Genomic DNA, 288,358 nt, shown 5'->3' on the forward strand with positions numbered 1-288,358 from the left:
CTCAGACATGGAAATCACAGGAAAACGCAACACGCAAACAGCACGGGATATGAAACAACATACACCACAGTCGCCACAGAAACATGAAGGCACGCAATTCTCACAAACCGCAGTTAACCATGTACACACCACAAAGACAATGAGGCACACGACACAAGCAAAGAAACATACAGATAACACATCTCCCCTGACACACATAACGAACAGTTATACACACCTTTCAAACACAGTCAAACACGTATCGCAATCAAACACGCAAAACACACATGACACATACAAAACTACACGTGAAACACACAACCTACGATAAACGCACGTAGCACACATTTCACCCGCTGCACTCCCCGCACACCACCGCACGCAGACACCCCCGCACGCATACAGAAACACGGGCACGCACACGCAATGCACGCACACACAAAGCACAAAATGTAACAACCCAACAGTCACGGGGCACACACCAGACACAGCAAGAGCACATGTTTATCACAAAACACACGGATCGCATTTGCGAGAGTACTTGCAAGGACACACAATGAGGCACACTAAACAAGCACAACCACACATGGACAACACATCTCACATCACACACGTAACCACCACACACACGCACAGCCACTCAAACACAACCCTCGGACACAACACAGAAATCACAACCCCACACACACAAAACTGACACAACACATACAAATCCACACACAACTGACGAAAACACATGCACCACACCTGTAACGCACAACACACACAACCACAAGCATACAGTACTGAGCGCACGCAGACCCGCACGCAGGCACCGCGAACCAGAACCCACACACACACACACACACACACAACAAACACATGCACACAACACGTCTGACACAAGGCTAAATCAACATCACACGCGATGCGCAAATTACACAGACCACCCAACGTCTACCCAGTATGTAACACCCAGAAAGTGTATAGACAGCACCCACAAAACCCAGAACACAGTACATAGCACGACAGACAACAGAAGACCAGACACATTTCACAGTAAACATTAGACTGGGAGAGCCACACACCAAACAAACAACATAGACAGCCGCCAACAGACAACTCATCAGAAAAAGCAAAATATGCAATGCTCAAAGAACCGCTCAACCCACACAACACGACTCACAAATACCAGCATCACACATCAGACACCACACAGTGAGAAATACAGAGAACGGTGTACTCAACAAGCAGTAAGGAACGTACACTACACACATTACACGTACTAAGTACACACAACACGGACAACACGCAACACACGGAAAACAAGCGGCATCCACAGACCATGGACAACACAACGCAAAACACACGAGACCAACGGCACGCACAGCGGACCACCACAGAGTACACACACCGGATCACCAAGAAGCAGCACAAGTCCCTCACTACCATACATGCCAACAACACATACAGCACACTACGCACACAGCAAACAAACCCGAAAAACACCAAAGAGATCAAGTGTACAGCCTTCTAGGGCAATGTTCACTAAGTTTTCTATTTCACATAGGAGCAAGTTGCATGCAAGGGGAAATCAGCGTAGTATTCTCTCAGGGAGGGTCTCCTCAGTGCACGGTGGATGGTTTCCCCAGGAGAGTTTGGCAGAAGGCTCTTCTGCACAGTGTTTGACACTTTACTACTAAGGCATCTTCATGGCATTGCTGTTACTCACCGGGACGCTCCACTTCTGTGCATCCCCTTCTAGCACCCCCAGGAAACAAGGACCTCCTGTGGAGAAAACAGCCAAGCACGAAAGACTTTCTTCCTCAGTGTGCTTGAATGCAGAAGTCTTAGGACTGCCCTTAAGCAGTTTAGCTTTAGAATCCTAGCAAAGGATTCTTTCCCCCCTGCAGATCGCAAAGAGAGAGCTGTGCTGCACACGGTTAGTTCAGCTTGATGGAGTTCTGGCCCAGAGAAGAGCTTTGTTCTGATGACAGGATGATCAGCTGAAGGAGTCCCAACAGCACCTTCCCTTAAACCTAGTTGCAAGTCCTATTCGCAGCACCCGTATCTCTTGGACTTAAGGTGCATTCAGAGAGGACACCACGCACACCTACGTTTGGCCATTTCACTCTGTACGAGTGAGGAGAGTGTCACTGGAAGTGTCAGGTCGTGAAGTTAGAGCTCAGTTACCTACCCCAGGACAATTTCCATTGCCGGTTTGAATTAAGCCTCACTAGCCATAAAGAGGAGCTTCCCTGACAGAGGCTCCTGGTGCTGCCTGCTTTTCGCCTGTTGAACAGAACGCCCATGCGTCCTGCATCCAATGCTGTGCAGAAAGCGACTTGCTCTGCCTCTTCCCCTGAGGCTGGGCGGAAGACCTCTTCACAGTGTCCTTGTGTCTGGGAGCACAACTGTATGTAAGAAGCTCACCTTGCCACAGCAGTGTTTAGCTGTCAGTCTGGATATGTCTGAGGAGCCAATCACTTGGACGGAGACAGCCTCAGCGCCGACAGCTCTGAGGCTTAGGGCCCATCGGCCACCAGGCCTTGGAGAAGCTTGCACACACCTCTTGCTGACCTGATGCTGGGGGACTGAAGCCAATGTACACTTCGTTTTCAAAGCTCAGACTGTGGCACGGTAGACCGGTGTGCATACCCCACAGACCAACCTGGGCCTCTCTGCAGCAGCCAGGAAGTAGCAGAGAAAAGCGACTTTTTTAAACTTCCAAGCCAAATTCGCTGTATGCGGGCATGTTTTCTGACAGCCAGGCACCCTCAGCAAGGAAGGCCTCATGTTAATGGCCACACAAGCGAGCATCTGCCGCTCAGCAGAAGAGAGCTCTACACAGCAGACCTCACTCAGGTGCTTAGAGTGCAGGCACACAGGGCAGACACGGAAAGCACATTGCAGGCTCAGTTTCAGCGTCCACTGCAACGGTGTCAATGATTCCCTGAATGGGGCATCCTGCACTGCTTTCTTTCACCCACGTAAGCTGAATCCAACGCTGACTTGCGTCCCCTGCTGTTATTTCAGAGCCTCTTGTTCTGCAACTTCCCGTGTGGCTAGTGCTAAGGCCTATTGGAAGCCCACTTACGTCTTTGAGATAGCACAGGGCGTACAGAGAAGACCGCCTTCTACTACAGTGTTTACTGTTTCCCATATCACGGAGGAGCAAATTGCACGCAAGGCGAAAGCAACCTAGTATTCTCCCACGGAGGGTCCCCTCAGTGCACGGTGGACTGTTTCCCCAGCAAGGTCTGGCATAAGGCTCTCTCCTGCAGCAGTGTCTGACTCTTTACTGCAAAGGCATCATCAGGGCATTGCCACTAAAGGGCTTGAGGGGGCTCCTTGCGTCCTCTCCTAGCGCTCTCAGGAAACAGGGCCCTCCCGGAGGGTTGCAAACCTGTGGAGAAAACGGACAAGCACGAGAGGCCGTCCGTCTTCAGTGTGCTTGAATGCAGAAGTCTCTCAACGCACAAACAGCACATCACCCAAAGCATCAAACCCCACACACACCGAGAACATAACTGCACACAAGACACATGAACCACGGTTCCCCGAGTAAGCACAAACAAACACAGTGGGGCTCACTGGCCAAGCATGACCACACCACAGCACACACAGCACAAATTTCACGCATTACTCAAACAGCCAACCACACACACAAACTGTCAAACACAAGCCACACAGAAATCACGATCACACATGCAAAACGCACCCCACGGATACAACACGTGCAAACCACACACAATCCCCAACAAAAAGAACCCCGAATTTATGAAACACGCATTTCGCACACTACACACCCCACACAAAACACACGCGAAAGCATACGTCACACAGGGCCTCACAGATGGCACAATGCAAAGTACACAACATACATTCAAAGCATACGACACAGCACACAATTAATACCCCACACAACACGTACAGCACACAGATGACACAACACACGCACAATTCGCAAAACAGATAAGAAGACAGACACACAGCACACACGCAACTGAGAACACAGTACGTTGCACATCGTGAAACACACGTGCGGTAACACCACACTAAACATGGAAAAGAAACCCACTCACAGACCACATAACAGTCCCAACCACGAACACAACACGCTACACAAAAGACGCCAAACACACAACACACAAAGACACATTCCAAGCACACAACACCCAACACAGACCCACCCACAAACGCACCAGTCACACAGCACTCCACAGAGAAATACACACAGAACATACACCGCACACAACAAAGTACCCAAACTGCACACGTCACACACACATAACCCTCACGACACACAGGAAACACACACACGACCACATAAACTCCGCCACGCACATTAAACCAACAGATCACAGACCTCACAGCAGAAAACACAAAACAACACAGCACACAAAATGGAACACAGCACAGAATACACACACCATCACACAACAAACACCACGAGACACGCCCTACCGTATGCGCAGAAGGCAAGCACTGCAGTTCACACATAACACAAAACCCAACAAACACAAAACGTATCACAGAGAAGGTGCACAGCATAAACATCGCACACACCACACACACACACATTAGAAGAAACACACCAATACATTACCACAACACACAAAATAGTACACGGATCAGAGAACCCATACATCACACAACACACACAAACAGCACACACCAATTAAATAAACATCACAACTCATAACACACACAACACCCTGCATTGACAGCACAACACACAGACCGACACAACCACTACATACCACACATAAAGCCACACGCAACACACACGCAAGGAATAACCACAAGAAACACCAGTAAACACCCACAAACTCAGACATGGAAATCACAGGAAAACGCAACACGCAAACAGCACGGGATATGAAACAACATACACCACAGACGCCACAGAAACATGAAGGCACGCAATTCTCACAAACCGCAGTTAACCATGTACACACCACAAAGACAATGAGGCACACGACACAAGCAAAGAAACATACAGATAACACATCTCCCCTGACACACATAACGAACAGTTATACACACCTTTCAAACACAGTCAAACACGTATCGCAATCAAACACGCAAAACACACACGACACATACAAAACTACACGTGAAACACACAACCTACGATAAATGCACGTAGCACACATTTCACCCGCTGCACTCCCCGCACACCACCGCACGCAGACACCCCCGCACGCATACAGAAACACGAGCACGCACACGCAATGCACGCACACACAAAGCACAAAATGTAACAACCCAACAGTCACGGGGCACACACCAGACACAGCAAGAGCACATGTTTCTCACAAAACACACGGATCGCATTTGCGAGAGTACTTGCAAGGACACACAATGAGGCACACTAAACAAGCACAACCACACATGGACAACACATCTCACATCACACACGTAACCACCACACACACGCACAGCCACTCAAACACAACCCTCGGACACAACACAGAAATCACAACCCCACACACACAAAACTGACACAACACATACAAATCCACACACAACTGACGAAAACACATGCACCACACCTGTAACGCACAACACACACAACCACAAGCATACAGTACAGAGCGCACGCAGACCCACACGCAGGCACCGCGAACCAGAACCCACACACACACACACACACACACAACAAACACATGCACACAACACGTCTGACACAAGGCTAAATCAACATCACACGCGATGCGCAAATTACACAGACGACCCAACGTCTACCCGGTATGTAACACCCAGAAAGTGTATAGACAGCACCCACAAAACCCAGAACACAGTACGTAGCACGACAGACAACAGAAGACCAGACACATTTCACAGTAAACATTAGACTGGGAGAGCCACACACCAAACAAACAACATAGACAGCCGCCAACAGATAACTCATCAGAAAAAGCAAAATATACAATGCACAAAGAACCGCTCAACCCACACAACACGACTCACAAATACCAGCATCACACATCACACACCACACAGTGAGAAATACAGAGAACGGTGTACTCAACAAGCAGTAAGGAACGTACACTACACACATTACACGTACTAAGTACACACAGCACGGACAACACGCAACACACGGAAAACAAGCGGCATCCACAGACCATGGACAACACAACGCAAAACACACGAGACCAACGGCACGCACAGCGGACCACCACAGAGTACACACACCGGATCACCAAGAAGCAGCACAAGTCCCTCACTACCATACATGCCAACAACACATACAGCACACTACGCACACAGCAAACAAACCCGAAAAACACCAAAGAGATCAAGTGTACAGCCTTCTAGGGCAATGTTCACTAAGTTTTCTATTTCACATAGGAGCAAGTTGCATGCAAGGGGAAATCAGCGTAGTATTCTCTCAGGGAGGGTCTCCTCAGTGCACGGTGGATGGTTTCCCCAGCAGAGTTTGGCAGAAGGCTCTTCTGCACAGTGTTTGACACTTTACTACTAAGGCATCTTCATGGCATTGCTGTTACTCACCGGGACGCTCCACTTCTGTGCATCCCCTTCTAGCACCCCCAGGAAACAAGGACCTCCTGTGGAGAAAACAGCCAAGCACGAAAGACTTTCTTCCTCAGTGTGCTTGAATGCAGAAGTCTTAGGACTGCCCTTAAGCAGTTTAGCTTTAGAATCCTAGCAAAGGGTTCTTTCCCCCCTGCAGATCGCAAAGAGAGAGCTGTGCTGCACACGGTTAGTTCAGCTTGATGGAGTTCTGGCCCAGAGAAGAGCTTTGTTCTGATGACAGGATGATCAGCTGAAGGAGTCCCAACAGCACCTTCCCTTAAACCTAGTTGCAAGTCCTATTCGCAGCACCCGTATCTCTTGGACTTAAGGTGCATTCAGAGAGGACACCACGCACACCTACGTTTGGCCATTTCACTCTGTACGAGTGAGGAGAGTGTCACTGGAAGTGTCAGGTCGTGAAGTTAGAGCTCAGTTACCTACCCCAGGACAATTTCCATTGCCGGTTTGAATTAAGCCTCACTAGCCATAAAGAGGAGCTTCCCTGACAGAGGCTCCTGGTGCTGCCTGCTTTTCGCCTGTTGAACAGAACGCCCATGCGTCCTGCATCCAATGCTGTGCAGAAAGCGACTTGCTCTGCCTCTTCCCCTGAGGCTGGGCGGAAGACCTCTTCACAGTGTCCTTGTGTCTGGGAGCACAACTGTATGTAAGAAGCTCACCTTGCCACAGCAGTGTTTAGCTGTCAGTCTGGATATGTCTGAGGAGCCAATCACTTGGACGGAGACAGCCTCAGCGCCGACAGCTCTGAGGCTTAGGGCCCATCGGCCACCAGGCCTTGGAGAAGCTTGCACACACCTCTTGCTGACCTGATGCTGGGGGACTGAAGCCAATGTACACTTCGTTTTCAAAGCTCAGACTGTGGCACGGTAGACCGGTGTGCATACCCCACAGACCAACCTGGGCCTCTCTGCAGCAGCCAGGAAGTAGCAGAGAAAAGCGACTTTTTTAAACTTCCAAGCCAAATTCGCTGTATGCGGGCATGTTTTCTGACAGCCAGGCACCCTCAGCAAGGAAGGCCTCATGTTAATGGCCACACAAGCGAGCATCTGCCGCTCAGCAGAAGAGAGCTCTACACAGCAGACCTCACTCAGGTGCTTAGAGTGCAGGCACACAGGGCAGACACGGAAAGCACATTGCAGGCTCAGTTTCAGCGTCCACTGCAACGGTGTCAATGATTCCCTGAATGGGGCATCCTGCACTGCTTTCTTTCACCCACGTAAGCTGAATCCAACGCTGACTTGCGTCCCCTGCTGTTATTTCAGAGCCTCTTGTTCTGCAACTTCCCGTGTGGCTAGTGCTAAGGCCTATTGGAAGCCCACTTACGTCTTTGAGATAGCACAGGGCGTACAGAGAAGACCGCCTTCTACTACAGTGTTTACTGTTTCCCATATCACGGAGGAGCAAATTGCACGCAAGGCGAAAGCAACCTAGTATTCTCCCACGGAGGGTCCCCTCAGTGCACGGTGGACTGTTTCCCCAGCAAGGTCTGGCATAAGGCTCTCTCCTGCAGCAGTGTCTGACTCTTTACTGCAAAGGCATCATCAGGGCATTGCCACTAAAGGGCTTGAGGGGGCTCCTTGCGTCCTCTCCTAGCGCTCTCAGGAAACAGGGCCCTCCCGGAGGGTTGCAAACCTGTGGAGAAAACGGACAAGCACGAGAGGCCGTCCGTCTTCAGTGTGCTTGAATGCAGAAGTCTCTCAACGCACAAACAGCACATCACCCAAAGCATCAAACCCCACACACACCGAGAACATAACTGCACACAAGACACATGAACCACGGTTCCCCGAGTAAGCACAAACACACACAGTGGGGCTCACTGGCCAAGCATGACCACACCACAGCACACACAGCACAAATTTCACGCATTACTCAAACAGCCAACCACACACACAAACTGTCAAACACAAGCCACACAGAAATCACGATCACACATGCAAAACGCACCCCACGGATACAACACGTGCAAACCACACACAATCCCCAACAAAAAGAACCCCGAATTTATGAAACACGCATTTCGCACACTACACACCCCACACAAAACACACGCGAAAGCATACGTCACACAGGGCCTCACAGATGGCACAATGCAAAGTACACAACATACATTCAAAGCATACGACACAGCACACAATTAATACCCCACACAACACGTACAGCACACAGATGACACAACACACGCACAATTCGCAAAACAGATAAGAAGACAGACACACAGCACACACGCAACTGAGAACACAGTACGTTGCACATCGTGAAACACACGTGCGGTAACACCACACTAAACATGGAAAAGAAACCCACTCACAGACCACATAACAGTCCCAACCACGAACACAACACGCTACACAAAAGACGCCAAACACACAACACACAAAGACACATTCCAAGCACACAACACCCAACACAGACCCACCCACAAACGCACCAGTCACACAGCACTCCACAGAGAAATACACACAGAACATACACCGCACACAACAAAGTACCCAAACTGCACACGTCACACACACATAACCCTCACGACACACAGGAAACACACACACGACCACATAAACTCCGCCACGCACATTAAACCAACAGATCACAGACCTCACAGCAGAAAACACAAAACAACACAGCACACAAAATGGAACACAGCACAGAATACACACACCATCACACAACAAACACCACGAGACACGCCCTACCGTATGCGCAGAAGGCAAGCACTGCAGTTCACACATAACACAAAACCCAACAAACACAAAACGTATCACAGAGAAGGTGCACAGCATAAACATCGCACACACCACACACACACACATTAGAAGAAACACACCAATACATTACCACAACACACAAAATAGTACACGGATCAGAGAACCCATACATCACACAACACACACAAACAGCACACACCAATTAAATAAACATCACAACTCATAACACACACAACACCCTGCATTGACAGCACAACACACAGACCGACACAACCACTACATACCACACATAAAGCCACACGCAACACACACGCAAGGAATAACCACAAGAAACACCAGTAAACACCCACAAACTCAGACATGGAAATCACAGGAAAACGCAACACGCAAACAGCACGGGATATGAAACAACATACACCACAGACGCCACAGAAACATGAAGGCACGCAATTCTCACAAACCGCAGTTAACCATGTACACACCACAAAGACAATGAGGCACACGACACAAGCAAAGAAACATACAGATAACACATCTCCCCTGACACACATAACGAACAGTTATACACACCTTTCAAACACAGTCAAACACGTATCGCAATCAAACACGCAAAACACACACGACACATACAAAACTACACGTGAAACACACAACCTACGATAAATGCACGTAGCACACATTTCACCCGCTGCACTCCCCGCACACCACCGCACGCAGACACCCCCGCACGCATACAGAAACACGAGCACGCACACGCAATGCACGCACACACAAAGCACAAAATGTAACAACCCAACAGTCACGGGGCACACACCAGACACAGCAAGAGCACATGTTTCTCACAAAACACACGGATCGCATTTGCGAGAGTACTTGCAAGGACACACAATGAGGCACACTAAACAAGCACAACCACACATGGACAACACATCTCACATCACACACGTAACCACCACACACACGCACAGCCACTCAAACACAACCCTCGGACACAACACAGAAATCACAACCCCACACACACAAAACTGACACAACACATACAAATCCACACACAACTGACGAAAACACATGCACCACACCTGTAACGCACAACACACACAACCACAAGCATACAGTACAGAGCGCACGCAGACCCACACGCAGGCACCGCGAACCAGAACCCACACACACACACACACACACACAACAAACACATGCACACAACACGTCTGACACAAGGCTAAATCAACATCACACGCGATGCGCAAATTACACAGACGACCCAACGTCTACCCGGTATGTAACACCCAGAAAGTGTATAGACAGCACCCACAAAACCCAGAACACAGTACGTAGCACGACAGACAACAGAAGACCAGACACATTTCACAGTAAACATTAGACTGGGAGAGCCACACACCAAACAAAACAACATAGACAGCCGCCAACAGATAACTCATCAGAAAAAGCAAAATATACAATGCACAAAGAACCGCTCAACCCACACAACACGACTCACAAATACCAGCATCACACATCACACACCACACAGTGAGAAATACAGAGAACGGTGTACTCAACAAGCAGTAAGGAACGTACACTACACACATTACACGTACTAAGTACGCACAGCACGGACAACACGCAACACACGGAAAACAAGCGGCATCCACAGACCATGGACAACACAACGCAAAACACACGAGACCAACGGCACGCACAGCGGACCACCACAGAGTACACACACCGGATCACCAAGAAGCAGCACAAGTCCCTCACTACCATACATGCCAACAACACATACAGCACACTACGCACACAGCAAACAAACCCGAAAAACACCAAAGAGATCAAGTGTACAGCCTTCTAGGGCAATGTTCACTAAGTTTTCTATTTCACATAGGAGCAAGTTGCATGCAAGGGGAAATCAGCGTAGTATTCTCTCAGGGAGGGTCTCCTCAGTGCACGGTGGATGGTTTCCCCAGCAGAGTTTGGCAGAAGGCTCTTCTGCACAGTGTTTGACACTTTACTACTAAGGCATCTTCATGGCATTGCTGTTACTCACCGGGACGCTCCACTTCTGTGCATCCCCTTCTAGCACCCCCAGGAAACAAGGACCTCCTGTGGAGAAAACAGCCAAGCATGAAAGACTTTCTTCCTCAGTGTGCTTGAATGCAGAAGTCTTAGGACTGCCCTTAAGCAGTTTAGCTTTAGAATCCTAGCAAAGGGTTCTTTCCCCCCTGCAGATCGCAAAGAGAGAGCTGTGCTGCACACGGTTAGTTCAGCTTGATGGAGTTCTGGCCCAGAGAAGAGCTTTGTTCTGATGACAGGATGATCAGCTGAAGGAGTCCCAACAGCACCTTCCCTTAAACCTAGTTGCAAGTCCTATTCGCAGCACCCGTATCTCTTGGACTTAAGGTGCATTCAGAGAGGACACCACGCACACCTACGTTTGGCCATTTCACTCTGTACGAGTGAGGAGAGTGTCACTGGAAGTGTCAGGTCGTGAAGTTAGAGCTCAGTTACCTACCCCAGGACAATTTCCATTGCCGGTTTGAATTAAGCCTCACTAGCCATAAAGAGGAGCTTCCCTGACAGAGGCTCCTGGTGCTGCCTGCTTTTCGCCTGTTGAACAGAACGCCCATGCGTCCTGCATCCAATGCTGTGCAGAAAGCGACTTGCTCTGCCTCTTCCCCTGAGGCTGGGCGGAAGACCTCTTCACAGTGTCCTTGTGTCTGGGAGCACAACTGTATGTAAGAAGCTCACCTTGCCACAGCAGTGTTTAGCTGTCAGTCTGGATATGTCTGAGGAGCCAATCACTTGGACGGAGACAGCCTCAGCGCCGACAGCTCTGAGGCTTAGGGCCAATCGGCCACCAGGGCCTTGGAGAAGCTTGCACACACCTCTTGCTGACATGATGCTGGGGGACTGAAGCCAATGTACACTTCGTTTTCAAAGCTCAGACTGTGGCACGGTAGACCGGTGTGCATACCCCACAGACCAACCTGGGCCTCTCTGCAGCAGCCAGGAAGTAGCAGAGAAAAGCGACTTTTTTAAACTTCCAAGCCAAATTCGCTGTATGCGGGCATGTTTTCTGACAGCCAGGCACCCTCAGCAAGGAAGGCCTCATGTTAATGGCCACACAAGCGAGCATCTGCCGCTCAGCAGAAGAGAGCTCTACACAGCAGACCTCACTCAGGTGCTTAGAGTGCAGGCACACAGGGCAGACACGGAAAGCACATTGCAGGCTCAGTTTCAGCGTCCACTGCAACGGTGTCAATGATTCCCTGAATGGGGCATCCTGCACTGCTTTCTTTCACCCACGTAAGCTGAATCCAACGCTGACTTGCGTCCACTGCTGTTATTTCAGAGCCTCTTGTTCTGCAACTTACCGTGTGGCTAGTGCTAAGGCCTATTCGAAGCCCACTTACGTCTTTGAGATAGCACAGGGCGTACAGAGAAGACCGCCTTCTACTACAGTGTTTACTGTTTCCCATATCACGGAGGAGCAAATTGCACGCAAGGCGAAAGCAACCTAGTATTCTCCCACGGAGGGTCCCCTCAGTGCACGGTGGACTGTTTTCCCCGCAAGGTCTGGCATAAGGCTCTCTCCTGCAGCAGTGTCTGACTCTTTACTGCAAAGGCATCATCAGGGCATTGCCACTAAAGGGCTTGAGGGGGCTCCTTGCGTCCTCTCCTAGCGCCCTCAGGAAACAGGGCCCTCCCGGAGGGTTGCAAACCTGTGGAGAAAACGGACAAGCACGAGAGGCCGTCCGTCTTCAGTGTGCTTGAATGCAGAAGTCTCTCAACGCACAAACAGCACATCACCCTAAGCATCAAACCCCACACACACCGAGAACATAACTGCACACAAGACACATGAACCACGGTTCCCCGAGTAAGCACAGACACACACAGTGGGGCTCACTGGCCAAGCATGACCACACCACAGCACACACAGCACAAATTTCATGCATTACTCAAACAGCCAACCACACACACAAACTGTCAAACACAAGCCACACAGAAATCACGATCACACATGCAAAACGCACCCCACGGATACAACACGTGCAAACCACACACAATCCCCAACAAAAAGAACCCCGAATTTATGAAACACGCATTTTGCACACTACACACCCCACACAAAACACACGCGAAAGCATACGTCACACAGGGCCTCACAGATGGCACAATGCAAAGTACACAACATACATTCAAAGCATACGACACAGCACACAATTAATACCCCACACAACACGTACAGCACACAGATGACACAACACACGCACAATTCGCAAAACAGATAAGAAGACAGACACACAGCACACACGCAACTGAGAACACAGTACGTTGCACATCGTGAAACACACGTGCGGTAACACCACCCTAAACATGGAAAAGAAACCCACTCACAGACCACATAACAGTCCCAACCACGAACACAACACGCTACACAAAAGACGCCAAACACACAACACACAAAGACACATTCCAAGCACACAACACCCAACACAGACCCACCCACAAACGCACCAGTCACACAGCACTCCACAGAGAAATACACACAGAACATACACTGCACACAACAAAGTACCCAAACTGCACACGTCACACACACATAACCCTCACGACACACAGGAAACACACACACGACCACATAAAATCCGCCACGCACATTAAACCAACAGATCACAGACCTCACAGCAGAAAACACAAAACAACACAGCACACAAAATGGAACACAGCACAGAATACACACACCATCACACAACAAACACCACGAGACACGCCCATACCGTATGCGCAGAAGGCAAGCACTGCAGTTCACACATAACACAAAACCCAACAAACACAAAACGTATCACAGAGAAGGTGCACAGCATAAACATTGCACACACCATACACACACACATTAGAAGAAACACACCAATACATTACCACAACACACAAAATAGTACACGGATCAGAGAACCCATACATCACACAACACACACAAACAGCACACACCAATTAAATAAACATCACAACTCATAACACACACAACACCCTGCATTGACAGCACAACACACAGACCGACACAACCACTACATACCACACATAAAGCCACACGCAACACACACCCAAGGAATAACCACAAGAAACACCAGTAAACACCCACAAACTCAGACATGGAAATCACAGGAAAACGCAACACGCAAACAGCATGGGATATGAAACAACATACACCACAGTCGCCACAGAAACATGAAGGCACGCAATTCTCACAAACCGCAGTTAACCATGTACACACCACAAAGACAATGAGGCACACGACACAAGCAAAGAAACATACAGATAACACATCTCCCCTGACACACATAACGAACAGTTATACACACCTTTCAAACACAGTCAAACACGTATCGCAATCAAACACGCAAAACACACATGACACATACAAAACTACACGTGAAACACACAACCTACGATAAACGCACGTAGCACACATTTCACCCGCTGCAACTCCCCGCACACCACCGCACGCAGACACCCCCGCACGCATACAGAAACACGGGCACGCACACGCAATGCACGCACACACAAAGCACAAAATGTAACAACCCAACAGTCACGGGGCACACACCAGACACAGCAAGAGCACATGTTTCTCACAAAACACACGGATCGCATTTGCGAGAGTACTTGCAAGGACACACAATGAGGGCACACTAAACAAGCACAACCACACATGGACAACACATCTCACATCACACACGTAACCACCACACACACGCACAGCCACTCAAACACAACCCTCGGACACAACACAGAAATCACAACCCCACACACACAAAACTGACACAACACATACAAATCCACACACAAACTGACGAAAACACATGCACCACACCTGTAACGCACAACACACACAACCACAAGCATACAGTACTGAGCGCACGCAGACCCGCACGCAGGCAGCGCGAACCAGAACCCACACACACACACAGACACACACACACACACACACACACACACAACAAACACATGCACACAACACGTCTGACACAAGGCTAAATCAACATCACACGCGATGCGCAAATTACACAGACCACCCAACGTCTACCCAGTATGTAACACCCAGAAAGTGTATAGACAGCACCCACAAAACCCAGAACACAGTACATAGCACGACAGACAACAGAAGACCAGACACATTTCACAGTAAACATTAGACTGGGAGAGCCACACACCAAACAAACAACATAGACAGCCGCCAACAGACAACTCATCAGAAAAAGCAAAATATGCAATGCACAAAGAACCGCTCAACCCACACAACACGACTCACAAATACCAGCATCACACATCACACACCACACAGTGAGAAATACAGAGAACGGTGTACTCAACAAGCAGTAAGGAACGTACACTACACACATTACACGTACTAAGTACACACAACACGGACAACACGCAACACACGGAAAACAAGCGGCATCCACAGACCATGGACAACACAACGCAAAACACACGAGACCAACGGCACGCACAGCGGACCACCACAGAGTACACACACCGGATCACCAAGAAGCAGCACAAGTCCCTCACTACCATACATGCCAACAACACATACAGCACACTACGCACACAGCAAACAAACCCGAAAAACACCAAAGAGATCAAGTGTACAGCCTTCTAGGGCAATGTTCACTAAGTTTTCTATTTCACATAGGAGCAAGTTGCATGCAAGGGGAAATCAGCGTAGTATTCTCTCAGGGAAGGGTCTCCTCAGTGCACGGTGGATGGTTTCCCCAGGAGAGTTTGGCAGAAGGCTCTTCTGCACAGTGTTTGACACTTTACTACTAAGGCATCTTCATGGCATTGCTGTTACTCCACCGGGACGCTCCACTTCTGTGCATCCCCCTTCTAGCACCCCCAGGAAACAAGGACCTCCTGTGGAGAAAACAGCCAAGCACGAAAGACTTTCTTCCTCAGTGTGCTTGAATGCAGAAGTCTTAGGACTCTCCTTAGGCAGTTTAGCTTTAGAATCCTAGCAAAGGATTCTTTCCCCCCGGCAGATCGCAAAGAGAGAGCTGTGCTGCACACGGTTAGTTCAGCTTGATGGAGTTCTGGCCCAGAGAAGAGCTTTGTTCTGATGACAGGATGATCAGCTGAAGGAGTCCCAACAGCACCTTCCCTTAAACCTAGTTGCAAGTCCTATTCGCAGCACCCGTATCTCTTGGACTTAAGGTGCATTCAGAGAGGACACCACGCACACGTACGTTTGGCCATTTCACTCTGTACGAGTGAGGAGAGTGTCACTGGAAGTGTCAGGTCGTGAAGTTAGAGCTCAGTTACCTACCCCAGGACAATTTCCATTGCCGGTTTGAATTAAGCCTCACTAGCCATAAAGAAGAGCTTCCCTGACAGAGGCTCCTGGTGCTGCCTGCTTTTCGCCTGTTGAACAGAACGCCCATGCGTCCTGCATCCAATGCTGTGCAGAAAGCGACTTGCTCTGCCTCTTCCCCTGAGGCTGGGCGGAAGACCTCTTCACAGTGTCCTTGTGTCTGGGAGCACAACTGTATGTAAGAAGCTCACCTTGCCACAGCAGTGTTTAGCTGTCAGTCTGGATATGTCTGAGGAGCCAATCACTTGGACGGAGACAGCCTCAGCGCCGACAGCTCTGAGGCTTAGGGCCCATCGGCCACCAGGCCTTGGAGAAGCTTGCACACACCTCTTGCTGACATGATGCTGGGGGACTGAAGCCAATGTACACTTCGTTTTCAAAGCTCAGACTGTGGCACGGTAGACCGGTGTGCATACCCCACAGACCAACCTGGGCCTCTCTGCAGCAGCCAGGAAGTAGCAGAGAAAAGCGACTTTTTTAAACTTCCAAGCCAAATTCGCTGTATGCGGGCATGTTTTCTGACAGCCAGGCACCCTCAGCAAGGAAGGCCTCATGTTAATGGCCACACAAGCGAGCATCTGCCGCTCAGCAGAAGAGAGCTCTACACAGCAGACCTCACTCAGGTGCTTAGAGTGCAGGCACACAGGGCAGACACGGAAAGCACATTGCAGGCTCAGTTTCAGCGTCCACTGCAACGGTGTCAATGATTCCCTGAATGGGGCATCCTGCACTGCTTTCTTTCACCCACGTAAGCTGAATCCAACGCTGACTTGCGTCCACTGCTGTTATTTCAGAGCCTCTTGTTCTGCAACTTCCCGTGTGGCTAGTGCTAAGGCCTATTCGAAGCCCACTTACGTCTTTGAGATAGCACAGGGCGTACAGAGAAGACCGCCTTCTACTACAGTGTTTACTGTTTCCCATATCACGGAGGAGCAAATTGCACGCAAGGCGAAAGCAACCTAGTATTCTCCCACGGAGGGTCCCCTCAGTGCACGGTGGACTGTTTCCCCAGCAAGGTCTGGCATAAGGCTCTCTCCTGCAGCAGTGTCTGACTCTTTACTGCAAAGGCATCATCAGGGCATTGCCACTAAAGGGCTTGAGGGGGCTCCTTGCGTCCTCTCCTAGCGCCCTCAGGAAACAGGGCCCTCCCGGAGGGTTGCAAACCTGTGGAGAAAACGGACAAGCACGAGAGGCCGTCCGTCTTCAGTGTGCTTGAATGCAGAAGTCTCTCAACGCACAAACAGCACATCACCCTAAGCATCAAACCCCACACACACCGAGAACATAACTGCACACAAGACACATGAACCACGGTTCCCCGAGTAAGCACAGACACACACAGTGGGGCTCACTGGCCAAGCATGACCACACCACAGCACACACAGCACAAATTTCACGCATTACTCAAACAGCCAACCACACACACAAACTGTCAAACACAAGCCACACAGAAATCACGATCACACATGCAAAAACGCCACCCCACGGATACAACACGTGCAAACCACACACAATCCCCAACAAAAAGAACCCCGAATTTATGAAACACGCACTTCGCACACTACGACCCCCACACAAAACACACGCGAAAGCATCCGCCACACAGGGCCACACAGATGGCACAATGCAAAGTACACAACATACATTCAAAGCATACGACACAGCCCACAATTAATACCCCACACAACACGTACAGCACACAGATGACACAACACACGCACAATTCGCAAAACAGATAAGAAGACAGACACACAGCACACACGCAACTGAGAACACAGTACGTTGCACATCGTGAAACACCACGTGCGGTAACACCACCCTAAACATGGAAAAGAAAACCCACTCACAGACCACATAACAGTCCCCAACCACGAACACAACACGCTACACAAAAAGACGCCAAACACACAACACACAAAGACACATTCCAAGCACACAACACCCAACACAGACCCACCCACAAACGCACCAGTCACACAGCACTCCACAGAGAAATACACACAGAACATACACCGCACACAACAAAGTACCCAAACTGCACACGTCACACACACATAATCCTCACGACACACAGGAAACACACCCACGACCACATAAACTCCGCCCCGCACATTAAACCAACAGATCACAGATCTCACAACAGAAAACCCAAAACAACACAGCACACAAAATGGAACACAGCACAGAATACACACACCCATCACACAACAAACACCACGAGACACGCCCCTACCGTATGCGCAGAAGGCAAGCACTGCAGTTCACACATAACACAAAAACCCCAACAAACACAAAAACGTATCACAGAGAAGGTGCACAGCATAAACATCGCACACACCACACACACACACATTAGAAGAAACACACCAATACATTACCACAACACACAAAATAGTACACGGATCAGAGAACCCATACATCACACAACACACACAAACAGCACACACCAATTAAATAAACATCACAACTCATAACACACACAACACCCTGCATTGACAGCACAACACACAGACCCGACACAACCCACTACATACCACACATAAAGCCACACGCAACACACACGCAAGGAATAACCACAAGAAAACACCAGTAAAACACCCACAAACTCAGACATGGAAATCACAGGAAAACGCAACACGCAAACAGCACAGGATATGAAACAACATACACCACAGACGCCACAGAAACATGAAGGCACGCAATTCTCACAAACCGCAGTTAACCATGTACACACCACAAAGACAATGAGGCACACGACACAAGCAAAGAAACATACAGATAACACATCTCCCCTGACACACATAACGAACAGTTATACACACCTTTCAAACACAGTCAAACACGTATCGCAATCAAACACGCAAAAACACACACGACACATACAAAAACTACACGCGAAACACACAACCTACGATAAACGCACGTAGCACACATTTCACCCGCTGCACTCCCCCGCACACCACCGCACGCAGACACCCCCGCACGCATACAGAAAACACGGGCACGCACACGCAATGCACGCACACACAAAGCACAAAATGTAACAACCCAACAGTCACGGGGCACACACCAGACACAGCAAGAGCACATGTTTCTCACAAAACACACGGATCGCATTTGCGAGAGTACTTGCAAGGACACACAATTGAGGCACACTAAACAAGCACAACCACACATGGACAACACATCTCACATCACACACGTAACCACCACACACACGCACAGCCACTCAAACACAACCCTCGGACACAACACAGAAATCACAACCCCACACACACAAAACTGACACAACACATACAAATCCACACACAACTGACGAAAACACATGCACCACACCTGTAACGCACAACACACACAACCACAAGCATACAGTACAGAGCACACACAGACCCACACGCAGGCAGCGCGAACCAGAAACCCACACACACCCACACACACACACACACACACACACACACACACACACACAACAAACACATGCACACAACACGTCCGACACAAGGCTAAATCAACATCACACGCGATGCGCAAATTACACAGACCACCCAACGTCTACCCGGTATGTAACACCCAGAAAGTGTATAGACAGCACCCACAAAACCCAGAACACAGTACGTAGCACGACAGACAACAGAAGACCAGACACATTTCACAGTAAACATTAGACTGGGAGAGCCACACACCAAACAAACAACATAGACAGCCGCCAACAGATAACTCATCAGAAAAAGCAAAATATACAATGCACAAAGAACCGCTCAACCCACACAACACGACTCACAAATACCAGCATCACACATCACACACCACACAGTGAGAAATACAGAGAACGGTGTACTCAACAAGCAGTAAGGAACGTACACTACACACATTACACGTACTAAGTACACACAACACGGACAACACGCAACACACGGAAAACAAGCGGCATCCACAGACCATGGACAACACAACGCAAAAACACACGAGACCAACGGCACGCACAGCGGACCACCACAGAGTACACGCACCGGATCACCAAGAAGCAGCACAAGTCCCTCACTACCATACATGCCAACAACACATACAGCACACCTCGCACACAGCAAACAAACCCGAAAAACACCAAAGAGATCAAGTGTACAGCCTTCTAGGGCAATGTTCACTAAGTTTTCTATTTCACATAGGAGCAAGTTGCATGCAAGGGGAAATCAGCGTAGTATTCTCTCAGGGAGGGTCTCCTCAGTGCACGGTGGATGGTTTCCCCAGCAGAGTTTGGCAGAAGGCTCTTCTGCACAGTGTTTGACACTTTACTACTAAGGCATCTTCATGGCATTGCTGTTACTCACCGGGACGCTCCACTTCTGTGCATCCCCTTCTAGCACCCCCAGGAAACAAGGACCTCCTGTGGAGAAAACAGCCAAGCACGAAAGACTTTCTTCCTCAGTGTGCTTGAATGCAGAAGTCTTAGGACTGCCCTTAAGCAGTTTAGCTTTAGAATCCTAGCAAAGGATTCTTTCCCCCCTGCAGATCGCAAAGAGAGAGCTGTGCTGCACACGGTTAGTTCAGCTTGATGGAGTTCTGGCCCAGAGAAGAGCTTTGTTCTGATGACAGGATGATCAGCTGAAGGAGCCCCACCAGCACCTTCCCTTAAACCTAGTTGCAAGTCCTATTCGCAGCACCCGTATCTCTTGGACTTAAGGTGCATTCAGAGAGGACCCCACGCACACCTACGTTTGGCCATTTCACTCTGTACGAGTGAGGAGAGTGTCACTGGAAGTGTCAGGTCGTGAAGTTAGAGCTCAGTTACCTACCCCAGGACAATTTCCATTGCCGGTTTGAATTAAGCCTCACTAGCCATAAAGAGGAGCTTCCCTGACAGAGGCTCCTGGTGCTGCCGGCTTTTCGCCTGTTGAACAGAACGCCCATGCGTCCTGCATCCAATGCTGTGCAGAAAGCGCCTTGCTCTGCCTCTTCCCCTGAGGCTGGGCGGAAGACCTCTTCACAGTGTCCTTGTGTCTGGGAGCACAACTGTATGTAAGAAGCTCACCTTGCCACAGCAGTGTTTAGCTGTCAGTCTGGATATGTCTGAGGAGCCAATCACTTGGACGGAGACAGCCTCAGCGCCGACAGCTCTGAGGCTTAGGGCCCATCGGCCACCAGGCCTTGGAGAAGCTTGCACACACCTCTTGCTGACATGATGCTGGGGGACTGAAGCCAATGTACACTTCGTTTTCAAAGCTCAGACTGTGGCACGGTAGACCGGTGTGCATACCCCACAGACCAACCTGGGCCTCTCTGCAGCAGCCAGGAAGTAGCAGAGAAAAGCGACTTTTTTAAACTTCCAAGCCAAATTCGCTGTATGCGGGCATGTTTTCTGACAGCCAGGCACCCTCAGCAAGGAAGGGCCTCATGTTAATGGCCACACAAGCGAGCATCTGCCGCTCAGCAGAAGAGAGCTCTACACAGCAGACCTCACTCAGGTGCTTAGAGTGCAGGCACACAGGGCAGACACGGAAAGCACATTGCAGGCTCAGTTTCAGCGTCCACTGCAACGGTGTCAATGATTCCCTGAATGGGGCATCCTGCACTGCTTTCTTTCACCCACGTAAGCTGAATCCAACGCTGACTTGCGTCCACTGCTGTTATTTCAGAGCCTCTTGTTCTGCAACTTCCCGTGTGGCTAGTGCTAAGGCCTATTCGAAGCCCACTTACGTCTTTGAGATAGCACAGGGCGTACAGAGAAGACCGCCTTCTACTACAGTGTTTACTGTTTCCCATATCACGGAGGAGCAAATTGCACACAAGGCGAAAGCAACCTAGTATTCTCCCACGGAGGGTCCCCTCAGTGCACGGTGGACTGTTTCCCCAGCAAGGTCTGGCATAAGGCTCTCTCCTGCAGCAGTGTCTGACTCTTTACTGCAAAGGGCATCATCAGGGCATTGCCACTAAAGGGCTTGAGGGGGCTCCTTGCGTCCTCTCCTAGCGCCCTCAGGAAACAGGGCCCTCCCGGAGGGTTGCAAACCTGTGGAGAAAACGGACAAGCACGAGAGGCCGTCCGTCTTCAGTGTGCTTGAATGCAGAAGTCTCTCAACGCACAAACAGCACATCACCCTAAGCATCAAACCCCACACACACCGAGAACATAACTGCACACAAGACACATGAACCACGGTTCCCCGAGTAAGCACAGACACACACAGTGGGGCTCACTGGCCAAGCATGACCACACCACAGCACACACAGCACAAAATTTACGCATTACTCAAACAGCCAACCACACACACAAACAGTCAAACACAAGCCACACACAAATCACGATCACACATGCAAAAACGCACCCCCACGGATACAACACGTGCAAACCACACACAATCCCCAACAAAAAGAACCCCGAATTTATGAAACACGCATTTCGCACACTACACACCCCACACAAAACACACGCGAAAGCATACGTCACACAGGGCCTCACAGATGGCACAATGCAAAGTACACAACATACATTCAAAGCATACGACACAGCACACAATTAATACCCCACACAACACGTACAGCACACAGATGACACAACACACGCACAATTCGCAAAACAGATAAGAAGACAGACACACAGCACACACGCAACTGAGAACACAGTACGTTGCACATCGTGAAAACACACGTGCGGTAACACCACCCTAAACATGGAAAAGAAAACCCACTCACAGACCACATAACAGTCCCAACCACCAACACAAAACGCTACACAAAAGACGCCAAACACACAACACACAAAAACACATTCCAAGCACACAACACCCAACACAAAACCACCCACAAAAGCACCAGTTACAAAGCACTCCACACAAAAATACACACAGAACATACACCGCACACAACAAAGTACCCAAAACTGCACACGTCACACACACATAACCCTCACGACACACAGGAAACACACACACGACCACATAAACTCCGCCACGCACATTAAACCAACAGATCACAGACCTCACAGCAGAAAACACAAAACAACACAGCACACAAAATGGAACACAGCACAGAATACACACACCATCACACAACAAAACACCACGAGACACGCCCTACCGTATGCGCAGAAGGCAAGCACTGCAGTTCACACATAACACAAAAACCCAACAAACACAAAACGTATCACAGAGAAGGTGCACAGCATAAACATCGCACACACCACACACACACACATTAGAAGAAACACACCAATACATTACCACAACACACAAAATAGTACACGGATCAGAGAACCCATACATCACACAACACACACAAACACCACACACCAATTAAATAAAAATCACAACTCATAACACACACAACACCCTGCATTGACAGCACAACACACAGACCGACACAACCACTACATACCACACATAAAGCCACACGCAACACACACGCAAGGAATAACCACAAGAAACACCAGTAAACACCCACAAACTCAGACATGGAAATCACAGGAAAACGCAACACGCAAACAGCACAGGATATGAAACAACATACACCACAGACGCCACAGAAACATGAAGGCACGCAATTCTCACAAACCGCAGTTAACCATGTACACACCACAAAGACAATGAGGCACACGACACAAGCAAAGAAACATACAGATAACACATCTCCCCTGACACACATAACGAACAGTTATACACACCTTTCAAACACAGTCAAACACGTATCGCAATCAAACACGCAAAACACACACGACACATACAAAACTACACGCGAAACACACACAACCTACGATAAACGCACGTAGCACACATTTCACCCGCTGCACTCCCCGCACACCACCGCACGCAGACACCCCCGCACGCATACAGAAACACGGGCACGCACACGCAATGCACGCACACACAAAGCACAAAATGTAACAACCCAACAGTCACGGGGCACACACCAGACACAGCAAGAGCACATGTTTCTCACAAAACACACGGATCGCATTTGCGAGAGTACTTGCAAGGACACACAATGAGGCACACTAAACAAGCACAACCACACATGGACAACACATCTCACATCACACACGTAACCACCACACACACGCACAGCCACTCAAACACAACCCTCGGACACAACACAGAAATCACAACCCCACACACACAAAACTGACACAACACATACAAATCCACACACAACTGACGAAAACACATGCACACCACACCTGTAACGCACAACACACACAACCACAAGCATACAGTACAGAGCACACACAGACCCCACACGCAGGCAGCGCGAACCAGAACCCACACACCCACACACACACACACACACACACACACACACACACACACAACAAAACACATGCACACAACACGTCCGACACAAGGCTAAATCAACATCACACGCGATGCGCAAATTACACAGACCACCCAACGTCTACCCGGTATGTAACACCCAGAAAGTGTATAGACAGCACCCACAAAACCCAGAACACAGTACGTAGCACGACAGACAACAGAAGACCAGACACATTTCACAGTAAACATTAGACTGGGAGAGCCACACACCAAACAAACAACATAGACAGCCGCCAACAGATAACTCATCAGAAAAAAGAAAATATACAATGCACAAAGAACCGCTCAACCCACACAACACGACTCACAAATACCAGCATCACACATCACACACCACACAGTGAGAAATACAGAGAACGGTGTACTCAACAAGCAGTAAGGAACGTACACTACACACATTACACGTACTAAGTACACACAACACGGACAACACGCAACACACGGAAAACAAGCGGCATCCACAGACCATGGACAACACAACGCAAAACACACGAGACCAACGGCACGCACAGCGGACCACCACAGAGTACACGCACCGGATCACCAAGAAGCAGCACAAGTCCCTCACTACCATACATGCCAACAACACATACAGCACACCTCGCACACAGCAAACAAACCCGAAAAACACCAAAGAGATCAAGTGTACAGCCTTCTAGGGCAATGTTCACTAAGTTTTCTATTTCACATAGGAGCAAGTTGCATGCAAGGGGAAATCAGCGTAGTATTCTCTCAGGGAGGGGTCTCCTCAGTGCACGGTGGATGTTTCCCCCACGAGAGTTTGGCAGAAGGCTCTTCTGCACAGTGTTTGACACTTTACTACTAAGGCATCTTCATGGCATTGCTGTTACTCACCGGGACGCTCCACTTCTGTGCATCCCCTTCTAGCACCCCCAGGAAACAAGGACCTCCTGTGGAGAAAACAGCCAAGCACGAAAGACTTTCTTCCTCAGTGTGCTTGAATGCAGAAGTCTTAGGACTGCCCTTAAGCAGTTTAGCTTTAGAATCCTAGCAAAGGATTCTTTCCCCCCTGCAGATCGCAAAGAGAGAGCTGTGCTGCACACGGTTAGTTCAGCTTGATGGAGTTCTGGCCCAGAGAAGAGCTTTGTTCTGATGACAGGATGATCAGCTGAAGGAGTCCCAACAGCACCTTCCCTTAAACCTAGTTGCAAGTCCTATTCGCAGCACCCGTATCTCTTGGACTTAAGGTGCATTCAGAGAGGACACCACGCACACCTACGTTTGGCCATTTCACTCTGTACGAGTGAGGAGAGTGTCACTGGAAGTGTCAGGTCGTGAAGTTAGAGCTCAGTTTACCTACCCCAGGACAATTTCCATTGCCGGTTTGAATTAAGCCTCACTAGCCATAAAGAGGAGCTTCCCTGACAGAGGCTCCTGGTGCTGCCTGCTTTTCGCCTGTTGAACAGAACGCCCATGCGTCCTGCATCCAATGCTGTGCAGAAAGCGACTTGCTCTGCCTCTTCCCCTGAGGCTGGGCGGAAGACCTCTTCACAGTGTCCTTGTGTCTGGGAGCACAACTGTATGTAAGAAGCTCACCTTGCCACAGCAGTGTTTAGCTGTCAGTCTGGATATGTCTGAGGAGCCAATCACTTGGACGGAGACAGCCTCAGCGCCGACAGCTCTGAGGCTTAGGGCCCATCGGCCACCAGGCCTTGGAGAAGCTTGCACACACCTCTTGCTGACATGATGCTGGGGGGACTGAAGCCAATGTACACTTCGTTTTCAAAGCTCAGACTGTGGCACGGTAGACCGGTGTGCATACCCCACAGACCAACCTGGGCCTCTCTGCAGCAGCCAGGAAGTAGCAGAGAAAAGCGACTTTTTTAAACTTCCAAGCCAAATTCGCTGTATGCGGGCATGTTTTCTGACAGCCAGGCACCCTCAGCAAGGAAGGCCTCATGTTAATGGCCACACAAGCGAGCATCTGCCGCTCAGCAGAAGAGAGCTCTACACAGCAGACCTCACTCAGGTGCTTAGAGTGCAGGCACACAGGGCAGACACGGAAAGCACATTGCAGGCTCAGTTTCAGCGTCCACTGCAACGGTGTCAATGATTCCCTGAATGGGGCATCCTGCACTGCTTTCTTTCACCCACGTAAGCTGAATCCAACGCTGACTTGCGTCCACTGCTGTTATTTCAGAGCCTCTTGTTCTGCAACTTCCCGTGTGGCTAGTGCTAAGGCCTATTCGAAGCCCACTTACGTCTTTGAGATAGCACAGGGCGTACAGAGAAGACCGCCTTCTACTACAGTGTTTACTGTTTTCCCATATCACGGAGGGGCAAATTGCACGCAAGGCGAAAGCAACCTAGTATTCTCCCACGGAGGGTCCCCTCAGTGCACGGTGGACTGTTTCCCCAGCAAGGTCTGGCATAAGGCTCTCTCCTGCAGCAGTGTCTGACTCTTTACTGCAAAGGCATCATCAGGGCATTGCCACTAAAGGGCTTGAGGGGGCTCCTTGCGTCCTCTCCTAGCGCCCTCAGGAAACAGGGCCCTCCCGGAGGGGTGCAAACCTGTGGAGAAAACGGAGAAGCACGAGGGGGCCTCCGTCTTCACTGTGGTTGAATGCAGAAGGCTCTCAACGCACAAACAGCACATCACCCTAAGCATCAAACCCCACCACACACCGAGAACATAACTGCACACAAGACACATGAACCACGGTTCCCCGAGTAAGCACAGACACACACAGTGGGGCTCACTGGCCAAGCATGACCACACCACAGCACACACAGCACAAATTTCACGCATTACTCAAACAGCCAACCACACACACAAACTGTCAAACACAAGCCACACAGAAATCACGATCACACATGCAAAACGCACCCCACGGATACAACACGTGCAAACCACACACAATCCCCCAACAAAAAGAACCCCGAATTTATGAAACACGCATTTCGCACACTACACACCCCACACAAAACACACGCGAAAGCATACGTCACACAGGGCCTCACAGATGGCACAATGCAAAGTACACAACATACATTCAAAGCATACGACACAGCACACAATTAATACCCCACACAACACGTACAGCACACAGATGACACAACACACGCACAATTCGCAAAACAGATAAGAAGACAGACACACAGCACACACGCAACTGAGAACACAGTACGTTGCACATCGTGAAACACACGTGCGGTAACACCACCCTAAACATGGAAAAGAAACCCACTCACAGACCACATAACAGTCCCAACCACGAACACAACACGCTACACAAAAGACGCCAAACACACAACACACAAAGACACATTCCAAGCACACAACACCCAACACAGACCCCACCCACAAACGCACCAGTCACACAGCACTCCACAGAGAAATACACACAGAACATACACCGCACACAACAAAGTACCCAAACTGCACACGTCACACACACATAACCCTCACGACACACAGGAAACACACACACGACCACATAAACTCCGCCACGCACATTAAACCAACAGATCACAGACCTCACAGCAGAAAACACAAAACAACACAGCACACAAAATGGAACACAGCACAGAATACACACACCATCACACAACAAACACCACGAGACACGCCCTACCGTATGCGCAGAAGGCAAGCACTGCAGTTCACACATAACACAAAAACCCAACAAACACAAAAACGTATCACAGAGAAGGTGCACAGCATAAACATCGCACACACCCACACACACACACATTAGAAGAAACACACCAATACATTACCACAACACACAAAATAGTACACGGATCAGAGAACCCATACATCACACAACACACACAAACAGCACACACCCAATTAAATAAACATCACAACTCATAACACACACAACACCCTGCATTGACAGCACAACACACAGACCGACACAACCACTACATACCACACATAAAGCCACACGCAACACACACGCAAGGAATAACCACAAGAAACACCAGTAAACACCCACAAACTCAGACATGGAAATCACAGGAAAAACGCAACACGCAAACAGCACAGGATATGAAAAAAAATACACCACAGACGCCACAGAAACAAGAAGGCACGCAATTCTCACAAACCGCAGTTAACCATGTACACACCACAAAAACAATGAGGCACACGACACAAGCAAAGAAACAAACAGATAACACATCTCCCCTGACACACATAACCAAAAAGTATACACACCTTTCAAACACAGTCAAACACGTATCGCAATCAAACACGCAAAACACACACGACACATACAAAACTACACGCGAAACACACAACCTACGATAAACGCACGTAGCACACATTTCACCCGCTGCACTCCCCGCACACCACCGCACGCAGACACCCCCGCACGCATACAGAAACACGGGCACGCACACGCAATGCACGCACACACAAAGCACAAAATGTAACAACCCAACAGTCACGGGGCACACACCAGACACAGCAAGAGCACATGTTTCTCACAAAACACACGGATCGCATTTGCGAGAGTACTTGCAAGGACACACAATGAGGCACACTAAACAAGCACAACCACACATGGACAACACATCTCACATCACACACGTAACCACCACACACACGCACAGCCACTCAAACACAACCCTCGGACACAACACAGAAATCACAACCCCACACACACAAAACTGACACAACACATACAAATCCACACACAACTGACGAAAACACATGCACCACACCTGTAACGCACAACACACACAACCACAAGCATACAGTACAGAGCACACACAGACCCACACGCAGGCAGCGCGAACCAGAACCCACACACACACACACACACACACACACACACACACACACAACAAACACATGCACACAACACGTCCGACACAAGGCTAAATCAACATCACACGCGATGCGCAAATTACACAGACCACCCAACGTCTACCCGGTATGTAACACCCAGAAAGTGTATAGACAGCACCCACAAAACCCAGAACACAGTACGTAGCACGACAGACAACAGAAGACCAGACACATTTCACAGTAAACATTAGACTGGGAGAGCCACACACCAAACAAACAACATAGGCAGCCGCCAACAGATAACTCATCAGAAAAAGCAAAATATACAATGCACAAAGAACCGCTCAACCCACACAACACGACTCACAAATACCAGCATCACACATCACACACCACACAGTGAGAAATACAGAGAACGGTGTACTCAACAAGCAGTAAGGAACGTACACTACACACATTACACGTACTAAGTACACACAACACGGACAACACGCAACACACGGAAAACAAGCGGCATCCACAGACCATGGACAACACAACGCAAAACACACGAGACCAACGGCACGCACAGCGGACCACCACAGAGTACATGCACCGGATCACCAAGAAGCAGCACAAGTCCCTCACTACCATACATGCCAACAACACATACAGCACACCTCGCACACAGCAAACAAACCCGAAAAACACCAAAGAGATCAAGTGTACAGCCTTCTAGGGCAATGTTCACTAAGTTTTCTATTTCACATAGGAGCAAGTTGCATGCAAGGGGAAATCAGCGTAGTATTCTCTCAGGGAGGGTCTCCTCAGTGCACGGTGGATGGTTTCCCCAGCAGAGTTTGGCAGAAGGCTCTTCTGCACAGTGTTTGACACTTTACTACTAAGGCATCTTCATGGCATTGCTGTTACTCACCGGGACGCTCCACTTCTGTGCATCCCCTTCTAGCACCCCCAGGAAACAAGGACCTCCTGTGGAGAAAACAGCCAAGCACGAAAGACTTTCTTCCTCAGTGTGCTTGAATGCAGAAGTCTTAGGACTGCCCTTAAGCAGTTTAGCTTTAGAATCCTAGCAAAGGATTCTTTCCCCCCTGCAGATCGCAAAGAGAGAGCTGTGCTGCACACGGTTAGTTCAGCTTGATGGAGTTCTGGCCCAGAGAAGAGCTTTGTTCTGATGACAGGATGATCAGCTGAAGGAGTCCCAACAGCACCTTCCCTTAAACCTAGTTGCAAGTCCTATTCGCAGCACCCGTATCTCTTGGACTTAAGGTGCATTCAGAGAGGACACCACGCACACCTACGTTTGGCCATTTCACTCTGTACGAGTGAGGAGAGTGTCACTGGAAGTGTCAGGTCGTGAAGTTAGAGCTCAGTTACCTACCCCAGGACAATTTCCATTGCCGGTTTGAATTAAGCCTCACTAGCCATAAAGAGGAGCTTCCCTGACAGAGGCTCCTGGTGCTGCCTGCTTTTCGCCTGTTGAACAGAACGCCCATGCGTCCTGCATCCAATGCTGTGCAGAAAGCGACTTGCTCTGCCTCTTCCCCTGAGGCTGGGCGGAAGACCTCTTCACAGTGTCCTTGTGTCTGGGAGCACAACTGTATGTAAGAAGCTCACCTTGCCACAGCAGTGTTTAGCTGTCAGTCTGGATATGTCTGAGGAGCCAATCACTTGGACGGAGACAGCCTCAGCGCCGACAGCTCTGAGGCTTAGGGCCCATCGGCCACCAGGCCTTGGAGAAGCTTGCACACACCTCTTGCTGACATGATGCTGGGGGACTGAAGCCAATGTACACTTCGTTTTCAAAGCTCAGACTGTGGCACGGTAGACCGGTGTGCATACCCCACAGACCAACCTGGGCCTCTCTGCAGCAGCCAGGAAGTAGCAGAGAAAAGCGACTTTTTTAAACTTCCAAGCCAAATTCGCTGTATGCGGGCATGTTTTCTGACAGCCAGGCACCCTCAGCAAGGAAGGCCTCATGTTAATGGCCACACAAGCGAGCATCTGCCGCTCAGCAGAAGAGAGCTCTACACAGCAGACCTCACTCAGGTGCTTAGAGTGCAGGCACACAGGGCAGACACGGAAAGCACATTGCAGGCTCAGTTTCAGCGTCCACTGCAACGGTGTCAATGATTCCCTGAATGGGGCATCCTGCACTGCTTTCTTTCACCCACGTAAGCTGAATCCAACGCTGACTTGCGTCCACTGCTGTTATTTCAGAGCCTCTTGTTCTGCAACTTCCCGTGTGGCTAGTGCTAAGGCCTATTCGAAGCCCACTTACGTCTTTGAGATAGCACAGGGCGTACAGAGAAGACCGCCTTCTACTACAGTGTTTACTGTTTCCCATATCACGGAGGAGCAAATTGCACGCAAGGCGAAAGCAACCTAGTATTCTCCCACGGAGGGTCCCCTCAGTGCACGGTGGACTGTTTCCCCAGCAAGGTCTGGCATAAGGCTCTCTCCTGCAGCAGTGTCTGACTCTTTACTGCAAAGGCATCATCAGGGCATTGCCACTAAAGGGCTTGAGGGGGCTCCTTGCGTCCTCTCCTAGCGCCCTCAGGAAACAGGGCCCTCCCGGAGGGTTGCAAACCTGTGGAGAAAACGGACAAGCACGAGAGGCCGTCCGTCTTCAGTGTGCTTGAATGCAGAAGTCTCTCAACGCACAAACAGCACATCACCCTAAGCATCAAACCCCACACACACCGAGAACATAACTGCACACAAGACACATGAACCACGGTTCCCCGAGTAAGCACAGACACACACAGTGGGGCTCACTGGCCAAGCATGACCACACCACAGCACACACAGCACAAATTTCACGCATTACTCAAACAGCCAACCACACACACAAACTGTCAAACACAAGCCACACAGAAATCACGATCACACATGCAAAACGCACCCCACGGATACAACACGTGCAAACCACACACAATCCCCAACAAAAAGAACCCCGAATTTATGAAACACGCATTTCGCACACTACACACCCCACACAAAACACACGCGAAAGCATACGTCACACAGGGCCTCACAGATGGCACAATGCAAAGTACACAACATACATTCAAAGCATACGACACAGCACACAATTAATACCCCACACAACACGTACAGCACACAGATGACACAACACACGCACAATTCGCAAAACAGATAAGAAGACAGACACACAGCACACACGCAACTGAGAACACAGTACGTTGCACATCGTGAAACACACGTGCGGTAACACCACCCTAAACATGGAAAAGAAACCCACTCACAGACCACATAACAGTCCCAACCACGAACACAACACGCTACACAAAAGACGCCAAACACACAACACACAAAGACACATTCCAAGCACACAACACCCAACACAGACCCACCCACAAACGCACCAGTCACACAGCACTCCACAGAGAAATACACACAGAACATACACCGCACACAACAAAGTACCCAAACTGCACACGTCACACACACATAACCCTCACGACACACAGGAAACACACACACGACCACATAAACTCCGCCACGCACATTAAACCAACAGATCACAGACCTCACAGCAGAAAACACAAAACAACACAGCACACAAAATGGAACACAGCACAGAATACACACACCATCACACAACAAACACCACGAGACACGCCCTACCGTATGCGCAGAAGGCAAGCACTGCAGTTCACACATAACACAAAACCCAACAAACACAAAACGTATCACAGAGAAGGTGCACAGCATAAACATCGCACACACCACACACACACACATTAGAAGAAACACACCAATACATTACCACAACACACAAAATAGTACACGGATCAGAGAACCCATACATCACACAACACACACAAACAGCACACACCAATTAAATAAACATCACAACTCATAACACACACAACACCCTGCATTGACAGCACAACACACAGACCGACACAACCACTACATACCACACATAAAGCCACACGCAACACACACGCAAGGAATAACCACAAGAAACACCAGTAAACACCCACAAACTCAGACATGGAAATCACAGGAAAACGCAACACGCAAACAGCACAGGATATGAAACAACATACACCACAGACGCCACAGAAACATGAAGGCACACAATTCTCACAAACCGCAGTTAACCATGTACACACCACAAAGACAATGAGGCACACGACACAAGCAAAGAAACATACAGATAACACATCTCCCCTGACACACATAACGAACAGTTATACACACCTTTCAAACACAGTCAAACACGTATCGCAATCAAACACGCAAAACACACACGACACATACAAAACTACACGCGAAACACACAACCTACGATAAACGCACGTAGCACACATTTCACCCGCTGCACTCCCCGCACACCACCGCACGCAGACACCCCCGCACGCATACAGAAACACGGGCACGCACACGCAATGCACGCACACACAAAGCACAAAATGTAACAACCCAACAGTCACGGGGCACACACCAGACACAGCAAGAGCACATGTTTCTCACAAAACACACGGATCGCATTTGCGAGAGTACTTGCAAGGACACACAATGAGGCACACTAAACAAGCACAACCACACATGGACAACACATCTCACATCACACACGTAACCACCACACACACGCACAGCCACTCAAACACAACCCTCGGACACAACACAGAAATCACAACCCCACACACACAAAACTGACACAACACATACAAATCCACACACAACTGACGAAAACACATGCACCACACCTGTAACGCACAACACACACAACCACAAGCATACAGTACAGAGCACACACAGACCCACACGCAGGCAGCGCGAACCAGAACCCACACACACACACACACACACACACACACACACACACAACAAACACATGCACACAACACGTCCGACACAAGGCTAAATCAACATCACACGCGATGCGCAAATTACACAGACCACCCAACGTCTACCCGGTATGTAACACCCAGAAAGTGTATAGACAGCACCCACAAAACCCAGAACACAGTACGTAGCACGACAGACAACAGAAGACCAGACACATTTCACAGTAAACATTAGACTGGGAGAGCCACACACCAAACAAACAACATAGGCAGCCGCCAACAGATAACTCATCAGAAAAAGCAAAATATACAATGCACAAAGAACCGCTCAACCCACACAACACGACTCACAAATACCAGCATCACACATCACACACCACACAGTGAGAAATACAGAGAACGGTGTACTCAACAAGCAGTAAGGAACGTACACTACACACATTACACGTACTAAGTACACACAACACGGACAACACGCAACACACGGAAAACAAGCGGCATCCACAGACCATGGACAACACAACGCAAAACACACGAGACCAACGGCACGCACAGCGGACCACCACAGAGTACACGCACCGGATCACCAAGAAGCAGCACAAGTCCCTCACTACCATACATGCCAACAACACATACAGCACACCTCGCACACAGCAAACAAACCCGAAAAACACCAAAGAGATCAAGTGTACAGCCTTCTAGGGCAATGTTCACTAAGTTTTCTATTTCACATAGGAGCAAGTTGCATGCAAGGGGAAATCAGCGTAGTATTCTCTCAGGGAGGGTCTCCTCAGTGCACGGTGGATGGTTTCCCCAGCAGAGTTTGGCAGAAGGCTCTTCTGCACAGTGTTTGACACTTTACTACTAAGGCATCTTCATGGCATTGCTGTTACTCACCGGGACGCTCCACTTCTGTGCATCCCCTTCTAGCACCCCCAGGAAACAAGGACCTCCTGTGGAGAAAACAGCCAAGCACGAAAGACTTTCTTCCTCAGTGTGCTTGAATGCAGAAGTCTTAGGACTGCCCTTAAGCAGTTTAGCTTTAGAATCCTAGCAAAGGATTCTTTCCCCCCTGCAGATCGCAAAGAGAGAGCTGTGCTGCACACGGTTAGTTCAGCTTGATGGAGTTCTGGCCCAGAGAAGAGCTTTGTTCTGATGACAGGATGATCAGCTGAAGGAGTCCCAACAGCACCTTCCCTTAAACCTAGTTGCAAGTCCTATTCGCAGCACCCGTATCTCTTGGACTTAAGGTGCATTCAGAGAGGACACCACGCACACCTACGTTTGGCCATTTCACTCTGTACGAGTGAGGAGAGTGTCACTGGAAGTGTCAGGTCGTGAAGTTAGAGCTCAGTTACCTACCCCAGGACAATTTCCATTGCCGGTTTGAATTAAGCCTCACTAGCCATAAAGAGGAGCTTCCCTGACAGAGGCTCCTGGTGCTGCCTGCTTTTCGCCTGTTGAACAGAACGCCCATGCGTCCTGCATCCAATGCTGTGCAGAAAGCGACTTGCTCTGCCTCTTCCCCTGAGGCTGGGCGGAAGACCTCTTCACAGTGTCCTTGTGTCTGGGAGCACAACTGTATGTAAGAAGCTCACCTTGCCACAGCAGTGTTTAGCTGTCAGTCTGGATATGTCTGAGGAGCCAATCACTTGGACGGAGACAGCCTCAGCGCCGACAGCTCTGAGGCTTAGGGCCCATCGGCCACCAGGCCTTGGAGAAGCTTGCACACACCTCTTGCTGACATGATGCTGGGGGACTGAAGCCAATGTACACTTCGTTTTCAAAGCTCAGACTGTGGCACGGTAGACCGGTGTGCATACCCCACAGACCAACCTGGGCCTCTCTGCAGCAGCCAGGAAGTAGCAGAGAAAAGCGACTTTTTTAAACTTCCAAGCCAAATTCGCTGTATGCGGGCATGTTTTCTGACAGCCAGGCACCCTCAGCAAGGAAGGCCTCATGTTAATGGCCACACAAGCGAGCATCTGCCGCTCAGCAGAAGAGAGCTCTACACAGCAGACCTCACTCAGGTGCTTAGAGTGCAGGCACACAGGGCAGACACGGAAAGCACATTGCAGGCTCAGTTTCAGCGTCCACTGCAACGGTGTCAATGATTCCCTGAATGGGGCATCCTGCACTGCTTTCTTTCACCCACGTAAGCTGAATCCAACGCTGACTTGCGTCCACTGCTGTTATTTCAGAGCCTCTTGTTCTGCAACTTCCCGTGTGGCTAGTGCTAAGGCCTATTCGAAGCCCACTTACGTCTTTGAGATAGCACAGGGCGTACAGAGAAGACCGCCTTCTACTACAGTGTTTACTGTTTCCCATATCACGGAGGAGCAAATTGCACGCAAGGCGAAAGCAACCTAGTATTCTCCCACGGAGGGTCCCCTCAGTGCACGGTGGACTGTTTCCCCAGCAAGGTCTGGCATAAGGCTCTCTCCTGCAGCAGTGTCTGACTCTTTACTGCAAAGGCATCATCAGGGCATTGCCACTAAAGGGCTTGAGGGGGCTCCTTGCGTCCTCTCCTAGCGCCCTCAGGAAACAGGGCCCTCCCGGAGGGTTGCAAACCTGTGGAGAAAACGGACAAGCACGAGAGGCCGTCCGTCTTCAGTGTGCTTGAATGCAGAAGTCTCTCAACGCACAAACAGCACATCACCCTAAGCATCAAACCCCACACACACCGAGAACATAACTGCACACAAGACACATGAACCACGGTTCCCCGAGTAAGCACAGACACACACAGTGGGGCTCACTGGCCAAGCATGACCACACCACAGCACACACAGCACAAATTTCACGCATTACTCAAACAGCCAACCACACACACAAACTGTCAAACACAAGCCACACAGAAATCACGATCACACATGCAAAACGCACCCCACGGATACAACACGTGCAAACCACACACAATCCCCAACAAAAAGAACCCCGAATTTATGAAACACGCATTTCGCACACTACACACCCCACACAAAACACACGCGAAAGCATACGTCACACAGGGCCTCACAGATGGCACAATGCAAAGTACACAACATACATTCAAAGCATACGACACAGCACACAATTAATACCCCACACAACACGTACAGCACACAGATGACACAACACACGGACAATTCGCAAAACAGATAAGAAGACAGACACACAGCACACACGCAACTGAGAACACAGTACGTTGCACATCGTGAAACACACGTGCGGTAACACCACCCTAAACATGGAAAAGAAACCCACTCACAGACCACATAACAGTCCCAACCACGAACACAACACGCTACACAAAAGACGCCAAACACACAACACACAAAGACACATTCCAAGCACACAACACCCAACACAGACCCACCCACAAACGCACCAGTCACACAGCACTCCACAGAGAAATACACACAGAACATACACCGCACACAACAAAGTACCCAAACTGCACACGTCACACACACATAACCCTCACGACACACAGGAAACACACACACGACCACATAAACTCCGCCACGCACATTAAACCAACAGATCACAGACCTCACAGCAGAAAACACAAAACAACACAGCACACAAAATGGAACACAGCACAGAATACACACACCATCACACAACAAACACCACGAGACACGCCCTACCGTATGCGCAGAAGGCAAGCACTGCAGTTCACACATAACACAAAACCCAACAAACACAAAACGTATCACAGAGAAGGTGCACAGCATAAACATCGCACACACCACACACACACACATTAGAAGAAACACACCAATACATTACCACAACACACAAAATAGTACACGGATCAGAGAACCCATACATCACACAACACACACAAACAGCACACACCAATTAAATAAACATCACAACTCATAACACACACAACACCCTGCATTGACAGCACAACACACAGACCGACACAACCACTACATACCACACATAAAGCCACACGCAACACACACGCAAGGAATAACCACAAGAAACACCAGTAAACACCCACAAACTCAGACATGGAAATCACAGGAAAACGCAACACGCAAACAGCACAGGATATGAAACAACATACACCACAGACGCCACAGAAACATGAAGGCACGCAATTCTCACAAACCGCAGTTAACCATGTACACACCACAAAGACAATGAGGCACACGACACAAGCAAAGAAACATACAGATAACACATCTCCCCTGACACACATAACGAACAGTTATACACACCTTTCAAACACAGTCAAACACGTATCGCAATCAAACACGCAAAACACACACGACACATACAAAACTACACGCGAAACACACAACCTACGATAAACGCACGTAGCACACATTTCACCCGCTGCACTCCCCGCACACCACCGCACGCAGACACCCCCGCACGCATACAGAAACACGGGCACGCACACGCAATGCACGCACACACAAAGCACAAAATGTAACAACCCAACAGTCACGGGGCACACACCAGACACAGCAAGAGCACATGTTTCTCACAAAACACACGGATCGCATTTGCGAGAGTACTTGCAAGGACACACAATGAGGCACACTAAACAAGCACAACCACACATGGACAACACATCTCACATCACACACGTAACCACCACACACACGCACAGCCACTCAAACACAACCCTCGGACACAACACAGAAATCACAACCCCACACACACAAAACTGACACAACACATACAAATCCACACACAACTGACGAAAACACATGCACCACACCTGTAACGCACAACACACACAACCACAAGCATACAGTACAGAGCACACACAGACCCACACGCAGGCAGCGCGAACCAGAACCCACACACACACACACACACACACACACACAACAAACACATGCACACAACACGTCCGACACAAGGCTAAATCAACATCACACGCGATGCGCAAATTACACAGACCACCCAACGTCTACCCGGTATGTAACACCCAGAAAGTGTATAGACAGCACCCACAAAACCCAGAACACAGTACGTAGCACGACAGACAACAGAAGACCAGACACATTTCACAGTAAACATTAGACTGGGAGAGCCACACACCAAACAAACAACATAGACAGCCGCCAACAGATAACTCATCAGAAAAAGCAAAATATACAATGCACAAAGAACCGCTCAACCCACACAACACGACTCACAAATACCAGCATCACACATCACACACCACACAGTGAGAAATACAGAGAACGGTGTACTCAACAAGCAGTAAGGAACGTACACTACACACATTACACGTACTAAGTACACACAACACGGACAACACGCAACACACGGAAAACAAGCGGCATCCACAGACCATGGACAACACAACGCAAAACACACGAGACCAACGGCACGCACAGCGGACCACCACAGAGTACACGCACCGGATCACCAAGAAGCAGCACAAGTCCCTCACTACCATACATGCCAACAACACATACAGCACACCTCGCACACAGCAAACAAACCCGAAAAACACCAAAGAGATCAAGTGTACAGCCTTCTAGGGCAATGTTCACTAAGTTTTCTATTTCACATAGGAGCAAGTTGCATGCAAGGGGAAATCAGCGTAGTATTCTCTCAGGGAGGGTCTCCTCAGTGCACGGTGGATGGTTTCCCCAGCAGAGTTTGGCAGAAGGCTCTTCTGCACAGTGTTTGACACTTTACTACTAAGGCATCTTCATGGCATTGCTGTTACTCACCGGGACGCTCCACTTCTGTGCATCCCCTTCTAGCACCCCCAGGAAACAAGGACCTCCTGTGGAGAAAACAGCCAAGCACGAAAGACTTTCTTCCTCAGTGTGCTTGAATGCAGAAGTCTTAGGACTGCCCTTAAGCAGTTTAGCTTTAGAATCCTAGCAAAGGATTCTTTCCCCCCTGCAGATCGCAAAGAGAGAGCTGTGCTGCACACGGTTAGTTCAGCTTGATGGAGTTCTGGCCCAGAGAAGAGCTTTGTTCTGATGACAGGATGATCAGCTGAAGGAGTCCCAACAGCACCTTCCCTTAAACCTAGTTGCAAGTCCTATTCGCAGCACCCGTATCTCTTGGACTTAAGGTGCATTCAGAGAGGACACCACGCACACCTACGTTTGGCCATTTCACTCTGTACGAGTGAGGAGAGTGTCACTGGAAGTGTCAGGTCGTGAAGTTAGAGCTCAGTTACCTACCCCAGGACAATTTCCATTGCCGGTTTGAATTAAGCCTCACTAGCCATAAAGAGGAGCTTCCCTGACAGAGGCTCCTGGTGCTGCCTGCTTTTCGCCTGTTGAACAGAACGCCCATGCGTCCTGCATCCAATGCTGTGCAGAAAGCGACTTGCTCTGCCTCTTCCCCTGAGGCTGGGCGGAAGACCTCTTCACAGTGTCCTTGTGTCTGGGAGCACAACTGTATGTAAGAAGCTCACCTTGCCACAGCAGTGTTTAGCTGTCAGTCTGGATATGTCTGAGGAGCCAATCACTTGGACGGAGACAGCCTCAGCGCCGACAGCTCTGAGGCTTAGGGCCCATCGGCCACCAGGCCTTGGAGAAGCTTGCACACACCTCTTGCTGACATGATGCTGGGGGACTGAAGCCAATGTACACTTCGTTTTCAAAGCTCAGACTGTGGCACGGTAGACCGGTGTGCATACCCCACAGACCAACCTGGGCCTCTCTGCAGCAGCCAGGAAGTAGCAGAGAAAAGCGACTTTTTTAAACTTCCAAGCCAAATTCGCTGTATGCGGGCATGTTTTCTGACAGCCAGGCACCCTCAGCAAGGAAGGCCTCATGTTAATGGCCACACAAGCGAGCATCTGCCGCTCAGCAGAAGAGAGCTCTACACAGCAGACCTCACTCAGGTGCTTAGAGTGCAGGCACACAGGGCAGACACGGAAAGCACATTGCAGGCTCAGTTTCAGCGTCCACTGCAACGGTGTCAATGATTCCCTGAATGGGGCATCCTGCACTGCTTTCTTTCACCCACGTAAGCTGAATCCAACGCTGACTTGCGTCCACTGCTGTTATTTCAGAGCCTCTTGTTCTGCAACTTCCCGTGTGGCTAGTGCTAAGGCCTATTCGAAGCCCACTTACGTCTTTGAGATAGCACAGGGCGTACAGAGAAGACCGCCTTCTACTACAGTGTTTACTGTTTCCCATATCACGGAGGAGCAAATTGCACGCAAGGCGAAAGCAACCTAGTATTCTCCCACGGAGGGTCCCCTCAGTGCACGGTGGACTGTTTCCCCAGCAAGGTCTGGCATAAGGCTCTCTCCTGCAGCAGTGTCTGACTCTTTACTGCAAAGGCATCATCAGGGCATTGCCACTAAAGGGCTTGAGGGGGCTCCTTGCGTCCTCTCCTAGCGCCCTCAGGAAACAGGGCCCTCCCGGAGGGTTGCAAACCTGTGGAGAAAACGGACAAGCACGAGAGGCCGTCCGTCTTCAGTGTGCTTGAATGCAGAAGTCTCTCAACGCACAAACAGCACATCACCCTAAGCATCAAACCCCACACACACCGAGAACATAACTGCACACAAGACACATGAACCACGGTTCCCCGAGTAAGCACAGACACACACAGTGGGGCTCACTGGCCAAGCATGACCACACCACAGCACACACAGCACAAATTTCACGCATTACTCAAACAGCCAACCACACACACAAACTGTCAAACACAAGCCACACAGAAATCACGATCACACATGCAAAACGCACCCCACGGATACAACACGTGCAAACCACACACAATCCCCAACAAAAAGAACCCCGAATTTATGAAACACGCATTTCGCACACTACACACCCCACACAAAACACACGCGAAAGCATACGTCACACAGGGCCTCACAGATGGCACAATGCAAAGTACACAACATACATTCAAAGCATATGACACAGCACACAATTAATACCCCACACAACACGTACAGCACACAGATGACACAACACACGCACAATTCGCAAAACAGATAAGAAGACAGACACACAGCACACACGCAACTGAGAACACAGTACGTTGCACATCGTGAAACACACGTGCGGTAACACCACCCTAAACATGGAAAAGAAACCCACTCACAGACCACATAACAGTCCCAACCACGAACACAACACGCTACACAAAAGACGCCAAACACACAACACACAAAGACACATTCCAAGCACACAACACCCAACACAGACCCACCCACAAACGCACCAGTCACACAGCACTCCACAGAGAAATACACACAGAACATACACCGCACACAACAAAGTACCCAAACTGCACACGTCACACACACATAACCCTCACGACACACAGGAAACACACACACGACCACATAAACTCCGCCACGCACATTAAACCAACAGATCACAGACCTCACAGCAGAAAACACAAAACAACACAGCACACAAAATGGAACACAGCACAGAATACACACACCATCACACAACAAACACCACGAGACACGCCCTACCGTATGCGCAGAAGGCAAGCACTGCAGTTCACACATAACACAAAACCCAACAAACACAAAACGTATCACAGAGAAGGTGCACAGCATAAACATCGCACACACCACACACACACACATTAGAAGAAACACACCAATACATTACCACAACACACAAAATAGTACACGGATCAGAGAACCCATACATCACACAACACACACAAACAGCACACACCAATTAAATAAACATCACAACTCATAACACACACAACACCCTGCATTGACAGCACAACACACAGACCGACACAACCACTACATACCACACATAAAGCCACACGCAACACACACGCAAGGAATAACCACAAGAAACACCAGTAAACACCCACAAACTCAGACATGGAAATCACAGGAAAACGCAACACGCAAACAGCACAGGATATGAAACAACATACACCACAGACGCCACAGAAACATGAAGGCACGCAATTCTCACAAACCGCAGTTAACCATGTACACACCACAAAGACAATGAGGCACACGACACAAGCAAAGAAACATACAGATAACACATCTCCCCTGACACACATAACGAACAGTTATACACACCTTTCAAACACAGTCAAACACGTATCGCAATCAAACACGCAAAACACACACGACACATACAAAACTACACGCGAAACACACAACCTACGATAAACGCACGTAGCACACATTTCACCCGCTGCACTCCCCGCACACCACCGCACGCAGACACCCCCGCACGCATACAGAAACACGGGCACGCACACGCAATGCACGCACACACAAAGCACAAAATGTAACAACCCAACAGTCACGGGGCACACACCAGACACAGCAAGAGCACATGTTTCTCACAAAACACACGGATCGCATTTGCGAGAGTACTTGCAAGGACACACAATGAGGCACACTAAACAAGCACAACCACACATGGACAACACATCTCACATCACACACGTAACCACCACACACACGCACAGCCACTCAAACACAACCCTCGGACACAACACAGAAATCACAACCCCACACACACAAAACTGACACAACACATACAAATCCACACACAACTGACGAAAACACATGCACCACACCTGTAACGCACAACACACACAACCACAAGCATACAGTACAGAGCACACACAGACCCACACGCAGGCAGCGCGAACCAGAACACACACACACACACACACACACACACACACACACACACAACAAACACATGCACACAACACGTCCGACACAAGGCTAAATCAACATCACACGCGATGCACAAATTACACAGACCACCCAACGTCTACCCGGTATGTAACACCCAGAAAGTGTATAGACAGCACCCACAAAACCCAGAACACAGTACGTAGCACGACAGACAACAGAAGACCAGACACATTTCACAGTAAACATTAGACTGGGAGAGCCACACACCAAACAAACAACATAGGCAGCCGCCAACAGATAACTCATCAGAAAAAGCAAAATATACAATGCACAAAGAACCGCTCAACCCACACAACACGACTCACAAATACCAGCATCACACATCACACACCACACAGTGAGAAATACAGAGAACGGTGTACTCAACAAGCAGTAAGGAACGTACACTACACACATTACACGTACTAAGTACACACAACACGGACAACACGCAACACACGGAAAACAAGCGGCATCCACAGACCATGGACAACACAACGCAAAACACACGAGACCAACGGCACGCACAGCGGACCACCACAGAGTACACGCACCGGATCACCAAGAAGCAGCACAAGTCCCTCACTACCATACATGCCAACAACACATACAGCACACCTCGCACACAGCAAACAAACCCGAAAAACACCAAAGAGATCAAGTGTACAGCCTTCTAGGGCAATGTTCACTAAGTTTTCTATTTCACATAGGAGCAAGTTGCATGCAAGGGGAAATCAGCGTAGTATTCTCTCAGGGAGGGTCTCCTCAGTGCACGGTGGATGGTTTCCCCAGCAGAGTTTGGCAGAAGGCTCTTCTGCACAGTGTTTGACACTTTACTACTAAGGCATCTTCATGGCATTGCTGTTACTCACCGGGACGCTCCACTTCTGTGCATCCCCTTCTAGCACCCCCAGGAAACAAGGACCTCCTGTGGAGAAAACAGCCAAGCACGAAAGACTTTCTTCCTCAGTGTGCTTGAATGCAGAAGTCTTAGGACTGCCCTTAAGCAGTTTAGCTTTAGAATCCTAGCAAAGGATTCTTTCCCCCCTGCAGATCGCAAAGAGAGAGCTGTGCTGCACACGGTTAGTTCAGCTTGATGGAGTTCTGGCCCAGAGAAGAGCTTTGTTCTGATGACAGGATGATCAGCTGAAGGAGTCCCAACAGCACCTTCCCTTAAACCTAGTTGCAAGTCCTATTCGCAGCACCCGTATCTCTTGGACTTAAGGTGCATTCAGAGAGGACACCACGCACACCTACGTTTGGCCATTTCACTCTGTACGAGTGAGGAGAGTGTCACTGGAAGTGTCAGGTCGTGAAGTTAGAGCTCAGTTACCTACCCCAGGACAATTTCCATTGCCGGTTTGAATTAAGCCTCACTAGCCATAAAGAGGAGCTTCCCTGACAGAGGCTCCTGGTGCTGCCTGCTTTTCGCCTGCTGAACAGAACGCCCATGCGTCCTGCATCCAATGCTCTCCAGAAGGCGCCTTCCTCTGCCTTTCCCCCTGAGGCTGGGCGGAAGACCTCTTCACAGTGTCCTTGTGTCTGGGAGCACAACTGTATGTAAGAAGCTCACCTTGCCACAGCAGTGTTTAGCTGTCAGTCTGGATATGTCTGAGGAGCCAATCACTTGGACGGAGACAGCCTCAGCGCCGACAGCTCTGAGGCTTAGGGCCCATCGGCCACCAGGCCTTGGAGAAGCTTGCACACACCTCTTGCTGACCTGATGCTGGGAGACTGAAGCCAATGTACACTTCGTTTTCAAAGCTCAGACTGTGGCACGGTAGACGGTGTGCATACCCACAGACCAACCTGGGCCTCTCTGCAGCAGCCAGGAAGTAGCAGAGAAAAGCGACTTTTTTAAACTTCCAAGCCAAATTCGCTGTATGCGGGCATGTTTTCTGACAGCCAGGCACCCTCAGCAAGGAAGGCCTCATGTTAATGGCCACACAAGCGAGCATCTGCCGCTCAGCAGAAGAGAGCTCTACACAGCAGACCTCACTCAGGTGCTTAGAGTGCAGGCACACAGGGCAGACACGGAAAGCACATTGCAGGCTCAGTTTCAGCGTCCACTGCAACGGTGTCAATGATTCCCTGAATGGGGCATCCTGCACTGCTTTCTTTCACCCACGTAAGCTGAATCCAACGCTGACTTGCGTCCCCTGCTGTTATTTCAGAGCCTCTTGTTCTGCAACTTCCCGTGTGGCTAGTGCTAAGGCCTATTGGAAGCCCACTTACGTCTTTGAGATAGCACAGGGCGTACAGAGAAGACCGCCTTCTACTACAGTGTTTACTGTTTCCCATATCACGGAGGAGCAAATTGCACGCAAGGCGAAAGCAACCTAGTATTCTCCCACGGAGGGTCCCCTCAGTGCACGGTGGACTGTTTCCCCAGCAAGGTCTGGCATAAGGCTCTCTCCTGCAGCAGTGTCTGACTCTTTACTGCAAAGGCATCATCAGGGCATTGCCACTAAAGGGCTTGAGGGGGCTCCTTGCGTCCTCTCCTAGCGCTCTCAGGAAACAGGGCCCTCCCGGAGGGTTGCAAACCTGTGGAGAAAACGGACAAGCACGAGAGGCCGTCCGTCTTCAGTGTGCTTGAATGCAGAAGTCTCTCAACGCACAAACAGCACATCACCCAAAGCATCAAACCCCACACACACCGAGAACATAACTGCACACAAGACACATGAACCACGGTTCCCCGAGTAAGCACAAACAAACACAGTGGGGCTCACTGGCCAAGCATGACCACACCACAGCACACACAGCACAAATTTCACGCATTACTCAAACAGCCAACCACACACACAAACTGTCAAACACAAGCCACACAGAAATCACGATCACACATGCAAAACGCACCCCACGGATACAACACGTGCAAACCACACACAATCCCCAACAAAAAGAACCCCGAATTTATGAAACACGCATTTCGCACACTACACACCCCACACAAAACACACGCGAAAGCATACGTCACACAGGGCCTCACAGATGGCACAATGCAAAGTACACAACATACATTCAAAGCATACGACACAGCACACAATTAATACCCCACACAACACGTACAGCACACAGATGACACAACACACGCACAATTCGCAAAACAGATAAGAAGACAGACACACAGCACACACGCAACTGAGAACACAGTACGTTGCACATCGTGAAACACACGTGCGGTAACACCACACTAAACATGGAAAAGAAACCCACTCACAGACCACATAACAGTCCCAACCACGAACACAACACGCTACACAAAAGACGCCAAACACACAACACACAAAGACACATTCCAAGCACACAACACCCAACACAGACCCACCCACAAACGCACCAGTCACACAGCACTCCACAGAGAAATACACACAGAACATACACCGCACACAACAAAGTACCCAAACTGCACACGTCACACACACATAACCCTCACGACACACAGGAAACACACACACGACCACATAAACTCCGCCACGCACATTAAACCAACAGATCACAGACCTCACAGCAGAAAACACAAAACAACACAGCACACAAAATGGAACACAGCACAGAATACACACACCATCACACAACAAACACCACGAGACACGCCCTACCGTATGCGCAGAAGGCAAGCACTGCAGTTCACACATAACACAAAACCCAACAAACACAAAACGTATCACAGAGAAGGTGCACAGCATAAACATCGCACACACCACACACACACACATTAGAAGAAACACACCAATACATTACCACAACACACAAAATAGTACACGGATCAGAGAACCCATACATCACACAACACACACAAACAGCACACACCAATTAAATAAACATCACAACTCATAACACACACAACACCCTGCATTGACAGCACAACACACAGACCGACACAACCACTACATACCACACATAAAGCCACACGCAACACACACGCAAGGAATAACCACAAGAAACACCAGTAAACACCCACAAACTCAGACATGGAAATCACAGGAAAACGCAACACGCAAACAGCACGGGATATGAAACAACATACACCACAGACGCCACAGAAACATGAAGGCACGCAATTCTCACAAACCGCAGTTAACCATGTACACACCACAAAGACAATGAGGCACACGACACAAGCAAAGAAACATACAGATAACACATCTCCCCTGACACACATAACGAACAGTTATACACACCTTTCAAACACAGTCAAACACGTATCGCAATCAAACACGCAAAACACACACGACACATACAAAACTACACGTGAAACACACAACCTACCATAAATGCACGTAGCACACATTTCACCCGCTGCACTCCCGCACACCACCGCACGCAGACACCCCCGCACGCATACAGAAACACGAGCACGCACACGCAATGCACGCACACACAAAGCACAAAATGTAACAACCCAACAGTCACGGGGCACACACCAGACACAGCAAGAGCACATGTTTCTCACAAAACACACGGATCGCATTTGCGAGAGTACTTGCAAGGACACACAATGAGGCACACTAAACAAGCACAACCACACATGGACAACACATCTCACATCACACACGTAACCACCACACACACGCACAGCCACTCAAACACAACCCTCGGACACAACACAGAAATCACAACCCCACACACACAAAACTGACACAACACATACAAATCCACACACAACTGACGAAAACACATGCACCACACCTGTAACGCACAACACACACAACCACAAGCATACAGTACAGAGCGCACGCAGACCCACACGCAGGCACCGCGAACCAGAACCCACACACACACACACACACACACAACAAACACATGCACACAACACGTCTGACACAAGGCTAAATCAACATCACACGCGATGCGCAAATTACACAGACGACCCAACGTCTACCCGGTATGTAACACCCAGAAAGTGTATAGACAGCACCCACAAAACCCAGAACACAGTACGTAGCACGACAGACAACAGAAGACCAGACACATTTCACAGTAAACATTAGACTGGGAGAGCCACACACCAAACAAACAACATAGACAGCCGCCAACAGATAACTCATCAGAAAAAGCAAAATATACAATGCACAAAGAACCGCTCAACCCACACAACACGACTCACAAATACCAGCATCACACATCACACACCACACAGTGAGAAATACAGAGAACGGTGTACTCAACAAGCAGTAAGGAACGTACACTACACACATTACACGTACTAAGTACACACAGCACGGACAACACGCAACACACGGAAAACAAGCGGCATCCACAGACCATGGACAACACAACGCAAAACACACGAGACCAACGGCACGCACAGCGGACCACCACAGAGTACACACACCGGATCACCAAGAAGCAGCACAAGTCCCTCACTACCATACATGCCAACAACACATACAGCACACTACGCACACAGCAAACAAACCCGAAAAACACCAAAGAGATCAAGTGTACAGCCTTCTAGGGCAATGTTCACTAAGTTTTCTATTTCACATAGGAGCAAGTTGCATGCAAGGGGAAATCAGCGTAGTATTCTCTCAGGGAGGGTCTCCTCAGTGCACGGTGGATGGTTTCCCCAGCAGAGTTTGGCAGAAGGCTCTTCTGCACAGTGTTTGACACTTTACTACTAAGGCATCTTCATGGCATTGCTGTTACTCACCGGGACGCTCCACTTCTGTGCATCCCCTTCTAGCACCCCCAGGAAACAAGGACCTCCTGTGGAGAAAACAGCCAAGCACGAAAGACTTTCTTCCTCAGTGTGCTTGAATGCAGAAGTCTTAGGACTGCCCTTAAGCAGTTTAGCTTTAGAATCCTAGCAAAGGGTTCTTTCCCCCCTGCAGATCGCAAAGAGAGAGCTGTGCTGCACACGGTTAGTTCAGCTTGATGGAGTTCTGGCCCAGAGAAGAGCTTTGTTCTGATGACAGGATGATCAGCTGAAGGAGTCCCAACAGCACCTTCCCTTAAACCTAGTTGCAAGTCCTATTCGCAGCACCCGTATCTCTTGGACTTAAGGTGCATTCAGAGAGGACACCACGCACACCTACGTTTGGCCATTTCACTCTGTACGAGTGAGGAGAGTGTCACTGGAAGTGTCAGGTCGTGAAGTTAGAGCTCAGTTACCTACCCCAGGACAATTTCCATTGCCGGTTTGAATTAAGCCTCACTAGCCATAAAGAGGAGCTTCCCTGACAGAGGCTCCTGGTGCTGCCTGCTTTTCGCCTGTTGAACAGAACGCCCATGCGTCCTGCATCCAATGCTGTGCAGAAAGCGACTTGCTCTGCCTCTTCCCCTGAGGCTGGGCGGAAGACCTCTTCACAGTGTCCTTGTGTCTGGGAGCACAACTGTATGTAAGAAGCTCACCTTGCCACAGCAGTGTTTAGCTGTCAGTCTGGATATGTCTGAGGAGCCAATCACTTGGACGGAGACAGCCTCAGCGCCGACAGCTCTGAGGCTTAGGGCCCATCGGCCACCAGGCCTTGGAGAAGCTTGCACACACCTCTTGCTGACCTGATGCTGGGGGACTGAAGCCAATGTACACTTCGTTTTCAAAGCTCAGACTGTGGCACGGTAGACCGGTGTGCATACCCCACAGACCAACCTGGGCCTCTCTGCAGCAGCCAGGAAGTAGCAGAGAAAAGCGACTTTTTTAAACTTCCAAGCCAAATTCGCTGTATGCGGGCATGTTTTCTGACAGCCAGGCACCCTCAGCAAGGAAGGCCTCATGTTAATGGCCACACAAGCGAGCATCTGCCGCTCAGCAGAAGAGAGCTCTACACAGCAGACCTCACTCAGGTGCTTAGAGTGCAGGCACACAGGGCAGACACGGAAAGCACATTGCAGGCTCAGTTTCAGCGTCCACTGCAACGGTGTCAATGATTCCCTGAATGGGGCATCCTGCACTGCTTTCTTTCACCCACGTAAGCTGAATCCAACGCTGACTTGCGTCCCCTGCTGTTATTTCAGAGCCTCTTGTTCTGCAACTTCCCGTGTGGCTAGTGCTAAGGCCTATTGGAAGCCCACTTACGTCTTTGAGATAGCACAGGGCGTACAGAGAAGACCGCCTTCTACTACAGTGTTTACTGTTTCCCATATCACGGAGGAGCAAATTGCACGCAAGGCGAAAGCAACCTAGTATTCTCCCACGGAGGGTCCCCTCAGTGCACGGTGGACTGTTTCCCCAGCAAGGTCTGGCATAAGGCTCTCTCCTGCAGCAGTGTCTGACTCTTTACTGCAAAGGCATCATCAGGGCATTGCCACTAAAGGGCTTGAGGGGGCTCCTTGCGTCCTCTCCTAGCGCTCTCAGGAAACAGGGCCCTCCCGGAGGGTTGCAAACCTGTGGAGAAAACGGACAAGCACGAGAGGCCGTCCGTCTTCAGTGTGCTTGAATGCAGAAGTCTCTCAACGCACAAACAGCACATCACCCAAAGCATCAAACCCCACACACACCGAGAACATAACTGCACACAAGACACATGAACCACGGTTCCCCGAGTAAGCACAAACACACACAGTGGGGCTCACTGGCCAAGCATGACCACACCACAGCACACACAGCACAAATTTCACGCATTACTCAAACAGCCAACCACACACACAAACTGTCAAACACAAGCCACACAGAAATCACGATCACACATGCAAAACGCACCCCACGGATACAACACGTGCAAACCACACACAATCCCCAACAAAAAGAACCCCGAATTTATGAAACACGCATTTCGCACACTACACACCCCACACAAAACACACGCGAAAGCATACGTCACACAGGGCCTCACAGATGGCACAATGCAAAGTACACAACATACATTCAAAGCATACGACACAGCACACAATTAATACCCCACACAACACGTACAGCACACAGATGACACAACACACGCACAATTCGCAAAACAGATAAGAAGACAGACACACAGCACACACGCAACTGAGAACACAGTACGTTGCACATCGTGAAACACACGTGCGGTAACACCACACTAAACATGGAAAAGAAACCCACTCACAGACCACATAACAGTCCCAACCACGAACACAACACGCTACACAAAAAACGCCAAACACACAACACACAAAGACACATTCCAAGCACACAACACCCAACACAGACCCACCCACAAACGCACCAGTCACACAGCACTCCACAGAGAAATACACACAGAACATACACCGCACACAACAAAGTACCCAAACTGCACACGTCACACACACATAACCCTCACGACACACAGGAAACACACACACGACCACATAAACTCCGCCACGCACATTAAACCAACAGATCACAGACCTCACAGCAGAAAACACAAAACAACACAGCACACAAAATGGAACACAGCACAGAATACACACACCATCACACAACAAACACCACGAGACACGCCCTACCGTATGCGCAGAAGGCAAGCACTGCAGTTCACACATAACACAAAACCCAACAAACACAAAACGTATCACAGAGAAGGTGCACAGCATAAACATCGCACACACCACACACACACACATTAGAAGAAACACACCAATACATTACCACAACACACAAAATAGTACACGGATCAGAGAACCCATACATCACACAACACACACAAACAGCACACACCAATTAAATAAACATCACAACTCATAACACACACAACACCCTGCATTGACAGCACAACACACAGACCGACACAACCACTACATACCACACATAAAGCCACACGCAACACACACGCAAGGAATAACCACAAGAAACACCAGTAAACACCCACAAACTCAGACATGGAAATCACAGGAAAACGCAACACGCAAACAGCACGGGATATGAAACAACATACACCACAGACGCCACAGAAACATGAAGGCACGCAATTCTCACAAACCGCAGTTAACCATGTACACACCACAAAGACAATGAGGCACACGACACAAGCAAAGAAACATACAGATAACACATCTCCCCTGACACACATAACGAACAGTTATACACACCTTTCAAACACAGTCAAACACGTATCGCAATCAAACACGCAAAACACACACGACACATACAAAACTACACGTGAAACACACAACCTACGATAAATGCACGTAGCACACATTTCACCCGCTGCACTCCCCGCACACCACCGCACGCAGACACCCCCGCACGCATACAGAAACACGAGCACGCACACGCAATGCACGCACACACAAAGCACAAAATGTAACAACCCAACAGTCACGGGGCACACACCAGACACAGCAAGAGCACATGTTTCTCACAAAACACACGGATCGCATTTGCGAGAGTACTTGCAAGGACACACAATGAGGCACACTAAACAAGCACAACCACACATGGACAACACATCTCACATCACACACGTAACCACCACACACACGCACAGCCACTCAAACACAACCCTCGGACACAACACAGAAATCACAACCCCACACACACAAAACTGACACAACACATACAAATCCACACACAACTGACGAAAACACATGCACCACACCTGTAACGCACAACACACACAACCACAAGCATACAGTACAGAGCGCACGCAGACCCACACGCAGGCACCGCGAACCAGAACCCACACACACACACACACACACACAACAAACACATGCACACAACACGTCTGACACAAGGCTAAATCAACATCACACGCGATGCGCAAATTACACAGACGACCCAACGTCTACCCGGTATGTAACACCCAGAAAGTGTATAGACAGCACCCACAAAACCCAGAACACAGTACGTAGCACGACAGACAACAGAAGACCAGACACATTTCACAGTAAACATTAGACTGGGAGAGCCACACACCAAACAAACAACATAGACAGCCGCCAACAGATAACTCATCAGAAAAAGCAAAATATACAATGCACAAAGAACCGCTCAACCCACACAACACGACTCACAAATACCAGCATCACACATCACACACCACACAGTGAGAAATACAGAGAACGGTGTACTCAACAAGCAGTAAGGAACGTACACTACACACATTACACGTACTAAGTACGCACAGCACGGACAACACGCAACACACGGAAAACAAGCGGCATCCACAGACCATGGACAACACAACGCAAAACACACGAGACCAACGGCACGCACAGCGGACCACCACAGAGTACACACACCGGATCACCAAGAAGCAGCACAAGTCCCTCACTACCATACATGCCAACAACACATACAGCACACTACGCACACAGCAAACAAACCCGAAAAACACCAAAGAGATCAAGTGTACAGCCTTCTAGGGCAATGTTCACTAAGTTTTCTATTTCACATAGGAGCAAGTTGCATGCAAGGGGAAATCAGCGTAGTATTCTCTCAGGGAGGGTCTCCTCAGTGCACGGTGGATGGTTTCCCCAGCAGAGTTTGGCAGAAGGCTCTTCTGCACAGTGTTTGACACTTTACTACTAAGGCATCTTCATGGCATTGCTGTTACTCACCGGGACGCTCCACTTCTGTGCATCCCCTTCTAGCACCCCCAGGAAACAAGGACCTCCTGTGGAGAAAACAGCCAAGCATGAAAGACTTTCTTCCTCAGTGTGCTTGAATGCAGAAGTCTTAGGACTGCCCTTAAGCAGTTTAGCTTTAGAATCCTAGCAAAGGGTTCTTTCCCCCCTGCAGATCGCAAAGAGAGAGCTGTGCTGCACACGGTTAGTTCAGCTTGATGGAGTTCTGGCCCAGAGAAGAGCTTTGTTCTGATGACAGGATGATCAGCTGAAGGAGTCCCAACAGCACCTTCCCTTAAACCTAGTTGCAAGTCCTATTCGCAGCACCCGTATCTCTTGGACTTAAGGTGCATTCAGAGAGGACACCACGCACACCTACGTTTGGCCATTTCACTCTGTACGAGTGAGGAGAGTGTCACTGGAAGTGTCAGGTCGTGAAGTTAGAGCTCAGTTACCTACCCCAGGACAATTTCCATTGCCGGTTTGAATTAAGCCTCACTAGCCATAAAGAGGAGCTTCCCTGACAGAGGCTCCTGGTGCTGCCTGCTTTTCGCCTGTTGAACAGAACGCCCATGCGTCCTGCATCCAATGCTGTGCAGAAAGCGACTTGCTCTGCCTCTTCCCCTGAGGCTGGGCGGAAGACCTCTTCACAGTGTCCTTGTGTCTGGGAGCACAACTGTATGTAAGAAGCTCACCTTGCCACAGCAGTGTTTAGCTGTCAGTCTGGATATGTCTGAGGAGCCAATCACTTGGACGGAGACAGCCTCAGCGCCGACAGCTCTGAGGCTTAGGGCCAATCGGCCACCAGGCCTTGGAGAAGCTTGCACACACCTCTTGCTGACATGATGCTGGGGGACTGAAGCCAATGTACACTTCGTTTTCAAAGCTCAGACTGTGGCACGGTAGACCGGTGTGCATACCCCACAGACCAACCTGGGCCTCTCTGCAGCAGCCAGGAAGTAGCAGAGAAAAGCGACTTTTTTAAACTTCCAAGCCAAATTCGCTGTATGCGGGCATGTTTTCTGACAGCCAGGCACCCTCAGCAAGGAAGGCCTCATGTTAATGGCCACACAAGCGAGCATCTGCCGCTCAGCAGAAGAGAGCTCTACACAGCAGACCTCACTCAGGTGCTTAGAGTGCAGGCACACAGGGCAGACACGGAAAGCACATTGCAGGCTCAGTTTCAGCGTCCACTGCAACGGTGTCAATGATTCCCTGAATGGGGCATCCTGCACTGCTTTCTTTCACCCACGTAAGCTGAATCCAACGCTGACTTGCGTCCACTGCTGTTATTTCAGAGCCTCTTGTTCTGCAACTTACCGTGTGGCTAGTGCTAAGGCCTATTCGAAGCCCACTTACGTCTTTGAGATAGCACAGGGCGTACAGAGAAGACCGCCTTCTACTACAGTGTTTACTGTTTCCCATATCACGGAGGAGCAAATTGCACGCAAGGCGAAAGCAACCTAGTATTCTCCCACGGAGGGTCCCCTCAGTGCACGGTGGACTGTTTCCCCAGCAAGGTCTGGCATAAGGCTCTCTCCTGCAGCAGTGTCTGACTCTTTACTGCAAAGGCATCATCAGGGCATTGCCACTAAAGGGCTTGAGGGGGCTCCTTGCGTCCTCTCCTAGCGCCCTCAGGAAACAGGGCCCTCCCGGAGGGTTGCAAACCTGTGGAGAAAACGGACAAGCACGAGAGGCCGTCCGTCTTCAGTGTGCTTGAATGCAGAAGTCTCTCAACGCACAAACAGCACATCACCCTAAGCATCAAACCCCACACACACCGAGAACATAACTGCACACAAGACACATGAACCACGGTTCCCCGAGTAAGCACAGACACACACAGTGGGGCTCACTGGCCAAGCATGACCACACCACAGCACACACAGCACAAATTTCATGCATTACTCAAACAGCCAACCACACACACAAACTGTCAAACACAAGCCACACAGAAATCACGATCACACATGCAGAACGCACCCCACGGATACAACACGTGCAAACCACACACAATCCCCAACAAAAAGAACCCCGAATTTATGAAACACGCATTTCGCACACTACACACCCCACACAAAACACACGCGAAAGCATACGTCACACAGGGCCTCACAGATGGCACAATGCAAAGTACACAACATACATTCAAAGCATACGACACAGCACACAATTAATACCCCACACAACACGTACAGCACACAGATGACACAACACACGCACAATTCGCAAAACAGATAAGACAGACACACAGCACACACGCAACTGAGAACACAGTACGTTGCACATCGTGAAACACACGTGCGGTAACACCACACTAAACATGGAAAAGAAACCCACTCACAGACCACATAACAGTCCCAACCACGAACACAACACGCTACACAAAAGACGCCAAACACACAACACACAAAGACACATTCCAAGCACACAACACCCAACACAGACCCACCCACAAACGCACCAGTCACACAGCACTCCACAGAGAAATACACACAGAACATACACTGCACACAACAAAGTACCCAAACTGCACACGTCACACACACATAACCCTCACGACACACAGGAAACACACACACGACCACATAAAATCCGCCACGCACATTAAACCAACAGATCACAGACCTCACAGCAGAAAACACAAAACAACACAGCACACAAAATGGAACACAGCACAGAATACACACACCATCACACAACAAACACCACGAGACACGCCCTACCGTATGCGCAGAAGGCAAGCACTGCAGTTCACACATAACACAAAACCCAACAAACACAAAACGTATCACAGAGAAGGTGCACAGCATAAACATTGCACACACCATACACACACACATTAGAAGAAACACACCAATACATTACCACAACACACAAAATAGTACACGGATCAGAGAACCCATACATCACACAACACACACAAACAGCACACACCAATTAAATAAACATCACAACTCATAACACACACAACACCCTGCATTGACAGCACAACACACAGACCGACACAACCACTACATACCACACATAAAGCCACACGCAACACACACGCAAGGAATAACCACAAGAAACACCAGTAAACACCCACAAACTCAGACATGGAAATCACAGGAAAACGCAACACGCAAACAGCATGGGATATGAAACAACATACACCACAGTCGCCACAGAAACATGAAGGCACGCAATACTCACAAACCGCAGTTAACCATGTACACACCACAAAGACAATGAGGCACACGACACAAGCAAAGAAACATACAGATAACACATCTCCCCTGACACACATAACGAACAGTTATACACACCTTTCAAACACAGTCAAACACGTATCGCAATCAAACACGCAAAACACACATGACACATACAAAACTACACGTGAAACACACAACCTACGATAAACGCACGTAGCACACATTTCACCCGCTGCACTCCCCGCACACCACCGCACGCAGACACCCCCGCACGCATACAGAAACACGGGCACGCACACGCAATGCACGCACACACAAAGCACAAAATGTAACAACCCAACAGTCACGGGGCACACACCAGACACAGCAAGAGCACATGTTTCTCACAAAACACACGGATCGCATTTGCGAGAGTACTTGCAAGGACACACAATGAGGCACACTAAACAAGCACAACCACACATGGACAACACATCTCACATCACACACGTAACCACCACACACACGCACAGCCACTCAAACACAACCCTCGGACACAACACAGAAATCACAACCCCACACACACAAAACTGACACAACACATACAAATCCACACACAACTGACGAAAACACATGCACCACACCTGTAACGCACAACACACACAACCACAAGCATACAGTACTGAGCGCACGCAGACCCGCACGCAGGCACCGCGAACCAGAACCCACACACACACACACACACACACAACAAACACATGCACACAACACGTCTGACACAAGGCTAAATCAACATCACACGCGATGCGCAAATTACACAGACCACCCAACGTCTACCCAGTATGTAACACCCAGAAAGTGTATAGACAGCACCCACAAAACCCAGAACACAGTACATAGCACGACAGACAACAGAAGACCAGACACATTTCACAGTAAACATTAGACTGGGAGAGCCACACACCAAACAAACAACATAGACAGCCGCCAACAGACAACTCATCAGAAAAAGCAAAATATGCAATGCACAAAGAACCGCTCAACCCACACAACACGACTCACAAATACCAGCATCACACATCACACACCACACAGTGAGAAATACAGAGAACGGTGTACTCAACAAGCAGTAAGGAACGTACACTACACACATTACACGTACTAAGTACACACAACACGGACAACACGCAACACACGGAAAACAAGCGGCATCCACAGACCATGGACAACACAACGCAAAACACACGAGACCAACGGCACGCACAGCGGACCACCACAGAGTACACACACCGGATCACCAAGAAGCAGCACAAGTCCCTCACTACCATACATGCCAACAACACATACAGCACACTACGCACACAGCAAACAAACCCGAAAAACACCAAAGAGATCAAGTGTACAGCCTTCTAGGGCAATGTTCACTAAGTTTTCTATTTCACATAGGAGCAAGTTGCATGCAAGGGGAAATCAGCGTAGTATTCTCTCAGGGAGGGTCTCCTCAGTGCACGGTGGATGGTTTCCCCAGGAGAGTTTGGCAGAAGGCTCTTCTGCACAGTGTTTGACACTTTACTACTAAGGCATCTTCATGGCATTGCTGTTACTCACCGGGACGCTCCACTTCTGTGCATCCCCTTCTAGCACCCCCAGGAAACAAGGACCTCCTGTGGAGAAAACAGCCAAGCACGAAAGACTTTCTTCCTCAGTGTGCTTGAATGCAGAAGTCTTAGGACTCTCCTTAGGCAGTTTAGCTTTAGAATCCTAGCAAAGGATTCTTTCCCCCCGGCAGATCGCAAAGAGAGAGCTGTGCTGCACACGGTTAGTTCAGCTTGATGGAGTTCTGGCCCAGAGAAGAGCTTTGTTCTGATGACAGGATGATCAGCTGAAGGAGTCCCAACAGCACCTTCCCTTAAACCTAGTTGCAAGTCCTATTCGCAGCACCCGTATCTCTTGGACTTAAGGTGCATTCAGAGAGGACACCACGCACACGTACGTTTGGCCATTTCACTCTGTACGAGTGAGGAGAGTGTCACTGGAAGTGTCAGGTCGTGAAGTTAGAGCTCAGTTACCTACCCCAGGACAATTTCCATTGCCGGTTTGAATTAAGCCTCACTAGCCATAAAGAAGAGCTTCCCTGACAGAGGCTCCTGGTGCTGCCTGCTTTTCGCCTGTTGAACAGAACGCCCATGCGTCCTGCATCCAATGCTGTGCAGAAAGCGACTTGCTCTGCCTCTTCCCCTGAGGCTGGGCGGAAGACCTCTTCACAGTGTCCTTGTGTCTGGGAGCACAACTGTATGTAATAAGCTCACCTTGCCACAGCAGTGTTTAGCTGTCAGTCTGGATACGTCTGAGGAGCCAATCACTTGGACGGGGACAGCCTCAGCGCCGACAGCTCTGAGGCTTAGGGCCCATCGGCCACCAGGCCTTGGAGAAGCTTGCACACACCTCTTGCTGACATGATGCTGGGGGACTGAAGCCAATGTACACTTCGTTTTCAAAGCTCAGACTGTGGCACGGTAGACCGGGGTGCATACCCCACAGACCAACCTGGGCCTCTCTGCAGCAGCCAGGAAGTAGCAGAGAAAAGCGACTTTTTTAAACTTCCAAGCCAAATTCGCTGTATGCGGGCATGTTTTCTGACAGCCAGGCACCCTCAGCAAGGAAGGCCTCATGTTAATGGCCACACAAGCGAGCATCTGCCGCTCAGCAGAAGAGAGCTCTACACAGCAGACCTCACTCAGGTGCTTAGAGTGCAGGCACACAGGGCAGACACGGAAAGCACATTGCAGGCTCAGTTTCAGCGTCCACTGCAACGGTGTCAATGATTCCCTGAATGGGGCATCCTGCACTGCTTTCTTTCACCCACGTAAGCTGAATCCAACGCTGACTTGCGTCCACTGCTGTTATTTCAGAGCCTCTTGTTCTGCAACTTCCCGTGTGGCTAGTGCTAAGGCCTATTCGAAGCCCACTTACGTCTTTGAGATAGCACAGGGCGTACAGAGAAGACCGCCTTCTACTACAGTGTTTACTGTTTCCCATATCACGGAGGAGCAAATTGCACGCAAGGCGAAAGCAACCTAGTATTCTCCCACGGAGGGTCCCCTCAGTGCACGGTGGACTGTTTCCCCAGCAAGGTCTGGCATAAGGCTCTCTCCTGCAGCAGTGTCTGACTCTTTACTGCAAAGGCATCATCAGGGCATTGCCACTAAAGGGCTTGAGGGGGCTCCTTGCGTCCTCTCCTAGCGCTCTCAGGAAACAGGGCCCTCCTGGAGGGTTGCAAACCTGTGGAGAAAACGGACAAGCACGAGAGGCCGTCCGTCTTCAGTGTGCTTGAATGCAGAAGTCTCTCAACGCACAAACAGCACATCACCCTAAGCATCAAACCCCACACACACCGAGAACATAACTGCACACAAGACACATGAACCACGGTTCCCCGAGTAAGCACAGACACACACAGTGGGGCTCACTGGCCAAGCATGACCACACCACAGCACACACAGCACAAATTTCACGCATTACTCAAACAGCCAACCACACACACAAACTGTCAAACACAAGCCACACAGAAATCACGATCACACATGCAAAACGCACCCCACGGATACAACACGTGCAAACCACACACAATCCCCAACAAAAAGAACCCTGAATTTATGAAACACGCATTTCGCACACTACACACCCCACACAAAACACACGCGAAAGCATACGTCACACAGGGCCTCACAGATGGCACAATGCAAAGTACACAACATACATTCAAAGCATACGACACAGCACACAATTAATACCCCACACAACACGTACAGCACACAGATGACACAACACACGCACAATTCGCAAAACAGATAAGAAGACAGACACACAGCACACACGCAACTGAGAACACAGTACGTTGCACATCGTGAAACACACGTGCGATAACACACACTAAACATGGAAAAGAAACCCACTCACAGACCACATAACAGTCCCAACCACGAACACAACACGCTACACAAAAGACGCCAAACACACAACACACAAAGACACATTCCAAGCACACAACACCCAACACAGACCCACCCGCAAACGCACCAGTCACACAGCACTCCACAGAGAAATACACACAGAACATACACCGCAAACAACAAAGTACCCAAACTGCACACGTCACACACACATAACCCTCACGACACACAGGAAACACACACACGACCACATAAACTCCGCCACGCACATTAAACCAACAGATCACAGACCTCACAGCAGAAAACACAAAACAACACAGCACACATAATGGAACACAACACACAATACACACACCATCACCCAACAAACACCACGAGACACGCCCTACCGTATGCGCAGAAGGCAGGCACTGCAGTTCACACATAACACAAAACCCAACAAACACAAAACGTATCACAGAGAAGGTGCACAGCATAAACATCGCACACACCACACACACACACATTAGAAGAAACACACCAATACATTACCACAACACACAAAATAGTACACGGATCAGAGAACCCATACATCACACAACACACACAAACAGCACACACCAATTAAATAAACATCACAACTCATAACACACACAACACCCTGCATTGACAGCACAACACACAGACCGACACAACCACTACATACCACACATAAAACCACACGCAACACACACGCAAGGAATAACCACAAAAAACACCAGTAAACACCCACAAACTCAAACATGGAAAACACAGGAAAACGCAACACGCAAACAGAACGGGATATGAAACAACATACACCACAGACGCCACAGAAACATGAAGGTACGCAATTCTCACAAACCGCAGTTAACCATGTACACACCACAAAGACAATGAGGCACACGACACAAGCAAAGAAACATACAGATAACACATCTCCCCTGACACACATAAGGAACAGTTATACACACCTTTCAAACACAGTCAAACACGTATCGCAATCAAACACGCAAAACACACACGACACATACAAAACTACACGTGAAACACACAACCTACGATAAACGCACGTAGCACACATTTCACCCGCTGCACTCCCCGCACACCACCGCACGCAGACACACCCGCACGCATACAGAAGCACGGGCACGCACACGCAATGCACGCACACACAAAGCACAAAATGTAACAACCCAACAGTCACGGGGCACACACCAGACACAGCAAGAGCACATGTTTCTCACAAAACACACGGATCGCATTTGCGAGAGTACTTGCAAGGACACACAATGAGGCACACTAAACAAGCACAACCACACATGGACAACACATCTCACATCACACACGTAACCACCACACACACGCACAGCCACTCAAACACAACCCTCGGACACAACACAGAAATCACAACCCCACACACACAAAACTGACACAACACATACAAATCCACACACAACTGACGAAAACACATGCACCACACCTGTAACGCACAACACACACAACCACAAGCATACAGTACAGAGCACACACAGACCCACACGCAGGCAGCACGAACCAGAACCCACACACCCACACACACACACACACACAAAAAAAAAAAAAACACATGCACACAACACGTCCGACACAAGGCTAAATCAACATCACACGCGATGTGCAAATTACACAGACCACCCAACGTCTACCCGGTATGTAACACCCAGAAAGTGTATAGACAGCACCCACAAAACCCAGAACACAGTACGTAGCACGACAGACAACAGAAGACCAGACACATTTCACAGTAAACATTAGACTGGGAGAGCCACACACCAAACAAACAACATAGACAGCCGCCAACAGATAACTCATCAGAAAAAGCAAAATATACAATGCACAAAGAACCGCTCAACCCACACAACACGACTCACAAATACCAGCATCACACATCACACACCACACAGTGAGAAATACAGAGAACGGTGTACTCAACAAGCAGTAAGGAACGTACACTACACTCATTACACGTACTAAGTACACACAACACGGACAACACGCGACACACGGAAAACAAGCGGCATCCACAGACCATGGACAACACAACGCAAAACACACGAGACCAACGGCACGCACAGCGGACCACCACAGAGTACACACACCGGATCACCAAGAAGCAGCACAAGTCCCTCACTACCATACATGCCAACAACACATACAGCACACTACGCACACAGCAAACAAACCCGAAAAACACCAAAGAGATCAAGTGTACAGCCTTCTAGGGCAATGTTCACTAAGTTTTCTATTTCACATAGGAGCAAGTTGCATGCAAGGGGAAATCAGCGTAGTATTCTCTCAGGGAGGGTCTCCTCAGTGCACGGTGGATGGTTTCCCCAGCAGAGTTTGGCAGAAGGCTCTTCTGCACAGTGTTTGACACTTTACTACTAAGGCATCTTCATGGCATTGCTGTTACTCACCGGGACGCTCCACTTCTGTGCATCCCCTTCTAGCACCCCCAGGAAACAAGGACCTCCTGTGGAGAAAACAGCCAAGCACGAAAGACTTTCTTCCTCAGTGTGCTTGAATGCAGAAGTCTTAGGACTGCCCTTAAGCAGTTTAGCTTTAGAATCCTAGCAAAGGATTCTTTCCCCCCTGCAGATCGCAAAGAGAGAGCTGTGCTGCACACGGTTAGTTCAGCTTGATGGAGTTCTGGCCCAGAGAAGAGCTTTGTTCTGATGACAGGATGATCAGCTGAAGGAGTCCCAACAGCACCTTCCCTTAAACCTAGTTGCAAGTCCTATTCGCAGCACCCGTATCTCTTGGACTTAAGGTGCATTCAGAGAGGACACCACGCACACCTACGTTTGGCCATTTCACTCTGTACGAGTGAGGAGAGTGTCACTGGAAGTGTCAGGTCGTGAAGTTAGAGCTCAGTTACCTACCCCAGGACAATTTCCATTGCCGGTTTGAATTAAGCCTCACTAGCCATAAAGAGGAGCTTCCCTGACAGAGGCTCCTGGTGCTGCCTGCTTTTCGCCTGTTGAACAGAACGCCCATGCGTCCTGCATCCAATGCTGTGCAGAAAGCGACTTGCTCTGCCTCTTCCCCTGAGGCTGGGCGGAAGACCTCTTCACAGTGTCCTTGTGTCTGGGAGCACAACTGTATGTAAGAAGCTCACCTTGCCACAGCAGTGTTTAGCTGTCAGTCTGGATATGTCTGAGGAGCCAATCACTTGGACGGAGACAGCCTCAGCGCCGACAGCTCTGAGGCTTAGGGCCCATCGGCCACCAGGCCTTGGAGAAGCTTGCACACACCTCTTGCTGACATGATGCTGGGGGACTGAAGCCAATGTACACTTCGTTTTCAAAGCTCAGACTGTGGCACGGTAGACCGGTGTGCATACCCCACAGACCAACCTGGGCCTCTCTGCAGCAGCCAGGAAGTAGCAGAGAAAAGCGACTTTTTTAAACTTCCAAGCCAAATTCGCTGTATGCGGGCATGTTTTCTGACAGCCAGGCACCCTCAGCAAGGAAGGCCTCATGTTAATGGCCACACAAGCGAGCATCTGCCGCTCAGCAGAAGAGAGCTCTACACAGCAGACCTCACTCAGGTGCTTAGAGTGCAGGCACACAGGGCAGACACGGAAAGCACATTGCAGGCTCAGTTTCAGCGTCCACTGCAACGGTGTCAATGATTCCCTGAATGGGGCATCCTGCACTGCTTTCTTTCACCCACGTAAGCTGAATCCAACGCTGACTTGCGTCCACTGCTGTTATTTCAGAGCCTCTTGTTCTGCAACTTCCCGTGTGGCTAGTGCTAAGGCCTATTCGAAGCCCACTGACGTCTTTGAGATAGCACAGGGCGTACAGAGAAGACCGCCTTCTACTACAGTGTTTACTGCTTCCCATATCACGGAGGAGCAAATTGCACGCAAGGCGAAAGCAACCTAGTATTCTCCCACGGAGGGTCCCCTCAGTGCACGGTGGACTGTTTCCCCAGCAAGGTCTGGCATAAGGCTCTCTCCTGCAGCAGTGTCTGACTCTTTACTGCAAAGGCATCATCAGGGCATTGCCACTAAAGGGCTTGAGGGGGCTCCTTGCGTCCTCTCCTAGCGCCCTCAGGAAACAGGGCCCTCCCGGAGGGTTGCAAACCTGTGGAGAAAACGGACAAGCACGAGAGGCCGTCCGTCTTCAGTGTGCTTGAATGCAGAAGTCTCTCAACGCACAAACAGCACATCACCCTAAGCATCAAACCCCACACACACCGAGAACATAACTGCACACAAGACACATGAACCACGGTTCCCCGAGTAAGCACAGACACACACAGTGGGGCTCACTGGCCAAGCATGACCACACCACAGCACACACAGCAGCACAAATTTCACGCATTACTCAAACAGCCAACCACACACACAAACTGTCAAACACAAGCCACACAGAAATCACGATCACACATGCAAAACGCACCCCACGGATACAACACGTGCAAACCACACACAATCCCCAACAAAAAGAACCCCGAATTTATGAAACACGCATTTCGCACACTACACACCCCACACAAAACACACGCGAAAGCATACGTCACACAGGGCCTCACAGATGGCACAATGCAAAGTACACAACATACATTCAAAGCATACGACACAGCACACAATTAATACCCCACACAACACGTACAGCACACAGATGACACAACACACGCACAATTCGCAAAACAGATAAGAAGACAGACACACAGCACACACGCAACTGAGAACACAGTACGTTGCACATCGTGAAACACACGTGCGGTAACACCACACTAAACATGGAAAAGAAACCCACTCACAGACCACATAACAGTCCCAACCACGAACACAACACGCTACACAAAAGACGCCAAACACACAACACACAAAGACACATTCCAAGCACACAACACCCAACACAGACCCACCCACAAACGCACCAGTCACACAGCACTCCACAGAGAAATACACACAGAACATACACCGCAAACAACAAAGTACCCAAACTGCACACGTCACACACACATAACCCTCACGACACACAGGAAACACACACACGACCACATAAACTCCGCCACGCACATTAAACCAACAGATCACAGACCTCACAGCAGAAAACACAAAACAACACAGCACACAAAATGGAACACAGCACAGAATACACACACCATCACACAACAAACACCACGAGACACGCCCTACCGTATGCGCAGAAGGCAAGCACTGCAGTTCACACATAACACAAAACCCAACAAACACAAAACGTATCACAGAGAAGGTGCACAGCATAAACATCGCACACACCACACACACACACATTAGAAGAAACACACCAATACATTACCACAACACACAAAATAGTACACGGATCAGAGAACCCATACATCACACAACACACACAAACAGCACACACCAATTAAATAAACATCACAACTCATAACACACACAACACCCTGCATTGACAGCACAACACACAGACCGACACAACCACTACATACCACACATAAAGCCACACGCAACACACACGCAAGGAATAACCACAAGAAACACCAGTAAACACCCACAAACTCAGACATGGAAATCACAGGAAAACGCAACACGCAAACAGCACAGGATATGAAACAACATACACCACAGACGCCACAGAAACATGAAGGCACGCAATTCTCACAAACCGCAGTTAACCATGTACACACCACAAAGACAATGAGGCACACGACACAAGCAAAGAAACATACAGATAACACATCTCCCCTGACACACATAACGAACAGTTATACACACCTTTCAAACACAGTCAAACACGTATCGCAATCAAACACGCAAAACACACACGACACATACAAAACTACACGTGAAACACACAACCTACGATAAACGCACGTAGCACACATTTCACCCGCTGCACTCCCCGCACACCACCGCACGCAGACACCCCCGCACGCATACAGAAACACGGGCACGCACACGCAATGCACGCACACACAAAGCACAAAATGTAACAACCCAACAGTCACGGGGCACACACCAGACACAGCAAGAGCACATGTTTCTCACAAAACACACGGATCGCATTTGCGAGAGTACTTGCAAGGACACACAATGAGGCACACTAAACAAGCACAACCACACATGGAAAACACATCTCACATCACACACGTAACCACCACACACACGCACAGACACTCAAACACAACCCTCGGACACAACACAGAAATCACAACCCCACACACACAAAACTGACACAACACATACAAATCCACACACAACTGACGAAAACACATGCACCACACCTGTAACGCACAACACACACAACCACAAGCATACAGTACAGAGCACACACAGACCCACACGCAGGCAGCGCGAACCAGAACCCACCCACACACACACACACACACAACAAACACATGCACACAACACGTCCGACACAAGGCTAAATCAACATCACACGCGATGCGCAAATTACACAGACCACCCAACGTCTACCCGGTATGTAACACCCAGAAAGTGTATAGACAGCACCCACAAAACCCAGAACACAGTACGTAGCACGACAGACAACAGAAGACCAGACACATTTCACAGTAAACATTAGACTGGGAGAGCCACACACCAAACAAACAACATAGACAGCCGCCAACAGATAACTCATCAGAAAAAGCAAAATATACAATGCACAAAGAACCGCTCAACCCACACAACACGACTCACAAATACCAGCATCACACATCACACACCACACAGTGAGAAATACAGAGAACGGTGTACTCAACAAGCAGTAAGGAACGTACACTACACACATTACACGTACTAAGTACACACAACACGGACAACACGCAACACACGGAAAACAAGCGGCATCCACAGACCATGGACAACACAACGCAAAACACACGAGACCAACGGCACGCACAGCGGACCACCACAGAGTACACACACCGGATCACCAAGAAGCAGCACAAGTCCCTCACTACCATACATGCCAACAACACATACAGCACACTACGCACACAGCAAACAAACCCGAAAAACACCAAAGAGATCAAGTGTACAGCCTTCTAGGGCAATGTTCACTAAGGTTTCTATTTCACATAGGAGCAAGTTGCATGCAAGGGGAAATCAGCGTAGTATTCTCTCAGGGAGGGTCTCCTCAGTGCACGGTGGATGGTTTCCCCAGCAGAGTTTGGCAGAAGGCTCTTCTGCACAGTGTTTGACACTTTACTACTAAGGCATCTTCATGGCATTGCTGTTACTCACCGGGACGCTCCACTTCTGTGCATCCCCTTCTAGCACCCCCAGGAAACAAGGACCTCCTGTGGAGAAAACAGCCAAGCACGAAAGACTTTCTTCCTCAGTGTGCTTGAATGCAGAAGTCTTAGGACTGCCCTTAAGCAGTTTAGCTTTAGAATCCTAGCAAAGGATTCTTTCCCCCCTGCAGATCGCAAAGAGAGAGCTGTGCTGCACACGGTTAGTTCAGCTTGATGGAGTTCTGGCCCAGAGAAGAGCTTTGTTCTGATGACAGGATGATCAGCTGAAGGAGTCCCAACAGCACCTTCCCTTAAACCTAGTTGCAAGTCCTATTCGCAGCACCCGTATCTCTTGGACTTAAGGTGCATTCAGAGAGGACACCACGCACACCTACGTTTGGCCATTTCACTCTGTACGAGTGAGGAGAGTGTCACTGGAAGTGTCAGGTCGTGAAGTTAGAGCTCAGTTACCTACCCCAGGACAATTTCCATTGCCGGTTTGAATTAAGCCTCACTAGCCATAAAGAGGAGCTTCCCTGACAGAGGCTCCTGGTGCTGCCTGCTTTTCGCCTGTTGAACAGAACGCCCATGCGTCCTGCATCCAATGCTGTGCAGAAAGCGACTTGCTCTGCCTCTTCCCCTGAGGCTGGGCGGAAGACCTCTTCACAGTGTCCTTGTGTCTGGGAGCACAACTGTATGTAAGAAGCTCACCTTGCCACAGCAGTGTTTAGCTGTCAGTCTGGATATGTCTGAGGAGCCAATCACTTGGACGGAGACAGCCTCAGCGCCGACAGCTCTGAGGCTTAGGGCCCATCGGCCACCAGGCCTTGGAGAAGCTTGCACACACCTCTTGCTGACATGATGCTGGGGGACTGAAGCCAATGTACACTTCGTTTTCAAAGCTCAGACTGTGGCACGGTAGACCGGTGTGCATACCCCACAGACCAACCTGGGCCTCTCTGCAGCAGCCAGGAAGTAGCAGAGAAAAGCGACTTTTTTAAACTTCCAAGCCAAATTCGCTGTATGCGGGCATGTTTTCTGACAGCCAGGCACCCTCAGCAAGGAAGGCCTCATGTTAATGGCCACACAAGCGAGCATCTGCCGCTCAGCAGAAGAGAGCTCTACACAGCAGACCTCACTCAGGTGCTTAGAGTGCAGGCACACAGGGCAGACACGGAAAGCACATTGCAGGCTCAGTTTCAGCGTCCACTGCAACGGTGTCAATGATTCCCTGAATGGGGCATCCTGCACTGCTTTCTTTCACCCACGTAAGCTGAATCCAACGCTGACTTGCGTCCACTGCTGTTATTTCAGAGCCTCTTGTTCTGCAACTTCCCGTGTGGCTAGTGCTAAGGCCTATTCGAAGCCCACTTACGTCTTTGAGATAGCACAGGGCGTACAGAGAAGACCGCCTTCTACTACAGTGTTTACTGTTTCCCATATCACGGAGGAGCAAATTGCACGCAAGGCGAAAGCAACCTAGTATTCTCCCACGGAGGGTCCCCTCAGTGCACGGTGGACTGTTTCCCCAGCAAGGTCTGGCATAAGGCTCTCTCCTGCAGCAGTGTCTGACTCTTTACTGCAAAGGCATCATCAGGGCATTGCCACTAAAGGGCTTGAGGGGGCTCCTTGCGTCCTCTCCTAGCGCCCTCAGGAAACAGGGCCCTCCCGGAGGGTTGCAAACCTGTGGAGAAAACGGACAAGCACGAGAGGCCGTCCGTCTTCAGTGTGCTTGAATGCAGAAGTCTCTCAACGCACAAACAGCACATCACCCTAAGCATCAAACCCCACACACACCGAGAACATAACTGCACACAAGACACATGAACCACGGTTCCCCGAGTAAGCACAGACACACACAGTGGGGCTCACTGGCCAAGCATGACCACACCACAGCACACACAGCAGCACAAATTTCACGCATTACTCAAACAGCCAACCACACACACAAACTGTCAAACACAAGCCACACAGAAATCACGATCACACATGCAAAACGCACCCCACGGATACAACACGTGCAAACCACACACAATCCCCAACAAAAAGAACCCCGAATTTATGAAACACGCATTTCGCACACTACACACCCCACACAAAACACACGCGAAAGCATACGTCACACAGGGCCTCACAGATGGCACAATGCAAAGTACACAACATACATTCAAAGCATACGACACAGCACACAATTAATACCCCACACAACACGTACAGCACACAGATGACACAACACACGCACAATTCGCAAAACAGATAAGAAGACAGACACACAGCACACACGCAACTGAGAACACAGTACGTTGCACATCGTGAAACACACGTGCGGTAACACCACACTAAACATGGAAAAGAAACCCACTCACAGACCACATAACAGTCCCAACCACGAACACAACACGCTACACAAAAGACGCCAAACACACAACACACAAAGACACATTCCAAGCACACAACACCCAACACAGACCCACCCACAAACGCACCAGTCACACAGCACTCCACAGAGAAATACACACAGAACATACACCGCAAACAACAAAGTACCCAAACTGCACACGTCACACACACATAACCCTCACGACACACAGGAAACACACACACGACCACATAAACTCCGCCACGCACATTAAACCAACAGATCACAGACCTCACAGCAGAAAACACAAAACAACACAGCACACAAAATGGAACACAGCACAGAATACACACACCATCACACAACAAACACCACGAGACACGCCCTACCGTATGCGCAGAAGGCAAGCACTGCAGTTCACACATAACACAAAACCCAACAAACACAAAACGTATCACAGAGAAGGTGCACAGCATAAACATCGCACACACCACACACACACACATTAGAAGAAACACACCAATACATTACCACAACACACAAAATAGTACACGGATCAGAGAACCCATACATCACACAACACACACAAACAGCACACACCAATTAAATAAACATCACAACTCATAACACACACAACACCCTGCATTGACAGCACAACACACAGACCGACACAACCACTACATACCACACATAAAGCCACACGCAACACACACGCAAGGAATAACCACAAGAAACACCAGTAAACACCCACAAACTCAGACATGGAAATCACAGGAAAACGCAACACGCAAACAGCACAGGATATGAAACAACATACACCACAGACGCCACAGAAACATGAAGGCACGCAATTCTCACAAACCGCAGTTAACCATGTACACACCACAAAGACAATGAGGCACACGACACAAGCAAAGAAACATACAGATAACACATCTCCCCTGACACACATAACGAACAGTTATACACACCTTTCAAACACAGTCAAACACGTATCGCAATCAAACACGCAAAACACACACGACACATACAAAACTACACGTGAAACACACAACCTACGATAAACGCACGTAGCACACATTTCACCCGCTGCACTCCCCGCACACCACCGCACGCAGACACCCCCGCACGCATACAGAAACACGGGCACGCACACGCAATGCACGCACACACAAAGCACAAAATGTAACAACCCAACAGTCACGGGGCACACACCAGACACAGCAAGAGCACATGTTTCTCACAAAACACACGGATCGCATTTGCGAGAGTACTTGCAAGGACACACAATGAGGCACACTAAACAAGCACAACCACACATGGACAACACATCTCACATCACACACGTAACCACCACACACACGCACAGCCACTCAAACACAACCCTCGGACACAACACAGAAATCACAACCCCACACACACAAAACTGACACAACACATACAAATCCACACACAACTGACGAAAACACATGCACCACACCTGTAACGCACAACACACACAACCACAAGCATACAGTACAGAGCACACACAAAGCCACACGCAGGCAGCGCGAACCAGAACCACACCCCCACACACACACACACACACAACAAACACATGCACACAACACGTCCGACACAAGGCTAAATCAACATCACACGCGATGCGCAAATTACACAGACCACCCAACGTCTACCCGGTATGTAACACCCAGAAAGTGTATAGACAGCACCCACAAAACCCAGAACACAGTACGTAGCACGACAGACAACAGAAGACCAGACACATTTCACAGTAAACATTAGACTGGGAGAGCCACACACCAAACAAACAACATAGACAGCCGCCAACAGATAACTCATCAGAAAAAGCAAAATATACAATGCACAAAGAACCGCTCAACCCACACAACACGACTCACAAATACCAGCATCACACATCACACACCACACAGTGAGAAATACAGAGAACGGTGTACTCAACAAGCAGTAAGGAACGTACACTACACACATTACACGTACTAAGTACACACAACACGGACAACACGCAACACACGGAAAACAAGCGGCATCCACAGACCATGGACAACACAACGCAAAACACACGAGACCAACGGCACGCACAGCGGACCACCACAGAGTACACACACCGGATCACCAAGAAGCAGCACAAGTCCCTCACTACCATACATGCCAACAACACATACCGCACACTACGCACACAGCAAACAAACCCGAAAAACACCAAAGAGATCAAGTGTACAGCCTTCTAGGGCAATGTTCACTAAGGTTTCTATTTCACATAGGAGCAAGTTGCATGCAAGGGGAAATCAGCGTAGTATTCTCTCAGGGAGGGTCTCCTCAGTGCACGGTGGATGGTTTCCCCAGCAGAGTTTGGCAGAAGGCTCTTCTGCACAGTGTTTGACACTTTACTACTAAGGCATCTTCATGGCATTGCTGTTACTCACCGGGACGCTCCACTTCTGTGCATCCCCTTCTAGCACCCCCAGGAAACAAGGACCTCCTGTGGAGAAAACAGCCAAGCACGAAAGACTTTCTTCCTCAGTGTGCTTGAATGCAGAAGTCTTAGGACTGCCCTTAAGCAGTTTAGCTTTAGAATCCTAGCAAAGGATTCTTTCCCCCCTGCAGATCGCAAAGAGAGAGCTGTGCTGCACACGGTTAGTTCAGCTTGATGGAGTTCTGGCCCAGAGAAGAGCTTTGTTCTGATGACAGGATGATCAGCTGAAGGAGTCCCAACAGCACCTTCCCTTAAACCTAGTTGCAAGTCCTATTCGCAGCACCCGTATCTCTTGGACTTAAGGTGCATTCAGAGAGGACACCACGCACACCTACGTTTGGCCATTTCACTCTGTACGAGTGAGGAGAGTGTCACTGGAAGTGTCAGGTCGTGAAGTTAGAGCTCAGTTACCTACCCCAGGACAATTTCCATTGCCGGTTTGAATTAAGCCTCACTAGCCATAAAGAGGAGCTTCCCTGACAGAGGCTCCTGGTGCTGCCTGCTTTTCGCCTGTTGAACAGAACGCCCATGCGTCCTGCATCCAATGCTGTGCAGAAAGCGACTTGCTCTGCCTCTTCCCCTGAGGCTGGGCGGAAGACCTCTTCACAGTGTCCTTGTGTCTGGGAGCACAACTGTATGTAAGAAGCTCACCTTGCCACAGCAGTGTTTAGCTGTCAGTCTGGATATGTCTGAGGAGCCAATCACTTGGACGGAGACAGCCTCAGCGCCGACAGCTCTGAGGCTTAGGGCCCATCGGCCACCAGGCCTTGGAGAAGCTTGCACACACCTCTTGCTGACATGATGCTGGGGGACTGAAGCCAATGTACACTTCGTTTTCAAAGCTCAGACTGTGGCACGGTAGACCGGTGTGCATACCCCACAGACCAACCTGGGCCTCTCTGCAGCAGCCAGGAAGTAGCAGAGAAAAGCGACTTTTTTAAACTTCCAAGCCAAATTCGCTGTATGCGGGCATGTTTTCTGACAGCCAGGCACCCTCAGCAAGGAAGGCCTCATGTTAATGGCCACACAAGCGAGCATCTGCCGCTCAGCAGAAGAGAGCTCTACACAGCAGACCTCACTCAGGTGCTTAGAGTGCAGGCACACAGGGCAGACACGGAAAGCACATTGCAGGCTCAGTTTCAGCGTCCACTGCAACGGTGTCAATGATTCCCTGAATGGGGCATCCTGCACTGCTTTCTTTCACCCACGTAAGCTGAATCCAACGCTGACTTGCGTCCACTGCTGTTATTTCAGAGCCTCTTGTTCTGCAACTTCCCGTGTGGCTAGTGCTAAGGCCTATTCGAAGCCCACTTACGTCTTTGAGATAGCACAGGGCGTACAGAGAAGACCGCCTTCTACTACAGTGTTTACTGTTTCCCATATCACGGAGGAGCAAATTGCACGCAAGGCGAAAGCAACCTAGTATTCTCCCACGGAGGGTCCCCTCAGTGCACGGTGGACTGTTTCCCCAGCAAGGTCTGGCATAAGGCTCTCTCCTGCAGCAGTGTCTGACTCTTTACTGCAAAGGCATCATCAGGGCATTGCCACTAAAGGGCTTGAGGGGGCTCCTTGCGTCCTCTCCTAGCGCCCTCAGGAAACAGGGCCCTCCCGGAGGGTTGCAAACCTGTGGAGAAAACGGACAAGCACGAGAGGCCGTCCGTCTTCAGTGTGCTTGAATGCAGAAGTCTCTCAACGCACAAACAGCACATCACCCTAAGCATCAAACCCCACACACACCGAGAACATAACTGCACACAAGACACATGAACCACGGTTCCCCGAGTAAGCACAGACACACACAGTGGGGCTCACTGGCCAAGCATGACCACACCACAGCACACACAGCAGCACAAATTTCACGCATTACTCAAACAGCCAACCACACACACAAACTGTCAAACACAAGCCACACAGAAATCACGATCACACATGCAAAACGCACCCCACGGATACAACACGTGCAAACCACACACAATCCCCAACAAAAAGAACCCCGAATTTATGAAACACGCATTTCGCACACTACACACCCCACACAAAACACACGCGAAAGCATACGTCACACAGGGCCTCACAGATGGCACAATGCAAAGTACACAACATACATTCAAAGCATACGACACAGCACACAATTAATACCCCACACAACACGTACAGCACACAGATGACACAACACACGCACAATTCGCAAAACAGATAAGAAGACAGACACACAGCACACACGCAACTGAGAACACAGTACGTTGCACATCGTGAAACACACGTGCGGTAACACCACACTAAACATGGAAAAGAAACCCACTCACAGACCACATAACAGTCCCAACCACGAACACAACACGCTACACAAAAGACGCCAAACACACAACACACAAAGACACATTCCAAGCACACAACACCCAACACAGACCCACCCACAAACGCACCAGTCACACAGCACTCCACAGAGAAATACACACAGAACATACACCGCACACAACAAAGTACCCAAACTGCACACGTCACACACACATAACCCTCACGACACACAGGAAACACACACACGACCACATAAACTCCGCCACGCACATTAAACCAACAGATCACAGACCTCACAGCAGAAAACACAAAACAACACAGCACACAAAATGGAACACAGCACAGAATACACACACCATCACACAACAAACACCACGAGACACGCCCTACCGTATGCGCAGAAGGCAAGCACTGCAGTTCACACATAACACAAAACCCAACAAACACAAAACGTATCACAGAGAAGGTGCACAGCATAAACATCGCACACACCACACACACACACATTAGAAGAAACACACCAATACATTACCACAACACACAAAATAGTACACGGATCAGAGAACCCATACATCACACAACACACACAAACAGCACACACCAATTAAATAAACATCACAACTCATAACACACACAACACCCTGCATTGACAGCACAACACACAGACCGACACAACCACTACATACCACACATAAAGCCACACGCAACACACACGCAAGGAATAACCACAAGAAACACCAGTAAACACCCACAAACTCAGACATGGAAATCACAGGAAAACGCAACACGCAAACAGCACAGGATATGAAACAACATACACCACAGACGCCACAGAAACATGAAGGCACGCAATTCTCACAAACCGCAGTTAACCATGTACACACCACAAAGACAATGAGGCACACGACACAAGCAAAGAAACATACAGATAACACATCTCCCCTGACACACATAACGAACAGTTATACACACCTTTCAAACACAGTCAAACACGTATCGCAATCAAACACGCAAAACACACACGACACATACAAAACTACACGTGAAACACACAACCTACGATAAACGCACGTAGCACACATTTCACCCGCTGCACTCCCCGCACACCACCGCACGCAGACACCCCCGCACGCATACAGAAACACGGGCACGCACACGCAATGCACGCACACACAAAGCACAAAATGTAACAACCCAACAGTCACGGGGCACACACCAGACACAGCAAGAGCACATGTTTCTCACAAAACACACGGATCGCATTTGCGAGAGTACTTGCAAGGACACACAATGAGGCACACTAAACAAGCACAACCACACATGGACAACACATCTCACATCACACACGTAACCACCACACACACGCACAGCCACTCAAACACAACCCTCGGACACAACACAGAAATCACAACCCCACACACACAAAACTGACACAACACATACAAATCCACACACAACTGACGAAAACACATGCACCACACCTGTAACGCACAACACACACAACCACAAGCATACAGTACAGAGCACACACAGACCCACACGCAGGCAGCGCGAACCAGAACACACACACACACACACACACACACACACAACAAACACATGCACACAACACGTCCGACACAAGGCTAAATCAACATCACACGCGATGCGCAAATTACACAGACCACCCAACGTCTACCCGGTATGTAACACCCAGAAAGTGTATAGACAGCACCCACAAAACCCAGAACACAGTACGTAGCACGACAGACAACAGAAGACCAGACACATTTCACAGTAAACATTAGACTGGGAGAGCCACACACCAAACAAACAACATAGACAGCCGCCAACAGATAACTCATCAGAAAAAGCAAAATATACAATGCACAAAGAACCGCTCAACCCACACAACACGACTCACAAATACCAGCATCACACATCACACACCACACAGTGAGAAATACAGAGAACGGTGTACTCAACAAGCAGTAAGGAACGTACACTACACACATTACACGTACTAAGTACACACAACACGGACAACACGCAACACACGGAAAACAAGCGGCATCCACAGACCATGGACAACACAACGCAAAACACACGAGACCAACGGCACGCACAGCGGACCACCACAGAGTACACACACCGGATCACCAAGAAGCAGCACAAGTCCCTCACTACCATACATGCCAACAACACATACAGCACACTACGCACACAGCAAACAAACCCGAAAATCACCAAAGAGATCAAGTGTACAGCCTTCTAGGGCAATGTTCACTAAGGTTTCTATTTCACATAGGAGCAAGTTGCATGCAAGGGGAAATCAGCGTAGTATTCTCTCAGGGAGGGTCTCCTCAGTGCACGGTGGATGGTTTCCCCAGCAGAGTTTGGCAGAAGGCTCTTCTGCACAGTGTTTGACACTTTACTACTAAGGCATCTTCATGGCATTGCTGTTACTCACCGGGACGCTCCACTTCTGTGCATCCCCTTCTAGCACCCCCAGGAAACAAGGACCTCCTGTGGAGAAAACAGCCAAGCACGAAAGACTTTCTTCCTCAGTGTGCTTGAATGCAGAAGTCTTAGGACTGCCCTTAAGCAGTTTAGCTTTAGAATCCTAGCAAAGGATTCTTTCCCCCCTGCAGATCGCAAAGAGAGAGCTGTGCTGCACACGGTTAGTTCAGCTTGATGGAGTTCTGGCCCAGAGAAGAGCTTTGTTCTGATGACAGGATGATCAGCTGAAGGAGTCCCAACAGCACCTTCCCTTAAACCTAGTTGCAAGTCCTATTCGCAGCACCCGTATCTCTTGGACTTAAGGTGCATTCAGAGAGGACACCACGCACACCTACGTTTGGCCATTTCACTCTGTACGAGTGAGGAGAGTGTCACTGGAAGTGTCAGGTCGTGAAGTTAGAGCTCAGTTACCTACCCCAGGACAATTTCCATTGCCGGTTTGAATTAAGCCTCACTAGCCATAAAGAGGAGCTTCCCTGACAGAGGCTCCTGGTGCTGCCTGCTTTTCGCCTGTTGAACAGAACGCCCATGCGTCCTGCATCCAATGCTGTGCAGAAAGCGACTTGCTCTGCCTCTTCCCCTGAGGCTGGGCGGAAGACCTCTTCACAGTGTCCTTGTGTCTGGGAGCACAACTGTATGTAAGAAGCTCACCTTGCCACAGCAGTGTTTAGCTGTCAGTCTGGATATGTCTGAGGAGCCAATCACTTGGACGGAGACAGCCTCAGCGCCGACAGCTCTGAGGCTTAGGGCCCATCGGCCACCAGGCCTTGGAGAAGCTTGCACACACCTCTTGCTGACATGATGCTGGGGGACTGAAGCCAATGTACACTTCGTTTTCAAAGCTCAGACTGTGGCACGGTAGACCGGTGTGCATACCCCACAGACCAACCTGGGCCTCTCTGCAGCAGCCAGGAAGTAGCAGAGAAAAGCGACTTTTTTAAACTTCCAAGCCAAATTCGCTGTATGCGGGCATGTTTTCTGACAGCCAGGCACCCTCAGCAAGGAAGGCCTCATGTTAATGGCCACACAAGCGAGCATCTGCCGCTCAGCAGAAGAGAGCTCTACACAGCAGACCTCACTCAGGTGCTTAGAGTGCAGGCACACAGGGCAGACACGGAAAGCACATTGCAGGCTCAGTTTCAGCGTCCACTGCAACGGTGTCAATGATTCCCTGAATGGGGCATCCTGCACTGCTTTCTTTCACCCACGTAAGCTGAATCCAACGCTGACTTGCGTCCACTGCTGTTATTTCAGAGCCTCTTGTTCTGCAACTTCCCGTGTGGCTAGTGCTAAGGCCTATTCGAAGCCCACTTACGTCTTTGAGATAGCACAGGGCGTACAGAGAAGACCGCCTTCTACTACAGTGTTTACTGTTTCCCATATCACGGAGGAGCAAATTGCACGCAAGGCGAAAGCAACCTAGTATTCTCCCACGGAGGGTCCCCTCAGTGCACGGTGGACTGTTTCCCCAGCAAGGTCTGGCATAAGGCTCTCTCCTGCAGCAGTGTCTGACTCTTTACTGCAAAGGCATCATCAGGGCATTGCCACTAAAGGGCTTGAGGGGGCTCCTTGCGTCCTCTCCTAGCGCCCTCAGGAAACAGGGCCCTCCCGGAGGGTTGCAAACCTGTGGAGAAAACGGACAAGCACGAGAGGCCGTCCGTCTTCAGTGTGCTTGAATGCAGAAGTCTCTCAACGCACAAACAGCACATCACCCTAAGCATCAAACCCCACACACACCGAGAACATAACTGCACACAAGACACATGAACCACGGTTCCCCGAGTAAGCACAGACACACACAGTGGGGCTCACTGGCCAAGCATGACCACACCACAGCACACACAGCAGCACAAATTTCACGCATTACTCAAACAGCCAACCACACACACAAACTGTCAAACACAAGCCACACAGAAATCACGATCACACATGCAAAACGCACCCCACGGATACAACACGTGCAAACCACACACAATCCCCAACAAAAAGAACCCCGAATTTATGAAACACGCATTTCGCACACTACACACCCCACACAAAACACACGCGAAAGCATACGTCACACAGGGCCTCACAGATGGCACAATGCAAAGTACACAACATACATTCAAAGCATACGACACAGCACACAATTAATACCCCACACAACACGTACAGCACACAGATGACACAACACACGCACAATTCGCAAAACAGATAAGAAGACAGACACACAGCACACACGCAACTGAGAACACAGTACGTTGCACATCGTGAAACACACGTGCGGTAACACCACACTAAACATGGAAAAGAAACCCACTCACAGACCACATAACAGTCCCAACCACGAACACAACACGCTACACAAAAGACGCCAAACACACAACACACAAAGACACATTCCAAGCACACAACACCCAACACAGACCCACCCACAAACGCACCAGTCACACAGCACTCCACAGAGAAATACACACAGAACATACACCGCAAACAACAAAGTACCCAAACTGCACACGTCACACACACATAACCCTCACGACACACAGGAAACACACACACGACCACATAAACTCCGCCACGCACATTAAACCAACAGATCACAGACCTCACAGCAGAAAACACAAAACAACACAGCACACAAAATGGAACACAGCACAGAATACACACACCATCACACAACAAACACCACGAGACACGCCCTACCGTATGCGCAGAAGGCAAGCACTGCAGTTCACACATAACACAAAACCCAACAAACACAAAACGTATCACAGAGAAGGTGCACAGCATAAACATCGCACACACCACACACACACACATTAGAAGAAACACACCAATACATTACCACAACACACAAAATAGTACACGGATCAGAGAACCCATACATCACACAACACACACAAACAGCACACACCAATTAAATAAACATCACAACTCATAACACACACAACACCCTGCATTGACAGCACAACACACAGACCGACACAACCACTACATACCACACATAAAGCCACACGCAACACACACGCAAGGAATAACCACAAGAAACACCAGTAAACACCCACAAACTCAGACATGGAAATCACAGGAAAACGCAACACGCAAACAGCACAGGATATGAAACAACATACACCACAGACGCCACAGAAACATGAAGGCACGCAATTCTCACAAACCGCAGTTAACCATGTACACACCACAAAGACAATGAGGCACACGACACAAGCAAAGAAACATACAGATAACACATCTCCCCTGACACACATAACGAACAGTTATACACACCTTTCAAACACAGTCAAACACGTATCGCAATCAAACACGCAAAACACACACGACACATACAAAACTACACGTGAAACACACAACCTACGATAAACGCACGTAGCACACATTTCACCCGCTGCACTCCCCGCACACCACCGCACGCAGACACCCCCGCACGCATACAGAAACACGGGCACGCACACGCAATGCACGCACACACAAAGCACAAAATGTAACAACCCAACAGTCACGGGGCACACACCAGACACAGCAAGAGCACATGTTTCTCACAAAACACACGGATCGCATTTGCGAGAGTACTTGCAAGGACACACAATGAGGCACACTAAACAAGCACAACCACACATGGACAACACATCTCACATCACACACGTAACCACCACACACACGCACAGCCACTCAAACACAACCCTCGGACACAACACAGAAATCACAACCCCACACACACAAAACTGACACAACACATACAAATCCACACACAACTGACGAAAACACATGCACCACACCTGTAACGCACAACACACACAACCACAAGCATACAGTACAGAGCACACACAGACCCACACGCAGGCAGCGCGAACCAGAACCCACACACACACACACACACACACACACACACAACAAACACATGCACACAACACGTCCGACACAAGGCTAAATCAACATCACACGCGATGCGCAAATTACACAGACCACCCAACGTCTACCCGGTATGTAACACCCAGAAAGTGTATAGACAGCACCCACAAAACCCAGAACACAGTACGTAGCACGACAGACAACAGAAGACCAGACACATTTCACAGTAAACATTAGACTGGGAGAGCCACACACCAAACAAACAACATAGACAGCCGCCAACAGATAACTCATCAGAAAAAGCAAAATATACAATGCACAAAGAACCGCTCAACCCACACAACACGACTCACAAATACCAGCATCACACATCACACACCACACAGTGAGAAATACAGAGAACGGTGTACTCAACAAGCAGTAAGGAACGTACACTACACACATTACACGTACTAAGTACACACAACACGGACAACACGCAACACACGGAAAACAAGCGGCATCCACAGACCATGGACAACACAACGCAAAACACACGAGACCAACGGCACGCACAGCGGACCACCACAGAGTACACACACCGGATCACCAAGAAGCAGCACAAGTCCCTCACTACCATACATGCCAACAACACATACAGCACACTACGCACACAGCAAACAAACCCGAAAAACACCAAAGAGATCAAGTGTACAGCCTTCTAGGGCAATGTTCACTAAGTTTTCTATTTCACATAGGAGCAAGTTGCATGCAAGGGGAAATCAGCGTAGTATTCTCTCAGGGAGGGTCTCCTCAGTGCACGGTGGATGGTTTCCCCAGCAGAGTTTGGCAGAAGGCTCTTCTGCACAGTGTTTGACACTTTACTACTAAGGCATCTTCATGGCATTGCTGTTACTCACCGGGACGCTCCACTTCTGTGCATCCCCTTCTAGCACCCCCAGGAAACAAGGACCTCCTGTGGAGAAAACAGCCAAGCACGAAAGACTTTCTTCCTCAGTGTGCTTGAATGCAGAAGTCTTAGGACTGCCCTTAAGCAGTTTAGCTTTAGAATCCTAGCAAAGGATTCTTTCCCCCCTGCAGATCGCAAAGAGAGAGCTGTGCTGCACACGGTTAGTTCAGCTTGATGGAGTTCTGGCCCAGAGAAGAGCTTTGTTCTGATGACAGGATGATCAGCTGAAGGAGTCCCAACAGCACCTTCCCTTAAACCTAGTTGCAAGTCCTATTCGCAGCACCCGTATCTCTTGGACTTAAGGTGCATTCAGAGAGGACACCACGCACACCTACGTTTGGCCATTTCACTCTGTACGAGTGAGGAGAGTGTCACTGGAAGTGTCAGGTCGTGAAGTTAGAGCTCAGTTACCTACCCCAGGACAATTTCCATTGCCGGTTTGAATTAAGCCTCACTAGCCATAAAGAGGAGCTTCCCTGACAGAGGCTCCTGGTGCTGCCTGCTTTTCGCCTGTTGAACAGAACGCCCATGCGTCCTGCATCCAATGCTGTGCAGAAAGCGACTTGCTCTGCCTCTTCCCCTGAGGCTGGGCGGAAGACCTCTTCACAGTGTCCTTGTGTCTGGGAGCACAACTGTATGTAAGAAGCTCACCTTGCCACAGCAGTGTTTAGCTGTCAGTCTGGATATGTCTGAGGAGCCAATCACTTGGACGGAGACAGCCTCAGCGCCGACAGCTCTGAGGCTTAGGGCCCATCGGCCACCAGGCCTTGGAGAAGCTTGCACACACCTCTTGCTGACATGATGCTGGGGGACTGAAGCCAATGTACACTTCGTTTTCAAAGCTCAGACTGTGGCACGGTAGACCGGTGTGCATACCCCACAGACCAACCTGGGCCTCTCTGCAGCAGCCAGGAAGTAGCAGAGAAAAGCGACTTTTTTAAACTTCCAAGCCAAATTCGCTGTATGCGGGCATGTTTTCTGACAGCCAGGCACCCTCAGCAAGGAAGGCCTCATGTTAATGGCCACACAAGCGAGCATCTGCCGCTCAGCAGAAGAGAGCTCTACACAGCAGACCTCACTCAGGTGCTTAGAGTGCAGGCACACAGGGCAGACACGGAAAGCACATTGCAGGCTCAGTTTCAGCGTCCACTGCAACGGTGTCAATGATTCCCTGAATGGGGCATCCTGCACTGCTTTCTTTCACCCACGTAAGCTGAATCCAACGCTGACTTGCGTCCACTGCTGTTATTTCAGAGCCTCTTGTTCTGCAACTTCCCGTGTGGCTAGTGCTAAGGCCTATTCGAAGCCCACTTACGTCTTTGAGATAGCACAGGGCGTACAGAGAAGACCGCCTTCTACTACAGTGTTTACTGTTTCCCATATCACGGAGGAGCAAATTGCACGCAAGGCGAAAGCAACCTAGTATTCTCCCACGGAGGGTCCCCTCAGTGCACGGTGGACTGTTTCCCCAGCAAGGTCTGGCATAAGGCTCTCTCCTGCAGCAGTGTCTGACTCTTTACTGCAAAGGCATCATCAGGGCATTGCCACTAAAGGGCTTGAGGGGGCTCCTTGCGTCCTCTCCTAGCGCCCTCAGGAAACAGGGCCCTCCCGGAGGGTTGCAAACCTGTGGAGAAAACGGACAAGCACGAGAGGCCGTCCGTCTTCAGTGTCCTTGAATGCAGAAGTCTCTCAACGCACAAACAGCACATCACCCTAAGCATCAAACCCCACACACACCGAGAACATAACTGCACACAAGACACATGAACCACGGTTCCCCGAGTAAGCACAGACACACACAGTGGGGCTCACTGGCCAAGCATGACCACACCACAGCACACACAGCACAAATTTCACGCATTACTCAAACAGCCAACCACACACACAAACTGTCAAACACAAGCCACACAGAAATCACGATCACACATGCAAAACGCACCCCACGGATACAACACGTGCAAACCACACACAATCCCCAACAAAAAGAACCCCGAATTTATGAAACACGCATTTCGCACACTACACACCCCACACAAAACACACGCGAAAGCATACGTCACACAGGGCCTCACAGATGGCACAATGCAAAGTACACAACATACATTCAAAGCATACGACACAGCACACAATTAATACCCCACACAACACGTACAGCACACAGATGACACAACACACGCACAATTCGCAAAACAGATAAGAAGACAGACACACAGCACACACGCAACTGAGAACACAGTACGTTGCACATCGTGAAACACACGTGCGGTAACACCACACTAAACATGGAAAAGAAACCCACTCACAGACCACATAACAGTCCCAACCACGAACACAACACGCTACACAAAGGACGCCAAACACACAACACACAAAGACACATTCCAAGCACACAACACCCAACACAGACCCACCCACAAACGCACCAGTCACACAGCACTCCACAGAGAAATACACACAGAACATACACCGCAAACAACAAAGTACCCAAACTGCACACGTCACACACACATAACCCTCACTACACACAGGAAACACACACACGACCACATAAACTCCGCCACGCACATTAAACCAACAGATCACAGACCTCACAGCAGAAAACACAAAACAACACAGCACACAAAATGGAACACAGCACAGAATACACACACCATCACACAACAAACACCACGAGACACGCCCTACCGTATGCGCAGAAGGCAAGCACTGCAGTTCACACATAACACAAAACCCAACAAACACAAAACGTATCACAGAGAAGGTGCACAGCATAAACATCGCACACACCACACACACACACATTAGAAGAAACACACCAATACATTACCACAACACACAAAATAGTACACGGATCAGAGAACCCATACATCACACAACACACACAAACAGCACACACCAATTAAATAAACATCACAACTCATAACACACACAACACCCTGCATTGACAGCACAACACACAGACCGACACAACCACTACATACCACACATAAAGCCACACGCAACACACACGCAAGGAATAACCACAAGAAACACCAGTAAACACCCACAAACTCAGACATGGAAATCACAGGAAAACGCAACACGCAAACAGCACGGGATATGAAACAACATACACCACAGACGCCACAGAAACATGAAGGCACGCAATTCTCACAAACCGCAGTTAACCATGTACACACCACAAAGACAATGAGGCACACGACACAAGCAAAGAAACATACAGATAACACATCTCCCCTGACACACATAACGAACAGTTATACACACCTTTCAAACACAGTCAAACACGTATCGCAATCAAACACGCAAAACACACACGACACATACAAAACTACACGTGAAACACACAACCTACGATAAACGCACGTAGCACACATTTCACCCGCTGCACTCCCCGCACACCACCGCACGCAGACACCCCCGCACGCATACAGAAACACGGGCACGCACACGCAATGCACGCACACACAAAGCACAAAATGTAACAACCCAACAGTCACGGGGCACACACCAGACACAGCAAGAGCACATGTTTCTCACAAAACACACGGATCGCATTTGCGAGAGTACTTGCAAGGACACACAATGAGGCACACTAAACAAGCACAACCACACATGGACAACACATCTCACATCACACACGTAACCACCACACACACGCACAGCCACTCAAACACAACCCTCGGACACAACACAGAAATCACAACCCCACACACACAAAACTGACACAACACATACAAATCCACACACAACTGACGAAAACACATGCACCACACCTGTAACGCACAACACACACAACCACAAGCATACAGTACAGAGCACACACAGACCCACACGCAGGCAGCGCGAACCAGAACCCACACACACACACACACACACACACACACACACACAACAAACACATGCACACAACACGTCCGACACAAGGCTAAATCAACATCACACGCGATGCGCAAATTACACAGACCACCCAACGTCTACCCGGTATGTAACACCCAGAAAGTGTATAGACAGCACCCACAAAACCCAGAACACAGTACGTAGCACGACAGACAACAGAAGACCAGACACATTTCACAGTAAACATTAGACTGGGAGAGCCACACACCAAACAAACAACATAGACAGCCGCCAACAGATAACTCATCAGAAAAAGCAAAATATACAATGCACAAAGAACCGCTCAACCCACACAACACGACTCACAAATACCAGCATCACACATCACACACCACACAGTGAGAAATACAGAGAACGGTGTACTCAACAAGCAGTAAGGAACGTACACTACACACATTACACGTACTAAGTACACACAACACGGACAACACGCAACACACGGAAAACAAGCGGCATCCACAGACCATGGACAACACAACGCAAAACACACGAGACCAACGGCACGCACAGCGGACCACCACAGAGTACACACACCGGATCACCAAGAAGCAGCACAAGTCCCTCACTACCATACATGCCAACAACACATACAGCACACTACGCACACAGCAAACAAACCCGAAAAACACCAAAGAGATCAAGTGTACAGCCTTCTAGGGCAATGTTCACTAAGTTTTCTATTTCACATAGGAGCAAGTTGCATGCAAGGGGAAATCAGCGTAGTATTCTCTCAGGGAGGGTCTCCTCAGTGCACGGTGGATGGTATCCCCAGCAGAGTTTGGCAGAAGGCTCTTCTGCACAGTGTTTGACACTTTACTACTAAGGCATCTTCATGGCATTGCTGTTACTCACCGGGACGCTCCACTTCTGTGCATCCCCTTCTAGCACCCCCAGGAAACAAGGACCTCCTGTGGAGAAAACAGCCAAGCACGAAAGACTTTCTTCCTCAGTGTGCTTGAATGCAGAAGTCTTAGGACTGCCCTTAAGCAGTTTAGCTTTAGAATCCTAGCAAAGGGTTCTTTCCCCCCTGCAGATCGCAAAGAGAGAGCTGTGCTGCACACGGTTAGTTCAGCTTGATGGAGTTCTGGCCCAGAGAAGAGCTTTGTTCTGATGACAGGATGATCAGCTGAAGGAGTCCCAACAGCACCTTCCCTTAAACCTAGTTGCAAGTCCTATTCGCAGCACCCGTATCTCTTGGACTTAAGGTGCATTCAGAGAGGACACCACGCACACCTACGTTTGGCCATTTCACTCTGTACGAGTGAGGAGAGTGTCACTGGAAGTGTCAGGTCGTGAAGTTAGAGCTCAGTTACCTACCCCAGGACAATTTCCATTGCCGGTTTGAATTAAGCCTCACTAGCCATAAAGAGGAGCTTCCCTGACAGAGGCTCCTGGTGCTGCCTGCTTTTCGCCTGTTGAACAGAACGCCCATGCGTCCTGCATCCAATGCTGTGCAGAAAGCGACTTGCTCTGCCTCTTCCCCTGAGGCTGGGCGGAAGACCTCTTCACAGTGTCCTTGTGTCTGGGAGCACAACTGTATGTAAGAAGCTCACCTTGCCACAGCAGTGTTTAGCTGTCAGTCTGGATATGTCTGAGGAGCCAATCACTTGGACGGAGACAGCCTCAGCGCCGACAGCTCTGAGGCTTAGGGCCCATCGGCCACCAGGCCTTGGAGAAGCTTGCACACACCTCTTGCTGACATGATGCTGGGGGACTGAAGCCAATGTACACTTCGTTTTCAAAGCTCAGACTGTGGCACGGTAGACCGGTGTGCATACCCCACAGACCAACCTGGGCCTCTCTGCAGCAGCCAGGAAGTAGCAGAGAAAAGCGACTTTTTTAAACTTCCAAGCCAAATTCGCTGTATACGGGCATGTTTTCTGACAGCCAGGCACCCTCAGCAAGGAAGGCCTCATGTTAATGGCCACACAAGCGAGCATCTGCCGCTCAGCAGAAGAGAGCTCTACACAGCAGACCTCACTCAGGTGCTTAGAGTGCAGGCACACAGGGCAGACACGGAAAGCACATTGCAGGCTCAGTTTCAGCGTCCACTGCAACGGTGTCAATGATTCCCTGAATGGGGCATCCTGCACTGCTTTCTTTCACCCACGTAAGCTGAATCCAACGCTGACTTGCGTCCACTGCTGTTATTTCAGAGCCTCTTGTTCTGCAACTTCCCGTGTGGCTAGTGCTAAGGCCTATTCGAAGCCCACTTACGTCTTTGAGATAGCACAGGGCGTAAAGAGAAGTCCGCCTTCTACTACAGTGTTTACTGTTTCCCATATCACGGAGGAGCAAATTGCACGCAAGGCGAAAGCAACCTAGTATTCTCCCACGGAGGGTCCCCTCAGTGCACGGTGGACTGTTTCCCCAGCAAGGTCTGGCATAAGGCTCTCTCCTGCAGCAGTGTCTGACTCTTTACTGCAAAGGCATCATCAGGGCATTGCCACTAAAGGGCTTGAGGGGGCTCCTTGCGTCCTCTCCTAGCGCCCTCAGGAAACAGGGCCCTCCCGGAGGGTTGCAAACCTGTGGAGAAAACGGACAAGCACGAGAGGCCGTCCGTCTTCAGTGTCCTTGAATGCAGAAGTCTCTCAACGCACAAACAGCACATCACCCTAAGCATCAAACCCCACACATACCGAGAACATAACTGCACACAAGACACATGAACCACGGTTCCCCGAGTAAGCACAGACACACACAGTGGGGCTCACTGGCCAAGCATGACAACACCACAGCACACACAGCACAAATTTCACGCATTACTCAAACAGCCAACCACACACACAAACTGTCAAACACAAGCCACACAGAAATCACGATCACACATGCAAAACGCACCCCACGGATACAACACGTGCAAACCACACACAATCCCCAACAAAAAGAACCCCGAATTTATGAAACACGCATTTCGCACACTACACACCCCACACAAAACACACGCGAAAGCATACGTCACACAGGGCCTCACAGATGGCACAATGCAAAGTACACAACATACATTCAAAGCATACGACACAGCACACAATTAATACCCCACACAACACGTACAGCACACAGATGACACAACACACGCACAATTCGCAAAACAGATAAGAAGACAGACACACAGCACACACGCAACTGAGAACACAGTACGTTGCACATCGTGAAACACACGTGCGGTAACACCACACTAAACATGGAAAAGAAACCCACTCACAGACCACATAACAGTCCCAACCACGAACACAACACGCTACACAAAGGACGCCAAACACACAACACACAAAGACACATTCCAAGCACACAACACCCAACACAGACCCACCCACAAACGCACCAGTCACACAGCACTCCACAGAGAAATACACACAGAACATACACCGCACACAACAAAGTACCCAAACTGCACACGTCACACACACATAACCCTCACTACACACAGGAAACACACACACGACCACATAAACTCCGCCACGCACATTAAACCAACAGATCACAGACCTCACAGCAGAAAACACAAAACAACACAGCACACAAAATGGAACACAGCACAGAATACACACACCATCACACAACAAACACCACGAGACACGCCCTACCGTATGCGCAGAAGGCAAGCACTGCAGTTCACACATAACACAAAACCCAACAAACACAAAACGTATCACAGAGAAGGTGCACAGCATAAACATCGCACACACCACACACACACACATTAGAAGAAACACACCAATACATTACCACAACACACAAAATAGTACACGGATCAGAGAACCCATACATCACACAACACACACAAACAGCACACACCAATTAAATAAACATCACAACTCATAACACACACAACACCCTGCATTGACAGCACAACACACAGACCGACACAACCACTACATACCACACATAAAGCCACACGCAACACACACGCAAGGAATAACCACAAGAAACACCAGTAAACACCCACAAACTCAGACATGGAAATCACAGGAAAACGCAACACGCAAACAGCACGGGATATGAAACAACATACACCACAGACGCCACAGAAACATGAAGGCACGCAATTCTCACAAACCGCAGTTAACCATGTACACACCACAAAGACAATGAGGCACACGACACAAGCAAAGAAACATACAGATAACACATCTCCCCTGACACACATAACGAACAGTTATACACACCTTTCAAACACAGTCAAACACGTATCGCAATCAAACACGCAAAACACACACGACACATACAAAACTACACGTGAAACACACAACCTACGATAAACGCACGTAGCACACATTTCACCCGCTGCACTCCCCGCACACCACCGCACGCAGACACCCCCGCACGCATACAGAAACACGGGCACGCACACGCAATGCACGCACACACAAAGCACAAAATGTAACAACCCAACAGTCACGGGGCACACACCAGACACAGCAAGAGCACATGTTTCTCACAAAACACACGGATCGCATTTGCGAGAGTACTTGCAAGGACACACAATGAGGCACACTAAACAAGCACAACCACACATGGACAACACATCTCACATCACACACGTAACCACCACACACACGCACAGCCACTCAAACACAACCCTCGGACACAACACAGAAATCACAACCCCACACACACAAAACTGACACAACACATACAAATCCACACACAACTGACGAAAACACATGCACCACACCTGTAACGCACAACACACACAACCACAAGCATACAGTACAGAGCACACACAGACCCACACGCAGGCAGCGCGAACCAGAACCCACACACACACACACACACACACACACACACAACAAACACATGCACACAACACGTCCGACACAAGGCTAAATCAACATCACACGCGATGCGCAAATTACACAGACCACCCAACGTCTACCCGGTATGTAACACCCAGAAAGTGTATAGACAGCACCCACAAAACCCAGAACACAGTACGTAGCACGACAGACAACAGAAGACCAGACACATTTCACAGTAAACATTAGACTGGGAGAGCCACACACCAAACAAACAACATAGACAGCCGCCAACAGATAACTCATCAGAAAAAGCAAAATATACAATGCACAAAGAACCGCTCAACCCACACAACACGACTCACAAATACCAGCATCACACATCACACACCACACAGTGAGAAATACAGAGAACGGTGTACTCAACAAGCAGTAAGGAACGTACACTACACACATTACACGTACTAAGTACACACAGCACGGACAACACGCAACACACGGAAAACAATCGGCATCCACAGACCATGGACAACACAACGCAAAACACACGAGACCAACGGCACGCACAGCGGACCACCACAGAGTACACACACCGGATCACCAACAAGCAGCACAAGTCCCTCACTACCATACATGCCAACAACACATACAGCACACTACGCACACAGCAAACAAACCCGAAAAACACCAAAGAGATCAAGTGTACAGCCTTCTAGGGCAATGTTCACTAAGTTTTCTATTTCACATAGGAGCAAGTTGCATGCAAGGGGAAATCAGCGTAGTATTCTCTCAGGGAGGGTCTCCTCAGTGCACGGTGGATGGTTTCCCCAGCAGAGTTTGGCAGAAGGCTCTTCTGCACAGTGTTTGACACTTTACTACTAAGTCATCTTCATGGCATTGCTGTTACTCACCGGGACGCTCCACTTCTGTGCATCCCCTTCTAGCACCCCCAGGAAACAAGGACCTCCTGTGGAGAAAACAGCCAAGCACGAAAGACTTTCTTCCTCAGTGTGCTTGAATGCAGAAGTCTTAGGACTGCCCTTAAGCAGTTTAGCTTTAGAATCCTAGCAAAGGGTTCTTTCCCCCCTGCAGATCGCAAAGAGAGAGCTGTGCTGCACACGGTTAGTTCAGCTTGATGGAGTTCTGGCCCAGAGAAGAGCTTTGTTCTGATGACAGGATGATCAGCTGAAGGAGTCCCAACAGCACCTTCCCTTAAACCTAGTTGCAAGTCCTATTCGCAGCACCCGTATCTCTTGGACTTAAGGTGCATTCAGAGAGGACACCACGCACACCTACGTTTGGCCATTTCACTCTGTACGAGTGAGGAGAGTGTCACTGGAAGTGTCAGGTCGTGAAGTTAGAGCTCAGTTACCTACCCCAGGACAATTTACATTGCCGGTTTGAATTAAGCCTCACTAGCCATAAAGAGGAGCTTCCCTGACAGAGGCTCCTGGTGCTGCCTGCTTTTCGCCTGCTGAACAGAACGCCCATGCGTCCTGCATCCAATGCTGTGCAGAAAGCGACTTGCTCTGCCTCTTCCCCTGAGGCTGGGCGGAAGACCTCTTCACAGTGTCCTTGTGTCTGGGAGCACAACTGTATGTAAGAAGCTCACCTTGCCACAGCAGTGTTTAGCTGTCAGTCTGGATATGTCTGAGGAGCCAATCACTTGGACGGAGACAGCCTCAGCGCCGACAGCTCTGAGGCTTAGGGCCCATCGGCCACCAGGCCTTGGAGAAGCTTGCACACACCTCTTGCTGACATGATGCTGGGAGACTGAAGCCAATGTACACTTCGTTTTCAAAGCTCAGACTGTGGCACGGTAGACCGGTGTGCATACCCCACAGACCAACCTGGGCCTCTCTGCAGCAGCCAGGAAGTAGCAGAGAAAAGCGACTTTTTTAAACTTCCAAGCCAAATTCGCTGTATGCGGGCATGTTTTCTGACAGCCAGGCACCCTCAGCAAGGAAGGCCTCATGTTAATGGCCACACAAGCGAGCATCTGCCGCTCAGCAGAAGAGAGCTCTACACAGCAGACCTCACTCAGGTGCTTAGAGTGCAGGCACACAGGGCAGACACGGAAAGCACATTGCAGGCTCAGTTTCAGCGTCCACTGCAACGGTGTCAATGATTCCCTGAATGGGGCATCCTGCACTGCTTTCTTTCACCCACGTAAGCTGAATCCAACGCTGACTTGCGTCCACTGCTGTTATTTCAGAGCCTCTTGTTCTGCAACTTCCCGTGTGGCTAGTGCTAAGGCCTATTCGAAGCCCACTTACGTCTTTGAGATAGCACAGGGCGTACAGAGAAGTCCGCCTTCTACTACAGTGTTTACAGTTTCCCATATCACTGAGGAGCAAATTGCATGCAAGGCGAAAGCAACCTAGTATTCTCCCACGGAGGGTCCCCTCAGTGCACGGTGGACTGTTTCCCCAGCAAGGTCTGGCATAAGGCTCTCTCCTGCAGCAGTGTCTGACTCTTTACTGCAAAGGCATCATCAGGGCATTGCCACTAAAGGGCTTGAGGGGGCTCCTTGCGTCCTCTCCTAGCGCCCTCAGGAAACAGGGCCCTCCCGGAGGGTTGCAAACCTGTGGAGAAAACGGACAAGCACGAGAGGCCGTCCGTCTTCAGTGTGCTTGAATGCAGAAGTCTCTCAACGCACAAACAGCACATCACCCTAAGCATCAAACCCCACACACACCGAGAACATAACTGCACACAAGACACATGAACCACGGTTCCCCGAGTAAGCACAGACACACACAGTGGGGCTCACTGGCCAAGCATGACCACACCACAGCACACACAGCACAAATTTCACGCATTACTCAAACAGCCAACCACACACACAAACTGTCAAACACAAGCCACACAGAAATCACGATCACACATGCAGAACGCACCCCACGGATACAACACGTGCAAACCACACACAATCCCCAACAAAAAGAACCCCGAATTTATGAAACACGCATTTCGCACACTACACACCCCACACAAAACACACGCGAAAGCATACGTCACACAGGGCCTCACAGATGGCACAATGCAAAGTACACAACATACATTCAAAGCATACGACACAGCACACAATTAATACCCCACACAACACGTACAGCACGCAGATGACACAACACACGCACAATTCGCAAAACAGATAAGAAGACAGACACACAGCACACACGCAACTGAGAACACAGTACGTTGCACATCGTGAAACACACGTGCGGTAACACCACACTAAACATGGAAAAGAAACCCACTCACAGACCACATAACAGTCCCAACCACGAACACAACACGCTACACAAAGGACGCCAAACACACAACACACAAAGACACATTCCAAGCACACAACACCCAACACAGACCCACCCACAAACGCACCAGTCACACAGCACTCCACAGAGAAATACACACAGAACATACACCGCACACAACAAAGTACCCAAACTGCACACGTCACACACACATATCCCTCACGACACACAGGAAACACACACACGACCACATAAACTCCGCCACGCACATTAAACCAACAGATCACAGACCTCACAGCAGAAAACACAAAACAACACAGCACACAAAATGGAACACAGCACAGAATACACACACCATCACACAACAAACACCACGAGACACGCCCTACCGTATGCGCAGAAGGCAAGCACTGCAGTTCACACATAACACAAAACCCAACAAACACAAAACGTATCACAGAGAAGGTGCACAGCATAAACATCGCACACACCACACACACACACATTAGAAGAAACACACCAATACATTACCACAACACACAAAATAGTACACGGATCAGAGAACCCATACATCACACAACACACACAAACAGCACACACCAATTAAATAAACATCACAACTCATAACACACACAACACCCTGCATTGACAGCACAACACACAGACCGACACAACCACTACATACCACACATAAAGCCACACGCAACACACACGCAAGGAATAACCACAAGAAACACCAGTAAACACCCACAAACTCAGACATGGAAATCACAGGAAAACGCAACACGCAAACAGCACGGGATATGAAACAACATACACCACAGACGCCACAGAAACATGAAGGCACGCAATTCTCACAAACCGCAGTTAACCATGTACACACCACAAAGACAATGAGGCACACGACACAAGCAAATAAACATACAGATAACACATCTCCCCTGACACACATAACGAACAGTTATACACACCTTTCAAACACAGTCAAACACGTATCGCAATCAAACACGCAAAACACACACGACACATACAAAACTACACGTGAAACACACAACCTACGATAAACGCACGTAGCACACATTTCACCCGCTGCACTCCCCGCACACCACCGCACGCAGACACCCCCGCACGCATACAGAAACACGGGCACGCACACGCAATGCACGCACACACAAAGCACAAAATGTAACAACCCAACAGTCACGGGGCACACACCAGACACAGCAAGAGCACATGTTTCTCACAAAACACACGGATCGCATTTGCGAGAGTACTTGCAAGGACACACAATGAGGCACACTAAACAAGCACAACCACACATGGACAACACATCTCACATCACACACGTAACCACCACACACACGCACAGCCACTCAAACACAACCCTCGGACACAACACAGAAATCACAACCCCACACACACAAAACTGACACAACACATACAAATCCACACACAACTGACGAAAACACATGCACCACACCTGTAACGCACAACACACACAACCACAAGCATACAGTACAGAGCACACACAGACCCACACGAAGGCAGCGCGAACCAGAACCCACACTCACACACACACACACACACACACACACACACAACAAACACATGCACACAACAAGTCTGACACAAGGCTAAATCAACATCAGACGCGATGCGCAAATTACACAGACCACCCAACGTCTACCCGGTATGTAACACCCAGAAAGTGTATAGACAGCACCCACAAAACCCAGATCACAGTACGTAGCACGACAGACAACAGAAGACCAGACACATTTCACAGTAAACATTAGACTGGGAGAGCCACACACCAAACAAACAACATAGACAGCCGCCAACAGATAACTCATCAGAAAAAGCAAAATATACAATGCACAAAGAACCGCTCAACCCACACAACACGACTCACAAATACCAGCATCACACATCACACACCACACAGTGAGAAATACAGAGAACGGTGTACTCAACAAGCAGTAAGGAACGTACACTACACACATTACACGTACTAAGTACACACAACACGGACAACACGCAACACACGGAAAACAAGCGGCATCCACAGACCATGGACAACACAACGCAAAACACACGAGACCAACGGCACGCACAGCGGACCACCACAGAGTACACACACCGGATCACCAAGAAGCAGCACAAGTCCCTCACTACCATACATGCCAACAACACATACAGCACACTACGCACACAGCAAACAAACCCAAAAAACACCAAAGAGATCAAGTGTACAGCCTTCTAGGGCAATGTTCACTAAGTTTTCTATTTCACATAGGAGCAAGTTGCATGCAAGGGGAAATCAGCGTAGTATTCTCTCAGGGAGGGTCTCCTCAGTGCACGGTGGATGGTATCCCCAGCAGAGTTTGGCAGAAGGCTCTTCTGCACAGTGTTTGACACTTTACTACTAAGGCATCTTCATGGCATTGCTGTTACTCACCGGGACGCTCCACTTCTGTGCATCCCCTTCTAGCACCCCCAGGAAACAAGGACCTCCTGTGGAGAAAACAGCCAAGCACGAAAGACTTTCTTCCTCAGTGTGCTTGAATGCAGAAGTCTTAGGACTGCCCTTAAGCAGTTTAGCTTTAGAATCCTAGCAAAGGGTTCTTTCCCCCCTGCAGATCGCAAAGAGAGAGCTGTGCTGCACACGGTTAGTTCAGCTTGATGGAGTTCTGGCCCAGAGAAGAGCTTTGTTCTGATGACAGGATGATCAGCTGAAGGAGTCCCAACAGCACCTTCCCTTAAACCTAGTTGCAAGTCCTATTCGCAGCACCCGTATCTCTTGGACTTAAGGTGCATTCAGAGAGGACACCACGCACACCTACGTTTGGCCATTTCACTCTGTACGAGTGAGGAGAGTGTCACTGGAAGTGTCAGGTCGTGAAGTTAGAGCTCAGTTACCTACCCCAGGACAATTTCCATTGCCGGTTTGAATTAAGCCTCACTAGCCATAAAGAGGAGCTTCCCTGACAGAGGCTCCTGGTGCTGCCTGCTTTTCGCCTGTTGAACAGAACGCCCATGCGTCCTGCATCCAATGCTGTGCAGAAAGCGACTTGCTCTGCCTCTTCCCCTGAGGCTGGGCGGAAGACCTCTTCACAGTGTCCTTGTGTCTGGGAGCACAACTGTATGTAAGAAGCTCACCTTGCCACAGCAGTGTTTAGCTGTCAGTCTGGATATGTCTGAGGAGCCAATCACTTGGACGGAGACAGCCTCAGCGCCGACAGCTCTGAGGCTTAGGGCCCATCGGCCACCAGGCCTTGGAGAAGCTTGCACACACCTCTTGCTGACATGATGCTGGGGGACTGAAGCCAATGTACACTTCGTTTTCAAAGCTCAGACTGTGGCACGGTAGACCGGTGTGCATACCCCACAGACCAACCTGGGCCTCTCTGCAGCAGCCAGGAAGTAGCAGAGAAAAGCGACTTTTTTAAACTTCCAAGCCAAATTCGCTGTATACGGGCATGTTTTCTGACAGCCAGGCACCCTCAGCAAGGAAGGCCTCATGTTAATGGCCACACAAGCGAGCATCTGCCGCTCAGCAGAAGAGAGCTCTACACAGCAGACCTCACTCAGGTGCTTAGAGTGCAGGCACACAGGGCAGACACGGAAAGCACATTGCAGGCTCAGTTTCAGCGTCCACTGCAACGGTGTCAATGATTCCCTGAATGGGGCATCCTGCACTGCTTTCTTTCACCCACGTAAGCTGAATCCAACGCTGACTTGCGTCCACTGCTGTTATTTCAGAGCCTCTTGTTCTGCAACTTCCCGTGTGGCTAGTGCTAAGGCCTATTCGAAGCCCACTTACGTCTTTGAGATAGCACAGGGCGTACAGAGAAGTCCGCCTTCTACTACAGTGTTTACTGTTTCCCATATCACGGAGGAGCAAATTGCACGCAAGGCGAAAGCAACCTAGTATTCTCCCACGGAGGGTCCCCTCAGTGCACGGTGGACTGTTTCCCCAGCAAGGTCTGGCATAAGGCTCTCTCCTGCAGCAGTGTCTGACTCTTTACTGCAAAGGCATCATCAGGGCATTGCCACTAAAGGGCTTGAGGGGGCTCCTTGCGTCCTCTCCTAGCGCCCTCAGGAAACAGGGCCCTCCCGGAGGGTTGCAAACCTGTGGAGAAAACGGACAAGCACGAGAGGCCGTCCGTCTTCAGTGTCCTTGAATGCAGAAGTCTCTCAACGCACAAACAGCACATCACCCTAAGCATCAAACCCCACACATACCGAGAACATAACTGCACACAAGACACATGAACCACGGTTCCCCGAGTAAGCACAGACACACACAGTGGGGCTCACTGGCCAAGCATGACAACACCACAGCACACACAGCACAAATTTCACGCATTACTCAAACAGCCAACCACACACACAAACTGTCAAACACAAGCCACACAGAAATCACGATCACACATGCAAAACGCACCCCACGGATACAACACGTGCAAACCACACACAATCCCCAACAAAAAGAACCCCGAATTTATGAAACACGCATTTCGCACACTACACACCCCACACAAAACACACGCGAAAGCATACGTCACACAGGGCCTCACAGATGGCACAATGCAAAGTACACAACATACATTCAAAGCATACGACACAGCACACAATTAATACCCCACACAACACGTACAGCACACAGATGACACAACACACGCACAATTCGCAAAACAGATAAGAAGACAGACACACAGCACACACGCAACTGAGAACACAGTACGTTGCACATCGTGAAACACACGTGCGGTAACACCACACTAAACATGGAAAAGAAACCCACTCACAGACCACATAACAGTCCCAACCACGAACACAACACGCTACACAAAGGACGCCAAACACACAACACACAAAGACACATTCCAAGCACACAACACCCAACACAGACCCACCCACAAACGCACCAGTCACACAGCACTCCACAGAGAAATACACACAGAACATACACCGCAAACAACAAAGTACCCAAACTGCACACGTCACACACACATAACCCTCACTACACACAGGAAACACACACACGACCACATAAACTCCGCCACGCACATTAAACCAACAGATCACAGACCTCACAGCAGAAAACACAAAACAACACAGCACACAAAATGGAACACAGCACAGAATACACACACCATCACACAACAAACACCACGAGACACGCCCTACCGTATGCGCAGAAGGCAAGCACTGCAGTTCACACATAACACAAAACCCAACAAACACAAAACGTATCACAGAGAAGGTGCACAGCATAAACATCGCACACACCACACACACACACATTAGAAGAAACACACCAATACATTACCACAACACACAAAATAGTACACGGATCAGAGAACCCATACATCACACAACACACACAAACAGCACACACCAATTAAATAAACATCACAACTCATAACACACACAACACCCTGCATTGACAGCACAACACACAGACCGACACAACCACTACATACCACACATAAAGCCACACGCAACACACACGCAAGGAATAACCACAAGAAACACCAGTAAACACCCACAAACTCAGACATGGAAATCACAGGAAAACGCAACACGCAAACAGCACGGGATATGAAACAACATACACCACAGACGCCACAGAAACATGAAGGCACGCAATTCTCACAAACCGCAGTTAACCATGTACACACCACAAAGACAATGAGGCACACGACACAAGCAAAGAAACATACAGATAACACATCTCCCCTGACACACATAACGAACAGTTATACACACCTTTCAAACACAGTCAAACACGTATCGCAATCAAACACGCAAAACACACACGACACATACAAAACTACACGTGAAACACACAACCTACGATAAACGCACGTAGCACACATTTCACCCGCTGCACTCCCCGCACACCACCGCACGCAGACACCCCCGCACGCATACAGAAACACGGGCACGCACACGCAATGCACGCACACACAAAGCACAAAATGTAACAACCCAACAGTCACGGGGCACACACCAGACACAGCAAGAGCACATGTTTCTCACAAAACACACGGATCGCATTTGCGAGAGTACTTGCAAGGACACACAATGAGGCACACTAAACAAGCACAACCACACATGGACAACACATCTCACATCACACACGTAACCACCACACACACGCACAGCCACTCAAACACAACCCTCGGACACAACACAGAAATCACAACCCCACACACACAAAACTGACACAACACATACAAATCCACACACAACTGACGAAAACACATGCACCACACCTGTAACGCACAACACACACAACCACAAGCATACAGTACAGAGCACACACAGACCCACACGCAGGCAGCGCGAACCAGAACCCACACACACACACACACACACACACACACACAACAAACACATGCACACAACACGTCCGACACAAGGCTAAATCAACATCACACGCGATGCGCAAATTACACAGACCACCCAACGTCTACCCGGTATGTAACACCCAGAAAGTGTATAGACAGCACCCACAAAACCCAGAACACAGTACGTAGCACGACAGACAACAGAAGACCAGACACATTTCACAGTAAACATTAGACTGGGAGAGCCACACACCAAACAAACAACATAGACAGCCGCCAACAGATAACTCATCAGAAAAAGCAAAATATACAATGCACAAAGAACCGCTCAACCCACACAACACGACTCACAAATACCAGCATCACACATCACACACCACACAGTGAGAAATACAGAGAACGGTGTACTCAACAAGCAGTAAGGAACGTACACTACACACATTACACGTACTAAGTACACACAGCACGGACAACACGCAACACACGGAAAACAATCGGCATCCACAGACCATGGACAACACAACGCAAAACACACGAGACCAACGGCACGCACAGCGGACCACCACAGAGTACACACACCGGATCACCAACAAGCAGCACAAGTCCCTCACTACCATACATGCCAACAACACATACAGCACACTACGCACACAGCAAACAAACCCGAAAAACACCAAAGAGATCAAGTGTACAGCCTTCTAGGGCAATGTTCACTAAGTTTTCTATTTCACATAGGAGCAAGTTGCATGCAAGGGGAAATCAGCGTAGTATTCTCTCAGGGAGGGTCTCCTCAGTGCACGGTGGATGGTTTCCCCAGCAGAGTTTGGCAGAAGGCTCTTCTGCACAGTGTTTGACACTTTACTACTAAGTCATCTTCATGGCATTGCTGTTACTCACCGGGACGCTCCACTTCTGTGCATCCCCTTCTAGCACCCCCAGGAAACAAGGACCTCCTGTGGAGAAAACAGCCAAGCACGAAAGACTTTCTTCCTCAGTGTGCTTGAATGCAGAAGTCTTAGGACTGCCCTTAAGCAGTTTAGCTTTAGAATCCTAGCAAAGGATTCTTTCCCCCCTGCAGATCGCAAAGAGAGAGCTGTGCTGCACACGGTTAGTTCAGCTTGATGGAGTTCTGGCCCAGAGAAGAGCTTTGTTCTGATGACAGGATGATCAGCTGAAGGAGTCCCAACAGCACCTTCCCTTAAACCTAGTTGCAAGTCCTATTCGCAGCACCCGTATCTCTTGGACTTAAGGTGCATTCAGAGAGGACACCACGCACACCTACGTTTGGCCATTTCACTCTGTACGAGTGAGGAGAGTGTCACTGGAAGTGTCAGGTCGTGAAGTTAGAGCTCAGTTACCTACCCCAGGACAATTTCCATTGCCGGTTTGAATTAAGCCTCACTAGCCATAAAGAGGAGCTTCCCTGACAGAGGCTCCTGGTGCTGCCTGCTTTTCGCCTGCTGAACAGAACGCCCATGCGTCCTGCATCCAATGCTGTGCAGAAAGCGACTTGCTCTGCCTCTTCCCCTGAGGCTGGGCGGAAGACCTCTTCACAGTGTCCTTGTGTCTGGGAGCACAACTGTATGTAAGAAGCTCACCTTGCCACAGCAGTGTTTAGCTGTCAGTCTGGATATGTCTGAGGAGCCAATCACTTGGACGGAGACAGCCTCAGCGCCGACAGCTCTGAGGCTTAGGGCCCATCGGCCACCAGGCCTTGGAGAAGCTTGCACACACCTCTTGCTGACATGATGCTGGGAGACTGAAGCCAATGTACACTTCGTTTTCAAAGCTCAGACTGTGGCACGGTAGACCGGTGTGCATACCCCACAGACCAACCTGGGCCTCTCTGCAGCAGCCAGGAAGTAGCAGAGAAAAGCGACTTTTTTAAACTTCCAAGCCAAATTCGCTGTATGCGGGCATGTTTTCTGACAGCCAGGCACCCTCAGCAAGGAAGGCCTCATGTTAATGGCCACACAAGCGAGCATCTGCCGCTCAGCAGAAGAGAGCTCTACACAGCAGACCTCACTCAGGTGCTTAGAGTGCAGGCACACAGGGCAGACACGGAAAGCACATTGCAGGCTCAGTTTCAGCGTCCACTGCAACGGTGTCAATGATTCCCTGAATGGGGCATCCTGCACTGCTTTCTTTCACCCACGTAAGCTGAATCCAACGCTGACTTGCGTCCACTGCTGTTATTTCAGAGCCTCTTGTTCTGCAACTTCCCGTGTGGCTAGTGCTAAGGCCTATTCGAAGCCCACTTACGTCTTTGAGATAGCACAGGGCGTACAGAGAAGACCGCCTTCTACTAGAGTGTTTACTGTTTCCCATATCACGGAGGAGCAAATTGCACGCAAGGCGAAAGCAACCTAGTATTCTCCCACGGAGGGTCCCCTCAGTGCACGGTGGACTGTTTCCCCAGCAAGGTCTGGCATAAGGCTCTCTCCTGCAGCAGTGTCTGACTCTTTACTGCAAAGGCATCATCAGGGCATTGCCACTAAAGGGCTGGAGGGGGCTCCTTGCGTCCTCTCCTAGCGCCCTCAGGAAACAGGGCCTTCCCGGAGGGTTGCAAACCTGTGGAGAAAACGGACAAGCACGAGAGGCCGTCCGTCTTCAGTATGCTTGAATGCAGAAGTCTCTCAACGCACAAACAGCACATCACCCTAAGAATCAAACCCCACACACACCGAGAACATAACTGCACACAAGACACATGAACCACGGTTCCCTGAGTAAGCACAAACACACACAGTGGGGCTCACTGGCCAAGCATGACCACACCACAGCACACACAGCACAAATTTCACGCATTACTCAAACAGCTAACCACACACACAAACTGTCAAACACAAGCCACACAGAAATCACGATCACACTTGCAGAACGCACCCCACGGATACAACACGTGCAAACCACACACAATCCCCAACAAAAAGAACCCCGAATTTATGAAACACGCATTTCGCACACTACACACCCCACACAAAACACACGCGAAAGCATACGTCACACAGGGCCTCACAGATGGCACAATGCAAAGTACACAACATACATTCAAAGAGTACGACACAGCACACAATTAATACCCCACACAACACGTACAGCACACAGATGACACAACACACGCACAATTCGCAAAACAGATAAGAAGACAGACACACAGCACACACGCAACTGAGAACACAGTACGTTGCACATCGTGAAACACACGTGCGGTAACACCACCCTAAACATGGAAAAGAAACCCACTCACAGACCACATAACAGTCCCAACCACGAACACAACACGCTACACAAAAGACGCCAAACACACAACACACAAAGACACATTCCAAGCACACAACACCCAACACAGACCCACCCACAAACGCACCAGTCACACAGCACTCCACAGAGAAATACACACAGAACATACACCGCACACAACAAAGTACCCAAACTGCACACGTCACACACACATAACCCTCACGACACACAGGAAACACACACACGACCACATAAAATCCGCCACGCACATTAAACCAACAGATCACAGACCTCACAGCAGAAAACACAAAACAACACAGCACACAAAATGGAACACAGCACAGAATACACACACCATCACACAACAAACACCACGAGACACGCCCTACCGTATGCGCAGAAGGCAAGCACTGCAGTTCACACATAACACAAAACCCAACAAACACAAAACGTATCACAGAGAAGGTGCACAGCATAAACATCGCACACACCACACACACACACATTAGAAGAAACACACCAATACATTACCACAACACACAAAATAGTACACGGATCAGAGAACCCATACATCACACAACACACACAAACAGCACACACCAATTAAATAAACATCACAACTCATAACACACACAACACCCTGCATTGACAGCACAACACACAGACCGACACAACCACTACATACCACACATAAAGCCACACGCAACACACACGCAAGGAATAACCACAAGAAACACCAGTAAACACCCACAAACTCAGACATGGAAATCACAGGAAAACGCAACACGCAAACAGCACGGGATATGAAACAACATACACCACAGATGCCACAGAAACATGAAGGCACGCAATTCTCACAAACCGCAGTTAACCATGTACACACCACAAAGACAATGAGGCACACGACACAAGCAAAGAAACATACAGATAACACATCTCCCCTGACACACATAACGAACAGTTATACACACCTTTCAAACACAGTCAAACACGTATCGCAATCAAACACGCAAAACACACACGACACATACAAAACTACACGTGAAACACACAACCTACGATAAACGCACGTAGCACACATTTCACCCGCTGCACTCCCCGCACACCACCGCACGCAGACACCCCCGCACGCATACAGAAGCACGGGCACGCACACGCAATGCACGCACACACAAAGCACAAAATGTAACAACCCAACAGTCACGGGGCACACACCAGACACAGCAAGAGCACATGTTTATCACAAAACACACGGATCGCATTTGCGAGAGTACTTGCAAGGACACACAATGAGGCACACTAAACAAGCACAACCACACATGGACAACACATCTCACATCACACACGTAACCACCACACACACGAACAGCCACTCAAACACAACCCTCGGACACAACACAGAAATCACAACCCCCCACACACAAAACTGACACAACACATACAAATCCACACACAACTGACGAAAACACATGCACCACACCTGTAACGCACAACACACACAACCACAAGCATACAGTACAGAGCACACACAGACCCACACGCAGGCAGCGCGAACCAGAACCCACACACACACACACACACACACACACACACAACAAACACATGCACACAACACATCCGACACAAGGCTAAATCAACATCACACGCGATGAGCAAATTACACAGACCACCCAACGTCTACCCGGTATGTAACACCCAGAAAGTGTATAGACAGCACCCACAAAACCCAGAACACAGTACGTAGCACGACAGACAACAGAAGACCAGACACATTTCACAGTAAACATTAGACTGGGAGAGCCACACACCAAACAAACAACATAGACAGCCGCCAACAGATAACTCATCAGAAAAAGCAAAATATACAATGCACAAAGAACCGCTCAACCCACACAACACGACTCACAAATACCAGCATCACACATCACACACCACACAGTGAGAAATACAGAGAACGGTGTACTCAACAAGCAGTAAGGAACGTACACTACACACATTACACGTACTAAGTACACACAGCACGGACAACACGCAACACACGGAAAACAAGCGGCATCCACAGACCATGGACAACACAACGCAAAACACACGAGACCAACGGCACGCACAGCGGACCACCACAGAGTACACACACCGGATCACCAAGAAGCAGCACAAGTCCCTCACTACCATACATGCCAACAACACATACAGCACACTACGCACACAGCAAACAAACCCGAAAAACACCAAAGAGATCAAGTGTACAGCCTTCTAGGGCAATGTTCACTAAGTTTTCTATTTCACATAGGAGCAAGTTGCATGCAAGGGGAAATCAGCGTAGTATTCTCTCAGGGAGGGTCTCCTCAGTGCACGGTGGATGGTTTCCCCAGCAGAGTTTGGCAGAAGGCTCTTCTGCACAGTGTTTGACACTTTACTACTAAGGCATCTTCATGGCATTGCTGTTACTCACCGGGACGCTCCACTTCTGTGCATCCCCTTCTAGCACCCCCAGGAAACAAGGACCTCCTGTGGAGAAAACAGCCAAGCACGAAAGACTTTCTTCCTCAGTGTGCTTGAATGCAGAAGTCTTAGGACTGCCCTTAAGCAGTTTAGCTTTAGAATCCTAGCAAAGGGTTCTTTCCCCCCTGCAGATCGCAAAGAGAGAGCTGTGCTGCACACGGTTAGTTCAGCTTGATGGAGTTCTGGCCCAGAGAAGAGCTTTGTTCTGATGACAGGATGATCAGCTGAAGGAGTCCCAACAGCACCTTCCCTTAAACCTAGTTGCAAGTCCTATTCGCAGCACCCGTATCTCTTGGACTTAAGGTGCATTCAGAGAGGACACCACGCACACCTACGTTTGGCCATTTCACTCTGTACGAGTGAGGAGAGTGTCACTGGAAGTGTCAGGTCGTGAAGTTAGAGCTCAGTTACCTACCCCAGGACAATTTCCATTGCCGGTTTGAATTAAGCCTCACTAGCCATAAAGAGGAGCTTCCCTGACAGAGGCTCCTGGTGCTGCCTGCTTTTCGCCTGTTGAACAGAACGCCCATGCGTCCTGCATCCAATGCTGTGCAGAAAGCGACTTGCTCTGCCTCTTCCCCTGAGGCTGGGCGGAAGACCTCTTCACAGTGTCCTTGTGTCTGGGAGCACAACTGTATGTAAGAAGCTCACCTTGCCACAGCAGTGTTTAGCTGTCAGTCTGGATATGTCTGAGGAGCCAATCACTTGGACGGAGACAGCCTCAGCGCCGACAGCTCTGAGGCTTAGGGCCCATCGGCCACCAGGCCTTGGAGAAGCTTGCACACACCTCTTGCTGACCTGATGCTGGGGGACTGAAGCCAATGTACACTTCGTTTTCAAAGCTCAGACTGTGGCACGGTAGACCGGTGTGCATACCCCACAGACCAACCTGGGCCTCTCTTCAGCAGCCAGGAAGTAGCAGAGAAAAGCGACTTTTTTAAACTTCCAAGCCAAATTCGCTGTATGCGGGCATGTTTTCTGACAGCCAGGCACCCTCAGCAAGGAAGGCCTCATGTTAATGGCCACACAAGCGAGCATCTGCCGCTCAGCAGAAGAGAGCTCTACACAGCAGACCTCACTCAGGTGCTTAGAGTGCAGGCACACAGGGCAGACACGGAAAGCACATTGCAGGCTCAGTTTCAGCGTCCACTGCAACGGTGTCAATGATTCCCTGAATGGGGCATCCTGCACTGCTTTCTTTCACCCACGTAAGCTGAATCCAACGCTGACTTGCGTCCACTGCTGTTATTTCAGAGCCTCTTGTTCTGCAACTTCCCGTGTGGCTAGTGCTAAGGCCTATTCGAAGCCCACTTACGTCTTTGAGATAGCACAGGGCGTACAGAGAAGACCGCCTTCTACTACAGTGTTTACTGTTTCCCATATCACGGAGGAGCAAATTGCACGCAAGGCGAAAGCAACCAAGTATTCTCCGACGGAGGGTCCCCTCAGTGCACGGTGGACTGTTTCCCCAGCAAGGTCTGGCATAAGGCTCTCTCCTGCAGCAGTGTCTGACTCTTTACTGCAAAGGCATCATCAGGGCATTGCCACTAAAGGGCTTGAGGGGACTCCTTGCGTCCTCTCCTAGCGCCCTCAGGAAACAGGGCGCTCCCGGAGGGTTGCAAACCTGTGGAGAAAACGGACAAGCACGAGAGGCCGTCCGTCTTCAGTGTGCTTGAATGCAGAAGTCTCTCAACGCACAAACAGCACATCACCCTAAGCATCAAACCCCACACACACCGAGAACATAACTGCACACAAGACACATGAACCACGGTTCCCCGAGTAAGCACAGACACACACAGTGGGGCTCACTGGCCAAGCATGACCACACCACAGCACACAGAGCACAAATTTCATGCATTACTCAAACAGCCAACCACACACACAAACTGTCAAACACAAGCCACACAGAAATCACGATCACACATGCAGAACGCACCCCACGGATGCAACACGTGCAAACCACACACAATCCCCAACAAAAAGAACCCCGAATTTATGAAACACGCATTTCGCACACTACACACCCCACACAAAACACACGCGAAAGCATACGTCACACAGGGCCTCACAGATGGCACAATGCAAAGTACACAACATACATTCAAAGCATACGACACAGCACACAATTAATACCCCACACAACACGTACAGCACACAGATGACACAACACACGCACAATTCGCAAAACAGATAAGACAGACACACAGCACACACGCAACTGAGAACACAGTACGTTGCACATCGTGAAACACACGTGCGGTAACACCACACTAAACATGGAAAAGAAACCCACTCACAGACCACATAACAGTCCCAACCACGAACACAACACGCTACACAAAAGACGCCAAACACACAACACACAAAGACACATTCCAAGCACACAACACCCAACACAGACCCACCCACAAACGCACCAGTCACACAGCACTCCACAGAGAAATACACACAGAACATACACTGCACACAACAAAGTACCCAAACTGCACACGTCACACACACATAACTCTCACGACACACAGGAAACACACACACGACCACATAAACTCCGCCACGCACATTAAACCAACAGATCACAGACCTCACAGCAGAAAACACAAAACAACACAGCACACAAAATGGAACACAGCACAGAATACACACACCATCACACAACAAACACCACGAGACACGCCCTACCGTATGCGCAGAAGGCAAGCACTGCAGTTCACACATAACACAAAACCCAACAAACACAAAACGTATCACAGAGAAGGTGCACAGCATAAACATTGCACACACCATACACACACACATTAGAAGAAACACACCAATACATTACCACAACACACAAAATAGTACACGGATCAGAGAACCCATACATCACACAACACACACAAACAGCACACACCAATTAAATAAACATCACAACTCATAACACACACAACACCCTGCATTGACAGCACAACACACAGACCGACACAACCACTACATACCACACATAAAGCCACACGCAACACACACGCAAGGAATAACCACAAGAAACACCAGTAAACACCCACAAACTCAGACATGGAAATCACAGGAAAACGCAACACGCAAACAGCACGGGATATGAAACAACATACACCACAGTCGCCACAGAAACATGAAGGCACGCAATTCTCACAAACCGCAGTTAACCATGTACACACCACAAAGACAATGAGGCACACGACACAAGCAAAGAAACATACAGATAACACATCTCCCCTGACACACATAACGAACAGTTATACACACCTTTCAAACACAGTCAAACACGTATCGCAATCAAACACGCAAAACACACATGACACATACAAAACTACACGTGAAACACACAACCTACGATAAACGCACGTAGCACACATTTCACCCGCTGCACTCCCCGCACACCACCGCACGCAGACACCCCCGCACGCATACAGAAACACGGGCACGCACACGCAATGCACGCACACACAAAGCACAAAATGTAACAACCCAACAGTCACGGGGCACACACCAGACACAGCAAGAGCACATGTTTATCACAAAACACACGGATCGCATTTGCGAGAGTACTTGCAAGGACACACAATGAGGCACACTAAACAAGCACAACCACACATGGACAACACATCTCACATCACACACGTAACCACCACACACACGCACAGCCACTCAAACACAACCCTCGGACACAACACAGAAATCACAACCCCACACACACAAAACTGACACAACACATACAAATCCACACACAACTGACGAAAACACATGCACCACACCTGTAACGCACAACACACACAACCACAAGCATACAGTACTGAGCGCACGCAGACCCGCACGCAGGCACCGCGAACCAGAACCCACACACACACACACACACACACAACAAACACATGCACACAACACGTCTGACACAAGGCTAAATCAACATCACACGCGATGCGCAAATTACACAGACCACCCAACGTCTACCCAGTATGTAACACCCAGAAAGTGTATAGAGAGCACCCACAAAACCCAGAACACAGTACATAGGACGACAGACAACAGAAAACCAGACACATTTCACAGTAAACATTAGAATGGGAGACCCACACACCAAACAAACAACATAGACAGCCGCCAACAGACAACTCATCAGAAAAAGCAAAATATGCAATGCACAAAGAACCGCTCAACCCACACAACACGACTCACAAATACCAGCATCACACATCAGACACCACACAGTGAGAAATACAGAGAACGGTGTACTCAACAAGCAGTAAGGAACGTACACTACACACATTACACGTACTAAGTACACACAACACGGACAACACGCAACACACGGAAAACAAGCGGCATCCACAGACCATGGACAACACAACGCAAAACACACGAGACCAACGGCACGCACAGCGGACCACCACAGAGTACACACACCGGATCACCAAGAAGCAGCACAAGTCCCTCACTACCATACATGCCAACAACACATACAGCACACTACGCACACAGCAAACAAACCCGAAAAACACCAAAGAGATCAAGTGTACAGCCTTCTAGGGCAATGTTCACTAAGTTTTCTATTTCACATAGGAGCAAGTTGCATGCAAGGGGAAATCAGCGTAGTATTCTCTCAGGGAGGGTCTCCTCAGTGCACGGTGGATGGTTTCCCCAGCAGAGTTTGGCAGAAGGCTCTTCTGCACAGTGTTTGACACTTTACTACTAAGGCATCTTCATGGCATTGCTGTTACTCACCGGGACGCTCCACTTCTGTGCATCCCCTTCTAGCACCCCCAGGAAACAAGGACCTCCTGTGGAGAAAACAGCCAAGCACGAAAGACTTTCTTCCTCAGTGTGCTTGAATGCAGAAGTCTTAGGACTGCCCTTAAGCAGTTTAGCTTTAGAATCCTAGCAAAGGGTTCTTTCCCCCCTGCAGATCGCAAAGAGAGAGCTGTGCTGCACACGGTTAGTTCAGCTTGATGGAGTTCTGGCCCAGAGAAGAGCTTTGTTCTGATGACAGGATGATCAGCTGAAGGAGTCCCAACAGCACCTTCCCTTAAACCTAGTTGCAAGTCCTATTCGCAGCACCCGTATCTCTTGGACTTAAGGTGCATTCAGAGAGGACACCACGCACACCTACGTTTGGCCATTTCACTCTGTACGAGTGAGGAGAGTGTCACTGGAAGTGTCAGGTCGTGAAGTTAGAGCTCAGTTACCTACCCCAGGACAATTTCCATTGCCGGTTTGAATTAAGCCTCACTAGCCATAAAGAGGAGCTTCCCTGACAGAGGCTCCTGGTGCTGCCTGCTTTTCGCCTGTTGAACAGAACGCCCATGCGTCCTGCATCCAATGCTGTGCAGAAAGCGACTTGCTCTGCCTCTTCCCCTGAGGCTGGGCGGAAGACCTCTTCACAGTGTCCTTGTGTCTGGGAGCACAACTGTATGTAAGAAGCTCACCTTGCCACAGCAGTGTTTAGCTGTCAGTCTGGATATGTCTGAGGAGCCAATCACTTGGACGGAGACAGCCTCAGCGCCGACAGCTCTGAGGCTTAGGGCCCATCGGCCACCAGGCCTTGGAGAAGCTTGCACACACCTCTTGCTGACCTGATGCTGGGGGACTGAAGCCAATGTACACTTCGTTTTCAAAGCTCAGACTGTGGCACGGTAGACCGGTGTGCATACCCCACAGACCAACCTGGGCCTCTCTTCAGCAGCCAGGAAGTAGCAGAGAAAAGCGACTTTTTTAAACTTCCAAGCCAAATTCGCTGTATGCGGGCATGTTTTCTGACAGCCAGGCACCCTCAGCAAGGAAGGCCTCATGTTAATGGCCACACAAGCGAGCATCTGCCGCTCAGCAGAAGAGAGCTCTACACAGCAGACCTCACTCAGGTGCTTAGAGTGCAGGCACACAGGGCAGACACGGAAAGCACATTGCAGGCTCAGTTTCAGCGTCCACTGCAACGGTGTCAATGATTCCCTGAATGGGGCATCCTGCACTGCTTTCTTTCACCCACGTAAGCTGAATCCAACGCTGACTTGCGTCCACTGCTGTTATTTCAGAGCCTCTTGTTCTGCAACTTCCCGTGTGGCTAGTGCTAAGGCCTATTCGAAGCCCACTTACGTCTTTGAGATAGCACAGGGCGTACAGAGAAGACCGCCTTCTACTACAGTGTTTACTGTTTCCCATATCACGGAGGAGCAAATTGCACGCAAGGCGAAAGCAACCAAGTATTCTCCGACGGAGGGTCCCCTCAGTGCACGGTGGACTGTTTCCCCAGCAAGGTCTGGCATAAGGCTCTCTCCTGCAGCAGTGTCTGACTCTTTACTGCAAAGGCATCATCAGGGCATTGCCACTAAAGGGCTTGAGGGGACTCCTTGCGTCCTCTCCTAGCGCCCTCAGGAAACAGGGCGCTCCCGGAGGGTTGCAAACCTGTGGAGAAAACGGACAAGCACGAGAGGCCGTCCGTCTTCAGTGTGCTTGAATGCAGAAGTCTCTCAACGCACAAACAGCACATCACCCTAAGCATCAAACCCCACACACACCGAGAACATAACTGCACACAAGACACATGAACCACGGTTCCCCGAGTAAGCACAGACACACACAGTGGGGCTCACTGGCCAAGCATGACCACACCACAGCACACAGAGCACAAATTTCATGCATTACTCAAACAGCCAACCACACACACAAACTGTCAAACACAAGCCACACAGAAATCACGATCACACATGCAGAACGCACCCCACGGATGCAACACGTGCAAACCACACACAATCCCCAACAAAAAGAACCCCGAATTTATGAAACACGCATTTCGCACACTACACACCCCACACAAAACACACGCGAAAGCATACGTCACACAGGGCCTCACAGATGGCACAATGCAAAGTACACAACATACATTCAAAGCATACGACACAGCACACAATTAATACCCCACACAACACGTACAGCACACAGATGACACAACACACGCACAATTCGCAAAACAGATAAGACAGACACACAGCACACACGCAACTGAGAACACAGTACGTTGCACATCGTGAAACACACGTGCGGTAACACCACACTAAACATGGAAAAGAAACCCACTCACAGACCACATAACAGTCCCAACCACGAACACAACACGCTACACAAAAGACGCCAAACACACAACACACAAAGACACATTCCAAGCACACAACACCCAACACAGACCCACCCACAAACGCACCAGTCACACAGCACTCCACAGAGAAATACACACAGAACATACACTGCACACAACAAAGTACCCAAACTGCACACGTCACACACACATAACTCTCACGACACACAGGAAACACACACACGACCACATAAACTCCGCCACGCACATTAAACCAACAGATCACAGACCTCACAGCAGAAAACACAAAACAACACAGCACACAAAATGGAACACAGCACAGAATACACACACCATCACACAACAAACACCACGAGACACGCCCTACCGTATGCGCAGAAGGCAAGCACTGCAGTTCACACATAACACAAAACCCAACAAACACAAAACGTATCACAGAGAAGGTGCACAGCATAAACATTGCACACACCATACACACACACATTAGAAGAAACACACCAATACATTACCACAACACACAAAATAGTACACGGATCAGAGAACCCATACATCACACAACACACACAAACAGCACACACCAATTAAATAAACATCACAACTCATAACACACACAACACCCTGCATTGACAGCACAACACACAGACCGACACAACCACTACATACCACACATAAAGCCACACGCAACACACACGCAAGGAATAACCACAAGAAACACCAGTAAACACCCACAAACTCAGACATGGAAAACACAGCAAAACGCAACACGCAAACAGCACGCGATATGAAACAACATACACCACAATCGCCCCACAAAAATGAAGGCACGCAATTCTCACAAACCGCAGTTAACCATGTACACACCACAAAGACAATGAGGCACACGACACAAGCAAAGAAACATACAGATAACACATCTCCCCTGACACACATAACGAACAGTTATACACACCTTTCAAACACAGTCAAACACGTATCGCAATCAAACACGCAAAACACACATGACACATACAAAACTACACGTGAAACACACAACCTACGATAAACGCACGTAGCACACATTTCACCCGCTGCACTCCCCGCACACCACCGCACGCAGACACCCCCGCACGCATACAGAAACACGGGCACGCACACGCAATGCACGCACACACAAAGCACAAAATGTAACAACCCAACAGTCACGGGGCACACACCAGACACAGCAAGAGCACATGTTTATCACAAAACACACGGATCGCATTTGCGAGAGTACTTGCAAGGACACACAATGAGGCACACTAAACAAGCACAACCACACATGGACAACACATCTCACATCACACACGTAACCACCACACACACGCACAGCCACTCAAACACAACCCTCGGACACAACACAGAAATCACAACCCCACACACACAAAACTGACACAACACATACAAATCCACACACAACTGACGAAAACACATGCACCACACCTGTAACGCACAACACACACAACCACAAGCATACAGTACTGAGCGCACGCAGACCCGCACGCAGGCACCGCGAACCAGAACCCACACACACACACACACACACACAACAAACACATGCACACAACACGTCTGACACAAGGCTAAATCAACATCACACGCGATGCGCAAATTACACAGACCACCCAACGTCTACCCAGTATGTAACACCCAGAAAGTGTATAGACAGCACCCACAAAACCCAGAACACAGTACATAGCACGACAGACAACAGAAGACCAGACACATTTCACAGTAAACATTAGACTGGGAGAGCCACACACCAAACAAACAACATAGACAGCCGCCAACAGACAACTCATCAGAAAAAGCAAAATATGCAATGCTCAAAGAACCGCTCAACCCACACAACACGACTCACAAATACCAGCATCACACATCAGACACCACACAGTGAGAAATACAGAGAACGGTGTACTCAACAAGCAGTAAGGAACGTACACTACACACATTACACGTACTAAGTACACACAACACGGACAACACGCAACACACGGAAAACAAGCGGCATCCACAGACCATGGACAACACAACGCAAAACACACGAGACCAACGGCACGCACAGCGGACCACCACAGAGTACACACACCGGATCACCAAGAAGCAGCACAAGTCCCTCACTACCATACATGCCAACAACACATACAGCACACTACGCACACAGCAAACAAACCCGAAAAACACCAAAGAGATCAAGTGTACAGCCTTCTAGGGCAATGTTCACTAAGTTTTCTATTTCACATAGGAGCAAGTTGCATGCAAGGGGAAATCAGCGTAGTATTCTCTCAGGGAGGGTCTCCTCAGTGCACGGTGGATGGTTTCCCCAGCAGAGTTTGGCAGAAGGCTCTTCTGCACAGTGTTTGACACTTTACTACTAAGGCATCTTCATGGCATTGCTGTTACTCACCGGGACGCTCCACTTCTGTGCATCCCCTTCTAGCACCCCCAGGAAACAAGGACCTCCTGTGGAGAAAACAGCCAAGCATGAAAGACTTTCTTCCTCAGTGTGCTTGAATGCAGAAGTCTTAGGACTGCCCTTAAGCAGTTTAGCTTTAGAATCCTAGCAAAGGGTTCTTTCCCCCCTGCAGATCGCAAAGAGAGAGCTGTGCTGCACACGGTTAGTTCAGCTTGATGGAGTTCTGGCCCAGAGAAGAGCTTTGTTCTGATGACAGGATGATCAGCTGAAGGAGTCCCAACAGCACCTTCCCTTAAACCTAGTTGCAAGTCCTATTCGCAGCACCCGTATCTCTTGGACTTAAGGTGCATTCAGAGAGGACACCACGCACACCTACGTTTGGCCATTTCACTCTGTACGAGTGAGGAGAGTGTCACTGGAAGTGTCAGGTCGTGAAGTTAGAGCTCAGTTACCTACCCCAGGACAATTTCCATTGCCGGTTTGAATTAAGCCTCACTAGCCATAAAGAGGAGCTTCCCTGACAGAGGCTCCTGGTGCTGCCTGCTTTTCGCCTGTTGAACAGAACGCCCATGCGTCCTGCATCCAATGCTGTGCAGAAAGCGACTTGCTCTGCCTCTTCCCCTGAGGCTGGGCGGAAGACCTCTTCACAGTGTCCTTGTGTCTGGGAGCACAACTGTATGTAAGAAGCTCACCTTGCCACAGCAGTGTTTAGCTGTCAGTCTGGATATGTCTGAGGAGCCAATCACTTGGACGGAGACAGCCTCAGCGCCGACAGCTCTGAGGCTTAGGGCCAATCGGCCACCAGGCCTTGGAGAAGCTTGCACACACCTCTTGCTGACATGATGCTGGGGGACTGAAGCCAATGTACACTTCGTTTTCAAAGCTCAGACTGTGGCACGGTAGACCGGTGTGCATACCCCACAGACCAACCTGGGCCTCTCTGCAGCAGCCAGGAAGTAGCAGAGAAAAGCGACTTTTTTAAACTTCCAAGCCAAATTCGCTGTATGCGGGCATGTTTTCTGACAGCCAGGCACCCTCAGCAAGGAAGGCCTCATGTTAATGGCCACACAAGCGAGCATCTGCCGCTCAGCAGAAGAGAGCTCTACACAGCAGACCTCACTCAGGTGCTTAGAGTGCAGGCACACAGGGCAGACACGGAAAGCACATTGCAGGCTCAGTTTCAGCGTCCACTGCAACGGTGTCAATGATTCCCTGAATGGGGCATCCTGCACTGCTTTCTTTCACCCACGTAAGCTGAATCCAACGCTGACTTGCGTCCACTGCTGTTATTTCAGAGCCTCTTGTTCTGCAACTTCCCGTGTGGCTAGTGCTAAGGCCTATTCGAAGCCCACTTACGTCTTTGAGATAGCACAGGGCGTACAGAGAAGACCGCCTTCTACTACAGTGTTTACTGTTTCCCATATCACGGAGGAGCAAATTGCACGCAAGGCGAAAGCAACCTAGTATTCTCCCACGGAGGGTCCCCTCAGTGCACGGTGGACTGTTTCCCCAGCAAGGTCTGGCATAAGGCTCTCTCCTGCAGCAGTGTCTGACTCTTTACTGCAAAGGCATCATCAGGGCATTGCCACTAAAGGGCTTGAGGGGGCTCCTTGCGTCCTCTCCTAGCGCTCTCAGGAAACAGGGCCCTCCCGGAGGGTTGCAAACCTGTGGAGAAAACGGACAAGCACGAGAGGCCGTCCGTCTTCAGTGTGCTTGAATGCAGAAGTCTCTCAACGCACAAACAGCACATCACCCAAAGCATCAAACCCCACACACACCGAGAACATAACTGCACACAAGACACATGAACCACGGTTCCCCGAGTAAGCACAAACAAACACAGTGGGGCTCACTGGCCAAGCATGACCACACCACAGCACACACAGCACAAATTTCACGCATTACTCAAACAGCCAACCACACACACAAACTGTCAAACACAAGCCACACAGAAATCACGATCACACATGCAAAACGCACCCCACGGATACAACACGTGCAAACCACACACAATCCCCAACAAAAAGAACCCCGAATTTATGAAACACGCATTTCGCACACTACACACCCCACACAAAACACACGCGAAAGCATACGTCACACAGGGCCTCACAGATGGCACAATGCAAAGTACACAACATACATTCAAAGCATACGACACAGCACACAATTAATACCCCACACAACACGTACAGCACACAGATGACACAACACACGCACAATTCGCAAACAGATAAGACAGACACACAGCACACACGTAACTGAGAACGCAGTACGTTGCACATCGTGAAACACACGTGCGGTAACACCACACTAAACATGGAAAAGAAACCCACTCACAAACCACATAACAGTCCCAACCACGAACACAACACGCTACACAAAAGACGCCAAACACACAACACACAAAGACACATTCCAAGCACACAACAGCCAACACAGACCCACCCACAAACGCACCAGTCACACAGCACTACACAGAGAAATACACACAGAACATACACTGCACACAACAAAGTACCCAAACTGCACACGTCACACACACATAACTCTCACGACACACAGGAAACACACACACGACCACATAAACTCCGCCACGCACATTAAACCAACAGATCACAGACCTCACAGCAGAAAACACAAAACAACACAGCACACAAAATGGAACACAGCACAGAATACACACACCATCACACAACAAACACCACGAGACACGCCCTACCGTATGCGCAGAAGGCAAGCACTGCAGTTCACACATAACACAAAACCCAACAAACACAAAACGTATCACAGAGAAGGTGCACAGCATAAACATTGCACACACCATACACACACACATTAGAAGAAACACACCAATACATTACCACAACACACAAAATAGTACACGGATCAGAGAACCCATACATCACACAACACACACAAACAGCACACACCAATTAAATAAACATCACAACTCATAACACACACAACACCCTGCATTGACAGCACAACACACAGACCGACACAACCACTACATACCACACATAAAGCCACACGCAACACACACGCAAGGAATAACCACAAGAAACACCAGTAAACACCCACAAACTCAGACATGGAAATCACAGGAAAACGCAACACGCAAACAGCACGGGATATGAAACAACATACACCACAGTCGCCACAGAAACATGAAGGCACGCAATTCTCACAAACCGCAGTTAACCATGTACACACCACAAAGACAATGAGGCACACGACACAAGCAAAGAAACATACAGATAACACATCTCCCCTGACACACATAACGAACAGTTATACACACCTTTCAAACACAGTCAAACACGTATCGCAATCAAACACGCAAAACACACATGACACATACAAAACTACACGTGAAACACACAACCTACGATAAACGCACGTAGCACACATTTCACCCGCTGCACTCCCCGCACACCACCGCACGCAGACACCCCCGCACGCATACAGAAACACGGGCACGCACACGCAATGCACGCACACACAAAGCACAAAATGTAACAACCCAACAGTCACGGGGCACACACCAGACACAGCAAGAGCACATGTTTATCACAAAACACACGGATCGCATTTGCGAGAGTACTTGCAAGGACACACAATGAGGCACACTAAACAAGCACAACCACACATGGACAACACATCTCACATCACACACGTAACCACCACACACACGCACAGCCACTCAAACACAACCCTCGGACACAACACAGAAATCACAACCCCACACACACAAAACTGACACAACACATACAAATCCACACACAACTGACGAAAACACATGCACCACACCTGTAACGCACAACACACACAACCACAAGCATACAGTACTGAGCGCACGCAGACCCGCACGCAGGCACCGCGAACCAGAACCCACACACACACACACACACACACAACAAACACATGCACACAACACGTCTGACACAAGGCTAAATCAACATCACACGCGATGCGCAAATTACACAGACCACCCAACGTCTACCCAGTATGTAACACCCAGAAAGTGTATAGACAGCACCCACAAAACCCAGAACACAGTACATAGCACGACAGACAACAGAAGACCAGACACATTTCACAGTAAACATTAGACTGGGAGAGCCACACACCAAACAAACAACATAGACAGCCGCCAACAGACAACTCATCAGAAAAAGCAAAATATGCAATGCACAAAGAACCGCTCAACCCACACAACACGACTCACAAATACCAGCATCACACATCAGACACCACACAGTGAGAAATACAGAGAACGGTGTACTCAACAAGCAGTAAGGAACGTACACTACACACATTACACGTACTAAGTACACACAACACGGACAACACGCAACACACGGAAAACAAGCGGCATCCACAGACCATGGACAACACAACGCAAAACACACGAGACCAACGGCACGCACAGCGGACCACCACAGAGTACACACACCGGATCACCAAGAAGCAGCACAAGTCCCTCACTACCATACATGCCAACAACACATACAGCACACTACGCACACAGCAAACAAACCCGAAAAACACCAAAGAGATCAAGTGTACAGCCTTCTAGGGCAATGTTCACTAAGTTTTCTATTTCACATAGGAGCAAGTTGCATGCAAGGGGAAATCAGCGTAGTATTCTCTCAGGGAGGGTCTCCTCAGTGCACGGTGGATGGTTTCCCCAGCAGAGTTTGGCAGAAGGCTCTTCTGCACAGTGTTTGACACTTTACTACTAAGGCATCTTCATGGCATTGCTGTTACTCACCGGGACGCTCCACTTCTGTGCATCCCCTTCTAGCACCCCCAGGAAACAAGGACCTCCTGTGGAGAAAACAGCCAAGCACGAAAGACTTTCTTCCTCAGTGTGCTTGAATGCAGAAGTCTTAGGACTGCCCTTAAGCAGTTTAGCTTTAGAATCCTAGCAAAGGGTTCTTTCCCCCCTGCAGATCGCAAAGAGAGAGCTGTGCTGCACACGGTTAGTTCAGCTTGATGGAGTTCTGGCCCAGAGAAGAGCTTTGTTCTGATGACAGGATGATCAGCTGAAGGAGTCCCAACAGCACCTTCCCTTAAACCTAGTTGCAAGTCCTATTCGCAGCACCCGTATCTCTTGGACTTAAGGTGCATTCAGAGAGGACACCACGCACACCTACGTTTGGCCATTTCACTCTGTACGAGTGAGGAGAGTGTCACTGGAAGTGTCAGGTCGTGAAGTTAGAGCTCAGTTACCTACCCCAGGACAATTTCCATTGCCGGTTTGAATTAAGCCTCACTAGCCATAAAGAGGAGCTTCCCTGACAGAGGCTCCTGGTGCTGCCTGCTTTTCGCCTGTTGAACAGAACGCCCATGCGTCCTGCATCCAATGCTGTGCAGAAAGCGACTTGCTCTGCCTCTTCCCCTGAGGCTGGGCGGAAGACCTCTTCACAGTGTCCTTGTGTCTGGGAGCACAACTGTATGTAAGAAGCTCACCTTGCCACAGCAGTGTTTAGCTGTCAGTCTGGATATGTCTGAGGAGCCAATCACTTGGACGGAGACAGCCTCAGCGCCGACAGCTCTGAGGCTTAGGGCCCATCGGCCACCAGGCCTTGGAGAAGCTTGCACACACCTCTTGCTGACCTGATGCTGGGGGACTGAAGCCAATGTACACTTCGTTTTCAAAGCTCAGACTGTGGCACGGTAGACCGGTGTGCATACCCCACAGACCAACCTGGGCCTCTCTTCAGCAGCCAGGAAGTAGCAGAGAAAAGCGACTTTTTTAAACTTCCAAGCCAAATTCGCTGTATGCGGGCATGTTTTCTGACAGCCAGGCACCCTCAGCAAGGAAGGCCTCATGTTAATGGCCACACAAGCGAGCATCTGCCGCTCAGCAGAAGAGAGCTCTACACAGCAGACCTCACTCAGGTGCTTAGAGTGCAGGCACACAGGGCAGACACGGAAAGCACATTGCAGGCTCAGTTTCAGCGTCCACTGCAACGGTGTCAATGATTCCCTGAATGGGGCATCCTGCACTGCTTTCTTTCACCCACGTAAGCTGAATCCAACGCTGACTTGCGTCCACTGCTGTTATTTCAGAGCCTCTTGTTCTGCAACTTCCCGTGTGGCTAGTGCTAAGGCCTATTCGAAGCCCACTTACGTCTTTGAGATAGCACAGGGCGTACAGAGAAGACCGCCTTCTACTACAGTGTTTACTGTTTCCCATATCACGGAGGAGCAAATTGCACGCAAGGCGAAAGCAACCAAGTATTCTCCGACGGAGGGTCCCCTCAGTGCACGGTGGACTGTTTCCCCAGCAAGGTCTGGCATAAGGCTCTCTCCTGCAGCAGTGTCTGACTCTTTACTGCAAAGGCATCATCAGGGCATTGCCACTAAAGGGCTTGAGGGGACTCCTTGCGTCCTCTCCTAGCGCCCTCAGGAAACAGGGCGCTCCCGGAGGGTTGCAAACCTGTGGAGAAAACGGACAAGCACGAGAGGCCGTCCGTCTTCAGTGTGCTTGAATGCAGAAGTCTCTCAACGCACAAACAGCACATCACCCTAAGCATCAAACCCCACACACACCGAGAACATAACTGCACACAAGACACATGAACCACGGTTCCCCGAGTAAGCACAGACACACACAGTGGGGCTCACTGGCCAAGCATGACCACACCACAGCACACAGAGCACAAATTTCATGCATTACTCAAACAGCCAACCACACACACAAACTGTCAAACACAAGCCACACAGAAATCACGATCACACATGCAGAACGCACCCCACGGATGCAACACGTGCAAACCACACACAATCCCCAACAAAAAGAACCCCGAATTTATGAAACACGCATTTCGCACACTACACACCCCACACAAAACACACGCGAAAGCATACGTCACACAGGGCCTCACAGATGGCACAATGCAAAGTACACAACATACATTCAAAGCATACGACACAGCACACAATTAATACCCCACACAACACGTACAGCACACAGATGACACAACACACGCACAATTCGCAAAACAGATAAGACAGACACACAGCACACACGCAACTGAGAACACAGTACGTTGCACATCGTGAAACACACGTGCGGTAACACCACACTAAACATGGAAAAGAAACCCACTCACAGACCACATAACAGTCCCAACCACGAACACAACACGCTACACAAAAGACGCCAAACACACAACACACAAAGACACATTCCAAGCACACAACACCCAACACAGACCCACCCACAAACGCACCAGTCACACAGCACTCCACAGAGAAATACACACAGAACATACACTGCACACAACAAAGTACCCAAACTGCACACGTCACACACACATAACTCTCACGACACACAGGAAACACACACACGACCACATAAACTCCGCCACGCACATTAAACCAACAGATCACAGACCTCACAGCAGAAAACACAAAACAACACAGCACACAAAATGGAACACAGCACAGAATACACACACCATCACACAACAAACACCACGAGACACGCCCTACCGTATGCGCAGAAGGCAAGCACTGCAGTTCACACATAACACAAAACCCAACAAACACAAAACGTATCACAGAGAAGGTGCACAGCATAAACATTGCACACACCATACACACACACATTAGAAGAAACACACCAATACATTACCACAACACACAAAATAGTACACGGATCAGAGAACCCATACATCACACAACACACACAAACAGCACACACCAATTAAATAAACATCACAACTCATAACACACACAACACCCTGCATTGACAGCACAACACACAGACCGACACAACCACTACATACCACACATAAAGCCACACGCAACACACACGCAAGGAATAACCACAAGAAACACCAGTAAACACCCACAAACTCAGACATGGAAATCACAGGAAAACGCAACACGCAAACAGCACGGGATATGAAACAACATACACCACAGTCGCCACAGAAACATGAAGGCACGCAATTCTCACAAACCGCAGTTAACCATGTACACACCACAAAGACAATGAGGCACACGACACAAGCAAAGAAACATACAGATAACACATCTCCCCTGACACACATAACGAACAGTTATACACACCTTTCAAACACAGTCAAACACGTATCGCAATCAAACACGCAAAACACACATGACACATACAAAACTACACGTGAAACACACAACCTACGATAAACGCACGTAGCACACATTTCACCCGCTGCACTCCCCGCACACCACCGCACGCAGACACCCCCGCACGCATACAGAAACACGGGCACGCACACGCAATGCACGCACACACAAAGCACAAAATGTAACAACCCAACAGTCACGGGGCACACACCAGACACAGCAAGAGCACATGTTTATCACAAAACACACGGATCGCATTTGCGAGAGTACTTGCAAGGACACACAATGAGGCACACTAAACAAGCACAACCACACATGGACAACACATCTCACATCACACACGTAACCACCACACACACGCACAGCCACTCAAACACAACCCTCGGACACAACACAGAAATCACAACCCCACACACACAAAACTGACACAACACATACAAATCCACACACAACTGACGAAAACACATGCACCACACCTGTAACGCACAACACACACAACCACAAGCATACAGTACTGAGCGCACGCAGACCCGCACGCAGGCACCGCGAACCAGAACCCACACACACACACACACACACACAACAAACACATGCACACAACACGTCTGACACAAGGCTAAATCAACATCACACGCGATGCGCAAATTACACAGACCACCCAACGTCTACCCAGTATGTAACACCCAGAAAGTGTATAGACAGCACCCACAAAACCCAGAACACAGTACATAGCACGACAGACAACAGAAGACCAGACACATTTCACAGTAAACATTAGACTGGGAGAGCCACACACCAAACAAACAACATAGACAGCCGCCAACAGACAACTCATCAGAAAAAGCAAAATATGCAATGCTCAAAGAACCGCTCAACCCACACAACACGACTCACAAATACCAGCATCACACATCAGACACCACACAGTGAGAAATACAGAGAACGGTGTACTCAACAAGCAGTAAGGAACGTACACTACACACATTACACGTACTAAGTACACACAACACGGACAACACGCAACACACGGAAAACAAGCGGCATCCACAGACCATGGACAACACAACGCAAAACACACGAGACCAACGGCACGCACAGCGGACCACCACAGAGTACACACACCGGATCACCAAGAAGCAGCACAAGTCCCTCACTACCATACATGCCAACAACACATACAGCACACTACGCACACAGCAAACAAACCCGAAAAACACCAAAGAGATCAAGTGTACAGCCTTCTAGGGCAATGTTCACTAAGTTTTCTATTTCACATAGGAGCAAGTTGCATGCAAGGGGAAATCAGCGTAGTATTCTCTCAGGGAGGGTCTCCTCAGTGCACGGTGGATGGTTTCCCCAGGAGAGTTTGGCAGAAGGCTCTTCTGCACAGTGTTTGACACTTTACTACTAAGGCATCTTCATGGCATTGCTGTTACTCACCGGGACGCTCCACTTCTGTGCATCCCCTTCTAGCACCCCCAGGAAACAAGGACCTCCTGTGGAGAAAACAGCCAAGCACGAAAGACTTTCTTCCTCAGTGTGCTTGAATGCAGAAGTCTTAGGACTGCCCTTAAGCAGTTTAGCTTTAGAATCCTAGCAAAGGATTCTTTCCCCCCTGCAGATCGCAAAGAGAGAGCTGTGCTGCACACGGTTAGTTCAGCTTGATGGAGTTCTGGCCCAGAGAAGAGCTTTGTTCTGATGACAGGATGATCAGCTGAAGGAGTCCCAACAGCACCTTCCCTTAAACCTAGTTGCAAGTCCTATTCGCAGCACCCGTATCTCTTGGACTTAAGGTGCATTCAGAGAGGACACCACGCACACCTACGTTTGGCCATTTCACTCTGTACGAGTGAGGAGAGTGTCACTGGAAGTGTCAGGTCGTGAAGTTAGAGCTCAGTTACCTACCCCAGGACAATTTCCATTGCCGGTTTGAATTAAGCCTCACTAGCCATAAAGAGGAGCTTCCCTGACAGAGGCTCCTGGTGCTGCCTGCTTTTCGCCTGTTGAACAGAACGCCCATGCGTCCTGCATCCAATGCTGTGCAGAAAGCGACTTGCTCTGCCTCTTCCCCTGAGGCTGGGCGGAAGACCTCTTCACAGTGTCCTTGTGTCTGGGAGCACAACTGTATGTAAGAAGCTCACCTTGCCACAGCAGTGTTTAGCTGTCAGTCTGGATATGTCTGAGGAGCCAATCACTTGGACGGAGACAGCCTCAGCGCCGACAGCTCTGAGGCTTAGGGCCCATCGGCCACCAGGCCTTGGAGAAGCTTGCACACACCTCTTGCTGACCTGATGCTGGGGGACTGAAGCCAATGTACACTTCGTTTTCAAAGCTCAGACTGTGGCACGGTAGACCGGTGTGCATACCCCACAGACCAACCTGGGCCTCTCTGCAGCAGCCAGGAAGTAGCAGAGAAAAGCGACTTTTTTAAACTTCCAAGCCAAATTCGCTGTATGCGGGCATGTTTTCTGACAGCCAGGCACCCTCAGCAAGGAAGGCCTCATGTTAATGGCCACACAAGCGAGCATCTGCCGCTCAGCAGAAGAGAGCTCTACACAGCAGACCTCACTCAGGTGCTTAGAGTGCAGGCACACAGGGCAGACACGGAAAGCACATTGCAGGCTCAGTTTCAGCGTCCACTGCAACGGTGTCAATGATTCCCTGAATGGGGCATCCTGCACTGCTTTCTTTCACCCACGTAAGCTGAATCCAACGCTGACTTGCGTCCCCTGCTGTTATTTCAGAGCCTCTTGTTCTGCAACTTCCCGTGTGGCTAGTGCTAAGGCCTATTGGAAGCCCACTTACGTCTTTGAGATAGCACAGGGCGTACAGAGAAGACCGCCTTCTACTACAGTGTTTACTGTTTCCCATATCACGGAGGAGCAAATTGCACGCAAGGCGAAAGCAACCTAGTATTCTCCCACGGAGGGTCCCCTCAGTGCACGGTGGACTGTTTCCCCAGCAAGGTCTGGCATAAGGCTCTCTCCTGCAGCAGTGTCTGACTCTTTACTGCAAAGGCATCATCAGGGCATTGCCACTAAAGGGCTTGAGGGGGCTCCTTGCGTCCTCTCCTAGCGCTCTCAGGAAACAGGGCCCTCCCGGAGGGTTGCAAACCTGTGGAGAAAACGGACAAGCACGAGAGGCCGTCCGTCTTCAGTGTGCTTGAATGCAGAAGTCTCTCAACGCACAAACAGCACATCACCCAAAGCATCAAACCCCACACACACCGAGAACATAACTGCACACAAGACACATGAACCACGGTTCCCCGAGTAAGCACAAACAAACACAGTGGGGCTCACTGGCCAAGCATGACCACACCACAGCACACACAGCACAAATTTCACGCATTACTCAAACAGCCAACCACACACACAAACTGTCAAACACAAGCCACACAGAAATCACGATCACACATGCAAAACGCACCCCACGGATACAACACGTGCAAACCACACACAATCCCCAACAAAAAGAACCCCGAATTTATGAAACACGCATTTCGCACACTACACACCCCACACAAAACACACGCGAAAGCATACGTCACACAGGGCCTCACAGATGGCACAATGCAAAGTACACAACATACATTCAAAGCATACGACACAGCACACAATTAATACCCCACACAACACGTACAGCACACAGATGACACAACACACGCACAATTCGCAAAACAGATAAGAAGACAGACACACAGCACACACGCAACTGAGAACACAGTACGTTGCACATCGTGAAACACACGTGCGGTAACACCACACTAAACATGGAAAAGAAACCCACTCACAGACCACATAACAGTCCCAACCACGAACACAACACGCTACACAAAAGACGCCAAACACACAACACACAAAGACACATTCCAAGCACACAACACCCAACACAGACCCACCCACAAACGCACCAGTCACACAGCACTCCACAGAGAAATACACACAGAACATACACCGCACACAACAAAGTACCCAAACTGCACACGTCACACACACATAACCCTCACGACACACAGGAAACACACACACGACCACATAAACTCCGCCACGCACATTAAACCAACAGATCACAGACCTCACAGCAGAAAACACAAAACAACACAGCACACAAAATGGAACACAGCACAGAATACACACACCATCACACAACAAACACCACGAGACACGCCCTACCGTATGCGCAGAAGGCAAGCACTGCAGTTCACACATAACACAAAACCCAACAAACACAAAACGTATCACAGAGAAGGTGCACAGCATAAACATCGCACACACCACACACACACACATTAGAAGAAACACACCAATACATTACCACAACACACAAAATAGTACACGGATCAGAGAACCCATACATCACACAACACACACAAACAGCACACACCAATTAAATAAACATCACAACTCATAACACACACAACACCCTGCATTGACAGCACAACACACAGACCGACACAACCACTACATACCACACATAAAGCCACACGCAACACACACGCAAGGAATAACCACAAGAAACACCAGTAAACACCCACAAACTCAGACATGGAAATCACAGGAAAACGCAACACGCAAACAGCACGGGATATGAAACAACATACACCACAGACGCCACAGAAACATGAAGGCACGCAATTCTCACAAACCGCAGTTAACCATGTACACACCACAAAGACAATGAGGCACACGACACAAGCAAAGAAACATACAGATAACACATCTCCCCTGACACACATAACGAACAGTTATACACACCTTTCAAACACAGTCAAACACGTATCGCAATCAAACACGCAAAACACACACGACACATACAAAACTACACGTGAAACACACAACCTACGATAAATGCACGTAGCACACATTTCACCCGCTGCACTCCCCGCACACCACCGCACGCAGACACCCCCGCACGCATACAGAAACACGAGCACGCACACGCAATGCACGCACACACAAAGCACAAAATGTAACAACCCAACAGTCACGGGGCACACACCAGACACAGCAAGAGCACATGTTTCTCACAAAACACACGGATCGCATTTGCGAGAGTACTTGCAAGGACACACAATGAGGCACACTAAACAAGCACAACCACACATGGACAACACATCTCACATCACACACGTAACCACCACACACACGCACAGCCACTCAAACACAACCCTCGGACACAACACAGAAATCACAACCCCACACACACAAAACTGACACAACACATACAAATCCACACACAACTGACGAAAACACATGCACCACACCTGTAACGCACAACACACACAACCACAAGCATACAGTACAGAGCGCACGCAGACCCACACGCAGGCACCGCGAACCAGAACCCACACACACACACACACACACACAACAAACACATGCACACAACACGTCTGACACAAGGCTAAATCAACATCACACGCGATGCGCAAATTACACAGACGACCCAACGTCTACCCGGTATGTAACACCCAGAAAGTGTATAGACAGCACCCACAAAACCCAGAACACAGTACGTAGCACGACAGACAACAGAAGACCAGACACATTTCACAGTAAACATTAGACTGGGAGAGCCACACACCAAACAAACAACATAGACAGCCGCCAACAGATAACTCATCAGAAAAAGCAAAATATACAATGCACAAAGAACCGCTCAACCCACACAACACGACTCACAAATACCAGCATCACACATCACACACCACACAGTGAGAAATACAGAGAACGGTGTACTCAACAAGCAGTAAGGAACGTACACTACACACATTACACGTACTAAGTACACACAGCACGGACAACACGCAACACACGGAAAACAAGCGGCATCCACAGACCATGGACAACACAACGCAAAACACACGAGACCAACGGCACGCACAGCGGACCACCACAGAGTACACACACCGGATCACCAAGAAGCAGCACAAGTCCCTCACTACCATACATGCCAACAACACATACAGCACACTACGCACACAGCAAACAAACCCGAAAAACACCAAAGAGATCAAGTGTACAGCCTTCTAGGGCAATGTTCACTAAGTTTTCTATTTCACATAGGAGCAAGTTGCATGCAAGGGGAAATCAGCGTAGTATTCTCTCAGGGAGGGTCTCCTCAGTGCACGGTGGATGGTTTCCCCAGCAGAGTTTGGCAGAAGGCTCTTCTGCACAGTGTTTGACACTTTACTACTAAGGCATCTTCATGGCATTGCTGTTACTCACCGGGACGCTCCACTTCTGTGCATCCCCTTCTAGCACCCCCAGGAAACAAGGACCTCCTGTGGAGAAAACAGCCAAGCACGAAAGACTTTCTTCCTCAGTGTGCTTGAATGCAGAAGTCTTAGGACTGCCCTTAAGCAGTTTAGCTTTAGAATCCTAGCAAAGGGTTCTTTCCCCCCTGCAGATCGCAAAGAGAGAGCTGTGCTGCACACGGTTAGTTCAGCTTGATGGAGTTCTGGCCCAGAGAAGAGCTTTGTTCTGATGACAGGATGATCAGCTGAAGGAGTCCCAACAGCACCTTCCCTTAAACCTAGTTGCAAGTCCTATTCGCAGCACCCGTATCTCTTGGACTTAAGGTGCATTCAGAGAGGACACCACGCACACCTACGTTTGGCCATTTCACTCTGTACGAGTGAGGAGAGTGTCACTGGAAGTGTCAGGTCGTGAAGTTAGAGCTCAGTTACCTACCCCAGGACAATTTCCATTGCCGGTTTGAATTAAGCCTCACTAGCCATAAAGAGGAGCTTCCCTGACAGAGGCTCCTGGTGCTGCCTGCTTTTCGCCTGTTGAACAGAACGCCCATGCGTCCTGCATCCAATGCTGTGCAGAAAGCGACTTGCTCTGCCTCTTCCCCTGAGGCTGGGCGGAAGACCTCTTCACAGTGTCCTTGTGTCTGGGAGCACAACTGTATGTAAGAAGCTCACCTTGCCACAGCAGTGTTTAGCTGTCAGTCTGGATATGTCTGAGGAGCCAATCACTTGGACGGAGACAGCCTCAGCGCCGACAGCTCTGAGGCTTAGGGCCCATCGGCCACCAGGCCTTGGAGAAGCTTGCACACACCTCTTGCTGACCTGATGCTGGGGGACTGAAGCCAATGTACACTTCGTTTTCAAAGCTCAGACTGTGGCACGGTAGACCGGTGTGCATACCCCACAGACCAACCTGGGCCTCTCTGCAGCAGCCAGGAAGTAGCAGAGAAAAGCGACTTTTTTAAACTTCCAAGCCAAATTCGCTGTATGCGGGCATGTTTTCTGACAGCCAGGCACCCTCAGCAAGGAAGGCCTCATGTTAATGGCCACACAAGCGAGCATCTGCCGCTCAGCAGAAGAGAGCTCTACACAGCAGACCTCACTCAGGTGCTTAGAGTGCAGGCACACAGGGCAGACACGGAAAGCACATTGCAGGCTCAGTTTCAGCGTCCACTGCAACGGTGTCAATGATTCCCTGAATGGGGCATCCTGCACTGCTTTCTTTCACCCACGTAAGCTGAATCCAACGCTGACTTGCGTCCCCTGCTGTTATTTCAGAGCCTCTTGTTCTGCAACTTCCCGTGTGGCTAGTGCTAAGGCCTATTGGAAGCCCACTTACGTCTTTGAGATAGCACAGGGCGTACAGAGAAGACCGCCTTCTACTACAGTGTTTACTGTTTCCCATATCACGGAGGAGCAAATTGCACGCAAGGCGAAAGCAACCTAGTATTCTCCCACGGAGGGTCCCCTCAGTGCACGGTGGACTGTTTCCCCAGCAAGGTCTGGCATAAGGCTCTCTCCTGCAGCAGTGTCTGACTCTTTACTGCAAAGGCATCATCAGGGCATTGCCACTAAAGGGCTTGAGGGGGCTCCTTGCGTCCTCTCCTAGCGCTCTCAGGAAACAGGGCCCTCCCGGAGGGTTGCAAACCTGTGGAGAAAACGGACAAGCACGAGAGGCCGTCCGTCTTCAGTGTGCTTGAATGCAGAAGTCTCTCAACGCACAAACAGCACATCACCCAAAGCATCAAACCCCACACACACCGAGAACATAACTGCACACAAGACACATGAACCACGGTTCCCCGAGTAAGCACAAACACACACAGTGGGGCTCACTGGCCAAGCATGACCACACCACAGCACACACAGCACAAATTTCACGCATTACTCAAACAGCCAACCACACACACAAACTGTCAAACACAAGCCACACAGAAATCACGATCACACATGCAAAACGCACCCCACGGATACAACACGTGCAAACCACACACAATCCCCAACAAAAAGAACCCCGAATTTATGAAACACGCATTTCGCACACTACACACCCCACACAAAACACACGCGAAAGCATACGTCACACAGGGCCTCACAGATGGCACAATGCAAAGTACACAACATACATTCAAAGCATACGACACAGCACACAATTAATACCCCACACAACACGTACAGCACACAGATGACACAACACACGCACAATTCGCAAAACAGATAAGAAGACAGACACACAGCACACACGCAACTGAGAACACAGTACGTTGCACATCGTGAAACACACGTGCGGTAACACCACACTAAACATGGAAAAGAAACCCACTCACAGACCACATAACAGTCCCAACCACGAACACAACACGCTACACAAAAGACGCCAAACACACAACACACAAAGACACATTCCAAGCACACAACACCCAACACAGACCCACCCACAAACGCACCAGTCACACAGCACTCCACAGAGAAATACACACAGAACATACACCGCACACAACAAAGTACCCAAACTGCACACGTCACACACACATAACCCTCACGACACACAGGAAACACACACACGACCACATAAACTCCGCCACGCACATTAAACCAACAGATCACAGACCTCACAGCAGAAAACACAAAACAACACAGCACACAAAATGGAACACAGCACAGAATACACACACCATCACACAACAAACACCACGAGACACGCCCTACCGTATGCGCAGAAGGCAAGCACTGCAGTTCACACATAACACAAAACCCAACAAACACAAAACGTATCACAGAGAAGGTGCACAGCATAAACATCGCACACACCACACACACACACATTAGAAGAAACACACCAATACATTACCACAACACACAAAATAGTACACGGATCAGAGAACCCATACATCACACAACACACACAAACAGCACACACCAATTAAATAAACATCACAACTCATAACACACACAACACCCTGCATTGACAGCACAACACACAGACCGACACAACCACTACATACCACACATAAAGCCACACGCAACACACACGCAAGGAATAACCACAAGAAACACCAGTAAACACCCACAAACTCAGACATGGAAATCACAGGAAAACGCAACACGCAAACAGCACGGGATATGAAACAACATACACCACAGACGCCACAGAAACATGAAGGCACGCAATTCTCACAAACCGCAGTTAACCATGTACACACCACAAAGACAATGAGGCACACGACACAAGCAAAGAAACATACAGATAACACATCTCCCCTGACACACATAACGAACAGTTATACACACCTTTCAAACACAGTCAAACACGTATCGCAATCAAACACGCAAAACACACACGACACATACAAAACTACACGTGAAACACACAACCTACGATAAATGCACGTAGCACACATTTCACCCGCTGCACTCCCCGCACACCACCGCACGCAGACACCCCCGCACGCATACAGAAACACGAGCACGCACACGCAATGCACGCACACACAAAGCACAAAATGTAACAACCCAACAGTCACGGGGCACACACCAGACACAGCAAGAGCACATGTTTCTCACAAAACACACGGATCGCATTTGCGAGAGTACTTGCAAGGACACACAATGAGGCACACTAAACAAGCACAACCACACATGGACAACACATCTCACATCACACACGTAACCACCACACACACGCACAGCCACTCAAACACAACCCTCGGACACAACACAGAAATCACAACCCCACACACACAAAACTGACACAACACATACAAATCCACACACAACTGACGAAAACACATGCACCACACCTGTAACGCACAACACACACAACCACAAGCATACAGTACAGAGCGCACGCAGACCCACACGCAGGCACCGCGAACCAGAACCCACACACACACACACACACACACAACAAACACATGCACACAACACGTCTGACACAAGGCTAAATCAACATCACACGCGATGCGCAAATTACACAGACGACCCAACGTCTACCCGGTATGTAACACCCAGAAAGTGTATAGACAGCACCCACAAAACCCAGAACACAGTACGTAGCACGACAGACAACAGAAGACCAGACACATTTCACAGTAAACATTAGACTGGGAGAGCCACACACCAAACAAACAACATAGACAGCCGCCAACAGATAACTCATCAGAAAAAGCAAAATATACAATGCACAAAGAACCGCTCAACCCACACAACACGACTCACAAATACCAGCATCACACATCACACACCACACAGTGAGAAATACAGAGAACGGTGTACTCAACAAGCAGTAAGGAACGTACACTACACACATTACACGTACTAAGTACGCACAGCACGGACAACACGCAACACACGGAAAACAAGCGGCATCCACAGACCATGGACAACACAACGCAAAACACACGAGACCAACGGCACGCACAGCGGACCACCACAGAGTACACACACCGGATCACCAAGAAGCAGCACAAGTCCCTCACTACCATACATGCCAACAACACATACAGCACACTACGCACACAGCAAACAAACCCGAAAAACACCAAAGAGATCAAGTGTACAGCCTTCTAGGGCAATGTTCACTAAGTTTTCTATTTCACATAGGAGCAAGTTGCATGCAAGGGGAAATCAGCGTAGTATTCTCTCAGGGAGGGTCTCCTCAGTGCACGGTGGATGGTTTCCCCAGCAGAGTTTGGCAGAAGGCTCTTCTGCACAGTGTTTGACACTTTACTACTAAGGCATCTTCATGGCATTGCTGTTACTCACCGGGACGCTCCACTTCTGTGCATCCCCTTCTAGCACCCCCAGGAAACAAGGACCTCCTGTGGAGAAAACAGCCAAGCATGAAAGACTTTCTTCCTCAGTGTGCTTGAATGCAGAAGTCTTAGGACTGCCCTTAAGCAGTTTAGCTTTAGAATCCTAGCAAAGGGTTCTTTCCCCCCTGCAGATCGCAAAGAGAGAGCTGTGCTGCACACGGTTAGTTCAGCTTGATGGAGTTCTGGCCCAGAGAAGAGCTTTGTTCTGATGACAGGATGATCAGCTGAAGGAGTCCCAACAGCACCTTCCCTTAAACCTAGTTGCAAGTCCTATTCGCAGCACCCGTATCTCTTGGACTTAAGGTGCATTCAGAGAGGACACCACGCACACCTACGTTTGGCCATTTCACTCTGTACGAGTGAGGAGAGTGTCACTGGAAGTGTCAGGTCGTGAAGTTAGAGCTCAGTTACCTACCCCAGGACAATTTCCATTGCCGGTTTGAATTAAGCCTCACTAGCCATAAAGAGGAGCTTCCCTGACAGAGGCTCCTGGTGCTGCCTGCTTTTCGCCTGTTGAACAGAACGCCCATGCGTCCTGCATCCAATGCTGTGCAGAAAGCGACTTGCTCTGCCTCTTCCCCTGAGGCTGGGCGGAAGACCTCTTCACAGTGTCCTTGTGTCTGGGAGCACAACTGTATGTAAGAAGCTCACCTTGCCACAGCAGTGTTTAGCTGTCAGTCTGGATATGTCTGAGGAGCCAATCACTTGGACGGAGACAGCCTCAGCGCCGACAGCTCTGAGGCTTAGGGCCAATCGGCCACCAGGCCTTGGAGAAGCTTGCACACACCTCTTGCTGACATGATGCTGGGGGACTGAAGCCAATGTACACTTCGTTTTCAAAGCTCAGACTGTGGCACGGTAGACCGGTGTGCATACCCCACAGACCAACCTGGGCCTCTCTGCAGCAGCCAGGAAGTAGCAGAGAAAAGCGACTTTTTTAAACTTCCAAGCCAAATTCGCTGTATGCGGGCATGTTTTCTGACAGCCAGGCACCCTCAGCAAGGAAGGCCTCATGTTAATGGCCACACAAGCGAGCATCTGCCGCTCAGCAGAAGAGAGCTCTACACAGCAGACCTCACTCAGGTGCTTAGAGTGCAGGCACACAGGGCAGACACGGAAAGCACATTGCAGGCTCAGTTTCAGCGTCCACTGCAACGGTGTCAATGATTCCCTGAATGGGGCATCCTGCACTGCTTTCTTTCACCCACGTAAGCTGAATCCAACGCTGACTTGCGTCCACTGCTGTTATTTCAGAGCCTCTTGTTCTGCAACTTACCGTGTGGCTAGTGCTAAGGCCTATTCGAAGCCCACTTACGTCTTTGAGATAGCACAGGGCGTACAGAGAAGACCGCCTTCTACTACAGTGTTTACTGTTTCCCATATCACGGAGGAGCAAATTGCACGCAAGGCGAAAGCAACCTAGTATTCTCCCACGGAGGGTCCCCTCAGTGCACGGTGGACTGTTTCCCCAGCAAGGTCTGGCATAAGGCTCTCTCCTGCAGCAGTGTCTGACTCTTTACTGCAAAGGCATCATCAGGGCATTGCCACTAAAGGGCTTGAGGGGGCTCCTTGCGTCCTCTCCTAGCGCCCTCAGGAAACAGGGCCCTCCCGGAGGGTTGCAAACCTGTGGAGAAAACGGACAAGCACGAGAGGCCGTCCGTCTTCAGTGTGCTTGAATGCAGAAGTCTCTCAACGCACAAACAGCACATCACCCTAAGCATCAAACCCCACACACACCGAGAACATAACTGCACACAAGACACATGAACCACGGTTCCCCGAGTAAGCACAGACACACACAGTGGGGCTCACTGGCCAAGCATGACCACACCACAGCACACACAGCACAAATTTCATGCATTACTCAAACAGCCAACCACACACACAAACTGTCAAACACAAGCCACACAGAAATCACGATCACACATGCAGAACGCACCCCACGGATACAACACGTGCAAACCACACACAATCCCCAACAAAAAGAACCCCGAATTTATGAAACACGCATTTCGCACACTACACACCCCACACAAAACACACGCGAAAGCATACGTCACACAGGGCCTCACAGATGGCACAATGCAAAGTACACAACATACATTCAAAGCATACGACACAGCACACAATTAATACCCCACACAACACGTACAGCACACAGATGACACAACACACGCACAATTCGCAAAACAGATAAGACAGACACACAGCACACACGCAACTGAGAACACAGTACGTTGCACATCGTGAAACACACGTGCGGTAACACCACACTAAACATGGAAAAGAAACCCACTCACAGACCACATAACAGTCCCAACCACGAACACAACACGCTACACAAAAGACGCCAAACACACAACACACAAAGACACATTCCAAGCACACAACACCCAACACAGACCCACCCACAAACGCACCAGTCACACAGCACTCCACAGAGAAATACACACAGAACATACACTGCACACAACAAAGTACCCAAACTGCACACGTCACACACACATAACCCTCACGACACACAGGAAACACACACACGACCACATAAAATCCGCCACGCACATTAAACCAACAGATCACAGACCTCACAGCAGAAAACACAAAACAACACAGCACACAAAATGGAACACAGCACAGAATACACACACCATCACACAACAAACACCACGAGACACGCCCTACCGTATGCGCAGAAGGCAAGCACTGCAGTTCACACATAACACAAAACCCAACAAACACAAAACGTATCACAGAGAAGGTGCACAGCATAAACATTGCACACACCATACACACACACATTAGAAGAAACACACCAATACATTACCACAACACACAAAATAGTACACGGATCAGAGAACCCATACATCACACAACACACACAAACAGCACACACCAATTAAATAAACATCACAACTCATAACACACACAACACCCTGCATTGACAGCACAACACACAGACCGACACAACCACTACATACCACACATAAAGCCACACGCAACACACACGCAAGGAATAACCACAAGAAACACCAGTAAACACCCACAAACTCAGACATGGAAATCACAGGAAAACGCAACACGCAAACAGCATGGGATATGAAACAACATACACCACAGTCGCCACAGAAACATGAAGGCACGCAATACTCACAAACCGCAGTTAACCATGTACACACCACAAAGACAATGAGGCACACGACACAAGCAAAGAAACATACAGATAACACATCTCCCCTGACACACATAACGAACAGTTATACACACCTTTCAAACACAGTCAAACACGTATCGCAATCAAACACGCAAAACACACATGACACATACAAAACTACACGTGAAACACACAACCTACGATAAACGCACGTAGCACACATTTCACCCGCTGCACTCCCCGCACACCACCGCACGCAGACACCCCCGCACGCATACAGAAACACGGGCACGCACACGCAATGCACGCACACACAAAGCACAAAATGTAACAACCCAACAGTCACGGGGCACACACCAGACACAGCAAGAGCACATGTTTCTCACAAAACACACGGATCGCATTTGCGAGAGTACTTGCAAGGACACACAATGAGGCACACTAAACAAGCACAACCACACATGGACAACACATCTCACATCACACACGTAACCACCACACACACGCACAGCCACTCAAACACAACCCTCGGACACAACACAGAAATCACAACCCCACACACACAAAACTGACACAACACATACAAATCCACACACAACTGACGAAAACACATGCACCACACCTGTAACGCACAACACACACAACCACAAGCATACAGTACTGAGCGCACGCAGACCCGCACGCAGGCACCGCGAACCAGAACCCACACACACACACACACACACACAACAAACACATGCACACAACACGTCTGACACAAGGCTAAATCAACATCACACGCGATGCGCAAATTACACAGACCACCCAACGTCTACCCAGTATGTAACACCCAGAAAGTGTATAGACAGCACCCACAAAACCCAGAACACAGTACATAGCACGACAGACAACAGAAGACCAGACACATTTCACAGTAAACATTAGACTGGGAGAGCCACACACCAAACAAACAACATAGACAGCCGCCAACAGACAACTCATCAGAAAAAGCAAAATATGCAATGCACAAAGAACCGCTCAACCCACACAACACGACTCACAAATACCAGCATCACACATCACACACCACACAGTGAGAAATACAGAGAACGGTGTACTCAACAAGCAGTAAGGAACGTACACTACACACATTACACGTACTAAGTACACACAACACGGACAACACGCAACACACGGAAAACAAGCGGCATCCACAGACCATGGACAACACAACGCAAAACACACGAGACCAACGGCACGCACAGCGGACCACCACAGAGTACACACACCGGATCACCAAGAAGCAGCACAAGTCCCTCACTACCATACATGCCAACAACACATACAGCACACTACGCACACAGCAAACAAACCCGAAAAACACCAAAGAGATCAAGTGTACAGCCTTCTAGGGCAATGTTCACTAAGTTTTCTATTTCACATAGGAGCAAGTTGCATGCAAGGGGAAATCAGCGTAGTATTCTCTCAGGGAGGGTCTCCTCAGTGCACGGTGGATGGTTTCCCCAGGAGAGTTTGGCAGAAGGCTCTTCTGCACAGTGTTTGACACTTTACTACTAAGGCATCTTCATGGCATTGCTGTTACTCACCGGGACGCTCCACTTCTGTGCATCCCCTTCTAGCACCCCCAGGAAACAAGGACCTCCTGTGGAGAAAACAGCCAAGCACGAAAGACTTTCTTCCTCAGTGTGCTTGAATGCAGAAGTCTTAGGACTCTCCTTAGGCAGTTTAGCTTTAGAATCCTAGCAAAGGATTCTTTCCCCCCGGCAGATCGCAAAGAGAGAGCTGTGCTGCACACGGTTAGTTCAGCTTGATGGAGTTCTGGCCCAGAGAAGAGCTTTGTTCTGATGACAGGATGATCAGCTGAAGGAGTCCCAACAGCACCTTCCCTTAAACCTAGTTGCAAGTCCTATTCGCAGCACCCGTATCTCTTGGACTTAAGGTGCATTCAGAGAGGACACCACGCACACGTACGTTTGGCCATTTCACTCTGTACGAGTGAGGAGAGTGTCACTGGAAGTGTCAGGTCGTGAAGTTAGAGCTCAGTTACCTACCCCAGGACAATTTCCATTGCCGGTTTGAATTAAGCCTCACTAGCCATAAAGAAGAGCTTCCCTGACAGAGGCTCCTGGTGCTGCCTGCTTTTCGCCTGTTGAACAGAACGCCCATGCGTCCTGCATCCAATGCTGTGCAGAAAGCGACTTGCTCTGCCTCTTCCCCTGAGGCTGGGCGGAAGACCTCTTCACAGTGTCCTTGTGTCTGGGAGCACAACTGTATGTAATAAGCTCACCTTGCCACAGCAGTGTTTAGCTGTCAGTCTGGATACGTCTGAGGAGCCAATCACTTGGACGGGGACAGCCTCAGCGCCGACAGCTCTGAGGCTTAGGGCCCATCGGCCACCAGGCCTTGGAGAAGCTTGCACACACCTCTTGCTGACATGATGCTGGGGGACTGAAGCCAATGTACACTTCGTTTTCAAAGCTCAGACTGTGGCACGGTAGACCGGGGTGCATACCCCACAGACCAACCTGGGCCTCTCTGCAGCAGCCAGGAAGTAGCAGAGAAAAGCGACTTTTTTAAACTTCCAAGCCAAATTCGCTGTATGCGGGCATGTTTTCTGACAGCCAGGCACCCTCAGCAAGGAAGGCCTCATGTTAATGGCCACACAAGCGAGCATCTGCCGCTCAGCAGAAGAGAGCTCTACACAGCAGACCTCACTCAGGTGCTTAGAGTGCAGGCACACAGGGCAGACACGGAAAGCACATTGCAGGCTCAGTTTCAGCGTCCACTGCAACGGTGTCAATGATTCCCTGAATGGGGCATCCTGCACTGCTTTCTTTCACCCACGTAAGCTGAATCCAACGCTGACTTGCGTCCACTGCTGTTATTTCAGAGCCTCTTGTTCTGCAACTTCCCGTGTGGCTAGTGCTAAGGCCTATTCGAAGCCCACTTACGTCTTTGAGATAGCACAGGGCGTACAGAGAAGACCGCCTTCTACTACAGTGTTTACTGTTTCCCATATCACGGAGGAGCAAATTGCACGCAAGGCGAAAGCAACCTAGTATTCTCCCACGGAGGGTCCCCTCAGTGCACGGTGGACTGTTTCCCCAGCAAGGTCTGGCATAAGGCTCTCTCCTGCAGCAGTGTCTGACTCTTTACTGCAAAGGCATCATCAGGGCATTGCCACTAAAGGGCTTGAGGGGGCTCCTTGCGTCCTCTCCTAGCGCTCTCAGGAAACAGGGCCCTCCTGGAGGGTTGCAAACCTGTGGAGAAAACGGACAAGCACGAGAGGCCGTCCGTCTTCAGTGTGCTTGAATGCAGAAGTCTCTCAACGCACAAACAGCACATCACCCTAAGCATCAAACCCCACACACACCGAGAACATAACTGCACACAAGACACATGAACCACGGTTCCCCGAGTAAGCACAGACACACACAGTGGGGCTCACTGGCCAAGCATGACCACACCACAGCACACACAGCACAAATTTCACGCATTACTCAAACAGCCAACCACACACACAAACTGTCAAACACAAGCCACACAGAAATCACGATCACACATGCAAAACGCACCCCACGGATACAACACGTGCAAACCACACACAATCCCCAACAAAAAGAACCCTGAATTTATGAAACACGCATTTCGCACACTACACACCCCACACAAAACACACGCGAAAGCATACGTCACACAGGGCCTCACAGATGGCACAATGCAAAGTACACAACATACATTCAAAGCATACGACACAGCACACAATTAATACCCCACACAACACGTACAGCACACAGATGACACAACACACGCACAATTCGCAAAACAGATAAGAAGACAGACACACAGCACACACGCAACTGAGAACACAGTACGTTGCACATCGTGAAACACACGTGCGATAACACACACTAAACATGGAAAAGAAACCCACTCACAGACCACATAACAGTCCCAACCACGAACACAACACGCTACACAAAAGACGCCAAACACACAACACACAAAGACACATTCCAAGCACACAACACCCAACACAGACCCACCCGCAAACGCACCAGTCACACAGCACTCCACAGAGAAATACACACAGAACATACACCGCAAACAACAAAGTACCCAAACTGCACACGTCACACACACATAACCCTCACGACACACAGGAAACACACACACGACCACATAAACTCCGCCACGCACATTAAACCAACAGATCACAGACCTCACAGCAGAAAACACAAAACAACACAGCACACATAATGGAACACAACACAGAATACACACACCATCACCCAACAAACACCACGAGACACGCCCTACCGTATGCGCAGAAGGCAGGCACTGCAGTTCACACATAACACAAAACCCAACAAACACAAAACGTATCACAGAGAAGGTGCACAGCATAAACATCGCACACACCACACACACACACATTAGAAGAAACACACCAATACATTACCACAACACACAAAATAGTACACTGATCAGAGAACCCATACATCACACAACACACACAAACAGCACACACCAATTAAATAAACATGACAACTCATAACACACACAAAACCCAGCATTGACAGCACAACACACACACCGACACAACCACTACATACCACACATAAAGCCAGACGCAACACACACGCAAGGAATAACCACAAGAAACACCAGTAAACACGCACAAAGTCAGACATGGAAAACACAGGAAAACGCAACACGCAAACAGAACGGGATATGAAACAACATACACCACAGACGCCACAGAAACATGAAGGTACGCAATTCTCACAAACCGCAGTTAACCATGTACACACCACAAAGACAATGAGGCACACGACACAAGCAAAGAAACATACAGATAACACATCTCCCCTGACACACATAAGGAACAGTTATACACACCTTTCAAACACAGTCAAACACGTATCGCAATCAAACACGCAAAACACACACGACACATACAAAACTACACGTGAAACACACAACCTACGATAAACGCACGTAGCACACATTTCACCCGCTGCACTCCCCGCACACCACCGCACGCAGACACACCCGCACGCATACAGAAGCACGGGCACGCACACGCAATGCACGCACACACAAAGCACAAAATGTAACAACCCAACAGTCACGGGGCACACACCAGACACAGCAAGAGCACATGTTTCTCACAAAACACACGGATCGCATTTGCGAGAGTACTTGCAAGGACACACAATGAGGCACACTAAACAAGCACAACCACACATGGACAACACATCTCACATCACACACGTAACCACCACACACACGCACAGCCACTCAAACACAACCCTCGGACACAACACAGAAATCACAACCCCACACACACAAAACTGACACAACACATACAAATCCACACACAACTGACGAAAACACATGCACCACACCTGTAACGCACAACACACACAACCACAAGCATACAGTACAGAGCACACACAGACCCACACGCAGGCAGCACGAACCAGAACCCACACACCCACACACACACACACACACAAAAAAAAAAAAACACATGCACACAACACGTCCGACACAAGGCTAAATCAACATCACACGCGATGTGCAAATTACACAGACCACCCAACGTCTACCCGGTATGTAACACCCAGAAAGTGTATAGACAGCACCCACAAAACCCAGAACACAGTACGTAGCACGACAGACAACAGAAGACCAGACACATTTCACAGTAAACATTAGACTGGGAGAGCCACACACCAAACAAACAACATAGACAGCCGCCAACAGATAACTCATCAGAAAAAGCAAAATATACAATGCACAAAGAACCGCTCAACCCACACAACACGACTCACAAATACCAGCATCACACATCACACACCACACAGTGAGAAATACAGAGAACGGTGTACTCAACAAGCAGTAAGGAACGTACACTACACTCATTACACGTACTAAGTACACACAACACGGACAACACGCGACACACGGAAAACAAGTGGCATCCACAGACCATGGACAACACAACGCAAAACACACGAGACCAACGGCACGCACAGCGGACCACCACAGAGTACACACACCGGATCACCAAGAAGCAGCACAAGTCCCTCACTACCATACATGCCAACAACACATACAGCACACTACGCACACAGCAAACAAACCCGAAAAACACCAAAGAGTTCAAGTGTACAGCCTTCTAGGGCAATGTTCACTAAGTTTTCTATTTCACATAGGAGCAAGTTGCATGCAAGGGGAAATCAGCGTAGTATTCTCTCAGGGAGGGTCTCCTCAGTGCACGGTGGATGGTTTCCCCAGCAGAGTTTGGCAGAAGGCTCTTCTGCACAGTGTTTGACACTTTACTACTAAGGCATCTTCATGGCATTGCTGTTACTCACCGGGACGCTCCACTTCTGTGCATCCCCTTCTAGCACCCCCAGGAAACAAGGACCTCCTGTGGAGAAAACAGCCAAGCACGAAAGACTTTCTTCCTCAGTGTGCTTGAATGTAGAAGTCTTAGGTCTGCCCTTAAGCAGTTTAGCTTTAGAATCCTAGCAAAGGATTCTTTCCCCCCTGCAGATCGCAAAGAGAGAGCTGTGCTGCACACGGTTAGTTCAGCTTGATGGAGTTCTGGCCCAGAGAAGAGCTTTGTTCTGATGACAGGATGATCAGCTGAAGGAGTCCCAACAGCACCTTCCCTTAAACCTAGTTGCAAGTCCTATTCGCAGCACCCGTATCTCTTGGACTTAAGGTGCATTCAGAGAGGACACCACGCACACGTACGTTTGGCCATTTCACTCTGTACGAGTGAGGAGAGTGTCACTGGAAGTGTCAGGTCGTGAAGTTAGAGCTCAGTTACCTACCCCAGGACAATTTCCATTGCCGGTTTGAATTAAGCCTCACTAGCCATAAAGAAGAGCTTCCCTGACAGAGGCTCCTGGTGCTGCCTGCTTTTCGCCTGTTGAACAGAACGCCCATGCGTCCTGCATCCAATGCTGTGCAGAAAGCGACTTGCTCTGCCTCTTCCCCTGAGGCTGGGCGGAAGACCTCTTCACAGTGTCCTTGTGTCTGGGAGCACAACTGTATGTAAGAAGCTCACCTTGCCACAGCAGTGTTTAGCTGTCAGTCTGGATATGTCTGAGGAGCCAATCACTTGGACGGAGACAGCCTCAGCGCCGACAGCTCTGAGGCTTAGGGCCCATCGGCCACCAGGCCTTGGAGAAGCTTGCACACACCTCTTGCTGACATGATGCTGGGGGACTGAAGCCAATGTACACTTCGTTTTCAAAGCTCAGACTGTGGCACGGTAGACCGGTGTGCATACCCCACAGACCAACCTGGGCCTCTCTGCAGCAGCCAGGAAGTAGCAGAGAAAAGCGACTTTTTTAAACTTCCAAGCCAAATTCGCTGTATGCGGGCATGTTTTCTGACAGCCAGGCACCCTCAGCAAGGAAGGCCTCATGTTAATGGCCACACAAGCGAGCATCTGCCGCTCAGCAGAAGAGAGCTCTACACAGCAGACCTCACTCAGGTGCTTAGAGTGCAGGCACACAGGGCAGACACGGAAAGCACATTGCAGGCTCAGTTTCAGCGTCCACTGCAACGGTGTCAATGATTCCCTGAATGGGGCATCCTGCACTGCTTTCTTTCACCCACGTAAGCTGAATCCAACGCTGACTTGCGTCCACTGCTGTTATTTCAGAGCCTCTTGTTCTGCAACTTCCCGTGTGGCTAGTGCTAAGGCCTATTCGAAGCCCACTTACGTCTTTGAGATAGCACAGGGCGTACAGAGAAGACCGCCTTCTACTACAGTGTTTACTGTTTCCCATATCACGGAGGAGCAAATTGCACGCAAGGCGAAAGCAACCTAGTATTCTCCCACGGAGGGTCCCCTCAGTGCACGGTGGACTGTTTCCCCAGCAAGGTCTGGCATAAGGCTCTCTCCTGCAGCAGTGTCTGACTCTTTACTGCAAAGGCATCATCAGGGCATTGCCACTAAAGGGCTTGAGGGGGCTCCTTGCGTCCTCTCCTAGCGCCCTCAGGAAACAGGGCCCTCCCGGAGGGTTGCAAACCTGTGGAGAAAACGGACAAGCACGAGAGGCCGTCCGTCTTCAGTGTGCTTGAATGCAGAAGTCTCTCAACGCACAAACAGCACATCACCCTAAGCATCAAACCCCACACACACCGAGAACATAACTGCACACAAGACACATGAACCACGGTTCCCCGAGTAAGCACAGACACACACAGTGGGGCTCACTGGCCAAGCATGACCACACCACAGCACACACAGCACAAATTTCACGCATTACTCAAACAGCCAACCACACACACAAACTGTCAAACACAAGCCACACAGAAATCACGATCACACATGCAAAACGCACCCCACGGATACAACACGTGCAAACCACACACAATCCCCAACAAAAAGAACCCCGAATTTATGAAACACGCATTTCGCACACTACACACCCCACACAAAACACACGCGAAAGCATACGTCACACAGGGCCTCACAGATGGCACAATGCAAAGTACACAACATACATTCAAAGCATACGACACAGCACACAATTAATACCCCACACAACACGTACAGCACACAGATGACACAACACACGCACAATTCGCAAAACAGATAAGAAGACAGACACACAGCACACACGCAACTGAGAACACAGTACGTTGCACATCGTGAAACACACGTGCGGTAACACCACCCTAAACATGGAAAAGAAACCCACTCACAGACCACATAACAGTCCCAACCACGAACACAACACGCTACACAAAAGACGCCAAACACACAACACACAAAGACACATTCCAAGCACACAACACCCAACACAGACCCACCCACAAACGCACCAGTCACACAGCACTCCACAGAGAAATACACACAGAACATACACCGCACACAACAAAGTACCCAAACTGCACACGTCACACACACATAACCCTCACGACACACAGGAAACACACACACGACCACATAAACTCCGCCACGCACATTAAACCAACAGATCACAGACCTCACAGCAGAAAACACAAAACAACACAGCACACAAAATGGAACACAACACAGAATACACACACCATCACCCAACAAACACCACGAGACACGCCCTACCGTATGCGCAGAAGGCAAGCACTGCAGTTCACACATAACACAAAACCCAACAAACACAAAACGTATCACAGAGAAGGTGCACAGCATAAACATCGCACACACACACACATTAGAAGAAACACACCAATACATTACCACAACACACAAAATAGTACACGGATCAGAGAACCCATACATCACACAACACACACAAACAGCACACACCAATTAAATAAACATCACAACTCATAACACACACAACACCCTGCATTGACAGCACAACACACAGACCGACACAACCACTACATACCACACATAAAGCCACACGCAACACACACGCAAGGAATAACCACAAGAAACACCAGTAAACACCCACAAACTCAGACATGGAAATCACAGGAAAACGCAACACGCAAACAGCACGGGATATGAAACAACATACACCACAGACGCCACAGAAACATGAAGGCACGCAATTCTCACAAACCGCAGTTAACCATGTACACACCACAAAGACAATGAGGCACACGACACAAGCAAAGAAACATACAGATAACACATCTCCCCTGACACACATAACGAACAGTTATACACACCTTTCAAACACAGTCAAACACGTATCGCAATCAAACACGCAAAACACACACGACACATACAAAACTACACGTGAAACACACAACCTACGATAAACGCACGTAGCACACATTTCACCCGCTGCACTCCCCGCACACCACCGCACGCAGACACACCCGCACGCATACAGAAGCACGGGCACGCACACGCAATGCACGCACACACAAAGCACAAAATGTAACAACCCAACAGTCACGGGGCACACACCAGACACAGCAAGAGCACATGTTTCTCACAAAACACACGGATCGCATTTGCGAGAGTACTTGCAAGGACACACAATGAGGCACACTAAACAAGCACAACCACACATGGACAACACATCTCACATCACACACGTAACCACCACACACACGCACAGCCACTCAAACACAACCCTCGGACACAACACAGAAATCACAACCCCACACACACAAAACTGACACAACACATACAAATCCACACACAACTGACGAAAACACATGCACCACACCTGTAACGCACAACACACACAACCACAAGCATACAGTACTGAGCGCACGCAGACCCGCACGCAGGCACCGCGAACCAGAACCCACACACACACACACACACACACAACAAACACATGCACACAACACGTCTGACACAAGGCTAAATCAACATCACACGCGATGCGCAAATTACACAGACCACCCAACGTCTACCCAGTATGTAACACCCAGAAAGTGTATAGACAGCACCCACAAAACCCAGAACACAGTACATAGCACGACAGACAACAGAAGACCAGACACATTTCACAGTAAACATTAGACTGGGAGAGCCACACACCAAACAAACAACATAGACAGCCGCCAACAGACAACTCATCAGAAAAAGCAAAATATGCAATGCACAAAGAACCGCTCAACCCACACAACACGACTCACAAATACCAGCATCACACATCACACACCACACAGTGAGAAATACAGAGAACGGTGTACTCAACAAGCAGTAAGGAACGTACACTACACACATTACACGTACTAAGTACACACAACACGGACAACACGCAACACACGGAAAACAAGCGGCATCCACAGACCATGGACAACACAACGCAAAACACACGAGACCAACGGCACGCACAGCGGACCACCACAGAGTACACACACCGGATCACCAAGAAGCAGCACAAGTCCCTCACTACCATACATGCCAACAACACATACAGCACACTACGCACACAGCAAACAAACCCGAAAAACACCAAAGAGATCAAGTGTACAGCCTTCTAGGGCAATGTTCACTAAGTTTTCTATTTCACATAGGAGCAAGTTGCATGCAAGGGGAAATCAGCGTAGTATTCTCTCAGGGAGGGTCTCCTCAGTGCACGGTGGATGGTTTCCCCAGGAGAGTTTGGCAGAAGGCTCTTCTGCACAGTGTTTGACACTTTACTACTAAGGCATCTTCATGGCATTGCTGTTACTCACCGGGACGCTCCACTTCTGTGCATCCCCTTCTAGCACCCCCAGGAAACAAGGACCTCCTGTGGAGAAAACAGCCAAGCACGAAAGACTTTCTTCCTCAGTGTGCTTGAATGCAGAAGTCTTAGGACTCTCCTTAGGCAGTTTAGCTTTAGAATCCTAGCAAAGGATTCTTTCCCCCCGGCAGATCGCAAAGAGAGAGCTGTGCTGCACACGGTTAGTTCAGCTTGATGGAGTTCTGGCCCAGAGAAGAGCTTTGTTCTGATGACAGGATGATCAGCTGAAGGAGTCCCAACAGCACCTTCCCTTAAACCTAGTTGCAAGTCCTATTCGCAGCACCCGTATCTCTTGGACTTAAGGTGCATTCAGAGAGGACACCACGCACACGTACGTTTGGCCATTTCACTCTGTACGAGTGAGGAGAGTGTCACTGGAAGTGTCAGGTCGTGAAGTTAGAGCTCAGTTACCTACCCCAGGACAATTTCCATTGCCGGTTTGAATTAAGCCTCACTAGCCATAAAGAAGAGCTTCCCTGACAGAGGCTCCTGGTGCTGCCTGCTTTTCGCCTGTTGAACAGAACGCCCATGCGTCCTGCATCCAATGCTGTGCAGAAAGCGACTTGCTCTGCCTCTTCCCCTGAGGCTGGGCGGAAGACCTCTTCACAGTGTCCTTGTGTCTGGGAGCACAACTGTATGTAATAAGCTCACCTTGCCACAGCAGTGTTTAGCTGTCAGTCTGGATACGTCTGAGGAGCCAATCACTTGGACGGGGACAGCCTCAGCGCCGACAGCTCTGAGGCTTAGGGCCCATCGGCCACCAGGCCTTGGAGAAGCTTGCACACACCTCTTGCTGACATGATGCTGGGGGACTGAAGCCAATGTACACTTCGTTTTCAAAGCTCAGACTGTGGCACGGTAGACCGGGGTGCATACCCCACAGACCAACCTGGGCCTCTCTGCAGCAGCCAGGAAGTAGCAGAGAAAAGCGACTTTTTTAAACTTCCAAGCCAAATTCGCTGTATGCGGGCATGTTTTCTGACAGCCAGGCACCCTCAGCAAGGAAGGCCTCATGTTAATGGCCACACAAGCGAGCATCTGCCGCTCAGCAGAAGAGAGCTCTACACAGCAGACCTCACTCAGGTGCTTAGAGTGCAGGCACACAGGGCAGACACGGAAAGCACATTGCAGGCTCAGTTTCAGCGTCCACTGCAACGGTGTCAATGATTCCCTGAATGGGGCATCCTGCACTGCTTTCTTTCACCCACGTAAGCTGAATCCAACGCTGACTTGCGTCCACTGCTGTTATTTCAGAGCCTCTTGTTCTGCAACTTCCCGTGTGGCTAGTGCTAAGGCCTATTCGAAGCCCACTTACGTCTTTGAGATAGCACAGGGCGTACAGAGAAGACCGCCTTCTACTACAGTGTTTACTGTTTCCCATATCACGGAGGAGCAAATTGCACGCAAGGCGAAAGCAACCTAGTATTCTCCCACGGAGGGTCCCCTCAGTGCACGGTGGACTGTTTCCCCAGCAAGGTCTGGCATAAGGCTCTCTCCTGCAGCAGTGTCTGACTCTTTACTGCAAAGGCATCATCAGGGCATTGCCACTAAAGGGCTTGAGGGGGCTCCTTGCGTCCTCTCCTAGCGCTCTCAGGAAACAGGGCCCTCCTGGAGGGTTGCAAACCTGTGGAGAAAACGGACAAGCACGAGAGGCCGTCCGTCTTCAGTGTGCTTGAATGCAGAAGTCTCTCAACGCACAAACAGCACATCACCCTAAGCATCAAACCCCACACACACCGAGAACATAACTGCACACAAGACACATGAACCACGGTTCCCCGAGTAAGCACAGACACACACAGTGGGGCTCACTGGCCAAGCATGACCACACCACAGCACACACAGCACAAATTTCACGCATTACTCAAACAGCCAACCACACACACAAACTGTCAAACACAAGCCACACAGAAATCACGATCACACATGCAAAACGCACCCCACGGATACAACACGTGCAAACCACACACAATCCCCAACAAAAAGAACCCTGAATTTATGAAACACGCATTTCGCACACTACACACCCCACACAAAACACACGCGAAAGCATACGTCACACAGGGCCTCACAGATGGCACAATGCAAAGTACACAACATACATTCAAAGCATACGACACAGCACACAATTAATACCCCACACAACACGTACAGCACACAGATGACACAACACACGCACAATTCGCAAAACAGATAAGAAGACAGACACACAGCACACACGCAACTGAGAACACAGTACGTTGCACATCGTGAAACACACGTGCGATAACACACACTAAACATGGAAAAGAAACCCACTCACAGACCACATAACAGTCCCAACCACGAACACAACACGCTACACAAAAGACGCCAAACACACAACACACAAAGACACATTCCAAGCACACAACACCCAACACAGACCCACCCGCAAACGCACCAGTCACACAGCACTCCACAGAGAAATACACACAGAACATACACCGCAAACAACAAAGTACCCAAACTGCACACGTCACACACACATAACCCTCACGACACACAGGAAACACACACACGACCACATAAACTCCGCCACGCACATTAAACCAACAGATCACAGACCTCACAGCAGAAAACACAAAACAACACAGCACACATAATGGAACACAACACAGAATACACACACCATCACCCAACAAACACCACGAGACACGCCCTACCGTATGCGCAGAAGGCAGGCACTGCAGTTCACACATAACACAAAACCCAACAAACACAAAACGTATCACAGAGAAGGTGCACAGCATAAACATCGCACACACCACACACACACACATTAGAAGAAACACACCAATACATTACCACAACACACAAAATAGTACACGGATCAGAGAACCCATACATCACACAACACACACAAACAGCACACACCAATTAAATAAACATCACAACTCATAACACACACAACACCCTGCATTGACAGCACAACACACAGACCGACACAACCACTACATACCACACATAAAGCCACACGCAACACACACGCAAGGAACAACCACAAGAAACACCAGTAAACACCCACAAACTCAGACATGGAAAACACAGGAAAACGCAACACGCAAACAGAACGGGATATGAAACAACATACACCACAGACGCCACAGAAACATGAAGGTACGCAATTCTCACAAACCGCAGTTAACCATGTACACACCACAAAGACAATGAGGCACACGACCCAAGCAAAGAAACATACAGATAACACATCTCCCCTGACACACATAAGGAACAGTTATACACACCTTTCAAACACAGTCAAACACGTATCGCAATCAAACACGCAAAACACACACGACACATACAAAACTACACGTGAAACACACAACCTACGATAAACGCACGTAGCACACATTTCACCCGCTGCACTCCCCGCACACCACCGCACGCAGACACACCCGCACGCATACAGAAGCACGGGCACGCACACGCAATGCACGCACACACAAAGCACAAAATGTAACAACCCAACAGTCACGGGGCACACACCAGACACAGCAAGAGCACATGTTTCTCACAAAACACACGGATCGCATTTGCGAGAGTACTTGCAAGGACACACAATGAGGCACACTAAACAAGCACAACCACACATGGACAACACATCTCACATCACACACGTAACCACCACACACACGCACAGCCACTCAAACACAACCCTCGGACACAACACAGAAATCACAACCCCACACACACAAAACTGACACAACACATACAAATCCACACACAACTGACGAAAACACATGCACCACACCTGTAACGCACAACACACACAACCACAAGCATACAGTACAGAGCACACACAGACCCACACGCAGGCAGCACGAACCAGAACCCACACACCCACACACACACACACACACAAAAAAAAAAAAAAACACATGCACACAACACGTCCGACACAAGGCTAAATCAACATCACACGCGATGTGCAAATTACACAGACCACCCAACGTCTACCCGGTATGTAACACCCAGAAAGTGTATAGACAGCACCCACAAAACCCAGAACACAGTACGTAGCACGACAGACAACAGAAGACCAGACACATTTCACAGTAAACATTAGACTGGGAGAGCCACACACCAAACAAACAACATAGACAGCCGCCAACAGATAACTCATCAGAAAAAGCAAAATATACAATGCACAAAGAACCGCTCAACCCACACAACACGACTCACAAATACCAGCATCACACATCACACACCACACAGTGAGAAATACAGAGAACGGTGTACTCAACAAGCAGTAAGGAACGTACACTACACTCATTACACGTACTAAGTACACACAACACGGACAACACGCGACACACGGAAAACAAGTGGCATCCACAGACCATGGACAACACAACGCAAAACACACGAGACCAACGGCACGCACAGCGGACCACCACAGAGTACACACACCGGATCACCAAGAAGCAGCACAAGTCCCTCACTACCATACATGCCAACAACACATACAGCACACTACGCACACAGCAAACAAACCCGAAAAACACCAAAGAGTTCAAGTGTACAGCCTTCTAGGGCAATGTTCACTAAGTTTTCTATTTCACATAGGAGCAAGTTGCATGCAAGGGGAAATCAGCGTAGTATTCTCTCAGGGAGGGTCTCCTCAGTGCACGGTGGATGGTTTCCCCAGCAGAGTTTGGCAGAAGGCTCTTCTGCACAGTGTTTGACACTTTACTACTAAGGCATCTTCATGGCATTGCTGTTACTCACCGGGACGCTCCACTTCTGTGCATCCCCTTCTAGCACCCCCAGGAAACAAGGACCTCCTGTGGAGAAAACAGCCAAGCACGAAAGACTTTCTTCCTCAGTGTGCTTGAATGTAGAAGTCTTAGGTCTGCCCTTAAGCAGTTTAGCTTTAGAATCCTAGCAAAGGATTCTTTCCCCCCTGCAGATCGCAAAGAGAGAGCTGTGCTGCACACGGTTAGTTCAGCTTGATGGAGTTCTGGCCCAGAGAAGAGCTTTGTTCTGATGACAGGATGATCAGCTGAAGGAGTCCCAACAGCACCTTCCCTTAAACCTAGTTGCAAGTCCTATTCGCAGCACCCGTATCTCTTGGACTTAAGGTGCATTCAGAGAGGACACCACGCACACGTACGTTTGGCCATTTCACTCTGTACGAGTGAGGAGAGTGTCACTGGAAGTGTCAGGTCGTGAAGTTAGAGCTCAGTTACCTACCCCAGGACAATTTCCATTGCCGGTTTGAATTAAGCCTCACTAGCCATAAAGAAGAGCTTCCCTGACAGAGGCTCCTGGTGCTGCCTGCTTTTCGCCTGTTGAACAGAACGCCCATGCGTCCTGCATCCAATGCTGTGCAGAAAGCGACTTGCTCTGCCTCTTCCCCTGAGGCTGGGCGGAAGACCTCTTCACAGTGTCCTTGTGTCTGGGAGCACAACTGTATGTAAGAAGCTCACCTTGCCACAGCAGTGTTTAGCTGTCAGTCTGGATATGTCTGAGGAGCCAATCACTTGGACGGAGACAGCCTCAGCGCCGACAGCTCTGAGGCTTAGGGCCCATCGGCCACCAGGCCTTGGAGAAGCTTGCACACACCTCTTGCTGACATGATGCTGGGGGACTGAAGCCAATGTACACTTCGTTTTCAAAGCTCAGACTGTGGCACGGTAGACCGGTGTGCATACCCCACAGACCAACCTGGGCCTCTCTGCAGCAGCCAGGAAGTAGCAGAGAAAAGCGACTTTTTTAAACTTCCAAGCCAAATTCGCTGTATGCGGGCATGTTTTCTGACAGCCAGGCACCCTCAGCAAGGAAGGCCTCATGTTAATGGCCACACAAGCGAGCATCTGCCGCTCAGCAGAAGAGAGCTCTACACAGCAGACCTCACTCAGGTGCTTAGAGTGCAGGCACACAGGGCAGACACGGAAAGCACATTGCAGGCTCAGTTTCAGCGTCCACTGCAACGGTGTCAATGATTCCCTGAATGGGGCATCCTGCACTGCTTTCTTTCACCCACGTAAGCTGAATCCAACGCTGACTTGCGTCCACTGCTGTTATTTCAGAGCCTCTTGTTCTGCAACTTCCCGTGTGGCTAGTGCTAAGGCCTATTCGAAGCCCACTTACGTCTTTGAGATAGCACAGGGCGTACAGAGAAGACCGCCTTCTACTACAGTGTTTACTGTTTCCCATATCACGGAGGAGCAAATTGCACGCAAGGCGAAAGCAACCTAGTATTCTCCCACGGAGGGTCCCCTCAGTGCACGGTGGACTGTTTCCCCAGCAAGGTCTGGCATAAGGCTCTCTCCTGCAGCAGTGTCTGACTCTTTACTGCAAAGGCATCATCAGGGCATTGCCACTAAAGGGCTTGAGGGGGCTCCTTGCGTCCTCTCCTAGCGCCCTCAGGAAACAGGGCCCTCCCGGAGGGTTGCAAACCTGTGGAGAAAACGGACAAGCACGAGAGGCCGTCCGTCTTCAGTGTGCTTGAATGCAGAAGTCTCTCAACGCACAAACAGCACATCACCCTAAGCATCAAACCCCACACACACCGAGAACATAACTGCACACAAGACACATGAACCACGGTTCCCCGAGTAAGCACAGACACACACAGTGGGGCTCACTGGCCAAGCATGACCACACCACAGCACACACAGCACAAATTTCACGCATTACTCAAACAGCCAACCACACACACAAACTGTCAAACACAAGCCACACAGAAATCACGATCACACATGCAAAACGCACCCCACGGATACAACACGTGCAAACCACACACAATCCCCAACAAAAAGAACCCCGAATTTATGAAACACGCATTTCGCACACTACACACCCCACACAAAACACACGCGAAAGCATACGTCACACAGGGCCTCACAGATGGCACAATGCAAAGTACACAACATACATTCAAAGCATACGACACAGCACACAATTAATACCCCACACAACACGTACAGCACACAGATGACACAACACACGCACAATTCGCAAAACAGATAAGAAGACAGACACACAGCACACACGCAACTGAGAACACAGTACGTTGCACATCGTGAAACACACGTGCGGTAACACCACCCTAAACATGGAAAAGAAACCCACTCACAGACCACATAACAGTCCCAACCACGAACACAACACGCTACACAAAAGACGCCAAACACACAACACACAAAGACACATTCCAAGCACACAACACCCAACACAGACCCACCCACAAACGCACCAGTCACACAGCACTCCACAGAGAAATACACACAGAACATACACCGCACACAACAAAGTACCCAAACTGCACACGTCACACACACATAACCCTCACGACACACAGGAAACACACACACGACCACATAAACTCCGCCACGCACATTAAACCAACAGATCACAGACCTCACAGCAGAAAACACAAAACAACACAGCACACAAAATGGAACACAACACAGAATACACACACCATCACCCAACAAACACCACGAGACACGCCCTACCGTATGCGCAGAAGGCAAGCACTGCAGTTCACACATAACACAAAACCCAACAAACACAAAACGTATCACAGAGAAGGTGCACAGCATAAACATCGCACACACACACACATTAGAAGAAACACACCAATACATTACCACAACACACAAAATAGTACACGGATCAGAGAACCCATACATCACACAACACACACAAACAGCACACACCAATTAAATAAACATCACAACTCATAACACACACAACACCCTGCATTGACAGCACAACACACAGACCGACACAACCACTACATACCACACATAAAGCCACACGCAACACACACGCAAGGAATAACCACAAGAAACACCAGTAAACACCCACAAACTCAGACATGGAAATCACAGGAAAACGCAACACGCAAACAGCACGGGATATGAAACAACATACACCACAGACGCCACAGAAACATGAAGGCACGCAATTCTCACAAACCGCAGTTAACCATGTACACACCACAAAGACAATGAGGCACACGACACAAGCAAAGAAACATACAGATAACACATCTCCCCTGACACACATAACGAACAGTTATACACACCTTTCAAACACAGTCAAACACGTATCGCAATCAAACACGCAAAACACACACGACACATACAAAACTACACGTGAAACACACAACCTACGATAAACGCACGTAGCACACATTTCACCCGCTGCACTCCCCGCACACCACCGCACGCAGACACACCCGCACGCATACAGAAGCACGGGCACGCACACGCAATGCACGCACACACAAAGCACAAAATGTAACAACCCAACAGTCACGGGGCACACACCAGACACAGCAAGAGCACATGTTTCTCACAAAACACACGGATCGCATTTGCGAGAGTACTTGCAAGGACACACAATGAGGCACACTAAACAAGCACAACCACACATGGACAACACATCTCACATCACACACGTAACCACCACACACACGCACAGCCACTCAAACACAACCCTCGGACACAACACAGAAATCACAACCCCACACACACAAAACTGACACAACACATACAAATCCACACACAACTGACGAAAACACATGCACCACACCTGTAACGCACAACACACACAACCACAAGCATACAGTACTGAGCGCACGCAGACCCGCACGCAGGCACCGCGAACCAGAACCCACACACACACACACACACACACAACAAACACATGCACACAACACGTCTGACACAAGGCTAAATCAACATCACACGCGATGCGCAAATTACACAGACCACCCAACGTCTACCCAGTATGTAACACCCAGAAAGTGTATAGACAGCACCCACAAAACCCAGAACACAGTACATAGCACGACAGACAACAGAAGACCAGACACATTTCACAGTAAACATTAGACTGGGAGAGCCACACACCAAACAAACAACATAGACAGCCGCCAACAGACAACTCATCAGAAAAAGCAAAATATGCAATGCACAAAGAACCGCTCAACCCACACAACACGACTCACAAATACCAGCATCACACATCACACACCACACAGTGAGAAATACAGAGAACGGTGTACTCAACAAGCAGTAAGGAACGTACACTACACTCATTACACGTACTAAGTACACACAACACGGACAACACGCAACACACGGAAAACAAGCGGCATCCACAGACCATGGACAACACAACGCAAAACACACGAGACCAACGGCACGCACAGCGGACCACCACAGAGTACACACACCGGATCACCAAGAAGCAGCACAAGTCCCTCACTACCATACATGCCAACAACACATACAGCACACTACGCACACAGCAAACAAACCCGAAAAACACCAAAGAGATCAAGTGTACAGCCTTCTAGGGCAATGTTCACTAAGTTTTCTATTTCACATAGGAGCAAGTTGCATGCAAGGGGAAATCAGCGTAGTATTCTCTCAGGGAGGGTCTCCTCAGTGCACGGTGGATGGTTTCCCCAGGAGAGTTTGGCAGAAGGCTCTTCTGCACAGTGTTTGACACTTTACTACTAAGGCATCTTCATGGCATTGCTGTTACTCACCGGGACGCTCCACTTCTGTGCATCCCCTTCTAGCACCCCCAGGAAACAAGGACCTCCTGTGGAGAAAACAGCCAAGCACGAAAGACTTTCTCCTCAGTGTGCTTGAATGCAGAAGTCTTAGGACTCTCCTTAGGCAGTTTAGCTTTAGAATCCTAGCAAAGGATTCTTTCCCCCCGGCAGATCGCAAAGAGAGAGCTGTGCTGCACACGGTTAGTTCAGCTTGATGGAGTTCTGGCCCAGAGAAGAGCTTTGTTCTGATGACAGGATGATCAGCTGAAGGAGTCCCAACAGCACCTTCCCTTAAACCTAGTTGCAAGTCCTATTCGCAGCACCCGTATCTCTTGGACTTAAGGTGCATTCAGAGAGGACACCACGCACACGTACGTTTGGCCATTTCACTCTGTACGAGTGAGGAGAGTGTCACTGGAAGTGTCAGGTCGTGAAGTTAGAGCTCAGTTACCTACCCCAGGACAATTTCCATTGCCGGTTTGAATTAAGCCTCACTAGCCATAAAGAAGAGCTTCCCTGACAGAGGCTCCTGGTGCTGCCTGCTTTTCGCCTGTTGAACAGAACGCCCATGCGTCCTGCATCCAATGCTGTGCAGAAAGCGACTTGCTCTGCCTCTTCCCCTGAGGCTGGGCGGAAGACCTCTTCACAGTGTCCTTGTGTCTGGGAGCACAACTGTATGTAATAAGCTCACCTTGCCACAGCAGTGTTTAGCTGTCAGTCTGGATACGTCTGAGGAGCCAATCACTTGGACGGGGACAGCCTCAGCGCCGACAGCTCTGAGGCTTAGGGCCCATCGGCCACCAGGCCTTGGAGAAGCTTGCACACACCTCTTGCTGACATGATGCTGGGGGACTGAAGCCAATGTACACTTCGTTTTCAAAGCTCAGACTGTGGCACGGTAGACCGGGGTGCATACCCCACAGACCAACCTGGGCCTCTCTGCAGCAGCCAGGAAGTAGCAGAGAAAAGCGACTTTTTTAAACTTCCAAGCCAAATTCGCTGTATGCGGGCATGTTTTCTGACAGCCAGGCACCCTCAGCAAGGAAGGCCTCATGTTAATGGCCACACAAGCGAGCATCTGCCGCTCAGCAGAAGAGAGCTCTACACAGCAGACCTCACTCAGGTGCTTAGAGTGCAGGCACACAGGGCAGACACGGAAAGCACATTGCAGGCTCAGTTTCAGCGTCCACTGCAACGGTGTCAATGATTCCCTGAATGGGGCATCCTGCACTGCTTTCTTTCACCCACGTAAGCTGAATCCAACGCTGACTTGCGTCCACTGCTGTTATTTCAGAGCCTCTTGTTCTGCAACTTCCCGTGTGGCTAGTGCTAAGGCCTATTCGAAGCCCACTTACGTCTTTGAGATAGCACAGGGCGTACAGAGAAGACCGCCTTCTACTACAGTGTTTACTGTTTCCCATATCACGGAGGAGCAAATTGCACGCAAGGCGAAAGCAACCTAGTATTCTCCCACGGAGGGTCCCCTCAGTGCACGGTGGACTGTTTCCCCAGCAAGGTCTGGCATAAGGCTCTCTCCTGCAGCAGTGTCTGACTCTTTACTGCAAAGGCATCATCAGGGCATTGCCACTAAAGGGCTTGAGGGGGCTCCTTGCGTCCTCTCCTAGCGCTCTCAGGAAACAGGGCCCTCCTGGAGGGTTGCAAACCTGTGGAGAAAACGGACAAGCACGAGAGGCCGTCCGTCTTCAGTGTGCTTGAATGCAGAAGTCTCTCAACGCACAAACAGCACATCACCCTAAGCATCAAACCCCACACACACCGAGAACATAACTGCACACAAGACACATGAACCACGGTTCCCCGAGTAAGCACAGACACACACAGTGGGGCTCACTGGCCAAGCATGACCACACCACAGCACACACAGCACAAATTTCACGCATTACTCAAACAGCCAACCACACACACAAACTGTCAAACACAAGCCACACAGAAATCACGATCACACATGCAAAACGCACCCCACGGATACAACACGTGCAAACCACACACAATCCCCAACAAAAAGAACCCTGAATTTATGAAACACGCATTTCGCACACTACACACCCCACACAAAACACACGCGAAAGCATACGTCACACAGGGCCTCACAGATGGCACAATGCAAAGTACACAACATACATTCAAAGCATACGACACAGCACACAATTAATACCCCACACAACACGTACAGCACACAGATGACACAACACACGCACAATTCGCAAAACAGATAAGAAGACAGACACACAGCACACACGCAACTGAGAACACAGTACGTTGCACATCGTGAAACACACGTGCGATAACACACACTAAACATGGAAAAGAAACCCACTCACAGACCACATAACAGTCCCAACCACGAACACAACACGCTACACAAAAGACGCCAAACACACAACACACAAAGACACATTCCAAGCACACAACACCCAACACAGACCCACCCGCAAACGCACCAGTCACACAGCACTCCACAGAGAAATACACACAGAACATACACCGCAAACAACAAAGTACCCAAACTGCACACGTCACACACACATAACCCTCACGACACACAGGAAACACACACACGACCACATAAACTCCGCCACGCACATTAAACCAACAGATCACAGACCTCACAGCAGAAAACACAAAACAACACAGCACACATAATGGAACACAACACAGAATACACACACCATCACACAACAAACACCACGAGACACGCCCTACCGTATGCGCAGAAGGCAGGCACTGCAGTTCACACATAACACAAAACCCAACAAACACAAAACGTATCACAGAGAAGGTGCACAGCATAAACATCGCACACACCACACACACACACATTAGAAGAAACACACCAATACATTACCACAACACACAAAATAGTACACGGATCAGAGAACCCATACATCACACAACACACACAAACAGCACACACCAATTAAATAAACATCACAACTCATAACACACACAACACCCTGCATTGACAGCACAACACACAGACCGACACAACCACTACATACCACACATAAAGCCACACGCAACACACACGCAAGGAATAACCACAAGAAACACCAGTAAACACCCACAAACTCAGACATGGAAAACACAGGAAAACGCAACACGCAAACAGAACGGGATATGAAACAACATACACCACAGACGCCACAGAAACATGAAGGTACGCAATTCTCACAAACCGCAGTTAACCATGTACACACCACAAAGACAATGAGGCACACGACACAAGCAAAGAAACATACAGATAACACATCTCCCCTGACACACATAAGGAACAGTTATACACACCTTTCAAACACAGTCAAACACGTATCACAATCAAACACGCAAAACACACACGACACATACAAAACTACACGTGAAACACACAACCTACGATAAACGCACGTAGCACACATTTCACCCGCTGCACTCCCCGCACACCACCGCACGCAGACACACCCGCACGCATACAGAAGCACGGGCACGCACACGCAATGCACGCACACACAAAGCACAAAATGTAACAACCCAACAGTCACGGGGCACACACCAGACACAGCAAGAGCACATGTTTCTCACAAAACACACGGATCGCATTTGCGAGAGTACTTGCAAGGACACACAATGAGGCACACTAAACAAGCACAACCACACATGGACAACACATCTCACATCACACACGTAACCACCACACACACGCACAGCCACTCAAACACAACCCTCGGACACAACACAGAAATCACAACCCCACACACACAAAACTGACACAACACATACAAATCCACACACAACTGACGAAAACACATGCACCACACCTGTAACGCACAACACACACAACCACAAGCATACAGTACAGAGCACACACAGACCCACACGCAGGCAGCACGAACAAGAACCCACACACCCACACACACACACACACACAAAAAAAAAAAAAAACACATGCACACAACACGTCCGACACAAGGCTAAATCAACATCACACGCGATGTGCAAATTACACAGACCACCCAACGTCTACCCGGTATGTAACACCCAGAAAGTGTATAGACAGCACCCACAAAACCCAGAACACAGTACGTAGCACGACAGACAACAGAAGACCAGACACATTTCACAGTATTCATTAGACTGGGAGAGCCACACACCAAACAAACAACATAGACAGCCGCCAACAGATAACTCATCAGAAAAAGCAAAATATACAATGCACAAAGAACCGCTCAACCCACACAACACGACTCACAAATACCAGCATCACACATCACACACCACACAGTGAGAAATACAGAGAACGGTGTACTCAACAAGCAGTAAGGAACGTACACTACACTCATTACACGTACTAAGTACACACAACACGGACAACACGCGACACACGGAAAACAAGTGGCATCCACAGACCATGGACAACACAACGCAAAACACACGAGACCAACGGCACGCACAGCGGACCACCACAGAGTACACACACCGGATCACCAAGAAGCAGCACAAGTCCCTCACTACCATACATGCCAACAACACATACAGCACACTACGCACACAGCAAACAAACCCGAAAAACACCAAAGAGTTCAAGTGTACAGCCTTCTAGGGCAATGTTCACTAAGTTTTCTATTTCACATAGGAGCAAGTTGCATGCAAGGGGAAATCAGCGTAGTATTCTCTCAGGGAGGGTCTCCTCAGTGCACGGTGGATGGTTTCCCCAGCAGAGTTTGGCAGAAGGCTCTTCTGCACAGTGTTTGACACTTTACTACTAAGGCATCTTCATGGCATTGCTGTTACTCACCGGGACGCTCCACTTCTGTGCATCCCCTTCTAGCACCCCCAGGAAACAAGGACCTCCTGTGGAGAAAACAGCCAAGCACGAAAGACTTTCTTCCTCAGTGTGCTTGAATGCAGAAGTCTTAGGTCTGCCCTTAAGCAGTTTAGCTTTAGAATCCTAGCAAAGGATTCTTTCCCCCCTGCAGATCGCAAAGAGAGAGCTGTGCTGCACACGGTTAGTTCAGCTTGATGGAGTTCTGGCCCAGAGAAGAGCTTTGTTCTGATGACAGGATGATCAGCTGAAGGAGTCCCAACAGCACCTTCCCTTAAACCTATTTGCAAGTCCTATTCGCAGCACCCGTATCTCTTGGACTTAAGGTGCATTCAGAGAGGACACCACGCACACCTACGTTTGGCCATTTCACTCTGTACGAGTGAGGAGAGTGTCACTGGAAGTGTCAGGTCGTGAAGTTAGAGCTCAGTTACCTACCCCAGGACAATTTCCATTGCCGGTTTGAATTAAGCCTCACTAGCCATAAAGAGGAGCTTCCCTGACAGAGGCTCCTGGTGCTGCCTGCTTTTCGCCTGTTGAACAGAACGCCCATGCGTCCTGCATCCAATGCTGTGCAGAAAGCGACTTGCTCTGCCTCTTCCCCTGAGGCTGGGCGGAAGACCTCTTCACAGTGTCCTTGTGTCTGGGAGCACAACTGTATGTAAGAAGCTCACCTTGCCACAACAGTGTTTAGCTGTCAGTCTGGATATGTCTGAGGAGCCAATCACTTGGACGGAGACAGCCTCAGCGCCGACAGCTCTGAGGCTTAGGGCCCATCGGCCACCAGGCCTTGGAGAAGCTTGCACACACCTCTTGCTGACATGATGCTGGGGGACTGAAGCCAATGTACACTTCGTTTTCAAAGCTCAGACTGTGGCATGGTAGACCGGTGTGCATACCCCACAGACCAACCTGGGCCTCTCTGCAGCAGCCAGGAAGTAGCAGAGAAAAGCGACTTTTTTAAACTTCCAAGCCAAATTCGCTGTATGCGGGCATGTTTTCTGACAGCCAGGCACCCTCAGCAAGGAAGGCCTCATGTTAATGGCCACACAAGCGAGCATCTGCCGCTCAGCAGAAGAGAGCTCTACACAGCAGACCTCACTCAGGTGCTTAGAGTGCAGGCACACAGGGCAGACACGGAAAGCACATTGCAGGCTCAGTTTCAGCGTCCACTGCAACGGTGTCAATGATTCCCTGAATGGGGCATCCTGCACTGCTTTCTTTCACCCACGTAAGCTGAATCCAACGCTGACTTGCGTCCACTGCTGTTATTTCAGAGCCTCTTGTTCTGCAACTTCCCGTGTGGCTAGTGCTAAGGCCTATTCGAAGCCCACTTACGTCTTTGAGATAGCACAGGGCGTACAGAGAAGACCGCCTTCTACTACAGTGTTTACTGTTTCCCATATCACGGAGGAGCAAATTGCACGCAAGGCGAAAGCAACCTAGTATTCTCCCACGGAGGGTCCCCTCAGTGCACGGTGGACTGTTTCCCCAGCAAGGTCTGGCATAAGGCTCTCTCCTGCAGCAGTGTCTGACTCTTTACTGCAAAGGCATCATCAGGGCATTGCCACTAAAGGGCTTGAGGGGGCTCCTTGCGTCCTCTCCTAGCGCCCTCAGGAAACAGGGCCCTCCCGGAGGGTTGCAAACCTGTGGAGAAAACGGACAAGCACGAGAGGCCGTCCGTCTTCAGTGTGCTTGAATGCAGAAGTCTCTCAACGCACAAACAGCACATCACCCTAAGCATCAAACCCCACACACACCGAGAACATAACTGCACACAAGACACATGAACCACGGTTCCCCGAGTAAGCACAGACACACACAGTGGGGCTCACTGGCCAAGCATGACCACACCACAGCACACACAGCACAAATTTCACGCATTACTCAAACAGCCAACCACACACACAAACTGTCAAACACAAGCCACACAGAAATCACGATCACACATGCAAAACGCACCCCACGGATACAACACGTGCAAACCACACACAATCCCCAACAAAAAGAACCCCGAATTTATGAAACACGCATTTCGCACACTACACACCCCACACAAAACACACGCGAAAGCATACGTCACACAGGGCCTCACAGATGGCACAATGCAAAGTACACAACATACATTCAAATACATTCAAAGCATACGACACAGCACACAATTAATACCCCACACAACACGTACAGCACACAGATGACACAACACACGCACAATTCGCAAAACAGATAAGAAGACAGACACACAGCACACACGCAACTGAGAACACAGTACGTTGCACATCGTGAAACACACGTGCGGTAACACCAAACTAAACATGGAAAAGAAACCCACTCACAGACCACATAACAGTCCCAACCACGAACACAACACGCTACACAAAAGACGCCAAACACACAACACACAAAGACACATTCCAAGCACACAACACCCAACACAGACCCACCCACAAACGCACCAGTCACACAGCACTCCACAGACAAATACACACAGAACATACACCGCAAACAACAAAGTACCCAAACTGCACACGTCACACACACATAACCCTCACGACACACAGGAAACACACACACGACCACATAAACTCCGCCACGCACATTAAACCAACAGATCACAGACCTCACAGCAGAAAACACAAAACAACACAGCACACAAAATGGAACACAGCACAGAATACACACACCATCACACAACAAACACCACGAGACACGCCCTACCGTATGCGCAGTAGGCAAGCACTGCAGTTCACACATAACACAAAACCCAACAAACACAAAACGTATCACAGAGAAGGTGCACAGCATAAACATCGCACACACCACACACACACACATTAGAAGAAACACACCAATACATTACCACAACACACAAAATAGTACACGGATCAGAGAACCCATACATCACACAACACACACAAACAGCACACACCAATTAAATAAACATCACAACTCATAACACACACAACACCCTGCATTGACAGCACAACACACAGACCGACACAACCACTACATACCACACATAAAGCCACACGCAACACACACGCAAGGAATAACCACAAGAAACACCAGTAAACACCCACAAACTCAGACATGGAAATCACAGGAAAACGCAACACGCAAACAGCACAGGATATGAAACAACATACACCACAGACGCCACAGAAACATGAAGGCACGCAATTCTCACAAACCGCAGTTAACCATGTACACACCACAAAGACAATGAGGCACACGACACAAGCAAAGAAACATACAGATAACACATCTCCCCTGACACACATAACGAACAGTTATACACACCTTTCAAACACAGTCAAACACGTATCGCAATCAAACACGCAAAACACACACGACACATACAAAACTACACGTGAAACACAACCTACGATAAACGCACATAGCACACATTTCACCCGCTGCACTCCCCGCACACCACCGCACGCAGACACCCCCGCACGCATACAGAAACACGGGCACGCACACGCAATGCACGCACACCCAAAGCACAAAATGTAACAACCCAACAGTCACGGGGCACACACCAGACACAGCAAGAGCACATGTTTCTCACAAAACACACGGATCGCATTTGCGAGAGTACTTGCAAGGACACACAATGAGGCACACTAAACAAGCACAACCACACATGGACAACACATCTCACATCACACACGTAACCACCACACACACGCACAGCCACTCAAACACAACCCTCGGACACAACACAGAAATCACAACCCCACACACACAAAACTGACACAACACATACAAATCCACACACAACTGACGAAAACACATGCACCACACCTGTAACGCACAACACACACAACCACAAGCATACAGTACAGAGCACACACAGACCCACACGCACGCAGCGCGAACCAGAACCCACCCCACACACACACACACAACAAACACATGCACACAACACGTCCGACACAAGGCTAAATCAACATCACACGCGATGCACAAATTACACAGACCACCCAACGTCTACCCGGTATGTAACACCCAGAAAGCGTATAGACAGCACCCACAAAACCCAGAACACAGTACGTAGCACGACAGACAACAGAAGACCAGACACATTTCACAGTAAACATTAGACTGGGAGAGCCACACACCAAACAAACAACATAGACAGCCGCCAACAGATAACTCATCAGAAAAAGCAAAATATACAATGCACAAAGAACCGCTCAACCCACACAACACGACTCACAAATACCAGCATCACACATCACACACCACACAGTGAGAAATACAGAGAACGGTGTACTCAACAAGCAGTAAGGAACGTACACTACACACATTACACGTACTAAGTACACACAACACGGACAACAAGCAACACACGGAAAACAAGCGGCATCCACAGACCATGGACAACACAACGCAAAACACACGAGACCAACGGCACGCACAGCGGACCACCACAGAGTACACACACCGGATCACCAAGAAGCAGCACAAGTCCCTCACTACCATACATGCCAACAACACATACCGCACACTACGCACACAGCAAACAAACCCGAAAAACACCAAAGAGATCAAGTGTACAGCCTTCTAGGGCAATGTTCACTAAGTTTTCTATTTCACATAGGAGCAAGTTGCATGCAAGGGGAAATCAGCGTAGTATTCTCTCAGGGAGGGTCTCCTCAGTGCACGGTGGATGGTTTCCCCAGCAGAGTTTGGCAGAAGGCTCTTCTGCACAGTGTTTGACACTTTACTACTAAGGCATCTTCATGGCATTGCTGTTACTCACCGGGACGCTCCACTTCTGTGCATCCCCTTCTAGCACCCCCAGGAAACAAGGACCTCCTGTGGAGAAAACAGCCAAGCACGAAAGACTTTCTTCCTCAGTGTGCTTGAATGCAGAAGTCTTAGGACTGCCCTTAAGCAGTTTAGCTTTAGAATCCTAGCAAAGGATTCTTTCCCCCCTGCAGATCGCAAAGAGAGAGCTGTGCTGCACACGGTTAGTTCAGCTTGATGGAGTTCTGGCCCAGAGAAGAGCTTTGTTCTGATGACAGGATGATCAGCTGAAGGAGTCCCAACAGCACCTTCCCTTAAACCTATTTGCAAGTCCTATTCGCAGCACCCGTATCTCTTGGACTTAAGGTGCATTCAGAGAGGACACCACGCACACCTACGTTTGGCCATTTCACTCTGTACGAGTGAGGAGAGTGTCACTGGAAGTGTCAGGTCGTGAAGTTAGAGCTCAGTTACCTACCCCAGGACAATTTCCATTGCCGGTTTGAATTAAGCCTCACTAGCCATAAAGAGGAGCTTCCCTGACAGAGGCTCCTGGTGCTGCCTGCTTTTCGCCTGTTGAACAGAACGCCCATGCGTCCTGCATCCAATGCTGTGCAGAAAGCGACTTGCTCTGCCTCTTCCCCTGAGGCTGGGCGGAAGACCTCTTCACAGTGTCCTTGTGTCTGGGAGCACAACTGTATGTAAGAAGCTCACCTTGCCACAGCAGTGTTTAGCTGTCAGTCTGGATATGTCTGAGGAGCCAATCACTTGGACGGAGACAGCCTCAGCGCCGACAGCTCTGAGGCTTAGGGCCCATCGGCCACCAGGCCTTGGAGAAGCTTGCACACACCTCTTGCTGACATGATGCTGGGGGACTGAAGCCAATGTACACTTCGTTTTCAAAGCTCAGACTGTGGCACGGTAGACCGGTGTGCATACCCCACAGACCAACCTGGGCCTCTCTGCAGCAGCCAGGAAGTAGCAGAGAAAAGCGACTTTTTTAAACTTCCAAGCCAAATTCGCTGTATGCGGGCATGTTTTCTGACAGCCAGGCACCCTCAGCAAGGAAGGCCTCATGTTAATGGCCACACAAGCGAGCATCTGCCGCTCAGCAGAAGAGAGCTCTACACAGCAGACCTCACTCAGGTGCTTAGAGTGCAGGCACACAGGGCAGACACGGAAAGCACATTGCAGGCTCAGTTTCAGCGTCCACTGCAACGGTGTCAATGATTCCCTGAATGGGGCATCCTGCACTGCTTTCTTTCACCCACGTAAGCTGAATCCAACGCTGACTTGCGTCCACTGCTGTTATTTCAGAGCCTCTTGTTCTGCAACTTCCCGTGTGGCTAGTGCTAAGGCCTATTCGAAGCCCACTTACGTCTTTGAGATAGCACAGGGCGTACAGAGAAGACCGCCTTCTACTACAGTGTTTACTGTTTCCCATATCACGGAGGAGCAAATTGCACGCAAGGCGAAAGCAACCTAGTATTCTCCCACGGAGGGTCCCCTCAGTGCACGGTGGACTGTTTCCCCAGCAAGGTCTGGCATAAGGCTCTCTCCTGCAGCAGTGTCTGACTCTTTACTGCAAAGGCATCATCAGGGCATTGCCACTAAAGGGCTTGAGGGGGCTCCTTGCGTCCTCTCCTAGCGCCCTCAGGAAACAGGGCCCTCCCGGAGGGTTGCAAACCTGTGGAGAAAACGGACAAGCACGAGAGGCCGTCCGTCTTCAGTGTGCTTGAATGCAGAAGTCTCTCAACGCACAAACAGCACATCACCCTAAGCATCAAACCCCACACACACCGAGAACATAACTGCACACAAGACACATGAACCACGGTTCCCCGAGTAAGCACAGACACACACAGTGGGGCTCACTGGCCAAGCATGACCACACCACAGCACACACAGCACAAATTTCACGCATTACTCAAACAGCCAACCACACACACAAACTGTCAAACACAAGCCACACAGAAATCACGATCACACATGCAAAACGCACCCCACGGATACAACACGTGCAAACCACACACAATCCCCAACAAAAAGAACCCCGAATTTATGAAACACGCATTTCGCACACTACACACCCCACACAAAACACACGCGAAAGCATACGTCACACAGGGCCTCACAGATGGCACAATGCAAAGTACACAACATACATTCAAAGCATACGACACAGCACACAATTAATACCCCACACAACACGTACAGCACACAGATGACACAACACACGCACAATTCGCAAAACAGATAAGAAGACAGACACACAGCACACACGCAACTGAGAACACAGTACGTTGCACATCGTGAAACACACGTGCGGTAACACCACACTAAACATGGAAAAGAAACCCACTCACAGACCACATAACAGTCCCAACCACGAACACAACACGCTACACAAAAGACGCCAAACACACAACACACAAAGACACATTCCAAGCACACAACACCCAACACAGACCCACCCACAAACGCACCAGTCACACAGCACTCCACAGAGAAATACACACAGAACATACACCGCACACAACAAAGTACCCAAACTGCACACGTCACACACACATAACCCTCACGACACACAGGAAACACACACACGACCACATAAACTCGGCCACGCACATTAAACCAACAGATCACAGACCTCACAGCAGAAAACACAAAACAACACAGCACACAAAATGGAACACAGCACAGAATACACACACCATCACACAACAAACACCACGAGACACGCCCTACCGTATGCGCAGTAGGCAAGCACTGCAGTTCACACATAACACAAAACCCAACAAACACAAAACGTATCACAGAGAAGGTGCACAGCATAAACATCGCACACACCACACACACACACATTAGAAGAAACACACCAATACATTACCACAACACACAAAATAGTACACGGATCAGAGAACCCATACATCACACAACACACACAAACAGCACACACCAATTAAATAAACATCACAACTCATAACACACACAACACCCTGCATTGACAGCACAACACACAGACCGACACAACCACTACATACCACACATAAAGCCACACGCAACACACACGCAAGGAATAACCACAAGAAACACCAGTAAACACCCACAAACTCAGACATGGAAATCACAGGAAAACGCAACACGCAAACAGCACAGGATATGAAACAACATACACCACAGACGCCACAGAAACATGAAGGCACGCAATTCTCACAAACCGCAGTTAACCATGTACACACCACAAAGACAATGAGGCACACGACACAAGCAAAGAAACATACAGATAACACATCTCCCCTGACACACATAACGAACAGTTATACACACCTTTCAAACACAGTCAAACACGTATCGCAATCAAACACGCAAAACACACACGACACATACAAAACTACACGTGAAACACAACCTACGATAAACGCACATAGCACACATTTCACCCGCTGCACTCCCCGCACACCACCGCACGCAGACACCCCCGCACGCATACAGAAACACGGGCACGCACACGCAATGCACGCACACCCAAAGCACAAAATGTAACAACCCAACAGTCACGGGGCACACACCAGACACAGCAAGAGCACATGTTTCTCACAAAACACACGGATCGCATTTGCGAGAGTACTTGCAAGGACACACAATGAGGCACACTAAACAAGCACAACCACACATGGACAACACATCTCACATCACACACGTAACCACCACACACACGCACAGCCACTCAAACACAACCCTCGGACACAACACAGAAATCACAACCCCACACACACAAAACTGACACTACACATACAAATCCACACACAACTGACGAAAACACATGCACCACACCTGTAACGCACAACACACACAACCACAAGCATACAGTACAGAGCACACACAGACCCACACGCACGCAGCGCGAACCAGAACCCACCCCACACACACACACACAACAAACACATGCACACAACACGTCCGACACAAGGCTAAATCAACATCACACGCGATGCACAAATTACACAGACCACCCAACGTCTACCCGGTATGTAACACCCAGAAAGCGTATAGACAGCACCCACAAAACCCAGAACACAGTACGTAGCACGACAGACAACAGAAGACCAGACACATTTCACAGTAAACATTAGACTGGGAGAGCCACACACCAAACAAACAACATAGACAGCCGCCAACAGATAACTCATCAGAAAAAGCAAAATATACAATGCACAAAGAACCGCTCAACCCACACAACACGACTCACAAATACCAGCATCACACATCACACACCACACAGTGAGAAATACAGAGAACGGTGTACTCAACAAGCAGTAAGGAACGTACACTACACACATTACACGTACTAAGTACACACAACACGGACAACAAGCAACACACGGAAAACAAGCGGCATCCACAGACCATGGACAACACAACGCAAAACACACGAGACCAACGGCACGCACAGCGGACCACCACAGAGTACACACACCGGATCACCAAGAAGCAGCACAAGTCCCTCACTACCATACATGCCAACAACACATACCGCACACTACGCACACAGCAAACAAACCCGAAAAACACCAAAGAGATCAAGTGTACAGCCTTCTAGGGCAATGTTCACTAAGTTTTCTATTTCACATAGGAGCAAGTTGCATGCAAGGGGAAATCAGCGTAGTATTCTCTCAGGGAGGGTCTCCTCAGTGCACGGTGGATGGTTTCCCCAGCAGAGTTTGGCAGAAGGCTCTTCTGCACAGTGTTTGACACTTTACTACTAAGGCATCTTCATGGCATTGCTGTTACTCACCGGGACGCTCCACTTCTGTGCATCCCCTTCTAGCACCCCCAGGAAACAAGGACCTCCTGTGGAGAAAACAGCCAAGCACGAAAGACTTTCTTCCTCAGTGTGCTTGAATGCAGAAGTCTTAGGACTGCCCTTAAGCAGTTTAGCTTTAGAATCCTAGCAAAGGATTCTTTCCCCCCTGCAGATCGCAAAGAGAGAGCTGTGCTGCACACGGTTAGTTCAGCTTGATGGAGTTCTGGCCCAGAGAAGAGCTTTGTTCTGATGACAGGATGATCAGCTGAAGGAGTCCCAACAGCACCTTCCCTTAAACCTATTTGCAAGTCCTATTCGCAGCACCCGTATCTCTTGGACTTAAGGTGCATTCAGAGAGGACACCACGCACACCTACGTTTGGCCATTTCACTCTGTACGAGTGAGGAGAGTGTCACTGGAAGTGTCAGGTCGTGAAGTTAGAGCTCAGTTACCTACCCCAGGACAATTTCCATTGCCGGTTTGAATTAAGCCTCACTAGCCATAAAGAGGAGCTTCCCTGACAGAGGCTCCTGGTGCTGCCTGCTTTTCGCCTGTTGAACAGAACGCCCATGCGTCCTGCATCCAATGCTGTGCAGAAAGCGACTTGCTCTGCCTCTTCCCCTGAGGCTGGGCGGAAGACCTCTTCACAGTGTCCTTGTGTCTGGGAGCACAACTGTATGTAAGAAGCTCACCTTGCCACAGCAGTGTTTAGCTGTCAGTCTGGATATGTCTGAGGAGCCAATCACTTGGACGGAGACAGCCTCAGCGCCGACAGCTCTGAGGCTTAGGGCCCATCGGCCACCAGGCCTTGGAGAAGCTTGCACACACCTCTTGCTGACATGATGCTGGGGGACTGAAGCCAATGTACACTTCGTTTTCAAAGCTCAGACTGTGGCACGGTAGACCGGTGTGCATACCCCACAGACCAACCTGGGCCTCTCTGCAGCAGCCAGGAAGTAGCAGAGAAAAGCGACTTTTTTAAACTTCCAAGCCAAATTCGCTGTATGCGGGCATGTTTTCTGACAGCCAGGCACCCTCAGCAAGGAAGGCCTCATGTTAATGGCCACACAAGCGAGCATCTGCCGCTCAGCAGAAGAGAGCTCTACACAGCAGACCTCACTCAGGTGCTTAGAGTGCAGGCACACAGGGCAGACACGGAAAGCACATTGCAGGCTCAGTTTCAGCGTCCACTGCAACAGTGTCAATGATTCCCTGAATGGGGCATCCTGCACTGCTTTCTTTCCACCCACGTAAGCTGAATCCAACGCTGACATTGCGTCCACTGCTGTTATTTCAGAGCCTCTTGTTCTGCAACTTCCCGTGTGGCTAGTGCTAAGGCCTATTCGAAGCCCACTTACGTCTTTGAGATAGCACAGGGCGTACAGAGAAGACCGCTCTTCTACTACAGTGTTTACTGTTTCCCATATCAACGGAGGAGCAAATTGCACGCAAGGAGAAAGCAACCTAGTATTCTCCCACGGAGGGTCCCCCTCAGTGCACGGTGGACTGTTTTCCCCAGCAAGGTCTGGCATAAGGCTCTCTCCTGCAGCAGTGTCTGACTCTTTACTGCAAAGGCATCATCAGGGCATTGCCACTAAAGGGCTTGAGGGGGCTCCTTGCGCCCTCTCCTAGCGCCCTCAGGAAACAGGGCCCTCCCGGAGGGTTGCAAAACCTGTGGAGAAAACGGGACAAGCACGAGAGGCCCGTCCGTCTTCAGTGTGCTTGAATGCAGAAGTCCTCTCAACGCACAAACAGCACATCACCCTAAGCATCAAACCCCCACACACACCGAGAAACATAACTGCACACAAGACACATGAACCACGGTTTCCCCGAGTAAGCACTAACACACACAGTGGGGGCTCACTGGCCAAGCATGACCACACCACAGCACACACAGCAGCACAAATTTTCACGCATTACTCAAACATGCCAACCACACACACTTACAAACTGTCAAAACACAAGCCACACAGAAATCACGATCACACATGCAAAACGCACCCCACGGATACAAACACGTGCAAACCCACACACAATCCCCAACAAAAAAGAACCCCCGAATTTATGAAACACGCATTTCGCACACTACCACACCCCCCACACAAAAACACACGCGAAAAGCATACGTCACGACAGGGCCTCACAGATGGCACAATGCAAAGTACACAACATACATTCAAAGCATACGACACAGCACACAATTAATACCCCACACAACAACGTTACAACACACAGATGACACAACCACACGCACAATTCGCAAACAGATAAGAAGACAGACACACAGCACACACGCAACTGAGAACACAGTACGTTTGCACATCGTGAAACACACGTGCGGTAAACACCACCCTAAACATGGAAAAGAAAACCCACTCCACACGACCACATAACAGTCCCCAACCACGAACACAAACACGCTACACAAAAGACGCCAAACACACAAACACACAAAGACACATTTCCAAGCACAACAACACCCAACACAGACCCCACCCACAAACGCACCAGTCCACACAGCACTCCACAGAGAAATACACACAGAACATACACCCGCACACAACAAAGTACCCAAACTGCACACGTCACACACACATAACCCTCACGACACACAGGAAAACACACACACAACCACATAAACTCCGCCACGCACATTAAACCAACAGATCACAGGACATCACAGCAGAAAAACACAAAACAACACAGCACACAAAATGGAACACAGCACAGAATACCACACACCATCAACACAACAAACACCACGAGACAACGCCCCTACCGTATGCGCAGAAGGCAAGCACTGCAGTTCACACATAACACAAAACCCAACAAACACAAAACGTATCACAGAGAAGGTGCACAGCATAAAACATCGCACACACCACACACACACACATTAGAAGAAACACACCAATACATTACCCACAAACACACAAAATAGTACACGGATCAGAGAACCCATACATCACACAACACACACAAAACAGCACACACCAATTAAATAAAACATCACAAATCATAACACACACAACACCCCTGCATTGGACAGCACAACACACAGACCGACACAACCACTACATACCACACATAAAGCCACACGCAACACACACGCAAGGAATAACCACAAGAAACACCAGTAAAACACCCACAAAACTCAGACATGGAAATCACAGGAAAAACGCAACATGCAAAACAGCACAGGATATGAAAAACAACATACACCACAGACGCCCACAGAAACATGAAGGCACGCAATTCTCACAAACCGCAGTTAACCATGTTACACACCACAAAGGACAATGAGGGCACACGACACAAGCAAAGAAAACATACAGAAAACACATCTCCCCTGACACACATAACGAACAGTTTATACACACCCTTTCAAACACAGTCAAACACGTATCGCAATCAAAACTACGCAAAAACACACACGACACATACAAAACTACACGTGAAAACACACAACCTACGATAAAACGCACGTAGCACACATTTCACCCGCTGCCACTCCCCGCACACCACCGCACGCAGACACCCCCGCACGCATACAGAAACACGGGCACGCACACGCAATGCACGCACACACAAAGCACAAAATGTAACAAACCCCAACAGTCCACGGGGCACACACCAGACACAGCAAGAGCACATGTTTCTCACAAAAACACACGGATCGCATTTGCGAGAGTACTTGCAAGGACACACAATGAGGCACACTAAACAAGCACAACCACACATGGGACAACACATCTCACATCACACACGTAACCCACCACACACACACGCACAGCCACTCAAACACAACCCTCGGACACAACACAGAAATCACAACCCCCACACACACAAAAACTGACACAAACACATACAAATCCACACACAACTAGACGAAAACACATGCACCACACCTGTAACGCACAACACACACAACCACAAGCATACAGTACAGAGCACACACAGACCCACACGCAGGCAGCGCGAACCAGAACCCCCCCCCCCACACACACACACAACAAAAACACATGCACACAAACACGTCCGACCACAAGGCTAAATCAACATCACACGCGATGCGCAAATTACACAGACCACCCAACCGTCTACCCGGTATGTAACACCCAGAAAGTGTATAGGACAGCACCCACAAAAACCCAGAACACAGTACGTAGCACGACAGACAACAGAAGACCAGGACACATTTCACAGTAAACATTAGACTGGGAGAGCCACACACCAAAACAAAACAACATAGACAGCCGCCAACAGATAACTCATCAAAAAAAGCAAAAATATACAATGCTCAAAGAACCGCTCAAACCCACACAAACACGACTCACAAATACCAGCATCACACATCACACACCACACAGTGAGAAATAACAGAGAAACGGTGTACTCAACAAGCAGTAAGGAAACGTACACTACACACATTACACGTACTAAGTACACACAAACACGGGACAACACGCAACACACGGAAAAACAAGGCAGCATCCACAGACCATGGACAAACACAACGCAAAAACACACGAGACCCAACGGCACGCACAGCGGACCACCACAGAGTACACACACCCGGATCAACCAAGAAGCAGCACAAGTCCCTCACTACCCATATATGCCCAACAACACACACAGCACACTACGCACACAGCAAAACAAACCCGAAAAACACCAAAGAGATCAAGTGTACAGCCCTTCTAGGGGCAATGTTCACTAAGTTTTCTATTTCACATGAGGAGGAAGTTGCATGCAAGGGGAAATCAGCGTAGTATTCTCTCAGGGAGGGTCTCCCTCAGCTGCACGGTGGATGGTTTCACCCAGCAGAGTTTTGGCAGAAGGCTCTTCTGCACAGTGTTTTGACACTTTACTACTAAGGCATCTTCATGGCATTGCTGTTACTCACCGGGACGCTCCACTTCTGTGCATCCCCTTCTAGCACCCCCAGGAAAACAAGGGACCTTCCCTGTGGAGAAAAACAGCCAAGCACGAAAGACTTTTCTTCCTCAGTGTGCTTGAATGCAGAAGTCCTTAGGACTGCCCTTAAGCAGTTTAGCTTTAGAATCCTAGCAAAGGGATTCTTTCCCCCCCTGCAGATCGCAAGGAGAGAGCTGTGCTGCACACGGTTTAGTTTCAGCTTGATGGAGTTCTGGCCCAGAGAAGAGCTTTGTTCTGATGACAGGATGATCAGCTGAAGGAGTCCCCAACAGCACCTTCCCTTAAACCTAGTTGCAAGTCCTATTCGCAGCACCCGTATCTCTTGGACTTAAGGTGCATTCAGAGAGGACACCACGCACACCTACGTTTTGGCCATTTCACTCTGTACGAGTGAGGAGAGTGTCACTGGAAGTGTCAGGTCGTGAAGTTAGAGCTCAGTTACCTACCCCAGGACAATTTTCCATTGCCGGTTTGAATTAGAGCGCTCACTAGCCATAAAGAGGAGCTTCCCCTGACAGAGGCCTCCCTGGTGCTGCCTGCTTTTCGCCTGTTGAACAGAACGCCCCATGCGTCCTGCATCCAATGCTGTGCAGAAAGCGACTTGCTCTGCCTTCTTCCCCTGAGGCTGGGCGAAGGACCCTCTTCACAGTGTCCTTGTGTCTGGGAGCACAAACTGTATGTAAGAAGCTCACCTTGCCACAGCAGTGTTTAGCTGTCAGTCTGGATATGTCTGAGGAGCCAATCACTTGGACGGAGACAGCCTCAGCGCCGACAGCTCTGAGGCTTAGGGGCCCCATCGGCCACCAGGCCTTGGAGAAGCTTGCACACACCTCTTGCTGACATGATGCTGGGGGACTGAAGCCAATGTACACTTCGTTTTCAAAGCTACAGACTGTGGGCACGGTAGACCGGTGTGCATACCCCACAGACCAACCTGGGCCTCTCTGCAGCAGCCAGGAAGTAGCAGAGAAAAGCGACTTTTTTAAACTTCCAAGCCCAATTCGCTGTATGCGGGCATGTTTTTCTGACAGCCAGGCACCCTCAGCAAGGGAAGGCCTCATGTTAATGGGCCACACAAGCGAGCATCTGCCGCTCAGCAGAAGAGAGCTCTACACAGCAGACCTCACTCAGGTGCTTAGAGTGCAGGCACACAGGGCAGACACGGAAAGCACATTGCAGGCTCAGTTTCAGCGTCCACTGCAAACAGTGTCAATGATTCCCTGAAATGGGGCATCCTGCACTGCTTTCTTTCACCCACGTAAGCTGAATCCAACGCTGGACTTGCGTCCCACTGCTGTTTAATTCAGAGGCCTCTTGTTCTGCAAACTTCCCGTGTGGCTAGTGCTAAGGCCCTATTCGAAGCCCACTTACGTCTTTGAGATAGCACAGGGCGTACAGAGAAGACCGCCTTCTACTACAGTGTTTTACTGTTTTCCCCATATCAACGGAGGAGCAAAATTGCACGCAAGGCGAAAGCAACCTAGTATTCTCCCACGGAGGGGTCCCCTCAGTGCACGGCTGGGACTGTTTTCCCCAGCCAAGGTCTGGCATAAGGCTCTCTCCTGCAGGCAGTGGTCTGACTCTTTACTGCAAAGGCATCATCAGGGCATTGCCACTAAAGGGCTTGAGGGGGCTCCTTGCGCCCTCTCCTAGCGCCCTCAGGAAAACAGGGCCCTCCCGGAGGGTTTGCAAACCTGTGGAGGAAAAACGGACAAGCACGAGAGGCCGTCCGTCTTCAGTGTGCTTTGAATGCAGAAGTCTCTCAAACGCACAAAACAGCACATCACCCCTAAGCATCAAACCCACACACACACCGAGAAACATAAACTGCACACAAGACACATGAACCACGGTTCCCCGAGTAAGCACTAAGACACACACAGTGGGGCTCACTGGCCAAAGCATGACCACACCACAGCACACACAGCAGCACAAATTTCACACATTACTCAAAACAGCCAACCACACACACAAAAACTGTCCAAACACAAGCCACACAGAAATCACGATCACACATGCAAAAACGCACCCCCACGGATACAACACGTGCAAAACCACACACAATCCCCCAAACAAAAAGAACCCCGAAATTTACGAAAACACGCATTTCGCACACTACACACACCCCACACAAAACACACGCGAAAAGCATACGTCACACAGGGGCCTCACAGATGGCACAATGCAAAGTACACAACATACATTCAAAAGCATACGACACAGCACACAATTTAATACCCCACACAACACGTACAGCACACAGATGACACAAACACACCGCACAATTCGCAAAAACAGATAAGAAGACAGACACACAGCACACACGCAACTGAGAACACAGTACGTTGCACATCGTGAAAACACACGTGCGGTAACACCACACTAAAACATGGAAAAGAAACCCACTCACAGACCACATAACAGTCCCAACCACGAACACAACACGCTACACAAAAGACGCCAAACACACAACACACAAAGACACATTCCAAGCACACAACACCCAACACAGACCCACCCACAAACGCACCAGTCACACAGCACTCCACAGAGAAATACACACAGAACATACACCGCACACAACAAAGTACCCAAACTGCACACGTCACACACACATAACCCTCACGACACACAGGAAACACACACACGACCACATAAACTCCGCCACGCACATTAAACCAACAGATCACAGACATCACAGCAGAAAACACAAAACAACACAGCACACAAAATGGAACACAGCACAGAATACACACACCATCACACAACAAACACCACGAGACACGCCCTACCGTATGCGCAGAAGGCAAGCACTGCAGTTCACACATAACACAAAACCCAACAAACACAAAACGTATCACAGAGAAGGTGCACAGCATAAACATCGCACACACCACACACACACACATTAGAAGAAACACACCAATACATTACCACAACACACAAAATAGTACACGGATCAGAGAACCCATACATCACACAACACACACAAACAGCACACACCAATTAAATAAACATCACAACTCATAACACACACAACACCCTGCATTGACAGCACAACACACAGACCGACACAACCACTACATACCACACATAAAGCCACACGCAACACACACGCAAGGAATAACCACAAGAAACACCAGTAAACACCCACAAACTCAGACATGGAAATCACAGGAAAACGCAACATGCAAACAGCACAGGATATGAAACAACATACACCACAGACGCCACAGAAACATGAAGGCACGCAATTCTCACAAACCGCAGTTAACCATGTACACACCACAAAGACAATGAGGCACACGACACAAGCAAAGAAACATACAGATAACACATCTCCCCTGACACACATAACGAACAGTTATACACACCTTTCAAACACAGTCAAACACGTATCGCAATCAAACACGCAAAACACACACGACACATACAAAACTACACGTGAAACACACAACCTACGATAAACGCACGTAGCACACATTTCACCCGCTGCACTCCCCGCACACCACCGCACGCAGACACCCCCGCACGCATACAGAAACACGGGCACGCACACGCAATGCACGCACACACAAAGCACAAAATGTAACAACCCAACAGTCACGGGGCACACACCAGACACAGCAAGAGCACATGTTTCTCACAAAACACACGGATCGCATTTGCGAGAGTACTTGCAAGGACACACAATGAGGCACACTAAACAAGCACAACCACACATGGACAACACATCTCACATCACACACGTAACCACCACACACACGCACAGCCACTCAAACACAACCCTCGGACACAACACAGAAATCACAACCCCACACACACAAAACTGACACAACACATACAAATCCACACACAACTGACGAAAACACATGCACCACACCTGTAACGCACAACACACACAACCACAAGCATACAGTACAGAGCACACACAGACCCACACGCAGGCAGCGCGAACCAGAACCCCCCCCCCACACACACACACAACAAACACATGCACACAACACGTCCGACACAAGGCTAAATCAACATCACACGCGATGCGCAAATTACACAGACCACCCAACGTCTACCCGGTATGTAACACCCAGAAAGTGTATAGACAGCACCCACAAAACCCAGAACACAGTACGTAGCACGACAGACAACAGAAGACCAGACACATTTCACAGTAAACATTAGACTGGGAGAGCCACACACCAAACAAACAACATAGACAGCCGCCTACAGATAACTCATCAGAAAAAGCAAAATATACAATGCACAAAGAACCGCTCAACCCACACAACACGACTCACAAATACCAGCATCACACATCACACACCACACAGTGAGAAATACAGAGAACGGTGTACTCAACACGCAGTAAGGAACGTACACTACACACATTACATGTACTAAGTACACACAACACGGACAACACGCAACACACGGAAAACAAGCGGCATCCACAGACCATGGACAACACAACGCAAAACACACGAGACCAACGGCACGCACAGCGGACCACCACAGAGTACACACACCGGATCACCAAGAAGCAGCACAAGTCCCTCACTACCATATATGCCAACAACACACACAGCACACTACGCACACAGCAAACAAACCCGAAAAACACCAAAGAGATCAAGTGTACAGCCTTCTAGGGCAATGTTCACTAAGTTTTCTATTTCACATAGGAGGAAGTTGCATGCAAGGGGAAATCAGCGTAGTATTCTCTCAGGGAGGGTCTCCTCAGTGCACGGTGGATGGTTTCCCCAGCAGAGTTTGGCAGAAGGCTCTTCTGCACAGTGTTTGACACTTTACTACTAAGGCATCTTCATGGCATTGCTGTTACTCACCGGGACGCTCCACTTCTGTGCATCCCCTTCTAGCACCCCCAGGAAACAAGGACCTCCTGTGGAGAAAACAGCCAAGCACGAAAGACTTTCTTCCTCAGTGTGCTTGAATGCAGAAGTCTTAGGACTGCCCTTAAGCAGTTTAGCTTTAGAATCCTAGCAAAGGATTCTTTCCCCCCTGCAGATCGCAAGGAGAGAGCTGTGCTGCACACGGTTAGTTCAGCTTGATGGAGTTCTGGCCCAGAGAAGAGCTTTGTTCTGATGACAGGATGATCAGCTGAAGGAGTCCCAACAGCACCTTCCCTTAAACCTAGTTGCAAGTCCTACTCGCAGCACCCGTATCTCTTGGACTTAAGGTGCATTCAGAGAGGACACCACGCACACCTACGTTTGGCCATTTCACTCTGTACGAGTGAGGAGAGTGTCACTGGAAGTGTCAGGTCGTGAAGTTAGAGCTCAGTTACCTACCCCAGGACAATTTCCATTGCCGGTTTGAATTAAGCCTCACTAGCCATAAAGAGGAGCTTCCCTGACAGAGGCTCCTGGTGCTGCCTGCTTTTCGCCTGTTGAACAGAACGCCCATGCGTCCTGCATCCAATGCTGTGCAGAAAGCGACTTGCTCTGCCTCTTCCCCTGAGGCTGGGCGGAAGACCTCTTCACAGTGTCCTTGTGTCTGGGAGCACAACTGTATGTAAGAAGCTCACCTTGCCACAGCAGTGTTTAGCTGTCAGTCTGGATATGTCTGAGGAGCCAATCACTTGGACGGAGACAGCCTCAGCGCCGACAGCTCTGAGGCTTAGGGCCCATCGGCCACCAGGCCTTGGAGAAGCTTGCACACACCTCTTGCTGACATGATGCTGGGGGACTGAAGCCAATGTACACTTCGTTTTCAAAGCTCAGACTGTGGCACGGTAGACCGGTGTGCATACCCCACAGACCAACCTGGGCCTCTCTGCAGCAGCCAGGAAGTAGCAGAGAAAAGCGACTTTTTTAAACTTCCAAGCCAAATTCGCTGTATGCGGGCATGTTTTCTGACAGCCAGGCACCCTCAGCAAGGAAGGCCTCATGTTAATGGCCACACAAGCGAGCATCTGCCGCTCAGCAGAAGAGAGCTCTACACAGCAGACCTCACTCAGGTGCTTAGAGTGCAGGCACACAGGGCAGACACGGAAAGCACATTGCAGGCTCAGTTTCAGCGTCCACTGCAACAGTGTCAATGATTCCCTGAATGGGGCATCCTGCACTGCTTTCTTTCACCCACGTAAGCTGAATCCAACGCTGACTTGCGTCCACTGCTGTTATTTCAGAGCCTCTTGTTCTGCAACTTCCCGTGTGGCTAGTGCTAAGGCCTATTCGAAGCCCACTTACGTCTTTGAGATAGCACAGGGCGTACAGAGAAGACCGCCTTCTACTACAGTGTTTACTGTTTCCCATATCACGGAGGAGCAAATTGCACGCAAGGCGAAAGCAACCTAGTATTCTCCCACGGAGGGTCCCCTCAGTGCACGGTGGACTGTTTCCCCAGCAAGGTCTGGCATAAGGCTCTCTCCTGCAGCAGTGTCTGACTCTTTACTGCAAAGGCATCATCAGGGCATTGCCACTAAAGGGCTTGAGGGGGCTCCTTGCGCCCTCTCCTAGCGCCCTCAGGAAACAGGGCCCTCCCGGAGGGTTGCAAACCTGTGGAGAAAACGGACAAGCACGAGAGGCCGTCCGTCTTCAGTGTGCTTGAATGCAGAAGTCTCTCAACGCACAAACAGCACATCACCCTAAGCATCAAACCCCACACACACCGAGAACATAACTGCACACAAGACACATGAACCACGGTTCCCCGAGTAAGCACTAACACACACAGTGGGGCTCACTGGCCAAGCATGACCACACCACAGCACACACAGCAGCACAAATTTCACGCATTACTCAAACAGCCAACCACACACACAAACTGTCAAACACAAGCCACACAGAAATCACGATCACACATGCAAAACGCACCCCACGGATACAACACGTGCAAACCACACACAATCCCCAACAAAAAGAACCCCGAATTTATGAAACACGCATTTCGCACACTACACACCCCACACAAAACACACGCGAAAGCATACGTCACACAGGGCCTCACAGATGGCACAATGCAAAGTACACAACATACATTCAAAGCATACGACACAGCACACAATTAATACCCCACACAACACGTACAGCACACAGATGACACAACACACGCACAATTCGCAAAACAGATAAGAAGACAGACACACAGCACACACGCAACTGAGAACACAGTACGTTGCACATCGTGAAACACACGTGCGGTAACACCACACTAAACATGGAAAAGAAACCCACTCACAGACCACATAACAGTCCCAACCACGAACACAACACGCTACACAAAAGACGCCAAACACACAACACACAAAGACACATTCCAAGCACACAACACCCAACACAGACCCACCCACAAACGCACCAGTCACACAGCACTCCACAGAGAAATACACACAGAACATACACCGCACACAACAAAGTACCCAAACTGCACACGTCACACACACATAACCCTCACGACACACAGGAAACACACACACAACCACATAAACTCCGCCACGCACATTAAACCAACAGATCACAGACATCACAGCAGAAAACACAAAACAACACAGCACACAAAATGGAACACAGCACAGAATACACACACCATCACACAACAAACACCACGAGACACGCCCTACCGTATGCGCAGAAGGCAAGCACTGCAGTTCACACATAACACAAAACCCAACAAACACAAAACGTATCACAGAGAAGGTGCACAGCATAAACATCGCACACACCACACACACACACATTAGAAGAAACACACCAATACATTACCACAACACACAAAATAGTACACGGATCAGAGAACCCATACATCACACAACACACACAAACAGCACACACCAATTAAATAAACATCACAACTCATAACACACACAACACCCTGCATTGACAGCACAACACACAGACCGACACAACCACTACATACCACACATAAAGCCACACGCAACACACACGCAAGGAATAACCACAAGAAACACCAGTAAACACCCACAAACTCAGACATGGAAATCACAGGAAAACGCAACACGCAAACAGCACAGGATATGAAACAACATACACCACAGACGCCACAGAAACATGAAGGCACGCAATTCTCACAAACCGCAGTTAACCATGTACACACCACAAAGACAATGAGGCACACGACACAAGCAAAGAAACATACAGATAACACATCTCCCCTGACACACATAACGAACAGTTATACACACCTTTCAAACACAGTCAAACACGTATCGCAATCAAACACGCAAAACACACACGACACATACAAAACTACACGTGAAACACACAACCTACGATAAACGCACGTAGCACACATTTCACCCGCTGCACTCCCCGCACACCACCGCACGCAGACACCCCCGCACGCATACAGAAACACGGGCACGCACACGCAATGCACGCACACACAAAGCACAAAATGTAACAACCCAACAGTCACGGGGCACACACCAGACACAGCAAGAGCACATGTTTCTCACAAAACACACGGATCGCATTTGCGAGAGTACTTGCAAGGACACACAATGAGGCACACTAAACAAGCACAACCACACATGGACAACACATCTCACATCACACACGTAACCACCACACACACGCACAGCCACTCAAACACAACCCTCGGACACAACACAGAAATCACAACCCCACACACACAAAACTGACACAACACATACAAATCCACACACAACTGACGAAAACACATGCACCACACCTGTAACGCACAACACACACAACCACAAGCATACAGTACAGAGCACACACAGACCCACACGCAGGCAGCGCGAACCAGAACCCCCCCCCACACACACACACAACAAACACATGCACACAACACGTCCGACACAAGGCTAAATCAACATCACACGCGATGCGCAAATTACACAGACCACCCAACGTCTACCCGGTATGTAACACCCAGAAAGTGTATAGACAGCACCCACAAAACCCAGAACACAGTACGTAGCACGACAGACAACAGAAGACCAGACACATTTCACAGTAAACATTAGACTGGGAGAGCCACACACCAAACAAACAACATAGACAGCCGCCAACAGATAACTCATCAAAAAAAGCAAAATATACAATGCTCAAAGAACCGCTCAACCCACACAACACGACTCACAAATACCAGCATCACACATCACACACCACACAGTGAGAAATACAGAGAACGGTGTACTCAACAAGCAGTAAGGAACGTACACTACACACATTACATGTACTAAGTACACACAACACGGACAACACGCAACACACGGAAAACAAGCGGCATCCACAGACCATGGACAACACAACGCAAAACACACGAGACCAACGGCACGCACAGCGGACCACCACAGAGTACACACACCGGATCACCAAGAAGCAGCACAAGTCCCTCACTACCATATATGCCAACAACACATACCGCACACTACGCACACAGCAAACAAACCCGAAAAACACCAAAGAGATCAAGTGTACAGCCTTCTAGGGCAATGTTCACTAAGGTTTCTATTTCACATAGGAGCAAGTTGCATGCAAGGGGAAATCAGCGTAGTATTCTCTCAGGGAGGGTCTCCTCAGTGCACGGTGGATGGTTTCCCCAGCAGAGTTTGGCAGAAGGCTCTTCTGCACAGTGTTTGACACTTTACTACTAAGGCATCTTCATGGCATTGCTGTTACTCACCGGGACGCTCCACTTCTGTGCATCCCCTTCTAGCACCCCCAGGAAACAAGGACCTCCTGTGGAGAAAACAGCCAAGCACGAAAGACTTTCTTCCTCAGTGTGCTTGAATGCAGAAGTCTTAGGACTGCCCTTAAGCAGTTTAGCTTTAGAATCCTAGCAAAGGATTCTTTCCCCCCTGCAGATCGCAAAGAGAGAGCTGTGCTGCACACGGTTAGTTCAGCTTGATGGAGTTCTGGCCCAGAGAAGAGCTTTGTTCTGATGACAGGATGATCAGCTGAAGGAGTCCCAACAGCACCTTCCCTTAAACCTAGTTGCAAGTCCTATTCGCAGCACCCGTATCTCTTGGACTTAAGGTGCATTCAGAGAGGACACCACGCACACCTACGTTTGGCCATTTCACTCTGTACGAGTGAGGAGAGTGTCACTGGAAGTGTCAGGTCGTGAAGTTAGAGCTCAGTTACCTACCCCAGGACAATTTCCATTGCCGGTTTGAATTAAGCCTCACTAGCCATAAAGAGGAGCTTCCCTGACAGAGGCTCCTGGTGCTGCCTGCTTTTCGCCTGTTGAACAGAACGCCCATGCGTCCTGCATCCAATGCTGTGCAGAAAGCGACTTGCTCTGCCTCTTCCCCTGAGGCTGGGCGGAAGACCTCTTCACAGTGTCCTTGTGTCTGGGAGCACAACTGTATGTAAGAAGCTCACCTTGCCACAGCAGTGTTTAGCTGTCAGTCTGGATATGTCTGAGGAGCCAATCACTTGGACGGAGACAGCCTCAGCGCCGACAGCTCTGAGGCTTAGGGCCCATCGGCCACCAGGCCTTGGAGAAGCTTGCACACACCTCTTGCTGACATGATGCTGGGGGACTGAAGCCAATGTACACTTCGTTTTCAAAGCTCAGACTGTGGCACGGTAGACCGGTGTGCATACCCCACAGACCAACCTGGGCCTCTCTGCAGCAGCCAGGAAGTAGCAGAGAAAAGCGACTTTTTTAAACTTCCAAGCCAAATTCGCTGTATGCGGGCATGTTTTCTGACAGCCAGGCACCCTCAGCAAGGAAGGCCTCATGTTAATGGCCACACAAGCGAGCATCTGCCGCTCAGCAGAAGAGAGCTCTACACAGCAGACCTCACTCAGGTGCTTAGAGTGCAGGCACACAGGGCAGACACGGAAAGCACATTGCAGGCTCAGTTTCAGCGTCCACTGCAACAGTGTCAATGATTCCCTGAATGGGGCATCCTGCACTGCTTTCTTTCACCCACGTAAGCTGAATCCAACGCTGACTTGCGTCCACTGCTGTTATTTCAGAGCCTCTTGTTCTGCAACTTCCCGTGTGGCTAGTGCTAAGGCCTATTCGAAGCCCACTTACGTCTTTGAGATAGCACAGGGCGTACAGAGAAGACCGCCTTCTACTACAGTGTTTACTGTTTCCCATATCACGGAGGAGCAAATTGCACGCAAGGCGAAAGCAACCTAGTATTCTCCCACGGAGGGTCCCCTCAGTGCACGGTGGACTGTTTCCCCAGCAAGGTCTGGCATAAGGCTCTCTCCTGCAGCAGTGTCTGACTCTTTACTGCAAAGGCATCATCAGGGCATTGCCACTAAAGGGCTTGAGGGGGCTCCTTGCGCCCTCTCCTAGCGCCCTCAGGAAACAGGGCCCTCCCGGAGGGTTGCAAACCTGTGGAGAAAACGGACAAGCACGAGAGGCCGTCCGTCTTCAGTGTGCTTGAATGCAGAAGTCTCTCAACGCACAAACAGCACATCACCCTAAGCATCAAACCCCACACACACCGAGAACATAACTGCACACAAGACACATGAACCACGGTTCCCCGAGTAAGCACTAACACACACAGTGGGGCTCACTGGCCAAGCATGACCACACCACAGCACACACAGCAGCACAAATTTCACGCATTACTCAAACAGCCAACCACACACACAAACTGTCAAACACAAGCCACACAGAAATCACGATCACACATGCAAAACGCACCCCACGGATACAACACGTGCAAACCACACACAATCCCCAACAAAAAGAACCCCGAATTTATGAAACACGCATTTCGCACACTACACACCCCACACAAAACACACGCGAAAGCATACGTCACACAGGGCCTCACAGATGGCACAATGCAAAGTACACAACATACATTCAAAGCATACGACACAGCACACAATTAATACCCCACACAACACGTACAGCACACAGATGACACAACACACGCACAATTCGCAAAACAGATAAGAAGACAGACACACAGCACACACGCAACTGAGAACACAGTACGTTGCACATCGTGAAACACACGTGCGGTAACACCACACTAAACATGGAAAAGAAACCCACTCACAGACCACATAACAGTCCCAACCACGAACACAACACGCTACACAAAAGACGCCAAACACACAACACACAAAGACACATTCCAAGCACACAACACCCAACACAGACCCACCCACAAACGCACCAGTCACACAGCACTCCACAGAGAAATACACACAGAACATACACCGCACACAACAAAGTACCCAAACTGCACACGTCACACACACATAACCCTCACGACACACAGGAAACACACACACAACCACATAAACTCCGCCACGCACATTAAACCAACAGATCACAGACATCACAGCAGAAAACACAAAACAACACAGCACACAAAATGGAACACAGCACAGAATACACACACCATCACACAACAAACACCACGAGACACGCCCTACCGTATGCGCAGAAGGCAAGCACTGCAGTTCACACATAACACAAAACCCAACAAACACAAAACGTATCACAGAGAAGGTGCACAGCATAAACATCGCACACACCACACACACACACATTAGAAGAAACACACCAATACATTACCACAACACACAAAATAGTACACGGATCAGAGAACCCATACATCACACAACACACACAAACAGCACACACCAATTAAATAAACATCACAACTCATAACACACACAACACCCTGCATTGACAGCACAACACACAGACCGACACAACCACTACATACCACACATAAAGCCACACGCAACACACACGCAAGGAATAACCACAAGAAACACCAGTAAACACCCACAAACTCAGACATGGAAATCACAGGAAAACGCAACACGCAAACAGCACAGGATATGAAACAACATACACCACAGACGCCACAGAAACATGAAGGCACGCAATTCTCACAAACCGCAGTTAACCATGTACACACCACAAAGACAATGAGGCACACGACACAAGCAAAGAAACATACAGATAACACATCTCCCCTGACACACATAACGAACAGTTATACACACCTTTCAAACACAGTCAAACACGTATCGCAATCAAACACGCAAAACACACACGACACATACAAAACTACACGTGAAACACACAACCTACGATAAACGCACGTAGCACACATTTCACCCGCTGCACTCCCCGCACACCACCGCACGCAGACACCCCCGCACGCATACAGAAACACGGGCACGCACACGCAATGCACGCACACACAAAGCACAAAATGTAACAACCCAACAGTCACGGGGCACACACCAGACACAGCAAGAGCACATGTTTCTCACAAAACACACGGATCGCATTTGCGAGAGTACTTGCAAGGACACACAATGAGGCACACTAAACAAGCACAACCACACATGGACAACACATCTCACATCACACACGTAACCACCACACACACGCACAGCCACTCAAACACAACCCTCGGACACAACACAGAAATCACAACCCCACACACACAAAACTGACACAACACATACAAATCCACACACAACTGACGAAAACACATGCACCACACCTGTAACGCACAACACACACAACCACAAGCATACAGTACAGAGCACACACAGACCCACACGCAGGCAGCGCGAACCAGAAACCCCCCCCCACACACACACACAACAAACACATGCACACAACACGTCCGACACAAGGCTAAATCAACATCACACGCGATGCGCAAATTACACAGACCACCCAACGTCTACCCGGTATGTAACACCCAGAAAGTGTATAGACAGCACCCACAAAACCCAGAACACAGTACGTAGCACGACAGACAACAGAAGACCAGACACATTTCACAGTAAACATTAGACTGGGAGAGCCACACACCAAACAAACAACATAGACAGCCGCCAACAGATAACTCATCAAAAAAAGCAAAATATACAATGCTCAAAGAACCGCTCAACCCACACAACACGACTCACAAATACCAGCATCACACATCACACACCACACAGTGAGAAATACAGAGAACGGTGTACTCAACAAGCAGTAAGGAACGTACACTACACACATTACACGTACTAAGTACACACAACACGGACAACACGCAACACACGGAAAACAAGCGGCATCCACAGACCATGGACAACACAACGCAAAACACACGAGACCAACGGCACGCACAGCGGACCACCACAGAGTACACACACCGGATCACCAAGAAGCAGCACAAGTCCCTCACTACCATATATGCCAACAACACATACCGCACACTACGCACACAGCAAACAAACCCGAAAAACACCAAAGAGATCAAGTGTACAGCCTTCTAGGGCAATGTTCACTAAGGTTTCTATTTCACATAGGAGCAAGTTGCATGCAAGGGGAAATCAGCGTAGTATTCTCTCAGGGAGGGTCTCCTCAGTGCACGGTGGATGGTTTCCCCAGCAGAGTTTGGCAGAAGGCTCTTCTGCACAGTGTTTGACACTTTACTACTAAGGCATCTTCATGGCATTGCTGTTACTCACCGGGACGCTCCACTTCTGTGCATCCCCTTCTAGCACCCCCAGGAAACAAGGACCTCCTGTGGAGAAAACAGCCAAGCACGAAAGACTTTCTTCCTCAGTGTGCTTGAATGCAGAAGTCTTAGGACTGCCCTTAAGCAGTTTAGCTTTAGAATCCTAGCAAAGGATTCTTTCCCCCCTGCAGATCGCAAAGAGAGAGCTGTGCTGCACACGGTTAGTTCAGCTTGATGGAGTTCTGGCCCAGAGAAGAGCTTTGTTCTGATGACAGGATGATCAGCTGAAGGAGTCCCAACAGCACCTTCCCTTAAACCTAGTTGCAAGTCCTATTCGCAGCACCCGTATCTCTTGGACTTAAGGTGCATTCAGAGAGGACACCACGCACACCTACGTTTGGCCATTTCACTCTGTACGAGTGAGGAGAGTGTCACTGGAAGTGTCAGGTCGTGAAGTTAGAGCTCAGTTACCTACCCCAGGACAATTTCCATTGCCGGTTTGAATTAAGCCTCACTAGCCATAAAGAGGAGCTTCCCTGACAGAGGCTCCTGGTGCTGCCTGCTTTTCGCCTGTTGAACAGAACGCCCATGCGTCCTGCATCCAATGCTGTGCAGAAAGCGACTTGCTCTGCCTCTTCCCCTGAGGCTGGGCGGAAGACCTCTTCACAGTGTCCTTGTGTCTGGGAGCACAACTGTATGTAAGAAGCTCACCTTGCCACAGCAGTGTTTAGCTGTCAGTCTGGATATGTCTGAGGAGCCAATCACTTGGACGGAGACAGCCTCAGCGCCGACAGCTCTGAGGCTTAGGGCCCATCGGCCACCAGGCCTTGGAGAAGCTTGCACACACCTCTTGCTGACATGATGCTGGGGGACTGAAGCCAATGTACACTTCGTTTTCAAAGCTCAGACTGTGGCACGGTAGACCGGTGTGCATACCCCACAGACCAACCTGGGCCTCTCTGCAGCAGCCAGGAAGTAGCAGAGAAAAGCGACTTTTTTAAACTTCCAAGCCAAATTCGCTGTATGCGGGCATGTTTTCTGACAGCCAGGCACCCTCAGCAAGGAAGGCCTCATGTTAATGGCCACACAAGCGAGCATCTGCCGCTCAGCAGAAGAGAGCTCTACACAGCAGACCTCACTCAGGTGCTTAGAGTGCAGGCACACAGGGCAGACACGGAAAGCACATTGCAGGCTCAGTTTCAGCGTCCACTGCAACAGTGTCAATGATTCCCTGAATGGGGCATCCTGCACTGCTTTCTTTCACCCACGTAAGCTGAATCCAACGCTGACTTGCGTCCACTGCTGTTATTTCAGAGCCTCTTGTTCTGCAACTTCCCGTGTGGCTAGTGCTAAGGCCTATTCGAAGCCCACTTACGTCTTTGAGATAGCACAGGGCGTACAGAGAAGACCGCCTTCTACTACAGTGTTTACTGTTTCCCATATCACGGAGGAGCAAATTGCACGCAAGGCGAAAGCAACCTAGTATTCTCCCACGGAGGGTCCCCTCAGTGCACGGTGGACTGTTTCCCCAGCAAGGTCTGGCATAAGGCTCTCTCCTGCAGCAGTGTCTGACTCTTTACTGCAAAGGCATCATCAGGGCATTGCCACTAAAGGGCTTGAGGGGGCTCCTTGCGCCCTCTCCTAGCGCCCTCAGGAAACAGGGCCCTCCCGGAGGGTTGCAAACCTGTGGAGAAAACGGACAAGCACGAGAGGCCGTCCGTCTTCAGTGTGCTTGAATGCAGAAGTCTCTCAACGCACAAACAGCACATCACCCTAAGCATCAAACCCCACACACACCGAGAACATAACTGCACACAAGACACATGAACCACGGTTCCCCGAGTAAGCACTAACACACACAGTGGGGCTCACTGGCCAAGCATGACCACACCACAGCACACACAGCAGCACAAATTTCACGCATTACTCAAACAGCCAACCACACACACAAACTGTCAAACACAAGCCACACAGAAATCACGATCACACATGCAAAACGCACCCCACGGATACAACACGTGCAAACCACACACAATCCCCAACAAAAAGAACCCCGAATTTATGAAACACGCATTTCGCACACTACACACCCCACACAAAACACACGCGAAAGCATACGTCACACAGGGCCTCACAGATGGCACAATGCAAAGTACACAACATACATTCAAAGCATACGACACAGCACACAATTAATACCCCACACAACACGTACAGCACACAGATGACACAACACACGCACAATTCGCAAAACAGATAAGAAGACAGACACACAGCACACACGCAACTGAGAACACAGTACGTTGCACATCGTGAAACACACGTGCGGTAACACCACACTAAACATGGAAAAGAAACCCACTCACAGACCACATAACAGTCCCAACCACGAACACAACACGCTACACAAAAGACGCCAAACACACAACACACAAAGACACATTCCAAGCACACAACACCCAACACAGACCCACCCACAAACGCACCAGTCACACAGCACTCCACAGAGAAATACACACAGAACATACACCGCACACAACAAAGTACCCAAACTGCACACGTCACACACACATAACCCTCACGACACACAGGAAACACACACACGACCACATAAACTCCGCCACGCACATTAAACCAACAGATCACAGACATCACAGCAGAAAACACAAAACAACACAGCACACAAAATGGAACACAGCACAGAATACACACACCATCACACAACAAACACCACGAGACACGCCCTACCGTATGCGCAGAAGGCAAGCACTGCAGTTCACACATAACACAAAACCCAACAAACACAAAACGTATCACAGAGAAGGTGCACAGCATAAACATCGCACACACCACACACACACACATTAGAAGAAACACACCAATACATTACCACAACACACAAAATAGTACACGGATCAGAGAACCCATACATCACACAACACACACAAACAGCACACACCAATTAAATAAACATCACAACTCATAACACACACAACACCCTGCATTGACAGCACAACACACAGACCGACACAACCACTACATACCACACATAAAGCCACACGCAACACACACGCAAGGAATAACCACAAGAAACACCAGTAAACACCCACAAACTCAGACATGGAAATCACAGGAAAACGCAACACGCAAACAGCACAGGATATGAAACAACATACACCACAGACGCCACAGAAACATGAAGGCACGCAATTCTCACAAACCGCAGTTAACCATGTACACACCACAAAGACAATGAGGCACACGACACAAGCAAAGAAACATACAGATAACACATCTCCCCTGACACACATAACGAACAGTTATACACACCTTTCAAACACAGTCAAACACGTATCGCAATCAAACACGCAAAACACACACGACACATACAAAACTACACGTGAAACACACAACCTACGATAAACGCACGTAGCACACATTTCACCCGCTGCACTCCCCGCACACCACCGCACGCAGACACCCCCGCACGCATACAGAAACACGGGCACGCACACGCAATGCACGCACACACAAAGCACAAAATGTAACAACCCAACAGTCACGGGGCACACACCAGACACAGCAAGAGCACATGTTTCTCACAAAACACACGGATCGCATTTGCGAGAGTACTTGCAAGGACACACAATGAGGCACACTAAACAAGCACAACCACACATGGACAACACATCTCACATCACACACGTAACCACCACACACACGCACAGCCACTCAAACACAACCCTCGGACACAACACAGAAATCACAACCCCACACACACAAAACTGACACAACACATACAAATCCACACACAACTGACGAAAACACATGCACCACACCTGTAACGCACAACACACACAACCACAAGCATACAGTACAGAGCACACACAGACCCACACACAGGCAGCGCGAACCAGAAACCCCCCCCCCCACACACACAACAAACACATGCACACAACACGTCCGACACAAGGCTAAATCAACATCACACGCGATGCGCAAATTACACAGACCACCCAACGTCTACCCGGTATGTAACACCCAGAAAGTGTATAGACAGCACCCACAAAACCCAGAACACAGTACGTAGCACGACAGACAACAGAAGACCAGACACATTTCACAGTAAACATTAGACTGGGAGAGCCACACACCAAACAAACAACATAGACAGCCGCCTACAGATAACTCATCAGAAAAAGCAAAATATACAATGCTCAAAGAACCGCTCAACCCACACAACACGACTCACAAATACCAGCATCACACATCACACACCACACAGTGAGAAATACAGAGAACGGTGTACTCAACAAGCAGTAAGGAACGTACACTACACACATTACACGTACTAAGTACACACAACACGGACAACACGCAACACACGGAAAACAAGCGGCATCCACAGACCATGGACAACACAACGCAAAACACACGAGACCAACGGCACGCACAGCGGACCACCACAGAGTACACACACCGGATCACCAAGAAGCAGCACAAGTCCCTCACTACCATATATGCCAAAAACACATACCGCACACTACGCACACAGCAAACAAACCCGAAAAACACCAAAGAGATCAAGTGTACAGCCTTCTAGGGCAATGTTCACTAAGGTTTCTATTTCACATAGGAGCAAGTTGCATGCAAGGGGACATCAGCGTAGTATTCTCTCAGGGAGGGTCTCCTCAGTGCACGGTGGATGGTTTCCCCAGCAGAGTTTGGCAGAAGGCTCTTCTGCACAGTGTTTGACACTTTACTACTAAGGCATCTTCATGGCATTGCTGTTACTCACCGGGACGCTCCACTTCTGTGCATCCCCTTCTAGCACCCCCAGGAAACAAGGACCTCCTGTGGAGAAAACAGCCAAGCACGAAAGACTTTCTTCCTCAGTGTGCTTGAATGCAGAAGTCTTAGGACTGCCCTTAAGCAGTTTAGCTTTAGAATCCTAGCAAAGGATTCTTTCCCCCCTGCAGATCGCAAAGAGAGAGCTGTGCTGCACACGGTTAGTTCAGCTTGATGGAGTTCTGGCCCAGAGAAGAGCTTTGTTCTGATGACAGGATGATCAGCTGAAGGAGTCCCAACAGCACCTTCCCTTAAACCTAGTTGCAAGTCCTATTCGCAGCACCCGTATCTCTTGGACTTAAGGTGCATTCAGAGAGGACACCACGCACACCTACGTTTGGCCATTTCACTCTGTACGAGTGAGGAGAGTGTCACTGGAAGTGTCAGGTCGTGAAGTTAGAGCTCAGTTACCTACCCCAGGACAATTTCCATTGCCGGTTTGAATTAAGCCTCACTAGCCATAAAGAGGAGCTTCCCTGACAGAGGCTCCTGGTGCTGCCTGCTTTTCGCCTGTTGAACAGAACGCCCATGCGTCCTGCATCCAATGCTGTGCAGAAAGCGACTTGCTCTGCCTCTTCCCCTGAGGCTGGGCGGAAGACCTCTTCACAGTGTCCTTGTGTCTGGGAGCACAACTGTATGTAAGAAGCTCACCTTGCCACAGCAGTGTTTAGCTGTCAGTCTGGATATGTCTGAGGAGCCAATCACTTGGACGGAGACAGCCTCAGCGCCGACAGCTCTGAGGCTTAGGGCCCATCGGCCACCAGGCCTTGGAGAAGCTTGCACACACCTCTTGCTGACATGATGCTGGGGGACTGAAGCCAATGTACACTTCGTTTTCAAAGCTCAGACTGTGGCACGGTAGACCGGTGTGCATACCCCACAGACCAACCTGGGCCTCTCTGCAGCAGCCAGGAAGTAGCAGAGAAAAGCGACTTTTTTAAACTTCCAAGCCAAATTCGCTGTATGCGGGCATGTTTTCTGACAGCCAGGCACCCTCAGCAAGGAAGGCCTCATGTTAATGGCCACACAAGCGAGCATCTGCCGCTCAGCAGAAGAGAGCTCTACACAGCAGACCTCACTCAGGTGCTTAGAGTGCAGGCACACAGGGCAGACACGGAAAGCACATTGCAGGCTCAGTTTCAGCGTCCACTGCAACGGTGTCAATGATTCCCTGAATGGGGCATCCTGCACTGCTTTCTTTCACCCACGTAAGCTGAATCCAACGCTGACTTGCGTCCACTGCTGTTATTTCAGAGCCTCTTGTTCTGCAACTTCCCGTGTGGCTAGTGCTAAGGCCTATTCGAAGCCCACTTACGTCTTTGAGATAGCACAGGGCGTACAGAGAAGACCGCCTTCTACTACAGTGTTTACTGTTTCCCATATCACGGAGGAGCAAATTGCACGCAAGGCGAAAGCAACCTAGTATTCTCCCACGGAGGGTCCCCTCAGTGCACGGTGGACTGTTTCCCCAGCAAGGTCTGGCATAAGGCTCTCTCCTGCAGCAGTGTCTGACTCTTTACTGCAAAGGCATCATCAGGGCATTGCCACTAAAGGGCTTGAGGGGGCTCCTTGCGCCCTCTCCTAGCGCCCTCAGGAAACAGGGCCCTCCCGGAGGGTTGCAAACCTGTGGAGAAAACGGACAAGCACGAGAGGCCGTCCGTCTTCAGTGTGCTTGAATGCAGAAGTCTCTCAACGCACAAACAGCACATCACCCTAAGCATCAAACCCCACACACACCGAGAACATAACTGCACACAAGACACATGAACCACGGTTCCCCGAGTAAGCACTAACACACACAGTGGGGCTCACTGGCCAAGCATGACCACACCACAGCACACACAGCAGCACAAATTTCACGCATTACTCAAACAGCCAACCACACACACAAACTGTCAAACACAAGCCACACAGAAATCACGATCACACATGCAAAACGCACCCCACGGATACAACACGTGCAAACCACACACAATCCCCAACAAAAAGAACCCCGAATTTATGAAACACGCATTTCGCACACTACACACCCCACACAAAACACACGCGAAAGCATACGTCACACAGGGCCTCACAGATGGCACAATGCAAAGTACACAACATACATTCAAAGCATACGACACAGCACACAATTAATACCCCACACAACACGTACAGCACACAGATGACACAACACACGCACAATTCGCAAAACAGATAAGAAGACAGACACACAGCACACACGCAACTGAGAACACAGTACGTTGCACATCGTGAAACACACGTGCGGTAACACCACACTAAACATGGAAAAGAAACCCACTCACAGACCACATAACAGTCCCAACCACGAACACAACACGCTACACAAAAGACGCCAAACACACAACACACAAAGACACATTCCAAGCACACAACACCCAACACAGACCCACCCACAAACGCACCAGTCACACAGCACTCCACAGAGAAATACACACAGAACATACACCGCACACAACAAAGTACCCAAACTGCACACGTCACACACACATAACCCTCACGACACACAGGAAACACACACACAACCACATAAACTCCGCCACGCACATTAAACCAACAGATCACAGACATCACAGCAGAAAACACAAAACAACACAGCACACAAAATGGAACACAGCACAGAATACACACACCATCACACAACAAACACCACGAGACACGCCCTACCGTATGCGCAGAAGGCAAGCACTGCAGTTCACACATAACACAAAACCCAACAAACACAAAACGTATCACAGAGAAGGTGCACAGCATAAACATCGCACACACCACACACACACACATTAGAAGAAACACACCAATACATTACCACAACACACAAAATAGTACACGGATCAGAGAACCCATACATCACACAACACACACAAACAGCACACACCAATTAAATAAACATCACAACTCATAACACACACAACACCCTGCATTGACAGCACAACACACAGACCGACACAACCACTACATACCACACATAAAGCCACACGCAACACACACGCAAGGAATAACCACAAGAAACACCAGTAAACACCCACAAACTCAGACATGGAAATCACAGGAAAACGCAACACGCAAACAGCACAGGATATGAAACAACATACACCACAGACGCCACAGAAACATGAAGGCACGCAATTCTCACAAACCGCAGTTAACCATGTACACACCACAAAGACAATGAGGCACACGACACAAGCAAAGAAACATACAGATAACACATCTCCCCTGACACACATAACGAACAGTTATACACACCTTTCAAACACAGTCAAACACGTATCGCAATCAAACACGCAAAACACACACGACACATACAAAACTACACGTGAAACACACAACCTACGATAAACGCACGTAGCACACATTTCACCCGCTGCACTCCCCGCACACCACCGCACGCAGACACCCCCGCACGCATACAGAAACACGGGCACGCACACGCAATGCACGCACACACAAAGCACAAAATGTAACAACCCAACAGTCACGGGGCACACACCAGACACAGCAAGAGCACATGTTTCTCACAAAACACACGGATCGCATTTGCGAGAGTACTTGCAAGGACACACAATGAGGCACACTAAACAAGCACAACCACACATGGACAACACATCTCACATCACACACGTAACCACCACACACACGCACAGCCACTCAAACACAACCCTCGGACACAACACAGAAATCACAACCCCACACACACAAAACTGACACAACACATACAAATCCACACACAACTGACGAAAACACATGCACCACACCTGTAACGCACAACACACACAACCACAAGCATACAGTACAGAGCACACACAGACCCACACGCAGGCAGCGCGAACCAGAACCCACACACACACACACACACACACACACACACACAACAAACACATGCACACAACACGTCCGACACAAGGCTAAATCAACATCACACGCGATGCGCAAATTACACAGACCACCCAACGTCTACCCGGTATGTAACACCCAGAAAGTGTATAGACAGCACCCACAAAACCCAGAACACAGTACGTAGCACGACAGACAACAGAAGACCAGACACATTTCACAGTAAACATTAGACTGGGAGAGCCACACACCAAACAAACAACATAGACAGCCGCCAACAGATAACTCATCAAAAAAAGCAAAATATACAATGCTCAAAGAACCGCTCAACCCACACAACACGACTCACAAATACCAGCATCACACATCACACACCACACAGTGAGAAATACAGAGAACGGTGTACTCAACAAGCAGTAAGGAACGTACACTACACACATTACACGTACTAAGTACACACAACACGGACAACACGCAACACACGGAAAACAAGCGGCATCCACAGACCATGGACAACACAACGCAAAACACACGAGACCAACGGCACGCACAGCGGACCACCACAGAGTACACACACCGGATCACCAAGAAGCAGCACAAGTCCCTCACTACCATATATGCCAACAACACACACAGCACACTACGCACACAGCAAACAAACCCGAAAAACACCAAAGAGATCAAGTGTACAGCCTTCTAGGGCAATGTTCACTAAGTTTTCTATTTCACATAGGAGCAAGTTGCATGCAAGGGGAAATCAGCGTAGTATTCTCTCAGGGAGGGTCTCCTCAGTGCACGGTGGATGGTTTCCCCAGCAGAGTTTGGCAGAAGGCTCTTCTGCACAGTGTTTGACACTTTACTACTAAGGCATCTTCATGGCATTGCTGTTACTCACCGGGACGCTCCACTTCTGTGCATCCCCTTCTAGCACCCCCAGGAAACAAGGACCTCCTGTGGAGAAAACAGCCAAGCACGAAAGACTTTCTTCCTCAGTGTGCTTGAATGCAGAAGTCTTAGGACTGCCCTTAAGCAGTTTAGCTTTAGAATCCTAGCAAAGGATTCTTTCCCCCCTGCAGATCGCAAAGAGAGAGCTGTGCTGCACACGGTTAGTTCAGCTTGATGGAGTTCTGGCCCAGAGAAGAGCTTTGTTCTGATGACAGGATGATCAGCTGAAGGAGTCCCAACAGCACCTTCCCTTAAACCTAGTTGCAAGTCCTATTCGCAGCACCCGTATCTCTTGGACTTAAGGTGCATTCAGAGAGGACACCACGCACACCTACGTTTGGCCATTTCACTCTGTACGAGTGAGGAGAGTGTCACTGGAAGTGTCAGGTCGTGAAGTTAGAGCTCAGTTACCTACCCCAGGACAATTTCCATTGCCGGTTTGAATTAAGCCTCACTAGCCATAAAGAGGAGCTTCCCTGACAGAGGCTCCTGGTGCTGCCTGCTTTTCGCCTGTTGAACAGAACGCCCATGCGTCCTGCATCCAATGCTGTGCAGAAAGCGACTTGCTCTGCCTCTTCCCCTGAGGCTGGGCGGAAGACCTCTTCACAGTGTCCTTGTGTCTGCGGAGCACAACTATATGTAAGAAGCTCACCTTGCCACAGCAGTGTTTAGCTGTCAGGTCTGGATATGTCTGAGGAGCCAATCACTTGTGGACGGAGACAGCCTCAGCGCCGACAGCTCTGAGGCTTAGGGCCCATCGGCCACCAGGCCTTGGAGAAGCTTGCACACACCTCTTGCTGACATGATGCTGGGGGGACTGAAGCCAATGTACACTTCGTTTTCAAAGCTCAGACTGTGGCACGGTAGACCGGTGTGCATACCCCACAGACCAACCTGGGTCTCTCTGCAGCAGCCAGGAAGTAGCAGAGAAAAGCGACTTTTTTAAACTTCCAAGCCAAATTCGCTGTATGCGGGCATGTTTTCTGACAGCCAAGGCACCCCTCAGCAAGGAAGGGCCTCATGTTAATGGCCACACAAGCGAGCATCTGCCGCTCAGCAGAAGAGAGCTCTACACAGCAGACCTCACTCAGGTGCTTAGAGTGCAGGCACACAGGGGCAGACACGGAAAAGCACATTGCAGGCTCAGTTTCAGCGTCCACTGCAACAGGTGTCAATGATTCCCTGAATGGGGCATCCTGCACTGCTTTCTTTCACCCACGTAAGCTGAATCCAACGCTGACTTGCGTCCACTGCTGTTATTTCAGAGCCTCTTGTTCTGCAACTTCCCGTGTGGCTAGTGCTAAGGCCTATTCGAAGCCCACTGACGTCTTTGTGAGATAGCACAGGGCGTACAGAGAAGACCGCCTTCTACTACAGTGTTTACTGTTTCCCATATCACGGAGGAGCAAATTGCACGCAAGGCGAAAGCTACCTAGTATTCTCCCACGGAGGGTCCCCTTAGTGCACGGTGGACTTGTTTCCCCAGCAAGGTCTGGCATAAGGCTCTCTCCTGCAGCAGTGTCTGACCTCTTTACTGCAAAGGCATCATCAAAGCATTGCCACTAAAGGGCTTGAGGGGGCTCCTTGCGTCCTCTCCGAGCGCCCTCAGGAAACAGGGCCCTCCCGGAGGGTTGCAAACCTGTGGAGAAAACGGACAAGCACGAAGAGGCCGTCCGTCTTCAGTGTGCTTGAATGCAGAAGTCTCTCAACGCACAAACAGCACATCACCCTAAGCATCAAACCCCACACACACCGAGAACATAACTGCACACAAGACACATGAACCACGGTTCCCCGAGTAAGCACAGACACACACAGTGGGGCTCACTGGCCAAGCATGACCACACCACAGCACACACAGCAGCACAAATTTCACGCATTACTCAAACAGCCAACCACACACACAAACTGTCAAACACAAGCCACACAGAAATCACGATCACACATGCAAAACGCACCCCACGGATACAACACGTGCAAACCACACACAATCCCCAACAAAAAGAACCCCGAATTTATGAAACACGCATTTCGCACACTACACACCCCACACAAAACACACGCGAAAGCATACGTCACACAGGGCCTCACAGATGGCACAATGCAAAGTACACAACATACATTCAAAGCATACGACACAGCACACAATTAATACCCCACACAACACGTACAGCACACAGATGACACAACACACGCACAATTCGCAAAACAGATAAGAAGACAGACACACAGCACACACGCAACTGAGAACACAGTACGTTGCACATCGTGAAACACACGTGCGGTAACACCACACTAAACATGGAAAAGAAACCCACTCACAGACCACATAACAGTCCCAACCACGAACACAACACGCTACACAAAAGACGCCAAACACACAACACACAAAGACACATTCCAAGCACACAACACCCAACACAGACCCACCCACAAACGCACCAGTCACACAGCACTCCACAGAGAAATACACACAGAACATACACCGCACACAACAAAGTACCCAAACTGCACACGTCACACACACATAACCCTCACGACACACAGGAAACACACACACGACCACATAAACTCCGCCACGCACATTAAACCAACAGATCACAGACATCACAGCAGAAAACACAAAACAACACAGCACACAAAATGGAACACAGCACAGAATACACACACCATCACACAACAAACACCACGAGACACGCCCTACCGTATGCGCAGAAGGCAAGCACTGCAGTTCACACATAACACAAAACCCAACAAACACAAAACGTATCACAGAGAAGGTGCACAGCATAAACATCGCACACACCACACACACACACATTAGAAGAAACACACCAATACATTACCACAACACACAAAATAGTACACGGATCAGAGAACCCATACATCACACAACACACACAAACAGCACACACCAATTAAATAAACATCACAACTCATAACACACACAACACCCTGCATTGACAGCACAACACACAGACCGACACAACCACTACATACCACACATAAAGCCACACGCAACACACACGCAAGGAATAACCACAAGAAACACCAGTAAACACCCACAAACTCAGACATGGAAATCACAGGAAAACGCAACACGCAAACAGCACAGGATATGAAACAACATACACCACAGACGCCACAGAAACATGAAGGCACGCAATTCTCACAAACCGCAGTTAACCATGTACACACCACAAAGACAATGAGGCACACGACACAAGCAAAGAAACATACAGATAACACATCTCCCCTGACACACATAACGAACAGTTATACACACCTTTCAAACACAGTCAAACACGTATCGCAATCAAACACGCAAAACACACACGACACATACAAAACTACACGTGAAACACACAACCTACGATAAACGCACGTAGCACACATTTCACCCGCTGCACTCCCCGCACACCACCGCACGCAGACACCCCCGCACGCATACAGAAACACGGGCACGCACACGCAATGCACGCACACACAAAGCACAAAATGTAACAACCCAACAGTCACGGGGCACACACCAGACACAGCAAGAGCACATGTTTCTCACAAAACACACGGATCGCATTTGCGAGAGTACTTGCAAGGACACACAATGAGGCACACTAAACAAGCACAACCACACATGGACAACACATCTCACATCACACACGTAACCACCACACACACGCACAGCCACTCAAACACAACCCTCGGACACAACACAGAAATCACAACCCCACACACACAAAACTGACACAACACATACAAATCCACACACAACTGACGAAAACACATGCACCACACCTGTAACGCACAACACACACAACCACAAGCATACAGTACAGAGCACACACAGACCCACACGCAGGCAGCGCGAACCAGAACCCCCCCCCCCACACACACACAACAAACACATGCACACAACACGTCCGACACAAGGCTAAATCAACATCACACGCGATGCGCAAATTACACAGACCACCCAACGTCTACCCGGTATGTAACACCCAGAAAGTGTATAGACAGCACCCACAAAACCCAGAACACAGTACGTAGCACGACAGACAACAGAAGACCAGACACATTTCACAGTAAACATTAGACTGGGAGAGCCACACACCAAACAAACAACATAGACAGCCGCCAACAGATAACTCATCAAAAAAAGCAAAATATACAATGCTCAAAGAACCGCTCAACCCACACAACACGACTCACAAATACCAGCATCACACATCACACACCACACAGTGAGAAATACAGAGAACGGTGTACTCAACAAGCAGTAAGGAACGTACACTACACACATTACACGTACTAAGTACACACAACACGGACAACACGCAACACACGGAAAACAAGCGGCATCCACAGACCATGGACAACACAACGCAAAACACACGAGACCAACGGCACGCACAGCGGACCACCACAGAGTACACACACCGGATCACCAAGAAGCAGCACAAGTCCCTCACTACCATATATGCCAAAAACACATACCGCACACTACGCACACAGCAAACAAACCCGAAAAACACCAAAGAGATCAAGTGTACAGCCTTCTAGGGCAATGTTCACTAAGGTTTCTATTTCACATAGGAGCAAGTTGCATGCAAGGGGACATCAGCGTAGTATTCTCTCAGGGAGGGTCTCCTCAGTGCACGGTGGATGGTTTCCCCAGCAGAGTTTGGCAGAAGGCTCTTCTGCACAGTGTTTGACACTTTACTACTAAGGCATCTTCATGGCATTGCTGTTACTCACCGGGACGCTCCACTTCTGTGCATCCCCTTCTAGCACCCCCAGGAAACAAGGACCTCCTGTGGAGAAAACAGCCAAGCACGAAAGACTTTCTTCCTCAGTGTGCTTGAATGCAGAAGTCTTAGGACTGCCCTTAAGCAGTTTAGCTTTAGAATCCTAGCAAAGGATTCTTTCCCCCCTGCAGATCGCAAAGAGAGAGCTGTGCTGCACACGGTTAGTTCAGCTTGATGGAGTTCTGGCCCAGAGAAGAGCTTTGTTCTGATGACAGGATGATCAGCTGAAGGAGTCCCAACAGCACCTTCCCTTAAACCTAGTTGCAAGTCCTATTCGCAGCACCCGTATCTCTTGGACTTAAGGTGCATTCAGAGAGGACACCACGCACACCTACGTTTGGCCATTTCACTCTGTACGAGTGAGGAGAGTGTCACTGGAAGTGTCAGGTCGTGAAGTTAGAGCTCAGTTACCTACCCCAGGACAATTTCCATTGCCGGTTTGAATTAAGCCTCACTAGCCATAAAGAGGAGCTTCCCTGACAGAGGCTCCTGGTGCTGCCTGCTTTTCGCCTGTTGAACAGAACGCCCATGCGTCCTGCATCCAATGCTGTGCAGAAAGCGACTTGCTCTGCCTCTTCCCCTGAGGCTGGGCGGAAGACCTCTTCACAGTGTCCTTGTGTCTGGGAGCACAACTGTATGTAAGAAGCTCACCTTGCCACAGCAGTGTTTAGCTGTCAGTCTGGATATGTCTGAGGAGCCAATCACTTGGACGGAGACAGCCTCAGCGCCGACAGCTCTGAGGCTTAGGGCCCATCGGCCACCAGGCCTTGGAGAAGCTTGCACACACCTCTTGCTGACATGATGCTGGGGGACTGAAGCCAATGTACACTTCGTTTTCAAAGCTCAGACTGTGGCACGGTAGACCGGTGTGCATACCCCACAGACCAACCTGGGCCTCTCTGCAGCAGCCAGGAAGTAGCAGAGAAAAGCGACTTTTTTAAACTTCCAAGCCAAATTCGCTGTATGCGGGCATGTTTTCTGACAGCCAGGCACCCTCAGCAAGGAAGGCCTCATGTTAATGGCCACACAAGCGAGCATCTGCCGCTCAGCAGAAGAGAGCTCTACACAGCAGACCTCACTCAGGTGCTTAGAGTGCAGGCACACAGGGCAGACACGGAAAGCACATTGCAGGCTCAGTTTCAGCGTCCACTGCAACAGTGTCAATGATTCCCTGAATGGGGCATCCTGCACTGCTTTCTTTCACCCACGTAAGCTGAATCCAACGCTGACTTGCGTCCACTGCTGTTATTTCAGAGCCTCTTGTTCTGCAACTTCCCGTGTGGCTAGTGCTAAGGCCTATTCGAAGCCCACTTACGTCTTTGAGATAGCACAGGGCGTACAGAGAAGACCGCCTTCTACTACAGTGTTTACTGTTTCCCATATCACGGAGGAGCAAATTGCACGCAAGGCGAAAGCAACCTAGTATTCTCCCACGGAGGGTCCCCTCAGTGCACGGTGGACTGTTTCCCCAGCAAGGTCTGGCATAAGGCTCTCTCCTGCAGCAGTGTCTGACTCTTTACTGCAAAGGCATCATCAGGGCATTGCCACTAAAGGGCTTGAGGGGGCTCCTTGCGCCCTCTCCTAGCGCCCTCAGGAAACAGGGCCCTCCCGGAGGGTTGCAAACCTGTGGAGAAAACGGACAAGCACGAGAGGCCGTCCGTCTTCAGTGTGCTTGAATGCAGAAGTCTCTCAACGCACAAACAGCACATCACCCTAAGCATCAAACCCCACACACACCGAGAACATAACTGCACACAAGACACATGAACCACGGTTCCCCGAGTAAGCACTAACACACACAGTGGGGCTCACTGGCCAAGCATGACCACACCACAGCACACACAGCAGCACAAATTTCACGCATTACTCAAACAGCCAACCACACACACAAACTGTCAAACACAAGCCACACAGAAATCACGATCACACATGCAAAACGCACCCCACGGATACAACACGTGCAAACCACACACAATCCCCAACAAAAAGAACCCCGAATTTATGAAACACGCATTTCGCACACTACACACCCCACACAAAACACACGCGAAAGCATACGTCACACAGGGCCTCACAGATGGCACAATGCAAAGTACACAACATACATTCAAAGCATACGACACAGCACACAATTAATACCCCACACAACACGTACAGCACACAGATGACACAACACACGCACAATTCGCAAAACAGATAAGAAGACAGACACACAGCACACACGCAACTGAGAACACAGTACGTTGCACATCGTGAAACACACGTGCGGTAACACCACACTAAACATGGAAAAGAAACCCACTCACAGACCACATAACAGTCCCAACCACGAACACAACACGCTACACAAAAGACGCCAAACACACAACACACAAAGACACATTCCAAGCACACAACACCCAACACAGACCCACCCACAAACGCACCAGTCACACAGCACTCCACAGAGAAATACACACAGAACATACACCGCACACAACAAAGTACCCAAACTGCACACGTCACACACACATAACCCTCACGACACACAGGAAACACACACACAACCACATAAACTCCGCCACGCACATTAAACCAACAGATCACAGACATCACAGCAGAAAACACAAAACAACACAGCACACAAAATGGAACACAGCACAGAATACACACACCATCACACAACAAACACCACGAGACACGCCCTACCGTATGCGCAGAAGGCAAGCACTGCAGTTCACACATAACACAAAACCCAACAAACACAAAACGTATCACAGAGAAGGTGCACAGCATAAACATCGCACACACCACACACACACACATTAGAAGAAACACACCAATACATTACCACAACACACAAAATAGTACACGGATCAGAGAACCCATACATCACACAACACACACAAACAGCACACACCAATTAAATAAACATCACAACTCATAACACACACAACACCCTGCATTGACAGCACAACACACAGACCGACACAACCACTACATACCACACATAAAGCCACACGCAACACACACGCAAGGAATAACCACAAGAAACACCAGTAAACACCCACAAACTCAGACATGGAAATCACAGGAAAACGCAACACGCAAACAGCACAGGATATGAAACAACATACACCACAGACGCCACAGAAACATGAAGGCACGCAATTCTCACAAACCGCAGTTAACCATGTACACACCACAAAGACAATGAGGCACACGACACAAGCAAAGAAACATACAGATAACACATCTCCCCTGACACACATAACGAACAGTTATACACACCTTTCAAACACAGTCAAACACGTATCGCAATCAAACACGCAAAACACACACGACACATACAAAACTACACGTGAAACACACAACCTACGATAAACGCACGTAGCACACATTTCACCCGCTGCACTCCCCGCACACCACCGCACGCAGACACCCCCGCACGCATACAGAAACACGGGCACGCACACGCAATGCACGCACACACAAAGCACAAAATGTAACAACCCAACAGTCACGGGGCACACACCAGACACAGCAAGAGCACATGTTTCTCACAAAACACACGGATCGCATTTGCGAGAGTACTTGCAAGGACACACAATGAGGCACACTAAACAAGCACAACCACACATGGACAACACATCTCACATCACACACGTAACCACCACACACACGCACAGCCACTCAAACACAACCCTCGGACACAACACAGAAATCACAACCCCACACACACAAAACTGACACAACACATACAAATCCACACACAACTGACGAAAACACATGCACCACACCTGTAACGCACAACACACACAACCACAAGCATACAGTACAGAGCACACACAGACCCACACGCAGGCAGCGCGAACCAGAACCCCCCCCCCCCACACACACACAACAAACACATGCACACAACACGTCCGACACAAGGCTAAATCAACATCACACGCGATGCGCAAATTACACAGACCACCCAACGTCTACCCGGTATGTAACACCCAGAAAGTGTATAGACAGCACCCACAAAACCCAGAACACAGTACGTAGCACGACAGACAACAGAAGACCAGACACATTTCACAGTAAACATTAGACTGGGAGAGCCACACACCAAACAAACAACATAGACAGCCGCCAACAGATAACTCATCAAAAAAAGCAAAATATACAATGCTCAAAGAACCGCTCAACCCACACAACACGACTCACAAATACCAGCATCACACATCACACACCACACAGTGAGAAATACAGAGAACGGTGTACTCAACAAGCAGTAAGGAACGTACACTACACACATTACACGTACTAAGTACACACAACACGGACAACACGCAACACACGGAAAACAAGCGGCATCCACAGACCATGGACAACACAACGCAAAACACACGAGACCAACGGCACGCACAGCGGACCACCACAGAGTACACACACCGGATCACCAAGAAGCAGCACAAGTCCCTCACTACCATATATGCCAACAACACACACAGCACACTACGCACACAGCAAACAAACCCGAAAAACACCAAAGAGATCAAGTGTACAGCCTTCTAGGGCAATGTTCACTAAGTTTTCTATTTCACATAGGAGCAAGTTGCATGCAAGGGGAAATCAGCGTAGTATTCTCTCAGGGAGGGTCTCCTCAGTGCACGGTGGATGGTTTCCCCAGCAGAGTTTGGCAGAAGGCTCTTCTGCACAGTGTTTGACACTTTACTACTAAGGCATCTTCATGGCATTGCTGTTACTCACCGGGACGCTCCACTTCTGTGCATCCCCTTCTAGCACCCCCAGGAAACAAGGACCTCCTGTGGAGAAAACAGCCAAGCACGAAAGACTTTCTTCCTCAGTGTGCTTGAATGCAGAAGTCTTAGGACTGCCCTTAAGCAGTTTAGCTTTAGAATCCTAGCAAAGGATTCTTTCCCCCCTGCAGATCGCAAAGAGAGAGCTGTGCTGCACACGGTTAGTTCAGCTTGATGGAGTTCTGGCCCAGAGAAGAGCTTTGTTCTGATGACAGGATGATCAGCTGAAGGAGTCCCAACAGCACCTTCCCTTAAACCTAGTTGCAAGTCCTATTCGCAGCACCCGTATCTCTTGGACTTAAGGTGCATTCAGAGAGGACACCACGCACACCTACGTTTGGCCATTTCACTCTGTACGAGTGAGGAGAGTGTCACTGGAAGTGTCAGGTCGTGAAGTTAGAGCTCAGTTACCTACCCCAGGACAATTTCCATTGCCGGTTTGAATTAAGCCTCACTAGCCATAAAGAGGAGCTTCCCTGACAGAGGCTCCTGGTGCTGCCTGCTTTTCGCCTGTTGAACAGAACGCCCATGCGTCCTGCATCCAATGCTGTGCAGAAAGCGACTTGCTCTGCCTCTTCCCCTGAGGCTGGGCGGAAGACCTCTTCACAGTGTCCTTGTGTCTGGGAGCACAACTGTATGTAAGAAGCTCACCTTGCCACAGCAGTGTTTAGCTGTCAGTCTGGATATGTCTGAGGAGCCAATCACTTGGACGGAGACAGCCTCAGCGCCGACAGCTCTGAGGCTTAGGGCCCATCGGCCACCAGGCCTTGGAGAAGCTTGCACACACCTCTTGCTGACATGATGCTGGGGGACTGAAGCCAATGTACACTTCGTTTTCAAAGCTCAGACTGTGGCACGGTAGACCGGTGTGCATACCCCACAGACCAACCTGGGCCTCTCTGCAGCAGCCAGGAAGTAGCAGAGAAAAGCGACTTTTTTAAACTTCCAAGCCAAATTCGCTGTATGCGGGCATGTTTTCTGACAGCCAGGCACCCTCAGCAAGGAAGGCCTCATGTTAATGGCCACACAAGCGAGCATCTGCCGCTCAGCAGAAGAGAGCTCTACACAGCAGACCTCACTCAGGTGCTTAGAGTGCAGGCACACAGGGCAGACACGGAAAGCACATTGCAGGCTCAGTTTCAGCGTCCACTGCAACGGTGTCAATGATTCCCTGAATGGGGCATCCTGCACTGCTTTCTTTCACCCACGTAAGCTGAATCCAACGCTGACTTGCGTCCACTGCTGTTATTTCAGAGCCTCTTGTTCTGCAACTTCCCGTGTGGCTAGTGCTAAGGCCTATTCGAAGCCCACTTACGTCTTTGAGATAGCACAGGGCGTACAGAGAAGACCGCCTTCTACTACAGTGTTTACTGTTTCCCATATCACGGAGGAGCAAATTGCACGCAAGGCGAAAGCAACCTAGTATTCTCCCACGGAGGGTCCCCTCAGTGCACGGTGGACTGTTTCCCCAGCAAGGTCTGGCATAAGGCTCTCTCCTGCAGCAGTGTCTGACTCTTTACTGCAAAGGCATCATCAGGGCATTGCCACTAAAGGGCTTGAGGGGGCTCCTTGCGCCCTCTCCTAGCGCCCTCAGGAAACAGGGCCCTCCCGGAGGGTTGCAAACCTGTGGAGAAAACGGACAAGCACGAGAGGCCGTCCGTCTTCAGTGTGCTTGAATGCAGAAGTCTCTCAACGCACAAACAGCACATCACCCTAAGCATCAAACCCCACACACACCGAGAACATAACTGCACACAAGACACATGAACCACGGTTCCCCGAGTAAGCACAGACACACACAGTGGGGCTCACTGGCCAAGCATGACCACACCACAGCACACACAGCACAAATTTCACGCATTACTCAAACAGCCAACCACACACACAAACTGTCAAACACAAGCCACACAGAAATCACGATCACACATGCAAAACGCACCCCACGGATACAACACGTGCAAACCACACACAATCCCCAACAAAAAGAACCCCGAATTTATGAAACACGCATTTCGCACACTACACACCCCACACAAAACACACGCGAAAGCATACGTCACACAGGGCCTCACAGATGGCACAATGCAAAGTACACAACATACATTCAAAGCATACGACACAGCACACAATTAATACCCCACACAACACGTACAGCACACAGATGACACAACACACGCACAATTCGCAAAACAGATAAGAAGACAGACACACAGCACACACGCAACTGAGAACACAGTACGTTGCACATCGTGAAACACACGTGCGGTAACACCACACTAAACATGGAAAAGAAACCCACTCACAGACCACATAACAGTCCCAACCACGAACACAACACGCTACACAAAAGACGCCAAACACACAACACACAAAGACACATTCCAAGCACACAACACCCAACACAGACCCACCCACAAACGCACCAGTCACACAGCACTCCACAGAGAAATACACACAGAACATACACCGCACACAACAAAGTACCCAAACTGCACACGTCACACACACATAACCCTCACGACACACAGGAAACACACACACGACCACATAAACTCCGCCACGCACATTAAACCAACAGATCACAGACCTCACAGCAGAAAACACAAAACAACACAGCACACAAAATGGAACACAGCACAGAATACACACACCATCACACAACAAACACCACGAGACACGCCCTACCGTATGCGCAGAAGGCAAGCACTGCAGTTCACACATAACACAAAACCCAACAAACACAAAACGTATCACAGAGAAGGTGCACAGCATAAACATCGCACACACCACACACACACACATTAGAAGAAACACACCAATACATTACCACAACACACAAAATAGTACACGGATCAGAGAACCCATACATCACACAACACACACAAACAGCACACACCAATTAAATAAACATCACAACTCATAACACACACAACACCCTGCATTGACAGCACAACACACAGACCGACACAACCACTACATACCACACATAAAGCCACACGCAACACACACGCAAGGAATAACCACAAGAAACACCAGTAAACACCCACAAACTCAGACATCGAAATCACAGGAAAACGCAACACGCAAACAGCACGGGATATGAAACAACACACACCACAGACGCCACAGAAACATGAAGGCACGCAATTCTCACAAACCGCAGTTAACCATGTACACACCACAAAGACAATGAGGCACACGACACAAGCAAAGAAACATACAGATAACACATCTCCCCTGACACACATAACGAACAGTTATACACACCTTTCAAACACAGTCAAACACGTATCGCAATCAAACACGCAAAACACACACGACACATACAAATCTACACGTGAAACACACAACCTACGATAAACGCACGTAGCACACATTTCACCCGCTGCACTCCCCGCACACCACCGCACGCAGACACCCCCGCACGCATACAGAAACACGGGCACGCACACGCAATGCACGCACACACAAAGCACAAAATGTAACAACCCAACAGTCACGGGGCACACACCAGACACAGCAAGAGCACATGTTTCTCACAAAACACACGGATCGCATTTGCGAGAGTACTTGCAAGGACACACAATGAGGCACACTAAACAAGCACAACCACACATGGACAACACATCTCACATCACACACGTAACCACCACACACACGCACAGCCACTCAAACACAACCCTCGGACACAACACAGAAATCACAACCCCACACACACAAAACTGACACAACACATACAAATCCACACACAACTGACGAAAACACATGCACCACACCTGTAACGCACAACACACACAACCACAAGCATACAGTACAGAGCACACACAGACCCACACGCAGGCAGCGCGAACCAGAACCCACACACACACACACACACACACACACACACAACAAACACATGCACACAACACGTCTGACACAAGGCTAAATCAACATCACACGCGATGCGCAAATTACACAGACCACCCAACGTCTACCCGGTATGTAACACCCAGAAAGTGTATAGACAGCACCCACAAAACCCAGAACACAGTACGTAGCACGACAGACAACAGAAGACCAGACACATTTCACAGTAAACATTAGACTGGGAGAGCCACACACCAAACAAACAACATAGACAGCCGCCAACAGATAACTCATCAGAAAAAGCAAAATATACAATGCACAAAGAACCGCTCAACCCACACAACACGACTCACAAATACCAGCATCACACATCACACACCACACAGTGAGAAATACAGAGAACGGTGTACTCAACAAGCAGTAAGGAACGTACACTACACACATTACACGTACTAAGTACACACAGCACGGACAACACGCAACACACGGAAAACAAGCGGCATCCACAGACCATGGACAACACAACGCAAAACACACGAGACCAACGGCACGCACAGCGGACCACCACAGAGTACACACACCGGATCACCAAGAAGCAGCACAAGTCCCTCACTACCATACATGCCAACAACACATACAGCACACTACGCACACAGCAAACAAACCCGAAAAACACCAAAGAGATCAAGTGTACAGCCTTCTAGGGCAATGTTCACTAAGTTTTCTATTTCACATAGGAGCAAGTTGCATGCAAGGGGAAATCAGCGTAGTATTCTCTCAGGGAGGGTCTCCTCAGTGCACGGTGGATGGTTTCCCCAGCAGAGTTTGGCAGAAGGCTCTTCTGCACAGTGTTTGACACTTTACTACTAAGGCATCTTCATGGCATTGCTGTTACTCACCGGGACGCTCCACTTCTGTGCATCCCCTTCTAGCACCCCCAGGAAACAAGGACCTCCTGTGGAGAAAACAGCCAAGCACGAAAGACTTTCTTCCTCAGTGTGCTTGAATGCAGAAGTCTTAGGACTGCCCTTAAGCAGTTTAGCTTTAGAATCCTAGCAAAGGATTCTTTCCCCCCTGCAGATCGCAAAGAGAGAGCTGTGCTGCACACGGTTAGTTCAGCTTGATGGAGTTCTGGCCCAGAGAAGAGCTTTGTTCTGATGACAGGATGATCAGCTGAAGGAGTCCCAACAGCACCTTCCCTTAAACCTAGTTGCAAGTCCTATTCGCAGCACCCGTATCTCTTGGACTTAAGGTGCATTCAGAGAGGACACCACGCACACCTACGTTTGGCCATTTCACTCTGTACGAGTGAGGAGAGTGTCACTGGAAGTGTCAGGTCGTGAAGTTAGAGCTCAGTTACCTACCCCAGGACAATTTCCATTGCCGGTTTGAATTAAGCCTCACTAGCCATAAAGAGGAGCTTCCCTGACAGAGGCTCCTGGTGCTGCCTGCTTTTCGCCTGTTGAACAGAACGCCCATGCGTCCTGCATCCAATGCTGTGCAGAAAGCGACTTGCTCTGCCTCTTCCCCTGAGGCTGGGCGGAAGACCTCTTCACAGTGTCCTTGTGTCTGGGAGCACAACTGTATGTAAGAAGCTCACCTTGCCACAGCAGTGTTTAGCTGTCAGTCTGGATATGTCTGAGGAGCCAATCACTTGGACGGAGACAGCCTCAGCGCCGACAGCTCTGAGGCTTAGGGCCCATCGGCCACCAGGCCTTGGAGAAGCTTGCACACACCTCTTGCTGACATGATGCTGGGGGACTGAAGCCAATGTACACTTCGTTTTCAAAGCTCAGACTGTGGCACGGTAGACCGGTGTGCATACCCCACAGACCAACCTGGGCCTCTCTGCAGCAGCCAGGAAGTAGCAGAGAAAAGCGACTTTTTTAAACTTCCAAGCCAAATTCGCTGTATGCGGGCATGTTTTCTGACAGCCAGGCACCCTCAGCAAGGAAGGCCTCATGTTAATGGCCACACAAGCGAGCATCTGCCGCTCAGCAGAAGAGAGCTCTACACAGCAGACCTCACTCAGGTGCTTAGAGTGCAGGCACACAGGGCAGACACGGAAAGCACATTGCAGGCTCAGTTTCAGCGTCCACTGCAACGGTGTCAATGATTCCCTGAATGGGGCATCCTGCACTGCTTTCTTTCACCCACGTAAGCTGAATCCAACGCTGACTTGCGTCCACTGCTGTTATTTCAGAGCCTCTTGTTCTGCAACTTCCCGTGTGGCTAGTGCGAAGGCCTATTCGAAGCCCACTGACGTCTTTGAGATAGCACAGGGCGTACAGAGAAGACCGCCTTCTACTACAGTGTTTACTGTTTCCCATATCACGGAGGAGCAAATTGCACGCAAGGTGAAAGCAACCTAGTATTCTCCCACGGAGGGTCCCCTCAGTGCACGGTGGACTGTTTCCCCAGCAAGGTCTGGCATAAGGCTCTCTCCTGCAGCAGTGTCTGACTCTTTACTGCAAAGGCATCATCAGGGCATTGCCACTAAAGGGCTTGAGGGGGCTCCTTGCGCCCTCTCCTAGCGCCCTCAGGAAACAGGGCCCTCCCGGAGGGTTGCAAACCTGTGGAGAAAACGGACAAGCACGAGAGGCCGTCCGTCTTCAGTGTGCTTGAATGCAGAAGTCTCTCAACGCACAAACAGCACATCACCCTAAGCATCAAACCCCACACACACCGAGAACATAACTGCACACAAGACACATGAACCACGGTTCCCCGAGTAAGCACAGACACACACAGTGGGGCTCACTGGCCAAGCATGACCACACCACAGCACACACAGCACAAATTTCACGCATTACTCAAACAGCCAACCACACACACAAACTGTCAAACACAAGCCACACAGAAATCACGATCACACATGCAGAACGCACCCCACGGATACAACACGTGCAAACCACACACAATCCCCAACAAAAAGAACCCCGAATTTATGAAACACGCATTTCGCACACTACACACCCCACACAAAACACACGCGAAAGCATACGTCACACAGGGCCTCACAGATGGCACAATGCAAAGTACACAACATACATTCAAAGCATACGACACAGCACACAATTAATACCCCACACAACACGTACAGCACACAGATGACACAACACACGCACAATTCGCAAAACAGATAAGAAGACAGACACACAGCACACACGCAACTGAGAACACAGTACGTTGCACATCGTGAAACACACGTGCGGTAACACCACACTAAACATGGAAAAGAAACCCACTCACAGACCACATAACAGTCCCAACCACGAACACAACACGCTACACAAAAGACGCCAAACACACAACACACAAAGACACATTCCAAGCACACAACACCCAACACAGACCCACCCACAAACGCACCAGTCACACAGCACTCCACAGAGAAATACACACAGAACATACACCGCACACAACAAAGTACCCAAACTGCACACGTCACACACACATAACCTTCACGACACACAGGAAACACACACACGACCACATAAACTCCGCCACGCACATTAAACCAACAGATCACAGACCTCACAGCAGAAAACACAAAACAACACAGCACACAAAATGGAACACAGCACAGAATACACACACCATCACACAACAAACACCACGAGACACGCCCTACCGTATGCGCAGAAGGCAAGCACTGCAGTTCACACATAACACAAAACCCAACAAACACAAAACGTATCACAGAGAAGGTGCACAGCATAAACATCGCACACACCACACACACACACATTAGAAGAAACACACCAAGACATTACCACAACACACAAAATAGTACACGAATCAGAGAACCCATACATCACACAACACACACAAACAGCACACACCAATTAAATAAACATCACAACTCATAACACACACAACACCCTGCATTGACAGCACAACACACAGACCGACACAACCACTACATACCACACATAAAGCCACACGCAACACACACGCAAGGAATAACCACAAGAAACACCAGTAAACACCCACAAACTCAGACATGGAAATCACAGGAAAACGCAACACGCAAACAGCACGGGATATGAAACAACATACACCACAGACGCCACAGAAACATGAAGGCACGCAATTCTCACAAACCGCAGTTAACCATGTACACACCACAAAGACAATGAGGCACACGACACAAGCAAAGAAACATACAGATAACACATCTCCCCTGACACACATAACGAACAGTTATACACACCTTTCAAACACAGTCAAACACGTATCGCAATCAAACACGCAAAACACACACGACACATACAAAACTACACGTGAAACACACAACCTACGATAAACGCACGTAGCACACATTTCACCCGCTGCACTCCCCGCACACCACCGCACGCAGACACCCCCGCACGCATACAGAAACACGGGCACGCACACGCAATGCACGCACACACAAAGCACAAAATGTAACAACCCAACAGTCACGGGGCACACACCAGACACAGCAAGAGCACATGTTTCTCACAAAACACACGGATCGCATTTGCGAGAGTACTTGCAAGGACACACAATGAGGCACACTAAACAAGCACAACCACACATGGACAACACATCTCACATCACACACGTAACCACCACACACACGCACAGCCACTCAAACACAACCCTCGGACACAACACAGAAATCACAACCCCACACACACAAAACTGACACAACACATACAAATCCACACACAACTGACGAAAACACATCCACCACACCTGTAACGCACAACACACACAACCACAAGCATACAGTACAGAGCACACACAGACCCACACGCAGGCAGCGCGAACCAGAACCCACACACACACACACACACACACACACACACAACAAACACATGCACACAACACGTCTGACACAAGGCTAAATCAACATCACACGCGATGCACAAATTACACAGAACACCCAACGTCTACCCGGTATGTAACACCCAGAAAGTGTATAGACAGCACCCACAAAACCCAGAACACAGTACGTAGCACGACAGACAACAGAAGACCAGACACATTTCACAGTAAACATTAGACTGGGAGAGCCACACACCAAACAAACAACATAGACAGCCGCCAACAGATAACTCATCAGAAAAAGCAAAATATACAATGCACAAAGAACCGCTCAACCCACACAACACGACTCACAAATACCAGCATCACACATCACACACCACACAGTGAGAAATACAGAGAACGGTGTACTCAACAAGCAGTAAGGAACGTACACTACACACATTACACGTACTAAGTACACACAGCACGGACAACACGCAACACACGGAAAACAAGCGGCATCCACAGACCATGGACAACACAACGCAAAACACACGAGACCAACGGCACGCACAGCGGACCACCACAGAGTACACACACCGGATCACCAAGAAGCAGCACAAGTCCCTCACTACCATACATGCCAACAACACATACAGCACACTACGCACACAGCAAACAAACCCGAAAAACACCAAAGAGATCAAGTGTACAGCCTTCTAGGGCAATGTTCACTAAGTTTTCTATTTCACATAGGAGCAAGTTGCATGCAAGGGGAAATCAGCATAGTATTCTCTCAGGGAGGGTCTCCTCAGTGCACGGTGGATGGTTTCCCCAGCAGAGTTTGGCAGAAGGCTCTTCTGCACAGTGTTTGACACTTTACTACTAAGGCATCTTCATGGCATTGCTGTTACTCACCGGGACGCTCCACTTCTGTGCATCCCCTTCTAGCACCCCCAGGAAACAAGGACCTCCTGTGGAGAAAACAGCCAAGCACGAAAGACTTTCTTCCTCAGTGTGCTTGAATGCAGAAGTCTTAGGACTGCCCTTAAGCAGTTTAGCTTTAGAATCCTAGCAAAGGATTCTTTCCCCCCTGCAGATCGCAAAGAGAGAGCTGTGCTGCACACGGTTAGTTCAGCTTGATGGAGTTCTGGCCCAGAGAAGAGCTTTGTTCTGATGACAGGATGATCAGCTGAAGGAGTCCCAACAGCACCTTCCCTTAAACCTAGTTGCAAGTCCTATTCGCAGCACCCGTATCTCTTGGACTTAAGGTGCATTCAGAGAGGACACCACGCACACCTACGTTTGGCCATTTCACTCTGTACGAGTGAGGAGAGTGTCACTGGAAGTGTCAGGTCGTGAAGTTAGAGCTCAGTTACCTACCCCAGGACAATTTCCATTGCCGGTTTGAATTAAGCCTCACTAGCCATAAAGAGGAGCTTCCCTGACAGAGGCTCCTGGTGCTGCCTGCTTTTCGCCTGTTGAACAGAACGCCCATGCGTCCTGCATCCAATGCTGTGCAGAAAGCGACTTGCTCTGCCTCTTCCCCTGAGGCTGGGCGGAAGACCTCTTCACAGTGTCCTTGTGTCTGGGAGCACAACTGTATGTAAGAAGCTCACCTTGCCACAGCAGTGTTTAGCTGTCAGTCTGGATATGTCTGAGGAGCCAATCACTTGGACGGAGACAGCCTCAGCGCCGACAGCTCTGAGGCTTAGGGCCCATCGGCCACCAGGCCTTGGAGAAGCTTGCACACACCTCTTGCTGACATGATGCTGGGGGACTGAAGCCAATGTACACTTCGTTTTCAAAGCTCAGACTGTGGCACGGTAGACCGGTGTGCATACCCCACAGACCAACCTGGGCCTCTCTGCAGCAGCCAGGAAGTAGCAGAGAAAAGCGACTTTTTTAAACTTCCAAGCCAAATTCGCTGTATGCGGGCATGTTTTCTGACAGCCAGGCACCCTCAGCAAGGAAGGCCTCATGTTAATGGCCACACAAGCGAGCATCTGCCGCTCAGCAGAAGAGAGCTCTACACAGCAGACCTCACTCAGGTGCTTAGAGTGCAGGCACACAGGGCAGACACGGAAAGCACATTGCAGGCTCAGTTTCAGCGTCCACTGCAACGGTGTCAATGATTCCCTGAATGGGGCATCCTGCACTGCTTTCTTTCACCCACGTAAGCTGAATCCAACGCTGACTTGCGTCCACTGCTGTTATTTCAGAGCCTCTTGTTCTGCAACTTCCCGTGTGGCTAGTGCTAAGGCCTATTCGAAGCCCACTGACGTCTTTGAGATAGCACAGGGCGTACAGAGAAGACCGCCTTCTACTACAGTGTTTACTGTTTCCCATATCACGGAGGAGCAAATTGCACGCAAGGCGAAAGCAACCTAGTATTCTCCCACGGAGGGTCCCCTCAGTGCACGGTGGACTGTTTCCCCAGCAAGGTCTGGCATAAGGCTCTCTCCTGCAGCAGTGTCTGACTCTTTACTGCAAAGGCATCATCAGGGCATTGCCACTAAAGGGCTTGAGGGGGCTCCTTGCGCCCTCTCCTAGCGCCCTCAGGAAACAGGGCCCTCCCGGAGGGTTGCAAACCTGTGGAGAAAACGGACAAGCACGAGAGGCCGTCCGTCTTCAGTGTGCTTGAATGCAGAAGTCTCTCAACGCACAAACAGCACATCACCCTAAGCATCAAACCCCACACACACCGAGAACATAACTGCACACAAGACACATGAACCACGGTTCCCCGAGTAAGCACAGACACACACAGTGGGGCTCACTGGCCAAGCATGACCACACCACAGCACACACAGCACAAATTTCACGCATTACTCAAACAGCCAACCACACACACAAACTGTCAAACACAAGCCACACAGAAATCACGATCACACATGCAGAACGCACCCCACGGATACAACACGTGCAAACCACACACAATCCCCAACAAAAAGAACCCCGAATTTATGAAACACGCATTTCGCACACTACACACCCCACACAAAACACACGCGAAAGCATACGTCACACAGGGCCTCACAGATGGCACAATGCAAAGTACACAACATACATTCAAAGCATACGACACAGCACACAATTAATACCCCACACAACACGTACAGCACACAGATGACACAACACACGCACAATTCGCAAAACAGATAAGAAGACAGACACACAGCACACACGCAACTGAGAACACAGTACGTTGCACATCGTGAAACACACGTGCGGTAACACCACACTAAAAATGGAAAAGAAACCCACTCACAGACCACATAACAGTCCCAACCACGAACACAACACGCTACACAAAAGACGCCAAACACACAACACACAAAGACACATTCCAAGCACACAACACCCAACACAGACCCACCCACAAACGCACCAGTCACACAGCACTCCACAGAGAAATACACACAGAACATACACCGCACACAACAAAGTACCCAAACTGCACACGTCACACACACATAACCCTCACGACACACAGGAAACACACACACGACCACATAAACTCCGCCACGCACATTAAACCAACAGATCACAGACCTCACAGCAGAAAACACAAAACAACACAGCACACAAAATGGAACACAGCACAGAATACACACACCATCACACAACAAACACCACGAGACACGCCCTACCGTATGCGCAGAAGGCAAGCACTGCAGTTCACACATAACACAAAACCCAACAAACACAAAACGTATCACAGAGAAGGTGCACAGCATAAACATCGCACACACCACACACACACACATTAGAAGAAACACACCAAGACATTACCACAACACACAAAATAGTACACGGATCAGAGAACCCATACATCACACAACACACACAAACAGCACACACCAATTAAATAAACATCACAACTCATAACACACACAACACCCTGCATTGACAGCACAACACACAGACTGACACAACCACTACATACCACACATAAAGCCACACGCAACACACACGCAAGGAATAACCACAAGAAACACCAGTAAACACCCACAAACTCAGACATGGAAATCACAGGAAAACGCAACACGCAAACAGCACGGGATATGAAACAACATACACCACAGACGCCACAGAAACATGAAGGCACGCAATTCTCACAAACCGCAGTTAACCATGTACACACCACAAAGACAATGAGGCACACGACACAAGCAAAGAAACATACAGATAACACATCTCCCCTGACACACATAACGAACAGTTATACACACCTTTCAAACACAGTCAAACACGTATCGCAATCAAACACGCAAAACACACGACACATACAAAACTACACGTGAAACACACAACCTACGATAAACGCACGTAGCACACATTTCACCCGCTGCACTCCCCGCACACCACCGCACGCAGACACCCCCGCACGCATACAGAAACACGGGCACGCACACGCAATGCACGCACACACAAAGCACAAAATGTAACAACCCAACAGTCACGGGGCACACACCAGACACAGCAAGAGCACATGTTTCTCACAAAACACACGGATCGCATTTGCGAGAGTACTTGCAAGGACACACAATGAGGCACACTAAACAAGCACAACCACACATGGACAACACATCTCACATCACACACGTAACCACCACACACACGCACAGCCACTCAAACACAACCCTCGGACACAACACAGAAATCACAACCCCACACACACAAAACTGACACAACACATACAAATCCACACACAACTGACGAAAACACATGCACCACACCTGTAACGCACAACACACACAACCACAAGCATACAGTACAGAGCACACACAGACCCACACGCAGGCAGCGCGAACCAGAACGCACACACACACACACACACACACACACACACACAACAAACACATGCACACAACACGTCTGACACAAGGCTAAATCAACATCACACGCGATGCGCAAATTACACAGACCACCCAACGTCTACCCGGTATGTAACACCCAGAAAGTGTATAGACAGCACCCACAAAACTCAGAACACAGTACGTAGCACGACAGACAACAGAAGACCAGACACATTTCACAGTAAACATTAGACTGGGAGAGCCACACACCAAACAAACAACATAGACAGCCGCCAACAGATAACTCATCAGAAAAAGCAAAATATACAATGCACAAAGAACCGCTCAACCCACACAACACGACTCACAAATACCAGCATCACACATCACACACCACACAGTGAGAAATACAGAGAACGGTGTACTCAACAAGCAGTAAGGAACGTACACTACACACATTACACGTACTAAGTACACACAACACGGACAACACGCAACACACGGTAAATAAGCGGCATCCACAGACCATGGACAACACAACGCAAAACACACGAGACCAACGGCACGCACAGCGGACCACCACAGAGTACACACACCGGATCACCAAGGAGCAGCACAAGTCCCTCACTACCATACATGCCAACAACACGTACAGCACACTACGCAAACAGCAAACAAACCCGAAAAACACCAAAGAGATCAAGTGTACAGCCTTCTAGGGCAATGTTCACTAAGTTTTCTATTTCACATAGGAGCAAGTTGCATGCAAGGGGAAATCAGCGTAGTATTCTCTCAGGGAGGGTCTCCTCAGTGCACGGTGGATGGTTTCCCCAGCAGAGTTTGGCAGAAGGCTCTTCTGCACAGTGTTTGACACTTTACTACTAAGGCATCTTCATGGCATTGCTGTTACTCACCGGGACGCTCCACTTCTGTGCATCCCCTTCTAGCACCCCCAGGAAACAAGGACCTCCTGTGGAGAAAACAGCCAAAAACGAAAGACTTTCTTCCTCAGTGTGCTTGAATGCAGAAGTCTTAGGACTGCCCTTAAGCAGTTTAGCTTTAGAATCCTAGCAAAGGATTCTTTCCCCCCTGCAGATCGCAAAGAGAGAGCTGTGCTGCACACGGTTAGTTCAGCTTGATGGAGTTCTGGCCCAGAGAAGAGCTTTGTTCTGATGACAGGATGATCAGCTGAAGGAGTCCCAACAGCACCTTCCCTTAAACCTAGTTGCAAGTCCTATTCGCAGCACCCGTATCTCTTGGACTTAAGGTGCATTCAGAGAGGACACCACGCACACCTACGTTTGGCCATTTCACTCTGTACGAGTGAGGAGAGTGTCACTGGAAGTGTCAGGTCGTGAAGTTAGAGCTCAGTTACCTACCCCAGGACAATTTCCATTGCCGGTTTGAATTAAGCCTCACTAGCCATAAAGAGGAGCTTCCCTGACAGAGGCTCCTGGTGCTGCCTGCTTTTCGCCTGTTGAACAGAACGCCCATGCGTCCTGCATCCAATGCTGTGCAGAAAGCGACTTGCTCTGCCTCTTCCCCTGAGGCTGGGCGGAAGACCTCTTCACAGTGTCCTTGTGTCTGGGAGCACAACTGTATGTAAGAAGCTCACCTTGCCACAGCAGTGTTTAGCTGTCAGTCTGGATATGTCTGAGGAGCCAATCACTTGGACGGAGACAGCCTCAGCGCCGACAGCTCTGAGGCTTAGGGCCCATCGGCCACCAGGCCTTGGAGAAGCTTGCACACACCTCTTGCTGACATGATGCTGGGGGACTGAAGCCAATGTACACTTCGTTTTCAAAGCTCAGACTGTGGCACGGTAGACCGGTGTGCATACCCCACAGACCAACCTGGGCCTCTCTGCAGCAGCCAGGAAGTAGCAGAGAAAAGCGACTTTTTTAAACTTCCAAGCCAAATTCGCTGTATGCGGGCATGTTTTCTGACAGCCAGGCACCCTCAGCAAGGAAGGCCTCATGTTAATGGCCACACAAGCGAGCATCTGCCGCTCAGCAGAAGAGAGCTCTACACAGCAGACCTCACTCAGGTGCTTAGAGTGCAGGCACACAGGGCAGACACGGAAAGCACATTGCAGGCTCAGTTTCAGCGTCCACTGCAACGGTGTCAATGATTCCCTGAATGGGGCATCCTGCACTGCTTTCTTTCACCCACGTAAGCTGAATCCAATGCTGACTTGCGTCCACTGCTGTTATTTCAGAGCCTCTTGTTCTGCAACTTCCCGTGTGGCTAGTGCGAAGGCCTATTCGAAGCCCACTGACGTCTTTGAGATAGCACAGGGCGTACAGAGAAGACCGCCTTCTACTACAGTGTTTACTGTTTCCCATATCACGGAGGAGCAAATTGCACGCAAGGCGAAAGCAACCTAGTATTCTCCCACGGAGGGTCCCCTCAGTGCACGGTGGACTGTTTCCCCAGCAAGGTCTGGCATAAGGCTCTCTCCTGCAGCAGTGTCTGACTCTTTACTGCAAAGGCATCATCAGGGCATTGCCACTAAAGGGCTTGAGGGGGCTCCTTGCGCCCTCTCCTAGCGCCCTCAGGAAACAGGGCCCTCCCGGAGGGTTGCAAACCTGTGGAGAAAACGGACAAGCACGAGAGGCCGTCCGTCTTCAGTGTGCTTGAATGCAGAAGTCTCTCAACGCACAAACAGCACATCACCCTAAGCATCAAACCCCACACACACCGAGAACATAACTGCACACAAGACACATGAACCACGGTTCCCCGAGTAAGCACAGACACACACAGTGGGGCTCACTGGCCAAGCATGACCACACCACAGCACACACAGCACAAATTTCACGCATTACTCAAACAGCCAACCACACACACAAACTGTCAAACACAAGCCACACAGAAATCACGATCACACATGCAGAACGCACCCCACGGATACAACACGTGCAAACCACACACAATCCCCAACAAAAAGAACCCCGAATTTATGAAACACGCATTTCGCACACTACACACCCCACACAAAACACACGCGAAAGCATACGTCACACAGGGCCTCACAGATGGCACAATGCAAAGTACACAACATACATTCAAAGCATACGACACAGCACACAATTAATACCCCACACAACACGTACAGCACACAGATGACACAACACACGCACAATTCGCAAAACAGATAAGAAGACAGACACACAGCACACACGCAACTGAGAACACAGTACGTTGCACATCGTGAAACACACGTGCGGTAACACCACACTAAACATGGAAAAGAAACCCACTCACAGACCACATAACAGTCCCAACCACGAACACAACACGCTACACAAAAGACGCCAAACACACAACACACAAAGACACATTCCAAGCACACAACACCCAACACAGACCCACCCACAAACGCACCAGTCACACAGCACTCCACAGAGAAATACACACAGAACATACACCGCACACAACAAAGTACCCAAACTGCACACGTCACACACACATAACCCTCACGACACACAGGAAACACACACACGACCACATAAACTCCGCCACGCACATTAAACCAACAGATCACAGACCTCACAGCAGAAAACACAAAACAACACAGCACACAAAATGGAACACAGCACAGAATACACACACCATCACACAACAAACACCACGAGACACGCCCTACCGTATGCGCAGAAGGCAAGCACTGCAGTTCACACATAACACAAAACCCAACAAACACAAAACGTATCACAGAGAAGGTGCACAGCATAAACATCGCACACACCACACACACACACATTAGAAGAAACACACCAAGACATTACCACAACACACAAAATAGTACACGGATCAGAGAACCCATACATCACACAACACACACAAACAGCACACACCAATTAAATAAACATCACAACTCATAACACACACAACACCCTGCATTGACAGCACAACACACAGACTGACACAACCACTACATACCACACATAAAGCCACACGCAACACACACGCAAGGAATAACCACAAGAAACACCAGTAAACACCCACAAACTCAGACATGGAAATCACAGGAAAACGCAACACGCAAACAGCACGGGATATGAAACAACATACACCACAGACGCCACAGAAACATGAAGGCACGCAATTCTCACAAACCGCAGTTAACCATGTACACACCACAAAGACAATGAGGCACACGACACAAGCAAAGAAACATACAGATAACACATCTCCCCTGACACACATAACGAACAGTTATACACACCTTTCAAACACAGTCAAACACGTATCGCAATCAAACACGCAAAACACACACGACACATACAAAACTACACGTGAAACACACAACCTACGATAAACGCACGTAGCACACATTTCACCCGCTGCACTCCCCGCACACCACCGCACGCAGACACCCCCGCACGCATACAGAAACACGGGCACGCACACGCAATGCACGCACACACAAAGCACAAAATGTAACAACCCAACAGTCACGGGGCACACACCAGACACAGCAAGAGCACATGTTTCTCACAAAACACACGGATCGCATTTGCGAGAGTACTTGCAAGGACACACAATGAGGCACACTAAACAAGCACAACCACACATGGACAACACATCTCACATCACACACGTAACCACCACACACACGCACAGCCACTCAAACACAACCCTCGGACACAACACAGAAATCACAACCCCACACACACAAAACTGACACAACACATACAAATCCACACACAACTGACGAAAACACATGCACCACACCTGTAACGCACAACACACACAACCACAAGCATACAGTACAGAGCACACACAGACCCACACGCAGGCAGCGCGAACCAGAACCACACACACACACACACACACACACACACACACAACAAACACATGCACACAACACGTCTGACACAAGGCTAAATCAACATCACACGCGATGCGCAAATTACACAGACCACCCAACGTCTACCCGGTATGTAACACCCAGAAAGTGTATAGACAGCACCCACAAAACTCAGAACACAGTACGTAGCACGACAGACAACAGAAGACCAGACACATTTCACAGTAAACATTAGACTGGGAGAGCCACACACCAAACAAACAACATAGACAGCCGCCAACAGATAACTCATCAGAAAAAGCAAAATATACAATGCACAAAGAACCGCTCAACCCACACAACACGACTCACAAATACCAGCATCACACATCACACACCACACAGTGAGAAATACAGAGAACGGTGTACTCAACAAGCAGTAAGGAACGTACACTACACACATTACACGTACTAAGTACACACAACACGGACAACACGCAACACACGGTAAATAAGCGGCATCCACAGACCATGGACAACACAACGCAAAACACACGAGACCAACGGCACGCACAGCGGACCACCACAGAGTACACACACCGGATCACCAAGGAGCAGCACAAGTCCCTCACTACCATACATGCCAACAACACATACAGCACACTACGCACACAGCAAACAAACCCGAAAAACACCAAAGAGATCAAGTGTACAGCCTTCTAGGGCAATGTTCACTAAGTTTTCTATTTCACATAGGAGCAAGTTGCATGCAAGGGGAAATCAGCGTAGTATTCTCTCAGGGAGGGTCTCCTCAGTGCACGGTGGATGGTTTCCCCAGCAGAGTTTGGCAGAAGGCTCTTCTGCACAGTGTTTGACACTTTACTACTAAGGCATCTTCATGGCATTGCTGTTACTCACCGGGACGCTCCACTTCTGTGCATCCCCTTCTAGCACCCCCAGGAAACAAGGACCTCCTGTGGAGAAAACAGCCAAGCACGAAAGACTTTCTTCCTCAGTGTGCTTGAATGCAGAAGTCTTAGGACTGCCCTTAAGCAGTTTAGCTTTAGAATCCTAGCAAAGGATTCTTTCCCCCCTGCAGATCGCAAAGAGAGAGCTGTGCTGCACACGGTTAGTTCAGCTTGATGGAGTTCTGGCCCAGAGAAGAGCTTTGTTCTGATGACAGGATGATCAGCTGAAGGAGTCCCAACAGCACCTTCCCTTAAACCTAGTTGCAAGTCCTATTCGCAGCACCCGTATCTCTTGGACTTAAGGTGCATTCAGAGAGGACACCACGCACACCTACGTTTGGCCATTTCACTCTGTACGAGTGAGGAGAGTGTCACTGGAAGTGTCAGGTCGTGAAGTTAGAGCTCAGTTACCTACCCCAGGACAATTTCCATTGCCGGTTTGAATTAAGCCTCACTAGCCATAAAGAGGAGCTTCCCTGACAGAGGCTCCTGGTGCTGCCTGCTTTTCGCCTGTTGAACAGAACGCCCATGCGTCCTGCATCCAATGCTGTGCAGAAAGCGACTTGCTCTGCCTCTTCCCCTGAGGCTGGGCGGAAGACCTCTTCACAGTGTCCTTGTGTCTGGGAGCACAACTGTATGTAAGAAGCTCACCTTGCCACAGCAGTGTTTAGCTGTCAGTCTGGATATGTCTGAGGAGCCAATCACTTGGACGGAGACAGCCTCAGCGCCGACAGCTCTGAGGCTTAGGGCCCATCGGCCACCAGGCCTTGGAGAAGCTTGCACACACCTCTTGCTGACATGATGCTGGGGGACTGAAGCCAATGTACACTTCGTTTTCAAAGCTCAGACTGTGGCACGGTAGACCGGTGTGCATACCCCACAGACCAACCTGGGCCTCTCTGCAGCAGCCAGGAAGTAGCAGAGAAAAGCGACTTTTTTAAACTTCCAAGCCAAATTCGCTGTATGCGGGCATGTTTTCTGACAGCCAGGCACCCTCAGCAAGGAAGGCCTCATGTTAATGGCCACACAAGCGAGCATCTGCCGCTCAGCAGAAGAGAGCTCTACACAGCAGACCTCACTCAGGTGCTTAGAGTGCAGGCACACAGGGCAGACACGGAAAGCACATTGCAGGCTCAGTTTCAGCGTCCACTGCAACGGTGTCAATGATTCCCTGAATGGGGCATCCTGCACTGCTTTCTTTCACCCACGTAAGCTGAATCCAACGCTGACTTGCGTCCACTGCTGTTATTTCAGAGCCTCTTGTTCTGCAACTTCCCGTGTGGCTAGTGCTAAGGCCTATTCGAAGCCCACTGACGTCTTTGAGATAGCACAGGGCGTACAGAGAAGACCGCCTTCTACTACAGTGTTTACTGTTTCCCATATCACGGAGGAGCAAATTGCACGCAAGGCGAAAGCAACCTAGTATTCTCCCACGGAGGGTCCCCTCAGTGCACGGTGGACTGTTTCCCCAGCAAGGTCTGGCATAAGGCTCTCTCCTGCAGCAGTGTCTGACTCTTTACTGCAAAGGCATCATCAGGGCATTGCCACTAAAGGGCTTGAGGGGGCTCCTTGCGCCCTCTCCTAGCGCCCTCAGGAAACAGGGCCCTCCCGGAGGGTTGCAAACCTGTGGAGAAAACGGACAAGCACGAGAGGCCGTCCGTCTTCAGTGTGCTTGAATGCAGAAGTCTCTCAACGCACAAACAGCACATCACCCTAAGCATCAAACCCCACACACACCGAGAACATAACTGCACACAAGACACATGAACCACGGTTCCCCGAGTAAGCACAGACACACACAGTGGGGCTCACTGGCCAAGCATGACCACACCACAGCACACACAGCACAAATTTCACGCATTACTCAAACAGCCAACCACACACACAAACTGTCAAACACAAGCCACACAGAAATCACGATCACACATGCAGAACGCACCCCACGGATACAACACGTGCAAACCACACACAATCCCCAACAAAAAGAACCCCGAATTTATGAAACACGCATTTCGCACACTACACACCCCACACAAAACACACGCGAAAGCATACGTCACACAGGGCCTCACAGATGGCACAATGCAAAGTACACAACATACATTCAAAGCATACGACACAGCACACAATTAATACCCCACACAACACGTACAGCACACAGATGACACAACACACGCACAATTCGCAAAACAGATAAGAAGACAGACACACAGCACACACGCAACTGAGAACACAGTACGTTGCACATCGTGAAACACACGTGCGGTAACACCACACTAAACATGGAAAAGAAACCCACTCACAGACCACATAACAGTCCCAACCACGAACACAACACGCTACACAAAAGACGCCAAACACACAACACACAAAGACACATTCCAAGCACACAACACCCAACACAGACCCACCCACAAACGCACCAGTCACACAGCACTCCACAGAGAAATACACACAGAACATACACCGCACACAACAAAGTACCCAAACTGCACACGTCACACACACATAACCCTCACGACACACAGGAAACACACACACGACCACATAAACTCCGCCACGCACATTAAACCAACAGATCACAGACCTCACAGCAGAAAACACAAAACAACACAGCACACAAAATGGAACACAGCACAGAATACACACACCATCACACAACAAACACCACGAGACACGCCCTACCGTATGCGCAGAAGGCAAGCACTGCAGTTCACACATAACACAAAACCCAACAAACACAAAACGTATCACAGAGAAGGTGCACAGCATAAACATCGCACACACCACACACACACACATTAGAAGAAACACACCAAGACATTACCACAACACACAAAATAGTACACGGATCAGAGAACCCATACATCACACAACACACACAAACAGCACACACCAATTAAATAAACATCACAACTCATAACACACACAACACCCTGCATTGACAGCACAACACACAGACTGACACAACCACTACATACCACACATAAAGCCACACGCAACACACACGCAAGGAATAACCACAAGAAACACCAGTAAACACCCACAAACTCAGACATGGAAATCACAGGAAAACGCAACACGCAAACAGCACGGGATATGAAACAACATACACCACAGACGCCACAGAAACATGAAGGCACGCAATTCTCACAAACCGCAGTTAACCATGTACACACCACAAAGACAATGAGGCACACGACACAAGCAAAGAAACATACAGATAACACATCTCCCCTGACACACATAACGAACAGTTATACACACCTTTCAAACACAGTCAAACACGTATCGCAATCAAACACGCAAAACACACACGACACATACAAAACTACACGTGAAACACACAACCTACGATAAACGCACGTAGCACACATTTCACCCGCTGCACTCCCCGCACACCACCGCACGCAGACACCCCCGCACGCATACAGAAACACGGGCACGCACACGCAATGCACGCACACACAAAGCACAAAATGTAACAACCCAACAGTCACGGGGCACACACCAGACACAGCAAGAGCACATGTTTCTCACAAAACACACGGATCGCATTTGCGAGAGTACTTGCAAGGACACACAATGAGGCACACTAAACAAGCACAACCACACATGGACAACACATCTCACATCACACACGTAACCACCACACACACGCACAGCCACTCAAACACAACCCTCGGACACAACACAGAAATCACAACCCCACACACACAAAACTGACACAACACATACAAATCCACACACAACTGACGAAAACACATGCACCACACCTGTAACGCACAACACACACAACCACAAGCATACATTACAGAGCACACACAGACCCACACGCAGGCAGCGCGAACCAGAACGCACACACACACACACACACACACACACACACACACACAACAAACACATGCACACAACACGTCTGACACAAGGCTAAATCAACATCACACGCGATGCGCAAATTACACAGACCACCCAACGTCTACCCGGTATGTAACACCCAGAAAGTGTATAGACAGCACCCACAAAACTCAGAACACAGTACGTAGCACGACAGACAACAGAAGACCAGACACATTTCACAGTAAACATTAGACTGGGAGAGCCACACACCAAACAAACAACATAGACAGCCGCCAACAGATAACTCATCAGAAAAAGCAAAATATACAATGCACAAAGAACCGCTCAACCCACACAACACGACTCACAAATACCAGCATCACACATCACACACCACACAGTGAGAAATACAGAGAACGGTGTACTCAACAAGCAGTAAGGAACGTACACTACACACATTACACGTACTAAGTACACACAGCACGGACAACACGCAACACACGGAAAACAAGCGGCATCCACAGACCATGGACAACACAACGCAAAACACACGAGACCAACGGCACGCACAGCGGACCACCACAGAGTACACACACCGGATCACCAAGAAGCAGCACAAGTCCCTCACTACCATACATGCCAACAACACATACAGCACACTACGCACACAGCAAACAAACCCGAAAAACACCAAAGAGATCAAGTGTACAGCCTTCTAGGGCAATGTTCACTAAGTTTTCTATTTCACATAGGAGCAAGTTGCATGCAAGGGGAAATCAGCGTAGTATTCTCTCAGGGAGGGTCTCCTCAGTGCACGGTGGATGGTTTCCCCAGCAGAGTTTGGCAGAAGGCTCTTCTGCACAGTGTTTGACACTTTACTACTAAGGCATCTTCATGGCATTGCTGTTACTCACCGGGACGCTCCACTTCTGTGCATCCCCTTCTAGCACCCCCAGGAAACAAGGACCTCCTGTGGAGAAAACAGCCAAGCACGAAAGACTTTCTTCCTCAGTGTGCTTGAATGCAGAAGTCTTAGGACTGCCCTTAAGCAGTTTAGCTTTAGAATCCTAGCAAAGGATTCTTTCCCCCCTGCAGATCGCAAAGAGAGAGCTGTGCTGCACACGGTTAGTTCAGCTTGATGGAGTTCTGGCCCAGAGAAGAGCTTTGTTCTGATGACAGGATGATCAGCTGAAGGAGTCCCAACAGCACCTTCCCTTAAACCTAGTTGCAAGTCCTATTCGCAGCACCCGTATCTCTTGGACTTAAGGTGCATTCAGAGAGGACACCACGCACACCTACGTTTGGCCATTTCACTCTGTACGAGTGAGGAGAGTGTCACTGGAAGTGTCAGGTCGTGAAGTTAGAGCTCAGTTACCTACCCCAGGACAATTTCCATTGCCGGTTTGAATTAAGCCTCACTAGCCATAAAGAGGAGCTTCCCTGACAGAGGCTCCTGGTGCTGCCTGCTTTTCGCCTGTTGAACAGAACGCCCATGCGTCCTGCATCCAATGCTGTGCAGAAAGCGACTTGCTCTGCCTCTTCCCCTGAGGCTGGGCGGAAGACCTCTTCACAGTGTCCTTGTGTCTGGGAGCACAACTGTATGTAAGAAGCTCACCTTGCCACAGCAGTGTTTAGCTGTCAGTCTGGATATGTCTGAGGAGCCAATCACTTGGACGGAGACAGCCTCAGCGCCGACAGCTCTGAGGCTTAGGGCCCATCGGCCACCAGGCCTTGGAGAAGCTTGCACACACCTCTTGCTGACATGATGCTGGGGGACTGAAGCCAATGTACACTTCGTTTTCAAAGCTCAGACTGTGGCACGGTAGACCGGTGTGCATACCCCACAGACCAACCTGGGCCTCTCTGCAGCAGCCAGGAAGTAGCAGAGAAAAGCGACTTTTTTAAACTTCCAAGCCAAATTCGCTGTATGCGGGCATGTTTTCTGACAGCCAGGCACCCTCAGCAAGGAAGGCCTCATGTTAATGGCCACACAAGCGAGCATCTGCCGCTCAGCAGAAGAGAGCTCTACACAGCAGACCTCACTCAGGTGCTTAGAGTGCAGGCACACAGGGCAGACACGGAAAGCACATTGCAGGCTCAGTTTCAGCGTCCACTGCAACGGTGTCAATGATTCCCTGAATGGGGCATCCTGCACTGCTTTCTTTCACCCACGTAAGCTGAATCCAACGCTGACTTGCGTCCACTGCTGTTATTTCAGAGCCTCTTGTTCTGCAACTTCCCGTGTGGCTAGTGCGAAGGCCTATTCGAAGCCCACTGACGTCTTTGAGATAGCACAGGGCGTACAGAGAAGACCGCCTTCTACTACAGTGTTTACTGTTTCCCATATCACGGAGGAGCAAATTGCACGCAAGGCGAAAGCAACCTAGTATTCTCCCACGGAGGGTCCCCTCAGTGCACGGTGGACTGTTTCCCCAGCAAGGTCTGGCATAAGGCTCTCTCCTGCAGCAGTGTCTGACTCTTTACTGCAAAGGCATCATCAGGGCATTGCCACTAAAGGGCTTGAGGGGGCTCCTTGCGCCCTCTCCTAGCGCCCTCAGGAAACAGGGCCCTCCCGGAGGGTTGCAAACCTGTGGAGAAAACGGACAAGCACGAGAGGCCGTCCGTCTTCAGTGTGCTTGAATGCAGAAGTCTCTCAACGCACAAACAGCACATCACCCTAAGCATCAAACCCCACACACACCGAGAACATAACTGCACACAAGACACATGAACCACGGTTCCCCGAGTAAGCACAGACACACACAGTGGGGCTCACTGGCCAAGCATGACCACACCACAGCACACACAGCACAAATTTCACGCATTACTCAAACAGCCAACCACACACACAAACTGTCAAACACAAGCCACACAGAAATCACGATCACACATGCAGAACGCACCCCACGGATACAACACGTGCAAACCACACACAATCCCCAACAAAAAGAACCCCGAATTTATGAAACACGCATTTCGCACACTACACACCCCACACAAAACACACGCGAAAGCATACGTCACACAGGGCCTCACAGATGGCACAATGCAAAGTACACAACATACATTCAAAGCATACGACACAGCACACAATTAATACCCCACACAACACGTACAGCACACAGATGACACAACACACGCACAATTCGCAAAACAGATAAGAAGACAGACACACAGCACACACGCAACTGAGAACACAGTACGTTGCACATCGTGAAACACACGTGCGGTAACACCACACTAAACATGGAAAAGAAACCCACTCACAGACCACATAACAGTCCCAACCACGAACACAACACGCTACACAAAAGACGCCAAACACACAACACACAAAGACACATTCCAAGCACACAACACCCAACACAGACCCACCCACAAACGCACCAGTCACACAGCACTCCACAGAGAAATACACACAGAACATACACCGCACACAACAAAGTACCCAAACTGCACACGTCACACACACATAACCCTCACGACACACAGGAAACACACACACGACCACATAAACTCCGCCACGCACATTAAACCAACAGATCACAGACCTCACAGCAGAAAACACAAAACAACACAGCACACAAAATGGAACACAGCACAGAATACACACACCATCACACAACAAACACCACGAGACACGCCCTACCGTATGCGCAGAAGGCAAGCACTGCAGTTCACACATAACACAAAACCCAACAAACACAAAACGTATCACAGAGAAGGTGCACAGCATAAACATCGCACACACCACACACACACACATTAGAAGAAACACACCAAGACATTACCACAACACACAAAATAGTACACGAATCAGAGAACCCATACATCACACAACACACACAAACAGCACACACCAATTAAATAAACATCACAACTCATAACACACACAACACCCTGCATTGACAGCACAACACACAGACCGACACAACCACTACATACCACACATAAAGCCACACGCAACACACACGCAAGGAATAACCACAAGAAACACCAGTAAACACCCACAAACTCAGACATGGAAATCACAGGAAAACGCAACACGCAAACAGCACGGGATATGAAACAACATACACCACAGACGCCACAGAAACATGAAGGCACGCAATTCTCACAAACCGCAGTTAACCATGTACACACCACAAAGACAATGAGGCACACGACACAAGCAAAGAAACATACAGATAACACATCTCCCCTGACACACATAACGAACAGTTATACACACCTTTCAAACACAGTCAAACACGTATCGCAATCAAACACGCAAAACACACACGACACATACAAAACTACACGTGAAACACACAACCTACGATAAACGCACGTAGCACACATTTCACCCGCTGCACTCCCCGCACACCACCGCACGCAGACACCCCCGCACGCATACAGAAACACGGGCACGCACACGCAATGCACGCACACACAAAGCACAAAATGTAACAACCCAACAGTCACGGGGCACACACCAGACACAGCAAGAGCACATGTTTCTCACAAAACACACGGATCGCATTTGCGAGAGTACTTGCAAGGACACACAATGAGGCACACTAAACAAGCACAACCACACATGGACAACACATCTCACATCACACACGTAACCACCACACACACGCACAGCCACTCAAACACAACCCTCGGACACAACACAGAAATCACAACCCCACACACACAAAACTGACACAACACATACAAATCCACACACAACTGACGAAAACACATCCACCACACCTGTAACGCACAACACACACAACCACAAGCATACAGTACAGAGCACACACAGACCCACACGCAGGCAGCGCGAACCAGAACCACACACACACACACACACACACACACACACACAACAAACACATGCACACAACACGTCTGACACAAGGCTAAATCAACATCACACGCGATGCGCAAATTACACAGACCACCCAACGTCTACCCGGTATGTAACACCCAGAAAGTGTATAGACAGCACCCACAAAACCCAGAACACAGTACGTAGCACGACAGACAACAGAAGAACAGACACATTTCACAGTAAACATTAGACTGGGAGAGCCACACACCAAACAAACAACATAGACAGCCGCCAACAGATAACTCATCAGAAAAAGCAAAATATACAATGCACAAAGAACCGCTCAACCCACACAACACGACTCACAAATACCAGCATCACACATCACACACCACACAGTGAGAAATACAGAGAACGGTGTACTCAACAAGCAGGAAGGAACGTACACTACACACATTACACGTACTAAGTACACACAGCACGGACAACACGCAACACACGGAAAACAAGCGGCATCCACAGACCATGGACAACACAACGCAAAACACACGAGACCAACGGCACGCACAGCGGACCACCACAGAGTACACACACCGGATCACCAAGAAGCAGCACAAGTCCCTCACTACCATACATGCCAACAACACATACAGCACACTACGCACACAGCAAACAAACCCGAAAAACACCAAAGAGATCAAGTGTACAGCCTTCTAGGGCAATGTTCACTAAGTTTTCTATTTCACATAGGAGCAAGTTGCATGCAAGGGGAAATCAGCGTAGTATTCTCTCAGGGAGGGTCTCCTCAGTGCACGGTGGATGGTTTCCCCAGCAGAGTTTGGCAGAAGGCTCTTCTGCACAGTGTTTGACACTTTACTACTAAGGCATCTTCATGGCATTGCTGTTACTCACCGGGACGCTCCACTTCTGTGCATCCCCTTCTAGCACCCCCTGGAAACAAGGACCTCCTGTGGAGAAAACAGCCAAGCACGAAAGACTTTCTTCCTCAGTGTGCTTGAATGCAGAAGTCTTAGGACTGCCCTTAAGCAGTTTAGCTTTAGAATCCTAGCAAAGGATTCTTTCCCCCCTGCAGATCGCAAAGAGAGAGCTGTGCTGCACACGGTTAGTTCAGCTTGATGGAGTTCTGGCCCAGAGAAGAGCTTTGTTCTGATGACAGGATGATCAGCTGAAGGAGTCCCAACAGCACCTTCCCTTAAACCTAGTTGCAAGTCCTATTCGCAGCACCCGTATCTCTTGGACTTAAGGTGCATTCAGAGAGGACACCACGCACACCTACGTTTGGCCATTTCACTCTGTACGAGTGAGGAGAGTGTCACTGGAAGTGTCAGGTCGTGAAGTTAGAGCTCAGTTACCTACCCCAGGACAATTTCCATTGCCGGTTTGAATTAAGCCTCACTAGCCATAAAGAGGAGCTTCCCTGACAGAGGCTCCTGGTGCTGCCTGCTTTTCGCCTGTTGAACAGAACGCCCATGCGTCCTGCATCCAATGCTGTGCAGAAAGCGACTTGCTCTGCCTCTTCCCCTGAGGCTGGGCGGAAGACCTCTTCACAGTGTCCTTGTGTCTGGGAGCACAACTGTATGTAAGAAGCTCACCTTGCCACAGCAGTGTTTAGCTGTCAGTCTGGATATGTCTGAGGAGCCAATCACTTGGACGGAGACAGCCTCAGCGCCGACAGCTCTGAGGCTTAGGGCCCATCGGCCACCAGGCCTTGGAGAAGCTTGCACACACCTCTTGCTGACATGATGCTGGGGGACTGAAGCCAATGTACACTTCGTTTTCAAAGCTCAGACTGTGGCACGGTAGACCGGTGTGCATACCCCACAGACCAACCTGGGCCTCTCTGCAGCAGCCAGGAAGTAGCAGAGAAAAGCGACTTTTTTAAACTTCCAAGCCAAATTCGCTGTATGCGGGCATGTTTTCTGACAGCCAGGCACCCTCAGCAAGGAAGGCCTCATGTTAATGGCCACACAAGCGAGCATCTGCCGCTCAGCAGAAGAGAGCTCTACACAGCAGACCTCACTCAGGTGCTTAGAGTGCAGGCACACAGGGCAGACACGGAAAGCACATTGCAGGCTCAGTTTCAGCGTCCACTGCAACGGTGTCAATGATTCCCTGAATGGGGCATCCTGCACTGCTTTCTTTCACCCACGTAAGCTGAATCCAACGCTGACTTGCGTCCACTGCTGTTATTTCAGAGCCTCTTGTTCTGCAACTTCCCGTGTGGCTAGTGCGAAGGCCTATTCGAAGCCCACTGACGTCTTTGAGATAGCACAGGGCGTACAGAGAAGACCGCCTTCTACTACAGTGTTTACTGTTTCCCATATCACGGAGGAGCAAATTGCACGCAAGGCGAAAGCAACCTAGTATTCTCCCACGGAGGGTCCCCTCAGTGCACGGTGGACTGTTTCCCCAGCAAGGTCTGGCATAAGGCTCTCTCCTGCAGCAGTGTCTGACTCTTTACTGCAAAGGCATCATCAGGGCATTGCCACTAAAGGGCTTGAGGGGGCTCCTTGCGCCCTCTCCTAGCGCCCTCAGGAAACAGGGCCCTCCCGGAGGGTTGCAAACCTGTGGAGAAAACGGACAAGCACGAGAGGCCGTCCGTCTTCAGTGTGCTTGAATGCAGAAGTCTCTCAACGCACAAACAGCACATCACCCTAAGCATCAAACCCCACACACACCGAGAACATAACTGCACACAAGACACATGAACCACGGTTCCCCGAGTAAGCACAGACACACACAGTGGGGCTCACTGGCCAAGCATGACCACACCACAGCACACACAGCACAAATTTCACGCATTACTCAAACAGCCAACCACACACACAAACTGTCAAACACAAGCCACACAGAAATCACGATCACACATGCAGAACGCACCCCACGGATACAACACGTGCAAACCACACACAATCCCCAACAAAAAGAACCCCGAATTTATGAAACACGCATTTCGCACACTACACACCCCACACAAAACACACGCGAAAGCATACGTCACACAGGGCCTCACAGATGGCACAATGCAAAGTACACAACATACATTCAAAGCATACGACACAGCACACAATTAATACCCCACACAACACGTACAGCACACAGATGACACAACACACGCACAATTCGCAAAACAGATAAGAAGACAGACACACAGCACACACGCAACTGAGAACACAGTACGTTGCACATCGTGAAACACACGTGCGGTAACACCACACTAAACATGGAAAAGAAACCCACTCACAGACCACATAACAGTCCCAACCACGAACACAACACGCTACACAAAAGACGCCAAACACACAACACACAAAGACACATTCCAAGCACACAACACCCAACACAGACCCACCCACAAACGCACCAGTCACACAGCACTCCACAGAGAAATACACACAGAACATACACCGCACACAACAAAGTACCCAAACTGCACACGTCACACACACATAACCCTCACGACACACAGGAAACACACACACGACCACATAAACTCCGCCACGCACATTAAACCAACAGATCACAGACCTCACAGCAGAAAACACAAAACAACACAGCACACAAAATGGAACACAGCACAGAATACACACACCATCACACAACAAACACCACGAGACACGCCCTACCGTATGCGCAGAAGGCAAGCACTGCAGTTCACACATAACACAAAACCCAACAAACACAAAACGTATCACAGAGAAGGTGCACAGCATAAACATCGCACACACCACACACACACACATTAGAAGAAACACACCAAGACATTACCACAACACACAAAATAGTACACGGATCAGAGAACCCATACATCACACAACACACACAAACAGCACACACCAATTAAATAAACATCACAACTCATAACACACACAACACCCTGCATTGACAGCACAACACACAGACCGACACAACCACTACATACCACACATAAAGCCACACGCAACACACACGCAAGGAATAACCACAAGAAACACCAGTAAACACCCACAAACTCAGACATGGAAATCACAGGAAAACGCAACACGCAAACAGCACGGGATATGAAACAACATACACCACAGACGCCACAGAAACATGAAGGCACGCAATTCTCACAAACCGCAGTTAACCATGTACACACCACAAAGACAATGAGGCACACGACACAAGCAAAGAAACATACAGATAACACATCTCCCCTGACACACATAACGAACAGTTATACACACCTTTCAAACACAGTCAAACACGTATCGCAATCAAACACGCAAAACACACACGACACATACAAAACTACACGTGAAACACACAACCTACGATAAACGCACGTAGCACACATTTCACCCGCTGCACTCCCCGCACACCACCGCACGCAGACACCCCCGCACGCATACAGAAACACGGGCACGCACACGCAATGCACGCACACACAAAGCACAAAATGTAACAACCCAACAGTCACGGGGCACACACCAGACACAGCAAGAGCACATGTTTCTCACAAAACACACGGATCGCATTTGCGAGAGTACTTGCAAGGACACACAATGAGGCACACTAAACAAGCACAACCACACATGGACAACACATCTCACATCACACACGTAACCACCACACACACGCACAGCCACTCAAACACAACCCTCGGACACAACACAGAAATCACAACCCCACACACACAAAACTGACACAACACATACAAATCCACACACAACTGACGAAAACACATGCACCACACCTGTAACGCACAACACACACAACCACAAGCATACAGTACAGAGCACACACAGACCCACACGCAGGCAGCGCGAACCAGAACCCACACACACACACACACACACACACACACACACACAACAAACACATGCACACAACACGTCTGACACAAGGCTAAATCAACATCACACGCGATGCGCAAATTACACAGACCACCCAACGTCTACCCGGTATGTAACACCCAGAAAGTGTATAGACAGCACCCACAAAACCCAGAACACAGTACGTAGCACGACAGACAACAGAAGACCAGACACATTTCACAGTAAACATTAGACTGGGAGAGCCACACACCAAACAAACAACATAGACAGCCGCCAACAGATAACTCATCAGAAAAAGCAAAATATACAATGCACAAAGAACCGCTCAACCCACACAACACGACTCACAAATACCAGCATCACACATCACACACCACACAGTGAGAAATACAGAGAACGGTGTACTCAACAAGCAGTAAGGAACGTACACTACACACATTACACGTACTAAGTACACACAGCACGGACAACACGCAACACACGGAAAACAAGCGGCATCCACAGACCATGGACAACACAACGCAAAACACACGAGACCAACGGCACGCACAGCGGACCACCACAGAGTACACACACCGGATCACCAAGAAGCAGCACAAGTCCCTCACTACCATACATGCCAACAACACATACAGCACACTACGCACACAGCAAACAAACCCGAAAAACACCAAAGAGATCAAGTGTACAGCCTTCTAGGGCAATGTTCACTAAGTTTTCTATTTCACATAGGAGCAAGTTGCATGCAAGGGGAAATCAGCGTAGTATTCTCTCAGGGAGGGTCTCCTCAGTGCACGGTGGATGGTTTCCCCAGCAGAGTTTGGCAGAAGGCTCTTCTGCACAGTGTTTGACACTTTACTACTAAGGCATCTTCATGGCATTGCTGTTACTCACCGGGACGCTCCACTTCTGTGCATCCCCTTCTAGCACCCCCAGGAAACAAGGACCTCCTGTGGAGAAAACAGCCAAGCACGAAAGACTTTCTTCCTCAGTGTGCTTGAATGCAGAAGTCTTAGGACTGCCCTTAAGCAGTTTAGCTTTAGAATCCTAGCAAAGGATTCTTTCCCCCCTGCAGATCGCAAAGAGAGAGCTGTGCTGCACACGGTTAGTTCAGCTTGATGGAGTTCTGGCCCAGAGAAGAGCTTTGTTCTGATGACAGGATGATCAGCTGAAGGAGTCCCAACAGCACCTTCCCTTAAACCTAGTTGCAAGTCCTATTCGCAGCACCCGTATCTCTTGGACTTAAGGTGCATTCAGAGAGGACACCACGCACACCTACGTTTGGCCATTTCACTCTGTACGAGTGAGGAGAGTGTCACTGGAAGTGTCAGGTCGTGAAGTTAGAGCTCAGTTACCTACCCCAGGACAATTTCCATTGCCGGTTTGAATTAAGCCTCACTAGCCATAAAGAGGAGCTTCCCTGACAGAGGCTCCTGGTGCTGCCTGCTTTTCGCCTGTTGAACAGAACGCCCATGCGTCCTGCATCCAATGCTGTGCAGAAAGCGACTTGCTCTGCCTCTTCCCCTGAGGCTGGGCGGAAGACCTCTTCACAGTGTCCTTGTGTCTGGGAGCACAACTGTATGTAAGAAGCTCACCTTGCCACAGCAGTGTTTAGCTGTCAGTCTGGATATGTCTGAGGAGCCAATCACTTGGACGGAGACAGCCTCAGCGCCGACAGCTCTGAGGCTTAGGGCCCATCGGCCACCAGGCCTTGGAGAAGCTTGCACACACCTCTTGCTGACATGATGCTGGGGGACTGAAGCCAATGTACACTTCGTTTTCAAAGCTCAGACTGTGGCACGGTAGACCGGTGTGCATACCCCACAGACCAACCTGGGCCTCTCTGCAGCAGCCAGGAAGTAGCAGAGAAAAGCGACTTTTTTAAACTTCCAAGCCAAATTCGCTGTATGCGGGCATGTTTTCTGACAGCCAGGCACCCTCAGCAAGGAAGGCCTCATGTTAATGGCCACACAAGCGAGCATCTGCCGCTCAGCAGAAGAGAGCTCTACACAGCAGACCTCACTCAGGTGCTTAGAGTGCAGGCACACAGGGCAGACACGGAAAGCACATTGCAGGCTCAGTTTCAGCGTCCACTGCAACGGTGTCAATGATTCCCTGAATGGGGCATCCTGCACTGCTTTCTTTCACCCACGTAAGCTGAATCCAACGCTGACTTGCGTCCACTGCTGTTATTTCAGAGCCTCTTGTTCTGCAACTTCCCGTGTGGCTAGTGCGAAGGCCTATTCGAAGCCCACTGACGTCTTTGAGATAGCACAGGGCGTACAGAGAAGACCGCCTTCTACTACAGTGTTTACTGTTTCCCATATCACGGAGGAGCAAATTGCACGCAAGGCGAAAGCAACCTAGTATTCTCCCACGGAGGGTCCCCTCAGTGCACGGTGGACTGTTTCCCCAGCAAGGTCTGGCATAAGGCTCTCTCCTGCAGCAGTGTCTGACTCTTTACTGCAAAGGCATCATCAGGGCATTGCCACTAAAGGGCTTGAGGGGGCTCCTTGCGCCCTCTCCTAGCGCCCTCAGGAAACAGGGCCCTCCCGGAGGGTTGCAAACCTGTGGAGAAAACGGACAAGCACGAGAGGCCGTCCGTCTTCAGTGTGCTTGAATGCAGAAGTCTCTCAACGCACAAACAGCACATCACCCTAAGCATCAAACCCCACACACACCGAGAACATAACTGCACACAAGACACATGAACCACGGTTCCCCGAGTAAGCACAGACACACACAGTGGGGCTCACTGGCCAAGCATGACCACACCACAGCACACACAGCACAAATTTCACGCATTACTCAAACAGCCAACCACACACACAAACTGTCAAACACAAGCCACACAGAAATCACGATCACACATGCAGAACGCACCCCACGGATACAACACGTGCAAACCACACACAATCCCCAACAAAAAGAACCCCGAATTTATGAAACACGCATTTCGCACACTACACACCCCACACAAAACACACGCGAAAGCATACGTCACACAGGGCCTCACAGATGGCACAATGCAAAGTACACAACATACATTCAAAGCATACGACACAGCACACAATTAATACCCCACACAACACGTACAGCACACAGATGACACAACACACGCACAATTCGCAAAACAGATAAGAAGACAGACACACAGCACACACGCAACTGAGAACACAGTACGTTGCACATCGTGAAACACACGTGCGGTAACACCACACTAAACATGGAAAAGAAACCCACTCACAGACCACATAACAGTCCCAACCACGAACACAACACGCTACACAAAAGACGCCAAACACACAACACACAAAGACACATTCCAAGCACACAACACCCAACACAGACCCACCCACAAACGCACCAGTCACACAGCACTCCACAGAGAAATACACACAGAACATACACCGCACACAACAAAGTACCCAAACTGCACACGTCACACACACATAACCCTCACGACACACAGGAAACACACACACGACCACATAAACTCCGCCACGCACATTAAACCAACAGATCACAGACCTCACAGCAGAAAACACAAAACAACACAGCACACAAAATGGAACACAGCACAGAATACACACACCATCACACAACAAACACCACGAGACACGCCCTACCGTATGCGCAGAAGGCAAGCACTGCAGTTCACACATAACACAAAACCCAACAAACACAAAACGTATCACAGAGAAGGTGCACAGCATAAACATCGCACACACCACACACACACACATTAGAAGAAACACACCAAGACATTACCACAACACACAAAATAGTACACGGATCAGAGAACCCATACATCACACAACACACACAAACAGCACACACCAATTAAATAAACATCACAACTCATAACACACACAACACCCTGCATTGACAGCACAACACACAGACCGACACAACCACTACATACCACACATAAAGCCACACGCAACACACACGCAAGGAATAACCACAAGAAACACCAGTAAACACCCACAAACTCAGACATGGAAATCACAGGAAAACGCAACACGCAAACAGCACGGGATATGAAACAACATACACCACAGACGCCACAGAAACATGAAGGCACGCAATTCTCACAAACCGCAGTTAACCATGTACACACCACAAAGACAATGAGGCACACGACACAAGCAAAGAAACATACAGATAACACATCTCCCCTGACACACATAACGAACAGTTATACACACCTTTCAAACACAGTCAAACACGTATCGCAATCAAACACGCAAAACACACACGACACATACAAAACTACACGTGAAACACACAACCTACGATAAACGCACGTAGCACACATTTCACCCGCTGCACTCCCCGCACACCACCGCACGCAGACACCCCCGCACGCATACAGAAACACGGGCACGCACACGCAATGCACGCACACACAAAGCACAAAATGTAACAACCCAACAGTCACGGGGCACACACCAGACACAGCAAGAGCACATGTTTCTCACAAAACACACGGATCGCATTTGCGAGAGTACTTGCAAGGACACACAATGAGGCACACTAAACAAGCACAACCACACATGGACAACACATCTCACATCACACACGTAACCACCACACACACGCACAGCCACTCAAACACAACCCTCGGACACAACACAGAAATCACAACCCCACACACACAAAACTGACACAACACATACAAATCCACACACAACTGACGAAAACACATGCACCACACCTGTAACGCACAACACACACAACCACAAGCATACAGTACAGAGCACACACAGACCCACACGCAGGCAGCGCGAACCAGAACGCGCACACACACACACACACACACACACACACACACAAAACAAACACATGCACACAACACGTCTGACACAAGGCTAAATCAACATCACACGCGATGCGCAAATTACACAGACCACCCAACGTCTACCCGGTATGTAACACCCAGAAAGTGTATAGACAGCACCCACAAAACTCAGAACACAGTACGTAGCACGACAGACAACAGAAGACCAGACACATTTCACAGTAAACATTAGACTGGGAGAGCCACACACCAAACAAACAACATAGACAGCCGCCAACAGATAACTCATCAGAAAAAGCAAAATATACAATGCACAAAGAACCGCTCAACCCACACAACACGACTCACAAATACCAGCATCACACATCACACACCACACAGTGAGAAATACAGAGAACGGTGTACTCAACAAGCAGTAAGGAACGTACACTACACACATTACACGTACTAAGTACACACAACACGGACAACACGCAACACACGGTAAATAAGCGGCATCCACAGACCATGGACAACACAACGCAAAACACACGAGACCAACGGCACGCACAGCGGACCACCACAGAGTACACACACCGGATCACCAAGAAGCAGCACAAGTCCCTCACTACCATACATGCCAACAACACATACAGCACACTACGCACACAGCAAACAAACCCGAAAAACACCAAAGAGATCAAGTGTACAGCCTTCTAGGGCAATGTTCACTAAGTTTTCTATTTCACATAGGAGCAAGTTGCATGCAAGGGGAAATCAGCGTAGTATTCTCTCAGGGAGGGTCTCCTCAGTGCACGGTGGATGGTTTCCCCAGCAGAGTTTGGCAGAAGGCTCTTCTGCACAGTGTTTGACACTTTACTACTAAGGCATCTTCATGGCATTGCTGTTACTCACCGGGACGCTCCACTTCTGTGCATCCCCTTCTAGCACCCCCAGGAAACAAGGACCTCCTGTGGAGAAAACAGCCAAAAACGAAAGACTTTCTTCCTCAGTGTGCTTGAATGCAGAAGTCTTAGGACTGCCCTTAAGCAGTTTAGCTTTAGAATCCTAGCAAAGGATTCTTTCCCCCCTGCAGATCGCAAAGAGAGAGCTGTGCTGCACACGGTTAGTTCAGCTTGATGGAGTTCTGGCCCAGAGAAGAGCTTTGTTCTGATGACAGGATGATCAGCTGAAGGAGTCCCAACAGCACCTTCCCTTAAACCTAGTTGCAAGTCCTATTCGCAGCACCCGTATCTCTTGGACTTAAGGTGCATTCAGAGAGGACACCACGCACACCTACGTTTGGCCATTTCACTCTGTACGAGTGAGGAGAGTGTCACTGGAAGTGTCAGGTCGTGAAGTTAGAGCTCAGTTACCTACCCCAGGACAATTTCCATTGCCGGTTTGAATTAAGCCTCACTAGCCATAAAGAGGAGCTTCCCTGACAGAGGCTCCTGGTGCTGCCTGCTTTTCGCCTGTTGAACAGAACGCCCATGCGTCCTGCATCCAATGCTGTGCAGAAAGCGACTTGCTCTGCCTCTTCCCCTGAGGCTGGGCGGAAGACCTCTTCACAGTGTCCTTGTGTCTGGGAGCACAACTGTATGTAAGAAGCTCACCTTGCCACAGCAGTGTTTAGCTGTCAGTCTGGATATGTCTGAGGAGCCAATCACTTGGACGGAGACAGCCTCAGCGCCGACAGCTCTGAGGCTTAGGGCCCATCGGCCACCAGGCCTTGGAGAAGCTTGCACACACCTCTTGCTGACATGATGCTGGGGGACTGAAGCCAATGTACACTTCGTTTTCAAAGCTCAGACTGTGGCACGGTAGACCGGTGTGCATACCCCACAGACCAACCTGGGCCTCTCTGCAGCAGCCAGGAAGTAGCAGAGAAAAGCGACTTTTTTAAACTTCCAAGCCAAATTCGCTGTATGCGGGCATGTTTTCTGACAGCCAGGCACCCTCAGCAAGGAAGGCCTCATGTTAATGGCCACACAAGCGAGCATCTGCCGCTCAGCAGAAGAGAGCTCTACACAGCAGACCTCACTCAGGTGCTTAGAGTGCAGGCACACAGGGCAGACACGGAAAGCACATTGCAGGCTCAGTTTCAGCGTCCACTGCAACGGTGTCAATGATTCCCTGAATGGGGCATCCTGCACTGCTTTCTTTCACCCACGTAAGCTGAATCCAACGCTGACTTGCGTCCACTGCTGTTATTTCAGAGCCTCTTGTTCTGCAACTTCCCGTGTGGCTAGTGCGAAGGCCTATTCGAAGCCCACTGACGTCTTTGAGATAGCACAGGGCGTACAGAGAAGACCGCCTTCTACTACAGTGTTTACTGTTTCCCATATCACGGAGGAGCAAATTGCACGCAAGGCGAAAGCAACCTAGTATTCTCCCACGGAGGGTCCCCTCAGTGCACGGTGGACTGTTTCCCCAGCAAGGTCTGGCATAAGGCTCTCTCCTGCAGCAGTGTCTGACTCTTTACTGCAAAGGCATCATCAGGGCATTGCCACTAAAGGGCTTGAGGGGGCTCCTTGCGCCCTCTCCTAGCGCCCTCAGGAAACAGGGCCCTCCCGGAGGGTTGCAAACCTGTGGAGAAAACGGACAAGCACGAGAGGCCGTCCGTCTTCAGTGTGCTTGAATGCAGAAGTCTCTCAACGCACAAACAGCACATCACCCTAAGCATCAAACCCCACACACACCGAGAACATAACTGCACACAAGACACATGAACCACGGTTCCCCGAGTAAGCACAGACACACACAGTGGGGCTCACTGGCCAAGCATGACCACACCACAGCACACACAGCACAAATTTCACGCATTACTCAAACAGCCAACCACACACACAAACTGTCAAACACAAGCCACACAGAAATCACGATCACACATGCAGAACGCACCCCACGGATACAACACGTGCAAACCACACACAATCCCCAACAAAAAGAACCCCGAATTTATGAAACACGCATTTCGCACACTACACACCCCACACAAAACACACGCGAAAGCATACGTCACACAGGGCCTCACAGATGGCACAATGCAAAGTACACAACATACATTCAAAGCATACGACACAGCACACAATTAATACCCCACACAACACGTACAGCACACAGATGACACAACACACGCACAATTCGCAAAACAGATAAGAAGACAGACACACAGCACACACGCAACTGAGAACACAGTACGTTGCACATCGTGAAACACACGTGCGGTAACACCACACTAAAAATGGAAAAGAAACCCACTCACAGACCACATAACAGTCCCAACCACGAACACAACACGCTACACAAAAGACGCCAAACACACAACACACAAAGACACATTCCAAGCACACAACACCCAACACAGACCCACCCACAAACGCACCAGTCACACAGCACTCCACAGAGAAATACACACAGAACATACACCGCACACAACAAAGTACCCAAACTGCACACGTCACACACACATAACCCTCACGACACACAGGAAACACACACACGACCACATAAACTCCGCCACGCACATTAAACCAACAGATCACAGACCTCACAGCAGAAAACACAAAACAACACAGCACACAAAATGGAACACAGCACAGAATACACACACCATCACACAACAAACACCACGAGACACGCCCTACCGTATGCGCAGAAGGCAAGCACTGCAGTTCACACATAACACAAAACCCAACAAACACAAAACGTATCACAGAGAAGGTGCACAGCATAAACATCGCACACACCACACACACACACATTAGAAGAAACACACCAAGACATTACCACAACACACAAAATAGTACACGGATCAGAGAACCCATACATCACACAACACACACAAACAGCACACACCAATTAAATAAACATCACAACTCATAACACACACAACACCCTGCATTGACAGCACAACACACAGACTGACACAACCACTACATACCACACATAAAGCCACACGCAACACACACGCAAGGAATAACCACAAGAAACACCAGTAAACACCCACAAACTCAGACATGGAAATCACAGGAAAACGCAACACGCAAACAGCACGGGATATGAAACAACATACACCACAGACGCCACAGAAACATGAAGGCACGCAATTCTCACAAACCGCAGTTAACCATGTACACACCACAAAGACAATGAGGCACACGACACAAGCAAAGAAACATACAGATAACACATCTCCCCTGACACACATAACGAACAGTTATACACACCTTTCAAACACAGTCAAACACGTATCGCAATCAAACACGCAAAACACACGACACATACAAAACTACACGTGAAACACACAACCTACGATAAACGCACGTAGCACACATTTCACCCGCTGCACTCCCCGCACACCACCGCACGCAGACACCCCCGCACGCATACAGAAACACGGGCACGCACACGCAATGCACGCACACACAAAGCACAAAATGTAACAACCCAACAGTCACGGGGCACACACCAGACACAGCAAGAGCACATGTTTCTCACAAAACACACGGATCGCATTTGCGAGAGTACTTGCAAGGACACACAATGAGGCACACTAAACAAGCACAACCACACATGGACAACACATCTCACATCACACACGTAACCACCACACACACGCACAGCCACTCAAACACAACCCTCGGACACAACACAGAAATCACAACCCCACACACACAAAACTGACACAACACATACAAATCCACACACAACTGACGAAAACACATGCACCACACCTGTAACGCACAACACACACAACCACAAGCATACAGTACAGAGCACACACAGACCCACACGCAGGCAGCGCGAACCAGAACGCACACACACACACACACACACACACACACACACACAACAAACACATGCACACAACACGTCTGACACAAGGCTAAATCAACATCACACGCGATGCGCAAATTACACAGACCACCCAACGTCTACCCGGTATGTAACACCCAGAAAGTGTATAGACAGCACCCACAAAACTCAGAACACAGTACGTAGCACGACAGACAACAGAAGACCAGACACATTTCACAGTAAACATTAGACTGGGAGAGCCACACACCAAACAAACAACATAGACAGCCGCCAACAGATAACTCATCAGAAAAAGCAAAATATACAATGCACAAAGAACCGCTCAACCCACACAACACGACTCACAAATACCAGCATCACACATCACACACCACACAGTGAGAAATACAGAGAACGGTGTACTCAACAAGCAGTAAGGAACGTACACTACACACATTACACGTACTAAGTACACACAACACGGACAACACGCAACACACGGTAAATAAGCGGCATCCACAGACCATGGACAACACAACGCAAAACACACGAGACCAACGGCACGCACAGCGGACCACCACAGAGTACACACACCGGATCACCAAGGAGCAGCACAAGTCCCTCACTACCATACATGCCAACAACACATACAGCACACTACGCAAACAGCAAACAAACCCGAAAAACACCAAAGAGATCAAGTGTACAGCCTTCTAGGGCAATGTTCACTAAGTTTTCTATTTCACATAGGAGCAAGTTGCATGCAAGGGGAAATCAGCGTAGTATTCTCTCAGGGAGGGTCTCCTCAGTGCACGGTGGATGGTTTCCCCAGCAGAGTTTGGCAGAAGGCTCTTCTGCACAGTGTTTGACACTTTACTACTAAGGCATCTTCATGGCATTGCTGTTACTCACCGGGACGCTCCACTTCTGTGCATCCCCTTCTAGCACCCCCAGGAAACAAGGACCTCCTGTGGAGAAAACAGCCAAAAACGAAAGACTTTCTTCCTCAGTGTGCTTGAATGCAGAAGTCTTAGGACTGCCCTTAAGCAGTTTAGCTTTAGAATCCTAGCAAAGGATTCTTTCCCCCCTGCAGATCGCAAAGAGAGAGCTGTGCTGCACACGGTTAGTTCAGCTTGATGGAGTTCTGGCCCAGAGAAGAGCTTTGTTCTGATGACAGGATGATCAGCTGAAGGAGTCCCAACAGCACCTTCCCTTAAACCTAGTTGCAAGTCCTATTCGCAGCACCCGTATCTCTTGGACTTAAGGTGCATTCAGAGAGGACACCACGCACACCTACGTTTGGCCATTTCACTCTGTACGAGTGAGGAGAGTGTCACTGGAAGTGTCAGGTCGTGAAGTTAGAGCTCAGTTACCTACCCCAGGACAATTTCCATTGCCGGTTTGAATTAAGCCTCACTAGCCATAAAGAGGAGCTTCCCTGACAGAGGCTCCTGGTGCTGCCTGCTTTTCGCCTGTTGAACAGAACGCCCATGCGTCCTGCATCCAATGCTGTGCAGAAAGCGACTTGCTCTGCCTCTTCCCCTGAGGCTGGGCGGAAGACCTCTTCACAGTGTCCTTGTGTCTGGGAGCACAACTGTATGTAAGAAGCTCACCTTGCCACAGCAGTGTTTAGCTGTCAGTCTGGATATGTCTGAGGAGCCAATCACTTGGACGGAGACAGCCTCAGCGCCGACAGCTCTGAGGCTTAGGGCCCATCGGCCACCAGGCCTTGGAGAAGCTTGCACACACCTCTTGCTGACATGATGCTGGGGGACTGAAGCCAATGTACACTTCGTTTTCAAAGCTCAGACTGTGGCACGGTAGACCGGTGTGCATACCCCACAGACCAACCTGGGCCTCTCTGCAGCAGCCAGGAAGTAGCAGAGAAAAGCGACTTTTTTAAACTTCCAAGCCAAATTCGCTGTATGCGGGCATGTTTTCTGACAGCCAGGCACCCTCAGCAAGGAAGGCCTCATGTTAATGGCCACACAAGCGAGCATCTGCCGCTCAGCAGAAGAGAGCTCTACACAGCAGACCTCACTCAGGTGCTTAGAGTGCAGGCACACAGGGCAGACACGGAAAGCACATTGCAGGCTCAGTTTCAGCGTCCACTGCAACGGTGTCAATGATTCCCTGAATGGGGCATCCTGCACTGCTTTCTTTCACCCACGTAAGCTGAATCCAACGCTGACTTGCGTCCACTGCTGTTATTTCAGAGCCTCTTGTTCTGCAACTTCCCGTGTGGCTAGTGCGAAGGCCTATTCGAAGCCCACTGACGTCTTTGAGATAGCACAGGGCGTACAGAGAAGACCGCCTTCTACTACAGTGTTTACTGTTTCCCATATCACGGAGGAGCAAATTGCACGCAAGGCGAAAGCAACCTAGTATTCTCCCACGGAGGGTCCCCTCAGTGCACGGTGGACTGTTTCCCCAGCAAGGTCTGGCATAAGGCTCTCTCCTGCAGCAGTGTCTGACTCTTTACTGCAAAGGCATCATCAGGGCATTGCCACTAAAGGGCTTGAGGGGGCTCCTTGCGCCCTCTCCTAGCGCCCTCAGGAAACAGGGCCCTCCCGGAGGGTTGCAAACCTGTGGAGAAAACGGACAAGCACGAGAGGCCGTCCGTCTTCAGTGTGCTTGAATGCAGAAGTCTCTCAACGCACAAACAGCACATCACCCTAAGCATCAAACCCCACACACACCGAGAACATAACTGCACACAAGACACATGAACCACGGTTCCCCGAGTAAGCACAGACACACACAGTGGGGCTCACTGGCCAAGCATGACCACACCACAGCACACACAGCACAAATTTCACGCATTACTCAAACAGCCAACCACACACACAAACTGTCAAACACAAGCCACACAGAAATCACGATCACACATGCAGAACGCACCCCACGGATACAACACGTGCAAACCACACACAATCCCCAACAAAAAGAACCCCGAATTTATGAAACACGCATTTCGCACACTACACACCCCACACAAAACACACGCGAAAGCATACGTCACACAGGGCCTCACAGATGGCACAATGCAAAGTACACAACATACATTCAAAGCATACGACACAGCACACAATTAATACCCCACACAACACGTACAGCACACAGATGACACAACACACGCACAATTCGCAAAACAGATAAGAAGACAGACACACAGCACACACGCAACTGAGAACACAGTACGTTGCACATCGTGAAACACACGTGCGGTAACACCACACTAAAAATGGAAAAGAAACCCACTCACAGACCACATAACAGTCCCAACCACGAACACAACACGCTACACAAAAGACGCCAAACACACAACACACAAAGACACATTCCAAGCACACAACACCCAACACAGACCCACCCACAAACGCACCAGTCACACAGCACTCCACAGAGAAATACACACAGAACATACACCGCACACAACAAAGTACCCAAACTGCACACGTCACACACACATAACCCTCACGACACACAGGAAACACACACACGACCACATAAACTCCGCCACGCACATTAAACCAACAGATCACAGACCTCACAGCAGAAAACACAAAACAACACAGCACACAAAATGGAACACAGCACAGAATACACACACCATCACACAACAAACACCACGAGACATGCCCTACCGTATGCGCAGAAGGCAAGCACTGCAGTTCACACATAACACAAAACCCAACAAACACAAAACGTATCACAGAGAAGGTGCACAGCATAAACATCGCACACACCACACACACACACATTAGAAGAAACACACCAAGACATTACCACAACACACAAAATAGTACACGGATCAGAGAACCCATACATCACACAACACACACAAACAGCACACACCAATTAAATAAACATCACAACTCATAACACACACAACACCCTGCATTGACAGCACAACACACAGACTGACACAACCACTACATACCACACATAAAGCCACACGCAACACACACGCAAGGAATAACCACAAGAAACACCAGTAAACACCCACAAACTCAGACATGGAAATCACAGGAAAACGCAACACGCAAACAGCACGGGATATGAAACAACATACACCACAGACGCCACAGAAACATGAAGGCACGCAATTCTCACAAACCGCAGTTAACCATGTACACACCACAAAGACAATGAGGCACACGACACAAGCAAAGAAACATACAGATAACACATCTCCCCTGACACACATAACGAACAGTTATACACACCTTTCAAACACAGTCAAACACGTATCGCAATCAAACACGCAAAACACACGACACATACAAAACTACACGTGAAACACACAACCTACGATAAACGCACGTAGCACACATTTCACCCGCTGCACTCCCCGCACACCACCGCACGCAGACACCCCCGCACGCATACAGAAACACGGGCACGCACACGCAATGCACGCACACACAAAGCACAAAATGTAACAACCCAACAGTCACGGGGCACACACCAGACACAGCAAGAGCACATGTTTCTCACAAAACACACGGATCGCATTTGCGAGAGTACTTGCAAGGACACACAATGAGGCACACTAAACAAGCACAACCACACATGGATAACACATCTCACATCACACACGTAACCACCACACACACGCACAGCCACTCAAACACAACCCTCGGACACAACACAGAAATCACAACCCCACACACACAAAACTGACACAACACATACAAATCCACACACAACTGACGAAAACACATGCACCACACCTGTAACGCACAACACACACAACCACAAGCATACAGTACAGAGCACACACAGACCCACACGCAGGCAGCGCGAACCAGAACGCACACACACACACACACACACACACACACACACACAACAAACACATGCACACAACACGTCTGACACAAGGCTAAATCAACATCACACGCGATGCGCAAATTACACAGACCACCCAACGTCTACCCGGTATGTAACACCCAGAAAGTGTATAGACAGCACCCACAAAACTCAGAACACAGTACGTAGCACGACAGACAACAGAAGACCAGACACATTTCACAGTAAACATTAGACTGGGAGAGCCACACACCAAACAAACAACATAGACAGCCGCCAACAGATAACTCATCAGAAAAAGCAAAATATACAATGCACAAAGAACCGCTCAACCCACACAACACGACTCACAAATACCAGCATCACACATCACACACCACACAGTGAGAAATACAGAGAACGGTGTACTCAACAAGCAGTAAGGAACGTACACTACACACATTACACGTACTAAGTACACACAACACGGACAACACGCAACACACGGTAAATAAGCGGCATCCACAGACCATGGACAACACAACGCAAAACACACGAGACCAACGGCACGCACAGCGGACCACCACAGAGTACACACACCGGATCACCAAGGAGCAGCACAAGTCCCTCACTACCATACATGCCAACAACACATACAGCACACTACGCAAACAGCAAACAAACCCGAAAAACACCAAAGAGATCAAGTGTACAGCCTTCTAGGGCAATGTTCACTAAGTTTTCTATTTCACATAGGAGCAAGTTGCATGCAAGGGGAAATCAGCGTAGTATTCTCTCAGGGAGGGTCTCCTCAGTGCACGGTGGATGGTTTCCCCAGCAGAGTTTGGCAGAAGGCTCTTCTGCACAGTGTTTGACACTTTACTACTAAGGCATCTTCATGGCATTGCTGTTACTCACCGGGACGCTCCACTTCTGTGCATCCCCTTCTAGCACCCCCAGGAAACAAGGACCTCCTGTGGAGAAAACAGCCAAAAACGAAAGACTTTCTTCCTCAGTGTGCTTGAATGCAGAAGTCTTAGGACTGCCCTTAAGCAGTTTAGCTTTAGAATCCTAGCAAAGGATTCTTTCCCCCCTGCAGATCGCAAAGAGAGAGCTGTGCTGCACACGGTTAGTTCAGCTTGATGGAGTTCTGGCCCAGAGAAGAGCTTTGTTCTGATGACAGGATGATCAGCTGAAGGAGTCCCAACAGCACCTTCCCTTAAACCTAGTTGCAAGTCCTATTCGCAGCACCCGTATCTCTTGGACTTAAGGTGCATTCAGAGAGGACACCACGCACACCTACGTTTGGCCATTTCACTCTGTACGAGTGAGGAGAGTGTCACTGGAAGTGTCAGGTCGTGAAGTTAGAGCTCAGTTACCTACCCCAGGACAATTTCCATTGCCGGTTTGAATTAAGCCTCACTAGCCATAAAGAGGAGCTTCCCTGACAGAGGCTCCTGGTGCTGCCTGCTTTTCGCCTGTTGAACAGAACGCCCATGCGTCCTGCATCCAATGCTGTGCAGAAAGCGACTTGCTCTGCCTCTTCCCCTGAGGCTGGGCGGAAGACCTCTTCACAGTGTCCTTGTGTCTGGGAGCACAACTGTATGTAAGAAGCTCACCTTGCCACAGCAGTGTTTAGCTGTCAGTCTGGATATGTCTGAGGAGCCAATCACTTGGACGGAGACAGCCTCAGCGCCGACAGCTCTGAGGCTTAGGGCCCATCGGCCACCAGGCCTTGGAGAAGCTTGCACACACCTCTTGCTGACATGATGCTGGGGGACTGAAGCCAATGTACACTTCGTTTTCAAAGCTCAGACTGTGGCACGGTAGACCGGTGTGCATACCCCACAGACCAACCTGGGCCTCTCTGCAGCAGCCAGGAAGTAGCAGAGAAAAGCGACTTTTTTAAACTTCCAAGCCAAATTCTCTGTATGCGGGCATGTTTTCTGACAGCCAGGCACCCTCAGCAAGGAAGGCCTCATGTTAATGGCCACACAAGCGAGCATCTGCCGCTCAGCAGAAGAGAGCTTTACACAGCAGACCTCACTCAGGTGCTTAGAGTGCAGGCACACAGGGCAGACACGGAAAGCACATTGCAGGCTCAGTTTCAGCGTCCACTGCAACGGTGTCAATGATTCCCTGAATGGGGCATCCTGCACTGCTTTCTTTCACCCACGTAAGCTGAATCCAACGCTGACTTGCGTCCCCTGCTGTTATTTCAGAGCCTCTTGTTCTGCAACTTCCCGTGTGGCTAGTGCTAAGGCCTATTCGAAGCCCACTGACGTCTTTGAGATAGCACAGGGCGTACAGAGAAGACCGCCTTCTACTACAGTGTTTACTGTTTCCCATATCACGGAGGAGCAAATTGCACGCAAGGCGAAAGCAACCTAGTATTCTCCCACGGAGGGTCCCCTCAGTGCACGGTGGACTGTTTCCCCAGCAAGGTCTGGCATAAGGCTCTCTCCTGCAGCAGTGTCTGACTCTTTACTGCAAAGGCATCATCAGGGCATTGCCACTAAAGGGCTTGAGGGGGCTCCTTGCGCCCTCTCCTAGCGCCCTCAGGAAACAGGGCCCTCCCGGAGGGTTGCAAACCTGTGGAGAAAACGGACAAGCACGAGAGGCCGTCCGTCTTCAGTGTGCTTGAATGCAGAAGTCTCTCAACGCACAAACAGCACATCACCCTAAGCATCAAACCCCACACACACCGAGAACATAACTGCACACAAGACACATGAACCACGGTTCCCCGAGTAAGCACAGACACACACAGTGGGGCTCACTGGCCAAGCATGACCACACCACAGCACACACAGCACAAATTTCACGCATTACTCAAACAGCCAACCACACACACAAACTGTCAAACACAAGCCACACAGAAATCACGATCACACATGCAGAACGCACCCCACGGATACAACACGTGCAAACCACACACAATCCCCAACAAAAAGAACCCCGAATTTATGTAACACGCATTTCGCACACTACACACCCCACACAAAACACACGCGAAAGCATACGTCACACAGGGCCTCACAGATGGCACAATGCAAAGTACACAACATACATTCAAAGCATACGACACAGCACACAATTAATACCCCACACAACACGTACAGCACACAGATGACACAACACACGCACAATTCGCAAAACAGATAAGAAGACAGACACACAGCACACACGCAACTGAGAACACAGTACGTTGCACATCGTGAAACACACGTGCGGTAACACCACACTAAACATGGAAAAGAAACCCACTCACAGACCACATAACAGTCCCAACCACGAACACAACACGCTACACAAAGGACGCCAAACACACAACACACAAAGACACATTCCAAGCACACAACACCCAACACAGACCCACCCACAAACGCACCAGTCACACAGCACTCCACAGAGAAATACACACAGAACATACACCGCACACAACAAAGTACCCAAACTGCACACGTCACACACACATAACCCTCACTACACACAGGAAACACACACACGACCACATAAACTCCGCCACGCACATTAAACCAACAGATCACAGACCTCACAGCAGAAAACACAAAACAACACAGCACACAAAATGGAACACAGCACAGAATACACACACCATCACACAACAAACACCACGAGACACGCCCTACCGTATGCGCAGAAGGCAAGCACTGCAGTTCACACATAACACAAAACCCAACAAACACAAAACGTATCACAGAGAAGGTGCACAGCATAAACATCGCACACACCACACACACACACATTAGAAGAAACACACCAAGACATTACCACAACACACAAAATAGTACACGGATCAGAGAACCCATACATCACACAACACACACAAACAGCACACACCAATTAAATAAACATCACAACTCATAACACACACAACACCCTGCATTGACAGCACAACACACAGACTGACACAACCACTACATACCACACATAAAGCCACACGCAGCACACACGCAAGGAATAACCACAAGAAACACCAGTAAACACCCACAAACTCAGACATGGAAATCACAGGAAAACGCAACACGCAAACAGCACGGGATATGAAACAACATACACCACAGACGCCACAGAAACATGAAGGCACGCAATTCTCACAAACCGCAGTTAACCATGTACACACCACAAAGACAATGAGGCACACGACACAAGCAAAGAAACATACAGATAACACATCTCCCCTGACACACATAACGAACAGTTATACACACCTTTCAAACACAGTCAAACACGTATCGCAATCAAACACGCAAAACACACACGACACATACAAAACTACACGTGAAACACACAACCTACGATAAACGCACGTAGCACACATTTCACCCGCTGCACTCCCCGCACACCACCGCACGCAGACACCCCCGCACGCATACAGAAACACGGGCACGCACACGCAATGCACGCACACACAAAGCACAAAATGTAACAACCCAACAGTCACGGGGCACACACCAGACACAGCAAGAGCACATGTTTCTCACAAAACACACGGATCGCATTTGCGAGAGTACTTGCAAGGACACACAATGAGGCACACTAAACAAGCACAACCACACATGGATAACACATCTCACATCACACACGTAACCACCACACACACGCACAGCCACTCAAACACAACCCTCGGACACAACACAGAAATCACAACCCCACACACACAAAACTGACACAACACATACAAATCCACACACAACTGACGAAAACACATGCACCACACCTGTAACGCACAACACACACAACCACAAGCATACAGTACAGAGCACACACAGACCCACACGCAGGCAGCGCGAACCAGAACGCACACACACACACACACACACACACACACACACACAACAAACACATGCACACAACACGTCTGACACAAGGCTAAATCAACATCACACGCGGTGCGCAAATTACACAGACCACCCAACGTCTACCCGGTATGTAACACCCAGAAAGTGTATAGACAGCACCCACAAAACTCAGAACACAGTACGTAGCACGACAGACAACAGAAGACCAGACACATTTCACAGTAAACATTAGACTGGGAGAGCCACACACCAAACAAACAACATAGACAGCCGCCAACAGATAACTCATCAGAAAAAGCAAAATATACAATGCACAAAGAACCGCTCAACCCACACAACACGACTCACAAATACCAGCATCACACATCACACACCACACAGTGAGAAATACAGAGAACGGTGTACTCAACAAGCAGTAAGGAACGTACACTACACACATTACACGTACTAAGTACACACAACACGGACAACACGCAACACACGGTAAATAAGTGGCATCCACAGACCATGGACAACACAACGCAAAACACACGAGACCAACGGCACGCACAGCGGACCACCACAGAGTACACACACCGGATCACCAAGGAGCAGCACAAGTCCCTCACTACCATACATGCCAACAACACATACAGCACACTACGCACACAGCAAACAAACCCGAAAAACACCAAAGAGATCAAGTGTACAGCCTTCTAGGGCAATGTTCACTAAGTTTTCTATTTCACATAGGAGCAAGTTGCATGCAAGGGGAAATCAGCGTACTATTCTCTCAGGGAGGGTCTCCTCAGTGCACGGTGGATGGTTTCCCCAGCAGAGTTTGGCAGAAGGCTCTTCTGCACAGTGTTTGACACTTTACTACTAAGGCATCTTCATGGCATTGTTGTTACTCACCGGGACGCTCCACTTCTGTGCATCCTCTTCTAGCACCCCCAGGAAACAAGGACCTCCTGTGGAGAAAACAGCCAAGCACGAAAGACTTTCTTCCTCAGTGTGCTTGAATGCAGAAGTCTTAGGACTGCCCTTAAGCAGTTTAGCTTTAGAATCCTAGCAAAGGATTCTTTCCCCCCTGCAGATCGCAAAGAGAGAGCTGTGCTGCACACGGTTAGTTCAGCTTGATGGAGTTCTGGCCCAGAGAAGAGCTTTGTTCTGATGACAGGATGATCAGCTGAAGGAGTCCCAACAGCACCTTCCCTTAAACCTAGTTGCAAGTCCTATTCGCAGCACCCGTATCTCTTGGACTTAAGGTGCATTCAGAGAGGACACCACGCACACCTACGTTTGGCCATTTCACTCTGTACGAGTGAGGAGAGTGTCACTGGAAGTGTCAGGTCGTGAAGTTAGAGCTCAGTTACCTACCCCAGGACAATTTCCATTGCCGGTTTGAATTAAGCCTCACTAGCCATAAAGAGGAGCTTCCCTGACAGAGGCTCCTGGTGCTGCCTGCTTTTCGCCTGTTGAACAGAACGCCCATGCGTCCTGCATCCAATGCTGTGCAGAAAGCGACTTGCTCTGCCTCTTCCCCTGAGGCTGGGCGGAAGACCTCTTCACAGTGTCCTTGTGTCTGGGAGCACAACTGTATGTAAGAAGCTCACCTTGCCACAGCAGTGTTTAGCTGTCAGTCTGGATATGTCTGAGGAGCCAATCACTTGGACGGAGACAGCCTCAGCGCCAACAGCTCTGAGGCTTAGGGCCCATCGGCCACCAGGCCTTGGAGAAGCTTGCACACACCTCTTGCTGACATGATGCTGGGGGACTGAAGCCAATGTACACTTCGTTTTCAAAGCTCAGACTGTGGCACGGTAGACCGGTGTGCATACCCCACAGACCAACCTGGGCCTCTCTGCAGCAGCCAGGAAGTAGCAGAGAAAAGCGACTTTTTTAAACTTCCAAGCCAAATTCGCTGTATGCGGGCATGTTTTCTGACAGCCAGGCACCCTCAGCAAGGAAGGCCTCATGTTAATGGCCACACAAGCGAGCATCTGCCGCTCAGCAGAAGAGAGCTCTACACAGCAGACCTCACTCAGGTGCTTAGAGTGCAGGCACACAGGGCAGACACGGAAAGCACATTGCAGGCTCAGTTTCAGCGTCCACTGCAACGGTGTCAATGATTCCCTGAATGGGGCATCCTGCACTGCTTTCTTTCACCCACGTAAGCTGAATCCAACGCTGACTTGCGTCCACTGCTGTTATTTCAGAGCCTCTTGTTCTGCAACTTCCCGTGTGGCTAGTGCTAAGGCCTATTCGAAGCCCACTGACGTCTTTGAGATAGCACAGGGCGTACAGAGAAGACCGCCTTCTACTACAGTGTTTACTGTTTCCCATATCACGGAGGAGCAAATTGCACGCAAGGCGAAAGCAACCTAGTATTCTCCCACGGAGGGTCCCCTCAGTGCACGGTGGACTGTTTCCCCAGCAAGGTCTGGCATAAGGCTCTCTCCTGCAGCAGTGTCTGACTCTTTACTGCAAAGGCATCATCAGGGCATTGCCACTAAAGGGCTTGAGGGGGCTCCTTGCGTCCTCTCCTAGCGCCCTCAGGAAACAGGGCCCTCCCGGAGGGTTGCAAACCTGTGGAGAAAACGGACAAGCACGAGAGGCCGTCCGTCTTCAGTGTGCTTGAATGCAGAAGTCTCTCAACGCACAAACAGCACATCACCCTAAGCATCAAACCCCACACACACCGAGAACATAACTGCACACAAGACACATGAACCACGGTTCCCCGAGTAAGCACAGACACACACAGTGGGGCTCACTGGCCAAGCATGACCACACCACAGCACACACAGCAGCACAAATTTCACGCATTACTCAAACAGCCAACCACACACACAAACTGTCAAACACAAGCCACACAGAAATCACGATCACACATGCAAAACGCACCCCACGGATACAACACGTGCAAACCACACACAATCCCCAACAAAAAGAACCCCGAATTTATGAAACACGCATTTCGCACACTACACACCCCACACAAAACACACGCGAAAGCATACGTCACACAGGGCCTCACAGATGGCACAATGCAAAGTACACAACATACATTCAAAGCATACGACACAGCACACAATTAATACCCCACACAACACGTACAGCACACAGATGACACAACACACGCACAATTCGCAAAACAGATAAGAAGACAGACACACAGCACACACGCAACTGAGAACACAGTACGTTGCACATCGTGAAACACACGTGCGGTAACACCACACTAAACATGGAAAAGAAACCCACTCACAGACCACATAACAGTCCCAACCACGAACACAACACGCTACACAAAAGACGCCAAACACACAACACACAAAGACACATTCCAAGCACACAACACCCAACACAGACCCACCCACAAACGCACCAGTCACACAGCACTCCACAGAGAAATACACACAGAACATACACCGCAAACAACAAAGTACCCAAACTGCACACGTCACACACACATAACCCTCACGACACACAGGAAACACACACACGACCACATAAACTCCGCCACGCACATTAAACCAACAGATCACAGACCTCACAGCAGAAAACACAAAACAACACAGCACACAAAATGGAACACAGCACAGAATACACACACCATCACACAACAAACACCACGAGACACGCCCTACCGTATGCGCAGAAGGCAAGCACTGCAGTTCACACATAACACAAAACCCAACAAACACAAAACGTATCACAGAGAAGGTGCACAGCATAAACATCGCACACACCACACACACACACATTAGAAGAAACACACCAATACATTACCACAACACACAAAATAGTACACGGATCAGAGAACCCATACATCACACAACACACACAAACAGCACACACCAATTAAATAAACATCACAACTCATAACACACACAACACCCTGCATTGACAGCACAACACACAGACCGACACAACCACTACATACCACACATAAAGCCACACGCAACACACACGCAAGGAATAACCACAAGAAACACCAGTAAACACCCACAAACTCAGACATGGAAATCACAGGAAAACGCAACACGCAAACAGCACGGGATATGAAACAACATACACCACAGACGCCACAGAAACATGAAGGCACGCAATTCTCACAAACCGCAGTTAACCATGTACACACCACAAAGACAATGAGGCACACGACACAAGCAAAGAAACATACAGATAACACATCTCCCCTGACACACATAACGAACAGTTATACACACCTTTCAAACACAGTCAAACACGTATCGCAATCAAACACGCAAAACACACACGACACATACAAAACTACACGTGAAACACACAACCTACGATAAACGCACGTAGCACACATTTCACCCGCTGCACTCCCCGCACACCACCGCACGCAGACACCCCCGCACGCATACAGAAACACGGGCACGCACACGCAATGCACGCACACACAAAGCACAAAATGTAACAACCCAACAGTCACGGGGCACACACCAGACACAGCAAGAGCACATGTTTCTCACAAAACACACGGATCGCATTTGCGAGAGTACTTGCAAGGACACACAATGAGGCACACTAAACAAGCACAACCACACATGGAAAACACATCTCACATCACACACGTAACCACCACACACACGCACAGCCACTCAAACACAACCCTCGGACACAACACAGAAATCACAACCCCACACACACAAAACTGACACAACACATACAAATCCACACACAACTGACGAAAACACATGCACCACACCTGTAACGCACAACACACACAACCACAAGCATACAGTACAGAGCACACACAGACCCACACGCAGGCAGCGCGAACCAGAACGCACACACACACACACACACACACACACACACACAACAAACACATGCACACAACACGTCTGACACAAGGCTAAATCAACATCACACGCGATGCGCAAATTACACAGACCACCCAACGTCTACCCGGTATGTAACACCCAGAAAGTGTATAGACAGCACCCACAAAACTCAGAACACAGTACGTAGCACGACAGACAACAGAAGACCAGACACATTTCACAGTAAACATTAGACTGGGAGAGCCACACACCAAACAAACAACATAGACAGCCGCCAACAGATAACTCATCAGAAAAAGCAAAATATACAATGCACAAAGAACCGCTCAACCCACACAACACGACTCACAAATACCAGCATCACACATCACACACCACACAGTGAGAAATACAGAGAACGGTGTACTCAACAAGCAGTAAGGAACGTACACTACACACATTACACGTACTAAGTACACACAACACGGACAACACGCAACACACGGTAAATAAGCGGCATCCACAGACCATGGACAACACAACGCAAAACACACGAGACCAACGGCACGCACAGCGGACCACCACAGAGTACACACACCGGATCACCAAGGAGCAGCACAAGTCCCTCACTACCATACATGCCAACAACACATACAGCACACTACGCACACAGCAAACAAACCCGAAAAACACCAAAGAGATCAAGTGTACAGCCTTCTAGGGCAATGTTCACTAAGTTTTCTATTTCACATAGGAGCAAGTTGCATGCAAGGGGAAATCAGCGTAGTATTCTCTCAGGGAGGGTCTCCTCAGTGCACGGTGGATGGTTTCCCCAGCAGAGTTTGGCAGAAGGCTCTTCTGCACAGTGTTTGACACTTTACTACTAAGGCATCTTCATGGCATTGCTGTTACTCACCGGGACGCTCCACTTCTGTGCATCCCCTTCTAGCACCCCCAGGAAACAAGGACCTCCTGTGGAGAAAACAGCCAAGCACGAAAGACTTTCTTCCTCAGTGTGCTTGAATGCAGAAGTCTTAGGACTGCCCTTAAGCAGTTTAGCTTTAGAATCCTAGCAAAGGATTCTTTCCCCCCTGCAGATCGCAAAGAGAGAGCTGTGCTGCACACGGTTAGTTCAGCTTGATGGAGTTCTGGCCCAGAGAAGAGCTTTGTTCTGATGACAGGATGATCAGCTGAAGGAGTCCCAACAGCACCTTCCCTTAAACCTAGTTGCAAGTCCTATTCGCAGCACCCGTATCTCTTGGACTTAAGGTGCATTCAGAGAGGACACCACGCACACCTACGTTTGGCCATTTCACTCTGTACGAGTGAGGAGAGTGTCACTGGAAGTGTCAGGTCGTGAAGTTAGAGCTCAGTTACCTACCCCAGGACAATTTCCATTGCCGGTTTGAATTAAGCCTCACTAGCCATAAAGAGGAGCTTCCCTGACAGAGGCTCCTGGTGCTGCCTGCTTTTCGCCTGTTGAACAGAACGCCCATGCGTCCTGCATCCAATGCTGTGCAGAAAGCGACTTGCTCTGCCTCTTCCCCTGAGGCTGGGCGGAAGACCTCTTCACAGTGTCCTTGTGTCTGGGAGCACAACTGTATGTAAGAAGCTCACCTTGCCACAGCAGTGTTTAGCTGTCAGTCTGGATATGTCTGAGGAGCCAATCACTTGGACGGAGACAGCCTCAGCGCCAACAGCTCTGAGGCTTAGGGCCCATCGGCCACCAGGCCTTGGAGAAGCTTGCACACACCTCTTGCTGACATGATGCTGGGGGACTGAAGCCAATGTACACTTCGTTTTCAAAGCTCAGACTGTGGCACGGTAGACCGGTGTGCATACCCCACAGACCAACCTGGGCCTCTCTGCAGCAGCCAGGAAGTAGCAGAGAAAAGCGACTTTTTTAAACTTCCAAGCCAAATTCGCTGTATGCGGGCATGTTTTCTGACAGCCAGGCACCCTCAGCAAGGAAGGCCTCATGTTAATGGCCACACAAGCGAGCATCTGCCGCTCAGCAGAAGAGAGCTCTACACAGCAGACCTCACTCAGGTGCTTAGAGTGCAGGCACACAGGGCAGACACGGAAAGCACATTGCAGGCTCAGTTTCAGCGTCCACTGCAACGGTGTCAATGATTCCCTGAATGGGGCATCCTGCACTGCTTTCTTTCACCCACGTAAGCTGAATCCAACGCTGACTTGCGTCCACTGCTGTTATTTCAGAGCCTCTTGTTCTGCAACTTCCCGTGTGGCTAGTGCTAAGGCCTATTCGAAGCCCACTGACGTCTTTGAGATAGCACAGGGCGTACAGAGAAGACCGCCTTCTACTACAGTGTTTACTGCTTCCCATATCACGGAGGAGCAAATTGCATGCAAGGCGAAAGCAACCTAGTATTCTCCCACGGAGGGTCCCCTCAGTGCACGGTGGACTGTTTCCCCAGCAAGGTCTGGCATAAGGCTCTCTCCTGCAGCAGTGTCTGACTCTTTACTGCAAAGGCATCATCAGGGCATTGCCACTAAAGGGCTTGAGGGGGCTCCTTGCGTCCTCTCCTAGCGTCCTCAGGAAACAGGGCCCTCCCGGAGGGTTGCAAACCTGTGGAGAAAACGGACAAGCACGAGAGGCCGTCCGTCTTCAGTGTGCTTGAATGCAGAAGTCTCTCAACGCACAAACAGCACATCACCCTAAGCATCAAACCCCACACACACCAAGAACATAACTGCACACAAGACACATGAACCACGGTTCCCCGAGTAAGCACAGACACACACAGTGGGGCTCACTGGCCAAGCATGACCACACCACAGCACACACAGCAGCACAAATTTCACGCATTACTCAAACAGCCAACCACACACACAAACTGTCAAACACAAGCCACACAGAAATCACGATCACACATGCAAAACGCACCCCACGGATACAACACGTGCAAACCACACACAATCCCCAACAAAAAGAACCCCGAATTTATGAAACACGCATTTCCCACACTACACACCCCACACAAAACACACGCGAAAGCATACGTCACACAGGGCCTCACAGATGGCACAATGCAAAGTACACAACATACATTCAAAGCATACGACACAGCACACAATTAATACCCCACACAACACGTACAGCACACAGATGACACAACACATGCACAATTCGCAAAACAGATAAGAAGACAGACACACAGCACACACGCAACTGAGAACACAGTACGTTGCACATCGTGAAACACACGTGCGGTAACACCACACTAAACATGGAAAAGAAACCCACTCACAGACCACATAACAGTCCCAACCATGAACACAACACGCTACACAAAAGACGCCAAACACACAACACACAAAGACACATTCCAAGCACACAACACCCAACACAGACCCACCCACAAACGCACCAGTCACACAGCACTCCACAGAGAAATACACACAGAACATACACCGCAAACAACAAAGTACCCAAACTGCACACGTCACACACACATAACCCTCACGACACACAGGAAACACACACACGACCACATAAACTCCGCCACGCACATTAAACCAACAGATCACAGACCTCACAGCAGAAAACACAAAACAACACAGCACACAAAATGGAACACAGCACAGAATACACACACCATCACACAACAAACACCACGAGACACGCCCTACCGTATGCGCAGAAGGCAAGCACTGCAGTTCACACATAACACAAAACCCAACAAACACAAAACGTATCACAGAGAAGGTGCACAGCATAAACATCGCACACACCACACACACACACATTAGAAGAAACACACCAATACATTACCACAACACACAAAATAGTACACGGATCAGAGAACCCATACATCACACAACACACACAAACAGCACACACCAATTAAATAAACATCACAACTCATAACACACACAACACCCTGCATTGACAGCACAACACACAGACCGACACAACCACTACATACCACACATAAAGCCACACGCAACACACACGCAAGGAATAACCACAAGAAACACCAGTAAACACCCACAAACTCAGACATGGAAATCACAGGAAAACGCAACACGCAAACAGCACAGGATATGAAACAACATACACCACAGACGCCACAGAAACATGAAGGCACGCAATTCTCACAAACCGCAGTTAACCATGTACACACCACAAAGACAATGAGGCACACGACACAAGCAAAGAAACATACAGATAACACATCTCCCCTGACACACATAACGAACAGTTATACACACCTTTCAAACACAGTCAAACACGTATCGCAATCAAACACGCAAAACACACACGACACATACAAAACTACACGTGAAACACACAACCTACGATAAACGCACGTAGCACACATTTCACCCGCTGCACTCCCCGCACACCACCGCACGCAGACACCCCCGCACGCATACAGAAACACGGGCACGCACACGCAATGCACGCACACACAAAGCACAAAATGTAACAACCCAACAGTCACGGGGCACACACCAGACACAGCAAGAGCACATGTTTCTCACAAAACACACGGATCGCATTTGCGAGAGTACTTGCAAGGACACACAATGAGGCACACTAAACAAGCACAACCACACATGGAAAACACATCTCATATCACACACGTAACCACCACACACACGCACAGACACTCAAACACAACCCTCGGACACAACAGAGAAATCACAACCCCACACAAACAAAACTGACACAACACATACAAATCCACACACAACTGACGAAAACACATGCACCACACCTGTAACGCACAACACACACAACCACAAGCATACAGTACAGAGCACACACAGACCCACACGCAGGCAGCGCGAACCAGAACCCACCCACACACACACACACACACACACACACAAACACAGACACAACAAACACATGCACACAACACGTCCGACACAAGGCTAAATCAACATCACACGCGATGCGCAAATTACACAGACCACCCAACGTCTACCCGGTATGTAACACCCAGAAAGTGTATAGACAGCACCCACAAAACCCAGAACACAGTACGTAGCACGACAGACAACAGAAGACCAGACACATTTCACAGTAAACATTAGACTGGGAGAGCCACACACCAAACAAACAACATAGACAGCCGCCTACAGATAACTCATCAGAAAAAGCAAAATATAAAATGCACAAAGAACCGCTCAACCCACACAACACGACTCACAAATACCAGCATCACACATCACACACCACACAGTGAGAAATACAGAGAACGGTGTACTCAACAAGCAGTAAGGAACGTACACTACACACATTACATGTACTAAGTACACACAACACGGACAACACGCAACACACGGAAAACAAGCGGCATCCACAGACCATGGACAACACAACGCAAAACACACGAGACCAACGGCACGCACAGCGGACCACCACAGAGTACACACACCGCATTACCAAGAAGCAGCACAAGTCCCTCACTACCATACATGCCAACAACACATACAGCACACTATGCACACAGCAAACAAACCCGAAAAACACAAAAGAGATCAAGTGTACAGCCTTCTAGGGCAATGTTCACAAAGGTTTCTATTTCACATAGGAGCAAGTTGCATGCAAGGGGAAATCAGTGTAGTATTCTCTCAGGGAGGGTCTCCTCAGTGCACGGTGGATGGTTTCCCCAGCAGAGTTTGGCAGAAGGCTCTTCTGCACAGTGTTTGACACTTTACTACTAAGGCATCTTCATGGCATTGCTGTTACTCACCGGGACGCTCCACTTCTGTGCATCCCCTTCTAGAACCCCCAGGAAACAAGGACCTCCTGTGGAGAAAACAGCCAAGCACGAAAGACTTTCTTCCTCAGTGTGCTTGAATGCAGAAGTCTTAGGACTGCCCTTAAGCAGTTTAGCTTTAGAATCCTAGCAAAGGATTCTTTCCCCCCTGCAGATCGCAAAGAGAGAGCTGTGCTGCACACGGTTAGTTCAGCTTGATGGAGTTCTGGCCCAGAGAAGAGCTTTGTTCTGATGACAGGATGATCAGCTGAAGGAGTCCCAACAGCACCTTCCCTTAAACCTAGTTGCAAGTCCTATTCGCAGCACCCGTATCTCTTGGACTTAAGGTGCATTCAGAGAGGACACCACGCACACCTACGTTTGGCCATTTCACTCTGTACGAGTGAGGAGAGTGTCACTGGAAGTGTCAGGTCGTGAAGTTAGAGCTCAGTTACCTACCCCAGGACAATTTCCATTGCCGGTTTGAATTAAGCCTCACTAGCCATAAAGAGGAGCTTCCCTGACAGAGGCTCCTGGTGCTGCCTGCTTTTCGCCTGTTGAACAGAACGCCCATGCGTCCTGCATCCAATGCTGTGCAGAAAGCGACTTGCTCTGCCTCTTCCCCTGAGGCTGGGCGGAAGACCTCTTCACAGTGTCCTTGTGTCTGGGAGCACAACTATATGTAAGAAGCTCACCTTGCCACAGCAGTGTTTAGCTGTCAGTCTGGATATGTCTGAGGAGCCAATCACTTGGACGGAGACAGCCTCAGCGCCGACAGCTCTGAGGCTTAGGGCCCATCGGCCACCAGGCCTTGGAGAAGCTTGCACACACCTCTTGCTGACATGATGCTGGGGGACTGAAGCCAATGTACACTTCGTTTTCAAAGCTCAGACTGTGGCACGGTAGACCGGTGTGCATACCCCACAGACCAACCTGGGCCTCTCTGCAGCAGCCAGGAAGTAGTAGAGAAAAGCGACTTTTTTAAACTTCCAAGCCAAATTCGCTGTATGCGGGCATGTTTTCTGACAGCCAGGCACCCTCAGCAAGGAAGGCCTCATGTTAATGGCCACACAAGCGAGCATCTGCCGCTCAGCAGAAGAGAGCTCTACACAGCAGACCTCACTCAGGTGCTTAGAGTGCAGGCACACAGGGCAGACACGGAAAGCACATTGCAGGCTCAGTTTCAGCGTCCACTGCAACGGTGTCAATGATTCCCTGAATGGGGCATCCTGCACTGCTTTCTTTCACCCACGTAAGCTGAATCCAACGCTGACTTGCGTCACTGCTGTTATTTCAGAGCCTCTTGTTCTGCAACTTCCCGTGTGGCTAGTGCTAAGGCCTATTCGAAGCCCACTGACGTCTTTGAGATAGCACAGGGCGTACAGAGAAGACCGCCTTCTACTACAGTGTTTACTGCTTCCCATATCACGAAGGAGCAAATTGCACGCAAGGCGAAAGCAACCTAGTATTCTCCCACGGAGGGTCCCCTCAGTGCACGGTGGACTGTTTCCCCAGCAAGGTCTGGCATAAGGCTCTCTCCTGCAGCAGTGTCTGACTCTTTACTGCAAAGGCATCATCAGGGCATTGCCACTAAAGGGCTTGAGGGGTCTCCTTGCGTCCTCTCCTAGCGCCCTCAGGAAACAGGGCCCTCCCGGAGGGTTGCAAACCTGTGGAGAAAACGGACAAGCACGAGAGGCCGTCCGTCTTCAGTGTGCTTGAATGCAGAAGTCTCTCAACGCACAAACAGCACATCACCCTAAGCATCAAACCCCACACACACCGAGAACATAACTGCACACAAGACACATGAACCACGGTTCCCCGAGTAAGCACAGACACACACAGTGGGGCTCACTGGCCAAGCATGACCACACCACAGCACACACAGCAGCACAAATTTCACGCATTACACAAACAGCCAACCACACACACAAACTGTCAAACACAAGCCACACAGAAATCACGATCACACATGCAAAACGCACCCCACGGATACAACACGTGCAAACCACACACAATCCCCAACAAAAAGAACCCCGAATTTATGAAACACGCATTTCGCACACTACACTCCCCACACAAAACACACGCGAAAACATACGTCACACAGGGCCTCACAGATGGCACAATGCAAAGTACACAACATACATTCAAAGCATACGACACAGCACACAATTAATACCCCACACAACACGTACAGCACACAGATGACACAACACACGCACAATTCGCAAAACAGATAAGAAGACAGACACACAGCACACACGCAACTGAGAACACAGTACGTTGCACATCGTGAAACACACGTGCGGTAACACCACACTAAACATGGAAAAGAAACCCACTCACAGACCACATAACAGTCCCAACCACGAACACAACACGCTACACAAAAGACGCCAAACACACAACACACAAAGACACATTCCAAGCACACAACACCCAACACAGACCCACCCACAAACGCACCAGTCACACAGCACTCCACAGAGAAATACACACAGAACATACACCGCAAACAACAAAGTACCCAAACTGCACACGTCACACACACATAACCCTCACGACACACAGGAAACACACACACGACCACATAAACTCCGCCACGCACATTAAACCAACAGATCACAGACCTCACAGCAGAAAACACAAAACAACACAGCACACAAAATGGAACACAGCACAGAATACACACACCATCACACAACAAACACCACGAGACACGCCCTACCGTATGCGCAGAAGGCAAGCACTGCAGTTCACACATAACACAAAACCCAACAAACACAAAACGTATCACAGAGAAGGTGCACAGCATAAACATCGCACACACCACACACACACACATTAGAAGAAACACACCAATACATTACCACAACACACAAAATAGTACACGGATCAGAGAACCCATACATCACACAACACACACAAACAGCACACACCAATTAAATAAACATCACAACTCATAACACACACAACACCCTGCATTGACAGCACAACACACAGACCGACACAACCACTACATACCACACATAAAGCCACACGCAACACACACGCAAGGAATAACCACAAGAAACACCAGTAAACACCCACAAACTCAGACATGGAAATCACAGGAAAACGCAACACGCAAACAGCACAGGATATGAAACAACATACACCACAGACGCCACAGAAACATGAAGGCACGCAATTCTCACAAACCGCAGTTAACCATGTACACACCACAAAGACAATGAGGCACACGACACAAGCAAAGAAACATACAGATAACACATCTCCCCTGACACACATAACGAACAGTTATACACACCTTTCAAACACAGTCAAACACGTATCGCAATCAAACACGCAAAACACACACGACACATACAAAACTACACGTGAAACACACAACCTACGATAAACGCACGTAGCACACATTTCACCCGCTGCACTCCCCGCACACCACCGCACGCAGACACCACCGCACGCATACAGAAACACGGGCACGCACACGCAATGCACGCACACACAAAGCACAAAATGTAACAACCCAACAGTCACGGGGCACACACCAGACACAGCAAGAGCACATGTTTCTCACAAAACACACGGATCGCATTTGCGAGAGTACTTGCAAGGACACACAATGAGGCACACTAAACAAGCACAACCACACATGGAAAACACATCTCACATCACACACGTAACCACCACACACACGCACTGCCACTCAAACACAACCCTCGGACACAACACAGAAATCACAACCCCACACACACAAAACTGACACAACACATACAAATCCACACACAACTGACGAAAACACATGCACCACACCTGTAACGCACAACACACACAACCACAAGCATACAGTACAGAGCACACACAGACCCACACGCAGGCAGCGCGAACCAGAAACCCCCCCCACACACACACAACAAACACATGCACACAACACGTCCGACACAAGGCTAAATCAACATCACACGCGATGCGCAAATTACACAGACCACCCAACGTCTACCCGGTATGTAACACCCAGAAAGTGTAGAGACACCACCCACAAAACCCAGAACACAGTACGTAGCACGAGAGACAACAGAAGACCAGACACATTTCACAGTAAACATTAGACTGGGAGAGCCACACACCAAACAAACAACATAGACAGCCGCCAACAGATAACTCATCAGAAAAAGCAAAATATACAATGCACAAAGAACCGCTCAACCCACACAACACGACTCACAAATACCAGCATCACACATCACACACCACACAGTGAGAAATACAGAGAACGGTGTACTCAACAAGCAGTAAGGAACGTACACTACGCACATTACACGTAATAAGTACACACAACACGGACAACACACAACACACGGAAAACAAGCGGCATCCACAGACCATGGACAACACAACGCAAAACACACGAGACCAACGGCACGCACAGCGGACCACCACAGAGTACACACACCGGATCACCAAGAAGCAGCACAAGTCCCTCACTACCATACATGCCAACAACACATACAGCACACTACGCACACAGCAAACAAACCCGAAAAACACCAAAGAGATCAAGTGTACAGCCTTCTAGGGCAATGTTCACTAAGTTTTCTATTTCACATAGGAGCAAGTTGCATGCAAGGGGAAATCAGCGTAGTATTCTCTCAGGGAGGGTCTCCTCAGTGCACGGTGGATGGTTTCCCCAGCAGAGTTTGGCAGAAGGCTCTTCTGCACTGTGTTTGACACTTTACTACTAAGGCATCTTCATGGCATTGCTGTAACTCACCGGGACGCTCCACTTCTGTGCATCCCCTTCTAGCACCCCCAGGAAACAAGGACCTCCTGTGGAGAAAACAGCCAAGCACGAAAGACTTTCTTCCTCAGTGTGCTTGAATGCAGAAGTCTTAGGACTGCCCTTAAGCAGTTTAGCTTTAGAATCCTAGCAAAGGATTCTTTCCCCCCTGCAGATCGCAAAGAGAGAGCTGTGCTGCACACGGTTAGTTCAGCTTGATGGAGTTCTGGCCCAGAGAAGAGCTTTGTTCTGATGACAGGATGATCAGCTGAAGGAGTCCCAACAGCACCTTCCCTTAAACCTAGTTGCAAGTCCTATTCGCAGCACCCGTATCTCTTGGACTTAAGGTGCATTCAGAGAGGACACCACGCACACCTACGTTTGGCCATTTCACTCTGTACAAGTGAGGAGAGTGTCACTGGAAGTGTCAGGTCGTGAAGTTAGAGCTCAGTTACCTACCCCAGGACAATTTCCATTGCCGGTTTGAATTAAGCCTCACTAGCCATAAAGAGGAGCTTCCCTGACAGAGGCTCCTGGTGCTGCCTGCTTTTCGCCTGTTGAACAGAACGCCCATGCGTCCTGCATCCAATGCTGTGCAGAAAGCGACTTGCTCTGCCTCTTCCCCTGAGGCTGGGCGGAAGACCTCTTCACAGTGTCCTTGTGTCTGGGAGCACAACTATATGTAAGAAGCTCACCTTGCCACAGCAGTGTTTAGCTGTCAGTCTGGATATGTCTGAGGAGCCAATCACTTGGACGGAGACAGCCTCAGCGCCGACAGCTCTGAGGCTTAGGGCCCATCGGCCACCAGGCCTTGGAGAAGCTTGCACACACCTCTTGCTGACATGATGCTGGGGGACTGAAGCCAATGTACACTTCGTTTTCAAAGCTCAGACTGTGGCACGGTAGACCGGTGTGCATACCCCACAGACCAACCTGGGCCTCTCTGCAGCAGCCAGGAAGTAGCAGAGAAAAGCGACTTTTTTAAACTTCCAAGCCAAATTCGCTTAATGCGGGCATGTTTTCTGACAGCCAGGCACCCTCAGCAAGGAAGGCCTCATGTTAATGGCCACACAAGCGAGCATCTGCCGCTCAGCAGAAGAGAGCTCTACACAGCAGACCTCACTCAGGTGCTTAGAGTGCAGGCACACAGGGCAGACACGGAAAGCACATTGCAGGCTCAGTTTCAGCGTCCACTGCAACGGTGTCAATGATTCCCTGAATGGGGCATCCTGCACTGCTTTCTTTCACCCACGTAAGCTGAATCCAACGCTGACTTGCGTCCACTGCTGTTATTTCAGAGCCTCTTGTTCTGCAACTTCCCGTGTGGCTAGTGCTAAGGCCTATTCGAAGCCCACTGACGTCTTTGAGATAGCACAGGGCGTACAGAGAAGACCGCCTTCTACTACAGTGTTTACTGCTTCCCATATCACGAAGGAGCAAATTGCACGCAAGGCGAAAGCAACCTAGTATTCTCCCACGGAGGGTCCCCTCAGTGCACGGTGGACTGTTTCCCCAGCAAGGTCTGGCATAAGGCTCTCTCCTGCAGCAGTGTCTGACTCTTTACTGCAAAGGCATCATCAGGGCATTGCCACTAAAGGGCTTGAGGGGGCTCCTTGCGTCCTCTCCTAGCGCCCTCAGGAAACAGGGCCCTCCCGGAGGGTTGCAAACCTGTGGAGAAAACGGACAAGCACGAGAGGCCGTCCGTCTTCAGTGTGCTTGAATGCAGAAGTCTCTCAACGCACAAACAGCACATCACCCTAAGCATCAAACCCCACACACACCGAGAACATAACTGCACACAAGACACATGAACCACGGTTCCCCGAGTAAGCACAGACACACACAGTGGGGCTCACTGGCCAAGCATGACCACACCACAGCACACACAGCAGCACAAATTTCACGCATTACTCAAACAGCCAACCACACACACAAACTGTCAAACACAAGCCACACAGAAATCACGATCACACATGCAAAACGCACCCCGCGGATACAACACGTGCAAACCACACACAATCCCCAACAAAAAGAACCCCGAATTTATGAAACACGCATTTCGCACACTACACACCCCACACAAAACACACGCGAAAGCATACGTCACACAGGGCCTCACAGATGGCACAATGCAAAGTACACAACATACATTCAAAGCATACGACACAGCACACAATTAATACCCCACACAACACGTACAGCACACAGATGACACAACACACGCACAATTCGCAAAACAGATAAGAAGACAGACACACAGCACACACGCAACTGAGAACACAGTACGTTGCACATCGTGAAACACACGTGCGGTAACACCACACTAAACATGGAAAAGAAACCCACTCACAGACCACATAACAGTCCCAACCACGAACACAACACGCTACACAAAAGACGCCAAACACACAACACACAAAGACACATTCCAAGCACACAACACCCAACACAGACCCACCCACAAACGCACCAGTCACACAGCACTCCACAGAGAAATACACACAGAACATACACCGCACACAACAAAGTACCCAAACTGCACACGTCACACACACATAACCCTCACGACACACAGGAAACACACACACGACCACATAAACTCCGCCACGCACATTAAACCAACAGATCACAGACCTCACAGCAGAAAACACAAAACAACACAGCACACAAAATGGAACACACACAGAATACACACACCATCACACAACAAACACCACGAGACACGCCCTACCGTATGCGCAGAAGGCAAGCACTGCAGTTCACACATAACACAAAACCCAACAAACACAAAACGTATCACAGAGAAGGTGCACAGCATAAACATCGCACACACCACACACACACACATTAGAAGAAACACACCAATACATTACCACAACACACAAAATAGTACACGGATCAGAGAACCCATACATCACACAACACACACAAACAGCACACACCAATTAAATAAACATCACAACTCATAACACACACAACACCCTGCATTGACAGCACAGCACACAGACCGACACAACCACTACATACCACACATAAAGCCACACGCAACACACACTCAAGGAATAACCACAAGAAACACCAGTAAACACCCACAAACTCAGACATGGAAATCACAGGAAAACGCAACACGCAAACAGCACAGGATATGAACCAACATACACCACAGACGCCACAGAAACATGAAGGCACGCAATTCTCACAAACCGCAGTTAACCATGTACACACCACAAGGACAATGAGGCACACGACACAAGCAAAGAAACATACAGATAACACATCTCTCCTGACACACATAACGAACAGTTATACACACCTTTCAAACACAGTCAAACACGTATCGCAATCAAACACGCAAAACACTCACGACACATACAAAACTACACGTGAAACACACAACCTACGATAAACGCACGTAGCACACATTTCACCCGCTGCACTCCCCGCACACCACCGCAACGCAGACACCCCCGCACGCATACAGAAAACACGGGCACGCACAACGCAATGCACGCACACACAAAGCACAAGAATGTAACAACCCAACAGTCACGGGGCACACACCAGACACAGCAAGAGCACATGTTTCTCACAAAACACACGGATCGCATTTGCGAGAGTACTTGCAAGGACACACAATGAGGCACACTAAACAAGCACAACCACACATGGAAAACACATCTCACATCACACACGTAACCACCACACACACGCACAGACACTCAAACACAACCCTCGGACACAACACAGAAATCACAACCCCACACACACAAAACTGACACAACACATACAAATCCACACACAACTGACGAAAACACATGCACCACACCTGTAACGCACAACACACACAACCACAAGCATACAGTACAGAGCACACACAGACCCACACGCAGGCAGCGCGAACCAGAAACCCCCCCCCACACACACACAATAAACACATGCACACAACACGTCCGACACAAGGCTAAATCAACATCACACGCGATGCGCAAATTACACAGACCACCCAACGTCTACCCGGTATGTAACACCCAGAAAGTGTATAGACACCACCCACAAAACCCAGAACACAGTACGTAGCACGACAGACAACAGAAGACCAGACACATTTCACAGTAAACATTAGACTGGGAGAGCCACACACCAAACAAACAACATAGACAGCCGCCTACAGATAACTCATCAGAAAAAGCAAAATATACAATGCACAAAGAACCGCTCAACCCACACAACACGACTCACAAATACCAGCATCACACATCACACACCACACAGTGAGAAATACAGAGAACGGTGTACTCAACAAGCAGTAAGGAACGTACACTACACACATTACACGTACTAAGTACACACAAACACGGACAACACGCAACACACGGAAAACAAAGCGGCATCCACAGACCATGGACAACACAACGCAAAACACACGAGACCAACGGCACGCACAGCGGACCACCACAGAGTACACACACCGGATCACCAAGAAGCAGCACAAGTCCCTCACTACCATACATGCCAACAACACATACAGCACACTACGCACACAGCAAACAAACCCGAAAATCACCAAAGAGATCAAGTGTACAGCCTTCTAGGGCAATGTTCACTAAGGTTTCTATTTCACATAGGAGCAAGTTGCATGCAAGGGGAAATCAGCGTAGTATTCTCTCAGGGAGGGTCTCCTCAGTGCACGGTGGATGGTTTCCCCAGCAGAGTTTGGCAGAAGGCCTCTTCTGCACAGTGTTTGACACTTTACTACTAAGGCATCTTCATGGCATTGCTGTTTACTCACCGGGACGCTCCACTTCTGTGCATCCCCTTCTAGCACCCCCCAGGAAACAAGGACCTCCTGTGGAGAAAACAGCCAAGCACGAAAGACTTTCTTCCTCAGTGTGCTTGAATGCAGAAGTCCTTAGGACTGCCCTTAAGCAGTTTAGCTTTAGAATCCTAGCAAAGGATTCTTTCCCCCCTGCAGATCGCAAAGAGAGAGCTGTGCTGCACACGGTTAGTTCAGCTTGATGGAGTTCTGGCCCAGAGAAGAGCTTTGTTCTGATGACAGGATGATCAGCTGAAGGAGTCCCAACAGCCCCTTCCCTTAAACCTAGTTGCAAGTCCTATTCGCAGCACCCGTATCTCTTGGACTTAAGGTGCATTCAGAGAGGACACCACGCACACCTACGTTTGGCCATTTCACTCTGTACGAGTGAGGAGAGTGTCACTGGAAGTGTCAGGTCGTGAAGTTAGAGCTCAGTTACCTACCCCAGGACAATTTTCCATTGCCCGGTTTGAATTAAGCCTCACTAGCCATAAAGAGGAGCTTCCCTGACAGAGGCTCCTGGTGCTGCCTGCTTTTCGCCTGTTGAACAGAACGCCCATGCGTCCTGCATCCAATGCTGTGCAGAAAGCGACTTGCTCTGCCTCTTCCCCTGAGGCTGGGCGGAAGACCTCTTCACAGTGTCCTTGTGTCTGGGAGCACAACTATATGTAAGAAGCTCACCTTGCCACAGCAGTGTTTAGCTGTCAGTCTGGATATGTCTGAGGAGCCAATCACTTGGACGGAGACAGCCTCAGCGCCGACAGCTCTGAGGCTTAGGGCCCATCGGCCACCAGGCCTTGGAGAAGCTTGCACACACCTCTTGCTGACATGATGCTGGGGGACTGAAGCCAATTGTACACTTCGTTTTCAAAGCTCAGACTGTGGCACGGTAGACCGGTGTGCATACCCCACAGACCAACCTGGGCCTCTTCTGCAGCAGCCAGGAAGTAGCAGAGAAAAGCGACTTTTTTAAACTTCCAAGCCAAATTCGCTGTATGCGGGCATGTTTTCTGAACAGCCAGGCACCCTCAGCAAGGAAGGCCTCATGTTAATGGCCACACAAGCGAGCATCTGCCGCTCAGCAGAAGAGAGCTCTACACAGCAGACCTCACTCAGGTGCTTAGAGTGCAGGCACACAGGGCAGACACGGAAAGCACATTGCAGGCTCAGTTTCAGCGTCCACTGCAACGGTGTCAATGATTCCCTGAATGGGGCATCCTGCACTGCTTTCTTTCACCCACGTAAGCTGAATCCAACGCTGACTTGCGTCCACTGCTGTTATTTCAGAGCCCTCTTGTTCTGCAACTTCCCGTGTGGCTAGTGCTAAGGCCTATTCGAAGCCCACTGACGTCTTTGAGATAGCACAGGGCGTACAGAGAAGACCGCCTTTCTACTACAGTGTTTACTGCTTCCCATATCACGAAGGAGCAAATTGCACGCAAGGCGAAAGCAACCTAGTATTCATCCCACGGAGGGTCCCCTCAGTGCACGGTGGACTGTTTCCCCCAGCAAGGTCTGGCATAAGGCTCTCTCCTGCAGCAGTGTCTGACTCTTTACTGCAAAGGCATCATCAGGGCATTGCCACTAAAGGGCTTGAGGGGGCTCCTTGCGTCCTCTCCTAGCGCCCTCAGGAAACAGGGGCCCTCCCGGAGGGTTGCAAACCCTGTGGAGAAAACGGACAAGCACGAGAGGCCGACCGTCTTCAGTGTGCTTGAATGCAGAAGTCTCACAACGCACAAACAGCACATCACCCTAAGCATCAAACCCCACACACACCGAGAACATAACTGCACACAAGACACATGAACCACGGTTCCCCGAGTAAGCACAAACACACACAGTGGGGCTCACTGGCCAAGCATGACCACACCACAGCACACACAGCAGCACAAATTTCACGCATTACTCAAACAGCCAACCACACACACAAAACTGTCAAACACAAGCCACACAGAAATCACGATCACACATGCAAAACGCACCCCGCGGATACAACACGTGCAAACCACACACAATCCCCAACAAAAAGAACCCCGAATTTATGAAACACGCATTTCGCACACTACACACCCCACACAAAACACACGCGAAAGCATACGTCACACAGGGCCTCACAGATGGCACAATGCAAAGTACACAACATACATTCAAAGCATACGACACAGCACACAATTAATACCCCACACAACACGTACAGCACACAGATGACACAACACACGCACAATTCGCAAAACAGATAAGAAGACAGACACACAGCACACACGCAACTGAGAACACAGTACGTTGCACATCGTGAAACACACGTGCGGTAACACCACACTAAACATGGAAAAGAAACCCACTCACAGACCACATAACAGTCCCAACCACGAACACAACACGCTACACAAAAGACGCCAAACACACAACACACAAAGACACATTCCAAGCACACAACACCCAACACAGACCCACCCACAAACGCACCAGTCACACAGCACTCCACAGAGAAATTACACACAGAACATACACCGCAAACAACAAAGTACCCAAACTGCACACGTCACACACACATAACCCTCACGACACACAGGAAACACACACACGACCACATAAACTCCGCCACGCACATTAAACCAACAGATCACAGACCTCACAGCAGAAAACACAAAACAACACAGCACACAAAATGGAACAAAGCACAGAATACACACACCATCACACAACAAACACCACGAGAGGCACGCCCCTACCGTATGCGCAGAAGGCAAGCACTGCAGTTCACACATAACACAAAACCCAACAAACACAAAACGTATCACAGAGAAGGTGCACAGCATAAACATCGCACACACCACACACACACAGCATTAGAAGAAACACACCAATACATTACCCACAACACACAAAATAGTACAAGGATCAGAGAACCCATACATCACACAACACACACAAACAGCACACACCAATTAAATAAACATCACAACTCATAACACACACAACACCCTGCATTGACAGCACAACACACAGACCGACACACAACCACTACATACCACACATAAAGCCACACGCAACACACACGCAAGGAATAACCACAAGAAACACCAGTAAACACCCACAAACTCAGACATGGAAATCACAGGAAAACGCAACACGCAAACAGCACAGGATATGAAACAACATACACCACAGACGCCACAGAAACATGAAGGCACGCAATTCTCACAAACCGCAGTTAACCATGTACACACCACAAAGACAATGAGGCACACGACACAAGCAAAGAAACACATACAGATAAACACATCTCCCCTGACACACATAACGAACAGTTATACACACCTTTCAAACACAGTCAAACACGTATCGCAATCAAACACGCAAAACACACACGACACATAC

The sequence above is a fragment of the Manis javanica genome, chromosome 9, assembly GCF_040802235.1.
Source record: "Manis javanica isolate MJ-LG chromosome 9, MJ_LKY, whole genome shotgun sequence".
Lineage (NCBI taxonomy): Eukaryota > Metazoa > Chordata > Mammalia > Pholidota > Manidae > Manis > Manis javanica.